This window comes from Amphibalanus amphitrite, unplaced genomic scaffold, assembly GCF_019059575.1.
Source record: "Amphibalanus amphitrite isolate SeventyFive unplaced genomic scaffold, NRLGWU_Aamphi_draft 000044F_arrow, whole genome shotgun sequence".
Taxonomy (NCBI): domain Eukaryota; kingdom Metazoa; phylum Arthropoda; class Thecostraca; order Balanomorpha; family Balanidae; genus Amphibalanus; species Amphibalanus amphitrite.
Window position 1 is genome coordinate 1146199 of NW_024881540.1, and position 284817 is coordinate 1431015.

Genomic DNA, 284817 nt, shown 5'->3' on the forward strand with positions numbered 1-284817 from the left:
ATGGTGGTCTTTGTTTTGCTCTACAATGTCTAGAATTGTCAAAAATTGAGTTTGAAAATTTGACGTCATCATTTTTGAACAGTTTTTTCGCTATAACTTGGCCAAAAAACAAGGTATTGATCTGAAATTTGGTGTGTAGATAGAAGACGGTAGGTACTATTACATGTATTCCGGTTTTTTCGAAACTCAAATTTTCTTTTGGATTTTTTGGCAAATATATCCAAAAAATACTTTTTTGATTTTTTGGGGTCAAAACTAAAAAATTTCTAAAATCCGAGATAGTAGTTTTGTAGCCCTGTCAATTCTACACCTTTTAAGTCTTGATCATTTTTCTGTATCTTCAAAGCTGTAGGCCTGACAGATCTTCTCGCGAAGGTCTTTTTTCGGTCGAAAATGACAGAACATGACGTCATTCTGACGTCATTTGTGGCCAACCTATCATAGCCTCTGGAAAAATTTTTGGTCACAATGTGTAAAATTGGTGCCCGGAGGGTTCCTTAAAGTTTGGTGGCGATATCTCCAGCCGTTTAGGAGATATCGACGGAAAAGAACAGGGAGGGGCCGTTTCGGCCCCCCTACGGGGCGCGGGATGGAACTTAGCGTCTGTAGAGGCTGGGGAGTGAAGAGCTGCATGGTCCACGGTCGTGCCCTGTGGCGCACTTACTGTAAAATTTAAGTTTAGTAAAGAATGCAAGGCACAGGTAGAGCTCAGAGGCACCGGGGTACTCTGCGTGCTAGTTATTACGGGATGAAAATTGCGAAAAGATCTGCCCATTTGAGCCAAAGGCTCGGTCCCTTGATAGTTCCATAAGACCAGGATCCAAAGTTTGGTCCCTGATTAATTCCATCAGACCAGCGGTGCAAAGCTGGGTCCCCGGATACCTAACTCCATCAGACCAGCGTAGCGGTCCAAAGTTCACGGTGATCAGGCTAATAATGGTCCAAAGCTCGGTCCCTTGATAATACCTACCACACTCAGTATCAGCGGTCCAGAGCACGGTCGTTAGATAATTTCATCAGACCAGCGGTCCAGGGCTAGGCCCCTGGGAAATTCCATCAGACCAAGTCGGGATCTTGGTACTGGATGATTCCATCAGACCAGCGGTCCAAAGTTAGCGGTGATCAGACCAGTGGTTCAAAGCTCGGTTCCTGCAGAACTCCATCAGACGAGCTGCGGCGCCGAGCGCCGGAAATGGTTCCAGCCGGGCTTACGGCGAGCTGCGGCGTCTGCCTGCCCGTAAAATGGACCCAAATTGAAAAGATCGACTATTGAGTGAACAAAATTACACCGCCGTTTTCCGTTTTAGGTTCCTTTAAACAGTTTAGAATGCACTGTGCTGGTGAGGCCTCGTCCTGCCCGCACTGGCGTGTTTTTACTAGCCTAAACGTGCTTGGTTTCCCGGGCCGAGTGACAAGAGCTGCAGTGGCAATGGCCCCGCACGCCTTTCGCACTATGCATGTGTTCAAAATCAGCTAACCTGTATGAGCAATGAGCATTCATCAAACTTTGCCTCTGGCAAAAAACCCGCGACCGCCTGGGGGGGGTCGGATCCGACCCCCCCCTCCGTTTTTCTTGAATAACTCATGAACCGCTTGCGCTATCAACTTGAAACTTCGCATACCTTCTCCCCCATCAATTTGACGTCTCCTGTGCAATTTTTAAGAAAAAATTTTCAAAAATTTCTGAGATATATCGATTTTAGTGATGTAACTACATGGCGTTTTCAGTCAAAAAATGGTAAATGTTTAAAAAATCGCCAAAAGTCGAGGTTTTAAGCAAATTGCAAATTAAGGACATGAAAAGACGCAGCTCAACGAGTTCTTTAAAATGACTATCTCGGATATTCCATAAAATGCGTTTTTCACCCCTAAAAATTCAAAAAACTATACTTTTTGGAAAACAGCTAATAAAATCCAAAATTTTGAGAATTTCCAAAAAACCGGAATATATGTTATAGAGCTTTATTAGAACATTAGATGTACCAAATTTCAACTTTCTATCTTGATTTTTGACCCCCAAATTGTAAAAAATAGCTCCAACATGCATAGGGCATGGTGACGTCATAAGCATTTTCGCGAATTAGAGGCACTTCTGAACATAGCATGTGAAAACAAATGGCACCACTAGATTCCTGAGACAAACCTCGTCTAGAAAAGTGCATTTTTATGTCAAAAATAAAAAGTTGAAAAATTGACTTTTTTTCTTAGCCCTTTTTTACAATACTTTTTTATTATTATTTCGCCACCACATCACACATGCACCCACACACAGTAACAAGAAGCACAATGCACATCACAATGGCACCCAGCAACATCTCTCATAAAACATATACACCCATTAACATACATATACCTTGTGGCCCGCCTGGCCAGGCCGGGGCGGTGACACACGTCAAAACCGTCCCGGCCCCGGGGGGGGGGGGTCTCTAGGCCCCCCTATGCCCCCCCCCGGCCGGGGAGAGCTGTAGGGTACCTCCCCGGCGCTCCAGGCGGGCCGTGCCCCCGCCCGCGCTGCCCCGGCATTACACTCCTTTGCCTGGAGCAGCGCCCCTAACCGCCGGCCGGCCGAACGAGGGACCAGCCCGCGGCATGCACAGTGCACACCGCACAGACCGGTCCACCGTCCGGCCGGCCGGCCGACCGGCCCCCGCAAAGTACGCACCCACATACACCTCATACCTATATGCACAAGGGCCGGTCCCAGGTTGGCCCGGATGGGTGAAGGGCGGGGGCACCGTGCACTCCGATGTGCGGTCCCGGCACCCACAGCCTTATCCGTACTTAAAAATCTAACACTTGCCCTTATAAATATTAACCTACGCTTGTGATGATAGTCGAAGTGTTCAACCGCCGCCATTTACGATTATGCATATTGACATTTCCTCCCATCTGTATGGCGATACATTTGTCCACCTCGTAATAATTTTTGACTACGGACCAGAACCCGATAGTCAACAATGGTTCTCCGTTCAGCTTTCTATTCATCAAATACTGTTTTGCGATCAACACTAGGTAATTTGCAAGTTTTCCTACTCTTGTTTGTCCAAATATGATTAGCTCTGCCGTAAGGCGTATCCTGGTACCCATCTTTTGATTTATGTCCCCTATTATGCTATCCCAAAATGTTAATGTCTCTCTGCAATTGTACATAAAGTGGTAAATATTATCTTATTCTGCACAGTATAAGCATGCCGGTGATTCAACAACCTTTCTGACGTACAAAAACTTTCTTGTTGGAATATATCTATTGATCACCCTGTACTGCAGAACTTGTAGTTTTGTCGACGCAGTGATCTTATATGGTAGGCAGCATAGTTCTCTCCATCTTGCCTCTGAAAAGTCAAAGTGTTCAGAGGACCATTTTATCCTACATGAAGGTACAACCAGGGCTGCGGAGTCGGAGTCGGAGTCGGAGTCGATTTTAGAAACCCGAGCCGGAGTCGGAGTCGGAGTCACCGAAAATCTGTCGACTCCGCAGCCCTGCTAGGTCTGCGGAGTCGGAGTCGGGAGTTGGAGTCGGTCGGAGTCGACAATTCTGCCCGGAGTCGGAGTCGGAGTCGGAGCTGGTTTTTGAAAGCCGGAGTCGGAGTCGGAGTCGGAGTCGCCGAAAATCCATCGACTCCGCAGCCCTGGGTACAACATTCCTTGGTAGTTGTGTGAGGTAGAATTGTTTACACGTCATTTTTTCCAGTTCAACTTCTGATTCCCCCACTGTGACAGATAAAGGGTCGTCACAGTCCCACCGATTTTGAATCCTGTTATTTCTGTTTATCCGCAATATAGCCTTCCATTCTCTCGGTATAGCTTGCCGTAAACACAAAAATCTGTACTGATTTACCCTCAGCTCCGGATATTTCTGAGCGAATTCAAGGTGCGTTAATAAAGTCCCGTTACTTTCTAGCTGGCCAACGTATTTTATTCCCTGGCGATACATGTCAGCAAAAAATACTACCTCATGGTCAATTTGTATTCGCCTATTGAACCATAACGGCTGCCTCATAACGTCATTGATGTTATCTGCCAGTCTATCTGGTTTTAGTCGATAGTATTCTACGATGATTCCATGGTAGAACTCTGGTAAGTTGAGTTTTCTAATTCCTGCTTCGTCCATCTCTCCTTGTAACAGATCCTTTATTTGAATTTTTCCTATCGCTTTCTGCAGTATGGCCCGCCATTTCGGTTCTGGATTTCCTAATAGCCTTTTAAGCCATATGAGCCGCACACTGCGAAGGTAGCAATCCATATTAATGGCACCCAATCCCCCTTGGTCGATTGACTGGCACAGGACCGCCTTCTTGACCTTAGGGGATCTACCATTCCACAAAAATGAGCTTACCTCTTTATCAATTAGCTTCACGTATGTTGATGGTATTACAATGGCTGTCGCGATATACGTTAATTGTGACGCTAGCAACGACTTAATCAGCGTGATCCTGCCTTTAATTGTCATTTGCCGCCCTTTCCACATATTCATGACGTTCCGCATTTTCTGTATTTTTGGCTGCACATTTTCTTCTATACACTCATTCTCAGTAGAGAAGAGTACGCCTAACGACTTAAACTTAGTGCTTGGTACTTTGCCGCAAATATTATCTTTACTTCCTCTATTTCTGCCGATCCACACGAAGTCACATTTGGACAGGTTTAATCTAAGCCCTGATATGTCAGTAAAGTCTTCTGTTAGTGTCAAGGCTTTTCTAGCTGAGTCCATATCATTGACGAATATCGTGGTATCGTCGGCGTATTGCGAGATTTTCAACTCTTTCCCGTGTATACGTATACCTTTCAACTCTTTACACGCTCTCACCTTGCAAGCAAACAGCTCCACTGCCAGAACAAATATCATCCCGGATACGGGACAACCCTGTTTTATTCCTCTAGTCGGTTCGAACCGCTGTGCAGTGTAACCGTTGTTTAGCACAGTCAGCTCCGGTCGGCTGTACAAGAGTTTCACCCATTTTACTAGGGACTCACCGAAACTGAATGCTTTTAAGGCTTGGAAAAGAAACGCATGTTCCACGGAGTCAAATGCACTTGCGTAGTCCATGTTCATAATTATGCCTGGGACGCCCTCTCCTTTGGCATAGTGAAGGACATCGCTCATTAATCGTAAATTATCTCCAATATTTCTTCCCTTCAAAAAGCCCGTTTGATCCGTAGATACCAGCCCATTAATAACTTTGCCTATTCTGATAGATATAACTTTGGCTGCAATTTTGTAAATAATATCCAACAATACGATCGGTCTTTTGTTCTTGAGGTATCTTTGGTCACCTTTTTTGGGGAGAATAGAGATATACCCTCGTCGCTGAGTGACGAAGAAAAATCCTTGTCTGTACGCCTGGTTAATATACTTTACAGTAAGATGGCCCAGTCTATCCCAGAAGGTGACAAAGAACTCCTTTGTGAAACCAGACGGACCGGGCACTTTACCATTAGCCATCGATTTTAACGCTTGCAGACATTCCTCCTGTGTGATCTCTCCCTCGCAGCTATCTCGCTCTGCGTCTGAGAGTTTTGGGTTGTCTACATCTGCCATGAAACGATGAAAACTCTCTTTAAACATCTCATCATTCGGTTGCGTTGCATACAGATCCTTGTAGTGCCTCGTGCATTCGTTTAGTATTTGCTTCCTATCTGTGATTTCTACCCCGTTGCTAGTAACTAGCTTGCTTATCACCTTCATTTCTGCATCCCTCTTCTGCATTCTCAAAAAGTAGCCTGTAGGCTTCTCTCCTCGCTCAGTCCACCTTGCTCGACTGAATAAGATAGCCTTCTCGGCCTTTTGCTCCTGCATCCGCTCCCACCGTGCTACATATTCTACGTATTCTCTCTGCCTATGAACTTCCTGCTGGTTCTGAATAATGCATCGAACTATTTGTGACAGTAGGGCTTTTTCTTCCCTATGCCTTTGCTTCGCAATTCTCTTCCCTATTATAATACTTTCCGTCCGTATCCTTGCCAGTAACACCTCCATTAGGAGTCCCTCATCCTCGATGTTTTGGTATTCTCCCTGCCCTCTAGAAGCCATATCTATTTCTTCCCTGGCCCTAATTAAAAAATCTTCATTCTGCAGCAGCTTATTGTTGAATCTCCACACCCCAGGACCCCGCTGCTGCGAGACTATATTCACACCTAACAGTAGCATGCTATGGTCTGACCTAATACTGGGTCTTATCTCTATCTTTGCGATTCCCTGGCTATCTACCGTCTCCTGACTTACAAAAAAGTAATCTATACGAGATCCCTGACTTTGCTCGCTACAATCTCGATGCCAGGTGAATCCCTTGACATCAGGAAACATTCGTCTCCAAACATCTACTAGATTGAATTTGTCCATTATTTGTCTCAGCTGTTGCGTCGCCTGACTCGTCGTGAAACAGGCAGACGTGTCCAACTGGGATAAGTGCATGTTGAAGTCACCGCAAATAAACAACCTGGAAGTCTCTGGGAGAGCCATCAGTTGATTTTCTAACATTTTCAAGAAATCAAGCTGGTCTCTCATTCTGTTACTATTGGGGCCGTATACTGTTATTAGATAATACACCTTAGCCCTCGTTTAGTTATGTATGGTATAAACGATTTTTTATACTTTCAATGCACACTTATCACCAGCACAGTGACTTGGGGTCACATATAACCATTACCATCGGATTTGGCGAGAAAAATAAGCCATAAAACATGTGTCGCACGCCCATGTAGCAGAAAGTGAAAACCTTGACCTTTCGTGACCTGACCTGACCTTGACCCGTACTTAGTATGACCCCTATACGCACATGGTACCTTCACTAGGTCTTTGAGGTCATTTGTGGTGAGTTTCGAGCAGCAGCTATCGATTCCGCTGTCCGTAAGCCTAATCATGCAAAACCCCTGAATTTGACCTTTGACCTGACCTTGACCCGAAATTTGACCTCAATCTTAAAATCTTAAGAGTGCTTTGGGAAGGTCTCGTAGAGACCTTTCGAACGCCGCCTCGCGGGGCTCGATTCGACCATTGGTTCTCGAGATAACAGGGGGGGGTCGGATCCGACCCCCCCCCCCCCCAGGCTGATGTGGGTACGGAAATAGCCCAGGCGGTGCCGGGATAACGACCGGCATGCAGAATTCTCCCTTCACTCTCTTCCCCTCCGCGCGCGCGCGGCTCTCTCTCTCTCTCTCTCTCTCTCTTTCTCTGGTCCTTCGTCTCTACCGCTCTCCTCACTCTACCCTTTACCCTTCTCCCCATAGCGTGCATCCGCTGGAACCGTGCATCCTTCGGTCGGGCCATGTACGGATGTGTGAGTACGCGAAACATTGCCATCTAAATTCCCTCGACATCCCGGAATTTCCGATCGGTCGATAGAGGTCACGGCCCGCCGCTGCGCAGTGAGCTCAGTATAGCGCGAGCTCTGGTTTCGTCGATTCGTCAGCATCCAAAACACATCGAATTCCGTCGAAATTTCCCTTAAATGCGAAATGCGTGAAGAACGATGTCAAGCTGACAAGTATGTTGGCCCGTTTAAAAATGTCGGCCACCTTACGACATGGTGCGATGGCCAAGTGTCTAGATAGCGGATCTTTACACCGTGCCACTGGTGTCTCTTAGCATTCCTCGCTAGAAACGGCACCTCGGTTCGTCGGTTGATGGTGCGTGTTGTTTTCTTTTGGTATAAGATATCACGCTATTCATTTAATAATAACAAATGCTAGCGTGTTGCATTAGATGTCGTATTTGTTGCTGTCCGCTGAGGAGCAGCTGTTGGAACCTCTGAGCTGTGATCGCCGGAGGCCGGTGACTGCGGTCATCCGGCCGCTCTCCACAGATCCCGGTGAGCGCCGGTCGCCGCCGCAGGGGCGCCCGTCTCCCGGCCCGGCTCGTCCGGTGGCTGCCGGCCGCCGGCGCGCCTGCCAAGGGGCGCTAATTTTAGCCACGAGTCTCGGGAGGGCGGCGGCCGGCGACGCGTCCCCAGTGTTCACCACGTGCGGCCGTGTTTCGCCGGCGCAGGTGTGGCTCCGCTGAGCGCGCGGCACGTGCCGGAGTGTGCTGGCCGCGTCGGCCCGTGCTCTGCCGGCCGGCAGTGTCCAGGACCGGCCGGCATCCGTCCGCCGCCGGTCCCAGCTCCCCGCGAGCAGGCGAGGTGCTGCGCTGGGCGATCGGGGAGCGGTGCTGAGGCTGAGCCATGTGACGGCCATGCGGACGGCCGGCCTGCTGGTGCTGGTGGTGGCGGCCGCCGCTGGCCTCGCGCGCGACCAGCTGGTGGAGACCAGCGTGGGCCCCCTGCGCGGCCTGCTCTCGCCGGTGGTCGACGTGCGACTGCCGCGCGTCATGCAGTTCCTGGGCGTGCCGTACGCCTCGCCGCCGGTCGACTACCTCCGCTTCATGCCGCCCAAGACACCGATCCGCAAGTCGGAGGTGCTGAACGCCACTCGCCTGCCGGCCGGGTGTCCGCAGCGCGAGCCGGCGGCCGGCAGCCGCCGGCAGGCCGGGCCGGCGCCGCCGCAGAGCGAGGACTGCCTCTACCTCAATATCTACGCGCCGGTGACCGAAGGTAGGCTGCATCAGATGCCGAACGTTGGCTGCACCGGTGATCGAAGGTAGATTACACCAGTAACCGAAAGTAGACCGCTCTAGTGACCGAACGTAGACTGCGCCGGTGGCTGAAGGTATAAGGCCGCGTCAGGCTGCGTCAGCGACGGAGGCCGAAGTAGGCTGCACCAACGACCGAAGTTAGGTCGGCACGCGTTGGAGACACAAGTTTATGGAGGACAGTCGCCAGTGTAAATGTTTGGCATAAAATGCCTACAACATCGGCTCTCCTGCGGAGCTGAATGTGTGATATTCTAGCTATGTGATTCAACTACGCATTTGTGTTGAGCACATCCTCAAATAAAAGTTTCAACACATTGAAGACTAACATTTATCCATAATGCTCAACATTATCAAAGAAGAATTTCATTAGCTGTAGGTGTGGTGTTCACTGACGTACCTACTTCTACTCATCTCAACTACCATGGTTGACAAGAGGAAGTAGCTGGAGATAAGGGTAAGACAGCAATGGTCGGCCTTTTAATGCTGTTGAACAAAAACTTCGAATTAGGCGCACTCATTCATTAACCCTCGCCGGCACAGGGGGGGGGGGGGTTGATGCAACCCCCCTAAGGTTTTTCGCGAATAACTCGCGTAAAAAGCGGCCGATCGCAACGAAACTTTCAGTACCCTCGCATTGATCAATTTTACACGTTCCCTGAAAATTTCATGACCCTGACCCCAATGACCTTTGACCTGTGGGCTGTGACCTCTTTTCCGTGACCATGTTTGGCCGAAATCGCGATTCGGCGTATGTCGGCTCGCATTAGCCGCGCGTTTGAAAGCTTTTCGTGGTTTCAAACGTTCAAACATGTGATTTGATGCTGCTCCCATACATAAGGGTGGGAGTCAAGGTCACCTGAAGGTCAGGTCAGGTCATTGACCTTTGGTGACCTCGGGTGACCTCGGTTCACTTTTTCGAGTTTTACATGTTTCTAGGCTAGTTTTTGGAGCTGAATTCGAATTTAGCAACCATTTGAACATTTACGAAGTAGTTTTGGTGCCTTCGTAACATGTTACGAAGCTGTCACAGGCGGTTGACACGTATTACGAATACCCGTCACAACCCCTACCGGTTGACCTGGGGTGTATTTTTATTCCATAAGGCGTATGATTCCGGGAATCATTTGACGACGTACGGTGTAAAAATACACCCTCAACCAGTGTCATAATACCCTAGAAAGTGTCTGATTTCGGGTGTAATCGGACTCCAGAAAACTGCGCGTTTTTGGTACGCTTCAAAAAACACCCCTTTTAGGTGTCATTATTTTTTTCAGTGTTGACCTGACCTGGAAGGTCACCCGATAACCTAGGACCTTAAAATTGGGTGTCATCGGCTTCCTCTCGTGACGGGCAACACGCTCGTTTTTTCCGCGAAGCTCTAGCTCGATCAGGGGCCAAACGCGAGGGGGGTCGTACCAACCCCCCGTTGTGCCGTCGAAGGACGTAAAATGGCCTGTGCCGGCGAGGGTTAACGGAAACTTAATTTGTCCCTTTTATAACACTTGAAGTTGATGAAATTGTGTTCCTTTCCTTACAGGTAATTATATATACTCGTATGCAGCTGGCGTGTCCTTCGTGTCTTCCAAATCTATCAATGCTATTTTGTAATTTGTAAACAATATTAAATGCGCTTTAGTAGGTATGTGTTTATTGAATTATCGGTAATTTGGCAACCACCCGTCGCCATGCCCATCCCTTGCGCCTTCAAGGGCATCGCATAAAAACGACACCAACGGTCTAGTCGGCAATAATCGCCGATGGATGGTCGGGTTGCAAGAGCTATGCTTCGCAATATTATCTCAGAAGTCAGTCAATCGATATTTGATATCCGTTAACAGTTAACACAGCAAATATTTAATCCAGATTCAGCTACCTACCTCGGATCGACTCGAAACTCGCAAACCATGGAGCCCTTGGGGTAGAAAGTGTGTACTTTCGTAAATTATTCAAATCATCTAGCCGTTTGACCTGCAAGAGGCGAACAAAGGTCACGTTCCCAAATCGGTGCATTTTTTTCTCGCCCAGTAGAGCTAAAGCACTGAAAATGACTCTGTACGACATGCACCATGCCATTGCCCTACGTAATTCCTTCGCTTTGAATTTTATCTCTAAATGCCATGCGATGGTCTATAAGGTCATTGGCAGACCATGTCGAAAATACACTTGCATAGCAACTCTTGAATGCACGAACTAGGAATAATTGCAATCGATAGCACATCAGTTGATAAACATAAGTGTTTTTTTTTCTGTATAAGTGGCTTGCAAACTTCTAGCGAATTAAGTGACCTCGTTTGGCTTCAGTAGCATTAGACGTTGAAAAAATCGACGCTTTTAGGTTCAAGCTCAGATTCATCCCAGTTTCGGGACATTGTTATCGATTGTTAGGTACTGCTGGTTATCGGTTGATAGAGTCGTGTTCGAATACCTATACCCGAATTTGCACTTTTGTCGATTTGTACCGGGAGTTCCCGAAAAACGGACGTTTTTACTTTTTCTAAAATGTCTTTGAATTATATCATCGAGGAAATTGTTTCATCAACTGGAAGCCAGTGCGATGTTGTTTGATGCTAATTTTACTTACGTAGCCATACAAAAAAGTGTAGGTACAACCAAGTTACTATATTTGTAAATCAAGGCGAAATATGCTGGCAATAAATTTGGAGATATTTCAACTCCTAGAAAGCGCCACCCAGTGGCGGCGCCACGAATTTTTGCCAGTGGGGGCAAGCTTGAGGTGACCCGACTGTTGTCTGATACGCCAATCTGCAAAATCCATGAGCACCTTGCCCCTAGATGTTGCCATTCAAAATTATTATGGTTCTCATGTGATCTCGAAATTTATAGATCCGGGAACAGGGGGGGGGGCAGCGGGGGCGCTTGCCCCCTCCCCCCCAACTTGGGAGCCGAGGGGGCGGCGCCCCCTCAACATTGAGGCAGCGAGAAAAGATATTTCCTCCCTTTTCCGGACTTCTTTCCTTCTCGTTTCCTTTATACATCTTAACATCAACACACGGCATGTTCCTTGCCATCTGAATGGTTTCTGCTGATACAGTATCGATTTAACAACATCTGCTGTTGTCATCCCGCTTTGATTTGGGCATGACCTTGGCCATAAGTTTGGCAGGCCAGATTTTATACTGGACCATTTTGAGTCAACTTTGAGATTAAATACATACCTAACGTACAACGGTGGTAAAATCGTTGCTATAGTTATAACCTAGTTCCGGGTGTGAGGGAGGGGCGTGGGGCAATGAGTGCACTGACATGGCCCCTCGGAGGACCGGTATGGGATTAAAGCTCAGCGACACCAAGGGCTTGTGTGGTGCCTTCGGTTTTCGGTAGCACCCTCAGAATCACCGGCCTAGGGCCCTCAGAGCCGCCGGTAAGGGGCCTTTAGAGGCACCGGTGTGGGGCTGTCATGCAGGTGCCGGTGTGGGCGCTCAGAGGTGCAGTATATAGATTCTCTCAGAGGCGCCGATGAGGGTCCTTACAGGCGTTGATGTGGGCCCTCATAGACGCTGGTGTGGAGCCGTTACAGACGGATGTGGGGCCTTTAGAGCTGCTGACGCGAACTCTCTACAAGCCGGCAGGGGGTATCAGTGACCAGCAAGGGGTCCTTAGGCCGGCGGAAGAAGTCCTGTGGGGTCCTTAGAGACCAGCATGGTACTGTCAGACGCCGGTGGGGCCCTCAGAGTCACCGGTGTGGGGCCCTCAAAAGTCACCAGTGGGTGGCCTTTAGATGCGCAGGTGTTGGTTGGGTCCTCAGAGCCGCCGATATAGGGCTTTAATAGGCAATGGTCATGTAGGCACTCAGAGTTGGGGGTGTGAAACCCTCAGAGACACCGGTGTGGGCCCTCATAGGCGCCGACGAGGGCCCCACAGTTGCCGTTATGGGGCCCTCAGAAAAATAAGTGTGGGACCATTACAGGCGGGAAATGCCCCTAGAACTGGCCTCTCATAAGCCAGTAAGACCTCTCAGAGGCCAGTAACGGGCCTTTGGAGACCACCGAGGTGCCCTTAAAAGCCGCAAGAGGCCCTCAGAAGCTGGCGTGGGACCCTTATGGAGATCTTAGTGTGGTTATTTAGGGCCCATGAGGTGATCTAACGAGCTCAATGGGCCCTTCTGAGTAGTAATATGGCCATCGTTAACCTTCAGCGGTCAAATGGCGCCGCAGGGCCCCTCGGACCCGAGGGTCCCTTTGAACCCGATGGGGGGGCGGTACGTGTCCCCCTAGACCCCTAGCTATGCCACTGTTTCATATGCATCATGTCAGGTATTTTAGGCTCGCCCCCCAACTTCAAAATCGTTCCCGGGCCCCTGCCTCGAATGACCTTTGGTTGACTTTCACACATGAAAAGTCCTTTGTGATGATTTCGTAGCCGCTGATCACGATTCTGGCATCCATTTTGCTCGAAGCATTCATTTAAGAGCCTCAGGATGGGAAAACATGTCTTAATTACTAGATGCCGGCAGCGCTCTTGCGTTGCCTTGGGCCAGAATTCGATGAACGGAACTGAGGGCACACACCGGGCAAAACCACCGAAACCCAGACTGAGCTCGGACTGAACCTGAATCCAACCGAAACATCCCAAAAATGCTTAAAAGCACGTGAGATTGGTGTGGATATCTACAGGGTGTCCCATAAGTTCGTTTTCACCTAAATTTTACGTTTATAGGCTCTCTTGCTTAAAGGCACGCTGAAATTGGTTCGTAACTGAGCTTACGTGGTTGCCATGGCTGGTAGCAATATGCTCCACAGTAACTAATTTCTGTAGACAAAATAGCTTTTGCTAGAGAGCCCGTTTCCTACAGAGACGGCTAACGCTGCAACATAGAGGTCTCCGATACGGGTACGTCTTAGTATTTAGTCAGCACGTGACCATTCTCGACGATTAAGGGTGATTGAGGCCTACCAGTCTGTAGCCCATCGCTAACTGGACGCACAGCCAGCAAGTGACGGCGATGATTTGTCGGGAGTCAATCACGGTGAATGAACATGAATAGGAGAATGAGTGGGAATAGGAGATATGCGACAGACGGTCCGAGAACGAACGTTTTGCTGATGCACTTGATACGGGAACCGTCAAAAACAGGCGTACTATAACCGCTTATCATGAATGTTGCACTGCTCTTCTGTTCCCTTTTCAACATCAGCCAAATTTTGTGGGGGCAAAAACATAGTCTTGCCCCCACGGCCTCCTGCCAGTGGGGGCAGTCTGCCCCCACTGCCCCCACGGTGGCGCCGCCCTTGCCACCAATAACCGTAGTTTTGAGCTGGTATAGTATAGCCATGTTTAACCCGCGCCGGGCCGGGGGGGGGGGTTTGAACAACCCCCCTTGCGGTTTTTCGCAGATATCTCAAAAACGGCGGCGCGGAGCGCCGCCGTTTTTGGCACACCTGTTACTGCATCTTTTCCGCACATGTTGTGAAAATTTCAGACCCAGGTCATCTTAGGTCAGGTCACCAGGTCACGCCAAGTGACCTCACCTCAGAAAAAATAAGAATGCTCGTCATAGCTACACCGACTGAATGATTGCCTTGAAACTTTCAGCGATTGATTAGAGCAACACTATCTATCAAATGTATATCTCGGAATTTTGATATCGGTGACCTAAGGTCAGGTCAATTTTGCGGCCTCTCCATTATAAGTCAATGGGAGAAAATTGAAAAGCGTCTGTTTTGCACGAACGCTATTCTAGACACTCTCAAGCATCGAGATGTAGATAAAATAGGCACACTGAACCAGAAAATGGCAACTGTGACCCCTCGTTATGTCCCCGAGGTCATCTCAGGTCACGAACAGAATCTAACAGTTTTTCGATGATAACTTCTGATAGAGGCGTACTAGAGCGCTGAAAACGCCTTAGATGTGTTCGGCTCGACGTTGCGGATCGACTGATATGCAACATGACCTTTTCCGGTCAGGTCATGACCTTGACCTGAGGTCAAATTTTCAAGTTGACCTTTCAAGGTCAAATTATAGTTCATTCGACGCGTCTCGACGAGTGGAACACGATGCTGGCAAAAGTAATGCCATAGCTCTTTTGAGTCAAAAGTTATTGCCGAAAAAACGTTTTTCGTAAAAACGGCTATTTTTGGAGTTTTTGCCCTCTGGAGGCTAAACCGTTGACCTGAGGTCAAATCTGAGAACATTACTCAGAAAGGTCTGTAAAAGGGCTATCGAATGCGCTTTTTTGCGGCGCTGTAACTCTATCGGTTCCCGAGATAGCCGTTGGCAGTTTCCAAAATGTTGAAATAGTCAACATTTTACCTTTGGTGACCTCTGGTGACCTGACCTTTGACCTGACCCAAAAAATGACCGAAGTGTTTTCGTCCTTATTTTTGACGTTCTTTCGATTGCCGCTTACCGCGTGTCGCTACGTGGCCCAGGAGCCGAGTTAGAAGGGGGGGGGGGTGTTCAAACACCCCCCCGCGGCCCGGCGCGGAATCTCAGAGCACCGGCCCGGTGCGGGTTAATAAAGGGAAGCGTCGCAAACATATGCATTGTGCAAGGCAAGAAATGATCGAGATCGAACCCGGAGAACACCTGAGAGGACACGAGATTTGGATCATTTTGCTTTGAGAATAAGGTGGGCTGGAGTGAGACACTGAACGCCCAGCGGTATAAAACGGTCACCGCAACCTGTAACTGGGTTCGACGCGCTCCGGGGAGCCGCAGCTGCTCTCTCGGCTGGAGATGAGCTCATGGCACGTGTATTATGCGGACCTCAACGCCCCTATATTTGTTATTTGGGGACATCTCGAGATTTAGGTGCACTGGATGAAAAGGAAAACCATCAGCGAGCTGAACAATCAGGAAAGTGCGCGGTTCGGGGCATGTGACCGGACATGTGCCGCGCGGAGGTGGCACAAGTGACTCATGCCCGTCTTGTGTCTGTAGCGTTTTGGTAGTCTCATGGACAATGTGCTGTCCGGACGGCTCCGAGCTTGCAACACGGTCATGATCATTGATCATCCCACAAAAAAAGATATCATCCCACAAAATAACCTTGAATATACTATAGTTTGCTGCGACATTGATATTTCTGGGGTTTATGGCTTTCAAAATAGACGAATTTTAAATCCGTCTGCTTTTTCGGGAACCCCCGGTATGGGTTTATTAAATTGAGGTTTTGGTTAATTAAAATATGAGGTAACAACCGTATTAGCAGCCCTGAGTTTCTCATGCCTCACAGGCACTGCGAGGGATGAGAAGCCTCCCCCTGAGGTTTTTCGCAAATAACTCGTGTAAAAAGCGGCCGATCGTGACGAAACTTTCGGTACTCCCGCATTAATTAATTTTAAACCTATCCTAAAAAAATATTAGTTTAATTCTGGTCACTTTTGGACACTGTCCAAAGTGACCTACTTATCGAGAGCATGTTTGGCTGGAATCGCGATTAGGCGTACCTAAGTCGGCTCGCATTAGCCACGCGCTTGCAGCCTTTTCGTAATCTCAAGCGTTTAAATGTGACATGATGCTGCTCCCATGCATAAGGGTAGGTGTCAAAGTCACCTGAAGGTCAGGTGAGGTCATTGACCTTTCATGACCTCGGTTCACTTTTTCGAATGTTACATGTTTCCAGGCCAGTTTTTGGAGCTGAATTCGAATTTAGCAATAATTTGAATATTGACTAAGTAGTTTCGGTGCCTTCATAACATGTTACGAAGCTGTCAGAGGCGGTTGACACCTACTACGAATACCCGGCAGGACCCTACTGGTTGACCTGACCTGACCCGACCTGGCCTAAATGCATTAACCCTCGCCGGCCGAGGGGGGGGGGCGCCGCCACCCCCTTTTTTCGCGATAGCTCCGACCACGCTGGCGATAGAGAGCTGAAACCTGGCATACCTGACCTTTGATTCAAGCCAAATCTTTTGACACTAGCCGCATTTTCGGGTCAGATCATGTCACTGACCTATGGCGTCATAAGTGAACCTCTGCACGGTCTTCAGATGTCGCAACTTCGCAACGCCATCACTGCCAGAGGAGCTTTCACAGGGAAACGAAACTTGCAGGATCTAGTATCCATTACGAGTCTCACAAGTTGTATATCTCGGATTTTTCCTAAAGATCATAAGAGGTCAGGTCATTTTCGTGACCTCACCATTACCTAGAAGTCAATGGGGAAAAAATGAAAACTGCTAATCTGGCGCCGGGAACGATCTCCAACTATCTCAAGCACACAGAATCGTGATTTGATGCACTCCTTGCAAGGTAAGATGCGTCACTTTTGCAATTTTGACCTTGCGTGCCGTCATTTATGACGTCATCAAGGTCATATTAGTTTTTCGTCAATAACTCCCGATCAAATTAACCCTCGCCCTGGCAGGGGGGGGGGTCGATGCGACCCCCCCCCCTAAGGTTTTTCGAAGATAGCGTAAAAACGGCGGCGCGCAGCGCCGCCAAATTTGGCACAGCCTATGGGGCAACCTTTTTACATATGACCTGAAAATTTCAGGTCCGGGTGACCTTGGGTCAGGTCACCAGGTCAGAAAAACCGGTACAAGGTCATGGTCAAATTTCAATTTTCTTTTTGCACCTGTCCAACTCACAGTTTTGGACTGATTTCCTTCAAACTTTCAGGATGTGCTAAGTTCACCGAGTTGTATAACATATAGTTCGGGTTTTTTGAGGTCACTGACCTGAGGTCAGTTAGAGGTCATTACGTCGTAATGTTAAGCCTATGGGAAAATACTAAATTCGGAAAATAATGGAGATATCCGCTTCTTTCTATCACTTTTGTCCTTTGAAACCACAGTACTTAGCAGCAGGTCACTTGGTGCTTCTTTGCTCGGTGTACTTATCCATGGGTCAGGTCAAATGAGGTCAACTGAGGTCAAATGACGTTTTTGCCAATAACTTGGCACATAATGACGCTAGAGCTTAAAAAATGGTATCATTGTGTTCCTGGTGATCAGCCGAATCGAATGATATGCGATATGATGCAATTTGGTTAACTAGAACTTAATTTATTAAGTTAAGTTTACTTAAAATTTAAGAAAAACTTTAAGTACACTTAAGCAAGCTAAAAAGTATATCATTCGACGCGCCTTGACGTGCTGAGTTCACTGGTGCTTTTCTTTTTGCTCTATCTTAATTAGATCAAAAGTTATAAGCGAAAAACTTTTGACCTGTTTTTAGCGAAATTTTTACATTTATACCCCCAAAACCCCCCTAAATATTGACCTAGAGCAACCAAATTTGCACAGGGGCGAGAACTCCAGGGGGCCCACCTACCTACCAAATTTGGTGTTTCTAGGTGCCATAGGAGCCAATCGCGAGGGGGGGGTCGCATCGACCCCCCCCCCCCTGCCAGGCCGTGTTATGAAAAATGCCCTGCCAGGGCGAGGGTTAAGCTAGCGAGTCGGGAAAGCCACCAATGGACTCAGGAAGACATGCCGAATCGAATGATATGCGACATGATCTCTTTCGACCAGTTTCGTGACCTGGGGGCGCTGACCTGACCGTGACCTGAGGTCAACACCTAAGTTGACCTGACCCAAACAAAAAGTAGGTATATCATTCGACGCGCCTGAGCGAGGCAAACACGATGCTGCCAAAATCGCGGCTCTGTGGGCGTTTTTTGCGAAGTTATTCACCAAAAAATTGAACCGTACCTTGGAGCACTTGACCTAATCTCAGAGGTCACCAGTTGACCTAGGACCTTAAAATCGGGTAGGCATCAATCTCTGCGTCTCGTAACGGCGCACACGCTCGTTTTTTCCGCAAGGCGCTAGCTCCACCAGGGGCAAAACGGCGAGGGGGGGTCGTACCCCCCCCCCCCCCCTCGGCCGGCGCATATGTAGAATACCAATAGGTCCGGCGAGGGTTAAGGCAGCATCTGTGATCAAAACTAACATGATCAGTAGCGGCGGAACACCTTCAATTAAAGGGGCACTGCCGAATTTTGGTCCCATTCTTTCCATGCAACGCCCATAGGTCTTATGTTAAAATGCCAAAATCAAAGGGGGGCACGGTGCCCCGGTGCCCTCCCCGTTTCGCCGCCTATGAACATGATATTATTGATCATCACCCCGAAAACCCCATAATAGCCACACTTTATGACGTTCTAACAAGTCCCGATTTTCCCAACTTTTTGGTCATTGACCTGACCTCAGGGGTCACCATTTGACCTATGGCCTTAAAATCGGGTACGGTTGGCTTTGACTCGTAACGACCTACAAGATGATTTTTTTCCGCGAGGCTCTAGCTCAATTAGGGGCCAAACGTGCGTGAGAGGGCCGTCATGCCCCCTCCCCATGTGCCGTCGATGGACGCAGAATGACCTGTGCCGGCGAGGGTTAACGATGTGTGAGGCGAAATTGATCAAAGGTACGTGACCATCTCCCACGAATGCCTACATCATTCAAGACCCGCTGTATGTCAAGGTCATTCTAGGCCACACGAGGTCATTCGAAATCAAACAATGTCAACACAAAACATCAAGGTACTGTTTCCGAACGAGAAGAACATGTTGGTATTATTCGACCCGCCTTGACACACACAAAAAAAAAGATTGGTTAATGGTTGGACCCTCTTCTTGTATCTTTCGCTTAAGTTGTCCACGGAAAACTTAAGCTTAATTTCAGCCTCATCAACCCGACCTTCTAGATCACCAGTTGATCTGAGACATCCAAATTGGGAAGGTACGGTTAACGGTTCGATTCTTGTGAATGTTCGCGTTCCGATTTTCTACATTCCTTATTTCTACACACGCGTTCTTGTCGATGGGGAGCGGCATGTTCGCTTATATATCAGATCTTTATATTCCTTATTTCGTAAAGTTATCACGCGCCTACACGTATGTCAGGGACCTGTCACACCGAGGCAATACTCGGTATTTACATATATAAACCTGTCACACTTTTTACCCCATTAATCTCCCGACTCACCAGGATCCAGCATGACGCACGTCATGCACCTCTCCTTCGCAGCCCTTTCCGACTTCCCAACATTAAAAGAACACACCTCCCCATACCGTTTCAGTCCTACCACTCCCAGGGCCCCAAACATCCAACAGGCGCCATTCGTATTGTAGGTATTGTATTGTATTGTATTTACATTTAAGAGCGATCCACAATCAAAATGCGTGGCGACTACTGCTCATATTCCAGCAGGATACGCTTACATTAGGTACCAATTCAGCACTTAGGTACCTAATTGCTGTCTCCCTAAATGGTTTCAACAAAGGCCATCCTTTGATAGTCTGCCACCTTCCCATGTCATGACATTCTCAGATGGCGCTACATACCTATCAGCAGTACATGTAGATTTATTGTAGGAAGTAATACGGAATACCCGTCTCCGCTGATCGACGCTTGCTTCATTAAACACGCTATTTCTGTTTCCACCTTTAATCTTGTTTCATGCTTAACTTTCCCTGTTTGTTACGTTTGATTCATCACCAAATTATCTCATTTCACTGCCATGCTATCAGCTTCTGCAGATAATATGGAAGGGTTTGAGATGTGTAATTGATGACACGAGACGTTACCTATATCGTTCATTAGGTAGCACGTTGAGCAGCTTTACATATTGAGCATGTTTTTTTTTTCTTTGTGCTAGCAGCACATTTCCATCAACAAGTCGTCGGTCAAAGTTACATAACGCTACAGGAAAATTCGATGCTCGATGGCGTAACAAAACATCAGGAGTCATTCAAAACATCACGCCCTGAGTTGCACAACTGCTGGCTTGGTTGGTATTTACTCCTCGTCCCGACTTTTGCGACTGTTCGGGTAAATAGTTCTGGGACTTGGCTCAGAACATGGCATCCCTCACACAAAAACGAGTGTTAATTAGGGCAGAGCGGACCGCTAAATAGGACCTCCGGTCGGCGGGCTACGCTCGGCTCCCGTCCCGTCTGTCCCGTCATTCAGTCGGCGCACAGGCAGCCGGCAGCGGCGGACAGCTCGCGCCAGGTGGGGCGCGCTGAGCCGCGAGCTCGTCCGTTTGACATCTGCCAACTGGCCGCGCTCCAACTGGGTTTGTGAGCCGCCAATGGAGTCGACGTTGAGCTAAGAGTTGCCACGTGGATTGCGGTTTTGTGCTGTTCCTTCCAGGAGAGCGGATGTGTCACTTCCGGCCGGGAGGGTGACAAATGCCAATCACCGCGATCAGTCAGCGATGCCACATGGGACTTCACGCCCAGTCATTGTAGGGTGGAATTAGTCAAATGTTATTAGTGCTCGCAGGCCAATGATTCATCAACTCAAGCAGCGCTCAACATATTTAACATTTCAACATTCCAGCAAGCTGTCTCGATGCTTCGCACATGCCCAGTACAGGAAAAATAATATAGCACCGTGAAATTCGTCACGCAAAACGTTCAGAGCGTAAGTAAAAATTTGACCTTAGCATTCAAATTTAGAATTTGACCCAATTTGGCCTGGCTTTGACCCGACCTAGACCTGTACCTACTTGTCCTTGCTTTTGCCCAATCATACTTATAATTGTTATCAATTCGTCATATTAGAAAACAGACGACCATTGACCAATAACTCGTGTCACCATATTCCAATCAGCAGGATTTTGTGATGACCTATTGTGACCTAACCTGACCCGATATTGACCTTTGTCTAACTGCCATCAAACAAGGCACTTCAACTAATAGCAACAGTCACGCTTCTGGTTCTGCAGAATTTCGTCGAAAAACTATTCACTGTCTGAGCTTGGATTCTACGAATATTGAAGCTAATTATTGTATAACCTGACCGTCACCTGACTTACCATCTTGATTGAAGGAATTTGTTTGCCGATGACCTTGTCTCTTTCGTTCGTTCGGAAGTCAGAGAAGTGCGTTCAAATTCACCCTCCCTACCCCTCTGCAAGCGGTAGGTAGTGGAACACCTTATATCAACTGCAGTGATGACGAAGCCTATAGCTCAACTCCATAGAGCTTGTTGCGCACTATCCAACCTCCACTGTTCAATCGCGAATTTCTTGGTATCTGTCGGGAAAATTTAGAAATGGGCGTGCTCAAGAGTAGGGCTGCAGACAATGAGCCGCTCGCTGTCAGACCGAAAAGTAAGGAGTCAAGGGTCACTCGTACTCTATGAACCTCAAGGGCCTGTGGAGGATACCCTGATCCCGTTGTTAACATCATTTTAGCCTTCTAAGACGGTTAGTTGCGGCTAAGCTCCACTTGCTGCCATCATATCAAGTGTTGTTAACGGGATTTGGTAGCGCCGGAATGCTGCCAACTTATTATAAACCGTAAATGCCAATACCAATACATGTGCTCGCATTTACTATCTACCCACTTATGTTTATCGTATTTTGGCATTGCCTGGAATTAGGAATCTGAAACGAATGTACCGGCATCGATGGGTCTATCAATTTAAATACAAAAGACAATAATAGGTAAAGAATGACGACAAAAAAAAACATACAAAAAGTGTGCTTTACCTGCTGTGCTGCCGTCCCGGCCCTGTTATCATATGGCCTTGATCTTATCTACCTTCGGGACGCATTAAATTCTTCTCCACAACACCCGGTTCTGGACTGAACAGAGAACAATCCAGTAGCGGCGGAACACCTTCAATTAAGGGGGGGGGGGACACTGCCGACTTTTGGTCCCATTCTTTCCATGCAATGCCCATAGGGCTAATGTTAAAATGCCAAAAGCAAAGGGGGGGCACGGTGCCCTCCACGTTCCGCCGCCTATGGAGAACATCACTGCACGCGTGAGAAGCTCCACCGGGAGCCGACTCACGTGCGGTGGGATGACCGTTAGCGAGGCTGGGTGGGCTGTCCCTTGAGACGGCTCGCCCAGCCGCCCTCGGCAGCGCACCACATAGTGCTCGGCTCCCAGATCAATGCCCCATCCCCCAACCCCTAATATCCTGCGGTCCTGAAATGGTGTCATTAGACCAATAGGGCATAATCCAAAAACAAACAAAGAAACAAACAGACAAACAAACAAACAAACAAACAAACAAACAAACAAACAAACAAACAAACAGACTAACAGACAGAAAAAACATAAATTGTCACCCGCAGACACTCACCGTCTATTGCGAACTCTCCAGTCTCTGACGTTATATACCGTCGAGTGCTGACTGTGGCACTGGTGTCTTTCACAGACGCCCAGCGACACCGGTATCACCAGCGTCACAGGCTGCCCGTGCTGGTCTACATCCACGGCGAGTCGGCCGGCGATCAGGCGCGCCGCCTCGACGGCACCGTGCTGGCCAGCTTCGGCGGCGTCATCGTCGTCACCGTCAACTACCGGCTCGGGGTGCTCGGTAAGAGCGCGCGGCGCTGATGCCGAAAATGAGTAAAACCGGTAAAAGGGTAAAATCTTACTCTTGAAGGGCTAGCGAAAGCACAGCTTCATTGATACTGTTGAAGTATGCCACGGTACGTTCCCGACAGCCTACCTATACCTCACGAGCTTCCTTTTTTTCAACGCAGGTTTTCTGAAGCCCACCGTCACCAGCGGTTCGACATTCGCCAATTTTGCGCTGTACGACCAGCGTGCAGCGCTGTCATGGCTGCAGGACAACATCGAACAGTTCGGCGGCGACCCGACGAACGTGACGGTCATGGGTCACGGCACGGGCGCCGTTTGCTCCAGCCTGCTCGCCGTGTCGCCGCTCAACTCCAATCCCGACGGTAAGGGGTGTCAGCCACTGATTGTTGTCCTCGATATCGAAAAGGCATAAGTTGGTGCTGGTTTTAGCACTATCATTGAAGTCTCCGTAATAATCTTTAATCGCAGCATTGCATGCGTACAGTTGACAATAATGATGTTCTACTCCTCACGGCTCACAGGCATGCTTACCTGTGCCGACCCTGTCACAGTAAGCGTGTCTATGGTGAGCGTAGGGTCACAGGGACAGAATGTGTCACCCAGCCTGTGTGATGCGGCACAGCCTAGCATTCGATGCAGCTGATTTCCTGTGAGAAATGAAGGATCGTTCTCTATATACCGATAGATAACTGCGTTATATAGTCAAATGTACGTTTTGCTGCTCAGTGCGCCACCTTACAGGCTTGATGCCCCGAAGCCCTCGCCCCTCAAGACTCAATACGGCTCATACTCTCTTTCATTTCTGTTGCTATGTAGTGCTGCTATAATTCGTTTGCTTCATGTGTGACATGAGACTGTGGACTGCGAAGCAGTGAAGTTCCAAAGTGAGATCCTGACGTCCGGGTCGTCCATTATCCCGGTTATCCCCCCCGTGCTGCTGACTGTGCTGTTTAGGTGTCCGGGTTGTCTCTAATTCCGTGTATCCCCCTGCCCTGCAGTGCTATTCCAGCGGGTGATCCTGATGTCCGGCTCGTCACTCAGCCCGTGGGCGATGACAGCCGACCCCATCAACGTCACTGTCTCGGTGGCCAGGGCGCTCAACTGCTCCATGCAGAGCGACCACCAGCTGCTCGAGTGTCTCCGCTCCAAACCCGTCCGGCAGCTGGTCAATGTCGACTTTCCGGCAAGTAATTGAGCGAACATGGAAATGGAAATTAAATTGAATATGAGCTTAACCTAAATCCACTGTTGATCTTGGTATAAATGTCAAATGAGGTGACAAATGTGGCGTGATTTCAAATGTGGTGTTCCTTTTTATTGAAGAGAGCTTTAAATTGCCATTCCGCGCCGTTCTAACTAAAAAAAAAAATGTCAAATGGGTCGAAATCTGACCCTCATTGATCAAGTGACACCACGTTTCAACTGACCTATAAATGAGCTAGCAAACAGCTGTATGATTACCTATCATTGTAGGCTTGTAACCGTCACATGTCGCGATGATTGACGAAGATGATGGATGCAGGCAGGCTCACTAGCACTCACGGCTGGCGATGGATAATAAGTGAGAGATACTAACAAAAATCCCCACCCCAGTGGCCGCGTTACGCGCCCAGTCTGAGCCCGTCCGAGGACCACATCGTGGTGCCGCGCTGGCCGCGGGATGCTGCCGACCTGGCCCACAGCCTCAGCCGCTTCGAGCTGCTGTTCGGGGTGACAACCCAGGGCGACCTGGGACTGCTGAGTGAGCGCCAGCTGCGCACCGGTCTCAGTCGAGAGGAGCGTGACCGGCTCATCAGCTCCTTGTTCAGGTGAGCTGCTGCGCGCCCGGGCCGAGACGGGAGCCGCCACTGCCTGATCACACGAGCTCATCCATGAAACATGCATTTCATTATTTCATTTTGTTTATTTATTTCAGTGAGATGCGTCGCAGCGTCATGGTTCGATTAGATTTCTGCTTCATTTCATCACATCAAATACATTAATTTTGAGGCTGACTACAATGATGCGTGTATTTTCGCCAAGCAGCGCGCAACGCCTTTATACGACACAGCCATCCCATGTGCCATGAAACTAATTAAAACCGTGTCCTCTAACCATCCTAACGCGTCTGTACGCTACAGAGCTGGATACCGGCGCTACACGCGGCAGCTACTGGACATGGCCACCAATCGCTACATGGACGCCCAGATGAACGTCATCCGCTACCGCGACAAGGTAAACAGCGGCTGCATTCGGGACTCGCGTCACTCGCGTATGGGATGAGCGCCGGGGGACTGTAACTCGCGTATGAAATGAGTGTGGTGGACTGTAACTCGAGCATGGAATCAGTGTGGATTGTATGTCAGAGTTCAAGACATGGAATGGTACTGTCTGCTCAGTTGAATCGATACATTTCATGTCATAGGCACAGCTCAGCCAATCTGAACTGCTACAGACAACACGAGGGGAGCGAATTTCGAGAATGTCTTGCTAACGGGCTCTGGTATCGGACAGACGCTGCAGCTGCTCAGCGATGCCATGGTAGTGGCGCCGCTGGTCCGGCTGGCCGACCTGCACGCGCAATCCACCAGCCGGTCCTACATGTACGTCTTCAGTCATGTGACAGACGCCGGAGGCGACCGTCAGGTGAGGGGCGGCTCAAAGTCAACTTCAGGTCAAGTCTCGGATCAAACATGTTTGTCTCTTATTTTACTTTCGGGCTTTTGCTTTTAGATTTTAGGCTTTTGACCTATGATATATGCGACTGTAGTGATAAAATGCGTCAGCAAAATGTCATTATTTTGTGTCGAATTACGTGGACATTAGGCAGCTTTGTCATGTCTAAAGTATTCTTTCTGTCGAGCGGTTGAGGCAACACAGTACCTGAGTCATGAGCATGACCCAGTTGACAGTGCTGTGCGGGACAGAGCGCTGAGACGGCCCCCCCCTCCCCTCCACCCCTGCCCACAGTTTGGCAGCGTGCCCGGCGATGAACTACCCTACGTGTTCGGTGTCCCGCTGGCGCCGCAGTCCAACCTGTTCTTCACGCGGGCCGAGAAGGCGCTCTCCGAGTACATGATGACCGCCTGGAGCAGCTTCGTCAAAACGGGGTACGGCACGGCCTGCTCCCGTGACGGGGCTTCGTCGAGGCACGCAGGTGATCGTATCAGTTGACACGTTAAATGAAGCTTTGAAGGAAAGTTAGCGCGTGTAGTGATAGCCTTAAATTAGGCTAGCAGGCCCGGAGCCCTGAGCTCGGAACAAGCTTCTCATTTTTCATTAGCCCGTTGGGAGGTCAGTGACGTGGGAGGTCGATGTCGCTATGGCTTTTCTCGCCAATAAGTACGCTGTTATTGCCAGCGGATGATATTTCACTAGGCCGGCGACGCAGGGAGAAGAGTTACACGTGTCTTGTTTCCATGCCGTTGGCTGGCTGTGTGCGTTTAGGGGTCTGACTTGTAGCCGACTGTTGCCAGGGACCCCAATGGAGCCAGAAAGCAGGAGGGCTTTATTTCAGAGCCCAGTGGCGACTCACCGTTCTACGATCTGATCTGGCGGCAATACGACAAACTCAACCAGCGCTATCTGGAGCTGGGTAAGGACCAAGGACAAAAGTGGCTCACCGCCTCCTGATTCCTGATGCTAGATGTGAGCAGATATTAGCCCTCACTTTACGAGACCAATTTTCACTTAAACAGCTCATGGTATGCGTAGGCAGTTGATAGCCCGGGTATTTATGGAGCACTACGAATCCCGTGTAACATCGAACCTCATTATCCGATTCAACGGTACACACTACGCATATTACTCGACATTATACCAACAATGCTCTCTGCGACTTTCAGGAACACGGCCACGGGAAAGCTCCCAGTACCGACACGTCGAGCTGGACTTTTGGAACCGGGTCGTGCTGGGCCACCTGGCCTCCTCCCCGGGCGCGTTCGAGGGCCCGATGCCGGAGGACTACGACAACCTGATGCCGATGGTGCCTCCGCCGGCGCCGGGCGGGCCTCTGCTGCCGCCGCCGCCGCTGGCACCGAGCACACCGCCGCCGCGTCAGTACCCGCACACGCTGTCACCCCCGCCGGCGGCCGCTCCGGGCGACAGCCGGCACGGTGACTCCGGCGGCGACGTGCAGGAGACGGCGCCGGCCACCGCTACCGGCATGCTCAGCATAGTGGTCGTAGTTGGGGTGTGTTTTGTACTGTTGAACTTGTTGATCTTGGGTGGTGTGTACTATCAGAAGCAGCGTCTCAAAGTGCGCGAGCGGCGCCTGCAGCGTCAGAGCAGCCTCTCGGAGGCCGGCTCACGGTCGGTCAGTGTGCGCGGCAGCCGGGAGAGTGTGCTCCGACCGAGACTGCTGGCGCGCTCGGCCAGCGGGGACGACCTCCTCGATATGCCGGTGGAAGGTAACGGGGGCGTTCCCAGCGCGCGTCGGGCCAGCGAGGGGAGTGTGTCCACGCGCCGGGCGGCGGAGGGTGGTGCCAGAGAGCCACTGGAGGCTGGCTGGAGCTGCGGCGAGCGCGCCGAGCGGGCCTCCGCGCCGCTGGCCAAGGAGCGCTCCCTGGACCGCGGGACAGTGCGCGACAGGGAGCAGCACTCCAAGGCCGCCGTCAGCCGCAACAGCAGCAGAAGCAGCACGCTCGGCAGGGAGCGGCCAGTCGCGTCAGCCGGCTCCAGGAGCGGCAGTGTGCGCTCGAGAAACAGTGTCGCTTCAGCCAGCCTTCCACGCTCAGGGTCCGGAAGTCTTCACGGTTCATCGCATCAACTGCGACCCTCATCTGCGAAGCAGAATAGCAAATCTGCCAACAAAGTTCAAACCAAGAAAAAGGGCATCACCTTGCCGGAGAAGTCGTTGGCCCAGGGGCTGCTGCAACGCGTGATGCCGAGGACACCGACTGAGGCGTCTGGCCCGACCACGCCGTCCGACCGACCTCCGCGCGGCATCCTCAAGACGCGTCCCGCGGCCGGCCCGGCCAGCGACTCTAGCGGTATCTACAGTGAAACGGTGCCGGCGCTGCGCGGATCTGTATCCGGCCTGTCGACGGGCAGCGGGTGTCGCGTCGTGTACAGGACCGATTCCACGTGCCAGGTGGACCTGCCGGACGACCCGGAGGAGGCGGACCACTCGGCGGCCGGCCGCGAGCCCGACTCGGCGTCCGTGGGCAGCGCGCGCTCCCTCCAGCTGAGCTGTAGCTCCTCCGTCGGCGGCCGCAGCTCGTCCAGTCTCCACTTTGTCCCCCGGCCGGCCGCGCTGGCTCCGGAGCCGCGCGCCGAGCCGGCAGAGTTCCCCACGGTGCGCTTCGAGACGGACCCGGTGGAAGACCGCGACGACGTGCCGACGGCGCTGCGGTCGACGCGGCGGCCCGAGACGGCCGGCTACCGGCGCAGCATCGCGGGCGTGCCGGGCACCGGCGGCGGACAGCCGGTCGAGGCGGCGCGCAGCATGTCGCTGCAGCGCACTGACCGGCGAGCCCGCCAGAAGCCGCCGCCGCCGCCGCGTACCTGTTCACGGCCGGAGGGTCTGTACGCGGCGCGCGATGTCACCTGTCCTCATGGCTACCCGGTGCACCCGCCGCCGCCCGGCACCGACTCGCTGGAACGGTTTGTGCCCGGTCAGGCCGAGTCGCCGGACCCGGCCGGCGCCGCCCGTGTCAGACCAGAGGAGCGTCAGCCGGCGCGACACGGTACGCAGTTCTGAGGACCCAGAACGGCGAGCTGGTGGTCCTCGGCGGGCTAACCGTCCAGCAGACCTCTCGTGTATGAAGTGAGGTTGTAGGGAGCAGAACCGCAATAATCGGGAGACTAGTGAGGGTTGTCTATTGTCTAAAACTGCCTTTTTTGAACGAGCGTTCGCGCGCGGCTGGAAAGGTCGGGCTGGGACCGAGGGAGGGCTACAGTGTGACTCCTTTTATATCTAGTTGTTGCAGACCATGAGATGTGTCGAAGCCTCCTGTACCGTCGGTCTGAATATCGTTCAACAGAACGACTGCTTTAATCATGTGGTGAGCCAAGTGGTGTCTTGTTGCGCCGCCTTAGATGACTTTTGTTGTTCCGTCGGCTTGCCGCACCGGGTTACCACCGGCGACCGACAAAAGGCCGTTAGACCTAAACCGAATACCTGGGTCCACGGCCCGAATTTTCATCTTCTCGATAGCTACAAAATGAGTTCAATTTGCTGGCATGCCTCATTTGAATTCGTGCAGCCCACGCGGGTGTTGCGAGGGCCACGGAGCCAGTGTCGGTCACGTTCAGGCCCGGTTCAGGTCGCTTGGTACTTACATCGCGTCCGTCGTAAGCCGTCCGCCCGACGAGAACGAGACCATCTGATCAAATGCATCCTCAATCAACCTGTATTTGTATTAGTCTCCATGAAAGAAACTAGAACAGATGATGACAGGGTAGCGGGGCCGATCAGTTATTACGGCACCTGGCAATGCAAAGCTCTCTCAAGGGTCGTTGGGGACATGAGCTTGCAAGATCCGAGCCTCACTATCTTTCAAGAACACCTCTGATGCCTCTGATGCCAGGAATCGTAGCATTGATGGAGAATCTGTCAAACTATTTGACAAACTTCGGCCGCAAAGTTCCCCTAGCTGCTAGCAGCGGTGAAAGAGACGTTTTTTCCGTGAGCGCCACATGTGCGCATTGGACTCTGCTGTGATGACTGAAGCCGAACAAATGCGTCGATCCATAATGGGACCTGGATGCTGTATGAACGTCAGCGTCTAGCTAAATCCATTTGACCTATATGTGCGCGAACGCAGCTGAGCCTACGGCGTATGGGGGATGGGGGGGGGGGGGGGGCTGGTGGGGAAGGGGAGGGGCCAGAATGATAGACGGAATTCGTTCCTTGAATGTATTAGTGACAATCGTAAAATGTGGCAATGTATGATAACCCATTTGCAACAAGAGTGGGCGGTGACCTTCCACTCATTTCAGAATAATCCCGCTGGTCCAACCCACAATGATAATAACAGGACATGGATAAACGATATACGTGCTCCATTAGAAGACCAGGTGGGGTGGTAACAGTCCTCATCTCACCGTGGTAGCCAGTAGGTAGGTATTCTTTTATCGACAAAACCGACAGTAGCTCAAAGGCTATGTTAACAGTCGATCGGAAATCAAAACGCGCCAGAAGCCACACATTCGATTTGTGGCAGTTTTTATAGTGTGGCAGCTAAAGGCGTTTATTTTGGCGTTTATTTTGGTTTAATTTGTTTTGGGGGAGATACAAACTTTTGTCATTGTCACCAAGCAGGATGGAAAACTTGGATAGTGACGACTCGAGCCTGTGTGTGGCCTTTGGTGTTTTGATTTCCTAGTGACTGATAACATAGCTTTCCAGTTATACCTACTCGGCTTTGTCGAAATAAAAGAACGCCTTCGACGTGTGAGATGAGCCCTGTACAGTGTACATTATACATGGCACATTGTGCATACATATTACACATAAGGCAATAGGCATAAAACACGTAGTGTAATGTGATACTCCATCCACATTAACAACAAACATACAGCATTACCAACTCTGAAAGTCCCTGAAAAGGCCTCATTCGTTAACGACCGTCAGAGCACATTAATATAAATAGTATATGATCAGTGCTCATTTCATCTAGACTGGATTAGTAACAACAACAAAAAAAAAGATGTGCCACCGTCAACCGTCATATTGACTTGTCCACAAGTTAGAAGATGGAATCATTAATATGCTCGCATAAAACGTACAAATCATCTGTAAACTACATAGTTATAAAAATCACATAGTCTGAAGCTGGCGTCTGGTTCTTTGACAGCGAGAGGGACTGTCGTTTTGCAGTTGTGCGAATACTGGCGCTTTGAAGCTTTACCAGATAATAGTCATGGCGTCTAGACTAGCCGTCTTTGTACGGAAGACTGGCCGTTTAGCTGTTCGGGAGACTAATAGCGTCTAGATAAGTAGTCCTTGTATGGAAGACTGGCAGTTTTGCTGTTCGGAAGACTAATGGCGTCTAGATAAGTAGTCCTTGTATGGAAGACTGGCGGTTTTGCTGTACGATGGACTAGTGGCCAGGGTTGTGCTTGACTCATGAGTCGAGTCAGAAATTTGACTCAACTCTGACTCAAATGAGTCAGGTTTGAGTCGAGTCGGATAAAATGTTAAGCTGTTGAGTTGAGTCAGAGTTGAGTCAGACAAAAATATTAAGGTGTTGAGTTGAGTCAGAGTTGAGTCAGTAAAATATCTTGACATTGAGTTGAGTCAAAAACATTTAGGAACATGAGTCAGCTGACTCATCTTTTTAGAAACAATATATATATATATATATATATATATATATATATATATATATATATATTTATATATATATATATATATATATATAAATAATATATATATATATATATAAGCTTTTTATTCTCCCCTGCTTAACAGCTTAGGCCTGGCCCTCACCCTGCTGACAGATTTTTTCACCTCTCCCCCCGCTCAACAACTTTTTTATCTGAGTCAATTTTGAGTCAACACACTTGACTCAACAAAAAATTTGAGTCAAGTTTGAGTCACCTCATATTTTCATTGAGGCGCTTGAGTCATGAGTCGAGTCAAGGGAAAAACATCAGCTCCTCGTTTGAGTCAGAGTTGAGTCAGGGCTTTCTGAAGTTGAATGATGAGTCGAGTCGGCAAATTTTTTTTGAGTCGAGCACAACCCTGCTAGTGGCGTCTAGATTAGTAGCCCGACCGACCTGGCGCGACTGAGGACGTCACTCCGTGCCATGTAGGCACCACACATATGTCGCCGCCCGGTGAACGCGGCGCGACCATGCAGCACGCGCCAGTTGTCGATCAGAATGACCGTGCCGGGCCTCAGTTTGAGCCGCAGTCGGCGCCGCTCGTCCCAGAGCAGCTCCGTAAGCCGGCCGTACGCCCCGTAGAAGGCCTCCACCTCCGCGGGCTCGCCGCGCCGCGCCGCCGCCCTGTCGTACGGGTTGAAGCGCAGCCGCAGCAGGCTGTCGGGCGCGGGCTCGGCGCCGGCGCGGTGGGCGATCACGGGACCGTCGCCGACCATGTGTAGACGGCGGGACGGGTCGCGGTACTCACCGGCACACGGCACACGTGACAGTAGCTCGTAGGCGGCCGGGTCGGCCTGGTGGAGGGCGTGCAGCGCCGCGAACCCGTCCACCAGCGTGGTCTCGCCGCCGTGCCCGTGGTGCGCCAGGCAGTGGAACACCTGCACACTGCCGGCATCGGAGTGGGAACGAGGGGTAAGAAACGGGAATCATGATAGGGTTATAGCTAATAATATTGGAAGCAGCACATGTAGAGGACCGATATAGGCTGTTTAAAAGCTTAAGTTAAGAGATGTCCATGACACTTTTTACTAATGCATTCTCCTTCGCTGCAGCTCGCGTAAAACCAATTAGGAGAAGAAAACGACGAACGTCCTCCGTTTTCGTTGCCACTTCAAGAACATGTCCTTCAGTTTAACGGATCGTTTTCACAGCATCATACGTAATTAAGTCCACTTTGCGTAAGTACGCCTCGAAACATTGTGTACCCTGTCTTTCCTGCCTGCCCGGGCGGCTCGCTGTAGTAGGTGCCTACCCTGCCTATCCTGCCTACCCAGGCGGCTCGCTGTAGTAGGTGCCGTCCGTGAGTGACGTTCACTGCCTATGCTGCCTATCCTGCCTACCCAGGCGGCTCGCTGTAGTAGGTGCCGTCCGTGTGCGGCAGCAGCTCGTCCCGGCCGTAGGCAGTATCCGCGTGCCGTCCGTCAGCTGTAAACTCCCACACACCGCCGAACATGGTGTGCTGCACGACGCCGACCCGCTCCACCACGGCCTGGGTCGCCGCCGGTGTGGGCGCCACCTGCGGGAGGGGAGAGAGACGCGTCAGAGGGCAGCACGGGTCGCAGGGATCTGGCGCATGGCAGAGCCGAGAGCTGGGACAGTGGCCGTATCGGACACGAAGTAATAGTTTTTTAAGCAGTTAAAGTTTGTTGAATAAAGCTTATAACCGTCCCAGCATTCACGTTTTATAATCTCAACCAACATTTTGCAAAGTGGAAACTAGCCATTAAAGTAGCATCTTACACAAAGCAGCGCAGCTCAATCCTCACCCCGGTGACGACAGCAGCGCCGTGCGTCAGGAAGCCCTTCATCAGTCGGCGGACACCCTCCTCGGTGGTCATAAAGGAGTCGTACACCACGGAGGTCAGGTCCACCGCCGAGGTCCGTCGGCCGTCCCAGAGGCACCTGACATCGGGAAATAAAGGTCAGGTCACGTCAGCTCACACAAGCAGGCAAACAAAATTAATCGGACATATCTCAATCAACTCCAAATGCACATTTGACGAGTCTTTTAGTTTATTTTACACGTAAAGGATGGATCGTACCCAGGGGGAGGCACTCGCCTTGGCCGTATATGGGCCAGAATGTCTAACGATTTCCGCCATGTTGTGTATACCAAAGTCTTGAAAAGTTGATCACTGCAATCAAACTGCAAGCATGAAGCAGCAGCACTTTTGAGTAGTGTACCTCTCACTAAACTGCACCTCTGCTACCGTACATGCAATTTATATTTCTGGTATACACAACATGGCGGAAATCGATAGACAAAAACAAGTCACCAATGCTCCTTCCAGTATATATTAGAGTTCAGTGATCGTACCTCGCAGTGACCCCAGTCCCCAACGTCACTGGATACAAAGCCCCAGTGATCTCAGTCACCAGGGATAGTTACGCCCCTTAAAAAAGGCCTCTCAGTTCACATCGACATCTAAATATTACCGGAAAACTGTATCGGCTCATTCGAGGTGCTGACCAACTCAAAATGGCACATCCATTTTGACACAATCTCCTACAGCCCGTTCTGGCACGGCGACTGGCGAAATTCATGAAAATGTTTGTGTTTTGAGTGCTCCCGCCCCTGCACCGCAACTGACCTCTGCCAGAGCCGACTCTGGCGCTGTTCTCTGTGCCTGGCGCCCACATAGCTGTTCTCCCAGAGCCACTGCAGACTGTACTCGGACTGATGGCCGTCGTGCCCTGAGAACAGGCCTCACTGGTCAGATGATGGGGCATTTAAAAAAGAAATAGGTACGAGGTTTTAACAAGTCGTTAAGTGGACCACAAAACGCATCACCCGCATTAAAAAATGAACCTACAATATATTAAATAAAACGGCAAGTTAAGATAGCAGCATCCGATAACTTAACAAAACAGTAGCATGCAATGGCAGCTTGAGAAAAATCACTCACATATAATCTCCAGCACGGTTCCCGTCGAGTTCACGTTGAACTGCAGAGGATTGCCCACGGATGAGAGCTGACGCACATCAGTCTGGAAACATTTAATTGGTAAAACAAACGCAGAACGAAGGTAAAAAGCATGGCACGATCCACATTCAACAAATTTACCACAAATGTGTGAATTGCGCATTTATGTCATGAAAACAAACACGCTTCTTTTTATCACAATGCTACGAATTACTTTTTTATACCTATCAATGTGACTGGCTCTTCATTAAAATCTCGTTTTCCGCAATGATACTCGTAATTTAGTCTTCATAAACGCAAAAGCACTCTCCATTTACAGCATAGCAGGACAATACCGTTCGCAAAAATGCCACCGAAAGCACAAAAATCCGGAATGTCAGCAAATACACGCATCGTCGTTTATGCACTTATCCTTTACGCACGAACTTGTCATTTAAATTGTTCCTTTTATACACCATACATACATTGAATAATCTCAAATAAGAGTGAGGACAGGTTTCGTACCTAACTACGTAAGCCTACGTTTATCTGACCTTTCTCTGGAATGTAGAATCGTCGTAGCAGTGTCGACATCGACAGTGGTCCCACAGCCAGGCCAGCGAGAAGAAGGCGTCATCCACCGGCCAGCGGGGGTGCTGAACCACCAGGTGACCTCTGTGGAGACGCAGCGCAACGGCGTCCGGGCCTGGCCAGCGCACACAGACGGCCGTCAAACGATCGTAAAGAGTACAACGGCCACTGTTCGGTGTCCACATTTGTTCTAAGGCGGGATCAGATCAGTCGCTCGCCCGTTCCAAACGCACGATCGTAAACACACATGTAAGAAATCACGCTATGATGGTACGGAAAATAAGTTTGGCAAAAAATAGCACGGTAAAACGACGAATTACACGACACCCAAACCAGCGCGACACCCAAACTCACCGGTAATAACATTTTTGTGCCGACTTCTGTGTGCGTCGGCGGCGAGCTGGCTGTTGCAGCGTGCCGGTGTATCCAGGATGGAGGCGGTGGGAGCGGACCCGGTCAGCGCCGACAGCAGCCGCCGCCGGACCGCGGCGCCGACCAGCCGGGCCCGTCCGACCGTTACCACCCGCACCACCAGCATCAGGGCCGGCTATCGGTGCCGCTCCCCCTCCTCACCACCGTCCACCCTCTAACGACCAGCTGCCGGACGACGGAGGGAGCGGCTCGTGAGGTCGGAGACCGCCGATCCCGCCGGACTGACCCAGACGAGACCGCACCGTGTATACACAGGGGCGCGGCCTTGATGGTCCGTCCGACCTCTGGGATACATCAGTGTCACAGCTGACAGCTGACACAGTGTGGCTGGCATTTTTTCAGACCGACGAACCCCACTCATTGGTCGAGTTCCGAGAGAGACATTGTGCATGAAAGACGATCCAGGCACGTGGTTGCGTCAGGCGGTTGTCACTGAAATAATAAACAAAGGTCTGCCCGTGGTGATGCACATTTCAGAGGACGGGATTTGTCTTCCGACTTCGGAGCAAGATTTTCGCATGTTAATTAGTCTTCCAAGCAAGTCCATAAGCTGAGTGAAGTGCGTATGTATATTTCGATGACTTTGAATCAGGTCTGTGGGGTCAAAGATCATCGGAAACGACAGTTCTGAGAGCCCAAAGGTCACCATGGACACACCGCCCGGGCTTGCACGCGCCCAATTCACTTAGAGGAATTAGTTTACTTTTAAAATGGAGTTTTGAACTGGAATAACAGTTCCGTACCTTGAGCTGACTGCTGAGACAAGCACAAATCAGGAGCTTTTACAGCCAAACGATCAGCCTAGGCAAAGATACTCCATTTCTCGTCCCGAGAAAGGTGCCTTGCTGAGGAATGTGTGCCTTGCATGGGTCATTTGCCTCTTTTAAAACTGAATTTTTTTCCTATCTAAAAAATTGAATTTTTTTATAAAAAGGTTTTATTTTCTTCGCTGATCATTTTGAGCATAAAAAATACAACCATTGCAAAAAAATTAATTTTGTGAAAGTGAACTATTCCCTTTAACCGGTGATAATTTTGATTGGAAGTTTTGATGCATCGCAGGAACACGGCGATGGCAATACTTAGGCCAATACGGTCCTTCCGGGTCTAGCATGACCTCTCGCCACTTCTCGCGCCGCAGACAAGAATGCGCTGGTGCTGACTTACGAGATCCACTCTTATCCACTACGTTAGTTTCTTTCATTAATAGCTCCACTTTTCTGTGATGGTATAGATGGTCGGAGGGATGATGTATTGGAAGGTCAGGGCCCCATTATTGAATATGTTTTACGACTAGGTAGGTACCAATATCAGGATAAGACATGCATTAATTTCAGTAGGTGGAACTATGGTCATTACTCATTAGCACCCAACTATAGGAACGTTCCCTTTTTTGGGAACGGAGTTCCCAAATATGGGAACGGGCGTTCCCATTTATGAGAACGGACGGTAATTTTTCGGCCGTACGCCCACTAAAACTCATAAGTGCACCACGTCTCAAAAAAGTGCACGCTAATTTAAGTATCTACTGAATCTCTATAAAATTATCTTTAATCTGACCGTTGAACAAGGAAATTGACCGTCGAATGATATTTTTAATGATTTTTTTAAATGACGGAATGGTGAAAACATGGGTTATACTACATTTAACATGCAATTTTAAGGAAAATGAAGCGTTTTTACATTTTGAGGTCAAGTATAATAATTTTCGCCTGGTTATGAAGTTTCATACTAGCGACACCAGATGCTGACATATGCAAGCGAACACGCGGACAGTCCCGAGGTAATATTGTTGACTTTTGGTGTCGGGGCGCACGACCGCGTGGAACGTCAGTGATTTTACCGAACTACTGTTGTAAACTCAGTTTCAGTGGTTTAAAATTATTCAGCTGTATTTTATCAGCCCGGAAAGACATATTTTATTTAGATGCTAGCTGTTTAGCGTTGTTTTATAAGGAGCGTCATGAGCGTGGTTTTTGTCTTCCGTGTTTCTAAGCATGATCGTTTTGGGGGGATTTCTCTTATATAGGTCGCTCTGTGTGGCTTATTTATAATTTTTATGCTGATTTCGATCATTCCTCGTGCCCATCCTACCAGGCCTTTTGCCACTTACACTCATTAAGAAAGGAAAAAACTAGATTTTCATTGGGACTAGGTGTTTTGAGGGTGTAACATATTCAGCGTTCCCATTTTTGGATACTTCCTTGTGCTCGTCAACTATCGGTGATAAACAGACAGGTGCTTGACATGTCTCCACCCTCGGCGCGGACGGTGGATATAGGTATGGAAGACCTTGTTGAACATCGCTGAGCGTTGTGAATTACGTAATCCTGCAGAGGGCAAGGCTATAGAACTCCAGGTAAGGACACCAGCCGTTTGACCTTGAACGCCGCCGGCCGGCCGATGACGTCATTGGAGGCAAGCCGGCTCGGCGGACACACAGGGCGAATGCATAACGGAGGGGCGTTGGAACGTTGCGGGAGCCAGGGAGATATTTTAAAGTGGTTGCATACCACCATTGTTTGTTGATTGATCTACAGACTGCATCCTTTTAAACCTCGATGCATCCTAGGCCTGGATGGTACGCACATTCGTGGAACGATCACCCCGTCCGACGTCCGTGGTCGAAGCTGTCATAGTATTTAACCCTCGCACGACCAGGCAATTTCTCATAACACGAACGACCAGGGGGGGGGGGGGGGTTGTTACGACCCCCCCTGGCGTTTCGAAACGGAAGGTCGTAGAGCTTAGCGGAAAAAACCAACGGATTGCTCTCAACGAGATCTCGCGATTGGTGGTATATTTTTTGGTCCTAGGTCAACATTTGACCTACTTTTGACCGGTCAAAGGTCAAATTTTCGAAAAAAATAGACTTTTTTCAACTTTCGGCGGCGATTGCGGCAAAACGGTGGGAGATATCGACTTGAAACCTTCACTATCGTGTTCCTTGATCAATTCTCTATCGTTTGGTATGTATTTCGTTTCCCTAGCTTTAAAAATGGCGCGTTGGGAGCGCCGGAAGTCGGCAAGGTCACAGTCGGCGGCAGAAATTCGAAAAATCAAAATTTAAATTTTTGAAATCTGATTGTATTTTTGGATTTGGGAGGTCCATTTGCTCCCTATAGAAGCTAATATTGCTGCATATTCCCATTGAGGTGACAAGAATTAGCAAAATAGTGGTTCGGGCGCTTTTTAAAAATAGTACCGGACGCTGTTCCTCTTGTGACGTCATAGCTCCGTGACCTGACCTGACCCGGTCCAATTTCTTATACCATATGATAGCCAATACTTGCCCCAATATGCATGGAAAGTTTCATCACGATCCATCAACCGATGTCCGTACCACCGGCAAGAAACCTCGGGCGTTGGCACTCAGTTTGTGAAAATCCGGCCGGAGGCTGTACCTCTTATGACGTCATAACTCCGTGACCTGACATGACCCGATCAATTTTTTTCGGCAAAAGATGCGCAAAGGTTGCCCCAGAGGGTATTGAAAATTTCAGCCCGCTACGACAAGCCGTTTAGCGTGCACTTCGAAAAAACCTCAGGGGGGGGGGGTTGATACAACCCCCCCTAGGCGTTCTAGGGTTAAGACACTAAGACGGGTGCAATAACGGCGATCCGATCCCGTCTCTGGCGAATTTAGAGGGGTCGTAAGGACCCAGGCCGAATCTGACCGTCTATTTTTAGGGAAACGGGGTGGGTGAATTAACAACCGATGGCTCTAGAGATGAAGAAAAGGGATCCCGTCGTCGATTGTTGTTTGACAGACAACACATGTTGCACTGGGCGTATGACCATCAGAGGTAATGCCTGAACGTAGGCAAGCATAATTGGTCTGTCATATAGTTTAGGAATATAAAATGGTAATGGAGATCAGGGAATTCACTAATTACTACGGCCCATAGGGGCACCGCCGGAGCTGTTGTTTTGCCATCGGTCCCAGGCAACTCCAGGGAGCTGCAGTACCCGGCGGCCAAAGCGGCCACCTTTTACCTTGTGGAGTACTTATACAATACCTTTTACTTGCTTTCTAGTACGCCCATCACTATCTCAAAATCTGGATTGCACTGAATCCTCTGGGATTCAGTGATGCTTTGGTGCTTCACCCACAGAAGCACGGGCATAGCAGTAGGGTGTGGGGCTAGGTGTCTGTCCACCTCTTCATTCAAAGAACAACGTGTACAGCGCCTGGTCCCGCCGAAGCTCGGTATCGACCGTGACTTATTCACAACTGATGGATCCAGGAAGCGGTATTGGACACTGGGGCTTACCCCAAAAAGGTTTCTCGGAATTAATTAAAAAAACTCGGATTTCGATTCCTTGCGCACTGCTGTGCGGTGTGATTAACCAACATTTCCTTAGAAAAGTTGTGAAGTTTTCATTTATTCTCGAAAATCGATTTCGGGCGCTGCCCTGGTTGTTGGGGAAGACATTTGCCCCAAATGCCTTCCCCTGGATCCGCCAGTGGCCGTTGCCCCACTCCGAGCTTGACTAAAGACGTCTTCAAACCTCTCCAGAAACCGATGGTAAGGTGAATTTAAATCCAATAACTCATCTCTGTCTGCACGCCGGCTACCTCAGGTGTGTTTTATGTATATCAAGTTTCTATCTTATTGACGCGCGTCTCGGAATAGCCACCATGGATGTGGAAGGGTCCCAAATACATGTCTATGTCCATGTCTATGTCTATGCCCGCCTAAATATACTACACATGGTACAGCACCCGGCCCTGTCGGAGCTATGAGCCGATCGTGATATTTTCGGCTTTCCCCATCCCAAGCTCGATTAGAAACGTTCTCCTTCCCCACCCGATTGCTGATGTCAATTCAAATTCAATGCCTCATCTCTGTCTGCCCGACCATAACCCTTCATTGCACACCGTTCAGCGCCCGGCCCCGCCAGAAGTATCCTAGCGCGCTGAGCAGTTGCCTCCAGCCGCGTCATCGCGAGGCCCCGCGCGGCCCATAAATGAATACATTGCGCGAATAGCCGTGTCGCCCCCCTGGCAGAGGGGGGCGTGCCCGCTGCGAGATCGACGGGAATAAAAGCGCAGAAGACCGGGCGAAACATGCGACGGTCTTGCCGGAAAGGTCATCTGATGATTGTTGTGTTAACAATGATTTGCGGCGTTGGACGTGATGCTTGTTAATGAAAAGGGCCCCTGAAAGGCGTCGGTGAAATCGTTCCCAATATTGGGTACGCCGTTCCCATAATAAGGAACGCTTGCAGCGCCAGTGTACGAGAGCGTTCCCAAATTTGGACTCGCGGCCCGGATGATGGACTGCTTTAGAAATAGGGGAACAAGTTGAAACTACGATGGGCCTTACAATATCAAACTCTTTCCCAACAATATTGAGACAAATATCAGGCGGTTCACGATCGTTTTATATTTTTTGGACGTCATTTAACGGTTCTTTTTCTTGTTTTAAGTAATGCCTACATGGCGTTCCCATATTTGGGTTTATCGTTCCCAAACATGGGAATGAAAATGCGTTCCCGAAAATGGGTACGCTTGACCATAGTTCCGCCTACTGATTTGAATAGTAAATTGCAGCTGCATTGCTTCATTATTGACAATCTGGTGGTTACTGGTGCTACTGTGACCAAATAATAGAAATAATACCTACCAAATAATACCTACCAATTGATTTGAGGGGGTGCGCAGAGTACCATATCAATATAATAAAAAGTAATCAGTTCAACACATTGCACACCTTAGAGCTGCCATTTTATATTTGATAAAGGAGCACCCTGGGAGCACCAATGTTTGAATAAATCATCTTTATAGGTTATGCCTTTGCAAACACAATTATCTTGAAATTTTCATATCAATACATACAAAACACACACACGTGCTAGTTTGTTTACATAAGACATACCCCGCGTTCGATGTCTCTCGGACGGCGAAGATTCTACGTCGTTCGGCCAATCACGTTCCATAACCGCAGCCGAGCCCCCGCTAACCTTGAACGGGATTGGCCGGACGACGTAGAATCTTCGCCATCCAAGAGCCATCGAACGCGGGGATAAAATATTAAAAATGAAACAATTGCGCAATATTTGTCTCAGCACTCAGCTTTTTTTAGTAATTTTAATACCCGAGTGAAAATACAAAAAATGAAAAACGAACAGTATTTATGTACGCAGTCTGTTTATGCATAGCTGCGGAGTCGATGGATAAGGATTTTCCGATGGATTATCGATGGATTATGGATTATGGATGGATGGATCGATATGGATCGGTCGATGGATTATCTGTAAGAATCTTGGGATTTTCGATGAATCCGTCTCCAACTTGTAATCCCGCATCTGGCTCCAAAAATCAGCTCAGCAGGTATCCGACTCCGACCGTGGACAAAGCTGTCGACTCCGACCGACTCCGAGTCCAGCCTCGCAGCCCCGGCAGGTCTGCGGAGTCGAGGTATTTTTGATGACTTCTACTCCCGATTCCGACTTCGACTCCGGCTTTCAAGATCGACTCCGAGGTAGACTCTGAATCCTGTCAGAACTGTCGACTCCGACCGACTCTGACTCCGACTCCGCAGTCCTAAATGAACGGTTCACTATAACCTAAAACTTATACCTACCTACCTATGCACTGAACAGTTCCGCCAACTATAACGTCGCAGATCCGTGATGTCGGCAACCAGTGGCGGCGGATTCGATTTTGGCATGGGGGGGGCAAGATCCCAGTCGAGATGATGTCATAGGCGGATCCAGAAAGGCGTTTTCGACGCTGTAGGGGACATACCCCCCAAAAAAGTGTCCAAAATCCAAAAATTCCTCGGATTTCGATTCCCTACGGATCTACTGCTGAACAGTATAAAGCAAAAAAAAAAAAAAAAATCCTGATAAAAGTGTTATTGTTAGGAAACATAAGGTACGTTTTGTCTATTTCGGGCGATGCAGGGGCCAGGGGAGGGAGAGTAAATATTTGCTTTAAATGCCCGCTCCCTGGATCCGCCAGTGGACGATGTAACGCTTTTCGTATGAAAAAAGCTCCAATGGGAAAAGTTGTGCCTATAACCCGATCGCATACCTATTAGATGTTGAAGAACGGTTCCAAACCTTTTGAAGGAGGCGAGCGCTATTCTTCAATGAGATAACTCGTTACCATTTCCTCTGTTCATTTTACGTTCGATTTCCGTTTAATCTTCATTTAAAAAGTATTTTGAGACAGATATCAACTGAAATTAGCTCACAGCGGGAGGAGACCGCTCAAACATTCAGAGACAGTCGGTCGCATCTAAACCTATTGGGACAGCGATCCGCCAGAAACCCTCCCCAAGGCGCCAACAAGCTCACCGAGACGGGCTGTCTCGATGGGTTTATACAGTCAGCCTACAGCAAGGTTAACTATAAGGCCCAAACGCTCGTCAAGCTGGGAACGGAGGGCTGAGGTGAGGGAGCGTGGCGGTGGGCTGGGGTGAAGGAACGGTGGACTGGAACGAGAATACAGAAGCTCTGGGTAGGGCGTTTCTTCATTAGGGCTTTAGGGTGCGCTGGCTGCGGTAAGGTCCAAATTATCACACCAAATTTTGCCACGACATCTACCGGTTCAGGCACTCGAGAATCAGCGGCCAGTGACATCTGCAAAGACGAAGCATTTCCAACCCAGCTTCAGCCTGGTGTCAGAGTGCCTCAGGTGGCTTTAATTACAGTTGCACATACCAAACGACCTCAGTGCAGCCAGTCTGTGGCCGAAACCATTCGGAACAGACTTCAACAAAAAGTGAGACAAGGTTAGTGCTATCGTTAAGTGCCATTATAGACTTGAGTCCCGTTGGCTTGACCCACTGGAAGGTGGTAGTTATCGGACGCTGCGGGGCATACTCATTTTTCCAAAATGCCTCAGATTTTGCTTTCGTGTTCATGGGCGGCGGAACGGAGAGGGCATCGGGGCACCGTGCCTCCCTTTGATTTTGGCATTTTAACGTTAGCCCTATGGGCGTTGCATGGAAAGAATGGGACCAAAAGTCGGCAGTGCCCCCCCCCCCTTAATTGAAGGTGTTCCGCCGCTACTGTTCGTGTTTGATGCTCTTTATTCTATAGTCAGCCTTTAGACAGAGGGGGCCCACTAATGATCAGTGCCCTAACCCTCAAAAGTTTCTAACATCAATTTTTACTTTTTTAATAGTGAAAACTGAAATAAAGCGGATACTGAACTGTGAAAATCCAGTTTTTACACTGGCCCCACACAAGCCTCCGAAATTCGAATGCCCAAAGCAGATCTCTGATGACTGGCCTTTGGGTGTCATACTATACCGTGCATTGGTCAATGTCGTCAATGTGTACGACCACGGCGTTTACCATTTTATGCGCTGGAAACTGTTGCGCTCGAAAAATCAGGGGAGTGGCTTATTATGAGCGCTCATCAGTCCTAACTACCCGCAAGCGAATGGCTAGCCCTTCCGTCTCCGCTCGCTTGCGTTTTGGCATTTATGTAGGTACAAAATAGAGGCAAACGACCACTGAAGGTATGAGTTGCGTCTCTTGCACACATCTATAAATATGTAGAATCTGAAAAGACAAAAAAAATGATATAAAGTGGAAATGGTTAGCATTTACACATAAAGGCACTGTTGGACAAACTGTAGGAGCGCATAGCTGCAATATCAGGTTATGGAAATTTTCCTCATGTTTAGGGCACAAATTATGGAGGGGCAAGAATATACGTTTGCCCCTCCTCCAAAAGTTTCTTAGGGGACGATGCCTCCTCTGCCACCCCGTATCCGTCGCCCCTGTAAGCGGTTACTGAAGGCCTGGGTTGCCGCTGCGTCACGTTGATGCTTATAATGCCTCCAAAACTAGGTTGAAGAGAGGAAAACTTCAATGGAACGTGAACGCTTACCATTTAAAAGGCAACGTATGATAAAGTATATGGGCATATGGTTACATCTTCAGATGATCGAACAGAATAACCAGGTACATGGTTTCTTGTCTAAGCTTTGTCACAAATTATGGGGGGCAAAAAGATACTTTTGCCCCCCCACGAGTTTGCCAGGGGGGGCAGCTGCCCCCCCTGCCCCCCCGAATCCGCCGCCCCTGTCGGCAACATCGTGTGAGTCATGATTAGTCACGTCGATGATGTATTTTTATCTGGAAAAGGTTAACTAAAGGCGTTGCCTTCAGGTCAAGGTGAGTTCACGGCCTCTCAGGTCACGAAGCTGTTTTTTATAAATTTAATCCGAACCTTATGATAGGAAGGATTCACAAAGATGAAAGACAGAGCCAACGCTAAGCGAAGCTTGTTGCGGTAACCCTGCCCTCTACCCTCCGATCACGCAATTCCAGTTCTATGGCAGAATTTAGAGTCCAAAGTTTAACGTGCGCACTGCACACATAGCCGCGCACGGCCGGTCCCCTCACTGACTTCGCCTGGCTACGGCTTGCCACCAACCGCACCATACCTGTCAGGAGGCCATGTAAATGGCAAGCGCCCGTCGCGCTTCGAACCCGGACTGTTATAATCGGGAACGGGTGCTCTCACCACGCGGAGTCCAACGCTCTACCAACTGAGCCACGGGACCGGCTGTTCAACGGATGGCATTCGATTCAGGATCTTTTTGATTCCATGTACTTGCCCATTAACATCGGCACCTTCCAGGGTTCATGCCTCGGCCCATTGTTGTTCAACATCGTGAGCAACAGCATCGGCTGTTACATTCCATCCAGCGTCAACGGCTTCCGCATCTTGGCCGTTCGCTATGCAGACGACACCCAGGTTGCGATAACTGGCCCTCGTAGCCGGCTTCCAGAACTGAAGCTTGCTCTGGAGAACGTGTTGGACACGCTGTGCACATGGTTTCTCCAGCACGGTATGATGGTCAATGCCAGCAAAACAGAGCTCCTCATGTGCGGTGACCGTCGCCAGCTGGCTCGGATCGACGAGCCTCCTCAGGTCGAGTTTATGGGTCAGGTCCTTGCTCTATCGCGAACTGTCAAAAACCTTGGTGTGGTCATGGACCCCGAGCTCACCTGGGAAGCGCACATCAACACCATCATCAACCGCTGCTTCGGCATTCTTATCGGTCTCATGCACATCAGACACATTGTTCCACATTCTATTTTACCTCGGCTTGTCGACTCTCTCGTTTTGTCCCATGTGCGGTACTGTGCTCCTGCATACCGTAGCGCCAATCGCACGACCATAGCCAGATTACAGAAAGTTTTTAACTTCTCAGCCAGAGTTATCTCCGGGCGGCGAAAATTTGATCACGTTTCTGATGTGCTAGACGAACTTGCATGGCTGCGTGTACCCGAGTTTATAGCGCATGTGGACATGCCACTGATGCATGGCATTCTTAAGTCGGGGAAGCCTGATGTACTGCGTTCTTATATGTCCTATAACCATGAGCACGTGTGTCGAGACAGCAGACAGTCGCACCTTTTAGCCGTATGTCGTGCGAAAAACAACCATGGCAAACGTCGATTTGTGAACCGAGCTGCCTCCCTGTACAATCGAATGGCGCTGCAAAACGGCTTGGCTGGTCTGTGTAGCAACGTTTAAGGCCAAGATGAAGGACTTACTGCGCCAGAGTAACGCAGTCGGGTAGGTCTATGCCGTGATAGTGTACTTTGTCACTGCCAAGCCGTCATATAGTACCTACCTCTCAATTTATCTGGTGTGTGTATGTGTGTTTTTTCATACCTATGCATATTGTCATGATGATGATCGGAGAATAGCCCTATTTTAGCGGAACGATCTGATGAAGTGCAATAAAATGAATAAAATAATTAAAATACTTAGGTATTGGTCGCTTACCAGGCTATATCTAATCGATAATTATTGACGAAAATCCTGATGACCATAGTGACGTAATGATGACATCAAGTAGGTACGGTCAAAAATCAAAACGTTAAGATTCAGTCAGTCCTTACAAAAATTGATAGGTGAAAACTAACCCGCGCCGCGACTTCCGCGCCGGGACGGGGGTGTCTGCACGCCCCCCCCCCCCTCCCGTCTAACTCGGCTCCTGGACCACGTAGCGACACGCAGTCAGCGGCATTCGAAAGAGCGTCAAAATTAAGGTCGGAAGCACTCCAGTCATTTTTTTGGGTCAGGTCAAAGGTCAGGTCGCCAGAGGTCATAAGAGGTCAAAGGTGGTCCATTTCAATAGTTTTGGAAACTGCCAACGGCTAACTCGGGAACCAATAGAGCTGCAGCGCCACAGAAAAGCGCATTTGAAAGCTCCTTTACAGACCTTTCTGAATAACGTTCTCAGATTTGACCTGAGGGCTGAGGTCAACGGTTTAGCCTCCAGAGGGCAAAAACTATAAAAATAGCCGTTTGTTTTCACGAAAAATGTTTTTTTCGGTAATAACAATTGATCTAAGCAAACCACGACATTACTTTTGCCAGCATCGCGTTCCTCTCATCGAGACGCGTCGAATGAGCTATTCGTTGACATTGAAAGGTCATTTTAAAATTTTGACCTCAGGTCAAGGTCATGACCTGACCGGAAAGGGCCATGTTGCATATCAGTCGATCCGTATCGTCGAGCTGAATACATCTGACGTGTTTTCATCGCTCTAGCACGTCTCTATCAAAAGTTACTGCCAAAAAAATGTTGGCGACCGTTCATGACCTGACATGACCTCAGGGGCACACAGAGGGTTCACACTCACAGACACATTTTTCCGATTCAGGGTGTGGTGCTTACCCATGAACCGATGTTTGAGAGGGTTTTGAACACCACCATCCAAAAGAGGCGCATTTCAATTTTCTCCCATTGACTTATATATGTATCAGTATAACCTAATGGAGAGGTCGCAAAATTGACCTGACCTTATGTCACTGATATCGAAATTCCGCAATAAACATTTTGTACATACTGTAACCCTTATTAATCGCTGAAAGGTTCAAGGCGATCATTCAGTCGTTGTAGCTATGACGAGGATTGAAACTTTTCTTAGGTGAGGTCACTTGAGGCGACCTGGTGACCTGACCTTGAGAGCCCTGGGTCTGAAATTTTCACATGTGCGCAAAAGATGCATGAGCAGGTGTGCAAAAACGGCGGTGCTCCGCGCCGCCGTTTTGAAGATATTTGCGAAAAACCGCAGGCGGGTGTTCAAATACCCCGGCCCGGCGTGGGCTAAAATAGTCTTTTTCTGGAGGAGCGTACCTACCTACCTCTTTCGGGCTTGTTCTCCACCGATTGCTGGTAGGTAAAGGTATGGTATACGGTGGCCGCCAGCACGGACAAAATCGTGTGCTTGGATGATGACAGAGTGGCAGAAGTAGCTATCAAGTGGACTGGCAGGGTAGATGGAAATTATGGAGTAAAAATATGCCTCGGTGCTCCTTCGGATGAAAACTTGGCTAGTTGAGTAGATAATAACATCAGACTTTGGTTACGGAGCGAGCGAAGCGAGCGTAGTCTTTCCTTAGATTAACGGAAATTTCTGAGTATGAGCGGCCGGCCGGCCGGCCGGCCGGCCGGCCGGCCGTGGTCACGCTTTTGCGAGGCTTATATCTCAGCAACCACTTGACCGATTTACACGCGGTAATTTTTGTAGGGTAGCTTCATTCCTTCTACCAAGTATTGGACTATTCCTGATGCATGTGGGTGACCCCTTATGCACGTGCCACGTGCAAAACGAAGAGGTGTCCGTTTTGTAATTGTTGCAATATCTCGGTAACTACTTGGCCGATTGCGCTGAAAGTTGGCATGTAGGTAGGCACCCACTAGGCACTGCATATCCATGTGCCAGAGTTGGGGTGCTGCTGCACGTGCGCACGTGCAGGGGTCGTTTCCATATCTCGAGAACGGCTGGACCGATGGCGCTCAAATTTGGTACACGGTTAGGGACCAGTTAGTAGGGTGCCGTGCACAAGTCAGTTGGGACCCATTTTGCACGTGCGCACGTGCAGGGTGCCGCTCCCAGATCTCGAGAACGGCTGGGCCGATTGTGCTCAAATTTGGCACATCGCTAGAAACCGGTCAGTAGGGTGCCGTGCACAAGTCAGTTGGAGGTACCCCCTCGAAATTTCGCACGTGCAAGACTCACCCCCTCGCTCGCTCCGTTAGTCGCCCCAAAAGGCGCTATACTGGTTGTATATAACCGTTACATGTAAATCCCGGTATCGCCCGGCGCAACCGGCCAGGTCTTCGGCATTGACTGGGAGACGAATTTCGCCCGGTATCCAGTTTTGTCTAACACTTCTAAACGGATGGATGACATCGAGCTTACTATAGATGGTCGGAAAGACACGGGGAGCACGTCGAACTGACCGCTGCATTGGCCGATCGACAGCACAAAGAACCGGTCCGTCCAGCCGCTCCGCCGAGAGGGGCCGAACAGGGAGGGAGGCTGCCGGCAGCAGGGGACGAGCCGTTCAATATCTGCGGGGATGCAGCGCTAGGCTGGCGGCCCAGCGCGGGGGATAGTAGGCGCGTGAGCCGTCCATAATCTGGGGAGAGGGCCCGTGTCGGCCGCTCGGACCGCTCCTCTCCCCGTACACTCTGCCCACCCGTCCCCCTTAATTAAATTCTTTGTGACTCAGCGCTTAATTCTGCATTGTTGATTCATACTTCATTTGCATACGTAATGAGATCGCATTGTTAAGCATAACGCCCTAAAGCAGGCGAGTTTCTCCCGAACACAGTGAGTCGGCGGAGCGCATAGAGGTGCGTTTCGCATCCACCCGCCCGCGATTATTGGCGGTCCGCGCCAGTAATGAGATGGCATGCAATTGATAAGATGGAGGGGCGCACGATGGGAGGGGAATGGAAAATTATCATAATGCATTGACTAATGACGGCGGTGATTCGGCGGCCCGGACGCCGGCTGCAGCCCTCCCCGGCGGTGGAGGCAGCCGGGGCAGGGCGGCTTTGTCAGAGACGGGCCACCGTGCATGAGCGGAATTCTGGCCGCATAATGAGCTGGGTGTGCTCGGTGGCTGCTTGGCTCCGGCCAGTGGACGGGGGCGGGACGGCCTCAGGAGCTGTACGACCTGGCCGGCGACCGGCAAAACGATACGACTACCGCGGCTGTCTACTGCTTACCGGTCCCGTCGAATTTATCGACCATACATGATTGTCCCGATGTGAAATAATGTTTGCTAGCCCATGGAACATATGCTGCATACCTAGTGCGAAAGTAATCAGAAGCTCTTATTTACGTGCATCTTAAATCACGTGTTAACTTCTCGCGCATTCACAACAATCGATAAACCACCTCGGCACATACCCTTCACATTCAAAGCATCAATTGTAATTCCTTCCGGTATTCATGAAACGGCATTCGCGGAATGAGGCAGAAAAATGTAAACTCGCCAGAATAATTGTTTTAGCCTACCAAAAGTGCTACTTTGATGAGTTTATTCTTCTCTCCATGTGATTCTGCGTGCATCTTATCGAATATGTAGGTATATTTGAAACGCACACATCAGCAGGATATTTTCAATCAAAATAGAAAATGAATTATCCTCGCCTCGCTCGACAAAAGTAAAACTACCAGTCATGGAACAGGCTGTTCCGACCGCCCCTCGAGTTGCAGCGTCAGTGCCGGTTGGGAGACCAATTCTATCCCATCCGGGCGCTCCGAAGGTTAGTCCGGCGGCGGTCGGCCGGCCGGACGGTCGTGGCAGGGCGGCAGAACAGGGACGTTCGCACGGCAGTGTTGAGGCGGCGGCAGTGGCGCAGAAGTTGGCGGGCCGAGTGGATGTGCTCTTATGTTGATATAGGTTAGTGATCAGCTTCCATTGGTGTCTTCCATTACGGCGGGATCAGCCCATCAGTTTGACGGTAGCACTCATTCGTCAGGTCACAGGTGCGTCCTAAATCACGAATCACGGCTCACGCAATCCATATCATGTAGTTTCAAATTATAAAAACCACCGTTTCCACACTTAGAATGACTCGGGCTTACGACGAAGCGTCCTCAGCAGCCATTAAGATGTTCTAAATCTTAACCTGCGCCGAGCCGGGGGATGTTTGAACACCCCCTGCGGTTTTTCGCAGATATCTCAAAAACGGCGGCGCTCCGCGCCGCCGTTTTTGGCACACCTGTTTGTGCATCTTTTTCGCACATGTTGTGAAAATTTCAGACCCAGGTCGCCTTAGGTCAGGTCACCAGGTCACGCCAAGTGACTTCACCTCAGAAAAAAAAGAAAAATGCTCGTCATAGCTACACCGATTGATCGATTGCTTTGAAACTTTCAGCGATTGATTAGAGCAACATTATCTAGAAAATGTTTATCTCGGAATTTTCACGGTGACTATAAATTGAATTTTTTATTTGATATCGGGAATAAAATAAAAAAATAAATAATTAAATAAAAATAATTAAATAATAATTAAATAAAAATAATTAAAATTAAAATTTAATTTTTAAATCAAAATTTAAATTAATTTAGTAAAATCTAAATTAATTTTTTAAAATTAAAATTTAAATTAATTAATTAAAATTTTAATCAATTTCTTAAATTAAAATTTAAATTAAAATTAAATTTAAAATTAAATTAAATAATTAAATAAAAATTTGATATCAGGAATAATAAAAAAATGGTAATATTGATATCGCTGACCTAAGGTCAGGTCAATTTTGCGGCCTCTCCCCATGGGAGAAAATTGAAAAGCGTCTGTTTTGCATGAACGCTATTCTAGACACTCTCAAACATCGAGATGTAGGTAAGATTGACACACTGAACCGAAAAAAGGCAACTGTGACCCCTCGTTATGTCCCCGAGGTCATCTCAGGTCACGAACAGAATCTAACAGTTTTTCGCTAATAACTTCTGATAGAGGCGTGCTAATGCGCTGAAAACGCCTTAGATGTGTTCGGCTCGACGTTGCAGATCGACTGATATGCAACATGACCTTTTCCGGTCAGGTCATGACCTTGACCTGAGGTCAAATTTTAAAGTTGACCTTTCAAGGTCAAATTATAGTTCATTCGACGCGTCTCAACGAGAGGGACATGATGCTGGCAAAAGTGATGTCATGGCTTTGTTGCCGAAAAAAAAGTTTTTCGTAAAAACGGCTATTTTTGGAGTTTTTGCCCTCTGCAGGCTAAACCGTTGAAGTACTCAGAAACGTCTGTAAAAGGGCTATCGAATGCGCTTTTCCGCGGCGCTGTAGCTCTATCGGTTCCCCAGATAGCCGACGTCAGTTTCCAAAATGTTGAAATAGTCAACATTTTACCTTTGGTGACCTCTGGTGACCTGACCTTTGACCTGACCCAAAAAAATGACCAAATGTTTTCGTCCTTAATTTGGTCTATCCCATCCGGATGCTCCGAAGGTTAGTCCGGCGGCGGTCGGCCGGCCGGACGGTCGTGGCAGGGCGGCAGAACAGGGACGTTCGCACGGCAGTGTTGAGGCGGCGGCAGTGGCGCAGAAGTTGGCGGGCCGAGTGGATGTGCTCTTATGTTGATATAGGTTAGTGATCAGCTTCCATTGGTGTCTTCCATTACGGCGGGATCAGCCCATCAGTTTGACGGTAGCACTCATTCGTCAGGTCACAGGTGCGTCCTAAATCACGAATCACGGCTCACGCAATCCATATCATGTAGTTTCAAATTATAAAAACCACCGTTTCCACACTTAGAATGACTCGGGCTTACGACGAAGCGTCCTCAGCAGCCATTAAGATGTTCTAAATCTTAACCTGCGCCGAGCCGGGGGATGTTTGAACACCCCCTGCGGTTTTTCGCAGATATCTCAAAAACGGCGGCGCTCCGCGCCGCCGTTTTTGGCACACCTGTTTGTGCATCTTTTTCGCACATGTTGTGAAAATTTCAGACCCAGGTCGCCTTAGGTCAGGTCACCAGGTCACGCCAAGTGACTTCACCTCAGAAAAAAAAGAAAAATGCTCGTCATAGCTACACCGATTGATCGATTGCTTTGAAACTTTCAGCGATTGATTAGAGCAACATTATCTAGAAAATGTTTATCTCGGAATTTTCACGGTGACTATAAATTGAATTTTTTATTTGATATCGGGAATAAAATAAAAAAATAAATAATTAAATAAAAATAATTAAATAATAATTAAATAAAAATAATTAAAATTAAAATTTAATTTTTAAATCAAAATTTAAATTAATTTAGTAAAATCTAAATTAATTTTTTAAAATTAAAATTTAAATTAATTAATTAAAATTTTAATCAATTTCTTAAATTAAAATTTAAATTAAAATTAAATTTAAAATTAAATTAAATAATTAAATAAAAATTTGATATCAGGAATAATAAAAAAATGGTAATATTGATATCGCTGACCTAAGGTCAGGTCAATTTTGCGGCCTCTCCCCATGGGAGAAAATTGAAAAGCGTCTGTTTTGCATGAACGCTATTCTAGACACTCTCAAACATCGAGATGTAGGTAAGATTGACACACTGAACCGAAAAAAGGCAACTGTGACCCCTCGTTATGTCCCCGAGGTCATCTCAGGTCACGAACAGAATCTAACAGTTTTTCGCTAATAACTTCTGATAGAGGCGTGCTAATGCGCTGAAAACGCCTTAGATGTGTTCGGCTCGACGTTGCAGATCGACTGATATGCAACATGACCTTTTCCGGTCAGGTCATGACCTTGACCTGAGGTCAAATTTTAAAGTTGACCTTTCAAGGTCAAATTATAGTTCATTCGACGCGTCTCAACGAGAGGAACATGATGCTGGCAAAAGTGATGTCATGGCTTTGTTGCCGAAAAAAAAGTTTTTCGTAAAAACGGCTATTTTTGGAGTTTTTGCCCTCTGCAGGCTAAACCGTTGAAGTACTCAGAAACGTCTGTAAAAGGGCTATCGAATGCGCTTTTCCGCGGCGCTGTAGCTCTATCGGTTCCCCAGATAGCCGACGTCAGTTTCCAAAATGTTGAAATAGTCAACATTTTACCTTTGGTGACCTCTGGTGACCTGACCTTTGACCTGACCCAAAAAAATGACCAAATGTTTTCGTCCTTAATTTGGATGTTCTTTCGATTGCCGCTTACTGCGTGTCGCTACGTGGCCCAGCAGCCGAGTTAAGGCCACCCCACACTGGAACTCGCATGCGGGTTGCGCGTTTGCGGGTTTTGAGTTCGCGGGCATAATACTAATTCATAGAGTGATTAGACCGCTCCCTTATGATAACTTCATGTAAGCAGTGAAACCGGTACACCTTCAGAAACTTACATGCAGTCGCAATACCAGCGCAAGGAACCAAAATTTGACTCCAACGAAAAACCGCAAACCTCGCAGAACTCGCAGACCTCGCAGCGAGGAAAATCCAAAGTTTACTCAAAATCAAATTTTGGAATGCGATGCAAGGTCGCTCGCAAGCTAAAAACATGCAGACTCGCTTGCTAGATGGTAGTGTGGGTCATTCAGCCTAGATTATATTATTTGATTAATGATTTTAAAGAAAACCGAAAACCCAAAAACTCGCAACCCGCATGCGAGGTCCAGTGTGGGGCAGCCTTTAGAAGGGGGGGGGGGTGTTCAGACCCCCCCCCCCCCCGACCCGGCGCGGAATCTCAGAGCATCGGCCCGGCGCGGGTTAACCCGCACCGTGCTGGTGGTCTGAACTTTCCGCCGAGTGCTGGGAGGGGGGCATTTTCACGCCACCACCACCCGTCTAACTCGGCTCTTGGGCCACATAGCGACACGCGGCAATCGAAAGAGCGTCAGAAATTAGGAAGAAAACACTTCGGTCATTTTTAAGGTCAAGGTCAGGTCACCAGAGGTCATCAAAGGTCAAATTTTGTCGATTTCAACAATTTTGAAACACCTGACGGCTAAATCGGGAACCAATAGAGCTACAGCGCCGCCGAAAACCGCATTCGATAGAGCTATCGAACGCTCCTTCGCCAACGTGTCCTCAGATTTGACCTCAGATCAACGAGTAGCCTCCAGAGGGCAGAAACCCTAAAAATAGCCCTTTCTCACGAAAAATGTTGTTGAGTAATAACTTGACTCAGCAGAGTAACGACATTTCTTTTGCCAGCATCGTGTTCACCTCGTCAAGACGCGTCAAATGAACTGTAATTTGATCTTGAAAGGTCATTTAAATTTGACCTCAGGTCAAGGTCATTGCCTAGCCGGAAAGGGTCATGTTGCATATCAGTCGACCCGTGTTGTCGAGCTGAGCACATCTGACGTGTTTTCACCCCTCTAGCACCTCTCTGTCAAAACGTATAGTAAAAAAAAACTGCTGAAGACCTTTCATGACCTGAGATGACCTCAGGGGCACACACAGGGGTCACAGGTGCAATTTACCGATTCACTGAGTCATGTTTACCTATGAACCGATGTTTGAGAAGGCTTAGAACGGCATTTGTCCAAAAGAGGCGCATTTCAATTTTCTCCCAATGACTTATAATGGAGTGATCGCAAAATTGACCTGACCTTGGGTCACAGATAAGAAACCGAGATATACAGTTTATACAAACTGTTCTCTTACCAATCGATTAACGTTTCAAAGTGATCGTTAAGTTGGTGTAGCTACAGCGAACCTTCGAACTTTTTCAACCCGCGCCCCGCTGGGGGGGGGGGGGGACAGAATCTGTCTCCCTCCCGTTTTTCGCCAATAACTTCTAAACGCGTTAAGCCAACGACGTCAAACTTTCAGTACCTTATCATACATCAATTTGACACGTTCCCTGAAAATTTGAGCGAAATCCGTCGGAAAAAGTTTGAGAAAATGACGTTTTAGTGACGTCATGTTCGACATTATCGCCTTAAAAACGGCAAAATTTCAAACGCCGCTAACATCTTCATTTCTAAAGAAATCTAGACGTAACAAAAAAGGTTTTACGTGATTTTACTTTGTCTTTCAAATGTCGATCTCGGTTTTTTGAAAAGTTTGGATTTTGACCCAAATTTTTTTCAAAAAAAACGAACTTTTTGGGAAAATAATTATAAAATTCAAAATTTTAAGTGTATCGTAACCCCCGGAATATATGTCAGAGAAGTGGTCTATGTGCATCTACGTACCAATTTTTAGAAAAATCGGTTCAAAAATGTGGGAGTTACTCAAATTCTTATGACGTCACGACACACAATTTTTTTTTGAAAAATGAATTTTTGGAAGGTCTAGACCTCGTACGGAAAAAAATAGCACCATTCGATTTGCTGTGAAAAACTGCATCAGATATATACTTCTTTAGGCCTTAACCTTCCAGGCGGTGGGGGGGCATTTTTTTGCCCCCCCCCCCTTTACTTTTTCGATATATCTCGAGAACCGCTGCGCCGATCGTCACCAAACTTTCAGTACCCTCCCGGGAGCAGCTAGCGCACATGGTGACCAAAAATTTTTCCAAAGGCTATGATAGGTTGGCCGCTAATGACGTAAGAGTGACGTCATTTTTGCCATTTTCGACCCAAAAAAAAGGTTTCGCGGGAAGAGCTGTCAGGCCTACAGCTTTACAGATACAGAAAAATGTTTTAGACATAAAAGGTGTGAAATCAAAAGGGCTACAAAACTGCTATTTCGGTTTTTCGAATTTTTGGGATTTTGACCCCCAAAAATCAAAAAATAGATTTTTTGAATATAATAGCCAAAAAATCCAAAAAGTTTTTTTGAATTTCGAAAAAACCGGAATATATGTGATAGTCCCTACCGCCTTCTATCTACATACCAAATTTGAGATCGATACCTCGTTTTTTGGCCAAGTTATAGCGAAAAAACTGTTCAAAATTGATGACGTCAAATTTTCAAACTCAATTTTTAGCAATTCTAGACCTCGTAGCGCAAAACAAATACCACCATTAGACTCCCCGTGACGAGCTGCATCGAATCGATACCCATTTTATGCAAAAATATCAACTTTGAAATTTGACCTTTTTTGACCTGACCTTGACCTGACCTCCACCAGAAAGTGACCTAAACCGTACCTGATGTTCTTATAACCAACACCATTGAGTTGGAAATGAAAAACTGGCCATAAAACATGCATCACATAACCTCAGTAAAGTTGGGCTCATGTGGTGACCCTTGGTGACCTTTGGTGACCTGACCTGTGACCTGACCTGGTATGACCAGTGACCTCTAATAGCAACATATGTACTAGACAACTGACGCCTTATCGCTGATTTTCGACAAAATGCGTTTTACTCGGTGCTATAGCGCTTTCCCTAGAAGCCCTGTGAACGGTGAAACATTTTATCTTTGACCTGACCTGTGACGTCATCGGTGACCCCGAGGTCAATGAAATTTGGTGTCCCTCGACAATTTTGACAGGGCTATCGAACGCCGTTTGAATTTTCCGGATCCGTCCAGTAGTTTCGGAGATACGGGGGGGGGGCAAAAAATGCCCCCCCCCCGCGTGGAAGGTGGCTGGTAGGCCCACCGCCTGCCGGGTTAACAGCCTACTTCAAAATTTGACCTCACTTGACCTTACCTTGACCTGACCTCGACCTGAAATTCATCCAGATGTGGTCCATATCACTTACCTATTGAGCGTGCCTATTGAATTCAATGAATAAAATGACCCATAAAACATGTGTCGCACATGCCTTTTTCTATATTTTGTTTTTGGTGACCTGACCTGACCTGACCTTGACCTTGACCTTTGAATGATATTTTATGCAACGAATATTGTCTTGGCAGCCTAAGAACACGTTTTGGGCAATCAGTCTCCGTCCATTCTTCGGCAACTACGGTGCAAGGCCGATACTGTAGAAACTTGCATTTTGCACCCTTGACCTTACCTTGACCTGACCTCTGACCTATTTAAGCAAAAAAATTGGGCTCTTAAGATCTGCCTCGTTGAGAGCTTTCGATTGCCGTTTTCCCCGTCTTTCTACGACCATCGGTTCGGAAGTTAGACAGGGGGGGGGGCAGAATCTGCCCCCCTCCCCCCAGCAGGGCGTGTGGCTGATTAGCCCAGCGGGGCGCGGGTTAACGTGACCTGGTGACCAGACCTTGAATGACCGGGGCCTGAAATTTTCACAACATATGCGGAAAAGATGTAGAAACAAGTGTACCAAAAACGGCGGTGCTACGCGCCGCCGTCTTTGAGATATTTGCGAAATACCTGAGGGGGGGGGGGGTGTAAAACGCCACCCCCCTCCCCCTCACGGCGCGGGTTAATTTGTGCTGTGCTCTGTATAAATAGGTAAGCATCGACTATTGAACCGGAGAGGGCTCTCACCTGTTCTCTTATTCTGCTAAAATGAATCATATCAAACGGACATCAGCATGGGAAAAAAAACATTATCCAGCATTGTCATCAGGTAATCTTGTGGGACAGTCTGTGCCGCCGGGTGACCGTTATGTCAACGTCTGCGTCGACAGGAGCGTTCGGTAATGTTGACGGTCGACGGTGCCCGGCAGACGGGACAGATGCACGAGCGAACGGAGCAGGAAACAATAGTAGCCCAGACTAGTGAGTTCATCGAGGAGTATGCAAACGCAATACACTCGTCCCACCACACATAGGATGAAACTATTTCAAACGGCGTGGAAGAACGGTCCAGAGTTTCAGGTATTTTACCTATACATTATCTAATGAGTTAATGCGCCTCCTGTCTCTGACAGAACCCTTAGAAAGACGGACGGAGCAAAACGGCCACAGGCCTTCGTCAGAAGGACACGCTACCCTGCCGACCGGCCGTCTTCCTTCGTCGGAAGGGCCCATGTCCGTGCCGACCGACCGCCTGCCCTCGTTCGAGGGAGGGAAGGGGCGGATACCGTCGGTGGAGGGACCTGCCCCGTCGATCCGCCGTCCGCCCTCGCTGGAGGGGGCGCCACTGCGCGGGGACCCGTCCGTACTACAACTGGTGCTCACCAGTGGCCAGATGGCGCCAGGCATCCAGGGCGCTCAGCTCATCATACCCACTGCTCAAGGTAGATACCTAATGATATGACGGTACAACTTAAATAGTAATAACGAACATCCTATGATAAAAATTCATCGTTTCCGATTCAAAATGTCTGTCCTCTCGTTCTCTGCGTGTCTGAAATGGATAGGATGGATATAATATTGGTTTGGTGATGGTGGGGCTGGGGGAGCTTTCTAGCCATCACATACAATAAAAATATGCCGTAATTATTACGCATGGCGTCTATCAGCCGCAAATTCGGACTCTGAATTGTCTGTCCATCACGTGTAACGCGGTCTCACTCACGTGTGGTTCGATTGCGTCTCCCAGGTGTAACAGTGCAGCCCATCATTGCGATCCCAGCCGCCCTGGTGGCTGGCGGGCTGGCCCAGCTGTGTCTGAGCGCAGGACACGTGCTGGCTGCCACCCCGGCCAACCTGCAGGCCCTGGCGGCCTCTGCAGGCATGGAGCAGGCGCCGCCGTCCCGGCCCGGATCCCAGCTCTCAGCTCACATCACCAGGGTTAGCACGTTTCATGCACAGTCACGTTTGTGCGGTGCATTTAGGCGGCCGCATGCATGCATTACATATACCGACAAATCGACAAATAAAAAATTAAATTTGCACCCTCATATTTTATTTTTCGTTGAAAACTGGTGTAAGGGGTTGTGATGGGCGGGGAAGCCAGCTGTGGCAAGGATTTTTTTTCTCCGAACAACGGTTTCCGAGATATAGCCTCGGGCAATTCCTGGAGGTCGCGCTGCAGCCCTATGTTTGGCGGCCTATAACTCAGAAACTATTGGTTTTCTACGATAAAAACTTTATATGATTCAACTCACAATCAGCCAACAAACATTTTGGCCATCTCGGATTTTCAATTTTTGAAAATTTTGATCACGTGACCTTTTGACCTATTTTTCGAAGAGTGACCTTGGTATTTTTCCCACTGAAAGTTGCAATTTTGTCTGATGACGATTAAAGCCTTATCAATTTTCATTCATATGCGAAAATAAAAATAGTGGATATCGCCCTGCGTTGACCTCAGGTCAGGTCATTTTTATGACCTGTCCATTATTACGAGCGGGAGCGACAGCGAGATCTCGAGAATAAAGCAAGATAGCGACAAGCGGTAAACGTTGCAGGGTACAAACGGATAAGGTCTATAATTTTTACTAAGGTCATTTTCAGGTCAGCTCAAAGATGACGTCACAGGAGCAAAAAGGAAGTCAAAATTGCGGCACTACATATATATGAAGTTTTTCTCGAATAACTTTCAAGGTATCCCAGCTAGGAACAAACCAATAGCACCATCGTGATCCTCTCGTCGATCCGCATCGAAACATGTGTATGTTGACCTCGAAAGGTCGAAAGGTCAAAAGTTGACCTTAGGTCACGTGACGAGCGGGAGCGACAGCGAGATCTCGAAAATAAAGCAAGATAGCGACAAGCGGTAAACGGTGCAGGGTACACACGGATAAGATCTATAATTTTTACTGAGGTCATTTTCAGGTCAGGTCAAAGATGACGTCACAGGAGCAAAAAGAAAGTCAAAATTGCGGGACCACATATATATGAAGTTTTTCTCGAATAACTTTCAAGGTATCCCAGCTAGGAACAAGCTAATAGCACCTTCGTGATCCTCTCGTCGATCCGCATCGAAAGATATATATGTTGACCTCGAAAGGTCGAAAGGTCAAAAGTTGACCTTCGGTCACGTGACCTAAGGTCAACTTTTGACCTTTCCAACTTTCGAGGTCAACATACATATGTTTCGATGCGGATCGACGAGAGGATCACGATGGTGATATAAGTTTGTTCCTAGCTGGGATACCTTGAAAGTTATTCAAGAAAAACTTCATATATATGTAGTGCCGCAATTTTGACTTCCTTTTTGCTCCTGTGACGTCATCTTTGACCTGACCTGAAAATGACCTCGGTAAAAATTATAGACCTTATTCGTGTGTAACCTGCACCGTTTACCGCTTGTCGCTATCTTGCTTTATTCTCGAGATCTCGCTGTCGCTCCCGCTCGTAATAATGGACAGGTCATAAAAATGACCTGACCTGAGGTCAACGCAGGGCGATATCCACTTTTTTATTTTCGCATATGAATGACAATTGATAAGGCTTTAATCGTCATCAGACAAAATTGCAACTTTCAGTGGGGAAAATATCAAGGTCACTCTTCGAAAAATAGGTCAAAAGGTCACGTGATCAAAATTTTCAAAAATTGAAAATCCGAGATAGCCAAAATGTTTGTTGGCTGATTGTGAGTTGAACCATATAAAGTTTTTATCGTAGAAAACCAATAGTTTTTTAGTTATAGGCCGCCAAACATAGGGCTGCAGCGCGACCTCCAGGAATTGCCCGAGGCTTTATCTCGGAAACCGTTGTTCGAAGAAAAAAATCCTTGTCACAGCTGGCTTCCCCGCCCATCACAACCCATTAGACAAATTTTAAGCAAAAAATAAAATATGAGGGTGCAGGGCACTTGTTGATTTGTCGTGGAACGCCCCATACAGAGGAGAAAATAAGCGCAATAGGGCTTTGTCGTTTCGTCCATTCATCAAAGTGTATACGGTGCTAATTCAGTAAGTGTTCGACATCGAACGTATCTTGCCATCATTTTTTCGTTTAAGAATTGACATTTTGGATGAATGTGAAAATATCTTGCAAATAGCGCTTCACTGTCGTAACACTGCATATTGTGGCGCATATGCTAGACCCGGGAGGACCGTGCCGCCAAGCCATCTACCTGCGGCACGTTAAACTTTCGATTCAAATTATCACCGGCGAATCGGGCGCGGGCGAGGTCGGGTGGTGGGTCCGTGGTGTCATCCGCAACAAGCACTGCTTAGCGGGGCACCCGGGCCCAAAGCCACCCATTCAAACATTCGGACAAAATTTCTAAAAAAAAAAATACGCGCATATATTACGTATTAACATTATTCCAAGACAGATGTCATATCTGACCGGCCTGCAGCATCTGACTGAGCTCTCCTTTCAGTGTGGTCAGGAGGCGGTGGAGGCCCCTCCCGTATCCTCGGCGGCCATCCAGTCGGGTCGCCCCAGGAGCAGCCCAGTCACAGTGGACTCACGGTCCGTTCACATCGGGGGTGACCCAGCGCTCACTGATCGGGCTGCCCCTTATACCGTCCCCACCAGCCCGGCAGGCGTGCACTCGCCAGAGTCTCTCACTGAAGACGACAGTAAGTTTGTCTGTGTGAAGACGACGGTAATGGCTTGGCTGTGTCAGAATTCAGGGTAACTCTGTGCAATTAAAATTTAGATCGCTGCTATTGAGGTTATTTTTGATTTTGCAAGAAAGAGAGAACACGGTAATTTTCTTACGATAGGAAGAGCCCTTTTAAATGACACATCCCTGCAGTTTAAGGGTAATCCGCTGTTTCGCGTTACGGTTCCGAGCTGCCACGCTCTCCACTGTGACCGTTCGTTTCCCGTCCTGCCCGGCAGACGAACCCACCGTTCGGCAAGCGACGGGCGCCGATGTGGACGGGGTTGACCTGCAACAGGTGAAGGAGTTCGCTCGCGTCTTCAAGATGCGTCGTCTCAGCCTTGGACTGACGCAGACTCAGGTCAGAGGATAATGCTAATTTGAAGGCCGAAGGCCGGCGCCGTTCTACAGAAATGAATTGCTCCGACCGTATCAAATAAATAAATAGAGGTAAAAGTCGGGAAACATTAAATTCGATGACTTCTGGTGACCTAAGCCATTACAGTCTAAGCAAACGCCGCTTTTCGCTTGACCATGTGACCTGACCTGACTCTTTTCTCGCTGTCAGGTGGGGCAGGCACTAAGCGTCAGCATGGGTCCCGCTTACAGCCAATCGGCCATCTGCAGGTGGGAACGAAAGCCGCTGTAAAACCAGCACACATCAGCAATTCTTGCGTGAATAGTTAGCCTCGTGGAGCTGTTTGTATGCATGTTGTAGACCTGTGTTTAAAAAATAAACATTTTTTGCGTTTATTTTCAAACTGATCAAACTTGAGCAGTATAAACCGAAGAGTGATGCAGGAAAATAAATTACTAATATTCACATTGACAAGGAAGGTTCTGTATTAATGGCAATCGTGCATTCCGTTTCAGATTTGAGAATCTGGACATAACGCCAAAAAGCGCTCAGAAGATCAAACCGATCCTTGAAAAGTGGCTACAGGAAGCAGAAGCAATGTACAGGTAAAACGACCTAAAATTACATAACAGTATGGTTACGAGTACGACACATGAACGATGCCTCGATGAACACTTTCTCCCGCCCATGAGCCGATAATTTGATTTATTTCGCCTCGTCTTTTGAACAAAATATCCCTTTTAATTTTTGTGTGGTTTATCGTCGTTAGTGCCTCGTTTAACCCGCGCCCAGATGGGGTCTGCCGAGCAACGCGGTCTGATGGGGGGGGGGGGCATTTTGCCCCCCCCCCCTCAGATCTCGAGAACCACGCAACATAGCGACAAGCGGTAAACGGTATTGGATAGCCCCAACGGGGAACTACCTTGTGACCCAATTTCATTGACCTCGGTCAAACCGATGACGTCACAGGTCAGGTCAAAGGTCGAATTTTCACCGTTTACAGGCATTTCAAGAAATGCGTTGTAAAATCGAGTAAAATGCATTTCATTGAAAATCATCGGTGGAGAAATGTTCTTCAAACACATATTTTGCTATTTGAGGTCACTGATACCAGGTCAGGTCACAGAGGTCAGGTCACTGGGGGGGGGGGGGGGTCACAATATGAAAGTGTCGTGTGATACATGTTTTATGGTGCATTTTACATGCCAAATGCGATTATGTGGGTCAGACAGACTTTAGGGCCAGCTTAGGTCACGTTTTGGTCAAGGTCAGGTCAAGGTCAGGTCAAGGTCAGGTCAAATTAGGTCAAATTTCAAAGTTGATATTTTTGCATAAAATGGGTATCGATTCGATGCAGCTCGTCACGGGGAGTTCAATGGTGGTCTTCGTTTTGCGCTACGAGGTCTAGAATTGCTAAAAATTGAGTTCAAAAATTTGACGTCATCAATTTTCAAGTTTTTTTTTTTTTTTGCTATAACTTGGCCAAAAAAGAGGTATCGATCTAAAATTTGGTATGTATATCGAAGAGCGTAGGGACTATCACATATATTCCGGTTTTTTTCGAAATTCGAAAAAAAAATTGGAATTTTTTTGAGTTTTTCTAAAAAATCCTTTTTTTATTTTTGGGGGTCAAAATCCCAAACTTTCGAAAATCCGAGATGGCAGTTTTGTAGCGCCGTCTTTTCTCTACACAACCACATAAAGAACTTTAAAATTGCTTGTTAACTGTAGAATGGGTGAGCGTTTCAAGATGTCATGTTTTTTGCTCATTTTTGCTCGAACATGACCTCAGTTTGACCTCAATAACTCCTGACCTGAGGTGACCTGTGACTTGAAATTTTGTGTGAAGGTGTCAAATTGATGCCCGGTAAGGTACCCAAAATTTGGCGGCCGCCGTTTTCTCGCTATTTAAGAAAAACCACAGGGGGAGGGGGCCAAAATGGCCCCCCCCGCATCAGGGCGCGGGTTAATATTCATCATTTATTTGGGTATTTAATTGATAAGGCGCCTTGTATTTTTAAAGGAACTCATTTTTTTTTCAAATTTATTTAAAAGTAACTCATATATGCTGACTTTTTAACATTCGAAGTAAGCGAATCTCTGTGTCTCTACCAGGGCCTCGTCTAACATGTTAACTGGGGGGGCAATTGCCTCCCCAGTCGAGCGGATTGCCCCCCCAGTGGCCAACATTTGCCCCCCCCCAGTCAAAACGTGAACTTCTCACAAAATTACCTTCTCTGCAATGCGTTTTTGTTAGGAGTCTTATACGGATTTAACGAGAAACGTTTTTTTTTTTATAAATTTAGTCCGAACCTTTTGATGGGAAGGATTCACAAGGACAGAGCCACCGCTAAGCGAAGCTTGTTGCGATGACCCTGCCCTCTACCCTCCGATCGCGCAATGCCGATTCTATGGCAGAATTTAGAGTCCAAAGTTTTACGTGCGCACAAAGCCGCGCACGGCCGGTCCCCTCGCTGACTTCGCCTGGCTACGGCCTGCCACCAACCGCAACCATACCTGTCAGAAGGCCCATAAATGTCGAGCGCCCGTCGCGCTTCGAACCCGGACTGTCATAACCGGGAACGCGTGCTCTCATCATGCGGAGTCCAACGCTCTAACCAACTGAGCTACGGGACCGGCAAACGTTAAATTATTTGTTCAAAAACTGTTCATACTCCATGACTACGGGAAAAGCCAGAGTTTTGTGATTTATAGAGCTGAGTACCCACTGTGATTCTGTGATTTTGCTACTGTGATTCAAGTAGCAAATTGTCAATGGGCAGCTGCCAGTGACCCAACTCGTGTTTGTGTCCCCCCCCCCTCCCACTCAATCAAACGCCCACGGCCCAACACGGATAAATATGTTTCGCACTGTCTGGTGGGGCAATGTGAGGGGGTAACACATTAATCTTAACTCTCGCCCGTATTGGTGTTTTTCCAGCCGCGAACGTATGGGGGGGGGGGCGTTGGACCTTGCCCCTTGCCGTTTCGCCCCTGATCGAGCTAGAGCTTCCCGGAAAAGACGAGCGTGTTGCCCGTGACAAGAGAAAGCTGATGATACCCATTTGTAGGCCCTAGGTCATCGGTTGATCTTCCAGGTCAGGTTAATGACCCAAAAGTCGGGAAAATCGGGACCAGTTAGAATGTCGTAAAGGGTGGCTGCTACGGTTTTTTTGGGTGCTGATCACGAATATTATGTTATTTATGATCATAGATGATGTCTTCATACATTTAGGCCAGGTCGGGTCAGGTCAGGTCAGGTAAACCAGTAAGGGTTTTGCCGGGTATTCGTAGTAGGTGGCAACCGCCTCTGGCTCTGACAGCTTCGTAACATGTTACGAAGGCACCAAAACTACTTCGTAAATGTTCAAATGGCTGCTAAATTCGAATTCAGCTCCAAAAACTGGCCTAGAATCATGTAAAACTCGAAAAAAGTGAACCGAAGTCATCAAAAGCCAATGACCTGACCTGACCTCGCGGTGACCTTGACGCCTACCCTAATGCATGGGAGCAATATCATATTCCATGTTTGAACTCTTGAAACCACGAAAAGACTGCAAACGCGCGGCTAATGCGAGCCGACATACGTCGAATCGCGATTCCGGCCAAATATGGTCTCGAAAAGAAGTCACAGGTCAAAGGTCATTACGGTCAGGGTCATGACATTTTCAGAGTAGGTGTAAAATTGACTAACGCGAGGGTACTGAAAGTTTCGTCGCGGTCAGCCGCTTTTACGTGAGTTATTCGTGAAAAACCGGGGGGTCCGTTCGACCCCCCCCCCCCCCTATACGAGCATGGCTCTTTTTTTGTTTTTTTTTTTGTTTTTTGTTAAAAAAAATTGATCTCGGGCTGTGACGAAAAACAAGTGGCCTAAATCCGGTGAGAAAACAGGATTTGGGGGTACCCTAGGTTTGGGTCCTTCAGTCTCTGCCCCCCCAGGGAAAATTCCTTAGACGAGGCCCTGGTCTCTACAGACAGAAGATGTGCGTTCAGAAGATGGGAAACCTCACCGGCATCCCGCCACTGAAGAAGCGGAAACGACGAACCTCATTCACACCGCAGGCGCTGGAAGCACTCAACGCTCACTTCGCGAGAAACACGCATCCAACCGGTACGTGGACCAGCAGAAACGCTAATCTGCGTCGAAAATGTTGGCTATAATTCGCACAGCGTATGTGTACGTTTACTGTTCATTTATTCCCAAAGAAATCTAGTTAATGTTGTGACCAAATCACAGCCATCAATGAGCACGAGCAAAACGTTTGTCGTAAACATATAATAATTGTTGTTCTCTGTCGACAGGACACGAAATCACTCATCTGGCCAGTCGCCTCGGCTATGAGCGCGAGGTGATACGCATCTGGTTCTGCAACAAGCGGCAGGCGCTGAAGAGCACAGTGCGTCTGGTGACTGGTCGAACAGGGCGCGGCTCCCCGCCCGGTGCAGGTCGGGAGGAGCCCCGGAGGCCGCTCACGGAGCCCGGACAGCCGCGATCACCCGGCAGCTGAGGCTGGAAGGACCATCACCAATTCACCACAGGACGGCAATGTTAGCAGCACGTGGGACCATTCCATAGACAAAGATATAACCCGCGTACCCATACGCAATTTATACCAATGCTAATATTGTGCAGCATACGGCCAGCGCAGCTTTGACGGTAGCGGCTCTTTACTTCCTGTACAATGAGGTGTGTCGACGGCAAGATACTTCTGTTTGTGCAGTGGCGCGGGAACCGGGGGGGGGGCTAGCGGGGGCTGAGCCCCCCAATATATTTGAGCCCCCCCCCCCCCAGCTGGAGGAATCGAAATCGGAAATCTACCAACATAATTTCATAGATTCATACATAGGCGCGGGAACCGGGGGAGGGGGCAGTGGGGGAAGCTTGCCCCCACAACTCTGCGGCCGTGGGGGCGGTGCCCCACAACTTTTCATGAGGCCAGGAACCGTTGGGCAGCTTGTCCTCCCCAAATTAGGGGTTGTGGGTCACAAAGGAAGAAACAATGTAAGTGAAAAATCCGCGCCTTTCACTGGCTCGGCAACTCATTTGGCAGATTAAAACCTTTACTCCAGGCTGCCAAAACGGTAGTTTCTTCACTCAGCTCAGACGGAATACCTCACTTTTTTGCATTTTTTTCGTTTTTTGTTGTTGAAAAGGCCAAAGTCTGAAAAATAAGTGGCCTAAAACCGGTGAGAAAACTAGATTTGGGGGTACCCTAGGTTGATCTCTATTATGGTTCAGCCCCCCCCCCCCCCAGTCTGGAAGAAGTTCCCGCGCTCCTGAGTTTGTCTATCTAGATTCTAGGGGGATGCCGTCCTCCAGCAGCAGCGCCCGCGGGACCCAACCTTCTGCCTGAGCCGTGAGATCCCCGGGATCACCATGGCCTGGGTCATGCCGAACACGGACTCTGTTTCCTCATTGCGTCTGTAAGTAGTGCATCCAGTGTCTGCTCATTCGGGGTGTCTGTGCTCATGTTTCCATTAATTGTGTCGCATGTGTCATTCATTCCCATGACTGACTTTTTAAAGATCGTCATATCATGCGTTTTGTACCTTTTAATGGGCCTATCTCGTCCCATGAGTTGTGTGCCATACCTACGTTTCATGTGTCTGATATGAAAAATACCCAGTGCCCCTGCGTAATATACCTAGGTAGGTATGTGCTGGTTTGTAAAATGCAATGCAGGCGATAGACTGCAACAATGCTTTGCAGGTCGATTTTGTATGATGGATATCGTCTTGTAATAAATACAATGACTTTAAATCCGTTCTTTCAGTGAGGATTTAACATCGTACTTCTCTGGATGATTTAATTATTGTGCACCTCCTGTATTTTCATTTTAGAAATTTATCCTCATTTCATTTTAGAAATTTATCCTCATTTCATTTTAGAAATTTATTCTTTATCCACTAATTGAGTGCGCTTAAAGTAATGCCGTTCATCATTCATCGAGATGTGTCTCACCCTCACCACATATAATCCGGATGGAAGAACGTATTAGTGCTAACTTACAAAATGTCTGCTTTCCTTTTTTGATACTGCTGTTCCGGTCGGAGCATCACTAAGGTCCTCCGATAAACGGTTCGGGCCTCAGGAATCGAACGACAATCTCAAACCGATCAACACCTAGTCACTTAGCACCACCCGGCTTCTCCAATTTGCGGCCGGGCGCAAGCAAACAGTGCTACTCCGGTCAGAAACTGGGTGGAGTCGTGCATTCCACAATCCACACCGCTCCCCGCGCGCTGTTGCATTATAACGGCTCGCCGGCCAGTCTCCCCAGCGTTTCCTTTATCGCCGCTGCCGGCGCTGACGCCCGGTCGGCTTTCTTAGTTCCGCTGTGGCCGACCTGTGGCGCTAGTGTAGGGCGGCCAATCCTCGCCGGTCGCCAGTCTGGCCGGTGAACGTAAAGGTGGGAGTGTTCCGTGATTCGGGGTCGACTGCAGCGGGCGGTGGGGCGACCGGGCGTCGCGACCGCCTCGAGCTCAGTGACCCAGTGCACGATGAGTGGCAAAGTGGACGAGAATGGTGGCCGGTTAGACGAGTCCCCGGAGCGGGACGCCATGCTGGACGGCGCAGAGCCCCGCAAACGGTCACCGGGCCGGCTGTCGCGCGCCACGGACGCGCTGGGCCTGCCGTGCCGCTGGGCGGTGGTGCTGGTGGTGCTGCTGGTGCTGGTGATGGTGCTGCTGGCAGCAGTGATTGCGCTGGCGGCGAGCTGGCCGTCGGCTCCGGTGGAGGAGGCCGTCAGCCGCTGTGAATCGGCTCACTGCCTGAGCGCCGCCGCGCAGGTGAGTGACGCGGCCGGCTATCGCGGCGTGCCCGGCTATCGCCGTGTGGACCGGTGGCGGGTGACGTCACGGGCCGTGCCGTCACCGGGCGACCGGTGCCGCTCTCACCAGCCGGGCCCCTCAGGTGCCGGCGCCCGCGCCCGCGCCGCCTGGAACGTGCACTACACACGTGCCACCCGCCGTGCGCCGCCGACCGCCACCAGAGACGGCAGGGGCCTTGGCTAGGTCTTAGCATTCCCGGTCAGATGTTCGGCTCTGAAATGGTCTCGTCAGCCCAAAACGACCTAAGCCAAATGAAGGATCTTATGTATGTAAGAATGACGATGTTCGATTATTTTGTTTGAAATTTACACTTTCGGATGTCTTAACCCGCGCCGGGCCCGTGCTCTGAGATTCCGCGCCGGGCCGGGGGGGGGTGTCTGAACCTCCCCCCTTCTAACTCGTCTCCTGGGCCGCGTAGCGACACGCGGTAAGCGGCAATCGAAAGAACGCCCAAAATAAGGACGAAAACACTTCGGGTCATTTTTTGGGTCATGTCAAAGGTCAGGTCACCAGAGGTCACCAAAGGTAAAATGTTGACTATTTCAACATTTTAGAAACTGCCAACGGCTATCTCGGGAACCGATAGAGCAACAGCGCCGCGGAAAAGCGCATTCGATAGCCCTTTTACAGACCGTTCTGAGTAATGTTCTCAGATTTGACCTCAGGTCAACGGTTTAGCCTCCAGAGGGCAAAAACTCCAAAAATAGGTAGCCGTTTTTACGAAAAGTGTTTTTTCGGCAATAACTTTTGACTTAAAAGAGTCATGACATTACTTTTGCCAGCATCGTGTTCCTCTCGTCGAGACGCGTCAAATTAACTATAACTTGACCTTGAAAGGTTAACTTGAAAATTTGAAAGAAACCTCAGGTCAAGGTCATGACCTGACCGGAAAAGGTCATGTTGCATATCAGTCGATCCGTAACGTCGAGCCGAACACATCTAAGGCGTTTTCAGCGCTCTAGCACGCCTCTATGAGAAGTTATTAGCGAAAAACTGTTTTCTGTTCGTGACCTGAGATGACCTCGGGGACATAACGACGGGTCACAATTGCCATTTTCCGGTTCAGTGTGTCAATTTTACCTACATCTCGATGTTTGAGAGTGTCTAGAATAGCGTTCGTGCAAAACAGACGCTTTTCAATTTTCTCCCATTGACTTATAGGTAATGAGAAGCCGCAAAATTGACCTGACCTTAGGTCACGGATATCAAAATTTCGAGATAAACATTTTATAGATAATGTTGCTCTTATCAATCGCTGAAAGTTTCAAGGGAATCGATCAATCGGTGTAGCTATGACGAGCATTCTTATTTTTTCTGAGGTGGGGTCACTTGGCGTGACCTGGTGACCTGACCTAAGGCGACCTGGGTCTGAAAATTTCACATGTGCGGAAAAGATGCACGAACAGGTGTGCCAAAAACTCCGCGCCGCTTTTTCGAGATAGGTATCTGCGAAAAACCGCAGCGGCGGGGGGGTGTTCAAACATCCCCCGGCCCGGCGCGGGTTAAAAGTAAAAGGTATTTTGCTTTAGCACGCCTAGTGTCATACAATACAGTAAATACGACTCACCGTTGCCCAGCCAATAAGAGATTTCAGTAGATACACATTTCGGAAACGTAACTAATTTCTCACAAGTCGGCCCGGATAGGGTACACCTAGTGCGAGCACGGTACCTAGGTACGATAGGTATAGGCCCGTAATCGTTCTGCTTTTGGTCAGCGACAAATGTCCAATTAAATATCAAAGTTCAAAAAGACCGCTTCGTTTGACCTCTTATTCCCTAGCACGCAGTACGACATAAATTTTACTGGAGCAATCTCGGAAATATCATGAACCAACGCTGACAAAACACATGAACTTATCTCCCTTATTTGGCTTATTATAATGTGAACAGTTGTGATCACCGCAACTTCGTCGTATCGCGCTTCGTATTTTTTGTTGGTAAGGCAAGTCCCAAGATAGTCCTCTTTGGTCTAATCTAATCAGCAAAGCAATAAGACAATTTTAGTGCCACGGGAGAATTTCAGAGCCATGGGATAATATGTGGCATGTGGGATTGGGTCGAATCTGAGCCCATCTGGCCCGTTCTTGGGAAAGTGTCACTTGTGAGGTAGACCACCCATTAATTACCAATGCCACTAAAGCGGTCACCCCGATCCCAAGTTTCGAGTTTGCCTTCCCGCGGTGAATAAATGGGGTAACCGTCCACCGGGACGATGGTAAGAGTAGGGTACGGACGGGTTTTTCTGGCGATAAAGGACGACGCCGTGGTGCTTAGTGGGATGCTGTTAGTTTAAAATGTTGTTAGGTATACCTAGTATTAGCTACCTACCTATAAGCTACATACCGTACGCGTAGGGTAAGGTGCCTAATTAGCGACCCTTTCCGATTTGCGACCCACCTCCCTACAGAAAAAACTGGCAGGAGAAAACGGGATAAAAACATCGTCAAAAGGTCAGCCATACTTTGGTTATCAAATTAAATTATTTTCCGGTCGTCGATGTTTCTGGTGGGACGTTTCAGGTGAGTTTAAGTAAAAATGACGAGTTTCTTATCCAAAACGTGTGTGTTTGGGCCCTCTCTGATGAAAAGCGATGCACATTAGGATGATGCACCTTTTTTGTTCTGAATCGACATTCCTTTTTTGATTGATTACCGTTTTCCCATAGTGAATCGCTCAACTGTGCACAGCATGGCGGCTAAAAATATGTCGCAACTCATATTTCCTATTTGCGCCTGGCATGGTCGCAAATAGCTCAAGAAGGGAAAGAAAGGGGAAAAGAGAGAAATGAAAACGAGGTGTTGCTGAAGCTTGCAATGTGTGGCAGGGGATGCCAAATGTCGTCACCGACTGCAGGGGTGCCGAATTCAGCGCGGACCTCGAATATCATACAAGATAGCCTGCAAAATTTGAGTTTCCGCCTTCTTTTCGCCTTCGGTGGATCACGTGATCAGTTTTTACTTACGTAAATGTGTTGGATAAACGTTCCTGTTCGAGTTATTGAGTGCTTTGCGTATAGGTTACCTTTTTGAGATCATATTTCATCTTTTCAGGCGTCGCATTTTTTGCCATTTTTAATATGGGGAAACCCATAGACTTATTAGCGACCCTCCCCGGTCGCTAATCGGGAAGAGTTCCCTATTAGCGTTTTTTGCAATGGTTTGCCAAAATGCTCATTACAAATAAGTTAGTAAATATTGGGACAGAAAATGACTATATTTTAATAGAAAAATGAACGATCTCTCCGAAAATCAAGCCAGTCACACAGTGGCACCCACAGAGCGTGAGCAATGACAGTTCAAATTAAGGGGGTCGCTAATTAGGCACCTTACCCTACGGATGTACATAACCTTCTACTTTTGCTTCTTAATTTCGTGAGTAGTCCTTTCAGCCGTTTCCCATTAATTTCGTGAATGAGTTATTTGCCTTAGCACGGTAATTTCGTGAGTGACAAGTCCCATTTGCCCTTGCCCGCTTAGTTCGTGATTTATGAGTCCCATTCGTCTTAGCACGTTCATTTCATTAGTGACTTCCAATTGGCATTGCCCCTTTATTTTATGAGCCAATACCATGTCATTGCCTGTTCATTTCGCCAATGAGTCCCATTCACCCCTGCCCGTTCCGTTCGTGAGCGAGTGATCAGAGTTCAGGCCACCAATCGTCGATGTTTGATGTTTGTGTCGTTTTGTACGCTTCAGCTGCAAGCCGGCACGGTCGGCGATGACGCCATGGCGTGCAACACGTTCTGGGAACACAGCTGCTCGGCCTGGGTGGAGCGCAACCCCATACCGGCCATCGACAGCGAGTGGGGCGTCACTCAGAAAATGCGCCGCTCCGGTCAGTATAGCCGTGTATAGCCCTCCTAGAGCTCTGTCATAGAGAGCTCGAATTGAAACCCTGACATGTTTTATTCCTACACCGAATGTACCTAAATATCAAACAAAAGTTACCTTGCTTGCGTTTAGCCTGACCAACAGGAAGTACCGGAAAAGTGGGTACCTTCATCGGTATCTTGGACGTTTCACATTCAAGGAAACTGTGCTGTAGGTCTGTTGGTAGAAAAGGAAGATTGTAACGAGCCATGGATTAGCTTATCTAATCGCTAGTTGCTGAGGATTACGGGAACGGCGAGACGGATGAGATAGGTAGATATGTAGCGAAATTGGACGTCCGATCCCCCCTCCCCGCTATGCGTTAGCGGCTGCGAAAACGCCAGTAAGGACGAGGCTAAGTTTGCGTAAGTTTGCACTAAGCATCCCAAAAACCTAATTTATGTGTGAGCGTGGAAGGAATCCAGTTTGATAAACGCAAAGGTGAGCAACAGTCACGCTCACGTGAACCGCTTGAAGCAGTGACTATAGACTCACAAGGAAATGGTCACGTGACGTGTGCAGGGGCGCCGCCACGAATTTTTGACTGGGGGGGACGGACTGACCGACTGAAAACCCAAAAGTAGACATTCTTACCGTGGCTTTTTCGGTCGGATGCATTCAACGTTTAACCCTCGCATGTGTGCGGCGTTTTCCAGCTTCTAATGTGTAGGGGGGGGGGGTCGGTTGGACCCCCCCCTTGCCGTTTGGCCCCTGATCGAGCTAGAGCTTCGCGGAAAAAACGAGCGTGTTGCCCGTGACGAGAGGAAGCCGATGATACCCAATTTTAAGGTCCTAGGTCATTGGTTGACCTTCCAGGTCAGGTCAATGACCCAAGGTCGGGAAAATCGGGACCTGTTAGAAAGTCGTAAAGTGTGGCTGCTAAGGGGTTTTTCGGGGTGCTGATCACGAATATCGTGTTAGTTTTGATCACAGATGATGTCTTTAAGCATTTAGACCAGGTCGGGTCAGGTCAGGTCAGGTCAACCAGTAGGCGTCGTGACGGGTATTATTATTACGTGTCAACCGCCTCTGACAGCTTCGTAACATGTTACGAAGTCACCAAAACTACTTCGTAAATGTTCAAATGGTTGCTAAATTCGAATTCAGCTCCAAAAACTAGCCTAGAAACATGTAAAACTCGAAAAAGTGAACCGAGGTCACCAAAGGTCAATGACCTGACCTGACCTTCAGGTGACCTTGACACCCACCCTAATGCATGGGAGCAACATCAAATCACATGTTTGAACGTTTGAAACCACGAAAAGCTTGCAAACGCGCGGCTAATGCGAGCCGACATACGCGGAATCGCGATTCCGGCCAAACATGGTCTCGGAAAAGAGGTCACAGGTCAAAGGTCATTGGGGTCAGGGTCATGAAATTTTCAGGGTAGGTGTAAAATTGATCAATGCGAGGGTACTGAAAGTTTCGTCGCGATCGGCCGCTTTTTACGCGAGTTATTCGCGAAAAACCATGGGGGGGTCCATCCGACCCCCCCCCCCTACACATGCGAGGGTTAAAGTAATGGCTATAGACCGCATTCCCACCGAGTACCTACCTATATACACATCTGATGTCCGATTCAGTTTGACACGGCAAATCCTCGTGTTCTATCACGGTATAATTGCTGATGTATGCCACTAATATGATCGATAATGCATATTGCATAGGTAATGCATATTGCATACCCGCGTGGTGGAGCTTCTGCAGTCACGCTACACTAAATTTCCAGCTTCTAAGAAATAAGCTATACGGTTGCAGTACCACAAAACTTTGAGGCGACTTGACTACTTGACTTGGTTTTCCTGACCTAAGGTTTTCTGGTATCAAGCTTGTTACACGGGCTGCAAAATTCGTATTTTGGAGCAGTTTTGCCTAATGTTTTTTGCCGTCCCCCCCCCGGTGGCGGCGCCCATGGACGTGTGACACACGTTGATCACGATATCAAAAATCAGCAGTTCCGCGATGACAGGTCGGATTTAAGAGCTGGTTGTATAGTCACAAATCTCTCTATTTGGTTTGTGCACGAATCGGCGCGAAGCGCCGCGAAAATTGGCAAAAAACATTAGGCAAAACTGCTCCAAAATACGAATTTTGCAGCCCGTGTAACAAGCTTGATACCAGAAAACCTTAGGTCAGGAAAACCAAGTCAAGTAGTCAAGTCGCCTCAAAGTTTTGTGGTACTGCAACCGTATAGCTTATTTCTTAGAAGCTGGAAATTTAGTGTAGCGTGACTGCAGAAGTGTGGGGTCGGAGCCGGAATCAGTCGGAGTTGACTGTTTTGGCCAGTTTTGGCCAGAGTCGGAGTTGAAGTCTTCGAAAATCGAGGTCGGATTGGTGTAAAGTCATGTTCTTGGCTGGTTAGACGAAATATATTAGGCCCGTGTTCGGCCAGTCGTGTTATACGACACACGTTGATCACGATATCAAAAATCAGCAGTTCCGCGATGACAGGTCGGATAAGAGCTGGATATTTTGTTGGCCGAGTTGGCAGGGGTCAGACCAATGCATGTAGGCCCACACCCCATATACTGAGTATCTAAACCTCCTGGACCCTCTCAGATTCGGCACCGGCCGTTCCATCTCTTCCATCCCAGGACAGTCAAACCCTTCTCCTCCACGCCGCAACCCCCTGCTCCGGGCTGGACGGGCAACTCTATCCCATGCGGGAATGGCTCCACTGGAGCTATGGTCCTTTGCCGGGTGCAGTGAGTGCCAGTGGGCTGGGCTGCCTGTTCAATTGGTCGGGTTCATCCCAAGTGGCTCACTGGGGTGGCTGCCCCGACCAATGTCTCCCACTAATTCTTTCATACTTGCGGCTCTGAAATGGTCTCATTGGACCGAAGGGCCTAATCAAATTTCGAGTAGGATAACAACCACGGTATATAGAGAACTATAACAACCAGTAAAACGCCTTTTGGGGCGACCAACGGAGCGAGCGAGAAGGTGGGGTGGGCCTTGCACGTGCGAAATTGCGAGGGGATACCTCCAACTAACTTGTGCACTGCACCCTTCTAACCGGTCCCTAACGATGTGCCAAATTTGAGCGCAATCGGCCTAGCCGTTCTCGAGATCTGGAAGCGGCACCCTGCACGTGCGCACGTGCAAAATGGGTCCCAACTGACTTTTGCACGGCACCCTACTAACCGGTCCCTAACCATGTATCAGATTTCAGCACAATCGGTTCAGCCGTTCTCGAGATCTGGAATCGACCCCTGCATGTGCGCACGTGCAGCAGCACCCCAACTGTGGCACATGGATATGCATTGCCTAATGCCTAGTGGGTATACCTACCTACATGCCAACTTTCAGCGCAATCGGCCCAGTAGTTGCCGAGATATTGAAATTGTTACAAAACTGACACCTCTTCGTTTTTCACGTGGCACGTGCATATGGGGTCACTCACATGCATCGGGAATAGTCCGATGCTCGTTAGAAGAAATGAATCTATGTAGTGCTACCCTACAAAAATTACTGCATGTAAATCGGTCAAGTAGTTGCTGAGATATAAGCCTAGCAAAAGCGTGACCACGGCATACTCAGAAATTTCCGTTAACCTACGAAAGACTACGCTCGCTTCGCTCGCTCCGTAATGAGTTTGGGGGGGACGTCCCCCTTCCATTCTGAGAGTGGGGGGGACGCGTCCCCCCCGTCCCCCCCCGGTGGCGGCGCCCATGGACGTGTGACCAGGCTACATCATTCATTTCTGATACCGTCACACATCTGACTTCCGGGAAGGCAAGCTTTGTCAAATGTTACGTCAGCTTGTTACGATGGACGAGCCAGCTACTGGAACAATTGGAACAACGAAGAAGACAGGTCACATTTTCCTGGTTTTACCATTTTCTACAAATCGGCGCGTGGCTCGTCAGTCATCAACTAATAGGTACCTGGTACAGCTATACCTACAGCGTCGCTGCGCAGAGGCGGATCTAGCTCAGAGTTTTTTTTTGGGGGGGGGGGGCAAACCATAACAATGTATCGATTCTTTCCATGCCTCGTCCATAGGCGTAATGTTAATATTATGCCGTTTGGGAGGGGCAAATGCCCATTTTGCCCCCCCCCCCCCCCTGGATCCGCCACTGTCGCTGCGAACGCCTTTTTCGGGATGTTCTAGGCCTATGATAAGTTTACGAGCTATTCCTAGTACCTACTAATAAATTTTGTCCAAGAACGTCAGAATGGAAACAATTCAGCGTCCATGATCCCCGCAGTCTGTTGACCTCTGAACTTTCAGTAGAACTTTCTTCGCGATTACGGGCGTTCTCTCAAACGCCGTTTACCGATTGTCACTACGACTACGTGACCCAGGAGCCGAGTCAAAAAGGGGCATATTCCGCTCCCGCCTGGTCGTGTTACGTCACAATCGGAACACCACCAATCACCATGGCGCGGAACAAGTTTCAGGCTCCACCCAGTGCAAGGGAGCAGCTGCCGCGACGGGTAAAACTCGGAACGGTCTGGCTTCGTTTTGGGTTCAACATTCGGAGCTTGGAGGGTTGCTTCACAGCCAGAGCGGTTGAGCCCACAGTAATTGGTAGTATTAGCACAAATCGCTGCCGTAGCTCCGCTAATGATTCGATCTAGATCTCGCTGGGGCTTATAGTGCCCAGTCGAAAACAGTCGGATAAGTGTAAAAATGGTTAGATAAATGTTCAAAAAGTCTAAACATCAGCAATCTAGGTATAGGTAGATGTCTATAACCAACTCATCCCATATCCCATAACTATTCGGCTTGCATTTTTACTCGCCGCTGGCTAAGAATCCGCCAACCTTCTATTCGTTGAGGGAAGAAAACGCCTCTCAGTGTCCAATACTTTTCCAACTGAATACTTAATAAAGAGACGAACAATGGAGCCATGCCATAGTGTGATGTGAGTGATCATTTGACTGTGCTGCGTGACGTGTCAACTGTCATTGTGTGACTCTGTCTGACGCGGCCATGTGACGTTGTGCGACTATGTGTCGTGTTGCCTAGGGCTGATAATCCCGGGATCGGGATCCCGGGATCCCGGGATTGTATTAATCCCGAATCCCGGGATTAGAAGCATCGGGATTTCGGGATCCCGATATTTTCCGTACAGAAACATCGTTCATAAAGTGTAGCTGATAGTAGGTATGTAAAAAAGGTAAGTGAGTAACAACGCATTACAGTGCAGTTTTATGTCCAAAGATCTAACTTACGCCGTGCAAAGTCGTTATGCACAAGTATTGGTTACATATATACCTAATTGACATTTTTCACACCGTCTCAGCCTTCACAATGTGGCGAGAGACGAGCTCTCTCTCGGCTCATCTCTCGCTCCCCGCGACGTCCCTCGCGTACTCGGTTTAACAGATCATTTTGCACGATGACATACTATGCCGACTATCGAATTCGAGTCCATCGAGTGGGAGGAGGTCGGCCGTCTTCTCTGTGTGACTGTGGGAGCACGTCTGGTGGCTCAGTTACTGTCAGTGCCCCGTGGCTGGACGATCCATGAGGCTGGCCGGGCGCCCTGGGCATGGTTACCGTTAGTGAATAATTATTAATTACGTGCCTTTGTGATAAGCTATAGCTAACTTTGCCAAAATGTCGGATTTTGCTGAATTTAAAGGCAGTGCGGTGTGGGAACATTATCTAAGAAGTCAAGATGGCCACACAGCAAAGTGTCGTCTTTGTAAAAAGGTACTGAAAATATCTGGAGGTTCCACCAAAGGACTTCACGTCCACCTCAGGAGCAAGCATGGTGGTATGAGTGTTGCTGGACCATCCCGATCCGGAGAGACGCCGCAAAACGTGTCCGGCGAAGGTCAAGGTGAGAGCGCTAAAACCACGGCACCGCATCTAAAAGGAATGAAGACCTTAGATTGCTACTATGTTTCCAAAACGGACGACGACCTGGATGCTATCCTAGCTAGAATGTGCGCGAGAGATGGGATACCTTTTACAGTTTTCTGTACCTCACCGGACCTACGCGGACTTTTGGCTGCTAAAGGATATAAAAACCTTCCAACCCATCACAACACGATCCGCCGGCGTGTCCTCAAACACTGTGCTCGCCTGAAGTGTGACGTGAAGGCGAAGCTGGCCGCAGAATTGTCAAATGGCAAACGGTTCTCACTTACGATCGACGAGTATACGTCCCTGAAAAACCGTCGCTATATGAGCGTGACTGTCCACTGCGAAGGTAACATGTGGGGTCTCGGTGTCGCGCGTTGTCACGGATCGATGCCAGCAGAGAAATGTCTGGATCTTCTGCAGGGCAAGCTGGCAGAATTTGGCCTTGAACTCAGTAAGCACGTCACCTGCGTCACAACCGACGGAGCTTCGGTGATGGTGAAATTCGGGAAGTCACTGCCATGTGAGCACCAACTCTGCTTCGCACACGGTGTTCACCTCGCCGTTGTCGACGCTCTGTACTCGGGTGACGCCGGGCAGACCTCTGAACAAGCAGATGACGACCGTGGTGGTGGTGGACCTAACCAGGTGAGCTTAGTATACAATTATGCATACATCTGATCATAGGCACCTAGCGTGAAAATAGAATAACAGTGACGAAATGGTAGAAAATTGTGCACCAAAGTTCGTATCATTTACTGTGCGATTTCACTTCATAAGAGTCAAAGAACAAACAACATTTCACCCAGAGAACAAGGCTTAAGAGCATCGAGCTCAGTTTCATCCGCATCGCGCAATTACTCTCCTTAAAGCATAAAGAGTCGTAAATCTTCATCTACAAATAATCCGAGGAGCCAACACAGCAGGATGACCCCTTAATATATGTACATCTTATATAGATTAATAAGGTAAGGATATTGTCGCCTTGCAGGTGAACTCGTCAGATGAATCCGACGGTGATGACGAGGATGAGGACGACAACGTGGAAGAAAACACTACTGGTGCTACTGGTCACCACGAACTACATAGTTCGCTCTCTCCAGTCGTTAAAAGCATTAGAAACGTTGTCCGCTGGTTTAGAAAATCGCCCGTACGAAATGAAGTCCTTCAGAAATACGTCAGAGAGGAGCGTGGGCAGGAACTGATGCTAGTGCTAGACTGTAAAACCCGATGGAATAGTTTGTATGACATGCTAGAACGATTTGATAACATCAAAGCAGCTGTCCACAAAGCACTCATTGACATAGGAGACAAACGTATGAAAATGATCGATGATTATGAATACGCCGCCATACCTGCGCTCATTCGCTGCCTGAGAATCATGAAACTCGGAGCAGAAGCGCTATGCAGGAGAGAAAGTGGACTATTGGAGGCTGAAGCTGCTCTAAAGTTTATGTTAAGCGCGCTTGACAAGGAGGACTGCGCGATTGCATGTAAACTGTCTGATGCGTTGAAACAGCGCATCCGACAGAGACGGTCACGTGCGGCTAAAGTCCTACAATCGCTCCATAACAAAATGTCGGCAGACAGAGACTGGCAAGATATTTTTCCTAGTGCCTCTCGCAAGGAAGCACAGGACTTAGTTGTCCACATGATGGAAAGATTGGGAGAACAGATGCATGATACCGAAGTAGGTGTAGATACAGAAGTGATGGACGCTGATGATCCTGAATCAGCGCCGTCTCTTCAGTCGATGCTTCAACAAGCTCTAGATGAGGTTAGAGCTCCAGAGCAAGGCACCAGTTCATGCCCGTCTGGGATTAACTTTTCGCAATCTTCTCTGATGATGACGAAGGCCATAAGGAAAGAATTGGAAAATTTACCTATCTCACGAAGGACAGGCATGGTAGCGCTGTCCTACAACTGGCTGAAGGGCATAGTTCCTACGAGTGTTGAATCGGAACGAGTGTTTTCCACTGTCGGGAATATCGTCACAAAAGTGCGGTCGAGTCTCGGCGACGAAGTCGTTGATGCACTTTGCTTCCTCAAGTGCTACTACCGTAACAAGTGAATGTGACCAGGACATGCTGCTGGTCAGACGACCACAATCCGTAGGCACGTCTACTGTATCCTGACTCGAAATATAAACAAGAAATACAATGATCAATGTCATTCATGCTCTTATATTTGTTCGGGGTGAAGGTGTATGCCTGGTATTGTGTTTATGATGGTAAGGATGCGCCATATACATACGATATTGCAAGAAAATTCTGCCTTGTAGACAGGTTAAAATAAAAACTGCTCAATCCCGGGATCCCGGGATATCCCGGGATTGCATTTCTAAAATCCCGGGATCCCGGGATTGCCAAAAAGTCCCGGGATTATCAGCCCTAGTGTTGCCGACAGCCGAGGAGCGTCTGCAGAGGATCCTCTCCACTCTGCCGTACGTCGAGTCGCCGCGCTCCTACCTGTGGAAGCTGAGCGCTCTCTACATGGGCTGCATGGACCGGGCGGCGCACCCGGACCGCTCCGACCTGGCCACCAAACTGCTCGGAGTGGTCAGCAGTCTCGGTCAGTGGCCCGAGCAATGGGCGGATCATCGGCTCCTCATGAGACTCGAACCAATGCGCTCAGAGACTTCAAGAAGCATGTAATCAATTTTACCGAAGGCATTGTCATTCGCCTCACTAGCCCTTAGCTTTGTCATCTTAGGACACAAATAAAAAATAATTGATTGGATAACTTAACTTCATTGTGCTCTAATAAATCAAGTTCCGATTCGATTCGGATATTGAGCGATAGCAAAAATCGATAAATTCCTGACATTGAATCATCCCTCCCTCCCGACTCGGAAGGTGACCAACGCTTGTCGTCGTGCAGGTGGTTTCGAACCGCTAGGCAAGTTTGAGCGGCAGCTGTGGAACCCGGGCGCCGTCATCCGCCAGCTCCACGCCGACCACAACATCGACGTCTTCTTCAGGATCGGCGTGGTGGCCGACCCTGACAACGGCACCAACAACGTGCTGCAGGTGGGCGGCGTGATCGGGGAACGGTGCTCCTCAGCAGCACCGTCCGGTTCTGAAGATGGTCGACACGACTGGACAATAGCCAGGATACTGACCTCACTACCGGACGGCACTGACTTCCACGATCAGACAATAACGTGGCCGGGCTTTGTAAGCTTCGATCTTGCATCGGACAAATCACTCCAACAAATCGACCACGAAAGTGCGAATGATGCTTAGTCCGTACAACTAGGCTCGGTGTGCACATATACTTTCCGGTGTGCACATACTCGTTCGTATATCGGTGCAGTGTGTAATGTGATATGTGAGTAACGTTGACATTGTCTGTCCTGACGCAGATATCGCCGGGTGGCTTCGGCCTGCGGGATCGTGGCCACTACTTCAGGGAGCCAGACGACCCGGTAAGTGGTGCCCACTGACAGAGAGGCAAACACAGTAACGGCGGAACACCTTCAATTAAGGGGGGGGGGGCACTGCCGACTTTTGGTCCCATGATTCTTACCATGCAACGCCCATAGGGCTAATGTTAAAATACCAAAATCAAAGGACGGCACGGTGCCCCGGTGCCCTCCCCGTTCCGCCGCCTATGGGCAAACAGGCAGCCGCAAAATGGATCACTTCGGATAGTCCTACTCCTATCTATCGTTCAAGATATGTCGTTTCCTGCTGATCATTTCGTGAGACGTCAGGGTCTGCTAAATGCGGCCCAATTCGCCTCCCTCCGGCTCCATAACCACTGGTCAGGTACTCACGAATGCCAGACCATGGTCAATCAGGCGGATCGTGCTTCCCAGAGGCTTGTCCTCTGGTCGTTTGAAGTGTATTGTTTGCGATGCCCTCTCTCTGTGCTTCTGGTCTGTAATGCCTCCGATCCCCCTTTCTGCGACACCAGGTGGTGACGGCATACCAGCGCTACATCCAGGATGTCCTGCTGCGGATCGGCGTCACTGTAGACAGCGCCGCTCGGTTCGCCAAGAACATGTTCCACTACGAGAGGCGGCTGGCGGAGGCGTCGCTGGACCCTCTGGAGAGGAGTGACCCGGCCAGCACCCCGCACCCGCAGCGGGTCACTGTTGACTGGCTCCGCAAGGAGTCGCCTCAGGTGGGTACCTGCACTCAGCAACGGCAGGCAACTGCAACCAACTCGAGGATTCCAGTAGGCAGCTTTTTTCGTCCACCACTCAGAGTTGAGACCTCATTCGGAAAATATCAGTCAATGTCAATTCGACGTTGTCCTACAGTTTTCTAGGTCAAGAATCCCTGATATTCATAACGGATGTTTTTGGGGGAGGAAATCTCAAGGTTTTTTATCCGTGGATGTTACAGCTGAGCGTTGCCGTGTGTTGTCTACCACGGAGTTGCGTATCTTCCCCTGTTACCGGCAGATTGACTGGCTGAATATCCTACGGGACGTGTATCCCGCTGGGAAGGTCACGATGGAGACAGAGGTCGTGCTGCCCGACCAGCAGTACGTCCTGGAGGTGTCCAAGATTGTGTCAAGCACAGCCACCAGGTACAGCGATCCGTCCACTCTGCATGCGAATTGTGTGAGGCATTGGCGACAAACTTAGGACAGATCCAAACACTTGGCAAACTGACAGCACGGTAAGCTCGACTCAGGACATTCTCTCAAGATTTCCATTTCGATGAACGCCGAACGACGTTCTGGTATTCAAAATACATCAGGCAAGATTGACCCAACAAAAATCCTCACCGGCAGATTTGGCTATGTGCCACTGACAGATGGCCTGCATGCTGATAACTATCTGTGGAGCACAATGCACCCCCGGGCCCCGTGTCACCTGCTGATAACTGCCTGCGCAGCGCCGGTGTGCCGCCGACAGCTGTGCTAACACCCGCGGTGTTTCAGCTCGATGAACGAGTACCTGATGTGGCGACTGGTGGACGGCTACCTGCCCTACCTCCCGGAGGTGGATCGCGCCGCGCTGGACGTGCTCCGATCAGAACTCACCGGTCAGTCTGGCCTGTCGAGCCCCGACACAGCAAACCTGAACATTCCATGATCCGCGCATTCCATGTCCGGCATTCCATGGCCTGCGCCCTCAACGCTCTAGCAGGCACAAACGGGTTACTGGTTTAAGTTTACTGGTCCTCTTGAAGCATTACTGGTATCAGACTTTCTTGTGCGTCCCTTTCAGCTTCTTTTCGCAGTTTCCCACGCTAATGTCACTCTGAAGTCCGACGTTCACGTCCCTTTCTCTTCGAACAGGCGTAAAGCGCCAGCCGCCCCACTGGCTGACCTGTACGAGGATCACGCGCCAGCTGCTGCCACTGGCGGCCGGAGCCCTGCTGGCGCGCGACGAGCCGTCGGAGGCCAGAGAGCACAGTCAGCGGGCGGCCACGGACCTTTTCCAGTCGCTGCAGCAGGGTCTGGGCGGGGCGCTCACCTACAGCCGGCTGGTCAGCGACCGGAACCGCGCCGCCGTGCTCCATCAGGTACATACAGGAAACAGAGGCAGACACAGAGATACATAGATAATGGACGTACCGAATCGCGCCGCCGTGCTGCATCAGGTACAGGACCAAAAACAGACATGCAGAGAGGCTTAGAGAAAAGACGTGCCAAACCGCGCCGGCGCACTGCATCAGGGACGGAATAGATGCAGGTACAGGGATAGACAGCGTAGACGGACAGGCCGATGCAGCCTGCACAAGTGCATAACGCATAGCTCTTTCTGTGCGGTATGCACCTGTTTCTGCTGCTTCTGTCGCCGACTTCAAAACACTCAGCACTGATACTGACACTGTCCCTTGCTTTCAGATATCGAGCGTTGACCTGGTTTGCGGCTACCCGGCCGTGCTGTTGGAGGACAAGCTGCTGGACAAGGTGTACTCGGAGCTGAATGTCATGCGGCACAACTTCTTCGACAGCGTGCAGGCGGCCCGGCGCCACCAGAGGATTATTGAACAGAAGGCCTACCTGGTACCCGGTGAGAGCGGCTCACAGTGCAGTAACGTGTTACTGTCGGCCGTCGGGCCACGAGGACACGTCAAATGTTCGACTGAATTCTGCCGTTCACCTGAGAATTTCTAGCGCCGACGGCAGAGGTCAGGACCTTCGCAAAAAAACATGCAAAATAACACCGATTGCGAGTATTTGAATGACCTGATAGTCTATAGGCTTGTGTTATGTATTTACGGCGTTTCAGAACCAACCTTCTAGGTAGGTAGGTGGCGTCTATTCCAATGAAGTTGACGTGTTCTTTTTGTTTGTGTTTTAGGTCAGGAGCAGGAGTTGGAGCCGCTCCTGAACGGTGCGTCGGTGAGCTACAGCCAAGCACATCACACGGTCGTCGTACCTGATTACCTGCTGCAGCCGCCGCTCTTCGAGCCCACCTACCCTCCGTGAGTGAAATTATTCTAGTCCTCCTTCCTTCCGTGAGTGACTGTTCGAGCCCTCCTACCCTCTGTGAGTGACGCTACTCTTCCAAAACTCCCACCCTACAAGAGTGACGCTCTACTCCAGCCGTCCTACCCTCCGTGAGTTAAAGGGACCCTCCCACCTTAACATTAGATTTGAGTTGAGATAGCCAAAATGGGGTCCCTGGCTCACAATTACCGGTTTCGGCACTCACAACACCGAGAAATGCCTTAAATCGGAAATATTGAATTTCAAAATTGCAGCATTTTGATTCAGAGGGGCTAATGCTTAGGAATACCCCTCTGAATGTGTGACGTCAGCGCAAATATCTAGCGATTTTTAAATGTTTGACTAAAACGTTTTGTAGCACGCGGTGGTATATGCTATTTGCGCGCAACATCTGCCGCAAACGCCGCACTTCTAAAATAAAGTCGCTAGAAACAGCGGAGATCCCAAAAAAGTAAACAAAAGTAAAAGTCTAATATCTTGAAAACCGGTGAATATTTTTCGGTGAAATTTGGTAGATATTCGTTTTCGCTCTTTCTGAATCGAGCGACATCACTTTCATGCCAATTCATAAACTTTTTTGAAGGTGGGAGGGTCCCTTTAAGCTCTGTTCGAGCCCTCCTAACCTATGTAAGTGAAACTTTTCGAGTCCTCCTACCCTCCGTGCAGACCGTGAGAGACGCTCTGTCCTAAACCTCCTGCCATCCGTGGGTGGGGCTATGGTTGAGCCCTCTTACCTTCCGTAGGGGAGAGTGGGGAAAGATGCCCAGGGTTTTACTATGTCATATATTATTCGAAAATGACGATCGGAAAGCAAAAACTTCGAGTTTCAACGGAAGCCAACATCATTTTTCTTCAAAAAATATCACACTTTCGTGCCTGAAATATGATAACTTTTTTGCTATTAAGCATTTCCTGAAGAAGTGAAAGGGGGCATCTTACCCCACCCACAGGGTGGGAAAGACGCCCCCTGGCGTTGGGAAAGATGCCCCCTGCACTATAAGTGACATAAATGGGCACGTGAATCGCCTGAACGAATCAGTAGTCTCTTCGAGCCTGCAGTAGACACCAAACGTCATCGTAAGGGCCCTCAAAAGTAGTTGTAAGGGGCTTCAGAGGCCATCGTTAGGGCCATCATAGTCCAGAGCGGCCAAACAAGCCTCCGTGGTGGCGTTCGGAGACCACTGTGGGGCCCTTATAGGTCTTCATGATGCTTGAGGGCCCTCGAGCCCATCGTGGGGACCTCAGATGCCAGCGCGGCCCGTGGAGCCAACGTGGGAGCCCTCAAAGAATGTCGTGAGGGGCCCTGAAGCCAATAATGGGGCCCACAGAGGCCGTCGTGAGGGCTCTCAGAGTCAGATGCCGGCCAAAAAGTCGCTGTGTGGGCAGAGAGACCGGCATGGGGCCGTACTGGACTCTCAATAGTCCCAGATCGGCTTTTGTCTCTCATCACAAGTATGTAATAAATGATTTGACGGGCTGCTTGAAGGACAGCCTACGGATTTAGGGGGCGTCTTTCCCCATCAGGACAGGGGGCATCTTACCCCAAGGTACCGAAGTAACATTAAATCAGTACAATTTGTTAGTCATAAAACTACACCCTGAAACAAACTGTTTGGGACACAGTACACGCATGTTAATGTATCACGACTATAGCAAGGGACGCAAAAATTATCTACCGGCTTTGATATTTACAATGTTTTGACACCAAAATATTTTTTGAAAGCAGCAAATAAAAAAACATGCAATCACCAGCCAGCCGTTGCCCAACTGAGCTTCGCAAATTTTTGTACAGTTAACAAGGCAGGCTTCCGCTTTACGCTAAGAACATTAATTTCCAGGTTCGATTCTTTGTTTCGCCGCTAGAGGGGGTGGGGCGTCTTTCCCACCCTGGGCATCTTACCCCACTCTCCCCTAAATGACCCTGTTTGAGCCCTCCTACCATTTGCCTGTGACCCTCAGTTGCAGCCCTTCTACCCTCTCTGAGTGAAACTCTGTTCGAGTCCTCCTTCCCTCTAGGCTCCATGAGTGGCTTATAATATACTAAGCCCAGCCGTTGTCTGCATTTGTCGATGGTTCTTGTAGTTTATGTCTTTTACCTTGTTGGGCGAGAAAGTTTGCATTAAAATGTGTCACAGCTTCTTTAAGTGCTCATTGCGATCATAATTGACTGAACCGTAACAATGCTCCTTTCGCCAGGCCTTTCAAGTACGGAGGTCTGGGCACCCGGCTGGCGGAGGCTCTGCTCGCTGCCATCAAGCCCGGCAGCCTAGCGCTCGCCGAGGAGACCAACTCGACAGTCGACGGCGGGGACACGATGGCCCACAACCGGGAGACGTTCCGACGCTGCATTTCGGCGGCGCTCTCCACGTCCCAGCTTGAGCCGCAGACGGTGGCGAGGGTGACCACGTCAGCCTCCGACCAGGTCCTGGCTCTACGGCTAGCTCTGCAGGTGAGCTTATTGACAGCTTCTAGTCATAAGGTTCGATACACTAAAGGTTAGGATCAAGTCGACAACGTCAGTTTTGACAATTACATATTCGCCATCGCCTTGACAATCGTTCAGCTGACCATGCCGAGTTTTTTTTTTTTAATCCATCAGGCATCAAATGTCATGAGATGTCAAAATTCAGCGATGCCACTACGCGTTTTTTCCCATCGAATTCGATAGGATACCAATTTCGCTTGCAAAATGTATTATGAATTCCGTTTTCAATCACGGCACCTAAGCAAAGAGCTTTCCTCGTTTGTTATTGCTATTACATCTATTATTTTCTACATAGCTTCTACGTACTTATACGCTATTTACGTTCATACGTTCATCCACTTATACGTTCATTCCTTATACCTTAATACGTTCATCCACCCTGTTCCTATAAATGTGATGCAAAACTTCTAAGTAACAAGAAAGCCAACATCATGAGACGGCTTCGTATATTGAATCAAAGATGGTGTTTAAAATAAATTACATCACCCTAAGGCACGAGGAAGCCTGGATGAAATATGTTTATCAAAAAGTTTGTGAAGTTCCTTTTTCCCTTCGTTTTCAACTGTTTTCTTATTTTTCTTCCACCAAGTCTCCACGAGGTTTGTCGCATACTCTCTCGATGGAAATCCAAGGAAGCTATCCAGAACGCCCAGTACGCCATCCAGATTCACTTCTACGTTGATATCGGGCATTCGTACATCGATCTCCGTATTCGATGGGAATGCCGACAGGGAGTTATTGCTGTAGTTCAGATTTATCAGCGACTGAACACTTCCCGATGGATCGAGCACCTCTATTTTCGGCTTGCAGGTTAGCGAGAAACAATGATACTCCTTCCAGACGTTTTTGCACAGTACGAACTCGCCTGAGGCGTTGGCCACCAGTTGGGGCCAGTAGACAGCGAACCTCGCTCGGAGTACGGTGGGGCCCGTGTGAGCCACCGACACGTGATCGATCGTGTAGTCGCCCAGCCCGTACACCCGGATGTCGCCCACCCACCACCGCACCGAGCCGTTACCCGAGGCATTCTTCAGCACCAGGGGGTCGAACTTGGCCCCGAGCGCCGGCCTGGCCGCCTCCAGGATACCCCTGATGCACGTGCTGATCGAGTTCAGGTTGCTGAGATCACACGGCAGGGCAGTCGTCGTCGCCACCAGCAGCACCGTCGTGAGGAGAAAGGCCAGAGGCATGGCTTGAATTTCATGTCGAGACGATTCTGAGCCGAAATTCTGGCAGGACATCACTGGACGGCTTCACCAGCGGAGTTGGTCACGGTCTGACACCACGATACGATCAGGGGCTCCACCAGATGTTGTTTAAAAGTGCGCTCTCTGAGTGAGCTCATCCAGATGAGGTGAAGCTGTTTATGAGCTCTGCTCGGTAAGCCGCAGCTGCGATCAAGCTCCACCGGAGGAGCTGCAGCTCTGTATAAGTGAGCTGCAGCTCTACACGAGCCGAAGGACTGCACTCCACCACAGAAGCCCCCAGACTCGGCACTGATTCACCCGAACAGATGTGTATGAAACCCCCACCGCTCAACGTGTGACCGAATAGGTCTCCCCTCCTGTCAGAACACTACTGAAAAACAGGCGGACGGTGACATTTCAGCGACATTTCGTGTCACCTTTCGGTGGCCTCGCGGTGCATACAGCAGGATACTGAGCTTTGAAACTGAATGTTCTGTACCAGGACAGGGTGAAACTTTGACACTGAGGCAGGGTGCAGTGATGGCAGTGAAATTTGAGTGTCCCATCGTGTGACGTTTCTTATTTAATTCAAATTCACTCTATTGGGATTTTGAAATTTGAGTGTATATCATCATCTGCGGTCGACTTGAGCGACGGCAATGCGAGTCAAATTCTACGGAAATGCCAATGCACGGAAAGGAATGAATATCCAACCAACTAAACTAAACCGACTCATACTGGTCCATTAATTGTGTGCTTTGTTGTTCCAGACAATGCTGGCGCACCTGGAGGAGGTTGGGGACGAACAGCTGCCCGGCTTAGAAGACATGTCGGCGGAAAAAGTTTTCTTTTCTGCCTTTGGCCAGGTGAGACTTTTTAGATAGCTAACAGGTTATGGTTGGAACTCGAGCTGATTTGCGATTTTTTGTTACAGCATATAGTTGTCAATATTTAGCACAACTATTTTTATAAACACAAAACTGCTGCAAATTATTTAGGGCAAACTTGCAGAAGCATCAACGCTTGGAGTAGGTACATTTTTACTGCACCCTGCAGAAAACATGCATCATCGGTATTCGGTTATGAGTTGTGAATGAATTTACCAACGTGGTCCTGGCAATGATCCGATTCGAACCCTGTTGTGTTCTGGGTGCGTCCTGAGCTGATATGCCGGAAAAGGCTACATAGCCGGCTCTACAGCAAACTCACGGACGACAATCAATGTGGAAGCGGGCCAAATAGAAATAACCGACTTTAAATGTGTAGCACCTGGGAGGCTCGCTATAAACGACATGCAAGACGTTTATGTCCATCCTAATAACAACATACAGTTCTAGCTGCTTGTTTGTACCTAATGCTAATACCCGTTCACAGAGTTTGTGTTTGCATAAGACGGAGGAGAAGAGCCGATGGGACGAGTTCACCGAGTTCAAGGTCGATGGAAAGGTCAAGTAAGTAACACTTATCATTTTCTCTTGCCCCATGCCTATAGACTGGAGCGTAGAGTGCCTAACCTAACCTACCCATGTCCACAGGCTGGAGCTTACAGTGCCTAACCTAACCTACCCATGCCCGCAGACTGGAGCTTACAGTGCCTAACCTAACCTACCCATGCCCGCAGAGGCGCAAACTGGAGCTTACAGTGCCTAACCTAACCTACCCATGCCCACAGGCTGGAGCTTACAGTGCCTAACCTAACCTACCCATGCCCGCAGACTGGAGCTTACAGTGCCTAACCTAACCTACCCATGCCCGCAGAGGCGCAAACTGGAGCTTACAGTGCCTAACCTAACCTACCCATGCCCACAGGCTGGAGCTTACAGTGCCTAACCTAACCTACCCATGCCCGCAGACTGGAGCTTACAGTGCCTAACCTAACCTACCCATGCCCACAGACTGGAGCTTACAGTGCCTAACCTAACCTACCCATGCCCACAGGCTGGAGCTTACAGTGCCTAACCTAACATTCCCATGCCCACAGGCTGGAGCTTACAGTGCCTAACCTAACCTACCCATGCCCGCAGGCTGGAGCTTACAGTGGAACAGGCGGCACCGTTCCGGGAAGTGTTCAACTGCAACGAAACGCACGCACATGTGCTCGAAGGACCGTGCGGCTTTTTCGTGTAAACGTGCGTGAATGTGCAGCCAGTTGCGAGCAAGGAGAGCGAGAGAGTCGACGTTTTGTGTGATCCAGAACCAGAGGTAGCTGACGCCTGAGGCGCGCACTACCTTTTGACGCCGAAGGTAGGCGGTCATGACAAATGGAGAGTGCCGTTGAAAGATGCATGCAGTGGGCCAAGAGCAAGTATGCAATGTTGTACGTCAAAAAATGATTGCTGTGCCCGCTGGGGCATACCAGTCCCAGGAACTCGGCGCTTTTTGCCGAGCTCCAATTATTTTTTGTCGCGTGTTCTGTTATTTGTTGCAAAACGTGCATTTCAATTTTTTTTTTTTTTTTGCTACGGTGCATCTGTCTTGTCATGAGTAGGCGTGAGTGCGATAGTGAAGAAGGGAGTAGACTAACTTTATGTGTGGTGTGGGTGTAAGCTTTGGCATTTTAGAGCTTAGGTTCTATGTCATTGTAAAGGCGAACGAAATATGCCATCCCGATACCTAAGTTTGTATCGGACGAACAATGTCATAATACGTGATTGTTTTTACTCTGTGGGTCTTTTTAGTCACTAATTACTCGCGAGGTAGGTACGGGAGAGGTTACTTGGAACATTTTTTCTGCATCTCTCAGGAACATCTAGGATAACGTTTAACGTACATGCACTTTGAAGTAGTTAGCTAGCTTGAAGATAGGATTTCTGGCTAGACTGCACGTTTTGTTAGGTAAGCTACGTCACAGCTGCTGCGCGAAGCATCCTTTTTTATCGTTTTTGGATCGACAACATTTTTTTCTGTAGATAACTGAGTTCATGAACTTCTTATGCTATCAACCTGCTGCATAATTTGCGAGAGATGAGAGGGACAAAGCTACTTCTGGCCACACACTGCCTTTAAAGGGACTATCCCACCTTCTAAAATGTTGTTAAAACCAGTTAAATTGTGACCGACTTTATAGATTGGATGACCAGGAACACGGTTCTGGCATTGATTTTTCATTAAACATCTTAGGCTTCCCATATTCCAAACACAAACTTTCAAATATGTGACGTCACAGCCCAAAATTACCTCCTTCCCCAGGCCACATTACTGTCATAAAGCTGATTCTTTTTACTCTGTAGGCACCACAACAAAGTTCAGACCAAGTTTTAAGCGATTTTTCAACGAACAAACCCATTTAAAGGGACCCTCCCACCTTCAAAAAAGTTGATGAATTGGCATGAAAGTGATGTCCCTTGGTTCAGAAAGAGCGAAAACGAATATCTACCAAATTTCACCGAAAAATATTCACTGGTTTTCAAGATATTAGGCTTTTACTTTTGTTTACTTTTTGGGATCTCCCTGTTACTAGCGACTTTATTTGGAAGCAATAATTTGGCAGCCTTAAAGTGCGGCAGACGTTGCGCGCAAAGCAGCGTATACCACCACGTGTTAACGATGGTATTAGTCTAAGATTTAAAAATCGTTAGATCTCCGCTGACGTCACAAATTCTAAGGGGGCATACCAATGCATTAGCCCCTTAGAATCCGAAAACTGCAAGTTTGAAATTCCATATCGTCGAATTAAAGCATTTCTCGATGTTGTGAGTGCCCAAACCGGTATTTGAAGGCCATGGCCACCAATTTGGCTATCTCAACTCAAAACTAATGTTAAGGTGGGAGGGTCCCTTTAAATCAGAATGACTAAACGAGGTGACGTCACACTAACGGTCGCTCCATGTTGAAGATATGGCCTTGTACAAGGCCCATTTTCAAATGAAGGGAACGAATTTCTTCAACACCAAGAGGCCGCGGGGGTTGCAGCCTAGATAGATAGTGGTTTCTGAACCTCGCCGCAAACTTGGCTATCTCAACTCAAACCCCATGTTAAAGGTGGGATAGTCCCTTTAACGAAGGATGAAAGTAAAACCACTTCCTATCGGTACTACACATCATTTTAACTACACCAAATTAAGTGCTTCGGAATTCGCATACCTACTACACCTTTAGCTTCATTTTCAGCATGATTTGTAGTCATTAAAAAAACGGCTGAAATTGAACGGAGACGGCTGATCAATCAATATAAAATAAAAAAAGAACTAGGATAAGGTAGCAGCTATCGGATACGAAATGCCATCCCTTGCATCTATCTAAATAAATATTAAAATCAATATTTCTTAATCAATGGCAGGTGTCTGCTTCCATAGAAAATCGTGCAATCATGCTAAAAGCTAATGGTTTGTCCTGAGCTTCAGTGCCCGTGCCATATGGTCCAATGTTCAGTATGAATGAAAGGTGCGCATACTTCGATTAAGCTTATTTGAAATTAAGATCTTGGCGATCTCGTGTGATTAGCAAATGTCTCACCTGTATGGCAAATACATGGTTGGAATAAAGTGGGGAAAGATGGAGTCCTTCCCCCTGCGAGATGTGTCTGAACTTCTCATGTTTCATTTTTCCCACTGCACGAACGCTTTCTATGTAGCCAGTGGTTGTTGTTCATGCGTGTGCCAATTCTGTCATGTTCGTTTGACGTTTACGACGCGTGATGTCCAAGTGCACCAATGAATCCATGGTCTTGTTTTGTCAATAAACTAAGATTCGGAAATGAAGCGGATGTAAAGACAGCTGATTCCAGGAGATGAGTCGTCAACAGTGACAAATAAGTGGTAACTATCGCACGTTTGTTACCTTTGCGCATAAACTGCAGGCGCAACTCACTGCCATCCAATCGTCACTCGCTTCTATGAACTCGCGTCCCCATTGTTGATATTCAGGCTGTCAGATCGCGCTACGCGATTTCCCCGAATTTAATGATCGGAGGATCAAACTATTGCAAACTATGTATGTTTTCGTACTGAATTAAAATATGAGCTAATGGCACACTTGTCAGTCATCCTATAACCAATACACAAAAGTTTGGCCGGCTGTCAACTTAAAAAAATCTTCCTCTGTCAACTCAGCACGCAGTCTCAAACATTTAGTTCGTTTACTCCTACCTGTTTCAAACCCATGCAATGTGCTACAATGATTGATATATTTTGTGATCTCAACGTCTTTTTTCTGATTTACCGCCTTTCTTCTTGTTCATATAAAGGTAAAGGCCAAAATCGATTGCGAAAAAGAGCTTATTATTAGCTAAAACAAAGATACTTCCTAGCACAATTATTAAAAACACAATATTATTGATGATTAATTCATGAACGGTCACCGAGATAGTAAAAAAGAATCGTCAATTTAGATTGAATAAAGCATGCACAATGCACGATTATGGGTAGCTGAACTGTCTAACCGGGACAAGACGCCTTAACCAAATACTAGCAAAGCTGACATTCACCGTCACACCACTCGCACCTATCAACAAATCTCCCTTGTCACGACATAATCCCGGGGACCGCGGCGGCCGGCCGCATTTCAGCTACTCGGTAGTAGCCAGCCAGTCGGTCGGGGCGGCAGCGGCGCCGGCCGGCGTACGGAACCCCCTCAGTGTCACCGGGATCTGACACCAGATCGGCTCCGGCTCCGGCTCCGGCTCCGGGCCGTCCTCCGACCCGGCTCCCGCCGCCCAGTCGCACGGAGCCGCGTAGGACAGCTCGCCTCCGGCCGATGAGCAGCCGCCAGACGAGGTCGAGCACGAGTCGCCCCGGGACAGGTCGGGCGACTCGGGCGGCCAGCGGCCGGCACCCACCTCTGTGCGGCGTCCCAGTCCGTTCACCGGCGGCGCGGGCGAGAGCGACGCGTCCAGTAGCGAGAGGCCCATCTCGGCGGCGAACTGGGCGCAGCAGGCCTGGAGGCGGCGCGGCGCCGCGCGGCCGCAGCACGGCGACACGGCCACCGGCGACACCGGCACACTCTCGGCCAGCGCGCGCGCGCCGTGCTGCAGACGGATGTGGATGACGGTGCCGCGGCGGAACGTCTGCGCGGGCCGCGGTACCAGCGGCGTGCCGCCGCCGCCGCCCGGCGCCGTGCGCAGCAGCACGTGCAGGTTAGTGGGCGCCAGCTGGCGAGAGGTGAGCTCCAGCAGCGGTGAGCACGTCACCAGTGTCCTGTCGGGGAAAACGATTATGGGTGCGTTCGGAGAGGCAGATTCCCGGGGAATATTCCACGCCGGCATGAAATTTCCGCCGAATGTGCCGTTCGGAGAGCGATTCCCGGGGAAAGTTCCGCGGAACGGACGCGGAAAGCGCGGAATCCAAAAAGCATCTCACGCGTCGTTCCCGTCAAGATGGCGGCGCCCATCGGTATGCTCGAGTGAGTATATTATTGAATATAAATGGATATTTCTTGCGTTTGTTTCCACCCTGATCAGTTTTATTGCAAATCCAACAATTGATAATGCTTACTCAGTTGTGTGATTGTCCTGTGAAGCAATGAAAACGATAATTTGAAGTGTTGTGTTGTGTGTGTTTGGGGCGGGGGGGGGGCACAGTACAGATGGGACTTTTTGAAAATAATTGTGATTTTTCTTAGTTGTTCTTTCTTCAAGAGCTTCATTCTTATTACATCTTGCCATAGATGTAGCGTTCCAAATAACCAAATAACCCAAATAACCCAAACAAAATCCCACGAACTCAACCTGGCGCAGTAGCGGCGATCCTTGAAATTGGCGGTATGGAATGTCCCTCTCCGAACGCAACACGGGGAATTTTCACGATGACGGGGAATATTCCGCGCTCTCCGAACGCACCCTATGTGTGTGGTAACTAGTGGCTCACAAATCTAGCGGGTCTCCTAACTATTTATAGGAAGTCTTGGTACGAGCCAGCAGACGATTACAATCTAGATGGGAGCAGCCCGGGATCAAGAAAGGTCGGAAACCGCACGAGATTCGCACCTCTACGAGGGAAGTTTTTGAAACATTCAATATGTAATAGGTATGCAACTTCAGGTCGGAGTTGCTAGGTAGTTCAAATTTGTTGCGTATTCGTTATGGCCCGAGAGAATGCTCGCGACTGCGGCCTGGGACTCTTTTGGAGATTTTATCGTCGTGTTATATCGCAATTGGTGAATAACGGGTAATTAGACGATTTTCCCCACCTAAAGAGTTGCCGAGCGCCCCTCTGGTGCTGCAGGCAGCGCGGATGTCTGTCGAACTGCGCCGCTATGGCCGGGAAATGCAGCACGTACACCTCCTTGGGGCTGACGGCCGAGCTGCCGAGCAGCAGCGCCACGCGGACTCCGTCCGGCCAGCTGCAGCTGTCCAGGGCGTCAGACAGTTGCTGCAACACACAGATGGCAGTGAGCTGATACAATATCACAAATAACTACCTACAGGCGATAACAACATCACCTGCAGCCAGGTATGCCTGGTTAGCTCCAAATGCATGTGGCACTGGCCTCAATAGCCTATAACTTAACTTTCTAGATGAGCCAACAAAACTGCATTATCTCAGTATCCTGGCTCATATGTAATTAATTTGAAAATGTGGAAGCCGGAAGCAATCAAGGCCACCTGAATCATTAAGACAAATTTCACATAGTTTAACTGGGAATGGTTGGAAAAGTCCCAGATCTTACCTGATCACACTCATCATATTTGGTTAGAAACATCTTTATCCTTTTTTGAAGTCTCTCATCTCTTTTCAGTCTTCTCCTGGCATGCCTTGCTTGCATAAGATTCTGGCGCTAAAAAAGACAACATGTTTAAGAGAATTCACTGGTGGAACATAACTCTTTGAGTTTCAGATTACACTAAAAGCAAGTTTTATAATCATTTGACAAAAAAGAGAAGTGACTAAAGTTGAGTGGTTACTACAGGATTAAGGGTTCAAAATTTCTTTGTATGATAAGGAACCCAAAACTGACTGATGAGAAGACATGAGAAGACCTGAAATTGTTTCTTGAAGGTAAAAGACAACCAGCAAGAAGGTACCAATTTGACCACAGCCCATTTCACCTCATTCAAAGTGGCCACATTCCTGATTCAACTCCTTACAATTACCACAAATCTATCAGTCCAATCACACTGAACATAAAAACAGCATGAATGCGTACCAACAGCTGCTGGTGACGCCGGACCCCTTTTGCATCACTACACCAATCTTCATCTTTCAGTTCATGAAGTAAATTCAAGTCAGGCTCCACTTCATTAGCTGCTCTCCCAGCATATTTTCTCAACGAATCAAACTGGAATGGTATCTGCCCTCTTTGGTAGAGAAGATATTTTATAAATGAGAAAATCAGATGCTTTGTACAGGCTCGAGTCAAAACACCATCAAGTTCAATGGACGTATCCATTTGCCAGAAGCAAGTGATGGCAACAAACTACACTAATTACACAACATAGCAAATAAAAACAAGTGGTCTTCGAGAATTCGGCACGTAGTCTTCCATCAAAAGTATAATACAAATAGGTATGTAATCAAAATCCAAAATGCGCGCTATTCAGGTTGAGGCTGAGGCTTGTTCACCGCGTTGTGTTCACGGCGTAAGCTACGAGACGGAGCGGCCAAATCTAGCGAAAAATGTAAGATGTCCTTAAATCGGGTGAGACTAAATGCTTACTTCGAAATCTAAGCTGCGTTGCGGCATTGGCGGTTATGTGCGGCGTGTATGCCGCATGATTAGTAAGCGGCGACCACTAAATTAAAAACTCAATAGCTTTGACCTGTTTTCAATGGATAACACTGCATACCAAAAATGTCCATCGCTCTCGTCATAGGATATTTAGATTTAAATAACTAACTTATCTACATCATTGTTTTGAACCAAATTAATACTCAGCCGCGAACGTATAAGGTATAACCCCTTGCCGTTTCGCTCCTGATCAAGCTAGAGCTTCGCGGAAAAAACGAGCGTGTTGCCCGTGACGAGAGAAAGCCGATGATACCCAATTTTAAGGTCCTAGGTCATCGGTTGACCTTCCAGGTCAGATCAATGACCCAAAAGGCGGGAAAATTGGGACCTGTTAGAACGTCGTAGTGTGGCTTCTATGGGGTTTTTCGGGGTGCTGATCACGAATATCATGCTAGTTTTGATCACAGATGATGTGTTCATTCATTTAGGCCAGGTCGGGTTAGGTCAGGTCAGGTCAACCAGTAGAGGTCCTGCCAGGTATTTGTAGTAGGTGTCAACCGCCTCTGACAGCCTCGTAACATGTTACGAAGGCACCAAAACTACTTTGTAAACGTTCATGTGGTTGCTTAATTCGAATTCAGCTCGAAAAAAAAACTGACCTAGAAACATGTCAAACTCGAAAAAGTGAACCGAGGTCAACAAAGGTCAATGACCTGACCTGACCTTCAGGTGACCTTGACACCCACCCTAATGCATGGGGGCAACATCATATCACATGTTTGAACGCTTGAAACCACGAAAAGACTGCAAACGCGCTGCTAATGCGAGCCGACATACGCTGAATCGCGGTTCCGGCCAAACATGGTCTCGAAAAGTAGGTCACAGGTCAAAAGTCATTTGGGTCAGGGTCATGAAATTTTCAGGATGGGTGTTAAATTGATCAATGCGAGGGTACTGAAAGTTTCGTCGCGATCAGCCGCTTTTTAAGCGAGTTATTCGCGAAAAACCTTAGGGGGGTTGCATCAACCCCCCCCCCTGTGCGGGCGAGGTCATGTTTTGATAGCAAGACTGAAACAGACTTTTTTGGGTAGCCAGGAAATCGCATGCCAGAGCCTATTCAAATTCTTTTATCGGCCTTTATATGCACCAGTCGCATACAGGTACGGGATTTAGCATACGATTTCCAGACAATCGAAAGACTGTTTGGAGCCAACAAAGGAAGGAATGAGTGAGTTAAGTTGAAAGTATTAATTTGGCTCAAAATGATGATGTAGATAACCTAGTTATTTAAAGCTAAATATCTTATGACGAGAGCGGTTGGCATTTTTGGTATGCAGTGTTATTCATTGAGAACCGGTCGGAGCGTTTGAGTCTTTAATTTAGTGGTCGCCGCTTACTAATCATGCGGCATACACGCCGCACATAACCGCCAATGCCGCAACGCAGCTTAGATTTCGAAGTAAGCATTTAGTCCCACCCCTTAAATCGACCAAGACTTTGCAAAAACTCTAAAAAAATCCGCTGATAAGGTAGGTTGCATTTTTTAGCGAGCATTTTCATGTCTGTCATTTACGTTTGTGGTTTGTAGCAAATACGAATGTCATTTGAGCGGTACGCTCATGTCATTCTCAATTCTCATTGAGCTTGTATTTGCTTGTTTAAATCTTGATGGGTGGTTAAAAAAAAATTCAATTTAATTGTTGGTAGGGTTACTTTGGACTATTGGGATGTTCTACATATCATGAAGATATCAGATCAGACATCAATAAATTGATTGAAATGTACATGCTGAGGTCGTAGCTAGGAACACTTAAAATGACAGATGAATAGTAGATGTATTTCCATAGATATGCAGACATATCTATGTGTATTTCTGACCTAGTGAGTTTTTTCTAGAAAGTCTCAAGTTTTCCCCTTTACATTTGGCCGCCTTGAAATAGCAAAAACAGTTGAATAGGTTGTTTGTAACTCTTGCGTTGTAATCGTCTAAATTATATTTTACACCTTCCTTCGCCCTCGCCTAGTGCAAGGCCATCTATAGAAGGTACAGTCACTCCCCCGCCGACCAATCAGAGACAGATCCTGAGTGACGTCACCCCTGATGCTCGAAAGGGGTGCTCCATTCCTTTACAACGTAAAAATGACTAACTTCATTTGAAGATTGTTGGTGACACTCTACACACATCGCTCAACCATTGATGTCATTGGAAAGTCCAACTAATTTTCTAGCGATAAAAAAGAGCAGCAATATGCTAAGAAATGGCCGGTTTTGAAGATATAGACGATTTAAAAACCCTCTGCAGTTGCAGGAAAGCAACGTAAAAACGCATCGAGCTTATATTTTTACTATGAATAAATCATTTTTCATTAAGTTTTTAGATATGGTATCGATTTATTCAACAACTTTATTACAATATTTTTATTACTTGGAACTTTATTTCAAAATAATATTTTCAAAAATGGCAACTGTTGGCAAGAAGCCATTGACCTCTATAATACCTAGACGGCCCACTCACTACATTTACCCTTTCCCAAAACGGCAGCGCCGCAAGTGGTCAGAGATTCTGTGGGAGGGGGAGGGGGGATTTCGCCCATCCCTCCTGTTTTTCGCCAATAACTCGCGCCGCAAACATAACATTAATGTGAAATTTTGGCTACCTGGCCAGAATTGAATTGCGGATCTTCTCGTGCAAGAAATAAGAAAATTGGCTCACAAATTTTCTAGTAATAGCGGTGTAAAGTCAAACATCCTGCCGCCGCCGCGGTGCGGCGGCGCGTCGGCCGGCGTCAGCCGTTACGCGCCGCCTGAATTGTAGACTGTGCCGGGGCGGGACGGTTCCGTCTTTACATCGCGCTCCTTACCGCTGATTATATTCGATTCGTGTCAAATTTTGTGTGAAGACTAAGAAATGTACAGGCAATCTTATGGTCAAAGAATTTTAAAAAACGGCCGGTAAAAATTTCAGTTATGAGAGTGTAAACACAAAATTGTGATTGCTGCGTTTCCCACGTCGGCCGATCCCGCTTCGGCCAGCGACATCTTACCCTTAGCAGGCTTCTAACTGCCATATTTATTGTTGGATTTACTAGAAAATTCATCATACATTCTCACAAATGTATGTTCTTTCGTATAGTGAAAGAAGAAAGAAAATCGGCCGGTAACTTTTTGAGTTATCGGCGTGTAAACGCAAAAAAGTCGCTCATATTTGACCACATTTGACCTCATTTTACCTTGAAGATATTGACCTAGGGTCATGAAATTCACATACAACAGAGTTCCCTAGGGCCCCCACCTACCTTCCAAATTTCGTCTTTCTAGCTCCAGTGGGAGCTGAGATCTTAGGGGGCGACTCCCCGCCCCCCCCCCCTCCACTGGGCGTAGGTAGTGCTTGCAACCCAGTTCCACTGCGCGTGTTAACCCGCGCTGGGCCGGGGGGGGGGGGTGTTTGAACACCTCTCTGCGGTTTTCCGCAGATATCTCAAAAGGTCATGACCTGAGGTCAACTCTGAGGATATGTTGGCCTAAGAGCGTTTAAAGAGCTATATCCAATGCGCTTTTTCGCGGCGCTGTAGCTCTATCGGTTCCCGCTCCGAGTTAGACGTTGGCAGTTTCCAAAATGTTGAAATAAGCAACATTTTTCTTTTGGTGACCTCTGGTGACCTGACCTTTGACCTGACCCAAAAAAAATGAAAAGGTCCTTGAGTTGTGAAGGTGCGCACTGCGCATGTTTCGGACTTGTACCTCACCTCGGGACTTGACCTTTTGGGCTAGGGGGTCAAAAGTCGCACACAAGACGTGCTATTTAATTGTGCGCATGCATGCCAGGTTCGCCATGGGATGCATGCCGCCGTTTTCAAGATATTCGCGGAAGTCAAGTAGGTGGGGAGGCAGATTCCGCCGCCCCTCCGGTGTTGCTCCGGTGCGCCTTATCACCATTGTAACCGTCATGCTGAAAAAAACGAGCCTGATGTCATATGAGAAAAGCATGATTTCGTTTAAGAAAAGTGTTAAATGTACCACGAACACGATATTTTCCGCTTAAATCGCATTTAGAAAAGTGCCACCCAGCATCGCCGACTGTGGCGGTCGGGAACTTCTGACCACTTCCAGGTGGCGCTAGTGAGCCTCCATGCGGGAACGACTCGGCGCTGGTGGCGCCGCGCGAGTGGGCCGTCTAGGTACTAATAGAGGTCAATGCAAGAAGCTTTGAAGCGATTGTGGCGCGCCGCGCCATTATTGTCCTGAGGCCCCCATATGATGTCATCAAAAGTGGAGTGACATGGGCCTGGCCTAGTGCGTAGGTAGGTGCCCGCCAAGGCTATATAAACCAGGTAGAACGCTCCGGGAAAAAAGTTGGAAACAATAAATTAGTTGCGGCATTCCCTGATGACGCGAATGTGGGTCAGCGGCCGGCGGCCGGCCGCCGCTAACACTGTATGAGGAGGGATGCGCGGAACTTTTGCTTGTTGGTGATTGCGCTAGGCAGTTAAATGGTAATGTTAGGATATGTTTCGAAAGTAAATTGAACGACGCTTCGAATGCCGTCAATGAATTTGCGATCCGACGACTATTTGTTTAGTTAGAGCCGGCGAACTTTTACCTTCTGACCGCGCGCGGAGGCGATATAGTGCCACACTGGCGGTTTTTACGATAGCTCAAAATTCTTTTGAGATAAAGAGATGAAATTTGACATGTCCTATCTTTTGATCAAGCTGGATCTTATGGTACAAGTCGCATATTAAAGGTAGGTCAGGTTGTTGACCTATGTTGTCGCTCGTGAGCCTCTGCTTAGTCCAAAAACAACGCAATTTCTGAACACTCAGTGCCAAGAAATCCTTCACAGAAAGATGGCACTTGGCAGAAAGAAGAGTTGTCGGTTTCTTACCGTTCGTATGTGTCGTGTTTTCACAAGAGTTTAGTAAGGTCAGGTCCGTCACGTGACCTCCCCTCATAACTCAATAGGTTTACTATCATAGAAGCGTTTATCAATCGCCGGAAATCTTAGCCAATCCCACTGGACACTGGATCCATACCCACATGGGGCCCTCCTGACTGGCCACTCCCTCTGAAATCCACAATAACATTGGGCTGCGGCCACGGTTATGTATTAATGCTTTTCACTAACAGAAATACAACTTCAACCAGCACAGTGCACGCCGCCACAACAGTCTGACCCACGTCCCTGATATCGACTAGCTCCCGGCCGGATGCACATACGCGGAGCCAATCAGTCCGAATGTGACCTGCAGCTTACAATTGCTGTGTCGCATGGCGCATGGCACAGGACGATTCCTAGCAGCTGTCGGCTGGAGTGGAGAAACAGCACGTTGCGACACACCGCGCCGGCGACAGAGCTCAGCAGGGCTGGTTGGAGGCTGGAGCCGGAGGTAAGGGCGGACACAGGCACAGACATTGCAGGACAAATAACAGGATGTCAGTTAGGGATATAACTCAAGACGAATGGTTCAAGACGGACTGAAATAATACACATTTTGCTCACTTGGATACCAACTTCAAACTTGACGTTTATGTATAGCACCATGGAAACAATGGGCACACAGGAAAGAAACAAAAGATGAGGGTTTTTTAACTCAAGGAAGTAAAACAGCCCGAAGTGCAGACAAGCACATACTTTTGGTAATAGCTATCAGCTGTCCTACTCCTCTTCTCCCTTCATCAACTACTGGACACATTTGAAGCATCATATATAGCACCAATGTCCATAACCAAAGCTTGCAAGTAGTTTTAACTTCTATGAAGCCAAGGGAAATGTGCCTACATCATGCATGTAAACTCAAAATTACACATGCATGACAAAGGAAGCTTATGTAAAGAAAATAGTTGACAAAAGCATCTCATGGTTAAAATTATTCAAAACTGCACACAGGGCAAACATAAAAAGCAGCAAGTGTACTGTTCTGTTATGCTTAGAAATAATCCAAAACAAAATACAATCTTTTCATGTTTGAACTGGTTTTTCTTCTATGCCCCTTCATCCATATATCTTGACTACAGATGGGCTGTTACTGTAGGCTGATGAAGTGACACTTGATTGCCTTTGTGCGAGTTTCAGTTGCAGCCTCCTTGGTACTGCACTGGAAAGCAGATTGAATTGAATGCCTCTGAAAGATAGGAATACAGGCAGGGTTAGCTGTAGTAGTGTCAATGATAATAGACATGACATTTTTGTCCTTTGACATACATTTGTTGAAGTACAAAAAGGTACAAAATAAATTGGTTTGTTTCAAGACACGCACACTGCACAAAGCCGCACAGGCATTACACAGGCATATGAAATTGGTACACATAAAATTTGATGATTAAAAAGGTCAAAACTTGCAATAAAAATTGAAGTAAAAGCTACAATTACAATCATTTGATTTAAAATGACTTGACATAAGTCACAAGATGCAATTCTGTTATGCTTTCATTATCCTCTACATATCAACCAGCTTGATACCAGGCTGTGCAATAGTGTGTACATAACCCCATGTTGCCATTTTATTAGAGCAAGTGGGGTTACAACAACAATGCTAATGTCAAACCCACATCTGCAACCCGTACTGCAGTTTCAATTACCTTACAATCACACCTTCTGGCAGTTTGATAGGCAGAATGGTCATTACTACTTTCCCCTCATATTCAACACATATTCCCTTTATACAGATACAGTTTAGACCTGGTTATGGCAAGCACTTTCGAGAAAAGACATGATTAAAGTCCAAGACAAAGGTCGAGAGAAACAACACCAACATAAAACACCGACTATGTAGCACTAATACTGTCAAATTCATAAAAATATATACATGAGTCGATCAGAAATTCACTGTATATTTCGAAAATGGTATCAAATGCCACTCAAATACCCCCATTCGCATGCACGAAGCAATAAAACACTGACCTTCAATTCCGCGTGCCATTCTCCATAGGCCACTGTGTATTAAATAACGCGTTCACTGATAGCAAAAAATGAGACCCACATATGACGCGTTTGCTACCAGCCAATCAGCGCTCGAGTTACCGAGCGCTGATTGGTGGAGAGGGCCGTCGTCAGCAGCTAATTACACGTTGTTTTCCTTGAACATGTGCGTGAGCGCTGATGCTGCTCACGGGCTGTTGCCATTTTTCGTAATGCTGAAGGCACGGGAGCGAACCCCCCTGGTGCCCGCCTAGCAGATTATTAGTGAATCGTGTATTTTTATATACCTACATTGCATATTACAATTATTTGACTGAGGGTGTGTTTCTGCAAGCTACAAGCTACTGATGACTGTTTTGCCATGCTACTAAGTACTAACCCACGGGTTCCCACCTCACCTGTTTGCAGAAAAGGATCCAGAGAAAAAGACATGTCACAAGACAGAGGAGATGATGTTATGAGTCCACCTCAGCTGAATATTCTACTTGAGCGTGATCCATATCTGAAACCCTTTGAAAAGGAAATAAGGAGGAGGTGAGCATACGATATTGGCTGATGTATGGTTATTTGCATAGGCGGCGGAATGGGGAGGGCACCAGGGCATTGGCCCCCCTTTGATTTTGGCATTTTAACATTAGCCCTATGGGCGTTGCATGGAAAGAATGGGACCAAAAGTTGGCAGTGCCCCCTTAGTTGAAGGTGTTCCGCCACTACTGGTTATTTGCATGCAACATGACCACCCGTGCTAATGTAACTAAGTGTGTTAGGTGCGCTGTTTGACAGGCATGGCTGTGAGGCCAGTCTGACAAATCACTGACACATTTATTGGCAGATATGGTGAGTTCACCAAGCTCCTGCACAGCATCAATGAACATGAGGGTGGCCTGGACCACTTCAGTCGTGGCTACGAGCGGTTTGGCTTGCATGTGCAGCCAGACGGCTCCATCAGCTGCCTTGAGTGGTGTCCAGCTGCCGAGGCTCTTTACCTGAAGGGCGAGTTCAACAACTGGCAGCTGGCTGAGTTCCAGCGGCAGCCGTTCGGCAAGTGGCAGCTGATTCTGCCAGGGCGCGCCGGCCAGCCACCCATCTCCCACCTGTCACAGGTCAAGGTAGGTGTTGGGGTCACTGCTGGAAGGTTGGTGTAGCACTGGGCCTGATGCCGGCACTGCTCTGAAGCAGCCTACATTGCTGCTGGGACTGTTATATCTCTTCTTACAAATCAAATAATAGTGAGGTTTTATGAATATGCTCATTTTTCATTTATTTGCAAAAATCGCGACCCAATTCAATTTCGTTGTTATTTCTCTTCAGGCGGCGTAGATTGATCGAAAGGCTTGTTGATTGGCGTTGCCTCCTCGGAACTACCAATATGCTTGTTGATATCCTAGTTCGGTATCCGGTGTCATTCCCGCACCGATAACCGGTGTCCGTCGGTCTGTGCCCGCTGGCGGCTTGCCATGTGTTCGTGTCATTGTCCGGGTCATTTATCGTGTGTGTCCAGGTCCGGCTGAAGATATGTGTCCGTGTCTTTGAGTCATAACCGTGTCCGGTGAATTATCCGTCCCCGGGCCTCTGACGGTCCGGTTCAGTGTCGTGATCTCTGACGCTCCTCGTTTCGTCGTCGCCGCCAGCTGGTAGTGAAGACCAAGGACGGTCAGTTCGTGGACCGTCTCTCCCCGTGGGCCACCTACGTCAAGCCGCCGCCCACCAAGGACCAGGGCATCGCCTACAACCAGCACTTCTGGAACCCGCCGGCCAGCGAGCGGTACCAGTTCAAGCACTGCCGGCCGCGCCGCCCGGCCAGCCTCCGCATCTACGAGTGCCACGTGGGCATCGCCACGCCCGAGGGCCGGGTCGGACAGTACGGCGAGTTTGCCCGCGACGTGCTGCCGCGCATCGCCAAGCTCGGCTACAACGCCATCCAGCTGATGGCCATCATGGAGCACGTCTACTACGCCAGCTTCGGCTACCAGGTCACCAGCTTCTTCGCCGCATCCAGGTGGGTGGGCTGGATGGGGAGGTCTGTAGGACACATGACTGAGGAGGAATTATGGCCAGAGCGGCAGCACTAAGCGCACTAGGCTGCAAATGGCTTAACTGAACACATGTGTGGCCAGATGGGACCAGATACACGTCCAGACGGATCACTATCCCGGATTGACATGATAGTGGAGTACGCCAGCCGCACGTACTTAGGTTCTGATCAGATAGACGTACGCAAAGTGGACGTAAAGTGGGAAGGAAGTTGCTCGGACGCACTGATACCTGGGCCCTGTTTCACCGGTGATAGCAGCACGCTGCTATTCCATTTCGCGAGCTGACGTCACACTTCTGGTAGTTTTGGAGGAATAGACTTCTTGACGTCTCCATGGAAACGCAATTTGACACGTGTAATAGCAGCGTGCTGCTATCGCCAGTGAAACAGTGCCCTGCCCTGACCAGCTGAGCGTAGGCCGTAGGGTTGAGACTTGAGAGGGCCGCCGGTAGCAATTGCCACCGATCGGATGGGTTACTCAGCGCCACTTTAACTCCGCCCGACTGCCACCGGCCCGTAATACGGTCACTGGCCGCCGAAAGGGACTATATATTTTTAGCCACTAGTCTGCAGTGAATGCTGGAGTGCTGGAAAGGTTGCTGGCTACCGAAGGGCACAGACCTCATCAGGGCGCCTGAGGTGTGGCCGGTTCTGCCTTCTCTAGTTTCCCGGCTGGATGGATGAGCCCAGCTCACTCTGTGATGTGGGCGTCAGTTTCCGAAATTTATTGGTAGAGTACGGGCCTTCCAGGTCTATATAAAACAACATCCCTGTTCTGTAATAGTGTTCTCAGACACCCTCGAGTCGTCGCCGCCGAACTCACTGTTCCTATCCATCAATAGGTCGGTGGAGCGAGCCAATGGATGATGTTGAGTCAGTACTGCCATAGATTCATTAATTCCCCACTGACCTCTGCGCCTGAATATAAACACGCCGATGAGCCAGCACTTCAAACGCCCCTGGCCGTTTCCATAGGCCGGGGATAAACAGTAAGGAGGCCGGTCGGTGGGCGGCACCCGGGTCGGAGTCTCTCGGAGAATGGCGCGACTTTTGGCACCCTGGCCTTCCTCGGTACCGCTGTACAAACATTATTGAGTACCACACTGTACTTTCTATAGCGTAATACGCTAGTACAGTAACGTTGTATCATTGTCCATGATACCGTGTTTCACACGGCCCACCCTTTGACATCATTGCTCACACGGCTGATCCCTCGTTACCATGGCGATTTGTTGGCACCATGCGGGGCACGCCGGCGTCGCGTGCGGTGGCCGCCGTCACGCAGTGGGCGGCTGATTTCGACCGCCACGTGGTGCGCCCGGTCCGGCCTCCGATGCGCCCGTAATGTAAACATTCCAACGGCTTGGAAAAAGAGCCGGTAGGTGCTCCCAGGTAGCGTTACGTCAGCGTGACTCGTACCCGAGATGTTTAGTGACGGGGTATGATGGTATTTCTATTAAACAGCCAGGATTAGAACATCGTAGTTCGTACGGCTGATGCAACCACCTGCTATTTTCGTTAATACTTGGGAAAACGAGTGGAGCCAAATCGGATTTACTTCCTCTACATGTTTTTTACACCCATTTGGTGGAAATGTCGTGTAATCGAATCTCAGGGTCCATGCAAAACATAGATTGGAGACGTCGATTTGCGTTTATGTAAAAGAAGTGCAAGCATTGATACTGCTCCGTCGTAGATTTATACATCGGGTTTAGTTCGTCTTACGTGGGGTCTTCCACAGCCGTAACGAGCTCTGAGCGGACATTGGTTCCCTTTCTCGGCCAAAACGATATAGCTGTATTTCAGCACCTCTATTTTGCTTAACAAGACACTAGTGAGCTGTAACCGCTACCTCTCCCCCATTTTCAGCCGGTACGGCACTCCCGAGGAGCTGAAGCAGCTGATTGACGCGGCTCACGCGCTGGGCATCTACGTTCTCCTCGACGTGGTGCACTCTCACGCCTCCAAGAACGTGTTGGATGGCCTGAACGAGTTCGACGGCACGGACAGCTGCTACTTCCACGGCGGCGCGCGCGGCGTGCACTCGCTCTGGGACTCGCGTCTGTTCAACTACAGTAGCTGGGAGGTGCTGCGCTTCCTGCTCTCCAACCTGCGCTGGTACATGGAGGAGTACCAGTTCGACGGCTTCCGCTTCGACGGCGTCACCTCCATGCTCTACCACAGCCGCGGCATCGCGCAGGGTGAGAGAGGGATGGGCAGTCGTGGTGGGAGTGGCGGTTGAATGGCTGTGTGGTCGGCAATCTGACCGAAACAGGGCGAAACGTAAACGCGGTGGGTTGTGGGGCCTGCGTGGGGTACTTACAAGCTACTTGTAGCACTATTTTTCATAGAGCCTAGACGGTGTGCATTTGTAGTACCGCTGTGTTGCCACGTATCGGTAAACTACTACGACACTGTATTTTCGAGCCGCTCTGCGGGAGCCACTCGTTCTAACTGGTCTAACCCGTCGTCGTCGTTCTGTCTCCAGGCTTCAGTGGCGACTACAGCGAGTACTTTGGCCTGGGCACTGACACCGAGTCGCTGGTGTACCTGATGCTGGCCAATCACATGACGCACACACTGTACCCGGAGTCCACCACCGTCGCTGAGGTACGTAGGTCCTGACCGCCCACATCCGGGCTAGAGAGTATGTTCTCCGTCAGCGCCCATATGGAAACGATCGGTTTTCCGTTCAGTTACCGTTCAGTCGAATGGCGTCGTGCTGGTACCGACCTGTGGGATTATGCATTCAACACGTCGCTACGGTGTCATGTACGTTACCGACCTGTCTTTAGCTCCTTGTAACTAGTTTGTCTCTGTTTCCTGTAACCAATCTGTCTCTCTGATTCTCCATAACTAATCCTTATCCGTCTACTCCCTGCACACAGGATGTGTCGGGCATGCCGGCGCTCTGCTGTCCAGTCGAGATGGGCGGCACCGGTTTCGACTACCGGCTGGGCATGGCCATCCCGGACAAGTGGATCGAGATGCTGAAGGAGTACTCGGACGAAAATTGGAACATCGGCAATCTCGTGCACACGCTCACCAACCGGCGCTGGTTGGAGAAGACGATCGCCTACGCCGAGTCGCACGACCAGGTGGGAGCTCGCAGCGGGAATGGGGGACATATCGAGTCGGAGGTATCCATTCTACAGGGGCTGGCTCATCGTTACAATACCTGTGCAATGTGTATTGGGGAGCGGGGGAGGGGGGGGGGGTTAAGTGTGAACGTCTTTTCATTTATTTGACTTGTAGGACATGACTCGTATTGGCGATGTATGACTCATAAGTAGGCGATTCTCGCCTCAAATGCCTAGGACTAGCTGTCATTGATCGGTTATCTACGTCGTTGACCGCCCGAACGTTCCCACTGCGCCACAGGCTCTGGTCGGCGACAAGACGATAGCGTTCTGGCTGATGGACAAGGAGATGTACACGCACATGTCGACGCTGAGCCCTCCCAGCCTGGTGATCGATCGCGGGATCCAGCTGCACAAGATGATCCGGCTGCTGACGCACTCGCTGGGCGGAGAGGCCTACCTCAACTTCAGCGGTCAGTGGGTTTCCATGGCCGCCGTAGTAATGTTCGTCTGGTTATCAGTGCTGTTTCGTGACCACCATCCCTGTACTGTGGCCAGTTGGTCGACTGGTCAGCCTCTTGCCACTGGTTCTCAATGGCATCGTGGTATCATAAGCAGGCTTTTGTCTTTACATGACTGTTTATTTTACAGTCTCAGTCTCGTCGGGTACTTTACAGATTATAGATAAGTCAACTAATTTAACCCCTGTACCTCCCATGTCGTAGGTAAAAGAGCAGGGAACAGAGCTCGCCGGTCTGTTTAACCCCCCCCCCCCCGGTAGTCTCATAACAAGCTTACTTGGCGTGACTCTCCTACCCTCACCTCCCTCTTCAACAGGCAACGAGTTCGGTCACCCAGAGTGGCTCGACTTCCCCCGGATCGGCAACAACGACTCGTATCACTACGCGCGGCGGCAGTACAACCTGGTGGACGACCAGCTGCTGCGCTACCGCATGCTCAACGACTTTGACGCGGCCATGAACCACCTGGAGGAGAAGTACGGCTGGCTCCACTCCGATCCGGTGAGCGGGCGACGGCGGGATAGCGGGAGACTCAAACACTGTCGGGTCTCAAAGGCTCAACCTGTCGGGCTTGATTAATATGGGCTATACTCGAAACTTTATACTATTTTTCATGTGTATAGTTCGGCAATACATTATTTATTATGAGACCGAAGTTCCTTATATCTATGATCTAATCAACATTGTTGATGGACCAATGAAGATTGGTGATGAATCAATAACACCGCTGTGCTGACTGGATCCGAACTTACTAGTGATGTCAATTTCAGAAAACATATGTCCAATGTCCGTCCAATGTCCAATACTTACGTCGACTGTCCGTCCAAAAATGTCCAAGCCAGCCATTTGTCCAAAGATGTCCGACATCTACGCAGTAGTTTACACTCAACACCGTTATTTAATTTGGTTTTAATGTATCTTTACCAGCTCAAAAGTGGTATTCATGTCGAAAGCTGAGCTTTCTAATAGCCAATCAATGTTAAACACGATTACTTTATGAAAATGTTGAGATGTAGCAAGCGATTGTCCAAAGTTGTCCAAAGCCTGCTGTCATTGTCCAACCGAATTCCGAATTGGACATTGGACAAAATCGGAATTCCGAAGATTCAAGTTCCGATTGACACCACTAGAACTTACCCTGCCCGTGTCTGACCTCTTCCTGTCCCCACAGCCCTAACCTGGTCCCCTGTCCTCTGTCCTTCCCGTCCTCACAGCCCTAACCTGGTCCCCATATCCTCTCTCCTTCCCGTCCTCACAGCCGGCCTAACCTGGTCCCCATATCCTCTCTCCTTCCCGTCCGTGTCCGCAGTTCTCCACGGGTCGTGTGACGGACCCAACCGACCTCCACTGGCCCGTCTACGCCCAGGTGAGCCCGCCGGTCTCCGCGGCGGCGCCAGGTGCATTACATCCTCACCGACTGTTACCCGGTGTAGCCAGGCATCAATATGGCCCGCGTACGAGTAGCTGAAGCTCATCCCTGCTGGTGCCTGAATATCCTGAAAAGTTGAATATTCGTCCTCGTTTATCCCACTTTCATTTTGCCTGCAGATATTACCAGGCATGTTATCCTTTTTCGACGCTTTGGTCGTCTTCGGATCAGATAGCTCAACCAACTAAATGCCATGGTTGCAGAGGATAACTCCACTGTCCAGCAGACGTCGTGTCCTAGTCATTGTCTGACATCTTTCCCTGTCCAGGCATTCTTTAATATCCGTACACCAGCCCTCTCTGCTTACATCAATCCCTCCGTTTCCTTACGCCTATATCACCACCACTGACATCCACCGCGTGTTTTGGTAGGCGTACGTCAGCTGCAAACACGAGGATGACAAGGTGATCGTGCACGACCGTGCCGGCCTCGTGTTCGCCTTCAACTTCCACGCGAGCAAGTCCTTCACTGGATACAAGGTGGGTGCTGAGCCGCGGGCGGATTTGGTCAGTCGGGGCTGGAACGCCGTGACACGTGTGAAACGGTACTGACTGAACTTCGTGTATTGGAGTGTAGGAGACTGGAATCAGGTAAAGGAAATATTGTGCACAATATGAAGGCCGCTGGAATACGTCCAAACGATGCAGACTGGCCGGCTGCGTGCAGTGGGGCGGTGTGGTCTGTCTAAAACGGTACATGCTGAGCACTCTGAGCAGTATAGGATCCATCCGCTATGCCATGCGCTTTGTTTCCTGCTATGAGTGGCCAGTGGGGACCGGTTGGTCTGACGCTCCCCCCCCCCTCTCCACAGGTTGATGTGAACCAATCTGCCCCCCCCCCTCTCCCTCCCCCAGGTTGGTGTGGACTAGTCTGACTGCCCCTCCCCCCCCCCCCTCCCTCCTTACAGGTGGGAGTGGACCAGCCCGGCTGCTACCGCGTCGTGCTCGACACGGACCGGGAAGAGTTTGGCGGACACAACCGGGTCGACCCCGAGACCAAGTACCACACCATGAACGAAGGATTCAACGGACGCCGCTACTCGATGCTTGTAAGTACCACCCGGGATTAGGGGCGATCGTTCACGGGACAGGCTGGCGAGTGAAGGGTGACCGGTGTTTTTGACGTGATGTTTTTACGCTTTTACGTTTTTACCGATGTTTTTTTACGCGGTCTGGCTAATCGCTCACAGTATTTTAGCTGATGAGGGGCCCAGCGCTGTGAGCAAGGGACAATGAGGAGAGGAGAAGCTCCAGTGGGGCCTGCTGACCACGGTACAGGTCGTCTGAGATGAAAATAATGACTAAAAACAAACTAATGCTAGCTCAAGAATTACGTTAAAACTGCATTGCACGTAGTTTTTTAACTTTAAGTTGGATAGTGTATCACCCTGTCTGCCCGATGTCCCTTTTCCTGGTTTCATTGTCAATTATCGCAAATTATGTGCACATTATGTGCAACATAATTATATATATATATATATATATATATATATATATATATATATATATATATATATATATATATATATATATATATATATATATATATATATATATATATATATATATATATATATATATATATATATATATATATATATATATATATGTTGCGGGCCAAGTGCGAAGGCTAGTCCATTCGCGAATTCGCGTTTGCGAATGGACTAGTCCATGTGCGTTATTGCAGTTGGCCTAGGCCGTTTGCGAATGGACGGGCGTTTATGCTCCCAGTCCAAGTGCGAAGTCAGGCCAAGTGCGAAATATCCAGCAAAGTGACGTCAACTTGGCAAGTCAACTTGGCATGTGCAAAGTCCCGTGTGAAATGATGCGTGCAAAGTATTGGTAACTCAACCGGAAAATGCTTACACAGTCATGCTGAGGTCGCCTCTTCTTTACCTCACCCCACCCTTGCGTTCACCCCTTGGAAACATTGTCTGACGATGAATTTCATGAGCCTTGCAATGTAATGGTGAAGTGAAACAAACTCAACTCAAGAACACACCGATCCAGTGCGACTTATTTATTATTGCAGGCCACCCCTTTATGACATCTACTGATGCATGTCACTCCGCATGGTCTCCGCACACCACGCGACTCTCCGCTGTTCGAAGGTCACGGGGATATTTGACCTCCCCAGATCCAGATCGGTGGCCGAAGCCTGGCCAGCGGCAACACGTTGCTATAATTTCCGCGTTGTGCAGGGTTCAGCGGAAAGTCGCATCCCGAATGGACTAGGTGTGTGGAGACCTTAACCCAGAGTTGCGCCAGCTCGCAGATCTGCTCCGGAGAACAAACTAAACATATAGACGCAGTGGCGTCGCCACGGATTTTCGACTAGGGGATCTGGTCGGACGGTCAGTCAAAGTAATCCCCACCAAATACTGAAAACTCCTGGGATTTAGACAATTTTATTTTGGGAATGCACCAAAATCGTTTTTAAAATATTTTATTTTATTCTTGATCGATTTTCGTGGCCAAAAGCGTGTGTGTGTGTGGGGGGGGGGGCGTCGGACCGGCATATTTTCAAGAATGTGTGTGTGTGTGGGGGGGGGTCCGGACCCCTCCGACCCCCCCCCCCCCCCCGTCGGCGACGCCCCTGCATCGACCAGCGGTGGCCCATTCATTCGGAATCGTACCCCAATCCGAGGATCCATGCTTCCGGCGTCTAAGTGCAACGCCACAAACCCGTCCGTTCGCAAACGGCCTAGGCCATTCGCGAATGGCCGGCCATTCGCAAACGGACTAGTCCGTTTGCAAACGGACCGCCATTCGCAAACGGCCTAGTCCATTCGCGAATGGACTAGTTCGTTCGCAAACGGACTAGCCTTCGCACTTGGCCCGTTTACATATATATTATGTGCAAATTATCGCTTGTCTGACCGATACCCCTCCCGCAGGTATACCTGCCGAGCCGGGCGGCGCTGGTGTACGCCCGCTGTGACTGAGACTGCCCGACCCCTGTCCGCCGGAGGCGGCGCCAGTAGAACGGTGTGCAATACGAGCGCCCTGCCCGCCACGAGCTGTGTGAATGTGCCTGGCCGGCCGGCCGGGCGGCGACCCGGGCCGGCACAGCCGACCGACTGTGAACGAGCTATGCTGGCCATCAAATGGCTGTGGAGCGGCGCACGCGTCAGTAGAGGCTATTGCTGTTTTATATTTTGTATGCCTATTGGTTTCAGATCTGAAAATGTTGTTAACACGTTATGATTTAGAAGTTTTTGGTTATGTAGATTTTTAACTGTCTTCTCAGGACGTGTTGCTGATACTCTGCCTGCTTAGGGAGCCATATATACGAATAAATTGCTGGGCAATTATTACGAGTTTGTTCAAACGAGATTATATGGGCATAATAGCGTTTATTAGAGGGATGTCCGACGGGGCATGATGCGACTTACGAGTGATCAGTTTGATTGGTTCTGAATTCCTTCGATTGGCACGGAATGTCTTTGATAGGGTCGGGATCCGACCGCTCGCTACAAGCGTTTTTCCTCTGTGACGTGTTTCCTTATCGCTCTTCAACTCAAGTTGCCGGCTTAGTTTGTTCTATTTATGGTTTAGCCATCAGGGCACCGAATCGATGACTGATTCAGTTTGCATCTATCCTTGCACCTATCCTGAGAAGTTGGTGCACCTGATGTTGATCGGTTATTTCGGGAATCGGTTGTTCACTGCTTGCGGGGCTTTGGGATGGATTCTGCCGTCGCTCACAACGGGTTACACTGCTCCAAAAGGGTCACAGAGCGCACTTCCCTCACAACACTTCCTCCTTCCCTACCCGAATCCCTTGGTCGCGGCTACCGAAACCTGAGAGTGGAGTTTTGGGTTGTCTGTGTGGATCCGGCGAGTAAAGTTTGTGACTTGTGACTTTTTAGTTGAAGCTCTGACGGCGTGTAGTTTTTTTAGCCGAACAATCAACGAATGAACTATCGTAGTTTGTGAGCTGAATTACTGCCGTGGCTTATAGTTTTAGTATGAGTGAAGACAGAGTGGGTCTGTGTATTTTCAAGTACTGCCGGTCGGCGTCCGCTGCGATAGAGGACGGCGTCGTCGCTCGATCGGAAGGTACTGTCTGTCATGACGAGCTCTGATAGGCGTCCGACACAATGGTAGCTCATAGAACTGCTATCGGCGGCGGCCCCGCCCGTGCCGGCTCCTCTCCGATAGGGAGGCCGCTGCTGTGATAGCGACACACGGCGGCGCCGGACGACACACAGTGTCTGTCGAGTGGCCGTCACTGCTGACGGCTGGCCTCAGCGGTCGGCGAGTCCCAGAGGAAGGCTCGGATAGTGTGTGCTGTGGTGACTGAGTTGTGAATGTTGCCGGAGTGGTTGAAAGTGTGGAGTGTTTGGTAGTCGGACGGAGTGTGATTTTATCGGTGGATGTGGAACAGAACGTGCAGTAAACAGAATGGCTTTATAGGGGAGTGTAAAACAGAAGTGGTGCCTTGTCTGCCGGCAAAGGCTCCTGCGCTGGTGGGTGGCTTGATTGATCTCAGCGCGGAGGAGCGTGTTTCGGCCTGGGACGGACTGGTCTGAGACTGGTGCCCGGACCGTCAGTAATGGAGCGCCCGGCAGGACCACGGCCCGCCGGTACGGCCCGCGTGCAGGCCGTGCCGCGCGGGGCGGACTCACCGTGCGGTCTGCCGTTCAGTGGACTGAGTCTGGCCTCGGCGGGTCGGCCGGGCCACCAGCCGGCCACCCTGCCCGTCACTGAGCCGCTGCGGCCGCCGGCGCCGGGCTGGGCCCCGCCGCCGCCGCCGGACCACCACCGCGGCGTGGTGCGCTTCGTGTCCTCCCTGGACAAGCTGCAGCCGAGCGGGCGGGCCGCGCTGGCCGCGCCGCTGCCCCGTCATGTGTCGTTCCCCTCGTACCCGGAGCCGGTGGCCGAGCTCTCACGCCCGGATGGACACGTGCTGACGTCGCCGCAGCCGTACGAGCCTCCCCGGCCGCCAGGCGGCGGCGCCGTGCCGCAGCTGCGCGTCACAGAGGACGCTGGCATCGCGCCGAGGCGGCTTTCCTCTGGACCCTCCTACCAGCAGCCGACCTTCTCCTCGCTGCAGAAGATTCGAAATCCAACCGAACAGCAGCTGGAGACCGCCGACTGGTTGTTGCACAGGCGAGGGTCCGGGCTGACCGACTCGAGTCGGCGTAACTCGGCCATCGGAGACTCGAGTCGACGCAGCTCCGCCATGGGAGACTCGAGTCGACGCGGTTCAACTATGGGTGACTCGAGTCGGCGCAGCTCCGGACTTGACTCGAGTCGCCGTGGCTCTGCTATGGACTGGAGCCGACGTGAGACGGGCGGCCGCGGCGTCGGTCTGCTGTCGAGCCAGCGGAGCACCGTCGAGCCCGCCGTGGACGTCACCAACTGTTACGCCAGCGGCCGGAGGCCCAGCCGTCCCGGCCTGCGGGCCAAGGTAGCGCGCAGCGACTTCGGCTCGGCCGACCAGCGAGCGGCTGCCGAGGGAAGGACAGCGGCGCCAGCCGCTCCCAGCTCCGGCACGGACGGTGAGTGACAGCCTGACAGGCCGCACACAGCCACATTGGGATTGACCTTGGCCTTGGCCCTGATACTACCGACTACCGAGCACCGACAGCACCTCCACGGCCCGGCCTGGTCTCGAGGAGCCCTTACCACTCCATACGTGTCCCTGGGCAGCTACCCGATTCTCTCACTTCATCATGTTACGGCGAATGACATCAGCCGTCTTATAAAGAGAACGAAAGGACGAGGGGGTCGGGCGAGCAGGCTTAGCACAAGGCTCAGACAACTGTATATCTTACCTATTTGAGGCTCGTGGGCATGGCGAAAGACCAAAACGACGCTGTAAAAAAACTTATTGAACGAAATATGTTTCAATAGACGAAACTTCCGTCAAAAGCACATTAGCTATCAGATTTGCGCCTTCCTCCCCTGACGTTGAATTATTAAAAAGTACGGTCCGAGATAGCGGGAAGTCGAATTTCCCGGCTATCGAGGTTATAGGCACGATGCTTTCTGATCTAACAGAGGATGTCACACCTCGTGAGCTACAAAGGCTGAAAGAATGACAACAGGTCTACGTAGCCAGTTATTTACACATATTACGTTTGGCGGTTCCAGGCTTTGGATCCGCTGTCCGGCTATTCCGTTCATTTTGGAACTTTAGTATAGGATGGTGGTGACGGTATCGAGAAGTTACAGAGGAGAGGAGAGCAAGAAATAACTACGCAGTACTTACTATGATCACCGGCGGCCGTTAATGGCAGCCACATGCTAGCCTAGCAGGACATAGCTGTCCACTAGCCGTTGAATTAAGTTGCGCTCCCTGCCGCACGCCAATGAGCTTAGTGGCGCAGACATTCCCTGTAAGCGGTAATATCCGGTCGTATGTGAAACATCAGCCCGCTGCCTCCGGAAGCTGACTGTCCCTCTGAAGCCGTGTGCGCCGTGTGGAGGCGCTCTCTCGGTCTCCGCGCCCCTGAGTCACGGGCGCGGCACTCGGCGGAGCTGACCGTCACGCACGCACCGTGACGGCTCGTTTCCGACGCGACGGCGAGGAGCGGCGCGCCTCTGCGCCATCTGAGCGCGGCGCCACTGACTCAAAAACACAACACTCCGAGCGCAGCCGCTGTCTCTGAAAACGGCAGTCCGTGGATCTGATTCAGGTCCTATTCAGGAGGACGCAGATGTGACGGCGTCCTAGTGGTTACGAACACGTCTTGTGAATCACAGTGGCAGCCGCAGCGTGTCGCAGTGGTTCCGATGTTACCAATGGTATTCAACTTCGGCCACAGTTTCCTGTTCGTTTAGTCGCCGATTCGACCGGTAACAGCCCCACAATCTCGTGCCATTTGTGGACATTCATGTTGCTTTTTACGATTTGCCTAATTTCGGAAAACGTTTGCTTCTTCCGCATGACTCGCGATGTGATCTGAACTTGCTTGGTGGGTGCGCGAGTTATATAGCTACCTACCAAATTATACACTTCAAGAACTTTCAAAGAGGCCTTTCAAAAAATTTCAGAGGCCTTTCAAAAAAAAAACTTTCAAAAAGGCCTCGCAACGCTCGATAAATCCAGTTTTCTTGTACCTATCGGACGAAGTTTAAAAAAAAAAAACACTTCCAATTAACCACCGTTTCACTGGTTTGTGGAAATTATCATATTTACTATAATCGTAGAGTCTAACTTTGTACTTGCATGCAAACTATTCAGCATTCATAAATAGTTGAACGAAAAGGTCCTCATTATAAAAGACTATCAATATCTCAAGTGGTTTATCCGTGGCACGAAGTTGTCGAGCTGCTCGATGCTCGTTGCCACGTTGGTGTCGCACCAGGCCGACAGCAGCCGGCCCGTCGGCCATTTGTTCACGGCGCCGGGACGCCGACGGCTGTGGTGACAACTTATACGGCCTTGGTGGTGACGCCGTTGGCAGTGACTGGCGCCGATCGCCGTACATCTGTGTATGTATGTATATCTGAGCCGCGGCGAGCCGATCGGGCGATGATCTCAACCACCAGCTCCGGTTGCAGGCTGCACACAAATGAATGGAAAAAAGCTGCAGGCCGGCCGCCGGCCGACAGGTGGTTTGAATGAGCGGCGCACTCTGCAGCGCACCGCCGACGGGCAACACAAACAATGGCTGGGGTGTAATGAGGCGGCGGCGGCGCGGCGGCCGTGCGCCGACCACGTGTCGTCCCCCGCCGAGATCGACGCAGGAGAGACACCGGAGCGCGCCGCGCGCCGCCGCCCACCGCCCCCCGGCTGTTTGTTTTTACCCTCAGTTGTCAGTAAATGATAGCCGCGATGCTTGTGCCGTCAGGGTTCATGACACTCATGTCCCCATTCATTTCGGTGGCGTTTTTTCAGCGGCGGAATTAAGGCGCGCGATGCACGTGCCCACTGGCGACGATAAACAGTGACCTCCGCCAGAGTCGGTCATGGTGGTTCACGGTGCTGCAATGCAAGCGCCCACCTCTGCCCCAAGCTCTAGTTCGCGCTACAATATGGGTTTTCCTCAACAAGACGTATCTGCAGCGCAATTTTTTATGCTCCTCTCATAATGTCTTAGCAGCTTCACATGCTCACATACCGAACGCAGTGTCGAGAAAATGGGCCGACAACGGTATGCCCGGTGCACAGGCGCTTAGAAGTTAGATACCGCTGCGTCTCGGTCTGTCTGCGTCTACTCCAAGCAAACATACAACACAAACATACATGATCGTGTCCTTAGCATCACATACATGCAGGGCTGCGGAGTCGGTGTCGGAGTCGGAGTCTGAGTCGGTCGGAGTCGACAGTTGTGACCGGAGTCGGAGTCGGAGTCGGAGTCGATTTTAGAAACCCGAGCCGGAGTCGGAGTCGGAGTCACCGAAAATCTGTCGACTCCGCAGCCCTGCTAGGTCTGCGGAGTCGGAGTCGGGAGTTGTAGTCGGTCGGAGTCGACAATTCTGCCCGGAGTCGGAGTCGGAGTCGGAGCTGGTTTTTGAAAGCCGGAGTCGGAGTCGGAGTCGGAGTCGCCGAAAATCCATCGACTCCGCAGCCCTGCATACATGTGTGATGATAAGATTACTAAACTGCAGGTTGATGATGATTTAGACGCACATAGACCGTACGCGGCTATGTGCGCACATACGTCTAACTTCGGACTCAATTCTGCCATAGACGGGAATTGCGCGATCGGAGGGTGGAGGGCACAGTCAACACAACGAGCTCTGCTTAGCGGGGCTCTGTCCTTATGAATCACTCCGTTCAAAAGGTTCGGGCTAAATTTATTACGAGCCAGCGAACGAAGCGAGCGAAGCGAAGTCTTTTCAATATACCGGGAAAAGTATCGGTACGAGCGGCCCGACCCGGCCCGGCCCGACCCGGCATGTAACGCTTTTGATAGGCTTATAACTCGGCAACCGCTGGGATGATTGGCATGCGGTATATTTTGCTGGGTAGCCCCATTTCTTCTACCCAGTGGTTGACTATTCTGGATTCATTCAGGTGACCGTCGTGGCACGTGCCACGTGAAAAGCCAAGGGTGTTCAAGCAGTTCTACAGAATTAGCGCTTTTGGGAGGTATACTATCTCCGGTAACTGCCTGGGTGATTGACTTGCGGTTATTTTTGTAGAGCAGTTACGTCCCTTCTACCAAACATCGGATACTCTCGATGCATGTGGGTCACCCCCAGTGCACGTCACGTGCAAAATGCAACAATAAGAGGTGTCAAATTTGTTCCCATTGCAATTACTCTGAAATTACTGGGGCGATTTCGCTGAAACCTGGCATAGCAGGTAGGCACCCACTGGGCAATCCATTCCCATGCGTTGCGGTTAAGGTGCTACTGCACGTGCGCACGTGCCGGGGGCGTTTCCAGAACTCGAGAACGGCTGGGTTGATTGCGCTGAAATTTGGTAAGCAGTTGGGGACCGGTTGGTAGAGTGCCGTGCGAAAGTCACATTGGACCCAGCTCGCACGTGCACACGTGCAGGATGCCGCTACCAAATCATCACGGGAACGGCTGGGTCGATTGCCTTCAAATTTGGCACACCGCTATATGACCGGTTAGTAGGGTGCAGTACAAAAGCCAGTAGCAAGTAACCTCTCCCCCTTCCGCAGTATACAATCCGCACGCGCACGTATCCGCACGCACGCATGGTATAAAACAATAAACATGATGATGATGATAACTGCGGGCGGTGAAACATCTTTCCATCGGTGAATCAAATAGTTACAAAAAAGTAACATTTTGGTTGCATGTACCTATTTACTTCTTGATATCTTTTTGCGTGCATTGCTCGACTGCATGGCATAATTCTGGTGGTCGGAAGTCCATACGCGGTCATCGTTAAGCGTTTATTAATTCATAGAATCTGATATTTCGAAAGATATACGTGAAACAAAATGATCCGATAAAATGTAGCGTGTGGTCAAACAAAAAAGAAAAGTAAATTAAGTCAATTAAATAGCAATGGTCAGTAACACACTTCCTTGCGATAGTAACCGTGTAGGTACTGCATCATATTCACCTTCTTCACCTCAGCTGAAAAGCCACGATAGGTCAAGGTGTGGGTATGAACGTCTTTTATTTACCTACCAAACGTATCGAGATGTCATTGGCTAGCTGGGAATTGATATTTTATGTAAAAATGAAACAAGAAAAAGCCAAAAACTATCGCTTCGTTCGTTGTGCTTTGAGAACATTTCCATATTTGAAGAACAGCGCAAAAAGCTTTACCCGTTTCCCGGAGCGGCCGCTCGCAATGCACTGGACGGCCGCTGCGCCTGCAGCGAAGCCAGGTAGGCTGTGCCGCCGTGCCGGTGGTCACGGCGGTACAGTCTACCCCGCCAGGCGGTCAGTCAGGCACGACCGTGCTGCTCCGCCGCGCAGCAGTGCAGCTCTGCGATCTACGGGATCGTGTCCGAAGAACGTTTGATGATTGACATCATTCCTCTTTTTTATTCGAAATTATAGGTATAAGATTTTGGAAAGCTTTCACGATCATGCCAATCTCATGTCACTAAACAGACGTCAGTGTCGAACGGTCTAACAATATGCCTACTATTGCAAAGTTGATGGGCTTCTTGGCGAGGTTTACGTCCCATTCTTTAAAAAAAAACATTGTAGGTTTTTGTAGCCAGATCTAAAATGACCTAGAACTTTGAATATCTACTGCGCGTGCATCCATAAGTCGGTGCGGTGGATTCATAAAGCCCGCCCGAGGAAGGCCTGCTAAATTTGAGTTACTGAAGCCATTGACATCCTCATCCATCGCCCAGGTCAACTGATTCGGTGAATCTCATATTTAGCAGCCCTTGCTCGGACGGGCTTGATAAATCCACCGCAACGATGCACGGTACTTCCAACATTGTACCTACAGCCCTCCCCTCACTGCGCGGTAAGATATTCTTTTTTTCGACAAAACCATACTTACTCGAAGGCTATGCTATCAGTCGAAAGGAATTCATAGCACAGAGATGCGCCATGCTCTACTATTTCAATTGAGTCTATCATTAAATAGATTATGCGCGAAGTGTGGCAACAAATGGAAAAAAGTTTGTTATGGGGCAAATATAGATTTATGTGCATTGTGGCCAAATTAGGTGGAAAATGTATACCATGATAAGCCCAAACTAAGGTGTGGAGCCTCGCGTGTCTTGGTGGTACGATTTCCGAGTGGCACTGACCGATACTATAGCCTTCGAGCTGCTGTTGTGTTTTGACGAAAAAAATGCCTACCACGCAGTAAGACGAGGGTCATACAATTGATTAACAACAGTAAGGAACTAGAGCAAACCATCGTATCTTTAAAACAACGTCGTCGAAGTAAAAGAATTGTGAAGATCGATTTGGTGGCTACTGGCTAGTGGTTAGCAAATGGTTTTCCAAATGGATCCCCAGGCTACCCCACCCTAAATAAATTGGGTCCGTTTTAGAATGCAGCCTTGTAACTGATGCAGTGCACGTGCACCGATCAGCTGAGCCCCATGTCTTGGAGTCGCTCTATCATTCGCCCTGAATCGACCTGAGCCGCGGTATTTGCAGAACGTGCGATGTTGTTTTCGCCATCGGCACACACCGAGGCGAGTCTCTCGTGTCCCGTTATACTACGGGCCTCCTCCCTGCCGCGGTGGGGTAGGTAGTTGTCGGCATTCCACTGCCTCTCCCCGCTCGCAGCAGAGCTATTGGTGTCCGATAGCGCCGCTGCGCGTCTCCCTGTTGGTTCGGTGAGTGCCCGTCCCGTCCAACCAGGACCGACCCGTCTCCAGCGGCTCAGCGCAGGGGACACCTGCTGCCGTCGGTCCCAGCGGCCCGGCCCGGCGCCACCGACAGCGGCCGCCGCCGCTCCCTGCTCCGCTGCAAACGCAAATATAATCGCCTTGCAAGATGAAATCCACGCCGTCGCCAGATGTGGCTACTCATTCCAGCTGTCACACCGCCGAATAATGCGCACCAAAAACGGCAGCAGGTGGCTGCAAGAAAAACCGGGCACACTCGACCCCATATTTCGCCAGCGGCGTGCAAAAACGTTCCCGTCAAATTTCAGTCGGCGTTTTAAATCCGTAACGAGCCACTAGTGGGGTCCGATGGCCCCGAAAAACGCCATCGGTTCGGGTGGGACACGGCGCGCGTGATCTGTGCTCGCTCAAGCGACGCTCCGGTTTCATTTGTGGCCGCTTAACTTTAGTCGTCGGCGCCGGACTGTCGCCAAAGATAAATGATCGCTCGGTCGGCGGTTCCCCACGGCCGATAGCTACACACAATATCTATCCGTCACATAGTTGGATAACACAGTGACCCCATGTAACACAGCTCTCGCTCGGTATTTTCCGGCTCGGACAAAAAAAAAAAAAATCCGGCAGAGTAGCCAGTCCATAGAGAGGCCATAATTTAGTTCCGACCAGTCAAAACTCACTCAAGGATATCCTATTACTTTCTCCGTGTGAAAATCTGTGTCAGAGGCCAAAGGCTCAATTTCTTGGTGGGCTTTCTGGTTAGCTACTCTGGACATCAAGCGCAAAAAGCAGGTTAGAGAGGGGACACCACCAACGAACCAGCGAAGAAAAATGGTATAGACCCCCGGCTCAGAAAACTTCTATAAATTTCCCAGCTCGATGGAAAAGCCGGCACGCCAGTTATCGGTACCGTAAGGTGGGGCTATTTGAGACAGTAGGGCTATTTGAGACAGTATTTAAAATTGTTATAAAATAAAAACCGTTCGAAATTTATGCTTAATTTTTGCTCAGGCGATTTACTGCTCGATTCCACACCTTCCTGAGCAAAAATATCACATAAAAATCAAACGTTCTTCATTCTATAGCGATTTTAAATACTGTCTCAAATAGCCCCACTGTCTCAATTAATAGCCCCACTTTACGGTAGTTATTAAGAAACCCTGGCCCTCAGTACACAACAGAACATGCAGCACCGATCGTACTGCCGAGTCGAGAGCGATACAGGTTTGGATAAGAGAATTATGCAAAATACGAATATTCATTTCATATTCATATTCATATAATAATATTCATAATATTCATATTCATATTATATTCATATTCATATCAGAATATTCATATTCATACAAAATATGAATAAATTATGCAAAACCTATATAGGGCCTTGGCAAAACCCATTTACCTCGTATGCTGCAATAGTGCATGGTTTTATTTTCAACGTGTGGCTGCAGCTGGCATTTTGACAAGGCGTGCCGATGATATTTACCAACAACCGCCCCCCGCTTTCCTCTTTTCATTTACCTGAGGAGTCCAATTTATCACTTATTTTCATCTTTACGCTTATGACGAAACTATGTAGACGTTAGACAAGGGTACCTCTGTGTCTCCAGGTTGTAGGTATGCGGTAATGGCGTCAAAGGTCTCATCTAGCCGGCATCTGAATGCGGAGGGGCAGTCAGTCACTGGAATGCCGAGGGGCGCAGGGTGAGGATATTTGCCGTATCGTATTCTAGACCGGTCCATCACCACGCCTGCTCGTTATTCGAACCGACTCGATGATCATGGGGTGGGGGAGAAGGAGAGAGAGAGAGAGAGAGAGAGAGAGAGAGAGAGAGAGAGAGAGAGAGAGAGAGAGAGAGAGAGAGAGAGAGAGAAGGCGAGAAAGAGAGAAATAATGACACTGATGGAGGGGATAAACAGATAGAGCCAGGGAGAGAGAGAGAGGGGGGAGAGAGGAGAGAGGGCAAAAGCTGGGAAGGAGACAGCAGCACAGCGGCGTTACGAGGCTTTAGCAGAGATGGGGAGGCAGGCGGGAGCTGGCTGTCACCGCAGACCGCTAATGATGTAACCAGAGCCGTGACGAAGATGGAATGGAGCGCGAATAAATTAAATATAAACAAATAAAGTGGCGATCGCCGGGTGCTCGCTCCATTTGTGTCGCGCTGTGTCGCGACGCGCAGAACGTCACCAGACTCCGCGATTGTGGGGGGGGGGGGAGGGGGGTGCAAACAGGGGTCACAACTCACAACACTCCGACCAGAACGGCTCCCAATGCCCAGTCACTGCGTTGCGTTTTTACCACTGGATAGCAATGCTTTTGCAATGATGAAAGTATTTGACGGAGTGAGACCATTCATATTTGTCAAAAAGGTTCGAAATTTAGGCCTAAAGCCACTCTTGTGAAGAAAATATCCGCAGGAGAGATACAGTCAAATGTATTTGAGTCTTAATTCCTAACTTCACAAGCATCACACAGCGCCGCTTCGGTTATTCTATGAGAATGGCCTCTCCGTGGGAATTTAAAGAGGCACCTGCCATTATACCCATGGTCGTACCGTTGCTCATCACGGTCAGCCCACACTGGTTCTTTCACTGGTCCGACAGTGACTGTATCACTGGTAACGGCAACATTTCGAAGAAGAATTTATCGGTAATATGCAAAAGCACGGAGCAATAAGCACGGAAAAACAATGTTATCTGACGTCAAAAGTTGGGATTGCTCGGAAGAAGCCGTTTTACCGAAGAGAGCAATCTAAAATGTGCACTGAACGTAACTCAATCACAGTTCACACTGAGAAGGGGAAGGGACGCCTCAGACAGTAAACAGCGTGCAACGCTCTCCCACCAGCAATGCTGCGTTTCCAGTGCCTAATTATACTTTCCACCCCAAACAGTGCTTGTCTGCGCGGCCACCACGTAGTCTTTTTCTGCCATCAATGCCTTTTCAAGTCACTCTGTGTTGATATGTATTTAGTGTCTCCGCGTGTCTACGTGCTTGTTTAACGAGCAACGATGTCGCCTGATCTACATTCTATGCAATCGACGATAAAAAGATAACGCCATTTATACTGCCACTAACGCCATTACCATTACCTTTATGAAAGCCGAGGTCTGAGTCTGAATCTGAGTCTGAGTCGGAGTTTGAGACGACAAATGGCTCGTTACTGCGCCCGGCGGGCCAAGCGAGGACAGCACTGACAAATAGTCACACTGGCGGGCTGACGCGCCGCTCCAGCGGGCAGGAGCTGTTTGCGTTTCTGAAAATTGGACTATGACGAGGACGGAGGGCGAGGGGGGGGGGAGTGTTCGCGACCGGCTGAAGCGTGTGACTAACTGATATGCTGCTGTTGGGCGGATGACACACGCATACCGCTCGGAGACTCGAAATACGCAGCCCAAATGCATACAAATGGTAGCTACGATTTAAAGGGACCCTCCCACCTTCAAAAAAGTTTATGAATTGGCATGAAAGTGATGTCGCTCGGTTCAGAAAGAGCGAAAACGAATATCTACCAAATTTCACCGAAAAATATTCACCGGTTTTCAAGATATTAGACTTTTACTTTTGTTTACTTTTTTGGGATCTCCGCTGTTTCTAGCGACTTTATTTTAGAAGTGCGGCGTTTGCGGCAGATGTTGCGCGCAAATAGCATATACCACCGCGTGCTACAAAACGTTTTAGTCAAACATTTAAAAATCGTTAGATATTTGCGCTGACGTCACACATTCAGAGGGGTATTCCTAAGCATTAGCCCCTCTGAATCAAAATGCTGCAATTTTGAAATTCAATATTTCCGATTTAAGGCATTTCTCGATGTTGTGAGTGCCGAAACCGGTAATTGTGAGCCAGGGACCCCATTTTGGCTATCTCAACTCAAATCTAATGTTAAGGTGGGAGGGTCCCTTTAAAAAGAAATACTTCGCATGTTTTGAATAGACGGTTCGACAAATCCATATGTAAACCCGTGTTTACTGAAGGTGAATCGACATAATCAAAAGTGAAGAACATTACATTGTATTTAGCTTTAGGTTACATTTTAACAGAGCCAGGAGCGCAACCTCACTCCTTGAGCTCTCGATCCAGACTCCTCCCCCACAGTCAGCCGAACACCTGCCGTGATCAGCTGAATGGGCGAAAACATAGTGCACCATAAGATGCTCCGATCGCGGCATCCGCTATATAGAACATTATACTAATTGGTCAGTAAAGCCGCTAAGCATGAATAAGAGTGTTTACCATTCTAATAATATGCCGTACATAATAAACACATTTAATTGCATATCTAGGACAGCTTCGAGTTCATACCTGAAGCAACAATTGAATAGCAGACGATCACGCGCAAAACCGTTGAATTAAATTCCTATCCAGACATCATATGGTCACCGGGCTCCTCTCGCCGGTGAAACAGATAAACTTTAATCGGCGCAAAGCTTGCCGATTACACTTCTCCCTCCTTTGAATGAAAGGCGTGCACTTACATCTAGAAACACTCATTGACACATGCGACATCATCAGCACGCGCCACGCGACACCAAAACACCGTGGTCGCTAGATGATGCCTGGCAGCATCCGGCTGACTTTGACTGGCAGTCAGCAACAACGAAAAACACAAACACGTCATCTCGCACAGCATCGCTGACTTATCAACTAGCTAGCTGAACAGGTATGGCTAACCGTCAATGATGGCAATGGGTACCCTGGGTCCCATCCCAAACACAGGCTAACCAGACCATGCTATTTACATCCCATGCCATGATGCTCTGAACAGGCTGCTAGAGGGCTCCTACTCAAACTGAGTTTAATGACATTGACATGTCAATCAGAAACGTCCCCAGGGATTGACCGAATCTAGCTCGACGCGCACACTCTCTTTCCATAAAGAGTTAGACAAATCTGTCGCACTCCGGCGCCAGGAGCCAACCGATTGTCTGCTGAGCTAGTTAAAAGGAAAATCAGGGCGACTGATTTTACGTTAATTTGAGCGCACCTCTTACCTCTTGCCTTTTGAAGCATTCATGTTAATCAGGCTACCTACAAGCCTGGGACAAAGCGATCAGGCGGTCGAGTCCGTCGCTCGGACCGTCTGGCTGGCACCGGCGGCGGTACCTCAGACCGCGGGGGTACCGGTGGACACTCGGGTGTCGGCACCGCCATCTGAACTGTGCCGGACGATTGCTCCTCAATCGCTGGCTCCTTACCTTGCACAGCTGTGCCGATGATGGGCAATCGTGCCCAGGCTGTGACACCAGACGGGCCATCCGCTGACCCATTGTCCACGGAGACCGACTCTATCTCTGCTGGCGGCGTGGTCTGAGCGCGTGTCACCGGTGACGCAGCATCAGCACCAGCCCCATCCTGACTCTCAGTGACCTCTGGCTCAGGTGGGGTAACTATCGGCTCAGTTCGCGGCTTCAAACGATTATGGTGAACCAATAATGTTTTCCTGGAGCCCGTGACCTTGATACGATAGTTCAAGTCCCCTACCTTTGCTACAATCACCGCAGCCTTCCACGGTCTCACAAACTTGTAATATTGTCCCTTAGGAACCACAGCTTTGTGCAAAAATACCAAATCTCCCTCTTTGTATTCAAACTCATTCATTCGTTTTTCGTAGAACCGTTTGTTTTTCCCATGTGAAGCGTCAGATACCTGTAGCGCATGCTTGTGTGCAATTCTCAAAGACTCGCGTAGTTTATCTACATATTCTGTGACGGTCTGAGATTTGCTCGCGACTGGAACCTGGAGCTCAGCCTCCACAGGTAGGCGCGGCTCCTTACCGAACATGAGAAAATACGGACTGTAGCCCAGCGCACTGTGCTCGAGCGATCTGTACCCCAGCATCAACAATGGGAGGTGCTCGTCCCACTGATCGTGATTGGCGTCGAGATACTTCGAAAGCATGTCGAGCAGAGTCCTCATCATCCTCTCGACCTTACCGTCACCCTCTGGATGATAGGCACTTATCTTCGTTTTCTCGATGCCGAAAAGACGACACATCTCGGCAATCACCTGACCCGTGAAATTGGCGGCACAATCTGAATGGAGCTTCCTCGGGCACCCGTACCTGGAAAAGAATTCGCTCACCAAAGTCGACGCTACTGTGGTGGCCGTCATATCCTTCAGCGGGAACACCTCACACCAGCGAGTGAAGTGATCGATCACCACCAACAAATGTTTATGACCACTCGGCGTCACTGGTAGGTTAGTCAAGAAATCGATCGCTACCGTCTCGAACGGCTCGGAAGCATGCAGTTCACCCAGCGCGGCTCTCGGTCTCGGCACCGGCTGACTTCTGGATGAACACCGCTCACAGCGCTTGCAGAACTCCTTGACGTCTGACAACATCCCTACCCAGAAGAAGCGTCGGGTCACTGCTGCGTGTAGCCTGTCCGGTCCGGGGTGACCGGCGGTCGGGCCGCTGTGCAGTGACGTCAGCACACCGGTCACAAGAGATCGCGGAATCACCAGCTGCAGCTGAAACTCATCTCTCGCCCTCCTGCGGTACTTTCGGTACAGGACACCGTCAAGAAGGGTCAGTCGGGACCACTGCCTCAGCAGGGGACGCAAGGACCTGTCGACACTGCGGCGATGTGGACGCTGTCCCGAGGAAAGATGCTTCACGATCTCTGAAATTGTTGCGTCCTTACCTTGCTCGTCTTTCATGAAACTGGTGGACCACAGACTCGCATTGATCTGATGGCACCGCGCTTCCTCAGTCTGCACGCCTGCGTCAGCTGTGCTCTCGGGGCGCCGGCTCAGACCATCAGCTGCTGTATTAGTGGCCCCCGGGCGATAAGAAATGTCAAACTGATAATTGCCCAAAACTTCAAACCACCTGGCTAGCATGCCGGTGGGGTTCTTAAAATTCAATAACCACTGCAGACTACTATGATCAGTACGTAGTTGAAATCTCGCTCCCTGAAGATAGTGGTTAAAATGTTGCACAAAATGAACACACGCTAATAGCTCACGCTTCGTGGTAGAGTAATTTCTCTGTGACTTTGACAGCGTCTGGCTGCCGTACGCGACTGGACGCTCGACACCATTCTGCACCTGTAGCAAAACGGCTCCCATACACTCACCACTGGCGTCCGTCTCCAAAATGAATGGACCTGCCTCTGAATCAAAACGCGGAAACGCAAGCACTGGTGACTCGCATAAGGCCTTCTTCAATGAATCAAAAGCAATTTGAGCGCTGTCCGACCATTCAAACTTTTGATCCTTAATCGTGAGGCGGAACAGCGGCGCTGCAATATCCGCAAAGTTCTTAATGTACCGTCTAAAGTACGAAGCTATTAGCTAGCCCAAGAAAACTGGACATCTCCTTGGCTGATCTGGGCACAGGCCAGTCACGCACCTTCTGTAAACCCGTGTTTACTGAAGGTGAATCGACATAATCAAAAGTGAAGAACATTACATTGTATTTAGCTTTAGGTTACATTTTAACAGAGCCAGGAGCGCAACCTCACTCCTTGAGCTCTCGATCCAGACTCCTCCCCCACAGTCAGCCGAACACCTGCCGTGATCAGCTGAATGGGCGAAAACATAGTGCACCATAAGATGCTCCGATCGCGGCATCCGCTATATAGAACATTATACTAATTGGTCAGTAAAGCCGCTAAGCATGAATAAGAGTGTTTACCATTCTAATAATATGCCGTACATAATAAACACATTTAATTGCATATCAAGGACAGCTTCGAGTTCATACCTGAAGCAACAATTGAATAGCAGACGATCACGCGCAAAACCGTTGAATTAAATTCCTATCCAGACATCATATGGTCACCGGGCTCCTCTCGCCGGTGAAACAGATAAACTTTAATCGGCGCAAAGCTTGCCGATTACACATAGACAGTTCATAAGGAGCTTAGGTAATAGAATGAGAGGGTTAGGTACCTATAGGTGCCAGGTGGGCCACTGGGCATACTTCATCACCGAATGATCCAACAGTCAATGCAGTAGCTGAGTCAATCCCGTTGAGATGAAAATGTTCCAATCGGACAGGTCACGTAGCCACTCAAAAAGGTCACCCAGCCCCCAGGAGAGACTGGCCACCAGGGACGTAGCCAAGGGGGCATGGCCCCCATGCCCCCCCCCCACCCCTCTGAAGGCAAAAATAAAAATACAAAATGAAAAATAAAAATAAATAAAACACCTGCACACCTAAAAATAGTGGGGCAAATCTGAGGAGTTTTCCCTTTTTTGAGGGGGTACGAAACTAGGCCGCGACCTGTGGCCCCTCCCTGAGCAAACTCCTGGCTGCGTGCCTGCTAGCCACCAGCCCCGGACAGGGGACTAAAGACAATGATGTGGATTGCAGATGGGTAGGTTCTGAGTCGGGACTCAGTATACAGACCCAGACGGATGGTTATCATCTTGTTTAACAAACCTTTTTTTTAATTTTTTATAAATTTAGTCCGAACCTTTTTTGATGGGAAGGATTCACAAGGACAGAGCCACCGCTAAGCGAAGCTTGTTGCGATGACCCTGCCCTCTACCCTCCGATCGCGCAATTCCGATTCTATGGCAGAATTTAGAGTCCAAAGTTTAACATGCGCACAAAGCCGCGCACGGCCGGTCCCCTCGCTGACTTCGCCTGGCTACGGCCTGCCACCAACCGCAGCCATACCTGTCAGGAGGCCCATAAATGTCGAGCGCCCGTCGCGCTTCGAACCCGGACTGTTATAACCGGGAACGCGTGCTCTCACCACGCGGAGTCCAACGCTCTAACCAGCTGAGCTACGGGACCGGCTTTTCTTATACAAAATAGGTCAGAGGCCTCTTGCACCAAAATCCTCTTGCACCAATGCTTGGATTATTTTGCATCGTATACCCAATCCAAGACTCAAATGTGACAATTTGCGTGTAAAATTTACCAAGCACCTGTAGGATTATGTATTGGGCTATTGCAAACAAATTTACCGCCGTTTGATTAGCTTATTCTGAAACCGGTTTTTCTATTTTACCTAGCTAGGTAGTTTGGTGCAAGAGGCCTCTGCTCTTTAAAGGGACCCTCCCACCTTCAAAAAGTTAATGAATTGGCATGAAAGTGATGTCGCTCGGTTCAGAAAGAGCAAAAACGAATATCTACCAAATTCACCGAAAAATATTCACCGGTTTTCAAGATATTAGACTTTTACTTTTGTTTACTTTTTGGGATCTCCGCTGTTCCTAGCGACTTCATTTTGGAAGTGCGGCGTTTGCGGCAGATGTTGCGCGCAAATAGCATATACCTACCACCACTGCTTCACAAAGATGTTAGTATAAGGTTTTAAAATCGTTAGATCACCGGTGACGTCACAAATTCTAAGGGGGCATTCCAATGCATTAGCCCCTTAGAATCCGAAAACTGCAAGCTTGAAATTCCATATCTCCGAGTTAAAGCATTTTACTATGTTGTGAGTGCCCAAACCGGTATTTGCAGGCCATGGCCACCAATTTGGCTATCTCATCTCAAAACTAATGTTAACCCTCGCCGGCACAGGCCATTTTGAGTCCTTCGACGGCACAAGGGGGGGGGGGTTGGTACGACCCCCCCTCGCGTTTGGCCCCTGATCGAGCTAGAGCTTCGCGGAAAAAACGAGCGTGTTGCCCGTCACGAGAGGAAGCCGATGATACCCAATTTTAAGGTCCTAGGTCATCGGGTGACCTTCCAGGTCAAGTCAATGACCCGAAAACCGGGAAAATCGGGACCTGTTAGAAAGTCGTAAAGTGTGGCTGCTATGTGGTTTTCCGGGGTGCTGATCACGAATATCGTGTTAGTTTTGATCAGAGATGATGTTTTTAAGCATTTAGACCAGGTCGGGTCAGGTCAGGTCAGGTCAACCGGTAGGGGTTGTGACGGGTATTCGTAATACGTGTCAACCGCCTCGGACAGCTTCGTAACATGTTACGAAGGCACCAAAACTACTTCGTAAATGTTCAAATGGTTGCTAAATTCGAATTCAGCTCCAAAAACTAGCCTAGAAACATGTAAAACTCGAAAAAGTGAACCGAGGTCACCCGAGGTCACCAAAGGTCAATGACCTGACCTGACCTTCAGGTGACCTTGACACCCACCCTAATGCATGGGAGCAACATCAAATCACATGTTTGAACGTTTGAAACCACGAAAAGCTTGCAAACGCGCGGCTAATGCGAGCCGACATGCGCCGAACAGCGATTTCGGCCAAACATGGTAACAGAAAAGAGGTCACAGGTCAAAGGTCATTGGGGTCAGGGTCATGAAATTTTCAGGGTAGGTGTGAAATTGATCAATGCGAGGCCGAGGGTACTGAAAGTTTCGTCGCGATCGGCCGCGTTTTACGCGAGTTATTCGCGAAAAACCTTAGGGGGGGTTGCATCAACCCCCCCCCCCTGTGCCGGCGAGGGTTAAGGTGGGATGGTTACTTTGAGCGAAGGAAACGGCGAATTTTGGAATTTGCAGCTTGCAATTTGCATGCCTATGAATATTTCGGATGCTTTTCCCCGTCGAGCCACTTCCCACGCCCTTCATCGTGGATTTGATCCACCAGTGATTAGTGAAATAAGGAAGCAAGCACGTTAGGCTGGTCAATTAATAGAGTGTTAGCACGCTACCAATTATCACTCGCTACACACGAATCAGTTGTCAGGGTAGTCAGTAGTCACACAAAATAATAAACAAGTCTTTAGTCAGCTGTCACCCTCGAGCAGCTCCGACTGCCTACCAGGGCTGGAGGCGACGAGGCCCCGCCCACAATGCACGGACGTCACAGCTCCCCGAACGGTGATTGGCCGCCCGCCCGTGGCCTAGGGAACAAGTGGTTGCTACCAGGACCAATTGTCCTCACTCTTGAACTTCCACTGCTACAAGAAGCTACGGTGATAGATCAGTGACAATTATCTCCATCCTCATACAACCGGCAGGCAAATCGGCGAACATAGCTCCCAACGTGTGCTTTCGAAAACAAGGTAGGCAAACGGGGGAAAATGGGAATGGAGAAGCATAAGTTGCCCGTGAATACGAGCATGAGTGAAGCAACCATCTCATTATCAAATAATTATCTAGTTATGACAGGATATCAATAATGTATGAAACAGAGCTTTTTTCTCTCTCTCTCTCCCTCTCTCTCTCTCTCTCTCTCTCTCTCTCTCTCTCTCTTCTCTCTCTTTTCTCTATCAGTCTCTTTTCTCTATCCCTCTTTTCTCTATCCCTCTTTTCTCAATCCCTCTTTTCTCAATCCCTCTTTTTTCAATCTACTTCTTCAAGTGTGCATTCCGTTGGCGGTGGACACTCCACCGGCAACGGAATGCACGACTTGTCATGCGCCTTATCTGCTTCATGTTATTTCTTTCACATGCATGAATTTATCTGATACAGGGTAATCAATAATGAATGACATAAAGATAGCCCCCAGGAGAAGCACCTAATATATATATTAACACACAAACAGCATACCGTTAGAAACAGAAATGTTGGACATTTGACATTATACACAAGGAGGTCAGTTGTGACACTTCGTTTGTCTACAGCAGGTGCTCGAAGAGATCTCGCTTCTCCGCTCGACCATGACCTTTGCTCCGGGCGCCTTCTTGTATGAATCAGCTCCTGTGGATTATTAAGCTACCGGGAGACTGTATTCTTCCTGTAGGGTGATTGTTTACCACAAACCACTTCTCGTCGCTCCAGATCACCCGTCCGAGCCATTCTTCCGCTTGACTGAGCCAGAAGATGCACGCTTCCAGCATCGACACCATGCTGTCAGCGGAGAGGACGGTCTTTAGGATCGGGCGATATGATTTCCAGTTCAGTTTCTTGTGCAGAATTGTCCACACATTCCTGAAAGACGTTCCCAGGTTTCCTGAGGCATTGCGAAAGTGGATGTTGAGTTGATTTTTGAAGAATTTTTAAACTCTCTGCACCTTTTAAGGCCCGGTGAGGGCCCAGTATCCCTGGTAACCATGCAGTCCTGAGTTTTTTCGACCTGGACTTGAGCTTGTGACCCCAAGCAGCTCAAGAAATCGTGGACAGAACTCAAGACCCTTGATGAGCTGAAGGCTGTCGTTAGTCGTCGAGGACTACGCCCTCACGAATCACGATGGTCGTCAACCATCTGAGACGCATGGCGCGGCACACCCGGCGCCGGGCGGAGCTCTGCTGCGCGTAGAGGGGTGGGCACTTCGAGCACCTCCTTTAGACAAACGAAGTGTCACAACTGAATTCCGTTTGTGTTATGTCAAATGTCCAACATTTGTCTTTCTAACGGTGTGCTGTTTATGCATTAAAATATACATTATGCGCCTTTCGTGGGGGCTAACTCTATGTCATTCTATCTTGATCACCCTGTACGTTGTCAACTCTACAAACGATTTTATCTACGATAGGCATCTAGTAAATAGATGAAATGTAGTGGATACTATCGACTACATTTCGTTTGCGAATATTATCTTACTATTAATTATTTTATTCGCGTTAAACGGTGCGAAGGGTTGCCTGAATATTATCCTACTATTAATTATCTTATTCGCGTTAAACGGTGCGAAGGTTTGCCTATATGTAAGCATTGGCTTCAAGGCCGGCCTTCATCATTTCAAAAGCTAATTACATTCCAGTTTGACCTATCCCAACTCTACTCACAAACGTTCCCCATTTGAGCATTCGCGTTGTTGACCGTTTGAGACCGGCACCATTTAGTAAAATTATCTAAAAGATTGTGCTCGATAAGTCTGGAAACAAACATTTCCCCCTACAAAAGTTTTTGATTCCGATGAAAGTAAAAAACTAATCGTTCAGCCTTTGCTTATGAAAATTCCGAACCCAAATATTCAGCAATTGCTGTAATTTATGCCGATTTTTCTCACTTATTTGCCAAACTAGCACACGTCACACTGTGCTGGAACTATTCGCCGGACATAAATACAGGGTGTCCCAGAAGTCTTGAAGCTTTTTTATTTCTGTCGTGTGACCTTGCTATGCCACCGATTAAGGCAAATGATGCCTTAAACGAAAATGAATTAACTGAAGTTTTGTATTTGCATGCGTAGAGCACCACTTTAGTCAGGTGGTCCCCATTGTGAGTCGCACAAGAACGAGCGCGAGAGATCACGTTCTTCGCTGCCGCCAAGATCTCCCGATTTGCGAAACACCGGTGTCGCCATGCCCGTTGCTTGTCAGCTTCAGAGCCTTATTCCATGAAGCGAGCCAGGAAGCAGCGTATTGACCCCTGACCCCAAGAAAAGATTAGCAACATAATGATTTACTGATCAGTGATCAGGAAGTCTTCGGAGGTGTTTTCACGCATCCATTTCGAAAATAAAGCTCAGCTGCTTGAGCGCGATCAGCAACAGCCCATTGTAATCCTTTGATTCGGCGCATTATTATGGGGCTAAGACAAATATCAACCTGTTGCTGGCAAATATACGTCGCAAATTAACATTGTGACAGGTTGATATTTGTCTTAGCCCAATAATAATGCGACGAATCAAAGGATTACAATGGGCTGTTGCTTAGCGCGCTCAAGCAGCTGAGCCTTATTTTCGTAGTGGATGAGTGAAAACATCTCAGAAGACTTTCTGATCAGTAAATCATTAGGTTGCCAATGTTTTCTTGGGGTCTGGGGTCAATACGCTGTTTCTTGGCTCGCTTCATGGAATAAGGCTCTGAAGCTGACAAGCAACGGGCATGGCGACACCGGTGTTTCGCAAATCGGCAGATCTTGGCGGCAGCGAAGAACGTGATCTCTCGTGCTCGTTCTAGTGCGACTCACAACGGGGGTCACCTGACTAAAGTGGTGCTCTACGCATGAAAATACAAAATTTCAGTTCATTCTCTTTCGTTTGAGGCATCATTTGCCTTAATCGGTGGCATAGCAGGGTCACATGACAAAAATAAAAAAGCTTCAAGACTTCTGGGACACCCTGTAGTAACCATGAATGCAACTTACGTAGCCACATCATGTTTTGTAAACACTGTGAATTTCGTCAAAATCGCCACCTGATATAAAAGACGATCAATATCTGTTAGATAAGTCCATACGAGTTTTCTGTTGTTTCATATGATGTCAAACTTATTTTATTTACGATCTATTCTAGTCCCTAGGCCTAAGTAATGTGTGTTGTTATTCAGTGTTTTCATTTCGATATGTAAAACGATTAACCTTCCAGGCGGTGGGGGGGGGGCATTTTTTTGCCCCCCACCTTTAGTTTTTTCGATATATCTCGAGAACCGCTGCGCCGATCGTCACCAAACTTTCAGTACCCTCCCGGGAGCAGCTAGCGCACATGGTGACCAAAAATTTTTCCAAAGGCTATGATAGGTTGGCCGCTAATGACGTCAGAGTGACGTCATTTTTGCCATTTTCGACCCAAAAAAAGGTTTCGCGGGAAGAGCTGTCAGGCCCACAGCTTTAGAGATACAGAAAAATGTTTCAGACATAAAAGGTGTGGAATTAAAAGGGGTACAAAACTGCTATTTCGGTTTTTCGAATTTCTTGGATTTTGGCCCCCAAAAATCAAAAAATAGATTTTTTGAATATAATAGCCAAAAAATCCAAAAAGTTTTTTGAATTTCAAAATAACCGGAATATATGTGATAGCCCCTACCGCCTTCTATCTACATACCAAATTTGAGATCGATACCTCTTTTTTTGGCCAAGTTATAGCGAAAAAACTGTTCAAAATTGATGACGTCAAATTTTCAAACTCAATTTTTAGCAATTCTAGACCTCGTAGCGCAAAACAAAGACCACCATTAGACTCCCCGTGACGAGCTGCATCGAATCGATACCCATTTTATGCAAAAAGATCAACTTTGAAATTTGACCTTTTTTGACCTGACCTTGACCTGACCTCCAACAGAAAGTGACCTAAACCGTACCTGATGGTCTTATAACCAACACCATTGAGTTGGAAATGAAAAACTGGCCATAAAACATGCATCGCATAACCTTAGTAAAGCTGGGCTCATTTGGTGACCCTTGGTGACCTTTGGTGACCTGACCTGTGACCTGACCTGGTATGACCAGTGACCTCTAATAGCAACATATGTACTAGACAACTGACGCCTTATCGCTGATTTTCGACAAAATGCGTTTTACTCGGTGTTATAGCGCTTTCCCTAGAAGCCCCGTGAACGGTGAAAAATTTTATCTTTGACCTGACCTGTGACGTCATCGGTGACCCCGAGGTCAATGAAATTTGGTTTCCCTCAACAAATTTGACAGGGCTATCGAACGCCGTTTGAATTTTCCGAATCCGTCCAGTAGTTTCGGAGATACGGGGGGGCAAAAAAGTGCCCCCCCCCCACACCGCGCGGAAGGTGGCTGGTAGGCCCACCGCCTGCCGGGTTAATATTCCGGTCAGGGTTGATGCACCCTCCCCTTTCGCAAATGTCATAATAAGGCGTTAAAATATGATATACCCTATGTGGAATTCCTTTGATACATTTCTGAGGTCACTGACCTGAGGTCATCTACAGGTCATACTTTTTAATATCAGCCAATGAGAATTTTCAAGAACTTAAATTTGGGAATTTTTAAGACATCCATTAGCCATCCTATTTCATCATTTTGGTAAATGTTCAAATGGCTGCTGAATTCGAATTCAGCTCCAAAAACTAGCCTAGAAACATGTAAAACTAAAAAATGAACCGAGGTCATCAAAGGTCAATGACCTGACCCGACCTTCAGGTGACCTTGACACCCACGCTTATGAATGGAACCAACATCATATCACATGTTTGAACGCTTGAAACTACGAAAAGATTGCAAACGCACGGCTAATGCGAGCCGACATACGCCGAATCGCGATTCCGGCCAAACATGGTCTCGAAAGGTAGGTCACAGGTCACAACGGTCATTTGGGTCAGGGTCATGAAATTTCAGGGTAGGTGTAAAATTGATTAACTCGAGAATACTCAAGGTTTCGTCGCAATTGGCCGCTTTTTACGCGAGTTATTCGCGAAACCCGAGGGGAGGGTCCGTTCGACCTCCCCCCTCCCCCTTTACGGGCGAGGGCTAATCTTGAGGCGGGAGATGTGGTTTGATGATGGGCATTGATCAGGTCATGGGGTGCGCCAACTAAGCTATATAAGTGACCCAGGTGTCCTGTCGTCCGATGCCCAAGGCTGTATCGATTTTTGTCGCACGCATGAGCTAGCCGCTGAACGTGCTCTTCGCTCTACTTTGACCCGTCCTACCCCTTCACTTAACCCATGAGCCTGAGCCGTCGCATAGCCTCAACATCTGTTGATTGTGCATTGTGCAACAGTCGTGCAATGACCGCTCGAGATGCCCCCAACCATGTCCTGACGAGGTCTGCGCTCCGCAGGTGGCGCCATGCACCTGGAGCACGACCCGAGCGGCGATCTGATGGGCCAGCAGCAGCTCTCCCCGGCGCTGGCCACCAGTTTCTCGCTGCCGGAGGACGCGGCGTCGCTGCTGGGCGCGCTGCTGCACCCGGACGGCTGGCCGCCGCCGGAGCTGGCCGCCGCCCAGCGGCGCGCCAGCAGCCAGGCGGGCTCGCTCAGCCCGCTGGCACTCAGCCCGCGCACCTCGCTCGAGCTCGGCCCGCGCACCTCGCTCGAGCTCGGCCTGCGCGCCAAGCGGCCCCTCTCGGCGTCTCCGTTCCCACTGGAGGCCGTGGACGGCCCGATCCGCGGACCGGCCAACTCTCTGCAGGTCGAGCCGGCCCCCGGTGTCGGCGGCAACTACGGCCACGCGCTACGGCCGGTCGGCGGCCAGCTGCCGCCGTTCCAGTCTCTGCGGCCGGCGGAGGCGGCCAACTGGCCCTCAGAGGCGGCGCACAACAACTACATGGTACTGCCGCAGAGCCAGTCGCACCTGCTCAAACAGGAGCCGGTGGAGCACGGACAGCTGCTGCGCCCGGAGCCGATCGGTCAGACCCAGATACTGCGACAGGAGCCGCTGGGGCAGACCCAGCTGCTGCGACAGGAGCCGGTCGGCCAGACCCAGATGCTCAGACAGGAGCCGGTCGGCCAGGCGCAGCAGCCGCCACGATACGAACTGTGCACCGGCCAGGGGCGCGACTCGCCGCTGCAGGACCGTCCGTTCAGGCAGTACTCTGCCGAGCTGGCCGGCTGCACTTTCAAGCAGGAGGTCGAGTCGAGCCAGTCGCCGTTCTCCGGCAGTTACGGCAGCGGCGCGGCGCTGGAGCCGGCGTCCACCAGGGCTCAGTCTCCGCCGACCGCCGGTCCTCTGCCGTGTCTGTGGGCCGGCTGCGCGCTCCAGTACGACCGGCAGACGGCGCTCGTCAAGCACATCGAGAAGGTGCACGTGGACAGCCGCGGCTGCGACGAGTACACCTGCTACTGGGCAGAGTGTCCGCGGCAGCAGAAGCCGTTCAACGCGCGCTACAAGCTCATGATTCACATGCGCGTCCACTCCGGGGAGAAGCCCAACCTCTGCACGGTAAGAAAACGGCGAAAAATGCGGGTTCATGGAGGGTTGAGAAAAAAAAACGTACAACAGTGGGTGGAAAGATAGGAAAGGAATAAGGGACACACAAACTCAGTCTGGCGCTATCCGTGTGCTACTCTCGAAGTGCACTGTGCCGGTCGGCTGCGGTGTAGCGTCTGCCGCCCCCATTAGCCCTGTGTTACCATCTGCAGCCGACACATACGTCTCATTAATTCAACCAAATTTGCGCGCGTACAGCACGGCTGAAAAACGGCCCGCGGGGCGAGGCGCCTCTGGAAGAACGTTGACACATGTGTCGAGACGTCTGAGGCGGCCAGTCCGGGGCGGGAGGCTCAAAGACCGCTTCACGCGGCCAGAACAGAAACGAAAACAATGTGAGACACGGCGGCCGAGTGCGAGCGTGTCGCCGCCGGCGGTAGGGGCCCGAGGGAGGCTTTTTGCCGGAGCGCACCCGTGGCGACGTAGTGACACATTTAATGGTGCTATTCATTACAGTGAAAACGCCCTGTCGGCTGCCACAGATGCGTCCAGAGAGAGCTCCAGTGGCGCTCCAGAATAGATAACCCATAGAAGATGTAAATTAATTTCGCATGTAATGTTAACTTCTACTTATTACTTAATGGGAGGGATCAGGACACGTTCCGTGAAACATGTCCACTTAATTAGCGATAGTTCCAGTCAGAGTTCATTAGCTATAAGGGAAAATAAAATGGGACGCGGTTTGGCAACTTCACAAATGTCAGGATGTGATAAAAAAATTAATCAAGAACGTATCAAGATCAAGATGTTTTTTTCCTCAAAGTATTTACCTATACTTGGATCTAAATTTCAGAAGTTTCATTACTAAAAGTAGAGTTCAAAAGTTTGTTGAGGGAAGCATCCCTGAAATCGGACCATGGCCTCTTTACTCGCTCATTCGAAACAGTTTTGACATCCAAAATTCAGCAATACAAACCTGCCCCGTGTTGTGCATGCGTACTCCGGTCTTTCACTTCTAGAGCTCCAACCGGCTATGGCATCTACAATGACTGCTCGGGTGCTGGCCAGATCCACTGGCTACAACATGTGGTCTTATGACTATGATTTATACGGGTCATTTGTTCCCTAACCAGTTGCCAAACCCTAGGTACTAGGTAGGTCACAACACGTGGTCCCCATGTAACCTGAGCCGCGCATGCAAAAAGGTGTCCCTTCCACTATCAGTAGCGTCGTCGGCTGTGATTCGGGTTCAACTAAAAGTTCACTGATTTATTGTTTTGCGCTGTTTGTTCTTACTTTTTTTAATTAATCGACAAATATATAGTTCAGTTCGAAACGAGTAAAGCATTTGCTTGTGCATTTGCCAGCAGTGCATTTGCCAGCAGTAGCTTTCTCATTGTAGCTTGTGGCTGTCCCGTTATTAGTCGTATGAGTAACGATGACATTCTTTTCGCAGTACGAGGGCTGTAATAAGGCATTTTCCCGGCGTGAGAATCTGAAGATTCATCTTCGATCACATACTGGGGAGAGACCCTATAACTGCGAGTTTCCCGGATGTCCGAAGGCCTTCTCAAACAGTTCGGACCGAGCCAAACACCAGAGGACGCACAAAGACGCTGTAAGTACCCGACTACCATACAAATAAGGTGCTTGCTGTAAATACACGCCTAACCTAACCTCCCTGTAAGTAACCTGTAAGTGATGTGTTCCGGGTATTTGCATTGTGCAATGTGCACTGTAGTCTGTTCACTGTGCAATGCATAATAATAACTTCTAGGCCAGCACTTCGCAAGATCATCTTCCAGTCGCAACTTTCATTGCAACCTCGTCCTGAATCTTCACTTCCAATTCTTTCTTCTTCTTTCCAAGCTCCCTGCCGTCTCTCCTCTACTGTCATAGTTTTCCTTCCATCTCCGGTAGCTCCCATTTTTAGTCTTCGGTGGCTCCCCAGTTCTTTTCCGAGCGTTTCCCACCTCTCAGTGGACTTCCTAGTACTCCCCGCCACTCCCCGGCCGTTCTTCCGTTACCGTCCGGGCGTCTCTGCAACGGCAGGATCCGGTCCAGTCCGGACGGAACACACATGGTGACGCCGGAAATCGGCACGGCGTCTGCCTGCCCGCGGGATCCCCATTCCCCACCCAGTTCCGCCGCCGATAGCAGGACGGAATGATTCAGAGAGTCACGCCATCGACACCGGATACATGGAACCAGTTCGGTACAAATTTGAATGGAAAATGCTTTGTGGTACAAATCAGCCAGCTGCGGTCTTTCGGTTTCGCTGAGACACCGAATCGCTGCGGCTTATATCTATTTTTCGAGTCGCCCCGCAAAGTGAAATGACCTAGCAATTGGAGCATCGGCATGCCCAGACTGTCCTATTTCAATCCGCATATTTTGGCGGGATGGTGTGGTAATCACACACAAAACTAGGTAACACATTTTGTTGAGATATCCCTATCCGAACGGCATGGGTAGTGGGTACGCCTTCAGCTCGTTCTATCTCAGGGAAGTTCCGGCGTTGGCCCCGGCGCGCGCTCGCCTCGTCCGCTCCGTGCACGGTCTCTGTGTACTTTGTTAGTCAGCCACGGCAGCGGACAGGCAGCAGATGTGCCGTGCCGCGGCCCGGTTACAGGGGTGACCCGGCGCGGCGCCGCGGCACACGCCGGCCGCTGACGAAACAGCCGCTGAACTCCGCGAGACCCTGCAGAACATTGCCGTGTTCGAATTGCGGCGAATCCAAATTTTTTATGTTGCGACGAGAAGTAGTCATGGTAACGTGTTTTATCCAAGATTCCTCCCCGGCTCCTTGAATGGCATTATGTACAACTAGTGCAGAAACGGCCAGATGTAGGATGAATTCAATCAGACGAATGCAATACGAACAATTGAGCGTACAATGAGTATGAGGATAATTATCGCGGCATTCGAAGAACTCAGCGCAAGAATCTCCCACCACCGACCTTCAGTCGGCGGTCCGGCGGCCCCGGACGGTCGGCGGACCGCGCCGACCATCCCGTCGTCGCCGCAGCGCACCCCGTCGGACCTTGGTCGGCGTGGGAATGTTTGTGGTGCGGCCGGCCGGCGGCTCCGGTGGCGGTCGGTGCAGCGCCGCCGCCGCGCCGGCCACATGGGCGCCACGCGCACCGCCGCGCGGCACCGACGACGGCGCCGACACCGACAGGGCAGGGAGGGCCAACGGACGTGCGTGAGGGGATATGTAAACTGCCTTCTGCGCTCCACAGGATGATACGGATAGACTTTTGAATACGGTCGAAGACCTCAAGATACAGAGGTCTATGGCAGGACATGACATATAACCTGCGCTGTGTCCTGGACTCCCGAGTTCTCAGCGGTCGATGTAGGCATAAGTTTGCTTATGAGGCTCCCTCGGTCTGTTTCAGAAGCCATACATGTGCCAGGTTCCCGGGTGCAATAAGCGCTACACAGACCCCTCGTCGCTGAGAAAACACATCAAGAACCACACGGCGGCCGAACAGTCGGTCTCACGACAAAAGGTACGTGGCTGGACGGTGGACGCTTTACTCCCTCCGCTATTATTTTTGTTGTCACTGCTTTTGTTGTTGTTGTTATTATTGAATTCTTCAAAAAGGGATGTTGCCTGTCGGCTGACCGGGATCTGCGCTCAGTTCCAGGTGGAGCTGGCAGATATTGTCAGTTACGAAGGCCCTCCGGAGCAGTGGTACGGCACTGAGCATCAGCACCAGCACCAGCACCAGCCTCAGCACCACCAACAGCTTCAGCACCAGCCTCAGCACCAGCCTCAGCTGTCCGAACAGCAGCAGGGTGAGTTGTAAGATGTGGGCACCCGACGGCAAAACCATGCAATTTATCCAAATTTGAGAATGAGCTTCTGAACGATTTTGTAGCGATTCGCAGCAGTTATCACTTTTTTGCCATGAAGCCGTTTCGACTGATAGAGCGGCGTGCCACGGTTCGCCCGCTCGATAAACACTGTGCGTACCAACATACCGCCCATTTGTTCCTGCAGGAGACTGGCGCTGTCAACCACAAGTGGGCGCCGCTGCCGGCACTGCCGCCTGGTGGTGGGACGCCGCACTAACTGACGCCCTGGAAGGTGAGCTCGAACACCAGGTGGCACGGGTGGCCTCAGCGCAATTTTATGGCATTTAACGTCTTGGTTGGCTGGAGTAGCGTAAAAAGGGATATTGTTTGCTGTGTACGCCGGTACCACTCCATTCGACACCGTCAAAAATTTCGCCCGCATTCAACGTCCGTAAATAATGGTTGTGTTGGGAGTCGGCATTCAGCAGATCCAGCACCTCCATTTCACTTCCTAGCCATCATTACTCATTAGCACTCGCGCCCCCGGGAAGCGTCGAGAGTCTCGGTGCCGTCTCGGTGCTCAACGTCAGCTCAATATGACAGAAACAAAGTGGAGGGGAGGGGGCGGCAGGTGGCCCTTTAATGCCCGATTTAGCTCGGACAGGGGCCACCGCGGAGCGCCGCTGGCAGGGCGCCTCTCGGCGGGTGGCCGGCCCGCTCGGCGTCTGTTTACCTACCCGCACGTGCCGCGCAGACAGCTCGCTCCGCCGCGCCGGCCCGACCACCGCTGAGATATGAGCGTCACGTCATCGGTGACTCGACTCGTCTGTCGGGTCAACTCCGACCCCAGAGACGGACCATTTACCGGAGACTGACGGTCCTCTCTGTTCAGTTCCAGAGCTACTGAACTTTCCGAACGACCAGACCGTGCTGCAGTGAGGTGGCAGCGCCGGCGGTCGCTTCAAGTTGGGTTGCGGATCACTGATGGCCAGAACCAGCTTCAAGTTGGACCCAGGTGCGCCCGAGCCGCTTCGAGCCGAGCGAGGCTCTATGCTCCTAACATAGACGGTAGTTAGCCGAGTGCTGCAAATGACTCGCGAATGGGAGTTGGTTGGTAGTCATAGGCCGACCAAGAAATAGGCCAGTTGTGTGAGCTTATTCGACCATTAAGTACTGCAATGCGTTCATCCATAAGTTGTACAAACGTGTTCGAGCGGTGATCTCTAAGGTGGGACCAAACTGGGATTCCGTGTATTTAAGAGTGTGTTGTTTGCTGCTGATATTTCAAAGAAGCTGTGGTGTTCACGTTCCGTCTTCGTGTTGCCACCATGGCTACAGGGTGTAACGAAATTATCCGGACATCTTTCTTCGCGCGGTAATTAAGAAGCAAGACATTCTGATATTTTGCCTTTTGAATTATTATATAGCCACCTTTCATAAGAGCGCAGGTACAAATTTTTGGAGCATTCCAGCCACTGAATTTTCCAGCACAGTGGGTTTCATATAGAGTAGCGCCTTACTAACCTGTGCCCACAGTTGGGCGGCGCTGGTGGCGGGTGTCCCCTCATTCATCTCCTGATGGACAATAGTCCATAAGATATCGATGGAATTGCATGGGAACTATTTCCAAACCATAGCCCTTTATCCCAGAAGAAAAATAGGTCCTCTCGGCATCACTTCTCATTCTGCTAGGGACTTGAAGGTGGTGCGCCGCCCCGCATGAAGACTGCGCGGCTTGAATCAGGCATCGGTACACGTTCAGAAACCGAGCCCTCCTGTGCCGTCTGGTTGAGTGGCTCCAACCAATCGCTAGCCAGAATGTTGCGCCGGTAATACTCGTCACTGATAGTGGTTTTCTGTGTCGTCATGAACAGCTTGAATATTACACAGCAGCTGAACATGCTCCAGGTCTGGATTTTGGCCGGATGTTTGACGCCGGCGACGGCCGGCACCTTCGAGCTGCTGGCAGCCCACACATGGCCGATTTGACGGCTCAACGGATATCGCAGCTCGAACAGCTTCCCATCCGACCAGGTCACCTCATTCATGTCTTCCTTCGACCAGTGGACACGCCCTGGCCTGAGGCCAAAGGTGGTGAACTGGTTGTTTTCCCATCAATTTCATTGTCTTTTCCAGTTTGAAGGGCAGTAAAACCAAGCTAAAGGGCGGGTAACGGTGAATCATGATGTGGGCCTCTTATTATCTGCCTTGGTAAGAATTCGAGTCAGTATGCGGATTAATTGGTGCCGTTTCCTTGTCGCTATCTTGACAACTCTCGTCACCACTTGGCAAAGGGCGCCTTTTGCGATCGAGGCCGGGCTGAGTCTGCCACCAAGTCGCAGCTTATTACGCCTCAGGCAGATGTGCTACTGGCTGCTGCTGATGTCCAGCTGCTGACAGACCAGCTTCTGGCTCATGCCACCATGCCACCAACACGTAGCCTTACTACGAAACGAGAGACTGTACTCCCTTCTCTCCACTGCCTTAAACGAAAACTATCATATGAAACCGTCGGCGACTCGACTCTTACTCAGAGCAAGAGTCATTTCGCAAGGTCAGGTCACTGCTGAGTTGAGAGCAGATACCAGAGGTATGCATTCATCCAATTTTCCAGTTTCTGACATTAAAAAAGAAACTGTGCGAGCAGATATGGCGAAAAAATAGATGTCCGGATAATTTCGTTACACCCTGTATGTTTGGTGTTGTAATGCTAGCGGCTACTGGCGCGTTTCGTGAAAGCTCTTCGAAATGTGCGTCCCTAGATGTCCATTTGGAGATTCTCCATCAGTGCAGCCGTAATGGCAAGCTCTTTAGTGCCGGTTTAAACTCGGGCTTGCTTTTCAAGTACAACCGAAAACTTAAAAAGCCAGTAGCCGCTAGCGCCAACGCGGCGAAAAGGCCGATGCTTAGATGTTGTGTATGCTTGTAAAGGTAAGATATATTGCCCACGAGGCAGCCATGTTTGAAAGGGAGGCCTACTACGACCAATCTGCGGTGTGGCAAGAATAGGAGTCACCACGTATGTATTTCATAGGCAATAACGGTAGGTGACGCTGGCGTACAGCGCTGCAGCAGGGATCGCGGAGGGGCCGCCCGAATGAGCCAGGGACGGGACTCCGGTCGCCGCGCTGTCTTTCACAAGACAATGACCGGGCATTTAGCAGGCATTCGACGTTGTGCGGGCGGGCGTTTTAGTGCAGATGATGTCTATGTGAGGGCGGGTGTGTGTGGGACCAGAACGCTGCCGCAGTCTTTCATTGTGCCTTTGCTGTCTGTGCGACAGCCCAGCGTGAGCCGCTGTTCCACTCGCATGCTAGCCCCGACTGTAAATACAACTCGGCCGATGAGAAAAATCACTGTGTATTTCACCCCGATCAGAATCTCTAGCGGTACAGACCAAGCGGATTCACTCGCGCATTGAGGCAGGGAGCGCCACTGGTAGCGGACCCTAGCGGCGGCCCACAGAAGCTCAGCCGCCGCGGAGCCAGAGAGCAGTCTCCACGGCTAAGGTGAGCACGCCGCTCGTCCTCGTCCCAAACACACAGCAACGTGCAGCAGATCGTGGGTGCACCACGGTCGCGACAATGCAAATATACTGATTACCCTGATTAGATAAATCTTACAAATGCATGAACAATGCAGACACAATAACATCAAGCGCATACAAAAGTAAATTAATAAGAAGCACTAAGCACGCACAAAAAGGTAAATCAATTGTATAAAGGAATGCATACGAGGGAATCAAATAGTACAGTGGTTTTCTGCCGCTTTGGCAGGCTGTTTCAAGCGGAAAAGTGATCAAGTATCGCTGAAAAGACGGATATCGCAAGCGGGCCAAAGCTGGTTTCATGTCGGTATGTGTTCAGTACGAATAAACTCAATTAAAACGCGATAAAAAGCAATAGAAAAACACGATGATATAAAAAAAATCGAACCACATGTAGCCGCGACGAACATAAAGCAGCTGCCAAACTAACACAGAACTACAACTGACCTGAAACTGTCGAAAATTTATCAGGAAAATGCGACCAACACTAGTACGTCGAAATCTAAATCACAAAGAGATTATGACTAAAACAAAATTAACATTCTCTCTTTTCAAATGTGTAAACAAAAATGAAATCTCCTCATGGTCCGATGTATGGAGCACACACTGAACACAACAAAATTGCCTTTTAGCCAAAACGGCTAACCGAGCAGTTGTAAGCATGGTCGTTTAAATCGGTAAAGTTTTGTGCATTATGAACACACGATGGGCGGTCTCCGGGTTTAAGTGACTGACTGCATGCCTAGAGACCTTCGCTCTGTCATGTGACTCGAGACAGACTGACCCAAAGTGAGTGTGTTTTTTTAAGCTTCAGAGGCGCTTCCAGTGACTGACTGGTCATATCGAACGACAAAATTCACTGGTGACACTAGGCGTTGCCGGGAGGCATCAAACACTTCAAAAGAGAGAGGGAATAAACTAACAACGACAGAAGTCATGACAATGTTTAACGCGCCATTAATAAAGTCCGCGATTCCCGCCAATTGTTAGTAAATAAATGCAGCACCAAGCTCAATCACTGTCATCACTAAGCTTCACAATCACAAAGTCCTGGCAGCGGCTGTGTGCGCGGCAATGGCAGCTTTTTAGGCCAGCTACTGCCATAAAGCCAAAGCAAGGGTGTCTGGTCGCACGCTAAGCGAGCTGACCATCCGCCGTCACTCCGAGCAAAAACGCCAGCCACCGCACCCAGCATCGTGCCGCGCTGGGCCGGCACAGCGGCCACCAAAAATACTCTGGCACTTGTGGACGCGTCATTTACACTGCTCACTCAATTAGGACGCAAAAGTGATTTGTACGAAAGCTCATTACGAACGCTGGAAGCCCGCCGTGGGGGACGCCGTCGGACTGCGCCAGTGGCGTCTAGCGGTCGCAGCTGAGGCGACAGACGTCAGCCAGCCGCCACTGTGACAGTCACGGCCGTCAACTACGAGTGCGTCACGCCATACCGAGCCACCAGCAGGTTCAGTGTCTTCCCCTTCTTGATGTAGTTGATGGCCTGCTTGTGCGTGACCATGGTGAAATCGTAGCCCTGACACTGAAAATAGAGTCCAGTGTGCGTGACGGGGAACGTGGCGGCCTTCGCTGAAAGTCGGCATGATTAGGAAAATCGTCACCTCAATGAAAATCGGTTAAAATGGCGTGTCAGATTTATCGCAGCTGGGTAAAATGCTACAAAAACTTAAGGGTGCGATGTTAATGTTAAGTCAATGGGAGGTGAAAAACCGCAATATCTTGAAAACCGATAGAGATATTAGCCTCAAATTTGGCAAGTACCTGCTCCATAGGTATACGAAGCCTACTCTGGACAAGTTGTTTGATTCCGTGCAATATTCACGTTGATATTGCACGATAAAGGTGGAAAAACTGAAAAGTTTGGGCCGAAATTCATTAAACGTCATTCAAACTAGGCGCAAAAAATGAGTGGCAACCGCATATCCTCAAAGTGGACAACAATTCTATGTACTCCGATTTTTCATTTTCTTTTTGCAATGTTGCAAAAAATGAAAGTAAAACTTTGCTCATCTTTTATTTTTTGTGTGACGCATAAAATAAAAAAGTGGCTACATAGAAATGTGCACAGAACATTTCTTCACACGAAAATGAAGTTTACTTTTCAGAAATGTTGGAGCTGTGGCTGGAATTAAGCCCGAATCATATCCACTTTTTGACTGTTTTGTTGGTTCAAGGGAGTGCCGCTAGATGTCGTATGGGTCTCCGCCTCGGTCCCTGCCGTTCCCCCATGTAATAAAACCCGCGAGTCGCGTCGACCGGCGGGGAGGGACTGTCAACACACGGTGATTTACGGTCTGGGGTTCCCGCGTGCGCTGGTGGCCATGAAACTCTGCCGGAACAGAAGCGAACACGGGGTTGTCGGAGGAAAATACGGATGGTGGGTGGATCGAATGAGATTAGTAGATTTTGTATGAATAGCACATCGATATACAGGTTACCAACTAACAACCTTGGCGCCTATAATTTACCTTCTCCCTTAACCCGCGCCCTGCTGGGGGGGGGGGGGGGGTTTGAACACCCCCCTTGTGGTTTTTCGCGAATATCTCAAAAACGGCGGCGCTTTTTGGTACACCTTATCGTACATCAATTCTACACATGTTGTGAAAATTTCAGACCAAGGTCATTCAAGGTCAGGTCACCAGGTCACTTGAAGTGACCTCACCTCATAAAAAGTTTCAATGTCTGTCATAGCTACACCGATTGACCGATCGCTTTGAAACTTTCAGCGATTGCTAAGAGCAATAGCATGTACAAAATGTATATCTCAGAATTTCGATATCGATGACCTAAGGTCAGGTCAATTTTGCGACCTCCCCATAATAAGTCAATGGGAGAAAATTGAAATGCGCCTCTTTTGGACAAAAGACATTATAAACACTCCCAAACACCGAATTACCAGTGGTTTAGACACACTGAAGATGAAAATGGTGTCCGTGACCCTTGTTTATGCCCTGAGGTCATCTTAGGTCACGAATGGTATCTAACAGTCTTTCGCAAATAACTTTTGATAGAGGCATGCTGGAGCGATGAAAACGCCTTAGATGTGTTCAGCTCGACGATACGGATCGACTGATATGCAACATGACCCTTTCCGGTCAGGTCATGACCTTGACCTGAGGTCAAATTTTCAAGTTGACCTTTCAAGGTCAACTTATAGTTCATTCGATGCGTCTTGACGAGAGGAACACAATGCCGGTAAAAGTAAGCTCGTACAAGGCTTGGGTCAAAAGTTATTGCAGAAAAACTGTTTCCGAAAAATCGGCTATTTTTGCAATTTTTGCCCCCTGCAGGCAAAACCGTTGACGTTAGGTCAAATCTGAGAGAATTACTCAGAAAGGGCTTTAATAGGGCTATCGAATGCGCTTTTTCCGCGGCGCTGTAGCTCTATTGGTTCTCGAGTTATGCGTTGGCTTCTTGGAAATTTTCGACATTCGACCTGGAAATCGGCGAAATTTTGCCTTCAATGACCTCTGGTGACCTGACCTTTGACCTGACCAAAAAATTGACCAAAGTGATTTCGTCATTATTTTTGACGCTCTTTCGAACGCCGCCTTCCGCGTATCGCTACGTGGCCCAGGAGCCGAGTTACAAGGGGGGGGGGTGTTCAAACCCCCCCCCCCCAGCAGGGCGTGGAAATCCAGGACCCCCAGCCGGGCGCGGGTTAAATAAACATGGGTATTACATGTGAACTGTGATGGCATGCTTGAATTTAATTGTGGCCAGTCTGTCTATACGTCAATAATTTCACAATCGCATAGTACTCTGAAGCTGCATTTGTATAGCGATTTAGTATAGCGATCATTTAGTAAATTCTACATTTTTCGGGGTAACACCGACTGTTGGGTAACACCGCCCGAGCTCAGCAGGCAACGAAATTTGCAGATTGCTGGACTATTAAGTTGTTCTTCTTATCGTAAATTTCGAGGCTTTTTAGTACCTTTATTTATAAAATACAGTGGAAACGATTTTATTATATCTCTCGTACAATGTTGTACTCATTTATATAACTAGATGACTTAACCCGCGACCGCCTGGGGGGGGGGGGGTCGGATCCGAGCCCCCCTCCGTTTTTCTTGAATAACTCATGAACCGCTTACGCTATCAACTTGAAACTTGGCATACCTTCTCCCCCATCAATTTAACGTCTCTTGTGTAATTTTTAAGATTTTTTTCAAATTATTTTTTTTTGAGATATATCGATTTTAGTGATGTAACTACATGGCGTTTTCAGTTAGAAAGTGATAAATGTTTAAAAAATCGCCAAAAATCAAGGTTTAAAGCAAATTGCAAATTAAGGACATGAATAGACGCAGCTCAACGAGTTCTTTAAAATAGCTATCTCAGATTTTCCATGAAATGCGTTTTTCACCCCTAAAAATTCAAAAAACTTTATTTTTGGAAAACAGCTATTAAAATCCAAAATTTTGAGAATTTCCAAAAAACGGAATATATGTTATAAAGCTCTATTAGAACATTAGATGTCCCAAATTTCTACTTTCTATCTTGATTTTTGATCCCCAAATTGTAAAAATAGCTCCAACATGCATATTGCATATTGCATAGGGCATGGTGACGTCATAAGCATTTTCGTGATTTAGAAGCACTTCTGAACATCGCAGGTGAAAACAAATGGCACCACTAGATTCCTGGGACAAAGCTCGTCTAGAAAAGTGCATTTTTATGTCAAAAATAAAAAGTTGATAAATTGACCTTTTTTCTTAGCCCTCGTTTAGTTATGTATGGTATAAACGAATTTTTATGCTTTCAATGCACACTTATCACCAGCACAGTGACTTGGGGTCACATATAACCATTACCATCGGATTCGGCGTGAAAAATAAGCCATAAAACATGTGTCGCACGCCCATGTAGTAAAAAGTGAAAACCGTGACCTTTCGTGACCTGACCTGACCTTGACCCGTGATTAGCATGACCCCTACACGCACATGGTACCTTCACTAGGCCTTTGAGGTCATTTTTGGTGAGTTTTGAGCAGCAGCTATCGATTCCGCTGTCCGTAAGCCTAATCATGCAAAACCCCAGAATTTGACCTTTGACCTGACCTTGACCCGAAAGTTGATCTCAATCTTAAAATCTTAAGAGTGCTTTGGGAAGGTCTCGTAGAGACCTTTCGAACGCCGCCTCGCGGGGCTCGATACGACCATTGGTTCTCGAGATAACAGGGGGGGGGGGTCGGATCCGACCCCCCCCCCCCCCCAGGCTATCGTGGGTACGGAAATAGCCCAGGCGGTGCCGGGTTTAAGTCCCAAAAATTATTTTTCTCGAAAATTTTCATTATCCTCTAAAAAGAAAACATAGCGACAACGTTCTTTCTTTATTTGAAATGCACCACTCCAGGGTTAGGTGTCACAATGTGCTATTAAATACCAAATTTCTCAAGTGGGCGTGTTACCCAAGATTCCTTTACTACTCAGGTTGGTTCACTAGGGAAATAAAGGCGCCGTGGTGACGTCATCAGAGGAAATTCTTCACGTTCAAATGAAGGGGTCATTTGAATTGCTGATTTTGGCTCGATATAGTCCTATTTTTCAGTTTCAGCCCCATTTATCGTAATGAGGCGAACTCATTGTTACATTGGTACAACTTTTGATGACGCATAGTCCTTGGTTTTTTCTCCAGCTCGCTCGAAAGATGATTAAATTTGCATGCATGCCTATGGGTGAAGGGAGATTCTACCCCCGTGGTGACGTCACGGTAAAGGGATTCTGGAGCTCGTGAACGGGGGCTGGTGTTACCCAAGTGTCTACATTTTTCTAAATAATCCTTCAATATGGCAGCACGACAAAAATTTCGCTCGAGCAGGAGCACGTAATGCATGAAGGAGTCCTAATTATGGCGAAAAATACTACTTCAGGGCTAATGTTTGTCAAATAAGATCAGTTCTTTTCTGCTTATTATGCTACAAACAGTATAAAACGTATTCACAAAACGTAAAATTAGGAATTTCTCGCAAATCACCTAAAACAATGCGGTGCACTGCCCACACCTGCACTTCTGTTGTCGTCACGCTGCCAAAAGACAGTCAGCTGTCGCCCTAGACCTTTTATATTTCTGATATCGGGGTGGGCGGTGTTCCCCAAAGGGCGGTGTTCCCCCATCTTCCCTTAGGTTAACTTGATGTTTTGTAATATTTGTAGTTTGTACCTACTTCCAGTCAAGAGTCTACTCCGATATAATAAAATTATGCGCATGGGGCTTAGCTTCAAACGACATGCTTTCAAATGAGAAATGGATGAGAAATGGAATACGAATCTTCCAGCTCATAGTCTGCTCCAATAAAATAAGATTGTGCGCATGGGGCTTAGCTTCAAATGAGAAAATAGATGCTGAACTTCCCGTTGTTGTTACGGAGCGAGCGAAGCAAGCTAAGTCTTTTCAATATAACGGACCAGTATGACGCCTTTTGGGGCGACTAACGGAGCGAGCGAGAGGGTGAGCCTTGCACGTGCGAAATTTCGAGGGGGTATCTCCAGCTGACTTGTGCACGACACCCTACTAACCGGTCACTAGTGATGTGCCAAATTTGAGCACAATCGGCCCAGCCGTTCTCGAGATCTGGAAGCGGCACCCTGCACGTGCGCACGTGCAGAATGGGTCCCAACTGACTTGTACACGGCACCCTCCTAACTGGTCCCTAACCGTGTATCAAATTTGAGCGCCATCGGTCCAGCCGTTCTCGAGATCTGGAAACGACCCCTGCACGTGCGCATGTGCAGCAGCACCCCAACTTCGGCACATGGATATTGGATATGCATTGCCTTATGCCTAGTGGGTGCCTAGCTACATGCCAACTTTCAGCGCAATCGGCCAAGTAGTCACCGAGATATTACAACTATTACAAAACTGACACCTCTTCGTTTTGCACGTGGCACGTGCATAAGGGGTCACCCACATGCATCGGGAATAGTCCAATACTTGGTAGAAGGAATGAAGCTATCCTACAAAAATTACCGCATGTAAATCGGTCAAGTGGTGGCTGAGATATAAGCGTCGCAAAATCGTGACCACGGCCGGCCGGCTGGCCGGCCGCTCATACTAAGAAATTTCCGTTATTCTACGTGCACCTCTTCGTGCGTAAGAGCGGCCCGGCCCGACTCGGCCCGGCCTGTAACGCCTTTGAAAGGCTTATAACTCAGCATCCGCTGGGCCGATTTACTTGCGGTAATTTTTGTAGGGTAGCTTGGCACGTGCCACGTGCAAAACGAAGAGGTGTCATTTTTGTAACAATTGCAATATCACGGTAGTTACTGGGCCGATTGCGCTGAAACTTTGCATGTAGGTAGGCACCCACTAGGGCCTAGGCAATGCATTTCCATGTCCCATAGTTGGGGTGCTCTTGCACGTGTGCACGTGCAGGGGTCGACTCCAGATCTCGAGAACGGCTGGACCGATTGCGCTCAAATTTGGTTACCGGTTAGGGATCCGTTAGAAGCGTGCCGTGCAAAAGTCAGTTGGGACCCATTTTGCACGTGCGCACGTGCACGGTGCCGCTTCCAGATCTCGAGAACGGCTGGGACGATTGTGCTCAAATATGGCACATTGCTAGAGACCGGTTAGTAGGGTGCCGTGCACAAGTCAGTTGGAGGTACGTACCCCTCACAATTTCCCACGTGCACGGCCGATCCTCTCGTTCGCTCCGTTTATCGCCCTATAAGGCGTTTTACTGGTAGTATGTGTACTGTGTAGCAATGCCAATCTAGCACTGCATTTCACTTTAACAATGCCGTCAGGTCAATCATGTGAGAATATCAGACGCATTCTTGTGACTAGAGCTGCGGCAGACTCAATATTCGATAACATGTATCTTTATCAATTAATCAGTTTCGTTCTAACTGGGTAAGTACCTACCTACCTACACCAGACTAAGGACGGCGCCGGGAAGGCTCGTCGAGAGACGTGTTCCGTCCGCGCGGTGTTTACACACCATGATCTCCCTCAGTCGGCGCCGCCCGCGGCGCCGGCGCAGTAACCAAACGTCGTTATCGTAAGGGCCGTGAAATGAGGAGGGGGAGAAGGCCATTAACGTGGGAAAAAAGCGCTCTACCCTGGTGACATCTACTGGCTGAGAATCGGAGTAGTAGTGCTCGGACACCAACGCTGAGCGGAGCCACCTCCGAAGTTAACGCACCCTTAAGGCATATCCTTGCTCCTTATGCTGCTTTCTGTGTTTCTCCCCAAGCAGCATCTCATTGTCATGCTCGGGGCTTCGCAACTAATGAGCAATGAGCATCCAACCTAATTGCAGCAATATACAGCATAAGTATGAAGAGGATCTCCAACAATTTGCTCGGATCCTTTGTCAATCGAATTAATTACCGTATTCAACGAAGTAACTAGCACTTTTTGGGTGTTTAAAAATAATTTCTTCACGACATAACAAGCAGACGTTTGTACCTAATCACAAACTGAGAAATAGTTAGAAGGCTCAAGTCTCAACATCGCACGAAACAGCAACAGCCCATGGTACCTAGGGTTCATTAGGGTTTATGGGCGCGTCGACTGCGGTGGTCATTTTACGCCCATGGTACCTAAAATTTCTCCGAAAAAAAAAACTACCGGATTAGACCTCTGGGGTAGAGACCACCGAAATTTACACTATCAAAAGAGGCAATTCAAAATTGCAGTCTAAATGTACCGTTTCATTATCAGCAACTTGAGACCCATGGCTCCGAACCAAATCCATTAGGGGCAGACCGGCGCCGACTGGCGGTTCGGCGCTGCGAGCCGACTGGCAACGGTACTTTGACCGGTATCGAACCGATTGCCGCTTATCTCAGTACAAAGGACAACGGCTGGCGACAGAGGCGGAGCGGAACTTACCTGCAGTATTTTGTCGTTCACCTTCAGGCCAGCTTTCTCTGCCGGACTTTCAGGGTGCACCTCCGTGACGTAAATCCCCTGCGGAAAAGGTCATCATCAACTTACAGGGCGTCATGAAATGAAATACCGAATGCCCGATGCTGAACTGTCGAATCCACTGGTTTATCTGTTATGATTAGATACACACTTTGTACTATGTCATGAAACTCGCATAGCAGTTTCATTTAGAAATTAACTTGTAGACAGTTTGTACTGGCTTTGTACCCACACCTGTAGAATGGCCATATAGATGAATAAATGACGATAAAATCACGGTTACATGAATTTAAAGCAAGCTGTGTAGTGTGTAAAATACGTACGTTGTCTGTATAGCCCTGCGGAGACTTGGTGTAGTCCAAATCGATCCCTCCGCCGATCTTAAAGCCGCATTTGTACACTTCTTCTCCCTCCGAGTTTATGTGCACAAACTCCTTGTGCAGCATAATCGGAATCTGAAAATAAAGTGAAGTTAAATGGTCAAAAGATATCCTTTCATAAAACAGAACAATGTTACAGCACTACAAGTACCTATTAATAACACAATTGTGCGACGAACAAAGTCAAAATGAACTTCTATTCGGAGCATTATCAGTCCCATGGCTTTTGGTGACCCGATAAAGTGACACCCCGACACAATAGAAAGTTATTTTCTCGAACTGAAGAAGAAGCACACATGAACAGAGGCCTCTTGCACCAAAATACCTAGCAAGGTAGAATCGGCAAAATACCTACCTAGTTAAACTACCTACGGCGGTAACTTCTCTTGCACCATCCTACCTACCTACCTAGGTAAATTTGACAGCTCGCGTTTTTAGGATTTGTTTTGATTGGCTGTTTGGCGACGAATTATTTGTGGGCGCAAACAAATAGTAACTAAAGAATACAATTAAATGGATATTGTTTTTATTAATATACATTTTGGTATTATGAAATCATTTTTCATTTACGTAAATACCGATAGAAGTTATTTTGATATTAAATTACTTGAACAAATCAGCTTCGTTTCCATGACAACGAGTTAGTCTTCAACCTGGCTGTTCTGCTACGGAGGTTTATCGCCTTGGGCGTAATTCTTTTTTCCAACCAAAGGAAGGCGCTATACGGAGAATAACCCATTGCGTCATTGAAAAGTGACTTACACCTCGATCCGGTCAGCTGGCTGCGTGGCGTAATGGTTAGCACACTCGCCTGATGATCTGATAACTAACGTTCGAATCCCGCTGCCGGCCGAAATTTTTGGCGCGTTGTAGGTTAGGTTAGGTTGTAGGTTTGCAGGTTGTAGGTTGTAGGTTTGTAGATTAGGTTGTAGGTTTGTAGGTTAGGTTGTAGGTTTGTAGGTTGTAGGTTAGGTCAGGTTAGGTTAGGTTATGTTAGTTTTTGTTTGGTTTGGTTACAAAGAAGCATCTTCGGGTACAGCGCCTTCCTTTGGTTGGAAAAAAGAAACACGCTCGCCTTGGTACGGAGAAGCACCTCTGTGAACGCATGGAGCATTTGGTCAATTATATTATTATTCACTCATAAAACATTGATTTATCATTGTCTAAACATTTTGTAATGCCTAATTTACATAAAAGTACTCGTGGATTATCATGTGTTGTGCCTATTGTTACTAATTGAATCATTTTACCTAAGGTTTTGCTAGTTATTTTGGAAGCCCGCGTTTACCGTCAAACCGTCAAAAATTCCTCCGCGAGTACTTCTTTCCGGCTTTCGGTGCAAGAGGAAAACAGCCGGTCGGACTTTAACAATTGGTAAGTTCTTATGCCGCTCGGTAGAATTTCTAGGTAAATTTTCACGGTAGCGTTTTTTGATAGGTAGTTTGGTGCAAGAGAATCTAGGTAAAATCTGAATTTACCTAGGTAGGTTGTTTGGTGCAAGAGGCCTCAGGTCGTCACCAGCTGGCGGCTGCCTATCGGCCATACCATGAGCATCGCATCAAGATAGCAGAGATACCAAATAGCCTCAGCATAAGTAGCAGAATACCAAATGTAACACCATGACTTCAAGCTGACATTCTCAGACTCAAAAATGAAAATCCTATCATCAGCTGGCTGAGCTGGCAAATTACTACATTGAGACTGCTACATGAATATGTAGCGTACGACATGTACCTATACAACATGTATATATGAATGATAGTTAGCATGATGTTCATTTGTGAGAGAACCAACCCCACTCTTTCTTTTTGTAAATAATTTGTCAACAGTATAGACATACATTATATGTACGGCCCTCCAGCAAAAGAGTGGTTGGTTAGCCTAAGTGCTTTTGGTGCAATAACTTTGAATGACAGAGACACTCCTGTAAAATAACTCAATAGAAAGGAGAAGAGGGTTCGTGCACACACTTCGGCAATGGTTTTCAGCAGCCATTAGAAGTATTCATCAATGCAGATCGATTACTGTGGTAATGGCAACCAACCACTTAATACCTGGAGGGCCGTACATAATATTTCTATTTGTTAGAATTCATTAACAATTTCATATATCAAAGAACAGCAGAGGGTAAGACAGTGAGCAGCTTTGACTTGCATGCTGTGATGCCCTACATCAACATCAGAGAGTGTGGCAGTGCGAGAGAGAGAGAGAGAGAGAGAGAGAGAGAGAGAGAGGGAGAGAGAGAGAGAGTGAAATAAATAGATATAGAGAGGGAAAGAGAGCAAGAGAGAGGCGAGAGACAGGGGAAATATTAGGCTATTTGTCTTCCAAAGTCCACAGTTCAAGTCACAATTCCTCTTCTATATTTCCTTTCCCAATACTCCTGGCACAAAATCACTGTTTATGTTCCTCTTCTATAGTTCCTTTCCCGATGCTCCTCAGTCCTCAGACAGTGTCCTTGGTTAGCACAGCCTTATATAATGTCACGATTGTTTGGTACCCTAGAAAAACTTGCTGACTTAGTATATTTTGTTTGTCCCAATAACCATAGGTGGGCACGATCCGTTCCTCCGTTCCTCCGTTCCGGAACGCCGTTACAATTTTTAGGAACGGAGGAACGGACTCGTTACATTTTAAAAAGGGTAACGGACCAAGTAACTTCCGTTACGTTGGTTGTTCGTTTCTCCGTTACAAGTTAACAGTTTAGTCCGTTCCTTCGTTCCTCCGTTACTTTTCGTTGTCCGAGCGGGTTGATCTTTCAGCTAACCCACAGACTTAATGCAGCAGCGTAATAGTGGGTTATTGAGCAGCCCTGACTTGAAGACGGAAGATGGCCTCAGTGTACAGTGTACTGGCCTTCCGCAATGAGCCGGCGTTGCAGTATGTGTTCGCAAAGTTCAACACGGGCGTCCCTTCAAGCGCCTCAGTAGAGCGCATGTTCTCAATGGGAAAAGATGTGCTACGTGCAAAAAGGGCTACCCTCTCAGAAAGTGGCAGCGGAACATCTTCAATTAAGGGAGAGGGGGGGGGGCACTGCCGACTTTTTGTCCCATTCTTTCCATGCAACGCACATATGGCTAATGTTAAAATGCCAAAATCAAAGGGGGTACGGTGCGCCGGTGCCCCCCGCCCCCACCCCCCGTTCCGCCGCCTATGCTCTCAGATGCCAACCTGGAACGTCTAGTGTTCGTGAAGGGCAACCGGCATCTGGCCGGGGACAAGTGATGCACATCAGTACCACCAGACGTTCCAAGGTTTAGTGTCCAATCAGTGCCCGCTGTCTTGGTAGATTTGGTGGGCATTCCGCTTTCTCGGTAGGTTTAGTTTGTGTCAGAATGGTCTCAAAAATGTGTGAAATACTCAACATTTTAGCGTTTTTTATTTTGCTGTAACGGAGTAACGGACTAAAAGAACTTCCGTTACATTATATGCAGAGGAACGGAGGAACGAGTACCGGAAGTCACGTTTTGAGGGAACGGAGGAAGGAGTAACGAAGTTACAATTTTGGGGAACGATGCCCACCTATGCCAATAGCAATATTGTTAAACATGATAATAGGAATATTATGTAGGCTTAAGGTCATGCTAAGCATCTGAGAAAAAAAAAATTATTGAGTATGTTTTTTGAGGATGCAGTCTGTTATGTAAGGAAGGACATGAAAGGTACCTACACCTCAGCTACTAGCTAGCAGGCTTCAGCTTCAAAAGATTCCGACTTCCCAGAGCCATACTCACGCGTAGCCAGTAGGGCAGCATAAGTACCATCTTATGTGAATCACAAAGCTGTTTACCTACATCCTGTAACATTTATTAAATATTTTGTTTACCTTACTAGCTATGGGCAGTAGGTACCCAACATCTCATTTTTATCATATTGTGATTGTGCAGTAAAATAATTTTGTTTTAATTGTAATTCATCTTTGTGCCACTACCATTGCACCAAGTTATTTCTTAGAAAAAACATTTGAAACAAAAGATGCATGGATGGAAGAGTTCAGTCTCAATGTAGCTGCAAATCAATTATTATCATAAAACAGTTCATCAGGTAGGTACTTCTGAGTGCTGATCACGGGCACCTGCGGTAGCTGCGGCTCGGCGGTCAGCCGGGTAATGACGTCACAAAGTGGGGATGGGGCGGGTGGTGTGACGTCATACAGCTGCGGTCGGCTGCGGTCGCCTGCGTCTCCTGCGGTCGAAACGATCCGACCGCAGCGGCCGCAGGAACCATTTGTCATACAAAGTGGCGCGGCAGTTGCACATTCGTGTTACTTGGGCGCAAAATTGACACAGCCGCCGCAGACGAACACGTGATGACGTATACACAAGTGGGTGGGACTTACAGCCTGCGATCTACTGCAGCTACCGCAGTCACCGCAGGTGCCCGTGAACAGCACTCTGAAAACTTACACTTAGGCACTCAAATGCAGTTCCAGCTTCATGTTGAAAAGCCATTGTGATAATACAAGGCAACTAGTGAACAGCCTGATGACACAGAAAAAGCAGAGTTCCAAGCAGAGAACCAAGCTCACTTAATTTATACGGCCTTTTGCTTAAATTATAACAAAAAAGGTCACACAAAATACCAACAAGATACTTTATCACCGCCCTGTGTCACAGGTGTCACATTTGTCAAAAGTGTCAAGGTTTGAGAATTGACCTAAGCCATATATTCATAGCAGACCAAGGAGTAATTGATGATGTCACTAGCTCAGGGACGACTCGTCTGCAATCTCCAGTACCTATATCTATGTCCAGTCCACCCCGCAACAGCTGAGGAGCTTTTTTTAGCATACCCACGGTATATAGAGAACTAGCACACCCCTGCAGCGGCATATACAAGGCCGTATAAATAAGAGGGAATATATCGCTATTCCAGATTTTTGTGTCGACTTTGAGGATCTCGTTCCCGGAGCCGTGTTCGGGCAGCGCATCCTATTGTAAAATTTTGCACCACGCATACGGCATAGGCGGCGGAACGGGGGGGGGGCACTGGGCTCCGTGTCCCCCTTTAATTTTTGCATTTTAACTATGGGCGTTGCATGGAAAGATGGGACCAAAAGTCGGCATTGCCCCCCCCCCCCCTCCGCCACCACTGGCTCCCGGCACCTTTGGATGAGCATTCGAGCACATGTGTGGACAACGCAGTGCCTATCCGTTGCTACATTTTAAGTGGCACTCCCTCTCCCCCTCCCCCCCCCCCCACCGGCCAGGAGCTCCATCACCAAATGGGGGGGGGGGGGCTCCGGACCACCTCCCCCGCTGGCCTAATCCTAATTTTATTTTCGTTATGCAGCCTGATGTATAAGAGTACCTATGCCTTTTACTTGGGGTCACCCGGCGCCCCTCCCCCATTCATGAAATCATGGGGGAGCCGCTGCCCCCTGCCCCCACCCTCCGCACTACGGCATAGGCTATTACCTAGCCCTTGAGCAATTACCAGACAGCTAGCTGTTTCTGTGTAGACATATACGCAGTGTTTAAATTTCAATGCATATGCATTATGCATTGCATGCTCATTCTTATACGCTTCCTGTAGGCTGTAATACTGGGAGCTCGGCCTCGGCTTTAAGCCATTCCTCCGCCACCCTTTCCCATCGGGCGCGCGCCCGGGCTGCTGAAGTACGGCTCGTATGTGTCACCCCTCCTTGACCCCCACCGTGCTCGGTCCTATCCTCCCGATCTTAGTGCGGCTGATTTCCACGAATTCTGGTGTTAGATTGTATAAGGAGTGCGTGTCGCTTATTACCCATCATATCCAGTCTCTCGTGCGCACATTTGGGTGCCATACCTACCTAAGTCAAATATTTACATTGCAAAAGCTGCTACTATGCATTTCAGACCCTATGAGACCCTGTTTTTCGGCGATAATTTCTTCAATTTTTGTCCAATTAGCTTGAAATTTTGGCAGACGATGTTTCAGCTCAAGCGCCAATTTTTGTCAATATGGTCTTTAACAAAATATCAAAATTGAGAGCACTTGTCGTTGGCTCGTAATGTTAATCAGTTTTTGCACCCGGATAGAGGCTCGCTCGCTACCACACCGGATTGGATAGGAGCGCTGGCCAATCACGTTACGCCGTGCTCAACTTGACTCCGCCCACTGCACAGTGGGGATTTTTCCGATCTAGCACGTATTTATTCGTAGAGGGCAAACCATAGGTAGAATTGTAGCAAGATTGTGCACAGATGTTGGCTGGTGTGTCCTGGTGAGAATTTTACCTGTAAATGTGCATAATCAACATAGTTTAGGGGGTTCAATTGGACCCCCCGCTCAGCCGTTTGGCCCCTGATCAAGCTAGAGCTTCGCGGAAAAGTCAAGCGTGCTGCCTATGACGAAATTAGGCCGAATATATCCAATTTCAAAGTCCAAGGTCATAAGCTGACTTTCCAAGTCAGTTTAATGACCCAACTAAAGTTGGGAAATCGAGACCTCTTGAATCTTCGCAAAGTTAGGGTGTTACGGGGTATTTTGGGGTGCTGATCACGAATTTCATGTTAGTTTTGATCACAGACGATGTCTTTATGCATTTAGGCCAGGTCGGGTCAGGTCAGGTTAGATCAATTAGTAGGGGTCCTGCCGGCCATCCATAGAAGTGTCACCTACTACTGATAGCTTCGTAACATGGAACGAATGCACTAGAACTACTTCGTAAATATTCAAATGGCTGCTAAAATCGAAATCAGCACCAAAAACTACCCTAGAAACAAGTAAAACTCGAAAAAGTGAACCAAGGTCATCAAAAGGTCAATGACCTTGACTTGACCTTCACGTGACCTTGACACCCACCATTATGCATGGTACCTACCAACATCATTTCACATATTTGAACGTTTAAAACCACAAAAAGACTGGAAACCGCGGATAATGTGGCTGGCATACGCCGAATCGCGATTCCGGCCAAACATGGTCTCGAGAAATATGCCACAGGTCAAAGGTCAGTTGGGTCAGAGTCATGAAATTTTTAGGTTAGATGTAAAATTGATGATCTCGAGGGTACCGAAAGTTTCGGCGCGATCGGCCGCTTTTTGCGCGAGTAATTGGCGGAAAACCATGGGGTTTTATCCGACCCCTTCCCCCTCCCCCTCCCCACAAGTGCGATGGTTAATAAGGTTACGGTATGTATAATTTACGCTTGTCATCCTATTCCTAATGAATGTGTCTCAGAAAATATGCATCATATAAATCACGAAGTAAAATTATTCGCCTATGTCCGGAACATACCTATATCGTGCTGTTTGCCCTAGCGCTCCTCGAGTGGGGTGTTAAAGGGACCCTCCCACCTTAACATTAGTTTTGAGTTGAGATAGCCAAGTTTGCGGCCAGACTCAGAAACCACCATTTATTCTGGTCGCAACCCCCGCAGCTTTATGGTGTTCAAGAAATTTCTTCCCTTTACTTGCAGGGTGGGACCAGCTTGGTCCCTATCTCTTAACCATTATGGGAATCTGATGACGTCATCAGGCTTTCGAACGTCCGTTAAATGTTTGACTAACACGTTTTGTAGCACGCGGTGGTATATGCTGCTTTGCGCGCAACAAATGCCGCACTTTCAAATAAAGTCGCTAGGAACAGCGGATATCCCAAAAAATAAACAAAAGTAAAAGTCTAATATCTTGAAAACCGGTGAATATTTTTCGATGAAATTTGGTAGATATTCGTTTTTGCTCTTTCTGAACCGAGCGACATCACTTTCATGCCAATTCATTAACTTTTTTGAAGGTGGGAGGGTCCCTTTAAGATACTCTAATGTGAATATTCCGTGTTCAGGCAAGTTTCGGCAGTCAAACTTGGCGTTGTCTTGTGCAGAAGAAAGTGGCGAATTCGATAGGATATATTTCGGAGTGGAAAAGTGTGGAGAACGTTGTTGATTTCCTACATTTATTTAGAATACCATTCCTTCAATATGGTGTCTGTAAGGGTTTTTTTGTAAAGGGCATTTTTGTGACCTTAGTAAGGTTGTGGCATACTTTCTGTTTGCCATTCCATTCCTAATAAAGGTGCCTTTCAGACGATATGCAACTTTAAGACCTCGCAAGATTAAAACCAACAGGACAGGACAATGAAATTGAGCTATACTTTCGGGCCTTGCTGAGCCCATTGAGTAATCACGCATGAGTGTGAACTTTGGGCGCATTTTTCCTAGTTTTGCTGTGGACATACAGATAAAACAATGCCATATATGAATAATTCAGACATTTCTTAGCCCTACTGACACAAAAAATAAACCAAAATCCAAAAAATATTTTTTGAATTAATAGGCGCTAGATCGGAAAAATCCCCACTGTGCACTGGCCGTGACCGCGATGGGTCTATGCCGCTTCAGTCGGTGTCAGCACCGCGGAGAGGTCGCAGCGGAACCACATACCTACTGGAGACAAGTGAAGCTGGCAAAGTTGCTTCGGAACGAAAGCCAAAAGGTTATCCGTTCGAGGGCATTTGATGTTCCTTTTTCCTTCTTTTGGTATTTAAACGTCGAACCAGCTCAGAATATTCAGAATGATCAGAATCAAGGTAGGATCTATTAGAACGGAACCAGCCGTAGAAGGAAAGATAGATGAACTATTGGACTCTGAACACTTATTCAAGCCGGAGTTGCACCTATCTCATCGTCAGGCTGGGTCAGGTCACTACCCGATTACCTATAAGATCATGCGTAAGCCTGATCATGACCCAAAAATATTGATATATTTGGCAGCGTCAATAAATATTTCTGAGGAAGCCGCAGAAAGCAACAAAGCAGGATGAAGAGTCTCGGGCACGGCCGATTGCCTGGGGCATCGCTCCAGCGAGACGACCGTATTCGTGATTCGTGAAGCGGTGCGGGGCGCCGGGTGGGGCAGAAGCGTAAGTGGAATGTGTCGTATGGTAGAATGTCATGTGTGTGTTATATTGTTAAGACGTGCACAGAAAGAAATAGGAATGTGGCAGGCGGACGTTGTGCACTACACGAGAACGATCATAAAGAAACACTTATCTTCTTGTAAAACTTATGTTACAGTAGATATGTCCTCAATGGTGAGGTAACTATCTCTAGGCTTTTACTTTTCAGTTTTCATGCTTGCATTTCAACACACAAGATCTGGGGGTAAAGTTAGTCCGGCGACCTCCTCAACCTATGTCAATGATAACATGGATTAGTCCTGAAGGTGTTCAATGCTTATGCTGCACCGGGATGATATAAATCGATCACGCCGGCATACATTCCTAATCAAATTTCATATATCAAACACATAAAATGCATCCAATTAATGGTGATTCTATTTTGCAAATTGGACGTAATCTGACGCGATACATAATTTTACGCAAGCATTTGAAATCAACGGCGTAAATTATGTGCGTTTTTCACAAGCCCCGAATCTTGTGTGGAAATATATATATTTTTGTGACTGGACAAGGTGTACGTACATTTGTGATAAATACAAAGTCGAGGGCTTCAGCTAGTGCGTTACTTATGCGCGCTATTTAGCTCGCTCGATGAAGTTACGGCTGCAACGACAACTGCACGGCAGCTACGTTCCATGCGAGCCAAGCCCCCCCGGTGCGACAGCTAGTGCCCCGCCCGCTCCACGCAGCCGACTGACCGGCCAAGGTCACCGCCCCGTCCGCCGGGAGGGCGGAGCTTAATGGTCACGTGTTTGTGACGTCACGCCTACGTACGGATAGCCTCTACTCCACTGACGGATTTACGGAGCCGATTTTAACATTATGAGGCAACGTCAAGTGCTCTAAATTTTGATATTTTGTTAAGAGACCATATTGACAAAAATTGGCGCTTAAGCTGAAACATCGTCTGCCAAAATTTCAAGCTAATTGGACAAAAATTGAAGAAATTATCGCCGAAAAACAGGGTCTCATGGGGTCTGAAATGCATAGTAGTGTGTCAGGCAGCCGGCAGGTGAAACCATAGGCGCGGGAGCCGGGGGGGCAGTGGGGGCAGCTTGCCCCCCCAACTCTGGGGCCGTGGGGGCGGTGCCCCCACAGCTTTGAGACGGAATACCACACTTTTTTGCAAATGTTTTCTTTTTTGTTGAAAAAGCCGAGGGGTGAAAAATAAGTGGCCTAAAACCGGTGAGAAAACTAGATTTGGGGGTACCCTAGGTTGATCTCTATTATGGTGTGCCCCCCCAGTCGGAAAGTAGTTCCCGCGCCCCTGGGTGAAACGATAGGATAGAGAGCTAGCGCATTCTATATCCAGGGATACTACACGATATGATGCCGATATTCCGGCGATTAGACAATGGAATTTTGGAAAAGGAAGCTAAAAGAGAGCTCCAGTTTAATCTCTAGGTACATCAGGTTTTTATGTTTTCTAATGAAAAATGTCATGAGCTGCCAAATAATAAGTGCAAATGTACCTAAAAGTTAGAATGTCATATAAATTCCCTAGCCTTTTCTTCTTCGGTCGACATAACATGAAATGTGCTGGGCTATACTAGTACGTCAGTACCTACTCGCAAAATGTTTTCACGTTTGAGGATAAATGCTTTTATGATAAATTAAAAAGAAAACTTTTTACTACAGTAAAGATTCCGATTTGTCAAAAAAATAAGTATTAAAAAGGATAAAATACGTGTAGTTATATACAATGAACACGCATGATACCGAGCAGTAGCTGAAAATGACCGGTGGGGCGAGCAGGATGGCCACCGCTTGGGATGACCCCGTGTAGGACGAGCATGCATGGTGCCTCTCGAGTGACCTCTGTCCAGTGTTGGTCGCGCCGGACCGTGCACAGCACCCTGCACAGACGGCCGTCCTGCACTCGTCCCACGGCGGCATCACCTCCGATTGTTGCCGGTGTGATGACACCATCTAACGAGCGCTAAGTACCGCCGTGTCAGGGACCGCGGTGCATCCTCCGTATCGGCTGGAGCGATTAATTAGCGCCAAGGTTGCAGTTTTACGCTGGAGAGCGTGTCCTGAGCGGTGCCTACGCATAACTCACAGCATGCCGTAACGCTGACCCGTTTACCCGCATGCGAGAACAGAAACATTCAGCGGCTGGTGGGGAGGCCAAAGGGCTACAATTCTTGGGCAAGAGTGGTGACTAAAGGTGACAAAACAAAAAGATAGTTAACCCGCGCCGTGCGGGGGGCGTTTTTACGCCGCCCCCCCCCCCCCCTCAGGTTTTTAGCAAATATCTTAAAACGGCGGTGCGCAGCGCCATCGTTTCTTGTACAGATGTTGATACATCATTTCTGCACATGTAAAGATTTCAGACCCGGGTCGTCACCAGGGTCACGTCAAGTGACCTTACCTCAGAAAAAGCTCAAAGGCTCACTTTAGCTACACCGACTGAACAATCACTTTGAAACTTTCGGCGATTGATATGAGTAACAGTATGTATAAAAGGTTTATTTCGGATTTTTTTTATATATGTGTCCTAAGGTCAGGTCAATTTTGCGACCTCTCCATTATAAGTCAATGGGAGAAAATTGAAATGCGCCTTTTGGACCAATGTCATTCAAAACCCTCTCAAACATCGGTTCTTGGGTAAACGTGACACACTGAATCGGAAAAATGCACACGTGACCCTTCTGTGTGCCCCTGAGGTCATCTCAGGTCATGAACGGTCACCAGCAGTTTTTGGCTATAACTTTTGATAGGGACGTGCTAGAGCGGTGAAAACACGTCAGATGTGCTCACCCCGACGACACGGATCGACTGTTATGCAACATGACCTTTTCCGGTCATGTCATGACCTTGACCTGAGGTCAAATTTTCAAAATGACCTTTCCAGGTCAACAAATAGCTCATTCGACGCGTCTCGACGAGAGGAGCACGGTGCTGCCAAAAGTAGTGTCGTGGCTCTTTTGAGTCAAAAGTTATTGCCGAAAAACATTTTTCGTGAAAACGGCTACCTATCTTTACAGTTTTTGCCCTCTGGAGGCTAAACCGTTGGCCTGAGGTCAAATCTGAGAACAACGCTCAGAAAGTTCTGTAAAGGAGCTATCGAATGCGCTTTTCCGCGCCGCTCTAGCTCCATTGGTGCTGTTGGCAGTTTCCAAAATTGTTGAAATGAACTACATTTGACCTTTGATGACCTCTGGTGACCTGACGCTGAGCTAAAAATGACCGGGATGCTTCCGTCATTATTTCTTATGCTGTTTGGATTACCGCTTACTGCGTATCTCTAGGTGGCCCGGTAGCCGAGTTAGAGGGGCCCCCCAGCACGACAGGGAAATCACAGGCCACCAGCACGGCACGGGTTAATCAACATTTTTTGTTGTAGCGATGTTTGATCGCTATGCATCGACTGAAAGTTATGTTTTAGTCCTGGTTTTAGTAAGCTTATTACAATTTTGACGTCGTTGCCTTACTGAAATAAATAATTGAATACCGTATAGTGGGGCTATTTGAGACAGTGGGGCTATTTGAGACAGTATTTGAAATCGCTATAAAATGAAGAGCGTTTGATATTTATGTGATATTTTTGCTCAGGAAGGTGTGGAATCGAGCAGTAAATTGCCTGAGCAAAAATTAAGTATAAATTTCAAACAGTTTTTATTTTATAACAATTTTAAATACTGTCTCAAATAGCCCCACTGTCTCAAATAGCCCCACTTTACGGTAATTATTCATTTTATGTCAACGAATGCCTCAAATAGTGATTTGTCTTTATTTGACCCTCTGTTCTCATCACATGACCCGTTGATATCTCGCCCATGACCGCGGGAGGTGTGGTCCAAACAGCAGCTCCCTGCGGCGAAATGGGGCGCCCTCTCAAGTTGTCGGCTGCAATTACAGCTGGGTACGTGGCGGGGAGTCCCACGGCGCGCCCCAAGCCGCCCCACGGCGATTTATTCAAATGGTGCAGAGGCTCGCACACATATCGTGAACACATAATGACGAGTTTAGTGAGTACGGAATCAAAGGTCGCGGGAAGTTGCTCGTTAACAGAGTAACGCAGCCGCGTTTTCGGCGTATTTGGTTGTTATGTGTAGGTAGGTATGTACATACTACATATTGTACTGGGAATTGGGATGCTGTGCGGAAATGTGAACCTTATATTAGCCATTTCCTATATCTAATCTACCTATCCCAAACACGAGCAAGGAACCATGTTTACACTATACCACGCAGGCCAGGTGCCGTCTGCGTGGCGCCGGGCGACCATCAGTGGTAAACCTCGATTGTGAATTGAATACGGCCACAAAAATAACCCGTTGCCCGTTACTCCTTCCCCTACCCAACCCGTGGTTGTGAATACGGCCACTGTAGGCTAAACCGTTGACATGAGGTCAAATTCGAGGACCTGATCCAGAAAGAGGGCTAAAAGGACTATCGAATGGAGTATTTTCTTCATTATTTTTGACGCTCTTTCGATTGCCGTTTACAGCGTGTCGCTACGTCGCCCAGGAGCCGAGTTAGACGGGGAGGTGAAACACCTCCCTCCCTTCACGGAAATCTCAGACCACCAGCACGGTGCAAGTAAATCTATGGAGAGATCCATTGGAATCAAAGACCCAAGTCTATTTTTTGTTCTTGAGATCCACTGAAATCATAGTTCTTCACTTAGTTTTTTTTCAACACAAAAATTTTAAAGACTCAATTGTTGCAACTCGCATAAGTTCTGTTTTAGTAATATATGTGATTGCACGTCTTAAATCTTATTGCATAATTTGTGGCACTTATTGACGTCGAGACACTTGGAAACATGGTTTCAAATGTTGTGCAAAGTGGGGTCCACTCGGATCATAGAACCATGTTCTTGACCTGCATTGTCGGACCCTATGAGCTCAAAGATGCCGGATATAATTTCTCGCGGGATCCGGTGGGATCATAGATCCTAGCTTGCATGCTGCTTCGAGATCCACTGAAAAGATCAGGTATAGCCGCTGCGCTAATAGTCCCCCCCCCCTCCCATCAGCATCACCGTCCTCGCCGTCGCCGCCGCCTCTCAGTCCATGACGGTCTTAACATTAGCCGGCAGGATAATTGAGTGTTTTCAAAACACTGCGTAATGCGAAGGACGGAAGTGATCTTCGTAAAACTGGTTTTTCACTAATAGCGATGAGAGGGTCTATTCTACCATGCCGAGCAGCATAATCACTTTGAGACGGGTAGTAGCAGGATATGATGATGAGGATGCGTGCTGCGTAGGTTGTCTATTAGCTCTTACCGTAAGTATATTTATTTGTTTTAAAATACCTTAGCCTTCTTGAGTACCTAGCACTGTTAAAAGATCAACACATGCATTGCGCAATAAAGACCAGAATACAGGTAACAACGACATGATTTATTATCTGGGAGTGAGAAACACCAGACGTGCTAATTATTGCAGGCTCTCGTCTGTCCCTCTGAAACACATTTTCAGCCCAGAACGCCTAGGTTCGCTACATAACGCTTTAGTTAACTGAGACGGCGGACGGGGTTTATAGGGAAGCTGCTGCCACGTCCGGGCGCGTCACACCCCGTCACGTCGAGTACGTCCGTGACGTCAGATACGGCCGTGACGTGCGGCCGTTACGAGTGACGTCGTGCCGTCTCGGTGCGTGGCAGTCCTCCGCAGCAGCCTTGGTGTGCGGGAGACGCCGGATACCGCTGGGCCATGGGATGGGAGCGCCGCCAGAGGCTGGGAGCACGGCCGGCGCACACACGGGGGCGCCCATGAACCCGGCGCCCCGGGCGCTCCGGCGCCGCCCCCTCCGACCCCTGGCCCCCCGGCGGCCGCTATAAAACAGAATACTGTACGGACGGCCCGACAGACACGGAGGGGCCGGGCTCCGAGACAACTGCCGCCCAGACCAGACGAACGCCATGTTGCCAATGGTAAGTCGAGCATTATATTCATCTTTAAGAATAAAATATGACACTATCGCCGATATGTCAATTAATAATGGCACAGGATACATTTGACTCACTTTCTGACAAAGTTGAATTATTGTTCCTTGAAAGGACCACTTAGATTTTTTAGCTAAAACACTGAAAACATGTGCATTGTGCAATGCTTTCAATAGTTGTGTGTATTGTGCAATGCAGATGTTAAATCAGCGATAGAAGTTCAGGTATGAGCTGGACTCGTGCAGCACTGCCGCTCCACCGTCTGACCGTCCTCCATCGGCCTGTTGCAGAGGCTGGCGCTGCTCTGCGGCCTGGTGGCCGCCCTGGTGGTCACTAACGCAGAGGCCAGCGGCGGCGGCTGGGGCTCCGGCGGCTTGCAGTCCTCAAGGGGCTACGGTCGCTCCTCCGGCGGTCACCGCTCGCTCGGCCGATCGTTCGGCGGCGGCCACGGCGGCCACGGCGGCGGCCACGGCGGTGGGTTCGGCTCCGTCAGATCGTTCGGCCGCGGAGGCGGTCGTGGCTACGGCCGCCAGCGCGGCAGGCACGGCCGGCGGCGGGGCGGCGGCATTCTGGGCAGCATCAAGTCCCTGTTCCGGGGACTGTTTGGCGGCGGACGGCGGCGCGGACGCGGCGGCTACGGCCGCGGTGGTTTCGGCGGCGGTCGGCGGCGGGGTCATGGCGGGTTCGGCCGCGGCGGTGGTGGCTACGGCCGACGTGGTGCCTGGTGATCAGCAGGCGGTCACAGCCGCTGTGATCGGCCCGGGACCTGAACTGAGAGGCATTTGGTACGATGGACAGTGCGTCTGATGATATTGGACAAATCACCACTGCATGATCGGTCATTAGTCAGCACAAGACATCCTGTGTCACTCTGAATGAGCAGCAATGAATGCTGAATACCACCCCGTGCGTATTTTGTGCACTGAGAGAAATATGATGATGTATATCGTCGCATACTTGCCAACAAATAAACAATTCAAACTTGCCGCTTTGTGTTTCTTAAGGCTGGACCTAATTGTACGCTCCATGCTTGAATGTGTGCAGATAGGAAGGCGTGGGGTTACACACCTACACCCTTAACACCTTAACCCTCGGCGGACCCATTGTTTTTCTGCATAGCGCCGGCCGAGGGGGGGGGCTGGTACGACTCCCCCCTCCTGCCGTTTCGTCCCTAATGGAGCTAAAGCGTCGCGGAAAAAGCGAGTGTGTGCTACGTTACCAGACGCAGCGACTGGTATCCGATTTTAAGGTCTCAGGTCAACCGGTAACCTCTGAGGTCAGTTCAAGTGACCCAAGGCATGGGCTGTTTTTCAGAAATAACTTCACCAAAAAAATGGTCGCAGAGCCGCCATTTTGGCATCATCGTGTTCGTCTTGCTCAGGCGCATCGAATGGTATACTTTTTGTTCGGCTGAGGTCAAGTTGAGGTGTTGACCTCGGGTCAAGGTCGGGTCAGCGCCCCCAGATCACGAAGTTGATCGAAGGAAGTCATGTCGCATATCATTCGATTTGGCAGGTCTTCCTGAGCCCATTGGTGACTTTCCCGACTCGCTAGCACAATTTGATCGGGAGTTAATTACGAAAAACTTAAATGACCAATGTGACGTTATAAATAACGTCACGCAAGGTCAACAATGCAAAAGTGAAGCATTGGACCTTGCAAGGAGTGCAAAACATCACGTTTCCGTTCCGTGCGCTTAACAAAGATTGAGATCATTCTCGGCGCTAAGATAGCAGTTTTCATTTTTCCCAATTGACTTATGGCATGAGGTCACGTGACCGACCTGACCTAATGTGACCTTTAGGAAAAATCCGAGATAAACAAGCTGTGAGAATTCTGGATGATAATATATCCTGTAAATTTTATCTCCCTGTGAAAGTTCTTCTGGCACTGAGGGCGTTGCGAAGTTGGGACAGTGAGGACCGTGCAGAGGTTCGCTTATAACGTCATAGTTCAGTGACCTAACATGACCTGAAAATGCGGTTGGTGTCATAAGATGCGGCTTGGATCAAAGGTCAGGTATATCAAGTTTCAGCTCTCTATCTCCGGCGCGTTCGGAGCTATCGCAAAAAAAAACTTTGGGGGCGGCGCCCTCCCCCTCCCCCCCCCCACTCGGCCCTTGGGTTATGAGGGTTAACCCTCGCCGGCCGAGGGGGGGGGGCGAGTGCCGCCCCCCATAGGGTTTTTTCGCGATAGCTCCGAACACCCTGGCGATAGAGAGCTGAAACTTGGCATACCTGACCTTTGATTCAAGCCGGATCTTTTGACACCAATCGCATTTTTGGGTCAGGTCAGGTCACTGACCTATGACGTCATAAGTGAACCTCTGCACGGTCATCAGATGTCGCAACTTCGCAGCGCCCTCACTGCCAGAGGAGATGTTACAGGGAAATGAAACTTGCAGGATCTAGTATCCATTATGAGTCTCACAACTTGTTTATCTCGGATTTTTCCTAAAGGTCATATGAGGTCAGGTCATTTTCGTGACCTCACCATTACCTATAAGTCAATGGGGAAAAACGAAAACTGCTATTCTGGCGCCGGGAACAATCTCCAACTATCTCAAGCACACATAATCGTGATTTGATGCACTCCTTGCAAGGTAATATGCGTCACTTTTGCAATGTTGACCTTGCGTGACGTCATTTATGACGTCATCAAGGTCATATTAGTTTTTCGTCACTAACTCCCGATCAAATTGAGCTAGCGAGTCGGAAAAGCCACCAATAGACTCAGGAAGACCTGCCGAATCAAACGATATGCAACATGACCTCTTTCGACCAACTTCGTGACCTGGGGGTGCTGACCTGACCTTGACCTGAGGTCAACACCCTGAGTTGACCTGACCCGAACAAAAAGTATATCATTCGACGCGCCTGAGCGAGGCGAACACGATGCTGTCAAAATCGCGGCTCTGCGGCCGTTTTTTGCGAAGTTATTCACCAAAAACTGAACCGTACCTTGGGGCACTTGACCTGACCTCAGAGGTCACCGGTTGACCTAGGACCTTTAAATCGGGTACCATTCTCTGCGTCTCGTAGCGGCGCACACGCTCGTTTTTTCCGTGACGCGCTAGCTCCACCAGGGGCGAAACGGCGAGGGGGTCGTACCCGCCCCCCCCCCCCTCGGCCGGCGCGTATGTAAAAAACCAATAGGTCCGGCGAGGGTTAAGCCCTCATACCCCAAGGGCAAATACGGGGCCAATTTTTCCATCAGCTTTATGTTATGTGTTAGATAGCATGCGAAATCCGTTAGTTTGCAACGTAACTAGTTTCGTTGCAAACTAACTGGCCGTTAATTTATTTTGCTAACAACTGCAGTTAGGTTGCAAACTACCTAGGTACGTTGCGAAATAACCAGTTAACCCGCGCCCCACTGGGGGGGGGGCTATTTATAGCCCCCCCCCCCCCTCCCGTTTTTCTGCAATAACTTCCAAACCGCTTGACGGATCGACGCCAAACTTTCAGTACCTTCGGCTGCATCAATTTGACACCTTGTGTCAAAATTTGAACTTCGTAGCTACCATAGGTCGGCCGGAAATGACGTCAGAGTGACGTTCATGTTCGTCCGATTTCGACGCAAAACATTGAACCACGGCAATCGCTCCCAAGAGCTCAGTTTTTAAGCTAGATCCAATTTCTTTGCATGAAAGGACTCAGAATTGACCGCGCTATCAAACTGCTATCTCGGATTTTCAAAATTTTGAAAATTTCGAAAATTTTATATAATAATATTCAAAATTTATATTTTTATATTTTTTCAAAAAGTTTTTGACTTTTCGAAAAAAACGGAATATATGTGACAGAACGCATGATTATGACTAACTCTAGCAAGTTTTAGCTAAATATCTTCAAAAATGGCCAAGTTATACGCATTATTGCAAAAAAAATTCACAATGATTAATTTTTCAAATCACTTTTTCAGTACGTATTTGACATCGTACACCAATATAAATGGCACCATCGTGTTCCTGAGCTCAAACTGCATCCAATAGATACCTTTTTTGTTGAAAAATTTAAACTTCAAAATTTGACCTTTTTTGACCTGAAATTGACCTGACCTAAGCTAAATTCGACTCAAAATGACCTCGAATGACACAGACGACATCAAATTCAAAATCTATGGCCTAAATGGACCATAAAACATGTGTCACGTGACCGACGCATGATATAATATTTTCGTGACCTGTGATGACCTGACCCTGACCTGAAAATCAAAGTACAAGTTTGGTACCCTCAAGGTATCTAGAGCATCTGTTCACGAGTGTGGAAACCAAAAATGAGCCTGATTTGACTTGTAAGACGGTGGCCAGAGCCCAAAATGTGAACAAGCCAAAATGCTAATAATTTTTACTTTGACCTGACCTGTGACGTCATCGGTGACCTCGAGGTCAATGAAATTAGGTTTAGCTCGACAGTTTTTCCGGCGCTATCAGACGCCGTTTGAATTTTGACGATCGGTCCAGTAGTTTCGGAGTTAGGAGGGGGCTATGAATAGCCCCCCCCCCCCCCCAGTAGGGCGTGTTATACTCAGACCCCAGTGGGGCGCGGGTTAAGGCCTGGCTACACTATGCGTTTTCTACGTGCGTTTTTTGCGTGTTTGCGTGTTTTGTGTGATATCGCTCTAGAAAAAAGAACGATATTACGTTTTGTGATGTTTTTCATCTTAAATTTTAGTTACATAAGAGTTATATTAGCTTTTGTATATAACCTAAGTAAAAATTATATTGTTTATAACTTTTTTCCTAGAACGATATTACGCAAAACACGCAAACCTGCAAAAACGCACGCAGAAAACGCATAGTGTAGCCAGGCCTTTATAATGCGAGTGGACGGCTCAGTGGCAATAATTAAATTTCAATTCCAATACTCGGCCTGTTGAGCGAAGCTATGTGATTGTCCCATGGGATGCGCTCAACGTTTCTATTGGTTAAGCCCGCGCCGGGCCGTTGCTTGGCGCCAAACGCGCCCTCTAAAGGTTAAGCTACACTTTGCGTGACCGTCCAGGAAATTACGTGCGTGATCTGCAGATCCGTGATTGCGAGACTCACTTGACATCGGTTTCTGCTTTTTCCAGAATTTCTGGCGCTGGCATAATAATATAATAACTAATAAATGGCTTCACAACAAACGCTTAAGTTTGCTATCTTTTATGCTATGTTATCGATAAATAGTTTAATTTGTTAATAAAACATCAATAACACATGAAAATCAAAGAAAAAATTATTAATTACGTCACTTGGATTCATACGGTGCGCCACCAAGTGCGCCAACAGCTGTCTCATTTCACGCAATCTCGCAGATTCTGCAAAAAAGTTCGTAGCTCTGAACTTTATATCGATACGGAACATCCTGACCGTCCTGACTATCCGGCATTTCCTGGACTGAACGTCCGGGGATTTCCTTGACTGAATCTGCGTGACCCCAGTGTAGCCGACCCTGAGTATTTCCTATCAGCTGAACTTCATCTGCGTACCGATTTTCTGCAAAACCCGCAAACTTGCAGATCACGCACGTAATTTCCTGGACGGTAAGATGCCATAGGTCTTGCATGTTGTAAGAAACTTATGATCTAAGATACATTTTTCTTTTTTCTTTTCCGTTGCAATGTAGGAGAACACATCCTTCAGACGTTTTCTGCCGTAGTCGCGGACTATCAAATCATGTAGTTTGTCATATCTGTTTATAGTGTCATATCTGTTTATATTGTCACTGAAGATGTTCTCATTGTGGAACGAAACCGGTCTGACTTGAATAATGATCACAACCTCATGAACGCGGTTTTATGTCTTTTACTAAAGTTTATTCCTGGACGGTCAGTGGCCACGCATAGTGTAGCTCGGCCTTAACTTGGCTCCTGAGCCCGGTAGCGACACGCGGTCAGCGGCATCCGAAAGAGCGTCAAAGCTCGTCGAGGAAGCACTCGGCCATTTCTCAGGTCAGTTCGAAAGTCGAGTCAACGATTGTCATCAAAGGTCAAATTTGGCCATTGGCCGATTTCAACACTGTTTACAGATTCAACCTTTGAATGGGGTGCTTCGACTGCTTCGCTCGCTGGCTCGTAATTATGTAAGCAATGACGCTATGAAAATGCAAAATGTATAGGTATGTAGGTATATACAGTCGTAAGGACTTCGGCACGCATAAGATTATGGTTTCATCTCATGCGGGGTGTGCGAATTATTGAGACTTGGCAGTTTCCTACATCCTGAAAATTTGATTTCAGTGTCCTTGGAAACGTTACGAATTTACGACATTTTTGACTGCACACATTAGCCTCATCAAATGCGTCAGAAACTATTTGCCCCGGGCTAAACGCGGAAAATACTGTTAGCAGTAAAAGGTGCGGCTTCAATTGAAGTAGAGTATAGTTTCAGTTGCCTGGCGGTGACACGTTTTGAGCAGCCCAGAAAGAAAGCAGAAATAAGGTTGCATCAGCGCCATTCCTTCAGGGAAATATTTGCCATGGTGAGGAGGGGTGCGCTCCCTAAGCTCTTTAAACACGTATGAAAAGACGGTGCGAAGCGCCGCCTCTTTTGCACACCTCGACCTCACGATATACATATTGTCACACATACCTAATGTGGATACGTCAAACCCCAGGTCATCCAATGTCAGGCCCCTAGGTCACCTTAACCCGCGCCCAGATGGGGTCTGCCGAGCAACGCGGTCTGATGGGGGGGCCATTTTGGCCCTCCCCTCAGATCTCGAGAACCACGCAACATAGCGACAAGCGGTAAACGGTGTTGGATAGCCCCAACAGGGAACTACCTTGTGACCCAATTTCATTCACCTCGGTCAAACCGATGACGTCACAGGTCAGGTCAAAGGTCGAATTTTCACCGTTTACAGGCATTTCAAGAAATGCGTTGTAAAATCGTGTAAAATGCATTTCATTGAAAATCATCGATGGGGAAATGTTCTTCAAACACATATTTTGCTATTTGAGGTCACTGATACCAGGTCAGGTCACAGAGGTCAGGTCACTGGGGGTCACAATATGAAAGTGTCGTGTGATACATGTTTTATGGTCCATTTTACATGACAAATGCGATTATGTGGGTCAGACAGACTTTAGGGCCAGCTTAGGTCACGTTTTGGTCAAGGTCAGGTCAAGGTCAGGTCAAGGTCAGGTCAAATTAGGTCAAATTTCAAAGTTGATATTTTTGCATAAAATGGGTATCGATTCGATGCAGCTCGTCACGGGGAGTTCAATGGTGGTCTCCGTTTTGCGCTACGAGGTCTAGAATTGCTAAAAATTGAGTTCAAAAATTTGACGTCATCAATTTTTAACAGTTTTTTCGCTATAACTTGGCCAAAAAAAGAGCTATCGATCTAAAATTTGGTATGTATATCGAAGAGCGCAGGGACTATCACATATATTCCGGTTTTTTTCGAAATTCGAAAAAATTTTGGAAATTTTTTGAGTTTTTCTAAAAAAATCAATTTTTTTTATTTTTTGGGGTCAAAATTCAAAAATTTTAAAAATCCGAGATAGCAGTTTTGTAGGGCCGTCTTTTCTTTACACAACCACATAAAGAACTTTAAAATTGCTTGTGAACTGTAGAATTGGTGAGCGTTTTAAGATGTCATGTTTTTTGCTCATTTTTACTCGAACATGACCTCAGTTTGACCTCAATAACTCCTGACCTGAGGTGACCTGTGACTTGAAATTTTGTGTGAAGGTGTCAAATGGATGTCCGGTAAGGTACCCAAAATTTGGCGGCGCTGCGCGCCGCCGTTTTCTCGCTATTTAAGAAAAACCACAGGGGGGGGCCAAAATGGCCCCCCCCCCATCAGGGCGCGGGTTAAGTGACCTCACCCCAAGAGAGAATGATCAATGCTGTTATTTAAAGGAACGCACATTTCGTTTTTTTTTGTATCGGTGACCTGTGGCCACGTCAATTTTGAGACCTCCTCTCTCTACCCCCCCCCTCTCTCTCTCTCTCTCTCTCTCTCTCTCTCTCCCTCGCTCTGCACCGGATGGTATGGCCCATCTGGCGCCATCTGAGCTGAGTGTAGCTGCCGGCGTGGATGTGGTGCCGAGGCCCTGGCACCGAGGTGGCGCTGCTATAACACGTGGCCAGGCCTCAGGAGAGGTGCTGTTGTTTTCAGGGCTTGGTTACTGTCGAGGCCCGTTACTGTGTTGTGGGTTACCAGGTCCGACCACCAGATGACTTTGCTGAACCATATCCATAGGCGGCGGAACGGGGAGGGCACCGGGGCACCGTGCCCCCCTTTGATTTTGGCATTTTAACATTAGCCCTATGGGCGTTGCATGGAAAGAATGGGACCAAAAGTCGGCAGTGCCCCCCCCCCTTCAATTGACAGTGTTCCGCTGCTACTGACCATATCTGACGCTGCAGAGGCTGGGTGAACCGACGACTAGTAGACCGTACAACTCTGCTAAATTGATCGGTCTATTGAAAAACATGCTTTGTTCTGTCGATCACTATTTCGTCACAATCTGCTTTTTTGTTACTCGTTTGTAATTGTGCCGCAATTTTCTATTTAATTGAGTGGCAAATTTTCACTTTGGTGCCATTGCATGACAATGCCTCGTGTCAGCCTTACATTGCTGCATGAGCCATAAGCCACTAATTGGGTCGTAGTAAGCTATCTTTCTTACTTTAAAATCATTTTAACCCTCGCCGGCCGAGGGGGGGGGGGCGGGTGCCGCCCCCCCCCATAGGGTTTTTTCGCGATAGCTCCGAACACGCTGGCGATAGAGAGCTGAAACTTGGCATACCTGACCTTTGATCTAAGCCAGATCTTTTGACACCAACCGCATTTTTGGGTCAGGTCAGGTCACTGACCTATGACGTCATAAGTGAACCTCTGCACGGTCTTCAGATGTCGCAACTTCGCAACGCCCTCACTGCCAGAGGAGATGTCACAGGGAAATGAAACTTGCAGGATCTAGTATCCATTATGAGTCCCACAACTTGTATATCTCGGATTTTTCCTAAAGGTCATATGAGGTCAGGTCATTTTCGTGACCTCACCATTATAAGTCAATGGGGAAAAATTCAAACTGCTATTCTGGCGCCGGGAACGATCTCCAACTATCTCAAGCACACAGAATCGTGATTTGATGCACTCCTTGCAAGGTTAGATGCGTCACTTTTGCAATGTTGACCTTGCGTGACGTCATTTATGACGTCATCAAGGTCATATTAGTTTTTCGTCAATAACTCTTGATCAAATTGAGCTAGCGAGTCGGGAAAGCCACCAATGGACTCAGGAAGACCTGCCGAATCGAATGATATGCGACATGACCTCTTTCGACCAATTTCGTGACCTGGAGGTGCTGACCTGACCTTGACCTGAGGTCAACACCCCAAGTTGACCTGACCCGGACAAAAAGTATATCATTCGACGCGCCTGAGCGAGACGAACACGATGCTGCCAAAATCGGCGCTCTGCGGCCGTTTTTTGCGAAGTTATTCACCAAAAACTGAGCCGTACCTTTGGGCACTTGACCTGACCTCAGAGGTCACCGGCTGACCTAGGACCTTAAAATCGGGTACCAATCTCTGCGTCTCGTAACGGCGCACACGCTCGTTTTTTCCGCGACGCGCTAGCTCCACCAGGGGCGAAACGGCGAGGGGGGGGTCGTACCCGCCCCCCCCCCCTCGGCCGGCGCGTATGTAGAAAACCAATAGGTCCGGCGAGGGTTAAGTGCCTATACATATAAGATATTTGAAGAGGTGAAATGTTCGAGGTCGATGTTAAAAAAAAAACTAACTCGACCATGGCCTGGAAATATCATTATAGACTAGGCCTACACATTAGTGATGTCAGTTACGGAAAATCGGAATACCGATACCAAACCAAATACCAACCAAAACCGTGGAGAAATACCGAAACCAAACCAACTTGGGAACATGAGGGAAATACCAACTTTTTACCGATTTGTTAGCGTCTTATACATAAGTGGGGGTTCATGATACCAACAAAATACCAAACACATTAGGATTGAAATACCAAATACCAAGTTGGTATCGGCTTGGTATCGGTATACCAAAAAGTCGGTATCCGATTGACATCTCTACTACACATCCCCTCCACCTCCCCAGCAAGATCGGGTTAATTCATGTCGCCACTAGAGATATCAATCGGATACCAACTTTTTGGCATACCGATACCAAACCGATACCAACTTGGTATTTGTTATTTCAATCCTAATGTGTTTGGTATTTTGTTGGTATCATGTGCCCTCACTAATGTATAAGAGACTAAGAAATCGGTAAAAAGTTGGTATTTCCCTCATGTTCCCGAGCTAGTTTGGTATCGGTATTTCCCACGATTTTGTTTGGTATTTGGTTTGGTATCGGTATTCCGTTTTTCCATAATTGACATCACTAGTCGCTACGGCCCATATCCCGACCACATACCAGCTCCCAGTTCATCGGCATGAATTTTCACTGGAAACATTTCGCAAATATATGTAAATCAAACGTATGTTTTAACCTTCGCCGGCCGAGGGGGCGGGTGCCGCCCCCCCCCATAGGATTTTTTTTTTCGCGATAGCTCCGAACAGCCAGTGATATGGAGTTGAAACTTGGCATACCTGACCTTTGATTCAAGCCGGATCTTCTGACACCAACTCCATTTTCCTGGCCTATGACGTCATAAGTGAGCCTCTGCACGGTCTTCAGATGTCGCAACTTCGCTACGCCCTCACTGCCAGAGGAGCTTTCACAGGGAAATGAAACTTGTAGGACCTAATATATGATTTTAAGCTTTTACGACTAGACATTACAAGTTAGGAACGTGTTTTCTTGACATGTTTTCTTGACACCGACCTCGATGCGAAGGTCGAAAATTCGAAACGAAAACAATAAACGACTAGTAGCCGAAAAACGTTCCTAACTTGTAGGACCTAAGTATCCATTAGGAGTCTCACAACTTGTATTACTCGGATTTTTCCTAAGAGGTCATATGAGGTCAGGTCATTTTCGTGACCTCGCCCCTATAAGTCAATGGGGTAAAATGAAAACTGCGATTCTGGCGCCGGGAACGATCTCCAGCTATCTCAAGTATCAGAATCGTGAACATGCACTCCTTGCAAGGATCGATGCGTCACTTTTGCAATTTTAACCTTGCGTGACGTCATTTATGACGTCATTAGGTTTATATTAGATTTTTTTCGTCAATAACTCTCAATCAAATTGAGCTAGCGAGTCGGGAAAGCCACCAATGGACTCAGAAAGACCTGCCGAATCGAATGATATGCGACATGCTTTTCGAACAATTTCGTGTCCTGGGGGCGCTGACCTGACCTTGACCTGAGGTCAACACCCTAAGTAGACCTCACCCAAACAAATAGTATATCATTCGACACTCCGAAGCGCTTCGAACACGATGCTGCCAAAATCGCGGCTCTGCGGCTTTTTTGGCGAAGTTATTACCTAACCAAAAACGGAACCGTACCTTGGGGCACTTAACCCTATTAGTGGCAGGCTCCTGGCTACCCCTATTAGTGGCAGGGGGGGGGCTGTTTACGACCCCCCCCCTGATATCTCGAGATCTAACGGGCCGATTTTCAAAATTCAAACGGCGTTCGATTTCGCTCAACGTGATCTACATTTCTAAAAAATAAAAGTTAAAAAAAAATGTCAATAGGGGGGTAGAGGGGGGTAAAAACGGGCAAATTGCAGATACATTTTAGACTGTTTATCACGGCCAGGTTTCTGAACCAATCTTAACGCAACTTTTGCCGATCGATAGAAAATGAACCAGGAATTCACATGGATCCTAAAAATATGCATTTTCAAAAATCATAGGCGGATACAGATCATTGAGATTGGGGGTACACAAAAAGTATAGTAAATAAGGTTTTTGTTGGTACTGTTTCTAAAAAGGGTGGTAATGGTCTTGTTATGTTACAATTTTCTTATGAGAGAACGACTACAATTGTATTGGTCATGCATAGGCGGTGTCAGGGCACCTATGTTGGGAGGTAAAACATAAACCCCCTTTTTGGACGCCTGGATCCACCTATTATAGCAAAAAGGTGTCAAAAGAGGATGCACAAAAACTTTGTATAACTATGTTATCACATGATACCTTTCATTCACTGTTCGTAAAACTGGTGCATACAGTTATAATACATCAGCAATCAGCATCGTGATCTTCGCCCAAATGACTCGCTTCACGAATAGGACCCCCCAATTCCCAGTGCTCTGGAGCCGTCCCTGGTAAAGTTATGAACTTGAAATTTTCAGGGAATGTGCCCAATTTAGTTTTAGGAAAAGTCAGAAAATTTCAGCATCGTAGCTTCAGCGGTTTCGTAGATATTCCCGAAAAACCTGAGGGGTGGATGAAAACAACCCCCTCTGCCACTAATAGGGTTAACCTGATCTCAGAGGTCATTGGTTGACCTAGGACCTTAAAATAGGGTATCAATGTCTGTGTCTCGTAACGGCGCACGCTCTCGTTATTTTTCGCGACGCGCTAGCTCCACCGGGGGCGAAACGGCGACGGGGTTGTACCCCCCCCCTCCCTCGGCTGGCGCGTATGTAGATAATCACTGGTCCGGCGAAGGTTAAACGTGAGATAATACTATTTCTTAACAAAGGTAAGTAAAATCTATCGATTCTCTACAACCTTTCATTTTATTGTGACGGTTAAACAGTTGATTGCAAATGACCGGATAGCCAATCAACTACGATTACCCGCCTCTGCTCACGCGAAGGGACTCACCGAACAGATTGTCTCCTATCATGTTCTGTCATACTTGGAACAGTACCTGGGTATAGGACGCGTCGAATTACTGGAAAGGGACTCAATTCGGAACTTATAAAGTGGAATATCTTTGACTAGGCTGATTGTTAGGCTATTAAAGCTTCCAAATGGTGTTAGGGTAAGGTACTTACATAACTGCTAGTTCAGTTTAAAACTCCATGCTTGAAATTGAATATTTCCTTTATCAAACCGTAGTTGATCGCATGGGCATCTCGTGCGGTGCATGGACGTCTCTTGTCGCTTCGACTGAATCAACAATCCTAGCCGTAAGGCGTAAAGACCGTGTTGCTGAATGCTGAGACTCAGCAAGGCCATTCAAAATATGCGGCATGGTAGCGGTGGTGGAGAAGGGGGTTCATGCTCCATAAGAGTTTGGCGTGCCGTATACATGACACATCTAGGTATACGGTCAAGTCAACAGGTCAAGTTACGTGAGTAGGTGGTGGCCTCACACTAAGAAAAATGGCATCAGCTTCCCCACTTGTAAAAACGGCCTATGCGAGCTTATAATTTAAATGGCGAACCCAAGTATAGTTTTGATCCCATCTTTATTTTGTTTTTCCAGAAGGACGTCGCCTCTTTTGACATGATCTACTATCTTATCTATTAAGATTTCACTTCCTTTGACCTGATATCTTATCCAATCTAGAAAGATGACTAATGAAATTTGGTAACAAGTTTGACGATCTTTCCCGTGCCCTTTGTCGCTTGTCACTACTTATGACTGAGAAGCCAAGTTTGGCTCGTGTTCACATTTCGAGATTGTATTTAGCACCTCATCCGCCACGAAATGACACAATGGAATAACCAGCTCGGATTTGTTCTGCACCGCACCCATTGTATGTACATGAACGGTATTAGATACTAACTAAGTCTGTAATATTATTTTACGACAAATCAGCAGCCTATATTTTGGACGCCCAAACGCGGTTACTTCACTCATCGATTTCTTTATTACAATTCAGAAGTTCATATGAAATATGAATCACTCATTGCGTGCCGCCAGCACACATCAATTCATAATGCTCTGTTCAGTGAAGTACAATGTCAAAATACACTTGAATCACATACAAAATATCATTTGGATACAAAATTATCGCATGGAATCCCGTTCAATAATGGTTAGCATGCATGTCTTGAATTGGAAAAGATTAATTTGGCTCAAACGAATAGAACAAAGACAGGAAGGTTTAAAGATGTTTGGCAGAGTAAACGGTCGGACAAATCGGGAACAGTGCTGCGCCTTCCTACACAAATGCTGATCACCTTTATCAATGACGCAGGTCCGGCATGCACCGAACTTTGACACAAGTCGAGCTCGATCAATCTGGCTGATGTGCTATGAAATGAACGTCATGATGTCAGCCTCGTCTCTCCAACAAACCAAACCAACTGACATGAACATGCACACACGGCGCTCGCCAGGTGGTTTACGGTTTAGCTGCGGCGACACACCCCGTCACGGCCTTCACGCCTCGCTGCCGTCCAGCTTCCTGAAGAACTCGTCGTTCCTCAGCGAGTACATGGACTCGGCGTCCTCACAGGGCAGTGAGTCCACCGGGTAGTTGCACGTGAGCGTGGCCTGGTCGAAGATGGTCTGGTTGCCGCACAGGAAGCTGTACTGGTCGGTGGACAGCACCTGTAGGCAATTACAGACAGAGAGGCGACTCCGTCAGCGCTGCGTCAAACGCCCGGCAGGGTAAGTGACAGGTCAATGGGGCTGTTTCCTCTTCACTCACATTTTCGCTCGTTTTGCACCGTGTGAACTGCTTACAAAAAGTCATTGGGTAAGCATACTGACTTATTGTTACCTTTTAAAAACTAAAAGTCACACTTATGGTGTATTTGACATCAAATTACAAATTTTCCATGTTGATAAAGCTGATTTGCCATTTTCAAGCGTCAAAAAGTCAAAACACTATTTCTCTCTTTTTCTCCCACCCTCTCTCTCTCTCTCTCTTTCTCTCTCACACTCTTCCTCTCCCATCATTCTCCCTCATTGGGCATCATTCACCGCCACATACGCATTACGCACGTGAGCGACAGGCGCGCGACTACCAAGGGCGCGGCAGGCGACCCTGAGCTACCCACCCTTCCCCGATAGCCGGTGGGCCGTTCGTCGTGCCCTTTGACCCCTGCGCCGCAGTGCCGACCTCTTCCCTCGAGCGGTCAATGACGTCACAATCGCCGGGGGAAGGCACGGCGAGCGGCGGTTTTGGCACTGCGCCAGGACACGTGGCAAGGAAACCTACAATTCTCGGGTGCCGAGTCTGAACTGAAGTGGAGCTTTTGCCACTGCATGTGGCAAGCGTCTATTTGGTTAATTTACTCAGCGAAACCGTGGCACAGGATTGCAACTGTCGACCTATGACCCGGTGGTGCAAGACGTGTTAAACGGCACACACAGGTCATGACGCGCATTCGTTAGGGGTCTGTCACTCATGTGCATGACTTTGCCATTCGTGACAAGTAGTTGTGCTTCTCTGACGAATCAATATCCTATATCCAATAAGGAAGCTGGGTGTTAACTGCAATAAATGCTTTTGATACAAATTGCAGAAAGTGAAAGAGGCTTAATGCAACTTACGACTGGCTATCACATCTTGTGTCATACCTTACAATTTTATGTTTGTCAATGTGCCAAATAACTGCTTAATAACAGAATTTCAAAATTTTGCCCCCAACCAGCCCCAACGACGCACGACCGGGGGACCTGAATCGATATACCTACCTAAGCAAATTTGAATGAGAATGAGGAAACCCGACGCAATGCAAGCGAAGTTATTTGAAAATCGACAAAATCTAGCGCTCATCAGTCATTGATAAAGGGAAGACTCGCAACGTTCTTTTTGACCGAGTCACTGCTTTACGTATTAGACGTAAATGCTTAGAACAAACGTAGGGATTGAATCCGTTGTTGTTGATATTGTTGTTGCTGTTTTTGATGTTGGTGTTGTTGTTTGTGGTTTTGGGAAATTTCGGCCTAGTTTGACCATTCCATGTCCTGGGATTGAATCCGTTCCAATCACGCTATTTGAGCGGGCGCCGCGGGCCGGTGTCGACGCAGGCCCCCTCGCCTCTCCCCTCCCCCTCCCTTACCTCTCCCTCGGCTCCCTCACCTCTCCATCGTCCCCCCCCCACCTCCCAGTTGGCTCCCCCTCTCCGTCGACTCCCTCACCTCTCCGTCGGCTCCCAGCACGGGCACGCAGATGTGGAACAGCTGGCAGTCGTTGCTGACGTCGGCGTAGTAGCCGTAGGCACGGCCGTCGCAGCTGAACGACTGTACCAGGTTGGGCACGATGCTATCTGCGCCGTCAGACAGCTCGTACGCCATCCGGGCGGTTACCATGGCGACCAGCGCGGCGGCGAGAGCGGCGAACAGCAGACGAGCCATGGCGCTGCTGTCGGTACAGAGAGGGAGAGTTAGTTGGTGATGTAATCGCCGGCAGATGGGACCGACACGGTGACATATTGGTCCGGTGGTTTGCGGAAGGCTCTGTGACAGGTTACTCGGGGAGCTAGCGGAAGGCACTGTCGCAGATCGGCTCACATTAGACTGAAAGAGCTGTTACTAATCGATCCCCAACTGCAGAGGGCACCTTGACATGTCGCTATCGCAGTTGACTTTAAATGGAGCTGATAATAAAGTACACTTTAATTGAAAACATTTCAGGAATACCAACCAATTGAGGATACCATTACCAACTGATAGTCCGATAATAGGTATGCCAACTATCCATGAGCGAAATAATGAAGGATGCTCGCAATTCAGCCAAAAAGCTAATGCTTTAGCGGCGGCCCCCGGTGACAAGGAGCCTCATAGGATTCCCTAGACTGATGCAAGAACGGCTGGTGTGTGCCCCTTTCGACCTTGGCCCTCGGCGTCTGGCTTCACGGCTACAGTGTTGAAATTCAGCATGCGGAGTCTCAGTCTGTGCAGCGCTGAGAGCGCACCCCTAATACCAGTGTTCTGAGAGGCCAATGTATTCTACAGTGCCGGCATCCCTGCATACCTAAAACAGGAGCCATGCTACATGTAAATTGAATGGTGGATGCACCTGCTTACTTATGGCCGCAGAGACTGCATGGAAGACTTGCTGAGCGACAGCCATGACCGGTAGGTTGGATACCACTGATGCAGCTGGATGCCATTGGTACCTAGGTATATAGTGGAGTCTAAGGTCTTAGCAGCAAAATTTGCAAATGAAATTAGCAAATAGGTACCTTCTTATCTTTCGGGCGAGCACATATTTTGCATTTCACCTTTGAATCTGCTGACAGAGTCGTCAATAGGCAAACTTCTTAAACAACAGCCTTGGCAATTTGGTTAGCGTCGAAAGAAGATTTATACCTGAAAGTTCGCGACAGTGGCTACTTTGCACTCATGACGGAAGCATCAATAATTGCTTTATAACTTATTCTCGACTGCTGGGAACGTTCGTGGATGGTTGAACTGAATAATATGAAACAAATGTTCACTAATTTTTGGAAATACTAGCTGGGAAAAGGCCTGACTTATGTATAAATATCGTATATCGGTGAAGCAGCGTCAGACAAGGATAGTTTGATGCTGACGTTCGCGCATAAGAGGCTGCCGTCTTAACTAAGCAGCCAAATAATTAAAAGGTCATTGAGCTCTTTGAGCTCATTGAGCCACTTGAAAAATTTAAATGACCTGAAGACGATAGGCAAAACGTTTTTCTGACCTTTAAATCGTAAAACAAATATTTGCTACACCCATAGTGTAAGCTATTTATTGCACTGTTCTACACCCCTTGATTAATAATCAGCATCTCATGGTCACTTTTTCAATTGGCCTAACTGCGAGGTGCAGAAATAAAAAGGGGCCTGAAGCTAGTTGGGCGGGACGGGGGCGGGGCCGGGCGGTCGGGCTAATCGGAAGTCAGCGGTCCCGGGCCCGGGCCGCCGCTACCACCATCCCTGACCCCTGTGCAGACGGGGCGCGACCTCTGACCCCCAGTGGCGTGCCCAGTTCGTGTCGGATCCTGTCGCTGCCGTAAGCAGACCACTCACTCGTCACTATCACCCGCAGGTCACAGAGGAGAATCAGTGCACGGGACCTCAGCGGAAGTCACCGGTAAGTCTGTCCCAATGTGAAACCGCGTATAACTATGGTCGGGTGGTTTGCTGTATGCAATGAGACTGAGCGTCCAACGCGACCGAGTCTAATTGTCTTGCAAGTGGCCCCTCGACGAAGAATGGCTGTTGGCAGGGCAGCGATTGAAAGAGTAAAGGTCAAACAGTGGTGAGAAGGCGATTAAAATGATTGCTCTGTTATCAATCAGCATGATTTGTAGCATGCAATTTTATCAGCATTGCCCGGGCGTTATCAATCGATTCAAAGCCTAAGACGTGATGCAGAGAGAAAGCCCGTAAAGTCGGCACCTATATCATGCTAGGGGACTGAAATTAACTGGCTGGCCTTCAAAACACTGGCTTGTTTACAGCTGGACTCCGGATGGTATTGCACGATTATCGCAAAAAGGCGCACGGAGTCTGGCCTTCCTCATCACGACAAAAATTAGATAAGAAGGCACATATGCCAGGACAAATAAGAGGTAGTCTTTTCTGCTGTTGTGACGTTTCTATTTCCTGTGCTTTTCTTATGCTTATACCTCATTTAGGGCACCTGTGGTGCCCGAAATCGAGGAAAATTTACGATGTTCGGTAATAGAAAAAAAAAACTAAGCAAGTTTTACGGGAAAAGTGTGTTTTAAAGTGCAGAGCGGCGCCGTAAGGAACCGAAATCAGGAGATTTTTTGGAATACGGAAAAAACTTTTTGGGGGGTTGCCTCCCCGCAGCGTCCATTACCGCACTTCTGGATTCGCCAGTGCGGCTAATGTGTAGCTTAGAGGCAATGCTTTTTATAATAAATACACGCAATAAATGTAGAAACCCGTAGAAACTCTTTTACAAATCTTCACCATTTTCATCTCAAAGTTAGGTCGATGAACATTTCCGTTCACCTAACTAAAAGAGAAATTAGATGTTAGCAGTCGTTTAATCTGCATAAAAATAATACTAAACAAATCGGCAGTAGACACAACATTACGAATATGAAATTAATCGAAACTGGGGCTTTCCGTAACTCATAATACCCATAGCCATAATTCATTCGATTCAAAAGCATTAACCTCTCCGATGTCGGTTTCCCTTATAACAGCGGATGCTATATTCACCAAATTTTTTCAAAATTTTACGCATGTTTTTTTTAATTGAAGCGATTATCTTCCTAACGTCGAGATTCGTCGAGTGACAGTCTGCCGACGGTGAAATCAGCGCGCCTCTCCGAGCTTACCTGTGTCTCTGCCGTTATACCTGGGTGGCCTATGGGCTCCGACAGCCGCTCGGCTGAGATTACCCGCCGCACACTGCACACTCAGTCCGTGCTGGTCTCCCACCCACCTGGAGCTGAGGGTGGCGATGTTCCTCCGACTGACAACCGGCGAGCACAGCGGCCCGACCGGCGCGCCGCCCATCTAATACCGGCCACAGCCCCTCTCACGACGGCCTTGGCTTCGGCGCCTGACCGGTGACGTCACTAGCCACTGACCGGTGACGTCACCAGTATGTGACCAGTGACGTCACTTATGTCTGAATGGTGGCGTTGTCGTGGTCTGAGGGCAACGATATACCCACCTAGCGCGGCCAATTTGATATCCATAAGGTCATTTAAATCGCCCGCGTTGTTGGGAATGTCTGTGCACGAAAACGAGCCGGACTGATGTGTTCGCAGCCTGTTGGCCAGTTCAAAGTAACCACAGAAGCATATTAGGCAAAGACGAAAGACGATATAGCGTTGACTCTTTATTTTTGAGGGTGCCAATGTCATACAAGACAAATACTACCCAACAGGTGGCTATACGTTCTGGTTCGACTTGCCCATTATGCCATTAAAACCATTACAATGTTGGAGGGGTCGGCGTACCCGTGGTAGATCGAGAAGAGAATCCACCCTGCGTGCCGCATTTGTGGCCGATTGAAGACCTACGAGGTTTTTTCAAGAAATAAATGCGCCCCGGGGAGTGGACGTAGCTTCCGAACTCCGACCCACATCTGAAGACGCGAAGGCGGGAAATATCGGTCTCGTTTGACTCAGAGGTGCCATGACGTTTCATAGAGGGGGTCGGGTGGCGCGTGCGGCGTGACGTGAAACATGGTGTACCCAGTGCGCTGCACTGAAGGTAGTTGATAACAAATAGACAGGTGCATAAGCATGCGAATTTCCGATTATTTATGTTACATAATACCCGAGATTGAAGCCTCTAAGCTTTTCTCATTATTAAGTAGACACCACGTACAGCTGCACGGAGGTATGTATTGTTTCATCCTTCAAGCCATGTTATATAATTGAATGTTGCTGCAAAATTTATATGACTCCCATATATCCGATTTCTTCATTAACTCGTTTTTTAATAAATAAACTTTGCAGAAAAAATGTGAAAGCAGCATGAGTGCGACTTAACAAACAGCCTCCGAAGATATGCCCATGAGCACTGAGCAATAATGCATTACCAAGCGGCTCACACAACTGATTACCTTTGGTGGCACTGGCATGCCGTGATCAAGTGGTTAGTGGGAGCGGTCGTACCCAGTTAAAGTCAGTTGATTGGGACGGACCGTGTCCGGCTTTGATGGATAGGTACGCTGAATTTTGGCATCTGAATTATCCCTACTCAGCTCAGACGTTGCCCGATATAACGTTTACGGGTCGAGTCGTGCGTGCTGCTTAGCAAAGACTCCGACAAAAACGAATCCGTCCACGCAAGCATTCGAGCTAAATACTCGTATATTGGAAAGTTATGGCTATAGTTATATCATGTTGGCAGAAAACGCTTCTTTCCGCACAGGCATTTTTTCGACACGATGCGGCAACTCTCCGTACATAGATGGTATATGAGGGACCGCTCGCTTTAGAAAATGTTCATAAATCCAAATGAATTATTTGTACGGCTGCTATGTGTGCAACGGTCACCATGATTAATGATTGATTCGCGGTGCGTCTGCTCTTTCCTTGTTTTTTTTTTTTCTTGAGGGAAGAAATAAGCTGATGATTCACAAGCTACTACAGAAACATTCGTCGTGACTGTAGTGCTACCTTTTTGCATCCAAGCAAGGTCGATTCGTCGCTCGATTGGCCTAAAAAGGGCATCTTACGAGTATTTGTATGTCTAACATAGTCCCGCCATGTGTATCGATCAATCCCAATGAAGTCTTGTTGACACCCCAAGCACACAATGGACCGCTATAGGGGCAGACTAACCTATATTGGTTCCCATTGATGAAACTGTTTCTCATTCACGATTCATCATACCTGTATTAGCTATTCATGGCATTCAGCATTCGCAGACGTCGCTTGTGAAATGCTGTTCTTGACCTTTCCCCGATTCTCATGCATGTTTTCACACTCAGTGGGGAGGCTGCGAGGCAGGCGTCGTGTATTGTCCGTCTATCCTCCGCCGTCAAGGTAGCGAAAACGGCCACAAAGAGCCCAACGGTAGCCACTGCATTCGTTGACTACTGGTGGCAACGGTCCCGTTCTGGTGTTGGTGACACAGCGGTCAGCTGTCCGAAAATGGAAACTGGGAGACTGCATTGTCGCACAAGAAGCCAGCCTGAAAGCACCACATGCAGAAAGACTGCATTGTCGCACAAGGGGCTAGCCTGCTACCACCACCTACTGAGACTGCACTGTCGCACAGAAAGGTAACCTGCAATAAAAGTACAACATGCCGGAGACTGCATTGTTGCACAAGGAGCTAGCACAATAGCAAAAAGGCAGGGAGACTGCATTGTCGCACAAGAGGCTCCCATGCAAGTACCTATAACCTCATGCCGAGGGACTGCATTGTCGCACAGGACATGAATCATTGTCTTGTAAAGGCCGAGAGACTGCATTGTCGCGCAGCAGACTAACCTGAGAGCACTTTAAATTGGGGACTGCATTGTCGCAGAGGAGGCTAGCCTGTAGCCACCACATGCTGAGAGTCTGCATTGTCACACAGGAGACAAGCAGAGCAGCATAAAGGCTAGGAGGCATTGTTGCACAACAGGCTAGCCTGTGACCATCATATGCTTAGAGACTACATTGTCGCGTACGAGACTAGCAGCTGTAAGCACCACGTCCCGCGAGACCGCATTGTCACTAGTGATGTCAATTACAGAAAATCGGAATACCGATACCAAACCAAATACCAACCAAAACCGTGAGAAACTACCGAAACCGAACCAACCTAGGAAAGTGAGGCAAATACCAAAATAATACCAATTTCTCAGCCTCTTATGCATAAGTAAGGGTTCATAATACCAACAAAATACCAAATATATTAGGATGGAAATACCAGATACCAAGTTGGTGTCGGTTTGGTATCGGTATACCAAAATGTTGGTATCCGATTGACATCTCTAATTGTCACACAGCAGGCTATCACAGAAGCGCAAGGGCCAAGAGACTGCATTGTCGCACAGCAGAGTAACATAGCTGCGCTAAACTATGAGACTGCATTGTCGCACAAGAAGCTAGCAGAGGCACAAAGGCAGGGGGACTGCATTGTCGCACAAGAGGCTGTCATGCAAGCGCCATACGCCGAGGGACTGCATTGTCGCACAGGACAGGAACCCTAAAAGCACTTTGAACTGAGGGACTGCATTGTCGCACAGGACAGGAACCCTAAAAGCACTTTGAACTGAGGGACTGCATTGTCGCACAGGACAGGAACCCTAAAAGCACTTCGAACTGAGGGAATGCATTGTCGCACAGGACAGGAACCCTAAAAGCACTTTGAACTGAGGGACTGCATTGTCGCACAGGACAGGAACCCTAAAAGCACTTTGAACTGAGAGACTGCATTGTCGCACAGGACAGGAACCCTAAAAGCACTTTGAACTGAGAGACTGCATTGTCGCACAGGAGGCTAGCCTGTAGCCACCATACGTTGAGAGACTGCAATGTCACACAAGAGGCTACCACAGTACCGCAGAAGCGCGAGGGCTGAGAGACTGCATTATCGCACAACAGAGTAACCTAGCTGCGCTGAACTAAGAGACTGCATTGCCGCACTCTTGTGCCGCACTCTTGTGGCGTTCTTGTGAGCTCAATATGCTCGAGACTGCATTGTCGCACAAGAGGCTAGAACAGGAGCACAAAGGCAGGGAGACCGCATTGTCGCACAAGAGGCTAGCTTGTGATCACAAATGCAAGAGGCCAGCCTGCAAGCACCAAGAACTGGGGGGACTGCATTGTCGCACAGGACAGTAGCCATTATAATAAAAATTGAGAGACTGCATTATGAGTGACACAGCAGACTATCCTGAAACTATTTCGAACTGAGAGACTGCAGCATTTCACAAGAAGCTATCCTGAAAACACCAGACGGAAGCTGCATCGTCACACAAGAAGCTAGCCTGGTGCCGCATCGAACGCTGTTTTTGGGACATCACATCACATTATCGGACGGGAGCCAACACGTGTCCCAGTAGCCAAGCGTGATATTGCTCCCAACAATGATATTGCTTCCTCAACGCCTATGATTTTTCTGATTAGTGGGCAGCAAGGTGTAGGCTCTTACTACACGGAAGTGGGTGCATTTTCGCTGTTGGTGATACCAACATGGTAAATATGAGTAAATAGGTACATTGTTTTCAACAGTACCAGGTATTATGTCTGAAAATTTCATGCACCGCGAAGTGTTTGCTTCGCATCATAGGATCTGCATAAGTCCAGATTTGGTCATTGAAAAGGGCTTTGAGCTTCATGTAACTATATCCATAGATCTCACAGCTGGAGTATAACGCTGGCTGCCGGCAGCTCACGTGCATCGGTGACACTGCAGCCAGTTTCCGTTATTCGTAAAGTCCCACGGTTCGCTTCTCCTTGCCTCCGGCGATCTGCAGCCGAGCGTGCAGATGCGTCTGTCGGCGGCGTATACGACGCAGAGAGGACGCACGGCGCGGCGCGGCCTTGGCCCGGCGCCCGGTAAAAGTGGCACCTCTGCGGCGGCCACGGCAGACGCCGCAGCGCTCCGCTGTATAATGACATACGACGCTACCGACCAGGAAGCCAAGGACGGCCGTGAGAGACTCCCCCGGGTACAGTACAGTACAGCTCGGACAGCGGTACAGAGAACAGACACACACCGAGACAAGAAAGCTGTACCGGTATACACACTACACAGTGAGGGCACTAATAGACGTCCAATGCATGCATGCATGGTCGGTCGACCGGTCAGCCATGGCTGACCACTGACCAGTCGGCAGACCATGAACCTTAACCCTCGCACGACCAGGCCATTTCTCATAACACGAACGACCAGGGGGGGGGGGGGGGTTGTTACGACCCCCCCCCTGGCGTTTCGAAACGGAAGGTCGTAGAGCTTAGCGGAAAAAACCAACGGATTGCTCTCAACGAGATCTCGCGATTGGTGGTATATTTTTTGGTCCTAGGTCAACATTTGACCTACTTTTGACCGGTCAAAGGTCAAATTTTCGGAAAAATAGACTTTTTTCAACTTTCGGCGGCGATTGCGGCAAAACGGTGGGAAATATCGACTTGAAACCTTCACTATCGTGTTCCTTGATCAATTCTCTATCGTTTGGTATGTATTTCGTTTCCCTAGCTCTAAAAATGGCGCGTTGGGAGCGCCGGAAGTCGGCAAGGTCACAGTCGGCGGCAGAAATTCGAAAAATCAAAATTTGAATTTTTGAAATCTGATTGTATTTTTGGATTTGGGAGGTCCATTTGCTCCCTATAGAAGCTAATATTGCTGCATATTCCCATTGAGGTGACAAGAATTAGCAAAATAGTGGTTCGGGCGCTTTTCAAAAATAGTACCGGACGCTGTTCCTCTTGTGACGTCATAGCTCCGTGACCTGACCTGACCCGGTCAAATTTCTTATACCATATGATAGCCAATACTTGCCCCAACATGCATGGGAAGTTTCATCACGATCCATCAACCGATGTCCGTACCACCGGCAGGAAACCTCGGGCGTTGGCACTCAGTTTGTGAAAATCCGGCCGGAGGCTGTACCTCTTATGACGTCATAACTCCGTGACCTGACATGACCCGATCAATTTTTTTCGGCAAAAGATGCGCAAAGGTTGCCCCAGAGGGTATGGAAAATTTCAGCCCGCTACGACAAGCCGTTTAGCGTGCACTTCGAAAAAACCTCAGGGGGGGGGGTTGATACAACCCCCCCCCCCCTAGGCGTTCTAGGGTTAAATGAACTGTCATCACCATGTATCTTGCAAGATAAGTGCACGGAACGTTGCCTATGTCAATGGCAGCCGGACAGAAATCCGATCAGATCACAGATGATTTGAGCTCAGCGTTCACTACTTCTCCAATACGCACCGTCACGTTTTGCGTAACGGGCACCGAGTACGGAAGCCGGCTCGCAGTGACACTCTGTGTCGTAGTCTCAGTGATGGACATTGGACACGGTGATCGACTCCAGATGGGCAGAGCGACTGTCCAGAGCCGGCTCCACCATACCATTCTGCTCGTCACGCCCCCGGCGCCACATCGCTCGTCGGAGCGACAGTTAGCACTCTCGCTTTCTTTAGCGGTCAGTTGACACGTGCCACAAGTTTCACAGAACAAAATGTCTGGGTGGGTGACAAGTGATAGAAAGACTTGTAAATGCTTCCGTTAAAGAGCATCTATTTCTCTCTCCCCCTCTCTCTCTCTCTCTCTCTCTCTCTCTCTCTCTCTCTCTCTCTCTCTTTCTCTCCCCCTCTTCCCTCTCTCTTTCTCTTTCTCTCCCCCCTCTCTCTCTATTTCTATTTGCGCGTATTTAATACTATAATCAAATAAAAAAAGGAAGATGAAATTTTCCTCGACAAAAGTTCAAACCAAACAATGCATTTAAAAAGGGTGAGCTGTCAGCCATTGGCCAAGTTATCAAAACAACGGTAAAAGTCAATCGTTAGTGCGATAAATGTCAGTGGCCGAAAGCTCACCGTTTTAATACTATTTGGTTTGTACATTTTTGATGTCGAAGAAAAGTCAACTTCATTTATTTGTTTTATTATATTCAATTTCATCCTCGCTAGAGCACTTAATAAATGTTATCATAACTACTTATTTGACAGTGATCTCTCACCTTCTTAAGGTCCTTTGGGAACTTAACTACAACGGGATTCGAAACAGCTAGTTAGGTATACACCATAGGCCATTATATCTGATGACATTTCAAAGGCATCTCGCAATTATTCACGATCACCAATACCGTCATATAAGGCAGTGCTTACTGCACCTGCTCGTCTAATTGGACGGTAAAGTCAACCTGTGACTGATGTAAATAATTCGCAACTCGCATACTTTCAGCCATTCTGCTTATGTGGAAACTGATATGTCCGTCTGTTGTTGATACAAGCATACAATTATGGAAATACGGCAATCGGTGAAAAATGACTACTATTTCCAACGACTCATGAATACGCATGCCGCAGCATTACGCTAAGACGCCAGCCATCAGTTTTCTGAGAGATACCTGTGTTTATCTTCCCGTCTGTTCCGAAAGCCAGCCGAGAGGTCAAATGTCGTGACCTTCCGACACCACAGGCGCGAAGATGCTTTGTTACAAATATGTGGGTTTTGTTAGTTTGACACTGTTCTCTGACGAGCTCCAATTTCACTTGGATGCATCGTGTGAACTGTGAGATATGCAGGAACGTCCATATAGTCCATAAAGGTCTATTATACATGCATAAATCACATCCCTTTTTATGAAAAAGGTACGCAAAAGCAAGTCAATTCGAAATGAATAACTGAGGCGAGCTTAGATAAGCAGAATTTCTTTTTACACACAATATTGTGTGAATAGAAATGGTAAAGTATTCAATATTAGGATGTTAGCAATTCTTCTAGACATGTTCATTCTAAACATTTTGATCCTGCCCCGGCGCGGGTAAGATTAGGTTTTGTTGCGGTACTGGGCAGATTTGGCTGCGCTATGTGAGCTACATGGAGCGGTTTTTCTAGCGCACCATCGCCCATCCCGAAAGTATCCCTTTATCAGCAATAATAATTGTGACTGGACCACGAATTTATGACATTAGAATTAGTATGCACGTAGCCTGAATGCTGCTAAGCACTCTAACTTTTTTCTAATTTATGAGTTTTCCCTTATCACCCATGATATCGGAAGCACAACTCAACAAAACATAAAGCAAACATCGCATGTATATTCCTTAATTACTTAATTACGATCGTCAGGTGGGCTGCAGAACACATCACAGGGGACTTAAAGTACGCGTACACCACATATAAGCAAATCACGCAAGCTCAAGCACAAAGAATAATATTATTGCACAAGTACTGCTCCTTAACCTAGGACTATCTACGTCACAGACATATAAAAATACTTAGAGCCTAGATGCCTCGGCCGACTGTCTCTCGTTCTCTCGAGGCCATCACATGGAGGCGGTGGGGGCCGGATCGGTCAGCCGCCGGACGGCGCCCACTGCACCGGTCACACTCCCCGGGCCGGCGCGCTGCGGCTGGAGCCCTGCAGCTCCACTCCCGGCCAGCGCGCCGCGGCTGGAGTTAGCCACTCCACTCTACTCCAGACCAACTCCACTCCACTCCGGGCCGGACAGTGGGCGCCGCCCGGCGGTCCGGCGGCCCGACCGACACACCGCGCTCCCCCTCCCTGTCCTCCTGTCCTCCGGCACGTCATCACATCACAAATCGTCACTGGTCACCTCCCTGCCCGGGTCGGTCTCTCCTCCGCGCCGCACTGCGGCTCTCTGTTCTAACAGAGTCCTCTGATCTCAGACTCCTGCTCCTCCGCTGTGGTCTTTTCTCCTGACTTCTAAATATCCTGCTTCTCCATTTATCTTTTGTTTATTTTTATAATTTCTATTAGTTCCTCCTTCTCCTCCTCGACCTCCTCTCCCGCTGCTGCTGCTGCTGCTTCCGCTATCTCCTGGGACGGAGGAGGCCGGACACGTGACTTCCTCTCTCGTCCGTGTGGCAGTGTTGGTTCCCATCTCGCCGGCCTCTAATAGAAGCAGGCCGGGCCCAGCTCTATCTTGAACTTCTGGTCGGGCCGGCCGATCGAGCGCAGGCCGATGTCGGTCAGAGGCAGGCGCTGAGTGCGCTTAGTCTCCACCTGGATGGCCGTCTGGCCCCAGTACGACGGCGAGGACTGCAACACAGAGAGATCGAGAGTTAGAACATTGAGCCTTAGGTATGCTAACTAGGGCTTCTGGGTTCACCGACTGCACTGAGTGCTGACTGCTGAGGTCACTTTGCGCCCGACTATCGAGCCGTAAGACCGACGTTAGCGTACCGCGGGAGGGCTAGTGACATCTCAGAGAGGAGCAACATGTTGTGAGAAACGAGAGCTAAGACGACAGACGGGAGCTTGCAAGCCTGTCGCCGTTAAAACCTGATGCGACAGCTGGTGTGGCAGTTCCTACGGCCACCCAGCCCGCGGTGACCCTTGCCACCTGGCCACCAGCCGAGGCCCGTCCGCCTCGGTTGGCGTGAGTTACACGCACGGGGACCTCGCGGGGTAGGCGGTTACAAAACACACTGTCACACCAGCGGGTGTCATTCCTGACGCTCACAATAAGATTGCGCGGATTGTAGTGACGCGTAATTCTACATTCACAGACAGACAGAGCGCAAACAATGAGCACTGTGTTTGGGTGTCACAAATCGCTGTCATTCTGGTAAGGAACGGAGACAGAAGCAGGGGAAAATTATACGGAAAACTCACTATTGCTAATCTACGGCTATTACACGTAGACATGCGCGGAAGGACATGATACTATTGATCCGACGCTGCCCCTCTCAAAACCCCAGTTATGGAGCTTTCGCCCTCAGTTTCCTAGCCTACCAGAGTGACACTGACGTTTTGTGTGCTGATGTACTCGTATCTTCACTCAGGGAATGCTGATTTCATCAGCTCTGGGGAACTATTGAGACACGGGGTCGGGTGCCGTATCGGGCTACGCTGCGTCGCCAAAGGCGACCTGACGAACCAACTCAGCAGGGCACACTGTCGCAATACCCGAGGTGAATTCAAACCGCATCGGGCTTGGGTTATATAGTAATTAAAGGAAGATTCATCCATCCAGTCCCTGTCAGTTCCTAGTCTCTTCATTCCCATTCCCTCCTGTCGCCATGGAGCCTTCAGTGTCCTGTTTCGTCTCCGTCTCGTTTCCTCTCGACTTTTCCCGACCTGCTCCATCTAGAAAAGCGCATTTCCAGCCCCGCTTTCCTTCAGTACCTTCTCGGCGGCAAATGGAATATGTTGTGCTGTCCGCATCCCCACGCAGTATCCGCTTAAACTTCTCCAGTTCTGTCACTCATGTCCTCCCGCTCCCGGTCGCTTTCCGTCGCGTCTCATCAAGCGTCACTCCGTCCATTATCCTCTTCTTTCGTCTCGAGTCCCGTTCTGTCCCTTTTGTCCCATCCCTTGTCCCATCTCACCCCGTATTCTCCCATCCGTCCCTCTCCGTCCGCGGTCGGCAGCTCGGTGCCACAAGTGTGACCAGGCCGACAGGGCGCCGCCGGCGAGAGATGAGCCAACGAGCCGCCCCCTCACCCTCACCCCCGGACCAAGGTCATACGCTCCTCGGCGGCGGACGCCGGACGGGGAGGGCGGCCGTTTGGAGGCCGGCAACGTGCTGTTTAGGCCGAGGCGGAGGAGGAGTCAGAGCTGTGTTGTGGCTGACAGAGGTGCTGTTACGAAGCATCCAGCGGCGTCGGCTAGATGGCCCGGGCGTAATCTTGGGTGATCACCGAAGGATATAAATGATTCAAGTCGGTTGTCGTGTGTGCTAACGTCGCATACCGGTAGGTGATCGATATGGCCAAGAACTAAACAAGTCGATTGCTACGGCTGCTCAGCATCCCGTCGTATGAAGCGAATTATACCTTTTCACGTAGGCGGCCACGAGCCAGGTAATATCTGAGCCATGTTACTGCTATCTATCGACAAGCATTGTGCTAGTCGACAAACCAAGGTTCGTTGCTGTTAGAACGGGAGTGCCTCACGGGAAATGCCATCCAGCCACTAAATGATCACCTGGCTAAGAAAAGGTATGCTCTAAAAAAAAAAAAAACTGTAAATCTGGACTGTCAATCTGGACAGGGAAGTATGAACGATGACGCGGATAAATTGCTGCTGGAGATAACTAGTGAAGATGCGGGAGCTATCAATCTGCGATAACCGGTGGTGGCAATTGGACAGTCAACGGTCACCTATGGTCGGCAGCCCGTCTGCGATGACCGATCGTTGGTATAGGCCAACCCAAGATGACCGATGTTATTATTGGACAGCCCGTATTAACTTATGGTCAACGGCCCATCTGTAGTGACCGATGCATCGGTCAGTCATCAGTCAGCTGACCATCGCGATGGCCGGCGGCCCGCCTGCGGTGAAGGCTGGTCAACCGTCTAGCCTGCGGTGACCGGTGGTCGCTAGGTCAGCCCGCCCGTGACCTTTGGCCGCCGACAGTGTCTTCATCTGCGCCGGCCGTGGCGTAACGTGGGAGAGACGCGCGGCCGGCGGCAACGATGGACGTGGTGCAACGCGCGCCAGTGCGGCGTTAGTGGCGCGGTTACGGGTCCGGCACCGCCCACAGGGGTGGCTGTGACTCCGACCCGTGGTTATATGCTGTTACTCTGCTGACTGCCTAATACCATGGGTCATCGACAAATACAGAGGGCTGCAGAGAACAGACATGACAGTTTGCGAAGTGATGTGTGTCATCGGTACGGCGCCTAAAGTCATTTACATTCCACGACTGCTGTTATGTAAATTGTGTCTCCTTATTTATCTTGGCTGCTGTTTTCATGTTTGCCAAAACGACTTCTCACCTTGGCTGGCCTTGAATTTTCTCAAAGCTGTGTAATTACTTACTGAGAACCGTTTAGATAACACGATGTGAAATCGAATCTATCGGCGAACCTCCCACACAAAATTGAAAAAGTGACTTATGTGCCGGTGTAGCAGATTCACATGGAAAACGAAAACTAGCAGAGGTGGTAGCAAATGAATGCAAGTTAGGGTCTTACCGGCTTTGAAAGCATACCACTCATGACAGGAGTGTTGGCATTGCACTAGACTGCAAACAGTGTCGAAAACCGAATTACAACACCAGCCGCAGTCATCTCCACAAACTTTTAGCAGCTGTAAAGCGACAGCACGCTGTCTCATCAGTATTCTATTGTGAAGAGAAGCGGCTAACCACACACTCTTTGGCACGCTACAAAGCAATGCAACATGATGTAACGGGCACCCGCTGTGCGGGTTCGTTCTCATCCCTCGCCTCTTATGGACGTTAATCCCTGGCCCCGTGACCAAGCTGCAACTCGGTGGTAGAAACAGAAAGAGTGACAGCCCAGCCCTGGCTCCCGCGCGCGATGCGCACGTGTTATGCGTAGAATATCGGTCGGCGTGCAAACGAGAAGACAGTGAAAGGACCCGCGACGGAAACGATACGTGACTTCGCATAATAGTTGTCGAGAAGAGAAGACCCGTGGAATTGCCCCCTGTCGAGACAGACGGCGCGTGACATCGGCCCCTGTCGAGACGGGGACGACACACTACTAGCCATGCGACCTTGACTGTGTGACAGCGGACGGGGTAAAGCATGACGACGTGCATGCAGAATCATATCCAACACTGGAACGTCCACTATTCTGAACCATAGCACCGTAGTGAACATTGATCCGCTTCCGGTGTGCAGTAGTATAGCCTCCACGGTTTCTGTTTCAGCAGAATTATGCAGCGTTTCAGCAGTGGAAGTCTGCAGCGAAGTTCTGCAGTGGTTCCAGACCGACAGGTGGATGATAGCTCGGCACTTCCCGGGCCGCGTCCGGAGATCTCAGTGACCCTGGGGTGCCACGGTACACGGTGTTGACGGAGCCGAGAGTGTCCGACAGATGACTATGACCTATAGCCTGACGAAATTAGCCATGGTGCTGACGGTGTCTGTTCGACCTTCTCCGTCCCCCTACACTGGGACACGGATTGGCTTTTGCGGTGCAGTGAAACAGGACTGAGGACATAGGCTGAGGGTTAGGACTCAATCATCGCACCCTAAGAAAGAAGTACCACCCACTGTCGCAGCTCTAACACATTCTGAGGGATGAGAACCGTGGCATAAAGCGCTGAACAGACACCCACCTGACAGCCGTCGTCGATGACGTTGTATCGGTTACGGCCTCGCGCGTAGATCTCCTGGTCGTTCCAGCTCATGAGGCGCAGACTGCCGCGGTACGTCTGCCTCTGGGCGTTGTACACGGCCACGTGGTTCAGGCAGTGATAGGTGATGTTCTGCTCGGCGTGTGTCGACAACAGCTGCAGGAAACCGATCTGGTTCCGGTCCGCCTTATACGAGAACTGCGAACACAGGGGAGAGGCTATCGTTAAACCTCAAAAGTTAATGCTAAGTCGTGCGCTTAGTCCAGAGAATGATCACAAGCTGAACAATGGCGCTGGGCTGTAAGTAGGTACAGTGTTCCCGTCAGCTGATATGCTTAATTGTGCCTCAAGGAAGTCATTACAGAAAACAAGAAACTCAGCAGCAATGTCAGCGTGATAACTGTGTGTTTCCGTTCTTTATAATTCAGCGCATTTAGTGTAACAATCAACTGTCAGCAAGAGGCCCAGTAACTCGAGACCCAGTTACAGGGAATGTAGGACAAACGATACAAGGTTTATAGCAATAGTACGGGATGCAAGGACGTTGCATCAGCAACTCTGATAAAGACCGGAAAATGAAAGCAAGGATGAGATAACCGGGTCGTCTTTCGGTAACGTGTTTTGCTAATGTTCCATGCACGTAAGATATGTGTCATTCATATGTGACTCACCATGGAAGCTTCTAAGCTTACAAGTGAGTACATTTGTCTGCTTTTCACAAAAACGGACATCATAACAGGCTTATGAGTCGTAAAACGGCTAAACTTGGCAACAACCAAGAACGTAAAGATAACGTCTCTATTATCATGACCTCTGGTTCACGGGCTTATTGTGTAACACAAGTGTGATAAAAGGAACCTAGCAACCCTTCATCTACATACTACGATTTAACAACAGCCAAATAGTGCACCGTAAACGCCTCTTTAGAGGCTGTAAAGCTGAGCTGGATGGAAACATTGAGAAAACACAAACACGACGTTGGTAAGGAAGACGCAAATCTCGCTACCCGTCACCCAGCTTCTATCTAGTTTGTGAACCAGCAATTGGTTATTAGCAGTGGTACTGCAAGTCAAAATTTTTAGCTGAGGGTGTTGTACGAGTATTGGGTGAGATCGGTCGCCTCGAGCGAGGGGTCGGACGGCCGCGTAGTTTCTGACCTCGAATCCTCCGTCGATGTCCTCGGAGAACCACTGGTGCTCGCGGCTGCGTTTGGAGGCGGCCATCTCTCCCGTGGCCGGCGGGTTCGGGTTGATGCACGTCATCCGCCGGCCGATGTCGCAGTAGACAAAGATGGCGTCCTTCTTGTCGCTGCCGTTCGGATCGATCCAGTAGTCGCCTGAACCACAGAAAGGAGGCCGTCAGCTAACGTCAACACGGTTCGATTGATAATCCAGCATCAGACAAACGACTTATTCACGACTCATGCACCGCCTGTTTGAGTGTCCGATGTGCTTCTGTTTTCGATAGCTGTTGTTACCTTTTCACAAAAAAGCGTAAATGATCCCTGACGTCTTGCGAAGGCTTTGCCTTCCCATACACCCCGCCAGTAAGCCTGACTGATACCCAGTAAGCCCTCTTACTGACCTTTCTCCTTATCCCGACATGAGATTTGTCCCCTGACCCCTCCCACGGCCACTACCCACCAGCGAGTCTGGCTGACACCCAGGGAGCCCTGCGACTGACCGTTCTCCTTGTCCGGGTAGGCGGCGGCCAGGTCGCGGCACGTCTTGGCAGGAGCGTCGGCGCTGCCGTCTGGCTTCATCAGCGTCTTGAACTTGTCCTGCAGCTGGTTGTAGGCCATCAGGACGATCTCCTTACGCTCGTCGTCGGTCAGATCCTTGCCGAGTCGCGCCGGCTCGTCGCTGTTGAGCGGGTCCGGACCCTGAGCGATGAAAACGGTGAGTGACATGAGGCTGGGCGTGTTGTTCGTTATGTGTGCAGACTGCTAGAAGTGACTAACAGGTGTGTGCTAATCTTTGCACACGGAGTAAAAAAAGGTCGGCTTTTGTAACATTTGCAGTTGTAACATTTGCAGTAAGCATCCTCTTTGGTTGAATCTTATATAGGTTCACGTGCAAACGTTTGAAAAGATACATAAGAAATACATAAGTGATCATTATGCCTCAGCTAACAGACGGCCAGGCGATTTTCAGAACGTAAAAACATAAGAGCCTCTCCCCTGCTATCTTACCTTCGATGACGGCTGCATGAACGCCTGCAGAGCGGCCACGTCGAATCCGACGGACTCTCCGGGGGGACCGGGCGGGCCGGCGGGTCCGGGCGCTCCCGGCTGGCCGGGCCGGCCCGAGTCACCGGCGGGGCCGCGCGGGCCCGGCGGGCCGGCGATGCCCTGTGGACCGGCCACGCCGTCCATGCCGGGCGGGCCCTTCATGCCCTGCTCGCCGGGGTTGCCCGGCCGACCCGGGGTACCCGGCGGACCCTTCTCTCCAGGAGGACCCTGTGGACGAGCGACAGGCGTAAAATGTTTTTCATAGATAACTGCACATAGTTATACAATCAGAAAAGTTACACTGACATTGACAACTTATCCCTATATAGACAGAAGGGCATGGAATTAAATTAGTTGAACGATAAATATGTCGTTTAACCTGTTATTTTATAGCTTATCAGTTTATATATTCATTTAAAAATTTTAAATTCAACATATTTTAATCTTAATCACGTTTTGTCGGAAGCGCTCTAAGCAAGTAAGATGACCAATTTACTCACGCCCGGGCCTGGCAGTCCCTGCAGACCGAGCAGACCGCGGTGGCCCTTGTCTCCCTTTCCGCCCTCGGGGCCTCGCTCTCCGCGGGGCCCCTGCAGGCCGGGCGGGCCCTGTTTGCCGCGCTCGCCGGTGGGGCCTTCCACTCCCTGGATACCGGGCTCGCCGCGCTCGCCCCGCTCGCCGGTGGGTCCCGGCGGGCCGACCGGACCCGGGGCGCCCTGTCAAACGACAATGCATGTTAGGGAAGTGAACCATCGGTGACATTACGGAGTGCATTAGAGTACAGATTGAGGTAACAGGCATTTACTGACGGCGTTTAATGCGCTTCAGAGATGCGTCATATAACAGAGAAGACCGCACAACACCGAAGACTATAGCCATTACAGCAGCGATTAAACGATTATTAGAAACATAGTATCTGAAGAGAATCGTTGACCCTAAAAATAATGAAAAATGTTTATCGAGCCAAGTGACATATCATAACGGTGTTTCTCCGTCATGCGACCGTCACTGGTTGATGGACACTCCTGTTGCACCCAGCGGGCGCTGCGTCACTGACCTGCAGGCCGGGCGGTCCAGCGATGCCCGGCTGCCCAGCGTCTCCCGGCGGGCCCTTGTCGCCAGGACGGCCGCTGATGCCCGGCGCGCCGACCTTGCCCTCGGGACCGATGGGGCCCTGCTCTCCGGCCGGACCCGGGTTTCCGGGCGGGCCCCGCAGACCCGGCTGGCCCTGAGGGCCTTCCAGGCCGCGAGATCCCACCTCTCCCGGCTCTCCCTGGTGGCAGAAGATGAGAGGTAACCGTCACTTCTGTGCCTTTTCATAGCGATGAAAAATAAACGGAAATGTTTGACAAATAAATACAAACGTCTGTTTACAAGCACAGAGAAAGGCACTTACCGGTGATCCGCGCTGTCCCTGGGGTCCCTTGGGTCCCGGGCCCCCGGGGAGACCAGGAAGGCCGCGCTCGCCGGCGGCTCCCGGAGGGCCGACGGGTCCGATCAGGCCTGGCAGGCCCGGAGAGCCAGAGCTGCCCTTGACGCCCTCCGGTCCGGGGCTGCCCGGGTTTCCGGCGGCGCCCGGCATGCCCGGCCGGCCGATGTCGCCCTGCGCGCCCTTGATGCCCGGCAGGCCGGCCAGACCCGGCTGGCCGGTGGCGCCCTGGAGGCCCTGCGGGCCCTGCTCGCCCGGCCGGCCAGGGGGCCCCGCCGAGCCGGAGGGGCCCACCGGTCCCGGGTCTCCGCGAGAGCCCTTGGCTCCCGTGAGACCCAAAGGGCCCGGAGCGCCCACCGGACCAGGCTTTCCTGTGGATTGCAAAATCGGTATCAGTCAGTCACTGGTGAAGCAGAACAGTTTAGATTAAACAGGCTGGGCTGTGCGAGCCAAACAATATACATTTTTATTTACTTACAATGTTTCTTGCAATACGACTGAATAACAACTCTTTATTGTTTAATTTAAGTCGACGGACATTGCTTATTTTTTAATGGAGAGCGCCGTTCATAGACCATCCTTACCTTCGGTTCCCGGGTTTCCCTGGGCTCCCTTCTGTCCTGGCAGGCCCTGCTGTCCCTTTGGGCCGGTCGATCCAGTGATGCCCTGCTGACCGGGGAAGCCACGCAGGCCCTGCGGGCCGGGCGGACCGCGCGCGCCCAGCAGACCCGGTTTGCCGATCTCTCCCGGGGGTCCGGGGGAGCCCGGTTCTCCACGCTCTCCGGACTGGCCCGGCGGGCCCATGGGACCCATCTCTCCCTGGAGACCCTGCGGGCCCGGCCGGCCGGCGGGGCCCTCCGGTCCTATCTTGCCCTGAGAGCCGATCTCGCCCTTGGGGCCAGCTTGGCCTTGCAGACCGCGCCTGCCGGGCAGACCCTGCAACGAACCGACACATTAGAGTACTCATTGGCATACGGCACACAAAACGAGGATTTTCAATGCGAGATGTACATTGTGCAAATCAGTTTATCAACGATTTCGTCAAGTACGGAAAAGTACTGTATCGATGACTTGATAAGACATGCGTCCGTCAAGTCAGAAGTCCTTAGCGGTTACGCTATTGGTCTGCTAGAGCTGTTGAGTTTCAGGTCTTACTGACCACAAGTCCGGGCGCTCCTCGGTGGCCCTTTTCTCCGGTGGGTCCGATGGGGCCGGGCGGTCCATCGGGACCGATGGCGCCCTGCTCGCCGCGCTGGCCCGCCTCTCCGGGAGGACCCATGGCGCCGCGTTCACCTGTGGACGGATCGGATAGGTGCCGACCGGTCAGCAAGTGTAACTACAGACGTCGTGATGGCAAATGAGACAGCAAAAAAGAAAAGAATAGTCATGCCATCTCTCGAGGAAGGAAAACGTATCTACCAATGATCAAAGAACGTTAAAAAAAGAGACCACTGAGCCGTCATCGAAGTAAACAAAACTGGGCGTCTCGTCAGTTTGGTCAGACAAGTAGGTGCGGAACTGCAGTCTGTGAAGAGTCTAAAGTCCATGAAGAGACTGCAGTCTATGCAAGAGCCTATAGTCTGTGCCGTGCGATCGGACCCACCTCGGAAGCCGCGGGCGCCGCGGGGACCGCTCTCTCCGGGCGGTCCGGTGGGGCCCTGCAGACCAGTCTCGCCGTCCTTGCCAGGGTTGCCAGGGCTACCCGGAGTTCCAGGAGGTCCCTGGAACGATCACAATATCGTCAGACATGCCGGGTTTCGTAGCTTCAAAGCTGCAGCGCCATCTGTCGTCATCAAAAGTAAGAAATATTTCAAACAATCACATGCCAATGTTAACGAGGACACCGGCAGTCTGACCGTTACGATCCGTCACTCCCTCGGTGATCGTACCTGGAAGCCGCGGGCGCCCGTCTGTCCGACGGGACCGCGGGCACCGGCCGACCCCGGAGGTCCAGGTGGTCCAATTGGTCCCATTGGTCCGTCACGGCCGGCGTCACCGCGTGGTCCTGGAGGACCGGCCTCACCAGGCTTGCCGTCCTTGCCTGATTCTCCCTGCAAAGGTAATCGAATATGTGTTAGCTTGTCACAAGATGTAATCATGGAGGTCATTGATGACTGGTTATGATAAGCCATATTCGCAGAATAAAAGTAAAACACCTCTATTATTCCAGTGACATAACACTCTCGAACGTAGACCAATGCACTGCCGTGGTTTATTATTTTACGCATTTGTTAATTGTAGCACACGCTACATAAGGAATATATGTTCACTCGTTTGTAGATTTTCCTTAAATCGGTTCTTAATGTCACCGGGCAATAGTCATCAGACATGAGGCAGCAGACCGCTGGTCACGGCCCACCCACTGTAACTGACCGGTCGACCCTGAGCTCCGATGGGTCCCACGGGTCCGGGAAGACCCGGCGCTCCGGTGGCGCCCATCTCTCCGTTCTTGCCGTCAGCTCCGGGCAGACCACGGTCTCCCGTGCGGCCCGGACGGCCGGGGCTGCCAGTGCGGCCCTGCAGACCTCGCTCGCCCTGTGAAACGAGTAAGCTGACGTCAGAAGACTTTAAAAGTAAACCTGAAACGTTGCAAGGTAGTTGAGGCCAGTTAGCGTGGCCGTTATCGTTTCTCCGAAGTTTTATCGAAATATCAGTGTAGCATAAATATGTCAGCAGAGAAACAATTCATTTCTTCAAAAACTTCTTCGTATCCGTTTTAATTCAAGGATAAAAAAGTTTACTCGGTACTCGGTACTCGGTACACGATAGCGCGTTACTCAGCACTCACCACCAGTCCGGGCGGTCCCGGTCGGCCGGTGTCTCCAGTCGAGCCCTTCTGTCCCATGGCGCCTGGCTGGCCACGGTCGCCCACGGAACCCTTCAGACCGGGCGGGCCATCGGCACCGGGCAGGCCGCGCGAGCCGGGCGGGCCCCGCTCGCCCTGAGGGCCCAGCAGACCCGGAGGGCCCCGCAGACCCCGCCGGCCGCGTCGGCCGTCCGATCCGGGCGGGCCCGGCGCGCCGCGGGCTCCCATCTCTCCGGAGTCGCCCTTGGATCCCACAGAGCCCTTCAGGCCGCGGGAGCCGGTGAGACCCTGAAACAAAATAAAACCGCGGTTATACAGCTGCATCGATAACAGTTCATGGACGAGGCATTGTCTAATGTGCAACTCAGCTACAGCAGGCTCTTTGCGTATAGTACGATTTGAGATAACAGTTCATGTATTTTCTTGTATTTTATTGTATGAACTGTCATAAGTCTCCCCCATGTACTGACGCGGCGCTCTAAGAGCCACGATGTGGATATCGCCAAGAACCGCAATAAATAAATAAATAAAGAGATATTAGACGACCTCAGGGAGTCGTAACCAAGCCCTGTACTCGTAGTGTCTTCAGCCCGACCTCGCTAAAATACTATCATTTCCGTCAGACCAACCCCCTCACCTGTTCTCCCTTCTGTCCGGGCAGGCCGGGACTGCCGGAGTTACCCGGCGGGCCCCGAGGGCCGGCGAAGCCTGGCGGGCCCATCGGTCCGGGGGCTCCGAAGCTGCCCTTTTCGCCATCGGCTCCGTCCTTTCCGGGCCTGCCGGGGGCGCCCTGTTCGCCGGGCAGACCGGGCGCGCCGGCCTCACCTGGTAGCGAGATAGATGCCGCTCGGTCAGTGGACAGACTCAGGGCATTTTATTAACATACACAGCTTGAACGTCAGGGACGTCCAGGGAGTCACAATTATCGTAAAACACGTAGAGTACGGTAAATAAGATCGGAGTATGCGGGAAATGTAGCTTATACGAAACGTATTTATAACAAGTGCTTAAGCACGCATTGATAAATGCTTCACAAATTTTAATCAACATTTATTAAGTCTGCTATAACTTCATCACTTCCAAATCATTATATACTAACAGACAACTAAGGTCAAGGCGCTACTCGACCGTTTTGCACATAGCGTTGCATTTTACACTTGACATTTTGTATATACATACAAACGTCACTGATCCATGACGCTTGGTTCATGAGACAGGCCTTCGGCACAGAACCACTTACCGCGAGGTCCCTGGAGTCCCACGCTGCCCTTGGGTCCCTCAGCGCCTCGGTCACCCTTCGCTCCAGGACTACCGGGGAAGCCGGGAGGTCCCGACTTGCCGGCCGCGCCCTGAACGGAAGAGAGGCGTATAAGAGATCGGTGCATCAAATTAGCAGTAGAGAGATCAATATTATTTATTCTATTGTAATAATGTTGCATAACCGTTTCCTTCTGTCCTGGAGAGCGTAAAAGTTACAGCTACCCGCCCGCTTGTAGACTGTAGTTGATCGCCCGGCCGCTAGATGGCACCAATAGTGAGCGCCTTAAGTTAGGCTGTACCGCAATACGCGCTCGTGAACGGAGCCAACTTCTGTGCTATATCGCGCAGGTAGTGATTTGGCTTGTCGGTAGATATTGCAACAGCAAAATTTTCCAGCGTTCTAGCACAGCTTGTGCGGATTCGGACACATCGGCGCCGACAATATCGGAAAGTCTTACCGGTGGACCAGGCGGTCCAGCGATGCCGTCAATGCCGCGGAGACCGGCCGGACCGGGTGGTCCGTCCCTGCCTCGCTCCCCGCGGGGACCAGCGGGACCCTGTCGGCACGCACACACGGGCACAAATACAGAATCAGAGTTCATGTCGATATAGGTAGACGGCAGTAATATACGCATGTTTGGGATAGGGACTGATTATATATGAACGAGTGACTCAAATGACAGGTGCTACTGGCGGCAAAAAAGACATGTATAATAAGCTCGAAGCACATCCTAGAATGAAAAGGGTAAAGCAACTTAAATTTTAATCAGACACTGTTTAAAGATATGTAAAAGACATCAGGGCCCACTATACCTCCAACCGTTTATGGCGATCTCTTACGTACATACATAGACGCTTTCTTACCAGTGGTCCTGGCTCTCCTGGCCGGCCGGCCGGTCCGATGCCGCCCTTCTCCCCGGGCAGACCGATCTCGCCCTTGGCGCCGTCCGTGCCGGGGAAGCCGCGGTGGCCCTTGGGTCCCGGCATTCCGGGCATCCCGGGGAGGCCGCGGGGCCCGGTGGGGCCCTGGGCGCCCGCAGGGCCCGGAGAACCGTCCTCGCCGTTCTCGCCCTGAGGCCAGACACGTAGGTCATAAGGTATGAATATTGCAGGGATGGTAAATACTGGCTTGTCAAAGCAGCAAAAGTTTGCTCGGGAATCGTTTACTGCACAGCATATTCAGTCATTTATGTACCATCTATCATGCACTCATGCAAAGGAAAAACATACAAATTTATTGCAAAATGACCAGCAAATCTTTTTGAACTTACGCATTACTTTATTGCCAGCAAAGAGAAACGCAAGAAACATGTCAGCAGTTAAGGCCTGGCTACACTGTGCGTTTTCTGCGTGCGTTTTTTGCGAGTTTGCGTGTTTTGCGTAGTTATTATAAATATAACTTCTTTAATATTTATATAAAAGTTAAAAAAAAAACGTTTATATAAATTTAAAGTTTATATGAAAAACATATAACAAAAACGCACTGCTGTTTCTTTCTAGAACGAGATTCCGCAAGTCACGCAAACTCGCAAAAAACGCACGCAGAAAACGCATAGTGTAGCCAGGCCATTACAGTATTCTGCCTAAGTTGGAACTCACATCTTTTCCGGGGATGCCGGGCACGCCTCTGGGTCCTGGGCTGCCGACGGGGCCCGGAGGTCCTGGATCACCTGGCTCTCCTCGCACTCCTTGGAAACCCTGCGGTCCCGACGGGCCGGGAGGGCCTGCCGTCGACGGACAACGGCGTCAGACATAGGGTACATACATGTAAAGGTTAGTGGTACGGCAGGCAGACTGAGTGACAATGACTGGAAGGCAGCGAGACATGTCTTTTGTTAAACGAGCTATGTAGCATAAATGTTCAGACGTAACAAAGACTTCTGGACAGCCAGATAAGTGTAGGAATATATCTTGCCGCCCTAAGGCTAAAATGACATCCGAAATTGAGACAATGTGACGTGCTATGAGCTGCAAAAACTGCACCATGACACACTGGCACACCCAGCCCTGAGTTGCGTATTTGGACTCAGTCCCCTATGTAGTTCGACTCAGTCCTCATCTACTGTTACTGACCAGGCGCGCCGCGGGCCCCGGCCGGTCCGGTCTGCGCCTGTAGGTAGAGCGGCTGGGCCGGTCCCTTGTCTCCTCCCAGTGACGCCTGTAGCTGAGCAATGTAGTTGGACGGGTCGGCCGTGGGTCCCGGCCCTCCCGGCTGGCCGGGGGTGCCCGGTGTACCCGGCGTGCCCGGCTGGCCCGGCGGACCGGTGGGGCCGGGGTCGCCGGTGACACCCTGCAGATCCTGTCGATCAGAGGGGGATAGAGCCGTGAGGAGGGAGTGGAATTAAAAGAGATTGGGAAGAGATGGACAGCAGTGCACAACAAAATTACGTAAAAAAGTTAGAAAATAAGTAAGAAAAATAAGTTTAAAAAGGACATTACTCAAAAAAATGCATTGGTAATTAAGAAACTTATCGTCATTCGTCAAAACGTTTAACCTAAAGGTCGACCTCAATATTTCATATGCGGACGTGTCGGATTGGGGTGATATACTGACCGGTGGCTGGGGTCCCGGTCCCCGTGCAGCGGTGCCAGGACCCTGGCCGGTGCCCAGGTCCGTCACTGAAACGAACAGAAGCCGATTTTAGAAACACACTCCACGGACGTCCCGCGGACATGACGTCAATTAATACACAACATTGTTCTTCTCATGCTGAAAAGACAATATTTGTTTACAACACCACTTCGTGATATTAACATAATAATTCGAAGGTATTCGGTGAACATTAACAGGTACGTAAGACATAGCGGCAAAGTTAGTCTTCCAAGCAAAGCAAAGCAGGAGTTTCGAGTGTATCAAACGTAGAGTATGTGCAGGCCATCATTGCCGAATCAGTGGTTAGTGGAAGCGGTAAAGCAGCTACTGCCGTGCGCCTCATCTAAGAGCTACGAGCAGGTCTCGCCAGACCAAGGGTAAAGCCAATAAAACGGGTAAAGTTCGGTAGCATTCATAACCCAATCAAATATGCGTTAAAACACCCAAAGATGATGTGCAATTAAACCAATAGAAGACGTGATTCCCCGGGTTGAGGTTACGCTGTCAGCCAGGGAGGAGGGTGGAGCCGTTGGCGTCCGTCTGTGAGCGTGCCCGGGCAGCCGGGGCGCCATACTGACCGGCACAGATCGGGCAGCACTCGCCCAGCGGAATGTACTGCTGCGTGTCGCACTCGATCTCCTCGCACTGAACGCCGTCGCACCGGTCGCCGCCGCACCGGCCCGAGTCGCAGTTGAGCCGGCCGTTCTCGCAGCGGCACTCGCCGCACTCGTCCAGGGAGAACTCGGCGCCGTCGGCGTAAAACTGGCCGTCGAATGAGCAGCCGCCTGGGAACTGGCCGGCCTGCCCGCTGCCGCCCTCGCTCGCCCGGCCGAAACCGAGACGCTGCCGCTCCGCCTGCTCGCGCGCCTCCGCCTCTCGCCGCCTGGCCTCCTCCGCCTCTCGTCGCCTTGCCTCCTCCGCCTGTCGCCTTGCCTCTTCCGCCGCCTGCTCTTGCCTTGCTCGTTCTTCGGCCTCCGCACGGGCTCTTGCCTCAGCTTCTTCACGGGCCCTGGCGTCGGCTTCTTCACGGGCCCTGGCCTCGGCCTCTGCACGAGCTCTAGCCTCCGCCTCTGCACGAGCTCTTGCCTCTGCCTCAGCGCGAGCTCTGGCCTCTGCCTCTGCACGAGCTCTTGCCTCGGCCTCCTGGCGCCGTCTCTCCTGCTCCTGACGAAGTCTGTCATCCCGTGCGCCGGCTGCGGCGGTGTCGCCGCTGGTGGTCCTGCTGCTCTCGTAGTTGTAGCTGTAAGAAGTCCGGCCCTGGCCGCCGGCCGGGTCAGCCGGCGGTGTTACACTATCGTCCGGCGTACCGGTGGCCGGGTCGGTGGCGCCGTTGCCGTTGCCGTTGTAATAATAGTCGTAGCCCTCTGCAACAGGTCGGCGCAGGGCGCAGTGTAAGCGACAGCCACGGTGCGCACCCCAACTACACCAATAGCCAACGGAGGTGAACATCAAATGGCTAGATTCTCTTTCGATTAGCTATCCAGAAGATTTCGTAAACGTTATCACCCAAAAGTGTTATCAATTACTCACTTTTGAAAGGTTCATCCAGTGCTCAGTCGATAGAAGTGGCTGCCGACTATTTGAACGATCGCATCAAGAGATGTCTCACCCTAACCGGCCTACCGCTTCCTCTCTTGTGCTCACTTCACACAGCAAAGGTAAAACTGGATGAGATATTTGGCGTGTTTTACTAAGGCAGAGCTCAATTATATTTCCTAGGGATGTTATTTAAAGCAGCAGTGAGCAACATCGTGTGCAAATAAAACCACGAGCTCGTTAGCAGTCTGGATTAAGAACTCATGAGCAAAGCAAAATTATGTAGACCGCCGTTTGATGAAAGAGACCCTTAACGTGAGGACTATTTTAAGCTTTCGATTCGTTACCGCTGATCTTACGTTCCAGAATATATTGTAATTGGTAGCCTGGTAGGAAACCACCCTTAGGACGGCAGCTTCAGCTCGTTGGCTTTCGGCAGGTGCATGGCTGTGTGCATTAACCATCTTATTGTTACCGCATTACCCTCAATTTGTAACCCGAAGACGTCCTTTTAGCCAAACCAAAGTGCACCTTTTAGCTCTCCCAAGAGCGTGCTTTGTTGCGCTGCGAGCGTTCACCTCCGCTGACCGGTGCGGGCCGGCCCGGCCGGAACATGCAGGTCCACGACAGCCCCAGCAGCTGGCGGCATTGACTGGCACGTGCTGTGGCGCGGACGGTGCATGCCATGCGGCGGCCGGGGCGGTGTGGCGGTCCTGGGGGCTCCGGCCGGGTCCGCCAGCACAGCCGCAGCGGGCGGCGGCGCTGTGACCCGATAGGTGCCCGACAGGTGCAATAAGGCGTAGTAGAATAAAACGACAAACCAGCACGACGACCAAAGTAGAGTTACATGAAGGCAGCAACATTAACGACAGCAAATACAGGATCGTGAAAACAGCACCACGATTCCACTTGTCTCAGCAACCCATTGCCTATTTACTTTTTGCAGCATTTCGCTTTATACGGACTGAAAATGTATCTACCTTCCTACATGGGATGAGTTACACAGGGCCAATGCTAGCTGGCACTGTTGGTTAGCATTCCTAAGCGTATTTAGTTATGTCGAAAAGCAGTGATTACGTATGGTTGAAAGTGTTAAGTTTCAGCCGTGTGCGAATATCTGTTAGGTATACCATTACCTATCAATGTAGATAATAGCTTGATGCTCTATTTAGAAGTTGGAAAATCTAGCGCCTAAATAACAAGGGTGCAAAATTCGTCAACGTAACTGAAAAATGAAAGTTCATTGTATAGCCATATTATGATTTATGTTAACTTGATTTTATTCTTCGGCGAAATCAATGTTTTTAGGAACATTTATATGCTGTATGTTGGTACCTAAACATCATGCGTATTTTAGGCATTCATTTCGAATCCCACGACACTCCGCCGGGAGATAAATCATCGACGAAAAATGTGATCGTGTTTTCTCGGCTTCCCATCTATCAGCCGATAAAAGTATCCATCTCAAGTCTGTTCGACTCGGGGTCGATGTGGCGGATGAGGTGGCGGGCGCGAGCGGTGCACGCGGCCGTCTCACCGCGCTGCCGTCGCCGAATTCCGGCGGCGGCCGGGCCCGTCTGACCACTCGGTGTTGTGTTTATATGGACGGCCCGACTGGCCAGCGTTTACATTAGATCCGAATGACCCAAATAAAATGGCCCAGGCCGGCCGACTACCGCCCCGAGGGCCACCGGATGGAAGGCATGCCAGGAAGAGTCATACTCAAACTCGGCCCAGTCACGCACGAATGAACCATTCGAGCTTGTTGGCTAACTTTTATTTCTAATTTTGTTATGCTAGGTTGTACAGTGCCCAGTAAACATGCCGACGTCGGCCCGACGTCGGCCGACGTCGGGGTGACGTCGGCAACTCGGCATCCGCATGCCGACGTCGGCCCGACGTCGGTCCAACCTCGGCACTACGTCGGCTGGATGTCGGATATGCCCGCATGTACCGACGTCCAGCCGAGGTCCAGCCGACGTCGGGCCGACGTCGGACCGAGATCAATTGCTGAGGTCCAGCCGACGTCGGGCCGACGTCGGGGCGACGTCGGACCGACATCGGCCGCTGTTTTGACCGTTAAAATAATATAAAATGCATGTTTCATGTTTCATAAAGAGCTTCTGTATTCAAAATATCCTCAGGAAACTCAAATCTTCCTCCACGCTGCAACCCCCTGATCCGGAGTGGACGGGAAACTTTATCCCATTTGGGATTGCCCGTAAGCCGAGCTCGCCCGTAGCCGGGTGCGGTGAGTGCTTGGGGGCTGCTCGGCCTATCCTTTGGTCAGGCTCAGTCCCGGCAACTCACCAGGGCCGGGCCCAGTTCATATAGAAAGGCCAGTCGGCAAGTGTCACTTTGCCAAAGTGCCACTTATCAAAGGGACACTTTGGGAAACGTTGGTTCAGGTGCATGTAAGAGTGGCTATATGAATCCATTGTGGGGTCGCCCTGTCCAATAAGTGTCACGTAACAGCAATGGGACCAGGGACTATTTGAACTGGACCCAGGGTGCTCGCCAAGAAGACCAATGTCTCCATCCTATCATCCTTCCGGCTCTGAAATGGTCTTGTCAGACCGAAAGGGCATAACCCAGCAAAACAAACCGAATTCGCTATCTGGCTGCGTGGTGTAGTGGTTAGCGCACTTACCTCGCGTTCAAATGACACGGGGTTCGAATCTCATCGCCGGCTGATGCTTTTGGCGTGTTGTCCCAGTAAACATGCCGACGTCGGCGACTGGGGGGCTCGAATCCCGCCGCCGGTTGATATTTTTGGCGCGCTGTCCCAATAAACATGCCGACGTCGGCCCCGTCGGTCCAACGACAAACGATCTCGTCAACCTCGGCAAACGACCTCGGCCCGACGTCGGCTCGACGTCGGCTGGACTTCGGCTGGACGTCGGAACATGCGGGCATATCAGACGTCCAGCCGATGTCGGGCCGAGGTTGAACCGACGTTGGGCCGACGTCGGCATGTTTACTGGGGTGTACACATTCAAAATGCTTATTAGACTAAAAGGACAACTACTTAACAGAATATAGTGAAAACGAATGAGATATAAATGAATTGTTAAGTTTGATCGAGCGTCAAAGTAAATAATGCGCACCGACGGGGGGGCGGATATCCACCCCCCCCCCCCCGAGGTTTTTCGCGGATAGCGGGAAAACCGCGGCGCGTAGCGCCGTGAAATTTTGTACGACTATTCTCTCATCAATTTTGCACATGGTGTGCAAGTTTGAACCTCCTAACTTTCAAGGTCAGGTCACCAGGTCACTTTGAATGACCCAACCTCAAGTCACTTTTTTGCAACTTTGTCACCGTGCCAGAGCTACAGTAGATGTCGGAGGCCTTTGAAAGTCGCAGGATGTTATAAGGTCATTAGTAGCTACAATTTGTATATCTCGGAATTTTGATGTCGGTGACCTAAGGTCAGGTCAATTTCGCTACCTCCCCATTATAAGTCAATGGGGGGAAAATCAACTCCCTGTTTTTACCACTAAAACGGGTCGGAATGGCCCCATATACCATACATGACTTCATATACGATCAACCTTCACTACCTTGAGGTCTGTTTTGCTGTTGGGCAGCCGTAAGGTCATGTGACGTCATCAAAGGTCACCAGCGGTTTTTTTGCCAATAACTCCGTACAGGAACAAGATAGAGCCGCGCGGATGGTCTCATTGTGTTCAGCTCGTCAAGACGCATCGAATGATATACATGATGACCTCGAGGTCACGTGACCTGAGGTCAACCTTTGACCTTGACCTTCCGAGGTCAACATATATATCATTCGATGCGGATTGACGAGAGGATCACGATGCTGCCCTTAGTTTGTTCCTATCTTGACATAATTCGAAAGTTATTCGAGAAAAACTCTCTCCATATCTAGCGCCGCCATTTTTACTTTTTCGACCCCTGTGACGTCATCTTTGACCTGACCTGAAAATGACCTTTGTAAAAATTGTAGACCTTGTCCGTGCGTATCCGATGCCGTTTACCGCTTGTCGCTATCTTGCTTCGTTCTCGAGATCTCAGGGGGGGCGGTCATCCACCCCCCCCCCGTCGGTGCGAAGTTGACGCAGACCCCCGTCGGTGCGCGGGTTAAGGAAATGTTTTACGTAACAATAACACATTATCAATAACATTACAGCACTTGCCCGGTTTGGCGTTTTCCCAGCCGCATACCGTCTTACGATCAGACCCTCGCCGGCGGAGGGGGGTACGGGTGTCGACCCCACAGGTTTTTCTTGCGATAGCTTGGAACGCGCCGGAAAAAGAACGCTAAAACTTGGTATACCTAGGTACCTGATCTTTGATTCAAGTAGAATCTTCTTACACGGCCAATCGCGTTTTCAGGACAGGTCAGGTCACTGACCTATGAGGTCATAAGTAAACCTCTGCACGATCTTAAATGTCGCAGATTCGAAACACCCTCAGTGATAGAGGAGCTTTCACATGGAGATGAAACTTACAGGACCTACATAGTATCCTCGAGGGGTTTCATAGCTTGTATATCTCGGACTTTTTTCTAAGGGTCACCTGAGGACAGGTCGGTCATGTAACCTCACCATTATAAGCCAAAGGGAGAATATGGAGACTGTTATTTTGGCGCCAGGAACGACCTAAAACTACCCTTATCATACGAATTGTAATTTAATGCACTCCTTGGAAGTTTTATGCTTTCCTTTTGCATTATTGACCTTGCGTGGCGTCATTAATGACGTCACTAAGGTCATATGAATTTTTCGTCAACAACTCCCTATTGAATTGAGCTAGCGAGTGGGGAAAGCCACCAATGGACTCGGGAAAATCAGCGGAATCGAATGATATGCAATATGACCTCCTTTGACCGGCTTCGTGACCTGAGGAGTTCTGACCTGGCCTTGACCAGAGGTCAACACCTGAAGTTGACCTCGCACGAACAAAAAGTATTAACCGACGTGTCTGGGCTAGACAAACTCGATGGTGTCAAAATCGCGGCTCTGCAACCATTTTTGGCGAAGTTAAATTTACCAAAAACCGAACCCGTGCCTTGGCCCACTTGATCTGACCTCAGCATGGGCGTCACCACCACTAGGGACACTAGGGACATTGTCCCTAGAAGTTTTGAAATCATCGAAAACTACTAGGGATTGTCCCTAGAAGTTTTTGGATCTCCCTCTACTGGGGACACGCAAAGAACTCGGGACACGATAATGGCGCAACTTGATCAGCTCTCCGAACACATGTGTTTTGCCTTGCAGACGGTCGCGTCAACATCGCCACGGTAAATAAAAAGGCCCGCGAGCCCCACACTGACCTCTGAGGCCCCACACTAGCCTCTGAGGGTACCAAACTGGTCTTTATTGGCCCCAACCAGCCTATGAGGTTACTAAACCGGCCACTGATGGCCCTATTTTGTTCTCTGGGGGCCCAAGACTTACCTTTGGGCGTCGCACACTGGCCTTTGAGGGCCCACACCGGCCTCTGGGGCCCCATAGCGGCCTTTGATACCGGTATGGTAATATTGGGGCCCCTGCAAGCTAGAACCGCCCCCCCCCCCCCCCCCCCCGAGGGTCGACAGGGTCCCTTTGCCAAGTTGCCCCCCCCCCCCCAACGCCAAGTCTGTGACCGTCCCTGTCTGTCAGTCCTTCGTCAAGCTAAACTCGGTCACCGAAACCCTGAGTGACCCGCTCCCTTATATGCAGTACAGCGCATATTAGAAGAGTTGGGGCGAAACAGGGGCTTTGTGAGATAGATCAGATGGACATGACTAAGAGCTCCTGCCTTCTACCAGATACGGTTGCTGGCCGAGTACGCCAAGCACACTGGTTTTTTAACACCCTTCGGGCAAGCACACTGGTTTTTTAACACCCTTCGGGGGCTACAAGCCCAGGGTGCTGCTCATGGGTCTAAAGAATAGCAGTTCTAGTCTCCAGTCGGTAGTGTACGCTCCAGTGCTGGCCACGGGAGAGGTGGCCCGCTATCTTGATTATCTGAATTCTGATCTGCTCCACCACGACCGAAACTGAGCACCTGCACCAAGCGTCTCTGTCGGTCAGTGAAAGTACTGGGTCATGTCATTTCTCCCGAGGGCATATTAGTGTCAATGACAGCAAAACAGAGGCAATCGCCCAAATAGCAAAACCAGCCAATAAGACAGAGCTAAGAGCTTTCGTAGGCTTGGCCAGCTTCTACAAGCGCTTCGTACCGGGTTTTGCGGCCCTCTCACGGCCCTTACTGAACTTACTGAAGAAGAACGTGCCCTATGTATTCACCGAGGAGTGTAGGGAGTTTTTTGACTATTGAAACGGTATTTATGCTAGAGTCCGGTGCTCCGGTACCCCGACTTCTTGGGTAAATACCCATTTCACGTCTACACCGACGCGAGCTGACGAGCACTGTGAACGGCGCTGCATCAGGAGTTTGAGGATGGCTCTCACCCTATAACTTACGCCAGCCGGGTGTTGACGCCGTCCGAGCTGCCGCAGCCTTTGCTGGTAAAAGAGAGCCTAGTGGTCGTCTTTGCTCATTGAGAAGTTCTTTTACTACCTTGACGGTCGGCATTTCATACTGACCACAGACAACAGCGCTCTCGGATACCTGCTCCAGGCCACAACGGAACCCAAATGCTCCTCACGACTTGTGAGGGATGCATTGAGGCTGCTCAGTGCTCGTGCTCGATTCCGAGTTCGAGGTGCGGCATCGCCCGGGGCCCGAAATACCGCACGTGGATGGACTGAGATGTTTGTCTTGGAGGGCAGTGAAAGAAGGGCACTAGCCAAGAAGTGACCGTGGTCATCGACCTCGATTCGTGCACTCGGTCGGTTTGCACCTACCGTCATTGAGATGGGAATCAAACCACTGAGTGCCGAGGAGCTGTGAGCAGAGCAGCTCAAGGATGAGCAGTTGGAGCCGATTATACGATTTAACCCTCGCCCATGTAGGGGGGGGGGTTGGTGCTACCCCCCCCCCCCTGAGGCTTTTCGGAAATAGTGCAAAAACGGCGGCGCGCAGCGCCGCCAAATTTTGGGTACCTTATGGGGCAAACCTTTCGCATCTTTTGATAAAAAAAATTTGACCGGGTCATGTCAGGTCACGGAGTTATGACGTCACAAAGGGAACAGCCTCCGGCCGGATTTTCACAAACTGAGTGCCAACGCCCGAGGTTTCCTGCCGGTGGTACGGACATCGGTTGATGGATCGTGATGAAACTTCCCATGCATGTTGGGACAAGTATTGGCTATCATATGGTATAAGAAACTTGACCGGGTCAGGTCAGGTCACGGAGCTATGACGTCACAAGAGGAACAGCGTTCGGTACTATTTTTGAAAAGCGCCCGAACCACTATTTTGCTAATTCTTGTCACCTCAATGGGAATATGCAGCAATATTAGCTTCTATAGGGAGCAAATGGACCTCCCAAATCCAAAAATACAATCAGATTTCAAAAATTTAAATTTTGATTTTTCGAATTTCTGCCGCCGACTGTGACCTTGCCGACTTCCGGCGCTCCCAACGCGCCATTTTTAGAGCTACGGAAACGAAATACATACCAAACGATAGAGAATTGATCAAGGAACACGATAGTGAAGGTTTCAAGTCGATATCTCCCACCGTTTTGCCGCAATCGCCGCCGAAAGTTGAAAAAAAGTATATTTTTCCGAAAATTTGACCTTTGACCGGTCAAAAGTAGGTCCAATATTGACCTAGGACCAAAAAATATACCACCAATCGCGAGATCTCGGCGAGAGCAATCCGTTGGTCTTTTCCGCTAAGCTCTACGACGCTCCGTTTTCAAACGCCAAGGGGGGGTCGCACAAACCCCCCCCTGCATGGGCGAAGGTGGCAGATCGCCGTTTACGGGCGAGGCGAGGGTTAAAGGGACAGTATCACCATTTTGATGAAATTTGACATTGCATAGGCCCCACCTTTCTGGTCCGGGAACTGAAGACCGATCCTCGAAGCTCCACACCGTTATCCCGCTATCGCCGCTCAAAGTACGAAAGGTGTACTACACTTTGAATCGTGCTTCACTATCTTCACTGTTTAAATGTTTGCGCCGTTTTGAATTAACCGCCAGTAATAAAACTTTTACCCTGGTCATTTCATCAAATTTTATAAAGCCAAAACGTTTTTCGCACTTATTCATCACCGTTAAAGGGACTATCCCACCTTCTAAAATGTTGTTAAAACCAGTTAAATTGTGCCCGACTTTATAGATTGGATGACCAGGAACACGGTTCTGGCATTCATTTTTCATTAAACATCTTAGGCTTCCCATATTCCAAACACAAACTTTCAAATATGTGACGTCACAGCCCAAAATTACCTCCTTCCCCAGGCCACATTACTGTCATAAAGCTGATTCCTTTTACTCTGTAGGCACCACAACAAAGTTCAGACCAAGTTTTAAGCGATTTTTCAACGAACAAACCCATTTAAATCAGAATGACTAAACGAGGTGACGTCACACTAACGGTCGCTCCATGTTGAAGATAGGGCCTTGCGCAAGGCCCATTTTCAAATGAAGGGAACGAATTTCTTCAACACCAAGAGGCCGCGGAGGTTGCAACCTAGATAGACAGTAGTTTCTGAACCTCGCCGCAAACTTGGCTATCTCAACTCAAACCCCATGTTAAAGGTGGGATAGTCTCTTTAAATTCATTAAATAGTCGTAGGCAATTTCCGCTGTTTCCTTCGGATTCTAGTGGCTCAACAAAGGAATTCCTCCAGCTTGAATCACAATCTCCCTCCAATGTATGACGTATATGTATGACGTCATCTGATCTGCTAAAAGTACTTCACATTTGCTTCAAGTACGAGAATATTGTCACGTGATATCTTCTGGGCAATACCTAATGCTGCCTTTCCCTAACGACAACTCAATCAGAAGAGCGGCCGCGTAAGCGTAGCGTCAATAATGCATTATCTGCGCCAGTTCTGTAGTAATTTCGCAGGCTTCCAAAGTGGCGGCCATGCTTGTAGTGGTGGTTCGCTCATGAAAATGACTCGCTCATGAAAAAATATTTTTTTCACCGAGTTCGGTCCTCAAACTATGTTTTTCTGATTCAGAAAAATAAGAAATGCTAGTAAAAAAAAAAATCAGCTCCATACATTGATTTTTTTCGATGATACTGTCCCTTTAATGTATACCTACTAATGTGTCGTGTCACATGCATAGGCAGAAGGATGTGGGCACGCGTTTCATGATCGAAGAATATGCGTACTACCGCGTAACTTCTTCGTTTTTTCCCCAACTGAATATTAATTAGGTATTCTCCCTCGTTTTTAAATTACAGTGGCCGAAATCCAACGAGGAACGCAGATTTGGGGTTAGGGGTGGGTATTGGCGACCAGACTCAAGCAAAGGTTTGTGGCAGTGGCGCAGCCAGGGGGGGTGAAAGGGGTGAGATCTCACCCCCGTCTCTTATCCTAGGGGCCCACCGTCGATTCGAACTGTAACGTTATGCAGCCTGACAATTTTTTAATCACTAATGTCAAGGTCCGTCATAGGACTGAAAAACAGTTTTCAGGCCTGATAGCCCCCCCCCCTTATGATTTATAGTCCCATTTTATGATTTAAGGGGGTACATCCAAGGCCCGATTGAACTAATGCAAGGCCCAGGAGGGCCCGTTCCATGGCATGAGAGGGCCATTTCAGGCCTGAGAGGGCCCATTTCAGGTCTGTGAGGGCCCATTTCAGGCCTGAAGGGGCCCAGTTGAAGCTTGAGAGGGCCCATTTCAGGCCCTAAAGGGCCTGCTTGAGGCTTGCGAGGGGCCCACTTCAGGCCTGAGAGGGCCCATTTGATGCCTGTGAGGGCCCATTTCAGGCCTGAAGGGATCCATTTCAGGCCCTAGAGCCCGTAGAGGGCATGTTTGAGGCCTGATAGGACCCATTTCAGGCCTGAGAGGGGCCAATTTCAGGTCTGAGAGGGGCCCATTTCAGGCCTGAGGGGGCCCTTTTCAAGCTTGAGATGGCCCATTTCATGCCCTAGAGGGCCTGTTTGAGGCCAGAGAGGGCCCGTTTGAGGCCAGAGAGGGCCCGTTTGAGGCCAGAGAGGGCCCGTTTGAGGCCAGAGAGGGCCCGTTTGAGGCCTGAGAGGGGCCCATTTCAGGCATAAGAGGCACCATTTTAGACCTGAGAGGGCCCAGTTACGGTATGAGGGGGCCCTTTTTCGACATGATAGGGATCTTTTCCGGGCTGAGGGGGCCCATTTCAGGTCTGAGAGGGCTAATGTCAGGCCTGAGAGGGCCTATTTCAGGCCTTGAGGTCCTATTTGAGGCCTGAGAGGGGCCATTTCAGGTCTGAGAGGGCTAATGTCAGGCCTGAGAGGGCCCATTTCAGGCCCTAGAGGACCTAGTTGAGGCCTGAGAGGGTCCACTTCAGGCCTGAGAGGGATGTGTGGGAGAGTCCGTACTCCGTGCCTGGTCTGGGTCTGAGAGGGCCTATCCCAATCCTGATTGAGCCGATATCATGTTTGATATAGGTCAACTCACCACATGTATATTGATGGCCCAGTTCATGTCTAATGGGCCCATCTCAAGACTCAGAGATTTTATGCTTCAGGAAGCCCACCCCAAGCGTGAGGGGGCCCATAGAGGTTTTTGAGGCTCATGGAGGTCCCGCAGTACGATATGTCAGCCTCTGAGAAAGCCATGCAGGGCCATAAAGATGCCACGCCGACTCCTGAAAATTCCTCTTCTCTTCAGGCCTGTGCCTGCCTCACCGCCGGCCCGGCCCCACCCTGACGTCTAGGGGTTTGACGCCTAGGTATTCATCAGGACTCCACACCGGTCCATGATGGCTCCAAACTGGCACCTGAGGCTCCTGCACCGGCTTTTGAGGGGCCCACCGACCTCTGATAGCCACCACGCAGGTCTGAAAAGACCATGTCGATTGTTGATATCTAAACCCCCAAGCCTTGGAAGGCCTGTGCTCTATGCAGATTCTTGAGGGCTTTACGTGGGCTTGTAAACATCCCAAACTGGCTCTAGCCTAGCTCGACCGCGCCCCGCAGAGCAGGGCCCTGCAGGCTTTCCAGTTTTACGCCCCTGAGGGGTGTTTGAATATTCCCTTCTAACCTGACTCCAGGGTCACGTAGCGACAAGTGCGGCGGTAGGCAGCTTAGAGCGTCGAAAATCATGGATAAATTACTTCAGTCATGTTGCAGTTCAGACCAAAGCCCAGGTTATCATGTTCATCGGAGGAAAAGTTTCGCCTATTTCGACACTCGAGGACATATAAAGCTATAGCGCGCTGAAAGTGGGTTCGATAGCTCTCTTACGACTGCAATCAGCCATGGGGGGGGGGGGGCGTATCGGCCGAACCCGATGATAATTTAAGAAGGCTAGAAAGACGAGAAAAGCAACAGATAGCTGTAGGATGCTTCAGAATCGTAGAGGTCATTTTTCGATTAGGTCATCGCTGAGGTCATTGAAGATGAAATTATGATAAAATTATGATAAACACAAAGACAAGATTACGACGAAAAAATTCTTGTTTTTATATTTTCACAAATAACCGTATAACTCTTGAGCCAAAGAGCTAGAGCTTCGCGGAACAACTCATTCGATAGGCCTTTCAAAACGCTTTCGCTTTTAACCCGCGCCGGGCCGGTGCTCTGAGATTCCGCGCCGGGCCGCGGGGGGGTGTTTGAACACCCCCCCCCTTCTAACTCGGCTCCTGGGCCACGTAGCGACACGCGGTAAGCGGCAATCGAAAGAACGTCAAAAATAAGGACGAAACACTTCAGTCATTTTTTGGGTCAGGTCAAAGGTCAGGTCACCAGAGGTCACCAAAGGTAAAATGTTGACTATTTCAACATTTTGGAAACTGCCAACGGCTATCTCGGGAACCGATAGAGCTACAGCGCCGCAAAAAAGCGCATTCGATAGCCCTTTTACAGACCTTTCTGAGTAATGTTCTCAGACTTGACCTCAGGTCAACGGCTTAGCCTCCAGAGGGCAAAAACTCCAAAAACAGCCGTTTTTACGAAAAACGTTTTTTCGGCAATAACTTTTGACTCAAAAGAGCTATGACATTACTTTTGCCAGCATCGTGTTCCTCTCGTCGAGACGCGTCGAATGAACTATAATTTGACCTTGAAAGGTCAACTTGAAAATTTGACCTCAGGTCAAGGTCATGACCTGACCGGAAAAGGTCATGTTGCATATCAGTCGATCCGCAACGTCGAGCCGAACACAGCAAAGGCGTTTTCAGCGCTCTAGCACGTCTCTATCAGAAGTTATCATCGAAAAACTGTTAGATTCTGTTCGTGACCTGAGATGACCTCGGGGACATAACGAGGGGTCACAGTTGCCATTTTCTGGTTCAGTGTGTCTATTTTACCTACATCTCGATGTTTGAGAGTGTCTAGAATAGCGTTCGTGCAAAACAGACGCTTTTCAATTTTCTCCCGTTGACTTATAATGGAGAGGCCGCAAAATTGACCTGACCTTAGGTCACCGATATCAAAATTCCGAGATATACATTTTATAGATAGTGTTGCTCTAATCCAGTGGTCGGCAGGTCATTCGGGGTCGTGCCCCCTTTTTGGGCGCCAGGCAGGGCCATTACCCCCACCTACCAGACCCCATTGCTGACACAACTAAGTTTACTGAAATTCCATACCGTCCTGGAACTCTTTGGGTATTTGTGCATTTCCAATGCATCAAATTTAAAACATGACACTTCCTCCACAAAACATTTAATGCCTATATCCCAGTAGCGGCGGAACACCTTCAATTAAGGGGGAGGGGGAGCACTGCCGACTTTTGGTCCCATTCTTTCCATGCAACGCCCATAGGGCTAATGTTAAAATGGAAAAATCAAAGGGTGCACGGTGCCCCGGTGCCCTCCCCGTTCCGCCGCCTATGCTATATCCCATTTAACCCTTGTACGTATAGGGGCGGCGGGTGGGTTTTCGTTAAAAGCTCACGTAAAAGGCATTGGATCACGACCAAATTGTACCCTCGAGCCCATCATTTTTTTTTTTTCACCAGCCCGGAAAATATCATGACCTGAGACCAGTTTTACCAACAGAAAAATAACCGCCTGCCGGAATTTTTGCCTCAAGACCGCTTCACATACGGAGCGTAAACGCGATGGGCTCGTAAGCGGATAGGGCTTTGCGTTTACGCTCCATATGTGAAACGATCTTTAGACAAAAATTCCGGCAGGCGGCTATTTTTCTGTTGGTAAAACTGGCCTCTGGACCCATAATGGCCGTTGGCTTATGAGCTTTTTCTGGAGATCATCTTGAGACCTTGAGCCATAAAATCTCACTTCAAGAAGTTATAGCGGGTCTCGATTTTCTCGACACTTATCATTGCCCTCTTGAATGAGACGGAATGACCAAGGACCTTAAAAATGGGCAGCAGCCAGGGGCGGAGCTTCCTATACAGTTGGTGGGGCGGCTGCCCCACCAACTAGGTATTTTGCCCCACCAATAAGCGTTTTGCCCCACCAACTTTAGCTGATTTCTTAGACTTTGTTGCCTTGCAAATTAATCTTTTTTCGCATTGAATAGCGTTGTAATGTCTGTTTGATGCAAAATAATATGTCTGTAATGATAGGAATTGATTCAGTGTGGCATTTTATTTAACTTTATAATCGGACATTGTGGGTTTGACGACTTTTTGCCCCACCAACTTCCCTGGAAAAGCTCCACCCATGGCAGCAGCGGCTTCCTATGGTCACGGGTAGCACGCTCGTCTTTTTTATGCACAGCTCCATATCAGAGTCCGAGAGGCCGCGGGGGTCCGATCGACTCCTCCCCCTTACGTTAGCGGCTGTTGAAACGCCAACAGACGGGCGACGGTTAAAAGTTGCAGCTGCTTTTGAATGACTGTACGGAGGGGTGAGATGGTGAGGCGAGCAGGTACGTGAAAATTGGTATCTAATCAATGTGTGCTGTGCCTGGGCCTGGGCTAATCTTTGAACCCTGGGATGCAACAGTCACGATGGCAACATCACTGGAGCTACAAACTCTAAAAAGATAGGCTTTCTCAGAATCCCTCATTACCCCCACCGAAAGGGCTCCATTACCCCCAAAGGGGGCATGCCCCACCATTTGCCGACCCCTGCTCTAATCAATCGCTGAAAGTTTCAAAGCAATCGTTCAGTCGGTGTAGCTATGACGAGCATTCTTATTTTTTCTGAGGTGAGGTCACTTGGCGTGACCTGGTGACCTGACCTAAGGTGACCTGGGTCTGAAATTTTCACAACATGTGCGGAAAAGATGCATGAACAGGTGTGCCAAAAACGGCGGCGCGGAGCGCCGCCGTTTTTGAGATATCTGCGAAAAACCGCAAGGGGGGGTGTTCAAACACCCCCCCCGGCCCGGCGCGGGTTAAGATTTGACCTCAATGCCTCATGTCAATGGTTTGGCAACAGAGCAGAGGGCAAAACCATCTAAATAGTCGCATTTTACCAAAATAGTTTTGCTAAGAATTTTTGCAAGAACTTTGGTGAGAAAAATTATGAGACATTTACTTTGTCATCATTCTCTCGCATGCATCGAATGTTAACACCTATAATTTCACATAAAAAGTTCAACTTCAAAATGTGACCGCAGATCAAGGTCATGCCCTTACTTGAGAAGTTCATGATGGTCATCAACTGATCCGTATGGATGATTAACACCTTCAAGACAATTTCATTGCCTACTCTACCTCTCCTATATCAAAAGTAATAGTCGAAAAACTGATATTTAGCTTTTTTAAAAGCTTTTTGACCTAGCCCGACCATTTGAGTGGCCGCTGGCCATTAATTGCACGCTGTCGATCAAATATGGGCAGAATAGTCGTGTCTCTGTAAATATGCTGTTGTTTTTACGTGCCTCTTCAGATCAAGAGATATTTGTCCTTTTCCCCGATTTGGCTGGTAATGATCAGGACAATGATCTGACCTTTCGTTGTTGGTAAGGGGCCCCCATTAGGTTGAGGGGGTCCCACTTTGCTGGGGGGCCATCACGAACGTCTCTCACCCCCGTCGCCAGAGTTCTGGCTGCGCCACTGGTTTGTGGCGACGCACTGAAAAAGTGTCCCTAGAAGTTCTGAAACCGTGGTGACGCCGCTGGACCTCAGCCGTCACCAGTTGACCTGAGACCTCAAAACTGGGTACCAATCGCTGCGTCTCGTTACGGCGCATAACGCTCATTTTTCCGCGATGCTCTAGCTCTTTTAGAGGCAAAACGGCGAGGGGAGGTCATACCCCCCCCCCCGGATAATGTGTGTTAAAAATAATGACGTTATGCGCTTCTTATTCTTACGCTTTTTATAATTTATTCAAATCCATGGCCGTTAAAAGTTTATTAAAACGTTCTCATTCTTGCAATGAGTGGTTATCATACATGTCCTCTGGGCATTCCACGATAGATCGTACCACTTTTTTCCAATTTGACACCCTCATCTCTCGGAATTTGACGAGAATTGGTCTCAGGGGTAATCAGGGGCTCTGAATCCACCTGTAACAATTTCAGGCTTATCAGATAAGTATTTTTTGAGTTATGATGTATAACATTCTTTGGATCTTGCTTTGCAGCGCTAAGTTTGGCGGGCTGTAACTCTAAGACGGATTATTCAAATGCCAAATGTTATATAACATTGAACTTGCAATGAAACAGAGATTAATATGTATTTTTGAAATTTCGAAAAATACGCTATTTTTGATATATGACATACCGAGTTTTCTTTCATTTGTATTTTTTGGACTTTGGGACCAAATTTTTTTGAATTTTTATTTCTTTAAAAAAGTATTTGGCTCATTGTTAAGATGTATGCAAAAAATTAGGAAGGTGTTCTTTCTATAAATGTATTTATTTTACGTCACGATAACGGTTTCGAATAGTGATTTCGGGAGGGGAGCTTACAAATGGCGTGGTAAAGCTGCCTAGTGACATCACGGGTTACTGAAATTTCAATTCAAGTCTGAGTCATCTGAAAAAAGTGAAAAGAGGGTTCATTCAACCCTCTTTCCTATAAGCGCGAGGGTGAAAAAGGCTGTTTGGTTCTGACATTGTTTTGGACGCCAATGACCATAGCTGTCCGAGATGAAAGTTACAGGACGCATACATGGTGTCCTCCAGAGGTCTAACAACTTGTATATCTGGGAATTTTTCAAGGTTACATGAGGTCAGGTCGGTCACGTGACATCACTGTTATAAATCAATGGGGAAATATAAAAACTGTTATTTTGGCGCCGAGAATGATCTAAAACTATCCCACGTACATGGTATCGTGATTTCATGCACTCCTTGCAAAGTCCAATGCTTTACTTTTGCATTGTTAACCTTGCGTGACGTCATTTATGACGTCACTAGGGTCGTACGAGTTTTTCGTCAATAACTCCCGATCAAATGGAGCTAGAGAGTCGGGAAAGCCACCAATGGACTCGGGAAGACCTTCCGAATCGAATGATATGCCATATGATACCCTTTGCCTAGCTTCGTGACCTGAGGGTCTCTGACCTGACCTTGACCCGAGGTCAACTACTTAAGTTGACCTCATCCTAGCCAAAAGTATACCATTCGATGCACCTGAGCTAGGCAAACACAATGATGCCAAAATCGCGGCTCTGCGGCCATTTTTTGCGAAGTTATTTACTAAAAACCGAACCCGTAACTTCAGTCACGTGACCTGACCTCAGACGCTACCGGTTAACCTGAGACCTTAAAATCGGGTACCAATCGCTGCGATTTGTAACGGCACACACGCTCGTTTTTTCCGCGAGGCTCTAGCTCTATTAGAAGCGAAACGGCGTGCTGGGGTCGTATCAACCCCTCCGAAACCCATTTTGTTTGCGGGAAAATGAGGAACTTATAGAAAGAACACCTTTCTAATTTTTTTGCATGTCGATTTGCAATGACATGAAGATTATTTTGAAAAAAAAAATGTGAAAAATTTTGGTCCCAAAAGTAATTAGAGGCAAATGAATAAAGATTATGGTTTTTGCTCAACAATAAAAATTTTTCTTTGGAATTTTTAAATAGTAATATTAATTTTTGATTCATCGCAAGCTTAGTGTTGTTTACTTTTTGTTGGTTGCTTAACCCGTTCTTGAGTTATAGGCCATCAAACTCACCGTTACATACCGAAGTTTAAAAAATGTAATGCAATATAACTCAAAAAGTTTTGATCTGAGAAGTCTGATATTTTGCCAGGCGTCTTTGGGCCTATGATTACCCCTAGGACCGATTTTCATTAAAATCTGAGAGATGAGGGTGACGGGCCTGGTACGATCTATCGTGGAATGCCCCCTCTGCCTATAGTTTAATGCGTTTTGTCAAACTAATAGCAGAGCTGAAATAATTTTGTCTCGGACAGTATGCTTGGGGCAAAGTGGACGGGCAGAGGCCAGAGTGGATAGCTTCAAATTCTATAAGTTGTTTCCAATTGGACAACAGACATTAAAATGTGTCGTAATGCGTTTATCTTGGCCACTTCTTGGTTATACGAGACACCAAAAATGCAATTAGGAATGTGTTTTCACGAATGTGTTTTATTATTTACCTACAAGTGGGAAGATGACAAAATAGACATTCGTCCTCGTTGAAACCTTTTCAGCATCAAATACACCAGTCGAACATGAGACAACTATCTTGTTTTTCGTATCGGGGCTAAGAAGTCGCCGGTGTCCGCGCTTTGCCGCAGGGTTTGGGGCAAGTGGCCAAAAGGCATAGTTTAAAAGGTTTTGTCAATATCATTCATAAGTGAACGCCTTTAGAAATGAAACGTAGTTGAACGAAAAGGCAATGTAATAGGGATTGTATTGGTTAGGTAAGGTTAGGTATATATAGGACATATATAGGAAGAATCTGTCTACACTTTAAAATGACGCGTCGGCATCGAAAAAAAGTTAGGGTGGTCACTTAACCCTGGTCTCCCCTACCTGATTTCCTCGCACGCGGACATGACACTCACCCTATCTGTTCGTATGAAATCGGAGCAGTGTTGTATCATTCACGTATCGTGATCTTAAAGGGACCCTCCCACCTTAGCATTAGATTTGAGTTGAGATAGCCAAAATGGGGTCCCTGGCTCACAATTACCGGTTTCGGCACTCACAACATCGAGAAATGCCTTAAATCGGAAATATTGAATTTCAAAATTGCAGCATTTTGATTCAGAGGGGCTAATGCTTAGGAATACCCCTCTGAATGTGTGACGTCAGCGCAAATATCTAACGATTTTTAATGTTTGACTAAAACGTTTTGTAGCACGCGGTGGTATATGCTATTTGCGCGCAACATCTGCCGCAAACGCCGCACTTCTAAAATAAAGTCGCTAGAAACAGCGGAGATCCCCAAAAAAGTAAACAAAAGTAAAAGTCTAATATCTTGAAAACCGGTGAATATTTTTCGGTGAAATTTGGTAGATATTCGTTTTCGCTCTTTCTGAACCGAGCGACATCACTTTCATGCCAATTCATAAACTTTTTTGAAGGTGGGAGGGTCCCTTTAACATGTTCAAAATGTTTAATGTTTCGCTATCGTGTTAACCATGCCAAATTTTCACGGACTGTTTCCGAGCATCGACCGTATCTCATGTTTGTGATCATGTAAGAGTTTGTCGATTAACCCTCGCCCGCACATGCCATTTTCCCATCCTAGAACGCACATGGGGGGGGTGGTTGCCACCCCCCCCGCGCCATTTCGTTCCTGTTGGAGATAGAGCTTAGCAGTAAAGACCAAAAAGATTCTTTGGGAAGAGACGAATCCAATGATACCCAGTTTTTCCTTCTCAGGTCAGTCATTGACCTTCCAGGTCAGGTCAAACTAAAAAATGTTGCTGTTTTGGGTCACCGTTGGATATCAAGTGTGCTGCTTATCAAATACCGATGACGATGCTGTTTTCTGGTGCCAAGCCAGCTAGAACCTCTTTGTCACACTACCCGACCAGAATTTTGCTGCTGAGGTCATTTCAGGTCAAGTTAGGTCAAGGTCAATTATATGTGTTTGTATGTCTGTGTGTGTCTGTGTGTATACTGATGTGTGCACCGATTGTTTTTGGGTCCATATTACATGAAATCATGATCTGAGAAGCTTTTACCAAAAATGCAGTCAAAAAACTTCAAAAAAAGTAAATTCAGCTTGCCTAAAACGCAATTATCTTCGGTGACCTAGGTTGACCTTGACCTTGACCTTGACCCCTGTACATCGTCGAACAACATGTTCCATGATAGGTAGGAGGTAAGAATGGCAAAAAAGGCCGAAATCAGGGTGTCAAAAGCTCATAAGGCCCATGGCAAACGCAAGATGTTGAGAATTGGCCATTTGGGTCATGACATGACCTGAAAAACAAGGTCATATCTCCGAAACCAAAAATCACAGAAACTTGAAATTTTCAGGGGACATCAAGAAAGGATAGAGGAGCAGCTATACGAAAAATCAGCCTTCTAGCTCTAAAAATGTTGAGTGCAGAGCAGAAAGACTACCTGGGGGGGGTGGCAACCACCCCCCCCATGTGCGGGCGAGGGTTAAAATAGCCGTATAAAACTGAGACATAAGCATCGGCGCCTTGTAGCAACCTTTATCAATACGGGGCTCGTGCGCCTCTAGCGTTATTTTTTACTAGTCCCCTCAAATGTAGATATTTGTGAACTTTTAACCCGCGAGTTGCTGGGGGGGGGGCGTTTAACGCCTCCACATTTTTTGCCGGGCCATAGCATAAAAACGGCGCGCCGCAGGCGCGCCAAATTTTGGGTACCTGTAGGGAATTGATTGAAGTTTATTGTGACAAAGTTTTAAAAAAATCGGTCGTAAAATTTTTGGGATATCGAGGTTTTAGTGACGTCATGATTTCTGAGTTTTCGACCAAAAACGGCATATGTTCAAAAAATCATATAAAATCACAGAATAGACATACAGACATGCCGTAAACGCCATTAGACTGCCAATACCATGAGCAATCAGATGGCTATCTTCGATTATTGATTATCGTTCCGCATTTTCCAAAATCTTGAACTGAATCTTGGCAATTTCTCGTGACTACTTCACGACCATGATACATGCATTTCTTAAATTGAACTTTTTTAGCCAAAGACGTACACATATGATAAAATGAATGTCACCATCGTGCTCTACGCCGCAAATTACCCACAAAACATGTGTCACAGGCTGCGAATATCAGTTTTTATTTTCGGGGATATGTGCCTGCCCGGTTGACCTGACCTTGACCCTGACCTATGCTTGACTGACCCCTGCATGGAGCTGACACTCTTGTAGGCCTTATATGATGGATTGTGCACCGTTTTGACAGAGTTAATGACGAGAGGCGCCCATTGCGAAGTCCTGAAGTCCATGCTACTGAAAGCCCGATTTCAGGTGTTTGACCTGACCTTGACCTGACCTGTGACCTCAAAATTCAACTTTAAAGTACTCATCTGAAGCGTCTCGTCGCGTTCTTTCGTTTGCCGCCTCGTGCGTTTCGCTGCGCCTATTGGTTCTCGAGTTATCGGCTGGGGGCGTTTAACGCCCCCCCCCCCCCCCCCAGCAAACGGTGGGTGGCGAAATACCCCAGCAACTGCCGGGTTAAAATGTATTGCCGCCGATAACGTTTACATTTATATGACCGCCCAGGTCATTATAAAGCAAAATTAGCTGGATTTCGGTGATGCAAAGGACAGAGCCCTCCTTTATCTTCGCTCGTTCAATGACAGTTTGTACCGTTAGCGTCTCTTTCTGTTGTGCATTGAGGTTAAATCGGTGTGGATGACAGCTGAGCTGACATTCACTGCATTTGTTCGAGAACTCACGAGGCTCCCTGAGTTGAGCTTTGCTGGTGCGGTACAAATAATGAGCCCACTTAAGTTGCCCGATTTCGTTCATCAAGTGAAAGAATGCTGTTTCAAGGTGGTTTACGTCTACAGAAAGGGTTGTTTATGGTTAACTTTGAATGGTTTGCGGCTTGTGTCATCGGGACCGTCACTCGGGGTTCCTCCGGAGTGGGAGTAAGCCGCCCGGCCCTCCCTCCGCGCGCACGGACCGACCGACCGCCGGCGGCCACTTACCGCCATAGTAATCTTCGTCGTAGTAGTCTTGTGTCTCCTGTGCCTTGGCGCTGGCCCCGGCCGCCAGCAGCAGCAGCAGCAGCGGCAGCGCCGTCGAGGGCGGCATGGCGGCCGGCGGGCGGCGCGCGCAGGGGGAGCGGCCGCCGTCCGCGGCTGCGCCGGCCTCTACTGAGCCGCCGCGACGGCCTCCGGCCACCCGGCCCGGCCGGCCGGCCGCCACTGTTTATGTTAGACGGCTGCTAATGCGTCCAGCACAGCTCTGGAGGCGGACAGGCAGCACGGCTGAGTGCTGGCCGGTCTCAGCAGGCCGCAGCGACAGCTGCCCGCCAGACCAGGCCGCCGCAGGCGCTGCTACCTCAGACAGGAACGCTCCAGGCGCCAGCGGGCGTCAAAGGTTGCACTGGGCATCACAGAGCATCAGAAGAGGCATCACTTGGCACCACAAAAGGATGACGATGACGATTAACTTCGAATGGTCAATAACGATTGACGATGTGCCTAATGAATGAATCATCACATCAACAGAGTAAGGAAAAATTATTTTGCTTTCGAACGTGCTTGCGCGCATTATATTTTGCCATCCTAAAACGGACACAAAATGACAGACAGCACAGGTCTTTGGTCATGTGACATCACCAATCCACACCATAGCGGAGAGGTGCCAGCTAATCGACCGTAACGCAACAAGGCGTCACGGGACACGTCTTCATGTCCCGCCCTAAAACCGCTCCTGTGCAAGATGTGAGTAAAAACAGAGGAAACATTTTCCGCAAAGATGTCAGTTTCGACAGTGTCACCCTCTGGAGGCTGAATCGTTGACCTCAACTTAAATATGAGGAAATTAACCCGAAAGAGCTTTAAAGGAGCTATTGTATTTTTATCCAAGTGCCGCAGCTTTATTGGTTGCCGAGTTACGAACCAATTGATAGAAGATTGTCTAAATGGGCGAAATTTGATCTTTGCTGACCTTTGGTAACGTGGCCTTTGACTTCACTCAATATACCCTGCCTTTGACCTGCCGAGAAGGATGACTGGAGTTATTTATTCGTGACTTTGCCGCTCTTTCGAACCCGCCTACCGTGTCACTACGTGACCCGTGAACCGAGCTAGAAAAGGGAGATGTTCACCGTCCCTCCTCCCCCCCCCCCGTGGAAATCCAAGTATTCAAGGGAGCGTTGGTTACTCTCAAAGCTACTCTTCGTTCGTGTGTCAAACCACCCCAGCAAACATGCCCACATGGTTCCCATATGGGGCCCACATGGGCCCCCCACCTCTTCCATATGGGTCCCACATGGGAATGGCAGTGGGTGACACGTGGGACCCATATGGGCCAGCCCACGTAGGCCCCATATGGGACCCACGCGGCGCCCACATGGGACCCATATGGGTAGCCCATCTGTAGCCCATGTCCCACGTGGGCCCATCTGGCCCATGTTCACCCCATATGGGACCCACATGGGATGCCCATCTCCAGCCCACATGCGTTTGGCCCATCTTGATCCCATATGGGGCCCATATGGGTAGCCCATCTGTAGCCCATGTCCCACGTGGGCCCATCTGGCCCATGTTCACCCCATATGGGACCCATGTGGGCATGTTTGCTGGGACGCACGAACCAGTGCGGGACTATACCTATTGTTTCATCAAATGTCAGTGAGCAGTTACTTACTCCAGAACAAAACACAGATAAAACAACCATGTATGTATTTGGTTTCATGTAATACGCGAATTTATATAACCAGTAAAACGCCTTTTGGGCGAAGAACGAGCGAGCGAGATAGTGAGCCCTGCACGTGCGGAAGGGCGAGAGGGTGCTTCCAACGGGCTTGCGCAAAGCACCCTTCTAACCGGTCGCTAGCGGTGTGCCAAATTTGAACGCAATCGGTCCAACCGTTCCTGAGATCTGGAAGCGGCATTCTGCGCGTGCGCACGTGCAAACGGGGTCCAAAATGACTTTTGCACGGCACCCTTCTAACTGGTCCCCAACCGTGTACCAAATTTGAGCGCAATCGGCCCAGCCGTTCTCGAGATCTGGAAACGCCCCCTGCACGTGCGCACGTGCAGTAGCACCCTAACCGCAACACATGGGAATGCATTGCCTGGTGGGTGCCTACCTGTATGCCAAGTTTCAGCGAAATCGCCCCAGTAATTACAGAGTTACTGAAATGGGAACAAATTTGACACCTCTTATTGTTGTATTTTGCACGTGCACTGGGGATGACCCATATGCATCGAGAGCATCCTATTTTGGGTAGAAGGGATGCTGCTACCCTACAAAAATTACCGCAAGTCAATCGCCCAAGCGGCTGCTGAGATATGAGCCTCTCAAAATCACTACTTTTGCAAAACAGCTTGAACACCCTTGACTTTTCACGTGGCACGTGCCACGACGGTCACTGAGATGCATCAAAAGTAGTCAATTACGGGGTAGAAGGGATGGGGCTACCCAACAAAAAAGACCGCAGGCCAATCGGTCCAGCGGTTGCTGAGATATAAGCCTCTCAAAAGCGTTACAGGCCGGGCCGGGCCGGGCCGCTCATACTGAGATTTTTCCGTTATATTGAAAAGACTCACTTCGCTCGCTGCGCTCGCTCGCTCGTAACCACGAACGCCATCCACTAGCACAAGAGAGTACGGTACAAACTCTGAGAAAGATGTCGGAAAACAGCCTACTGTAGGTAGGCGAAAAGGTTTACGACTGCAGTGGGCACTAATCTCTACAACCAGTAAAACGCCTTTTGGGCGAAGGACGAGCGAGCGAGATAGTGAGCCCTGCACGTGCGGAAGGGCGAGAGGGTACTTCCAACGGACTTGTGCAAAGCACCCTTCTAACCGGTCGCTAGCGATGTGCCAAATTTGAACGCAATCGGCCCAGCCGTTCCTGAGATCTGAAAGCGGCGTTCTGCACGTGCGCACGTGCAAACGGGGTCCAAACTGACTTTTGCACGGCACCCTCCTAACCGGTCCCCAACCGTGTACCAAATTTGAGCGCAATCGGCCCAGCCGTTCTCGAGATCTGGAAGCGCCCCCTGCACGTGCGCACGTGCAGTAGCACCCTAACCGCAACACATGGGAATGCATTGCCTGGTGGGTGCCTACCTGTATGCCAAGTTTCAGCGAAATCGCCCCAGTAATTAGCGAGTTATTGAAATGGGAACAAATTTGACACCTCTTATTGTTGTATTTTGCACGTGCACTGGGGGTCACTCACATAGATCAAGAGTATCCGACCTTTGGTAGAAGGGATGCAGCTACCCTATAAAAATTACCGCAAGACAATCGCTCAAGCCGCTGCTGAGATATGGGCCTCTCAAAATCACTACTTTTGCAAAACTGCTTGAACACCCTTGACTTTTCACGTGGCACGTGCCACGACGGTCACTGAGATGTATCAAAAGTAGTCAATTACGGGGTAGAAGGGATGGGGCTACCCAGCAAAAAAGACCGCAGGGCAATCGGTCCAGCGGTTGCTGAGATATAAGCCTCTCAAAAGCGTTACAGGCCGGGCCGGGCCGGGCCGGGCCGGGCCGGGCCGGGCCGGGCCGGGCCGCTCATACTGAGATTTTTCCCTTATATTGAAAAGACTTCGCTTCGCTCGCTGCGCTCGCTCGCTCGTAAAAATATCTTATGATCACACTCCGAACGTGCGGACAGGGTAAATCGTGAGATCCTACGAACAACTACGCCTGATTTTCAATTATACTTTTGATAACTGAATAATGCAAGCACAACTTTCGCTGTTTGAGCTACCTACGCTCTACCTGCAACCAGAGTAAAGTACAGATAAAAATGTTTACAACTTGGCTCATCTAAAAATATATCCATGTGACGACCAGAAAAAATTGAGCGATGTGAAATTTTGCACTTTGTCTCGAAAAGTTAAGTAACGACAGAACATAACCAAAACCAAGAGAAGTGTTCTATGAATACAAAGCGCTCGCTGCGCGTTTGTATCACTTTCTCTGAGCTACCTACGCTCTACCTGCAACCAGAATAAAGTACGGGTACAAATGTTTACAACTTGGCTCATCTAAAAATATATCCATGTGACGACCAGAAAAAAAATTGAGCGATGTGAAATTTTGCACCTTGTCTCGAAAAGTTAAGTAACGACAGAACATAACCAAAACCAAGAGAAGTGTTCTATGAATACAAAGCGCTCGCTGCGCGTTTGTATCATGAGAAAAATAAACTGCTTCAGGCTTCAGCCAGTAGATATCGGGCATATACGAGTCACGCAATACACCAGCCCCCACCGGTGAGTACAAACATCACACAACATTGTTTGAACTAGATAGTTATAATATTAAATGGTACTAAGGTCAATGGATACCAATGTTAAACATTACCAAAGAAGTTGGTACGCCCTGCCACCATACAATGAGCGACCTGAACACGTTGAAACACCACCTCGTGTCATAAAAATTCTACTGTAGCACACACTGCCTCTAATTTGCCCTTTGAACCCGTTCTGAAGCATGTGCGCGGGCAAAACTTATCAAAATTCCTTGTAATACATCAGTAAGTCCCATCTTTTCATAATGCTTCACCATGAATAGGAGAAAAATATACAAAATTAAGTATCTAAATAGCAATTCATACGTAAATCAGCCAAAATTATGATATATAAGTGGGTAAAAAGGCTAACGGTGCACAAATTATCTAAAAAAAGGTTCAGAGCGCAGCAGCTGTCTGACATTGTTTGGCGATGAGTGGCCATTGGGCGGTGTCCGTTTTGGAGTGTGACCGACACAGCGCTTGTAGCGGCCGTAAACATTTGAACAGGCGTTTCCGTAGGTCGGTCAAACGGCGTCCGGCGCACATCGGGGACGGGAGGGGCGCAGCGCGGACGGAGCGGACGGCCTCTCACCGCGCCGGCTCTCCGACACTGCCTTAATACCGAGACGGTCGACCTGGCCAGGCCCGCCGGCACCCACGGGACGGCCGAGCTGCGGTATTCAGAGCCGGAGCCGCCGGACCGCGGCCTCCCGCACACTCGGACCGCACCCGCTGCATCCCAGTGACCTGGGACGCACCTTCTTCAGCCAGCCAGCGCTCCCGGACAACTCCTACAGCCGGCAGCGGCGGTCCGATGAACAGGCGGACGGTGGACTAGTGAGCGGCGTCCCTACTCCTCCACAGGGGAGACGGAGTTGTAGTCGGCGTGCTCCCGAATCAGCTCACCCCCGGACGGCTGTGGACAGAGTTGGGGAGACGGTTAACTTACGGAAACGTATCAGCCACGGACAAAGAGAGTGTCACAACTGTCAGAGAATCTCCCATCAAAACCCCATCAAACTCATAATACCGAAATGGAAAAACATGATAACACGAGGTTTATTGATATTGCCAATAACAGCTAAGATTTTTTTTCACATGGAAAAGGTATTTCTGTAAAACAAACAAATTGCACGAGAACTGCTACACAGCATTGGTTATCTCTCAGCACCCTAGGCGTTTCTACAGACATTAATGAGCCGAACTGACTAACACCAATTACTGCTGCTGATAAAAAGGACAGAAAAGGATGCAACACAGACATTGGGGCCGCACACGGGTTTAACATTCTCACAATGTCGAGACCAAACGTTTGAAATTCCGTAGCCGTATCACATAAACGCGCCACTTGAGACGAATTCATCCGTCGGACAAGATAAGCAGGTTCACATAGAGCTAGAGGTGACTGGGACGCTTCACATCTTGGTCATATGCATCATATACATGGTGATGAGGATATGTCCTCAGGTGGACCAAATGGTGCCTAAATCCGTTTTCAGGACGCACACCTGATGTTTTTGGTCCACAGTAAATGAGGCAAATGCTCGAAATGTCGAGGATGGCATACTGGTGCCGAGGACTGCGGACCTCGGTGTGGGGTTAAAGGCCTTTTTGGAGCTCCAACCGTCACCCCCACCAGAATGACATGCCCGACATTTCAAGATTTGCTTAAGAAAACCAAGTAGGCCGACTTTGTGCTTGAGCTGAGGGCTGTCCCTTCAGACGCTTCTGATACTTTGGAGTCATTGCAGCGGTACCAACGGTGAGTCGATTTTACAAGTGAAGTATAATGTCCTTGATGTAGTGTGCCTACGTGATTTATAATCCCCGTAATGTACCAGGTAACGCCGTTTAACTGAACAGTAGGGGCGAGCGACACGTTTGACGTATTTTTAGAAGTGTTAGTGCCGTGATCAAAACGGAGGAGCTGTATGCAGACAGCATCGGGAGCAACGAGAATTTGTGTGGATATTTCACTGGAGTGAGCATGGCACTGGGAACATATCCGTCCCTCGAGCGGCTGTGGGGCGAGTGAATTTGATATGCATTCCTGGAGAGACGGTGCCGATATTGGAACGCGAAGAATGGGTGGAATGAGCGGCCTGGGCGTCTCCAGGGTGGAGCCGCACGCGGTACATTTAATGGTATCAGTGATTTCACCTATGCCTACATTGGCGCTGTCGGCTTGGCAAGATAGCATGGTTTCCAGCGTTTCGGCCACGTCCTGCTGTTGACCTGTCGTCAGGGACGGATTGAGCTGAGCAATAGCTTTGACGAGTTCTGTGGGGCGGGTGACCATTTTGGTTGTGGCCCTGAGGCTCGATAAAGCATTTCTTATCTCCGTGGAGGCGAATGGAATGAGGCTATCAGTTACCATGAGACACTGGGCGATGGAGTTGATGAAGCACGTGTTGCCTAGGTTGTTTAAACCACAGGGAGTGCGTGCACCTGATTGTGGTTCAGGTTGTGTTTTCCTTGCCCTGGTGTAATTGAAAATGGTCGGCCTCGCATGTGTCCGGTTTGCGCTGGGAGCGGGGGGCTCAGGGCTCCTATTCTCCGGCTCTGCGTCTTTCTGTGGCGGAATTTCAGGTCTCATGGTGAAGAGCGGTTTCTCAACTAGCGTCCATCTGCTGAACTTCTGCTGATTTCTCGATAGCCATAGCGTATAAGAGGCATGGAGGCTTGTCCTACCAACGGTGTCGGCTTCCTTGAGAGATTTTCTGCGGGATAGTCCCATGTATCTGAAGAATGAGAACAGGCTGTCCGATGTGACCCCTCGAGCTCCAACTTCCACTGCAAAGTAGTGCATATGCCAGCCATTCTTCCTGCCTGTGTTGATTAGGTCGATATAGTCCTTCTTCCCCTGCTTGCGCTCGTGAGCTTGGTAAAAGTTTTCTTCCCAGCAGACAGTGAGCTCAGCCACAATGCATGTCTTTGTTGCAGTGGACCAGATGACGATGTCGGGACGTGCATTGGTGCTGGCAATCTGGGGAGGGAAGACGTATGGGTCGTGCTCTTCATCCCAGATTAGCTGCCAGTCGTCTGCCGCCGGTTTTCCTCGCTCAGTGTTGCGCTGCAGAGGGGGGACGTAATATTCGGTTCCGCTGCTAGATTTGAAATGGGTACCTTTTTTAGGTGCGTCCGTCTTTTCTAGCACCGGGCGAATGATTTCGATGAGTCTGCGAAGGACCATATCGTGACGCCAGTTGTATCGGCCGGTCATCAACGAGTATCTGCAGTTGCTGACGATGTGGAAGAGTGTGCAGTGGTGGTAGCCGCATAGGGACCAGTACCAGTAACGCCTTTATTATACCAGTAAAACGCCTTTTGGGCGAAGAACGAGCGAGCGAGATAATGAGCCCTGCACGTGCGGAAGGGCGAGAAGGTTCTTCCAACGGGCTTGCGCAAAGCACCCTTCTAACCGGTCGCTAGCGGTGTGCCAAATTTGAACGCAATCGGCCCAGCCGTTCCTGAGATCTGGAAGCGGCATTCTGCACGTGTGCACGTGCAAACGGGGTCCAAAATGGCTTTTGCACGGCACCCTACTAACTGGTCCCAACCGTGTACCAAATTTGAACGCAATCGGCCCAGCCGTTCTCGAGATCTGGAAACGCCCCCTGCACGTGCGCACGTGCAGTAGCACCCTAACCGCAACACATGGGAATGCATTGCCTGGTGGGTGCCTACCTGTATGCCAAGTTTCAGCGAAATCGCCCCAGTAATTACCGAGTTACTGAAATGGGAACAAATTTGGCACCTCTTATTATTGTATTTTGCACGTGCACTGGGGGTGACCTACATGCATCGAGTGTATCCTATTTTGGGTAGAAGGGATGCTGCTACCCTACAAAAATTACCGCAAGTCAATCGCCCAAGCGGCTGCTGAGATATGAGCCTCTCAAAATCACTACTTTTGCAAAACAGCTTGAACACCCTTGACTTTTCACGTGGCACGTGCCACGACGGTCACTGAGATGTATCAAAAGTAGTCAATTACGGGGTAGAAGGGATGGGGCTACCCAACAAAAAAGACCGCAGGCCAATCAGTCCAGCGGTTGCTGAGATATAAGCCTCTCAAAAGCGTTACAGGCCGGGCCGGGCCGGGCCGGGCCGGGCCGCTCATACTGAGATTTTTCCGTTATATTGAAAAGACTCACTTCGCTCGCTGCGCTCGCTCGCTCGTAACAATGCCACAGTCTATAAAAGAATAGTGCACTCTGCACGCACACAAATTAAGAAGATCAAGCCAGTGTGATAAGTAATATAATATCGGTGAATGATAGTGTTCGATGCTGAATGCACTATGTACATATTGAACGATACAATACACCCAGCACGATTATTCGGAGCGTGAAATAAAACAATGTTCGCAAGCAAATTCAGTTCAATATATCAATATGTAATATCCCAGATTCAGCGAACATTCTAATATTTCTCGTTTCCTATAGTATCGCACTTAAATATATGTTGAATTACATAATACATTCAAGCGAAGATGAAGATTTATAATTCTATCGTCATTTACACTCGAATACAATACAAGAGAGAGAAACTATACGGACTTGGTTATGCATTATGCAAAAGTCATAATGCTTGGGAAGTGGAAAAAAAGAATCTACGAGTAAGAGCTGCTGAAACCGCAGTATTTACGCATGCAATAGCACACAACACATCAAACGATTTCAGCGGTTTGCCAGCACTAAAACCGCACGGCCAATGATAGCGGTTCCTGTCGGTCATAGCGGAGGTCTGCCAAGACACATCGCCGATCTCTGAGACGAACCAGCTACATCACTGCCAACCTGCCTCTGACAATGTTTGCAAATCGCTCCAGCTTCTTGCAACGCTTGGCCGGCGAGGAATTCGGTTTGCACGCTGGCGTTGGCCATCGGTCCGTCCCGAGGGAACGGAACGGTCTGCCGACGCACCGCGCCGGGCCGGTCTCGGGGGCCGCCGCCGCCGCCCTCGGACCCCCGGGCTCAGTTACTGTGGTTGGAAAGTTCTGGGGAGGGGAGCTGAGTGATTCCAAGAGTGATTCTACGCATTTCACAGGTTGTGCGATCAACTTTTCGGCATCTTTTATGTTACTCCGCTTTAAACTATTAAATACGAATTCGTAAAAATTATGTTTTTCGTCAATGATGACTTAAATCTGCTCATGGTCCATGTCGTGACCAATCGATAGGGGCCTACCGGGCCATAAGACCAAGGGCCGCACATTAGCAGCATCGGCAGCCCACAACTAATGAAGAAACGGCCAACGAAACGGCAATCTTAGACCAGTCGCAGCCAGAGATGTGATGCGTGTACACTGCCTACATCGCAAACAGGGCCTCGGCTAACATGTTAACTGGTGGGCCAAATGGCCCACCAGTGACCCGAAATGGCCCACCAGCCTCAAAGATTTGGCCCACCAGTAATTTTCTGAAAAATCGAAGTTTTCACATTTTACATCACGCCATAGGTAACATTGTGATACAGACAGAGACAGAGGCCCTACTACATTGTTGCATTTATTAAAAGTAAGAAGTTGATCGTCGTTGCCCGCCTAATACCATCACCATTCCCGGTTTCTTGAGACAGCCGTGGGTTAAGCCCCGGTCACATTTCACCAGATTGGACTAAAGGACGAGAAACGGACGGCGTCCGGTGATGTCCGGGGGATGTCCGTTCGTTTCCGTTGGACGTCCGTTTCTCATCCGTTAATATCTGTTCCATGTCCGGTGGTGTCCGGTGTGCTCAACCGGACACCACCGGACATGGAACGGATATTAACGGATGACAAACGGACGTCCAACGGAAACAAACGGACATCACCGGACGCTGACAGTTCTCGTCCGTTTCTTGTCCGTTGGTCCAATCCGTTTAAGTGTGACCGAGGCTTTAAATTTTATGCAATAATCGTGAAAGACGTTTGCCTCTGTCAATTACAGATAGTGTCGGCGGCTTCCAGCCGATCGAGGTCTGCGAGAGTTCTTGCAAGCTTTCCGATCGATCGAGTGGTTACAGTCACACAAGCATCTGCAGCAGACCAGTCGGTTACAAGAAAAACTACGAATAAAGAACAGACCAGTTCAGACGGTCGGGGATAAGCCTGCGAGCGATCTCAGACGGCTCGCCGATAGACACGATATAAGCCAGAGTCAAACTAGAGGTAGCGTCGGCAACTTCCAGCCGATTGAAGTCTGCAAGCGATATTATGCGTCTTCACGAACGGTATGATGCTTGCAGTCGCACATCTGACCAGTTGGACGAATTTCGAACCGTTCAGTCAGCGTTCCAAAAATTTCTCATTTGGGCCGAAGATGACACTCAAGAATAAGAAAGGATAATTTTCCACTCTCACATTTTGGGTGGCTAGAATTTTCCACTCAGACACCCAAGAGAAATCTGAAGTTTGGGACACTGTTCACCAGAAGTGTACATAACTTAGTTTTTTAAAGAAAATATTAGGGTTGCGCAGTGCGCTTGGGCTTTTGAGCGAATTCTTTTCCATGCGACACCATATAGGCTTAATGATCATTTTCAGAGATGTTGGGGTTGCTGCTACAACCCCCTTTCGGGGTTCCTGCTACAACCCACTTTATATGTAAAGTTGCACTTGTGCTGTTCACAATTCCTCCCGATCCACCCGACAACGTCCGATCCCGTCCGACCGCTTCCGAATCTCCGACTATGTAGTCGGCGAGCGATCCATTCAGGGCTCGCTGATTTTTAACATCCGACCGGCCGTAAGTTATCGTCCAAAGTTTTATAATCTGCGTCAATATTTTGTGCATACTTGTGCGACTTTATGCATGTACCGCCGGAGTATCACCACTGAGAGGGTTGTGGGTCCCTACTCTCTCTTCTCTCTCTGAAGAGTCGGGGGGGGGGGGGTGGTCGAGCCCCGTTTTTTCTTTACATTTTTTAATGCCATCCTGACGTTTTTTGCGGAATAAAGTGGCCGAAATCTGGGGAGAAATCGAAAATGGGGGGGGGGGCTATGGCTACGAAGGTCAGTCCATGTCGCTGCCCAAGTGGCCCACCAGTCAAAATTCCTTAGCCGAGGCCCTGATCGCAAAGGATGTGTACGAAGTGGGTAGAGCTTTATTCTGTGAAGGAAGGCGCTGAGAAAATCACATTCTGAAGTTGAGCTAGCTCAGCCTCGCACGAGTGCCTAGCATGTCACACGAGTCAGCGGGTGACGTACCGTTTTCCTCAGATAAGCCTGTCTCGAGTTGCTCAAAACACATTTTCGGTTTCTAACGAGACCCGTGAAAATAAATAGCCGTACAAAGTGAGCTATGTCCGGCCCGGATCATACGGTGTTGTGAAAATAAACTCTGGCGTCGGCGGCGGCTCGTTACCGGCGGGCTGCAGCGGGACGCGGCGCGTTCCGGGTCCGGCAGCGACCGCGCCGCCGCACCGAGAGACCGGTGTGATCATCAGCCAAACAGGCGCACCAGGCGGTGTGTCAGTCACCCGGCCCGGCCGGCAAACAGCGCTACCGAGCCGCTACAGAAACACAGCACTTCCGGCCGGACTGCGGCGTCCGCGGCACTGGCGGACATGAGCCGGGCTCCCGTTATTATTGCAGGATACGTGATCAGATTATAAGAAAGCTGATGAATCAAGATAGTTTTTAATCTAACTTCTCTGTAAAGAATGGATGCTTTTGATCCGATATACCAGGCTTGAGGCTTACCTTCTCGTTAGGAAGTCGGATCAATAAAACACTAGGCATTTTAGGTAGCTCGACAAAGAAGATTTTTTGACATAAAAGCGATCACCAAACTCCATTATGCGGACGAGCCAAGAAGCTTTACCATCCCATCAAGTTTAATACCGAACTGTCAGACCTGACGCTGCTCAGATAGCTGGTGAAGATAAGAGAATCTGTGACCGATAAAAGGCGACAGTCCTGCGGCTCCGGAGCCCGTACGCCACAAAGTCTGTCAGCAAGCAGGGCTTGCCATACCACAGTCGGGTGAACGGCGAGGAAAAAGAACCGAGCCGCAGATCGAAACACGGCTGAGACGGAAGGTAGGGCGGAGTTTAACAAATCCATTGCAAGAAGTGGTGGAAGAATTCACTGAATGCTTCCCCACTTTCGAAGATCCGGCCACAAATACACGAAAATAAGCACAGAATATCAGCTTGTAGCCGAAGGCATGTCTGGTTTATGCGATGAATCACATGAATGAAATATATACACCGCCACATAACTGTACATTATCGGCAGCGTTTACACGACAGAGCAACGCGCGACTTGGTCCGAGTATCCAATTCGGGAAACTGCAAAAACGATAAACCAAACAGCGCCCGGTCCAGACGGATGAAGGGGACAGGGTGTCCAGGGTCGTCAGGCTCGCATTACCACTGCCTGTTTCTGGTGGAAAACGAGTAACGTTGTCGGCATTATTTCAGTTTTTTTTTTAATTCATCGATTTACGATGAGGCAACAGTCATTGGTCGTGTTAAAAAGCAAACGTGACTCATCCGAAAAAAAATGCCGAGCATTGAAGCTGTCGCGAAAGCTTTGACTACTAATTCCGTGTCTTTTAGAGGAGAAATAGAAAATACCGCTGTACAGATCTAATATGGACCACTGTACTGGGACGATATATGCTCTCATCCAGTGGACGTAATCAGCTTCCATGAAAATGGTGTCATGCGCCTTGCCAACGGTGCCATGCCCATTACGCGCTCTGAGCGTTGAGGTCGATATCACGCTTGAGAAGTTTGCTTATTTGTTTAATGAATAAAGCATCAACGGGCATGGGCACCCAATAACGGATGTAGTCACAAATATGAAACGTATACAAATGCAAATATAGTTAAAAACAAGGCTATAAACATACACTCTACAGGAATAAACTATAATAATTCTCAATGCGCATTTGACCCATAGCATGTCGTTTTGATAGGCGCGTGTTGAAGCTATCAATCACCCTGCAGCAGTGCTGTGTCGCCCTAGGCAGCCTTTGCGGACGGTAGAAGGTTCGTCTGCTGTGCGTCCCCCCTACCCCACGCTGTCGCACCCTGTTATGTATGAAGCTCCCCTGGGGTCGGTCAGTGACTGTCCCTGCTATTCCTACCCACACTGGCCATCCGGCAGCGTTCCAGTGCACAGTAGGCCGGCCGGCCGCCAGGAGCGCTAGAAATGCCGAAAAATGAAACGTGCTCAGGGTGCAAAAAATTAATACCCACAGACTCGAAATTGATCATAGGATACGATGCCGTGCCGTGAATAAGTATGAGACCGATGTCACGGCCAATATTCAGCTCCGAACACAGTCTAACTGACGGTTAGGGAATGAAGCGGCTATCTGAACGATTTCGACTAGATTTTGAATTGCTCTTTTCTCATGAATGAACATCTTATTGGTGAAAATAAACGACTGCACATGATGCACACGGTTATTGTGATCATGTTCATAACCAATTTCATTGGGCTCACTCATCTGATTGCACTCTAAATAGTGAGTTTGCAACATGTTGCAGACATCTACATAAGCTTATATTCAATTAGACTTATATAAAAACGTTATTTTTGGCACCTAATTCTGACGGCATAATAAGATTGGGCAAGTGTTGTACTTTCGAACCGTTGTCGATTTTTTCTGCTTTTCGCTGCTAGTTTAGGAGCTATACTGGCATTTGCTGGGGTATTTTTATACCATCTGGTTGGGAGAGGGGTAGTGAACGTCCTTAGCCTATAACTTGCGAACAAATGGTCGCAGCGAGATGCGCATGGCAGCGATCGAAAGGTCTCAACAAGATGTGTTCGATTAGCATTTAAAACTTGTTTTAACCCGGCATTTGCTGGGGTATTTTCATAACACCACTTGCTGGGGGGGGGGGGGGGGGCCGTCAGACGTCCCCAGCCCATAACTCGAGAACGGTTAGTCGCAGCGGGACAGGCGAGGCGGCAAACGAAAGCTCTAAACAAGACGCATCTGATGAATACTTAAATTTGGTTCTCAGGTCAAACTTGAGGTCAAGGTCAGGTCAAAGGTAAAAAATAGGGGTTTTCATTTTGGGCCCCAGAGACCGAACTACCGACAGCAGCGAGCTCAAAATTTCTTGGCATGTGCCCAAAAGATGTAAGAAAAGTCTCATTGTGTCTAAAGCGAATTGGAGCACAGGTCAAGGTCAAGGTCAGGTCACCAAAGGTCACACAAAGTCGAATTTTCAAAATAACATTTAAATACCGTGTGACACATGTTTTTGGGGTAGTTTTGGACGTAGAACACGATGGTGGCAAGAATTTGGAGATTTGACCCCCGCAAAATGGTGAAAAAGTGAAAAAAGGGGTTAAAAATTCGAAATTTTCAAAATTCAAAATTTTGAATTCAAAACATGCTATCTGATGCAGTTTTATCTCAGGATTCCAAAAATGTCTTTTGTTTTGCTCTACGACCCCTATAAGTACCAAAAATTTGAGTTTGAAAAATGAAATTGGATATTTTGTTACTTTTTGCGCCCTCTATAGCAACCAAATATTGAGCTACGGACTTGAAATTTTGCATGCTGATTCTTCTTTTGATGCCCGAGGACAACTTGTCTCATTTTTTTGAAAAATTCAAATTTTTGAAAAAAATCAAATTTTTCTCAAAATTTGGTTTGACATTTTGGACCCCTAAAACTCAATATTTTGAAAATCCGAGATAACCATCTTGTAGAAAATTCAATTTTCTATCGTTTGAGCCCTGAAAATTGCAAATTGCTTCATTTATATATCCTACAATAGGCAGGGGAGGGTCGATGCGAAGCCTTATATTCGCGATGGTGCAAAAACGGGGATGCGCATCGCGCTGAACTTTACAATAGCTTCTACAGGGGCATATTGTGATCGTATTCATAACCGAATTCATTGGGATCACTCACTTGATCCTATATATAGTAAGCTTGCAGCATGTTTCAAAAATATCAGAGGACATATTAAGGATACATTGAATTATATTTTTTTCAAACATGTGATTTCGTGCACCTAATTCTGACGGCATAATAAGATTGCGCTGGTGTTGTAGTTTCCAACCGTAGTCGATTTCTTCTGCTTTTCCCTGCTAGTTTAAGAAATATAGCCTTCAATATGAGGGGTTCTATATCCTACAACAGGCAGGGGAGGGTCGATGCGAAACATTATTTTCGCGACAGTGCAAAAACGGGGTTGCCCAGCGCGCTGAACTTTACAATAGCTTCTACAGGGGCATGTTGTGATCGTATTCATAAACGAATTCATTGGGATCACTCACTTGATCCTATAAAAAGTGAGCTTGCAGCATTTTTCAAAAATATTAGAGAAAATACTAAGGATACATTGAGTTACATTTCTTTCAAACATGTGATTTCGGGCACCTAATTATGACGGCATAGTAAGATTGGGCTAGTGTTGTACTTTCCAACCGTAGTCGATTTTTTCTGCTTTTCCCTGCTAGTTTAAGAAATATAGCCTTCAATATGAGGGTTTCTATATCCTACAACAGGCAGGGGAGGGTCGATGCGAAACCTTATTTTCGCGACAGTGCAAAAACGGGGATGCCCAGCGCTCTGAACTTTACAATACCTTCTACAGGGGCATATTGTGATCGTATTCATAACCGAATTCATTGGGATCACTCACTTGATCCTATATATAGTAAGCTTGCAGCAGGTTTCAAAAATATTAGAGGAAATATTAAAGATGTATTAAATTATACGTTTATAAAAATGTAACTTCGGGCACCTAATTTTGACGGTATAAAAAGATTGGGCTAGTGTTACACTTTCCAACCGTAGTCGATTTTGTATGCTTTCCCTGCTAGTTTAAGAAATATATCCTTCAATATGAGGGGTTCTATATCCTACAACAGGCAGGGGAGGGTCGATGCGAAGCCTCGACCCTCCGATGCGAAGCCTCGACCCTCAGATAGAGAGAGAGAGAGAGAGAGAGAGAGAGAGAGAGAGAGAGAGAGAGAGAGAAAGAGAGAGAGAGAGAGAGAAAGAGAGAGAGAGAGAGAGAGAGAGAGAGAGAGAGAGAGAGAGAGAGAGAGAGACAGGGAGACAGGGAGACAGGGAGACAGGGAGACAGAGAGACAGAGAGACAGAGAGACAGAGAGACAGAGAGACAGAGAGACAGAGAGACAGAGAGACAGAGAGACAGAGAGACAGAGAGACAGAGAGACAGAGAGACAGAGAGACAGAGAGACAGAGAGACAGAGAGAGAGAGAGAGAGAGAGAGAGAGAGAGAGAGAGAGAGAGAGAGAGAGAGAGAGAGAGAGAGAGAGAGAGAAGATTGTATCCTTGACCAATTCATGTGTCGGTCATTAATGGAGAAACTGTGAGTGCCGGGAAGTGTGTTAAAATCTTACCAGGAATGACGCCTTTTGAACTCCTCAGTAAACTAAGTGCAGTGTATGCAAATTGCAACATGCATGCATGCATGGTATTAGAAGTCTTGAATTTACATCTTATTGGTGTGGTATCTCGCTAAACGTTGTAAATGAAATGTTTTCACAGTCAGTTGAACGATAACTCGAGCGCAAATAATTTCCAGCGCTCCTGGCGGCCGCCCGGCCCACTGTGCAGTGCCGCCAAACGCAAACAAGCGGCGCCACGGCTCAGAAGCCGTATGACAAAACAAAAACACAGCGCGCAGGCCGCAAAGTCGGTCATAAGCCTTCTTATGTCCCCCGCCCCGCCTCAGTGGCAGACAAAACAGACACTGGCGGGGAGCAGTGACCAGTCACCGAGCACGACGCGAGCATGGCACACGGGCGGAGGGGTCAGACAAACCCTCAGTCGTGATTCCGTTTGCAACAGACTGTCCCCCTGACCTACCCGTACCCAGTGGGAGCTGGCGTTCCACCAAGGCGACACCGCCCTGAGACGAACCAATGCTTCTCCCACGCCCAGTATCATCCCAGTCTCTACCCCGCGCTAGCCACCTCCCCCTCCTCCGCCGCCGGCCGGCACGGTGTTTTGAAAAACGTCCCCCATTCACCCACACTTCAGCCCGCAGAGCCGGCCGGCCTGGCAACTGATACATTTGCCAGATGATGAACAGGAGGGGGGGGGGGAGGAGGTCAGAGTCCACCGCTCCGGTTAGTGACCTCTTCATACTGAGTGTCACGCACACCACGGGGGAACGCACATACGCATGGCGGTCCAGGCCTGCTTGTTTATTCAGATGTGACGGAGGTGCGTAGGCTGGTCTGTCTCACTTGTCCGGGGTTAGTTGATGAGCAGTGGATACCGTTATTGCAAGGAAAAAGTGGAGTGAGAGCTTGCATGAGAGCAAAAAGAAAGAGAGAAAGCGAGAAAGAGTGAGAGAGAGAGAGAGAGAGAGAGAGAGAGAGAGAGAGAGAGAGAGAGAGAGAGAGAGAGAGAGAGAGAGAGAGAGAGAGTGACAGAGACAGAGACAGACAGACAGAGACAGATACGCTGTTGTCGCGTTAGGGACTCGCCTGTTTGGCTCCGTGCCAGAGGAGTTTGAGCTGCCGTCGGATGAGCGCCACTACCACGACAGGTAGCAGGGTGAGCGGCACCAGATACAGCAGCGCCGGCTGGGCCGCCTCCATGGCGTACAGCGCCACAAACGTCACTATCAGACCCACGCCGTAACCTGGGAATGAGAGAGGGGGAGTCACTATAAGGCTCACGGCATACAAGGAATCACGATTAGGCCCACCCATCGTATTTTGTGTAGTGTGTAACTTACAGGGGGGTCACCCACCACCATGCCCTAATGACCTAAACAGCGTAACCACAAGCCTACGCCGTACCCTGATGATGATTTGGGGTTTAAGGCGCCCGAACTGCGGCGGTCATCGGGGTCCACACCCGTACCGCTGAGGCGCTGAGTGTACTCGTGTACAGCTGAGTTGCACAACGCCCACGCCGCAGCCACTACTGCGTAGGCATTAGGGCAATGTCAGTTCCAGATCCACGGCATTCAGTAGGTCATCACGGCAGACCCACGTCCGACCCCACAGTGCAATCTGTAAGAATGGTTACCCCATGGTTGTCCAGAGAACAGACACCGAGACACGCGGCACCTCGACAGTACTCATCCTCACCTGTGGCCGCCGTGACCAGGTAGGCGTGATAGGCGATACCGTGAATCTTGTCAATGGACGCACAGTACGCCACTATGAAGCCCGGCACGATGATATCTCCGTACCCTGTAGACGAGAGAGGAGGACAGCGGTCAGACGATACAAGTGACCGCACTGGACACCAGGAAACGGAGAATAGGCCAGAATATGGATGCGCACAACCACACACGAGTAAGGAGATGATTACATCCAATTAATGGACCTGTATTCTCGCACTGCGGTTGAACGGGGTTTCATGGCAGTGGTTCATTCACTTAACACATAAGTTTTCACGTATGTGTACGATCTCCCGGTATCCCAGTTTCGATAGTGTTCCCTCTGGTTACTGACCGAGCAGGGAGAAAGACTGCGGCGACTGGCACTCGGGGTACTGCGAGTGTACGATGTACGGCACTTTGAGCACCATGGGCAGGATGTAGTCGCCGCCGCCGGTGGCCACCTCCACCATGATGCTCTTGCCGTTCTGAAAAGACGGAACGACAGATGTCAGGACACATGCAACATATTTCGGCTGGAAAGTGTGGTCAGCTTGACAAGGGAAAAGGGATTGGTGAAAGGTATCGCATTCTGTCCCATCTACTATCGCAACGAATAATGCAATCACTACACCATGCCCTTATGCCTAAATATCGTTAGGCTAGCGAGAAGATACAAGTGTTTCAGCATTGCTTCTATAAGTGGCAAATCTTTACACTCCGTCATACTCACAGCTGTGAACAACGGTGTGATGAACACGAAGAAAATGTCGTAGATGAGGAGACCGACGGCGAAGAAAGTCATGATGCGCAGGTTGGGCAGCCGACAGGAGCGGATCAGCGACAGCCTGAAAACAGACGGGCGGTCAAGAATCAAGAATCAAGGTTGTTTGGGCTCTGGAAGAAGACGTCGAGGTCACGGATTAGTCAGCCGTCGATGCGGCCCAAATGTCACGGATTATATTTTAATCATGCCACGCAAATCACATATTTGAGATGAGAAAATTAGGCAGGCATAGTGTGGTGACTAGCGTAACAACTAATAAAAAATTGTACTAATTGCTGTTCTCATTTTAAATCGTACATTCCGTCCAATCCAGAGGGCGCACAGGGCCGTCCTATAAAAGATAGCCTGTCGGCCGCTGCACTACTCAAGAATACCTCCCCCTACTTCCAAAGGGGTCCAACACTAAAACTTACAAGAAAGTCCCAACACAACTAAAAAGGCCCATGCAATGCAGCTAACCACGATAACATTTCCGCACTGCTAACGAGCAAACTAAGCACTACAAAGTCCCCGCGCTACTCACGTGAAGGCCACTCCAAGCACGTCCTGCAGCGCCCAGCCCCAGACGTCGTTATCACGGAACACCAGCCAGACGATACCGGCGGCCAGCGATACGGCGAACAGGAGCAGCTGGGAGACGCGCACCCGGCACGAGCAGCAGCGCGTCGTCACCGCCGGAGCCCTGTGGGACAGAGAACAATGCACTCTATTGAGTTCGATCACCGCCTGCACATCACTTTTTAATTCATGTTCTCTCAGTAAAACGGCATCAGCCTAGTTGGCACAATGCAAGATGGCAGCAGCTGCCACGGGTTGTCCACATTTATGACTGTCACCCCTTATAACTGTGGGCTCAGCTCCCTTGGCTTACCCACAGTCTGCCCTTGCAAAGTGGTCGAGCTGTCCTTTCTTAGGTCTTCACTGTACCAAATTAAAGTAACAAACCGAGGCCCGAACTTCACTGGTTATTCAGTCGGCCCTTGATACCAGTCTGCTCTCCATTATTCACTGAGACACATCTGTCTCAGTTTACCCACAGTTGTACTACTCACAGTCCGAGGTCGCAGCTGCAGGGCATGCGCGCGTTGACGGCGCTCAGGCAGGTGTACACTCCGGACACAGAGCCGATGAAGAACAACACCAACACCACGTAATCTGCCAACAGAGAGACACGGTGAAATGTGGAAACATGGAGCTCAGGGACACTACATGGCCAATTATAAGTTCACGGAAAATTTAAAGCATATTCACGACGGCAGCTTTCAAAATTTGCTAAGACCTTCAATGGCTGATTGTTATGATACTTACCAGGTTAAAAAAGGTAACGCCACTCACAACTTCTATAAACTAAAGTTGGCCTACGGAAGTTTTGAGATAATCCTACTCTTTTAGGATAAAACTGAATCATAATTGTATATGACAGGTAGCTGACCCACAAACCACAATGGCACCTAGTTCAGTCGTAACTCATACCCTCATCCGAGCACGATTCAGACCCTTCTAATGGTACTTACACATGACCTTGGGGAAGAAGTAGGAGAGCAGCAGGAAGGTGATGATGAGCGCGATGGCGGCCACGGCCGAGATGACCGTCACAGGTGTGGAGGAGAGCTCGCCGGCCGCCGGCTGGGTGGTGGTCACTGAGGCCGAGCGGCCGCCGGCCGGGCCGTCCCGGCGCGCCTGCTCCTCCTGAGTGTGTCTGTGGGGAGGTGGTGGATGGTGGTGGATAATTTGGGCTTTTGGGCGTCCGGACTGCAGATATCACTGGTGACCAAGGGGGAGAGTGGACGACGGGAGTCGTCAGTCAGTGGTAGACCATGGGTCGGTAAGGGACTGATTGGAGGCCGAAGCTGCGACACGGCAATATCCGTCGACTCACCCTGCTCAGCACAAGGTCGAGACCAATGCCGCGATAGTACAATGTTTCGCAAGTAAATTCCGAAATATCATTAATAGATGACGATAACTTCAATGCTATATTACGTTTGATCTTTTGGCTTAGTACTCACAGTTCGTATTTGACAGTGGCACTCCAGATGGCCCCGAGCAGGATAGTGGTGTTGGCGATGACCCAGATGATGATGAGGCCGTAGTTGAACAGGGTCTCCTCGGGGATCCCGTACTGGATCGCCTCCACCGGCGGAGAGGCGTTCTGTACGGAAACCAGTCAGGTTAGGTCAGGTCAGGTCAGGTCACTGAGACAAATATTACTAACGGACCTGTTTGATGCAGTAGACATGGATAAAACGAACATCAAGTTCATACGCCAAAAGGTCATATGCCCAATACCAAGCGAAAAATAGATCGTCGCGTCCAGGCCTTGGTCGGTTTCAGGTGAAAACTGGCGTGTAACGCTTCTAGTTTCAATTTGTTCCTCATGTCATGCATGCATACATGCATCTAAGACAGTAGACAGATGCAGCTCAGCGACAATGAGGGTTGTAAAAGCGAGTATCCTACTTCCTTGCCTTGCCAACGAAAGACACATTGACGTATACGTTCACGTCGCCTACTCAGTAGCATTTGGCTTGTCATAGCGACACTCTCGAAGCGAGCACGTGACCGAATGGCAGGGAGGACACTGACCACAATCGCTGGCACGTGGCGCCAGCTGATGAAGGTGACGGGCATCGGCGAGCTGTTGGTGCTGGCGGCCAGGTCGTCGTACGACTCATTGACCTGGATCACAATGCCGGCTGCCTGCAGCGTCTGCAACATTAGAGAATCGGTAGGAGGGTTACTAGTCAACTCAGCACAGCTGGATGGTGGTTGAGGACGAAAGTGAGGCAAACGAACAGACCAGTTGGAGCATACACGCAAAACCGTCAGCCGGAACCGACTTAACGGATAAACAGGGCCGGTTAAGCTGTGATTAAGCACATCAGTGAGGCGATCAAGCAAAACAGTTGAAGCAAATACGCGAGTTAAGAGCGGGGGCGACGCTGGCAGCGCTCACCAGTAAATTAGCCACCCGCTGGTCGATGGAGCAGTTGGCCGCCTTGGACTGGTTGAGGAACACCCAGCGGCCGGCAGTGGCCGGCGCCGGCGCCGGCGGCGGGCCGCAGCCGTCCCACTCGGTCAGGTCCGACACCGGGTGACTCGTCTGGAAGGTCACACACAGAGGCACAGAGGTCAGGCGGGTTCAGGTGGATAGGTGACATCTCAGAGGTCGCTCAGATTTAGCCAGCTTACAATTAGGTAAAGTGGCAGAAAAAACGACGCCGACAAAACACAATATTAAGAGCGAAAAAGACGCAATATGCTATACAAGTTCGATGTTAATGTCCAATTTTTAGACAAATGTTGACTAATAATGCATACAAAATTAAAAACATAGAACATTGTTTATAACTGACAATGTATCACTCACCACATAACTTTACATTTACACTGCATCTTACCACGTGGAATAGAGCACCCGTCTTTGCACCACCCACCGTGTTGGTGCTGTCCATGGTGAGGTTGTGCACTTTGGGGAAGTAGGTGACACAGTAGCGTCGGCCCTGAGCGCCATCTGTCGGCCTCGTCTCCAGCAGACCGTACCTGAACACAACGTCCTGCTTCGCGTGCAGATGCTAGAACATAACACGACACTCTCAACTGAGAACGAATGACGGTCACACATTGTATCCCTGGTGACTGGTGTAGTGTGTGAAATTCAAATATCCTACCGCCTACGCGCCGTTACGATGCAAGGTGTCATCACCGGGCACCGATCTGAAATTATATGATCAATAATCCACAATAATCGATAAGGTGCTGCTATCAGTCAAGATCAGTATGGATAAGTCAAGCCTCATTGGGGGGGGGGGGGATGTGGCAACCAGGTCCCTTGAATCAGGCTAGGAACGATAGCAATTAGCAACATTGCATCATACAGCAGATATTGCTTTATTGATGTTAACATTCAATAACATAGCGTAAAAATGTAAAATGAGTAGGTACTCACCAATGGAAAAACCACAAAGAAACTGATGATGACAGTCAGAAGATGCTGAGAGGTCTCCATAAGTAAATAATATTTATTTCTGGAATGAGGCAGGGAGGAGCGTTATCTAAAGGCCTCTTTCCGACTTCCGCCGATGAAATAGCAGATGTTGATGGCTGATGCCAACATGTTTAATTCCACACTTTGTTTGTGTACAACTAGAGAGCCAGAATGGGGTCAATAAGGCATCAATTTCTGTCCTTAACCCTCGGCGGCACAGGGGGGGGGGGGGCTAATGCAACCACCCTAAGGTTTCTCGCAAATAACTCGCGTAAAAAGCGGCCGATCGCGACGAAACCTTCAGTACCCTCGCATTGATAACTTTTCACCTACCCTGCATATTTCATGACCCTGATCCAAATGACCTTTTACCTGTGACCTACTTTTCGAGACCATGTTTGGCCCGAATCGCGATTCGGCGTATGTCGGCTCGCATTAGTTGCGCGGTTGCAGTCTTTTTGTGGTTTCAAGCGTTCACACATGTGATTTGATGTTGCTCACATGCATTAGAGTGTATGTCAAGGCAACTTGAAGGTCAGGTCAGGTCATTGACCTTTGATAACCTCGGTTCATATTTCGAGTTGTACATGTTTCTAGGCTAGTTTTTAACCATTTGAACATTTACGAAGTAGTTTTGGTGCAATCGTACCATCTTACGAAACTGTCAGAGGCGGTTGATACGTACTACGAATACCCGGCAGGACCCCTTCTGGTTGACTTCACCTGACCTGACCTGGCCTAAATGCATAAAGACATCACCTGTGATCAAAGCTCACACAATATTCCTGATCAGCACCCCGAAAAAACCTCATAGCAGCCACCCTTTACGACGTTCTAACAGGTCCCGTTTTTCCGACTTTTGGGTCATTGACCTGACCTGGAAGGTCAACCGATGACCTAGGACATTAAACTTGGGCATCATCGGCTTTCTCTCGTCACGGGCAGCACGCCCGTTTTTTTTTCCGCGAAGCTCCATCTCGATCAGGGTCCAAACGCGAGGGGGTCGTACCAATCCCCCTTGTGCCGTCGAAGCGAAATGGCCTGTGCCGGCGAGGTTCAGAACCTCGCAAGCCTCACACCAGACTGAGTGTCCTTTGCCCGGAAATAATACCCTTGATCGCCAGTCAGCCCAAGTGAACCCTCACATCCTGGAATATTCCTCAGAGTGGCGTCCTTCAGCTCCAGCGCGAGGCTCCCGCAGGCCGGCATGAGCCCTCAGCTGCTGTCGGTGTGGGGTCATTGGAAGCCGAGTTTGCAGCTTGAGTTCGCAGAGCAGATGAATTAATTACAATGAAAACGCAAGGTTACGTCGGCCTCTCCGAACCCGTGTTGCCACATCTTCGGACTGCAATATGTTCAACTTTTGATTAACCTGGCAGCTGCCAGGGTATTTCACCACACACCACTTGCTGGGCCTGGGGGGGGGGGGGGGTTAAACGCCCCCAGCTCAAGAACCAGTAAACATGGGGGAGACAGCAAAAGAAAGTCCCATAGCTCAGTCTCGGTAGAGCATTGGACTCTACGTGGTGAGAGGTGGTGCTTACCGAAGAGATGCTTACCGAAGAGATAGGATACGGGGGTAAGGGAGCAAACTAAGGATGCTCGTAGTGGCTACCCCCTCTCGTCATTTGTTCTGCGACATGTTGGTCATATCTTCTCTTGAACTGGTTGATGTTGTCGCTGGATACCACATGTTCTGGTAAACCATTCCACATGTCGACCACTCTTGCTGAAAAGAACTTGTTGCGCTTTAGTGTTCGATGTCTTGGTTTGACGAGCTTCATCTGGTGTCCTCTAGTTCCCACTTCCCAGGTACCTGTCATCCAGCTTGAGGAATGTGCTGTCAACCTCAACTCTGTCCAGACCTTTCAGGATCTTGAAAGTTTGAAGCATATCTCCGCGAGTTCTTCGCTGCTCTAACGTTGTCAGCCCAAGAGCACTCAGTCGGTCTTCATATGGTAAATTTCTAAGTGAGGGAACCAGCTTTGTCGCTCTCCTCTGCACCTTTTCAAGCTTTTGAATGTCTTTTTTGAGATAGGGTGACCATGTCTGGATTGCAAACTCCATCCTGGGTCAAACCAGCGCCTTGTATAGTGGTGGAAGGATCTTGTCATTGAGGCATGTGAACGTACTCCTTATACGGCCCAACATGGAGTTTGCTGAGGACACAGCTTTGGCAACTTGTGCTGAGGGCTTGAGATCTGTTGAAATCAGAACTCCAAGGTCCTTTTCTTGTTCAGAGTGAGCCAGTTGAACTCCTCCCATGCTGTAGCTGCAGTTGGGATTTCTGCTACCGAAGTTCATGACCTTGCATTTATCCTGATTGAACTTGAGTAACCACCTGTTGCTCCACTCTTGTAGTTTATCCAGGTCTGCTTGGAGTTGCTGCTGATCCTCATTGCCTCTCATACGCCTGTAAATCTTGGCATCATCTGCGAAGAGCTTGCCCTCTGAGGGAACTTGTGGTGAGATCTCGCGCTCCCAGTTACAAAAGTCCGGGTTTGAAGCGGACAGGCGCTCAATGTTTATTAGCCTCCTGATAGGTATATTTTGATTTACGGTTGGTGGCAGGCAGTCGCCAACCGCCAAATCAGCCAGTCAAAGTCAGTGCAGGGACCGACCGTGCACTCTTAGCAGACGTCGCCCTTGCTGCCATGTGTAATAATTGTCATTCCCTCAAATACATACAATCAAGTGTGATAATTCTGAATTCACATTCCAACATTCCAACAAGTTCTTGCTTTATTCGGTATGGATCATGTCGCCTATTCCAATTCATACCATTCAAATTTGATAAAAAAAAAATATTAGCTTGCATTTCGAGAGAGAATGCAAGACAAGACAATGAAGAACTTTGCCTATAGAGTATAAGACAACCTTGAAAATTAAGCACAAGCGAAAACCAAAACCCAACAGACCCAACAAAACAACAAACCCAAAAAACAAAAAGCGCTGACGCAAAACCAATTAACGGACATAACCCGAGTTGAGCTGAAGCAAGGCAGTATAAGCTGAAGTTTTTTTTTATAGATATGGTAGCAATACATGGCGGATATTATGGGCCTGTTCCAGCGCCTCCAGTAGAAATTCTTGACTGGAGGCTCTACCAGAGGTTTCACTGAAGGCGCTGGAACGCAATCTGGAGATTTCTGGAGATTGGCATCACATATACCAAAAGAATGACGATTGTTCTCTCTTGAAACACAAAATTTATTTTCAATTTTATTAACCCGCGCCCCGTAGGGGGGGGGGCCGAAACGGCCCCCCCCCCCTGTCCTTTTCGGTCGATATCTCCTAAACGGCTGGAGATATCGCCACCAAACTTTCAGGACCCCTCCGGGCATCAATTTTACACATTGTGACCAAAAATTTTTCCAGAGGCTGTGATAGGTTGGCCACAAATGACGTCAGAGTGACGTCATGTTCTGTCATTTTCGACCGAAAAAAGACCTTCGCGAGAAGACCTGTCAGGCCTACAGCTTTGAAGATACAGAAAAATGATCACGACATAAAAGGTGTAGAATTGACAGGGCTACAAAACTGCTATCTCGGATTTTTGAAATTTTTGAGTTTTGATCCCCAAAAATCAAAAAAGCATTTTTTTGGATATATTAGCCCAAAAATCCAAAAAGTTTTTTGAGTTTCGAAAAAACCGGAATACATGTGATAGTACCTACTGTCTTCTATCTACATACCAAATTTCAGATCGATACCTCGTTTTTTGGCCAAGTTATAGCGAAAAAAACTGTTCAAAAATGATGACGTCAAATTTTCAAACTCATTTTTTGGCAATTCTAGAACTCGTAGAGCAAAACAAAGACCACCATTAGACTCCCCGTGACGAGCTGCATCGAATGGATACCCATTTTATGCAAAAATATCAACTTTGAAATTTGACCTAATTTGACCTGACCTTGACCTGACCTTCACCAAAACGTGACCTAGGCTGGCCCCAAAGGCTGCCTAACCCACATAATCGCATTTGTCATGTAAAATGGACCATAAAACATGTATCACACGACACATTCATATTGTTACCCCCGGTGACCTGACCTCGCTGTGACCTGACCTGGTATCAGTGACCTCAGATAGCAAAGTTTGTGTTTGACGAACAATATACCATCGATGGTTTTCAATAAATTACCAATTTACTCGATTTCACAGCACATTTCTTGAATTGCCTGTGAACGGTGAAAATCTGACCTTTGACCTGACCTGTGACGTCATCGGTTTGACCTAGGTCAATGAAATTTGGTCACAAGGTAGTTCCCGGGTAGGGCTATCAAACGCCGTTTGAATTTTGAAAATCGGCCGGTAACTTTCCGAGATCTTAGGGGGGGGGCCGAAACGGCCCCCCCCTACGGGTGGTAGGGTCCGCCGGTAGCCCTACGGGGCGCGGGTTAAGAAAGATTAACAAAATTATAGCAATGTAATTTTATTTACATTTAAGTTGTAAAATAATCAGTCAAAAGTCCTTTGTTTACATTCGCGATTGTCACATGTCCGCATGTCCGTGAAGTTAGCGTCAGCAACAGCAACGAATACAGCGTCGGATTCAGAATCGCTTAAAAAACTCGTATTAGGTCAATTGGGGGACGGGGAGCAAGAATATGACCTTTATTTGGCCCTAGCTCTTACCCCTTACCCCTTAATCGGCCCTTAAAGGAAGGGGCGCGTCAAAAGTGCCTCAAGGGTTCGTCTGATCGCCAAAATAAGGGTCGCATTCGATTCCTCGGGTCAATATCTAGCCGCAGCCTCGGGTTCCAGATGTGTGCAACTTACCCCTTACCCCTTAATCGGCCCTTAAAGGAAGGGGCGCGTCAAAAGTGCCTCAAGGGTTCGTCTGATCGCCAAAATAAGGGTCGCAATCGATTCCTCGGGTCAATATCTAGCCGCAGCCTCGGGTTCCAGATGTGTGCAACTTACCCCTTACCCCTTAATCGGCCCTTAAAGGAAGGGGCGCGTCAAAAGTGCCTCAAGGGTTCGTCTGATCGCCAAAATAAGGGTCGCAATCGATTCCTCGGGTCAATATCTAGCCGCAGCCTCGGGTTCCAGATGTGTGCAACTTACCCCTTACCCCTTAATCGGCCCTTAAAGGAAGGGGCGCGTCAAAAGTGCCTCAAGGGTTCGTCTGATCGCCAAAATAAGGGTCGCAATCGATTCCTCGGGTCAATATCTAGCCGCAGCCTCGGGTTCCAGATGTGTGCAACTTACCCCTTACCCCTTAATCGGCCCTTAAAGGAAGGGGCGCGTCAAAAGTGCCTCAAGGGTTCGTCTGATCGCCAAAATAAGGGTCGCAATCGATTCCTCGGGTCAATATCTAGCCGCAGCCTCGGGTTCCAGATGTGTGCAACTTACCCCTTACCCCTTAATCGGCCCTTAAAGGAAGGGGCGCGTCAAAAGTGCCTCAAGGGTTCGTCTGATCGCCAAAATAAGGGTCGCAATCGATTCCTCGGGTCAATATCTAGCCGCAGCCTCGGGTTCCAGATGTGTGCAACTTACCCCTTACCCCTTAATCGGCCCTTAAAGGAAGGGGCGCGTCAAAAGTGCCTCAAGGGTTCGTCTGATCGCCAAAATAAGGGTCGCAATCGATTCCTCGGGTCAATATCTAGCCGCAGCCTCGGGTTCCAGATGTGTGCAACTTACCCTTACCCCTTAATCGGCCCTTAAAGGAAGGGGCGCGTCAAAAGTGCCTCAAGGGTTCGTCTGATCGCCAAAATAAGGGTCGCAATCGATTCCTCGGGTCAATATCTAGCCGCAGCCTCGGGTTCCAGATGTGTGCAACTTACCCCTTACCCCTTAATCGGCCCTTAAAGGAAGGGGCGCGTCAAAAGTGTCTCAAGGGTTCGTCTGATCGCCAAAATAAGGGTCGCAATCGATTCCTCGGGTCAATATCTAGCCGCAGCCTCGGGTTCCAGACGTGTGCAACTTACCCCTTACCCCTTAATCGGCCCTTAAAGGAAGGGACGCGTCAAAAGTGCCTCAAGGGTTCGTCTGATCGCCAAAATAAGGGTCGCAATCGATTCCTCGGGTCAATATCTAGCCGCAGCCTCGGGTTCCAGATGTGTGCAACTTACCCCTTACCCCTTAATCGGCCCTTAAAGGAAGGGGCGCGTCAAAAGTGCCTCAAGGGTTCGTCTGATCGCCAAAATAAGGGTCGCAATCGATTCCTCGGGTCAATATCTAGCCGCAGCCTCGGGTTCCAGATGTGTGCAACTTACCCCTTACCCCTTAATCGGCCCTTAAAGGAAGGGGCGCGTCAAAAGTGCCTCAAGGGTTCGTCTGATCGCCAAAATAAGGGTCGCAATCGATTCCTCGGGTCAATATCTAGCCGCAGCCTCGGGTTCCAGATGTGTGCAACTTACCCCTTACCCCTTAATCGGCCCTTAAAGGAAGAGGCGCGTCAAAAGTGCCTCAAGGGTTCGTCTGATCGCCAAAATAAGGGTCGCAATCGATTCCTCGGGTCAATATCTAGCCGCAGCCTCGGGTTCCAGATGTGTGCAACTTACCCCTTACCCCTTAATCGGCCCTTAAAGGAAAGGGCGCGTCAAAAGGGCCTCAAGGGTTCGTCTGATCGCCAAAATAAGGGTCGCAATCGATTCCTCGGGTCAATATCTAGCCGCAGCCTCGGGTTCCAGATGTGTGCAACTTACCCCTTACCCCTTAATCGGCCCTTAAAGGAAGGGGCGCGTCAAAAGTGCCTCAAGGGTTCGTCTGATCGCCAAAATAAGGGTCGCAATCGATTCCTCGGGTCAATATCTAGCCGCAGCCTCGGGTTCCAGATGTGTGCAACTTACCCCTTACCCCTTAATCGGCCCTTAAAGGAAGGGGCGCGTCAAAAGTGCCTCAAGGGTTCGTCTGATCGCCAAAATAAGGGTCGCAATCGATTCCTCGGGTCAATATCTAGCCGCAGCCTCGGGTTCCAGATGTGTGCAACTTACCCCTTACCCCTTAATCGGCCCTTAAAGGAAGGGGCGCGTCAAAAGTGCCTCAAGGGTTCGTCTGATCGCCAAAATAAGGGTCGCAATCGATTCCTCGGGTCAATATCTAGCCGCAGCCTCGGGTTCCAGATGTGTGCAACTTACCCCTTACCCCTTAATCGGCCCTTAAAGGAAGGGGCGCGTCAAAAGTGCCTCAAGGGTTCGTCTGATCGCCAAAATAAGGGTCGCAATCGATTCCTCGGGTCAATATCTAGCCGCAGCCTCGGGTTCCAGATGTGTGCAACTTACCCCTTACCCCTTAATCGGCCCTTAAAGGAAGGGGCGCGTCAAAAGTGCCTCAAGGGTTCGTCTGATCGCCAAAATAAGGGTCGCAATCGATTCCTCGGGTCAATATCTAGCCGCAGCCTCGGGTTCCAGATGTGTGCAACTTACCCCTTACCCCTTAATCGGCCCTTAAAGGAAGGGGCGCGTCAAAAGTGCCTCAAGGGTTCGTGTGATCGCCAAAATAAGGGTCGCAATCGATTCCTCGGGTCAATATCTAGCCGCAGCCTCGGGTTCCAGATGTGTGCAACTTACCCCTTACCCCTTAATCGGCCCTTAAAGGAAGGGGCGCGTCAAAAGTGCCTCAAGGGTTCGTCTGATCGCCAAAATAAGGGTCGCAATCGATTCCTCGGGTCAATATCTAGCCGCAGCCTCGGGTTCCAGATGTGTGCAACTTACCCCTTACCCCTTAATCGGCCCTTAAAGGAAGGGGCGCGTCAAAAGTGCCTCAAGGGTTCGTCTGATCGCCAAAATAAGGGTCGCAATCGATTCCTCGGGTCAATATCTAGCCGCAGCCTCGGGTTCCAGATGTGTGCAACTTACCCCTTACCCCTTAATCGGCCCTTAAAGGAAGGGGCGCGTTAAAAGTGCCTCAAGGGTTCATCTGATCGCCAAAATAAGGGTCGCAATCGATTCCTCGGGTCAATATCTAGCCGCAGCCTCGGGTTCCAGATGTGTGCAACTTACCCCTTACCCCTTAATCGGCCCTTAAAGGAAGGGGCGCGTCAAAAGTGCCTCAAGGGTTCGTCTGATCGCCAAAATAAGGGTCGCAATCGATTCCTCGCGTCAATATCTAGCCGCAGCCTCGGGTTCCAGATGTGTGCAACTTACCCCTTACCCCTTAATCGGCCCTTAAAGGAAGGGGCGCGTCAAAAGTGCCTCAAGTGTTCGTCTGATCGCCAAAATAAGGGTCGCAATCGATTCCTCGGGTCAATATCTAGCCGCAGCCTCGGGTTCCAGATGTGTGCAACTTACCCCTTACCCCTTAATCGGCCCTTAAAGGAAGGGGCGCGTCAAAAGTGCCTCAAGGGTTCGTCTGATCGCCAAAATAAGGGTCGCAATCGATTCCTCGGGTCAATATCTAGCCGAAGCCTCGGGTTCCAGATGTGTGCAACTTACCCCTTACCCCTTAATCGGCCCTTAAAGGAAGGGGCGCGTCAAAAGTACCTCAAGGGTTCGTCTGATCGCCGAAATAAGGGTCGCAATCGATTCCTCGGGTCAATATCTAGCCGCAGCCTCGGGTTCCAGATGTGTGCAACTTACCCCTTACCCCTTAATCGGCCCTTAAAGGAAGGGGCGCGTCAAAAGTGCCTCAAGGGTTCGTCTGATCGCCAAAATAAGGGTCGCAATCGATTCCTCGGGTCAATATCTAGCCGCAGCCTCGGGTTCCAGATGTGTGCAACTTACCCCTTACCCCTTAATCGGCCCTTAAAGGAAGGGGCGCGTCAAAAGTGCCTCAAGGGTTCGTCTGATCGCCAAAATAAGGGTCGCAATCGATTCCTCGGGTCAATATCTAGCCGCAGCCTCGGGTTCCAGATGTGTGCAACTTACCCCTTACCCCTTAATCGGCCCTTAAAGGAAGGGGCGCGTCAAAAGTGCCTCAAGGGTTCGTCTGATCGCCAAAATAAGGGTCGCAATCGATTCCTCGGGTCAATATCTAGCCGCAGCCTCGGGTTCCAGATGTGTGCAACTTACCCCTTACCCCTTAATCGGCCCTTAAAGGAAGGGGCGCGTCAAAAGTGCCTCAAGGGTTCGTCTGATCGCCAAAATAAGGGTCGCAATCGATTCCTCGGGTCAATATCTAGCCGCAGCCTCGGGTTCCAGATGTGTGCAACTTACCCCTTACCCCTTAATCGGCCCTTAAAGGAAGGGGCGCGTCAAAAGTGCCTCAAGGGTTCGTCTGATCGCCAAAATAAGGGTCGCAATCGATTCCTCGGGTCAATATCTAGCCGCAGCCTCGGGTTCCAGATGTGTGCAACTTACCCCTTACCCCTTAATCGGCCCTTAAAGGAAGGGGCGCGTCAAAAGTGCCTCAAGGGTTCGTCTGATCGCCAAAATAAGGGTCGCAATCGATTCCTCGGGTCAATATCTAGCCGCAGCCTCGGGTTCCAGATGTGTGCAACTTACCCCTTACCCCTTAATCGGCCCTTAAAGGAAGGGGCGCGTCAAAAGTGCCTCAAGGGTTCGTCTGATCGCCAAAATAAGGGTCGCAATCGATTCCTCGGGTCAATATCTAGCCGCAGCCTCGGGTTCCAGATGTGTGCAACTTACCCCTTACCCCTTAATCGGCCCTTAAAGGAAGGGGCGCGTCAAAAGTGCCTCAAGGGTTCGTCTGATCGCCAAAATAAGGGTCGCAATCGATTCCTCGGGTCAATATCTAGCCGCAGCCTCGGGTTCCAGATGTGTGCAACTTACCCCTTACCCCTTAATCGGCCCTTAAAGGAAGGGGCGCGTCAAAAGTGCCTCAAGGGTTCGTCTGATCGCCAAAATAAGGGTCGCAATCGATTCCTCGGGTCAATATCTAGCCGCAGCCTCGGGTTCCAGATGTGTGCAACTTACCCCTTACCCCTTAATCGGCCCTTAAAGGAAGGGGCACGTCAAAAGTGCCTCAAGGGTTCGTCTGATCGCCGAAATAAGGGTCGCAATCGATTCCTCGGGTCAATATCTAGCCGTAGCCTCGGGTTCCAGATGTGTGCAACTTACCCCTTACCCCTTAATCGGCCCTTAAAGGAAGGGGCGCGTCAAAAGTGCCTCAAGGGTTCGTCTGATCGCCAAAATAAGGGTCGCAATCGATTCCTCGGGTCAATATCTAGCCGCAGCCTCGGGTTCCAGATGTGTGCAACTTACCCCTTACCCCTTAATCGGCCCTTAAAAGAAGGGGCGCGTCAAAAGTGCCTCAAGGGTTCGTCTGATCGCCAAAATAAGGGTCGCAATCGATTCCTCGGGTCAATATCTAGCCGCAGCCTCGGGTTCCATATGTGTGTAACTTACCCCTTACCCCTTAATCGGCCCTTAAAGGAAGGGGCGCGTCAAAAGTGCCTCAAGGGTTCGTCTGATCGCCAAAATAAGGGTCGCAATCGATTCCTCGGGTCAATATCTAGCCGCAGCGTCGGGTTCCAGATGTGTGCAACTTACCCCTTACCCCTTAATCGGCCCTTAAAGGAAGGGGCGCGTCAAAAGTGCGTCAAGGGTTAGTCTGATCGCCAAAATAAGGGTCGCAATCGATTCCTCGGGTCAATATCTAGCCGCAGCCTCGGGTTCCAGATGTGTGCAACTTACCCCTTACCCCTTAATCGGCCCTTAAAGGAAAGGGCGCGTCAAAAGTGCCTCAAGGGTTCGTCTGATCGCCAAAATAAGGGTCGCAATCGATTCCTCGGGTCAATATCTAGCCGCAGCCTAGCTAATATCTAGCTAGCACACATCTGGAACCCGAGGCTGCGGCTAGATATTGACCCGAGGAATCGATTGCGACCCTTATTTTGGCGATCAGACAAACCCTTGAGGCACTTTTGACGCGCCCCTTCCTTTAAGGGCCGATTAAGGTGTAAGGGGTAAGTAGCACACATCTGGAACCCGAGGCTGCGGCTAGATATTGACCCGAGGAATCGATTGCGACCCTTATTTTGGCGATCAGACGAACCCTTGAGGCACTTTTGACGCGCCCCTTCCTTTAAGGGCCGATTAAGGGGTAAGGGGTAAGTTGCACACATCTGGAACCCGAGGCTGCGGCTAGATATTGACCCGAGGAATCGATTGCGACCCTTATTTTGGCGATCAGACGAACCCTTGAGGCACTTTTGACGCGCCCCTTCCTTTAAGGGCCGATTAAGGGGTAAGGGGTAAGTTGCACACATCTGGAACCAGAGGCTGCGGCTAGATATTGACCCGAGGAATCGATTGCGACCCTTATTTTGGCGGTCAGACGAACCATTGAGGCACTTTTGACGCGCCCCTTCCTTTAAGGGCCGATTAAGGGGTAAGGGGTAAGTTGCACACATCTGGAACCCGAGGCTGCGGCTAGATACTGACCCGAGGAATCGATTGCGACCCTTATTTTGGCGATCAGACGAACCCTTGAGGCACTTTGACGCGCCCCTTCCTTTAAGGGCCGATTAAGGGGTAAGGGGTAAGTTGCACACATCTGGAACCCGAGGCTGCGGCTAGATATTGACCCGAGGAATCGATTGCGACCCTTATTTTGGCGATCAGACGAACCCTTGAGGCACTTTTGACGCGCCCCTTCCTTTAAGGGCCGATTAAGGGGTAAGGGGTAAGTTGCACACATCTGGAACCCGAGGCTGCGGCTAGATATTGACCCGAGGAATCGATTGCGACCCTTATTTTGGCGATCAGACGAACCCTTGAGGCACTTTTGACGCGCCCCTTCCTTTAAGGGCCGATTAAGGGGTAAGGGGTAAGTTGCACACATCTGGAACCCGAGGCTGCGGCTAGATATTGACCCGAGGAATCGATTGCGACCCTTATTTTGGCGATCAGACGAGCCCTTGAGGCACTTTTGACGCGCCCCTTCCTTTAAGGGCCGATTAAGGGGTAAGGGGTAAGTTGCACACATCTGGAACCCGAGGCTGCGGCTAGATATTGACCCGAGGAATCGATTGCGACCCTTATTTTGGCGATCAGACGAACCCTTGAGGCACTTTTGACGCGCCCCTTCCTTTAAGGGCCGATTAAGGGGTAAGGGGTAAGTTGCACACATCTGGAACCCGAGGCTGCGGCTAGATATTGACCCGAGGAATCGATTGCGACCCTTATTTTGGCGATCAGACGAACCCTTGAGGCACTTTTAACGCGCCCCTTCCTTTAAGGGCCGATTAAGGGGTAAGGGGTAAGTTGCACACATCTGGAACCCGAGGCTGCGGCTAGATATTGACCCGAGGAATCGATTGCGACCCTTATTTTGGCGATCAGACGAACCCTTGAGGCACTTTTCACGCGCCCCTTCCTTTAAGGGCCGATTAAGGGGTAAGGGGTAAGTTGCACACATCTGGAACCCGAGGCTGCGGCTAGATATTGACCCGAGGAATCGATTGCGACCCTTATTTTGGCGATCAGACGAACCCTTGAGGCACTTTTGACGCGCCCCTTCCTTTAAGGGCCGATTAAGGGGTAAGGGGTAAGTTGCACACATCTGGAACCCGAGGCTGCGGCTAGATATTGACCCGAGGAATCGATTGCGACCCTTATTTCGGCGATCAGACGAACCCTTGAGGCACTTTTGACGCGCCCCTTCCTTTAAGGGCCGATTAAGGGGTAAGGGGTAAGTTGCACACATCTGGAACCCGAGGCTGCGGCTAGATATTGACCCGAGGAATCGATTGCGACCCTTATTTTGGCGATCAGACGAACCCTTGAGGCACTTTTGACGCGCCCCTTCCTTCAAGGGCCGATTAAGGGGTAAGGGGTAAGTTGCACACGTCTGGAACCCGAGGCTGCGGCTAGATATTGACCCGAGGAATCGATTGCGACCCTTATTTTGGCGATCAGACGAACCCTTGAGGCACTTTTGACGCGCCCCTTCCTTTAAGGGCCGATTAAGGGGTAAGGGGTAAGTTGCACACATCTGGAACCCGAGGCTGCGGCTAGATATTGACCCGAGGAATCGATTGCGACCCTTATTTTGGCGATCAGACGAACCCTTGAGGCACTTTTGACGCGCCCCTTCCTTTAAGGGCCGATTAAGGGGTAAGGGGTAAGTTGCACACATCTGGAACCCGAGGCTGCGGCTAGATATTGACCCGAGGAATCGATTGCGACCCTTATTTTGGCGATCAGACGAACCCTTGAGGCACTTTTGACGCGCCCCTTCCTTTAAGGGCCGATTAAGGGGTAAGGGGTAAGTTGCACACATCTGGAACCCGAGGCTGCGGCTAGATATTGACCCGAGGAATCGATTGCGACCCTTATTTTGGCGATCAGACGAACCTTTGAGGCACTTTTGACGCGCCCCTTCCTTTAAGGGCCGATTAAGGGGTAAGGGGTAAGTTGCACACATCTGGAACCCGAGGCTGCGGCTAGATATTGACCCGAGGAATCGATTGCGACCCTTATTTTGGCGATCAGACGAACCCTTGAGGCACTTTTGACGCGCCCCTTCCTTTAAGGGCCGATTAAGGGGTAAGGGGTAAGTTGCACACATCTGGAACCCGAGGCTGCGGCTAGATATTGACCCGAGGAATCGATTGCGACCCTTATTTTGGCGATCAGACGAACCCTTGAGGCACTTTTGACGCGCCCCTTCCTTTAAGGGCCGATTAAGGGGTAAGGGGTAAGTTGCACACATCTGGAACCCGAGGCTGCGGCTAGATATTGACCCGAGGAATCGATTGCGACCCTTATTTTGGCGATCAGACGAACCCTTGAGGCACTTTTGACGCGCCCCTTCCTTTAAGGGCCGATTAAGGGGTAAGGGGTAAGTTGCACACATCTGGAACCCGAGGCTGCGGCTAGATATTGACCCGAGGAATCGATTGCGACCCTTATTTTGGCGATCAGACGAACCCTTGAGGCACTTTTGACGCGCCCCTTCCTTTAAGGGCCGATTAAGGGGTAAGGGGTAAGTTGCACACATCTGGAACCCGAGGCTGCGGCTAGATATTGACCCGAGGAATCGATTGCGACCCTTATTTTGGCGATCAGATGAACCCTTGAGGCACTTTTAACGCGCCCCTTCCTTTAAGGGCCGATTAAGGGGTAAGGGGTAAGTTGCACACATCTGGAACCCGAGGCTGCGGCTAGATATTGACCCGAGGAATCGATTGCGACCCTTATTTTGGCGATCAGACGAACCCTTGAGGCACTTTTGACGCGCCCCTTCCTTTAAGGGCCGATTAAGGGGTAAGGGGTAAGTTGCACACATCTGGAACCCGAGGCTGCGGCTAGATATTGACCCGAGGAATCGATTGCGACCCTTATTTTGGCGATCAGACGAACCCTTGAGGCACTTTTGACGCGCCCCTTCCTTTAAGGGCCGATTAAGGGGTAAGGGGTAAGTTGCACACATCTGGAACCCGAGGCTGCGGCTAGATATTGACCCGAGGAATCGATTGCGACCCTTATTTTGGCGATCAGACGAACCCTTGAGGCACTTTTGACGCGCCCCTTCCTTTAAGGGCCGATTAAGGGGTAAGGGGTAAGTTGCACACATCTGGAACCCGAGGCTGCGGCTAGATATTGACCCGAGGAATCGATTGCGACCCTTATTTTGGCGATCAGACGAACCCTTGAGGCACTTTTGACGCGCCCCTTCCTTTAAGGGCCGATTAAGGGGTAAGGGGTAAGTTGCACACATCTGGAACCCGAGGCTGCGGCTAGATATTGACCCGAGGAATCGATTGCGACCCTTATTTTGGCGATCAGACGAACCCTTGAGGCACTTTTGACGCGCCCCTTCCTTTAAGGGCCGATTAAGGGGTAAGGGGTAAGTTGCACACATCTGGAACCCGAGGCTGCGGCTAGATATTGACCCGAGGAATCGATTGCGACCCTTATTTTGGCGATCAGACGAACCCTTGAGGCACTTTTGACGCGCCCCTTCCTTTAAGGGCCGATTAAGGGGTAAGGGGTAAGTTGCACACATCTGGAACCCGAGGCTGCGGCTAGATATTGACCCGAGGAATCGATTGCGACCCTTATTTTGGCGATCAGACGAACCCTTGAGGCACTTTCGACGCGCCCCTTCCTTTAAGGGCCGATTAAGGGGTAAGGGGTAAGAGCTAGGGCCAAATAAAGGTCATATTCTTGCTCCCCGTCCCCCAATTGACCTAATACGAGTTTTTTAAGCGATTCTGAATCCGACGCTGTATTCGTTGCTGTTGCTGACGCTAACTTCACGGACATCATGTCCGCCATAATTGTAGACCAGAGCCTCCAGAGAAATTTGGACCTCTCAACTCTCTGGAGGCTACTGGAGGTTTCTGGAGCTTTGGCGAGAGCTTTCTGGAGCTTTCTGGAGGCGCTGGAACGCTCTCTGGAGGATTCTGGAGCTTTCTGGAGCTTTCTGGAGGTTTCTGGAGGCGCTGGAACGAACAGGCCCCTAGTTAGACAAAAGAGTTCAGGGGTTCCTTTAGTCACGTGATATTTATAAATCATTTGTCTTATGAATTTTAGGGCCTGTTCCAGCGCCTCCAGAAGAAATTCTTGACTGGAGGCTCTACCAGAGGTTTTACTGGAGGCGCTGGAATGCAATCTGGAGATTTCTGGAGATTGGCGTCATAGATACCAAAAGAATAACGATTGTTCTCTCTTGAAACGCAAAATTTGTTTTCAATTTCAGTTAAAAAGATAAATAAAATTATAGCAATGTAATTTTCTTTACATTCAAGTTGAAAAATAATCAGTCAAATGTCCTTTGTTTACATTCGTGATTGTCACATGTGCGCCATAATTGTAGACCAGAGCCTCCAGAGAAATTTGGACCTCTCAACTCTCTGGAGGCTACTGGAGGTTTCTGGAGCTTTGGCGAGAGCTTTCTGGAGCTTTCTGGAGGCGCTGGAACGCTCTCTGGAGGATTCTAGAGCTTTCTGGAGGTTTCTGGAGGTTTCTGGAGGCGCTGGAACAGGCCCTTAATTTTAAGATTTTTCTTCAGAAATTTGAATGGAGCTATTTCAAGCTCTAATATTTAAAATTTTGTTGTTGTAAATATTTTTTTCAACTTTATTGAAAAGCAAATAAGCAGATATATTCAATATGATGACGTCAATAGCTAAGAGAATTCGCTCGAGGCTAGTCTTCATTACGCACACCTAGGGCGGGGGCGTGAATATTGGTGGAATAGATGGCCTTGGTCGAATTCAGGGGGGTGCCGTCCCGGCATTTGGAGCCGCCCAGGGGCCAATTGCATTACCCGGCGCGATGACGTCACTGGAGACCTGGTCTCCAACGGCTCTCATTGGTCGGTGCTTAAAACGCTGCAACGGCCATTAGGCTGCAAATTAACAGTATGTGTGTGCGCGCGCCTGCGTGCGTGCGAAGCTTGTGTTGGTGCGTGCATGTGTTCTTCTGTGTGTATTTGCATATCCTTTTTAGTGACATTCATTGGGAATGCGCGCAAGGTGTTTACTGCAGTGCGGAACGTTCCAGTAATGCCTATAGATCGCACATCAAGGTTATAAAGAAGGCCCAAGCTGAGACATTTCATGATCGCTGAGCTCATGCAGTCTTGATCGACGAACCCGACTCGTTCGGACTCGTCTGACAGGAGGGGGAGGGTGGCGATACATTGGGTCTGAACCAGCCTGTCACCGGTCACTGGCTCTGGTGCCGGTGTCGCTGACGCTAGCTACGGTGGCCAGAGACGGTGACGGCTCGGAACCCAACTAATTGTTCATATCCACGTTTTAGGACAAAGTAAGATCGTCTTTATCGGACGGTTGGATTGCACACTGTCTCCAGACGCTGCTGATCGCAACTGATCGGAATGATGCTGATCGGAACGGCTGTCCTCATCTTATGCCGGGCAGAAGCGGACGCTGCTTGTCGCCCCCTCCAGCCCGACTGCTCTTGGGCCTCCTACCAGCTGCGCGCCGTGTAACATAACTCCACCTCCCTCACAGCCTCTGCATGCCCGCAGTTCAGCGTCGTGTCTTTCCAGCTCACCAGCCGTAACTCAAAACCGCACGCCAGCGGCGGTGTTAGTGTCACTGACCACGGCCCCCGCCGCTTTTACCGAAGGCGTTACCGAATCTGGGGGTGCTACTGATAGGGTATATCGGTCATCCACGTGGTGTGATTCAGCCCCGCATCATGTGGCACGTGTTTCCACGTATAGCCTCGGCTCGACCCATTAGTAGCTGCCGCACTGTAGTGCGGCCTATAGGCTGACCGCTGGCACTCAGATCCCACAGCACCTCTAGTGCCCGGCTCGGCAGGACCCCTAGGCACTGGTTGACCTGACTTGCAACCTGACCCGACCTGGCCTAAATGCATAAAGACATCATCTGTGATCAAAACTAACGTGATATTCGTGAGCAGCGCCCCGAAAAACCTCATAGCAGCCACCCTTTGCGACGTTCTAACAGGTCCCGATTTTCCTGACTTTTGGGTCATTGACCTGACCTGGGAGGTCATCCGATGACTTAGGACCTTAAAATTGGGCATCATCGGCTTGCTCTCTTTACGGGCAACACGCTCGTTCTTTCCGCGAAGCTCTAGCTCAATCAGGGGCCAAACGCGAGGGGGGGGGGGGTCGTAACACGCCAGGGCTGAAGGAATGGCGTTCGGGGAGGAGCAGGCTACCGGTCCGAGGCGGGAGGCCGCGAGCTACATTACAGTTAGGTGGGGCTGGCAGAGGGGTAGCCGTTCCTGTAAATCCATGAAACATAATGAATGTGTAATAGGTACTCGAAACTCCTTCATTTACGACGCCTCGCCGGGATGCCTAACCCTCACACATAACCATGCAGCGCCGCCGACCGTCGGAGCGCCGAAGTCTCCAGTGACGTCACGTAATGTTAAAGTTTTCGGGCGGCAAAAACCCCGGGACGGTTTTACCTTCTCTATACGGCCTTGGGTCGAATTGGTATAGGCATTATAGGTGGTCAAAGCTATAACTGTTTTTGATAGACCAGATATTAAAACATTTTTGTACACCAAGCATTGTTATCTAAGCTTCCAGCTGCCAGCCGGCCAATTCTGCAGGTTTGCAGGTCAAGGTAGGTAATAGAACGTCCAAAAAGATATAATGATCATGATTCATGAACCACCTGATATTTGTCTCAATATTGTTGGGAAAGAGTTTGATATTGTAAAGCCCAGTGTAGTTTCAAATAGTTCTCTTATTTCTAAAGCAGTTAACCACCTGGGCTGTGTTCTCAAATTGAAATTTGGGAGTGCTGGCGCTGCCAGTGTTCCTTATGGGAATGCCGCACCTGAATTTGGGAACAATTTCATAATGACCTTTCTGAAGACAGGTATTATCGGATAGGTTTGTGTATTCATATTGATCTTACCACTCGTTAAAATGAACCTCACTGGGGTGTCCAGATATAGTACCGTAAAATGGGGTGTTAAGGGACAGTGGGGTGTTAAGGGACAGTTGCATGGGAAAAACTTTGAGTCATATTAACTTCCTAATTTGAGAAGGTTCAATAAAAACTTCAGTGTGGTAGTTGACACTGTTTTGCTCTTGACCATAGGACAAAATGCTATGGTTTTTCATGCAAGTGATTTGGTTCAAAAATGGATTTGAAAATCATACTACCTTTTCACAAAATTGAAACATCTCCAAAACTCTGTGTGTACCTCATAAACTAGTGGGTGTACAGGGAATATACATTCTTGGACGATACCGCGAAAACGAAATATTTCTATCGAGAGTTTTCAAAGGATTTCATGCACGAGGCCTTGGCCGAGTGCATGAAATTCTTTGAAAACTCGAGATAGAAATATTTCGTCGCGGTAGAGTCCTAGATATTATTTCCTGTATGTTTCCTAATATCGTTCGTTATCTGCTTAAAAAGGCCGAAGTTTGCATAAATAAAATACAGTAACGTTAACTACACGTTGGGTACTGAAATACAGGCAGTTCTAATTACTTAACAGTACAGCAAAGCTTACAAATTTTCTTTAAAACAGAAGCCCTCGATGAAATCAAGCTATCCAAGAAAACCATCCAAGAAAACGTCTCGTGCAAAGTTTCTTGGATGGCTGGATTGCATTGCAAGACTGCATCAAACATACAGGAAAATGAATGCATAGGTGTATTGTCACATGTATTGCATTGCACATGTTTCCTGAAAAACTTGTGCAAATCCACCCATTCATTCATCATCCTCTTCCTCTTTTCCGGATACATGCATATTTTGAGGTGAATGTGGGGTGCTAAGGGACCGGGAAGAAAAAATAAAAGATAAAATCTAAATATAATTTAATCAAGTTTTCTTTCAGTAGGTATGGAAAACACCAAATTCCACATAAAATGCTGGCAAGTTCATGCTTTTATCTCTAACACATCTTAAGTTATGTAACAAAACATCTCAACACCCTCTTTTACAATGATGGGTCAATGGAGACTGATGTATGTAAATGTGATGTCATCATAAAAAGGCCAAAACAAAGAGGGCAACATAATGACAAGTGACTAGCTTCAACATGAGTTTTTATTGATGACAGAAGATTACTTTTTGGTTCTGTTTACCTTATAATTAGCACATTTTCCACAAGCGTAAACAGCATTACACGTAATTGGCTAAAAAGGTCATTAGTGGTGAATGAACCTGACTTGTTTTGTGACAGAATATGCAAAACATCTCAATAAATAAATTGTGTGCCCCTCCACACCCCAATTGTGGGAATTTGATGGCCATTTCTTGGAATAATATAGGTGTCCCTTAACACCCCACATTGGGGTGCTAAGGGACAGTGATGAAAAATAATAAAAAATAATATGCAGGTATAAATCTTAAAAACTTTAATGTGGCAGGCATGTAAAGCACCAAATTCCACATATAATGCTGACAATTCGATGCTTCTATCTCCAACCCTTCTTGAGTTATATAACAAAACACCTCAAAACTGTCCCTTAACACCCCATTTTACGGTACCTAACGCTGCATGGCAGGACCCGAATCCGGAGGACTTCTTCGACATACACATGGCCTGGGACAAGGGGACATCTGCAGTGTTTTATTTAACTCCAAACTGACACCTAGATACAGTGAAATGCATTACCAGTCAAGGTCATAAATGACTAGAATCACTTGCCATGTTCTGTCGTCTGTGCGGATACAGTGAACTAATTGACACTCAGTGGGCACACCTCCACTCAGGGCGCCAATGAGGGCCGGGCAGCGGAGCAGCACACATTCGGGCACCGCTTGTCCGGGCACTACTGTTACACAGCGGAGGGGAGACAGCCGATTCGGTGCACGTATTGGAGCAAGGGGCCCCAGTGGCCTGCCCTCATCTGGTGCACCGAAACCGCGTCCTCTCTGTCCTCTCCGGGGATGGGGAATGGCAGCGTGCTCCCGAAGAGTGGCTTGGATAGTAACTCGGACCAGTTGTCGCGCTATATTGACGCGAGGCCGCATAATGAACCGGCCGAGTTACGCTCCAGTACGTGCACCGAATCTGCCGTCTCCCTTCCGCGGCGTGCCAGCAGTGCCCGGACAAGCGGTGCTCGCACAAGAGGCTGATGTGTTGGAGCACGTGCTGCTCCGCTGCCTGGTCCTCGCCGGCGTCCGCCAGCCTCGAATACACTGCCCCGCCGATTGTTGTGGCCCCGGAACTTCCGGCCCGGGCCTTGTTTCACGGCACGACGGTACCTATATACAGTGCGCTACGCTTATTGTGGTATTGGGTTTCCATTGAAACATCAACTAATTCGGACATGGGAGAGCGTCCAAGGCCCGCACCGCTCTGTCTGGTTAACATAGCCTTGGTCGGTAGATGTGCACACTTGTGCTTTATGTAATGGCTGCTTAATTTTGATGCAAATAGGCGCCCAACTTTCGGCGCAAATCATGCAGAAATTTCAGCGCAAAATCACTTGCGATGAGGGTCTCTTGGGCGTCCGGCGTAGTGTGTGGATGTTTTCCAGTCTGGTTTCGACCGATGCGGCGCGTTCCTCGTTGCCAGCGGAGCCACGTTCGCTGAGTGCGAGGGTATATGACTAGTGGCTACTAGTCAGTCGTCAAAGACCTCCAGGAGCCGGTTGCTACAAGGACGATAAGCGTGGGTACTGCTGGCTGCAAGGACGATTTTCCCGCATTCAGATGCGGGAAAGGTGATTTCTTACCGTAATGGTGCACCGCAGCCCCAAGAGGCATTCTACTCCAGGTTTTTTCGGTTTCAATATGCGATGCAGTTAAACTGACTGGTTGTTAGTTGAATGGTTCCTGTGTTTAACCTTTTTATAGAATGGGACTGACAAACCACATATTCGTCAGCAGAGGTTTGTCTGCGTTTGTTTGAGAATCTCTTGCACAAATATTATTTTTCACTTATATTCATATAGGCAAATATTTACATATTGTCCTTCTCGTATAAGTATGTAAGACTTATAAATACATTTGAAATACTGTTTTCGGGCCTTCATGACGCTCGAACATTTCCGTCGCTACCAATCTGTGTTCGCAATTATTTCGTCCACGCATAACCTTTTTTTAATCCACGCATAGGAAACGTTACCTTTGATATAATCTCTCAAACTGGGATCAGGATGTCTTGGTCTCGATCCCCCTCCCGTACTCACCTCCATAGTTTCACGCTCTCGGAATTGTTGTCTCTGATAGGGGTAGACTGTAGAGGATCTTTGGGTTACATTTGGTGAAGGGGTTAGGGAGTGCTGTGGGTTAAGGGTCATGTTCACAGATATCCTGATGTGGATGGACGTAGACCCGCGAGTACGAAGACTGCAGTGGTCGAATAATTGTGCTCGAATATTTGCGCACACGAAGATATTCAGTGCGAGCCGTCGGCCCGCCCCCATCACGTCCTCCAGGCCACGTGGCGGGTGTGATAGATAGGGGCCACCGGCCACCCCACCCCCATCACGCCACCGAGTCGTGTCTGGCGGCCAGCGGCCGAGCGGCGCGGCTATCGGCCCCCACCATGACTCAACACTCAGTATGTATGGCACAGCGCTGTCTCAGCTCCTCCCCATTAAGGCCTGGCTACACTATGCGTTTTCTGCGTGCGTTTTTGCAGGTTTGCGTGTTTTGCGTAATATCGTTCTAGGAAAAAGTTATAAACAATATAATTTTTACTTTGGTTATATACAAAAGCTAATATAACTCTTATGTAACTAAAATTTAAGGTGAAAAACATCACAAAAACGTAATATCGTTCTTTTTTCTAGAACGATATCACGCAAAACACGCAAACACGCAAAAAACGCACGAAGAAAACGCATAGTGTAGCCAGGCCTTTACGCTGTGATCGCGGTTTGAAGTTCGGGGTTCGAGTCGGTCAGCGCCGGTTTGAGTGGGCTCGTCTGGAGATTGGAGGCCGGCGGACTGGACTCGCCGTGTGCCGACCAGACGCCCGGTCCGCGCCGCCCAGTCACGTGGTCGCTGGCCCTGTCCGCGCCGCCCAGTCACGTGGTCGCTGGCCCTTTACGGACCGCCCAGTCACGGTGTGACGGTCCATATTTCGCTCTGTGAGCCAACTGTGAGCCAACTGTTCCAACAGAGTGCGTCCGGTGTGCGCGTGGGGCGGCAGGGTGCAGCAGGGAGTGTCTTGTGGTGGCAAGTGGCAGCTGCTATAATTGAGTGTGTGCGGTCGAAAGACTCAAGACCACAGGTTCTCAACATACACTTCTTTTTTTTTTGCACTGGTACCAATATTCTGAAAATATAGTATATGAAGCATTGCATTTGCTTATTAATCCCCACTCATGGTTCACCGTTTGCCTGATTTAGTGGGAATTTCGCAAGACTGCGCTTACGGAATAAAAAGTGTTCCATAGACCCATAGAAAGCATTGGACATGCTCGGTGGGACTTTGCTCCATTGGCGGCATGAAAATAAAAGAAAAAACTGCTCGAGTGTGACAAGCTCCGACTGCCCCCCCCCCCCCCGTTCCCATATACACACGCGTATATCAATGAGCCACCGCGGCCCTGACTTACACATGTCTTTCTGTTCCAGGCCTGGCTGAATTGTTGATTGAATTGGTGACGACGTAACACAACTGGTACAATGTTCATGGTGAGTACGTTCGCAGCGTCGCCCGAGTCCGAGCCGGGTAACCGGGCCGGTTTTCGGTAGGTGCGTTTCCCCGGGTTAGTGAGTCGGCTTTGACTAACAGCGGGGGTGCAACTGTGAATGTTGGTGGGTGTGTGGGCGTGCCGGTCTCGCATCAGTACGCGTCAACTAACCCGCTTTGGGCGCGCCACCCCTTTGTACGTGTCATTCTCTGTGGTAAAGTCGTGCGATTACTCAAACTAGATTGCCGAGCGATTAGGCAGACCCAGGACGGGGTAGTTGGTGGGGACCGCTGCCATTTGTGATGGTGTCACTAAGGTCCAGTCTACAATGTCCATAGTTTGTAAGCTCCGCAACGGCCCTGTGAAGCGGCGGCTGGCTCTCCCTGGGACCAGTAATGGACGGCCCCCTCGTGTTGCCCTCCTTACAGCTGATGTTTCGTTTCTTTACGGCGTCGCGGGATGACAGCAGCCTACAGGTAAATCCGGACACCGAATCGGATCGAGGTAGGGGCCGACCGAGGCCAGCCGAGTAGCTTGCACAGCGCTCACTGCAACTACTCACTGGACCACACTGGCTGCATGGAGATAGCTTTGCACGATGACACTTCACTTGGTTCGGAAACATTGAGGTTCCAGCTTCTTCGCTTGCCGTATTATAGCTCTGAATTTATTATTTGATAGCTTTTTATGATCATTGGGAATGGGCATTTCTGATTCTTTTGTTGTAAGGAGAATGTTGTGATTTGATTCGCAAAGTTGGTATTCGACATGGTGAAAGGTGACGAATGATATTCTTTTGCCTGAATATTTTAAATTTCGCGTAGGTCGATTTCATCACCAGATAGCCGGTTATTTGTGGTGACGGGGCCTACCATCGGGTATGATTTCGACCGTTGGGGTTTTCCGTTTTTCTTTCTCGCATGATTGATACTTATCAATTTGGTTATGAAGACATCATGTCGGGAGATAAAGATTTCAAGAGACGCCTTCCTTTTTCATGTAGTTTGGTTTTCGTTTTGTAGTTTCGGTATTCTATAGATGTGTTTTATATCATCTTTCTTTTATACTTTCGTTACCTTTTTAGATTTTCTTTTTGGAAGTTTTCCGTGGGCATATCTTGCCTTGAGATATATGTGCTCGTCCCTGGTGCGCCGTAGTTTGGCAGGATGTGGCGCAGAGCTCTGTAGTTGACCACCCGCTGCTTACGGCGGGTTACGGCGCCAGTTTGCCCTGTACTCTGCAGTTTGCCCTCGACTGCACACTGCAAACTGCACACGATGGGACACGATCTCCGCGGTGGGGGAGCTGTGGTCACGCGGGCCTTACCGCGCTGCCCACTCAGCGGCTAGGCGGCAGATTATGTGTTATGCAATGTGCATTAATGCATTGTGTGGCGGCATTGGGTACTTGAGTTAGGAAGAGTTGGAAAACTATCTACCAGAATTTTCTAGTTCCTAATTTTGTGAATGTTTTTTTTTTCTTATTAGTCCCGACATACATGCTCAGATGATCAGCGTTCAGCAGTGTCCCTGCCGTAGTCTTAACCCCTAGCTCTCTTCGTCCAACTTTGTCCCAGCGACGCACGGCGTCTTCATTTGTTTTTTTTTTATCATCATTTGTCATCATTTGTTTTTACCTTATATTGTTTGCAAATATGTTTGATTTCAGACTTTTGTTAAAGTGTTCAGTTATGCACTTGATTTGTCTCGCAAGATGTGCGAGACAAATCAAGTCTCGCTTCTCTTGCAACTTGCCACAGATAAGTGTTCTAGACGTAATGCTTATATATTCGGTACTCTTTTTGCCTTCACTGGCTCTAATCAACGCAGGGGCCCCTATCGAGAGCTAACCGGGTTTTGTAAGCCTCTGGTAAACACGCTTATCAACATGTGCCGAGCGCTGTGTTATCAATCGCGCCACCGGAACTGAACCTTATCGCGCCTACTGGGTGCTGTGAGTAAACACTAGTTACATAGGCAGGTCAGGCAGCTGGGAGCTACTCTCTCACACGTTTTGGGACCTGCCTGGGAAGTGGCCACCTCACTTATAACGTTACGAATTGTTCTTCATTGTCCAGATGTCAGTAGTAAAGGGCACTTAGTCTATTATACATGGCGAAGTTAAATGGTCTTTTAGGTGCTCGTGGCTCGATACGGTCAAAATAATTTTGTTGGAGGATGAAGCTCAGGCTACCCTATCAGCGTTTTTTCGGTTTCTGCGTGATTTCGGTTTCCGCGTTTTTACGGTTTCTGCGTTTTTTCGTTCCGGGCGGCCGCCGCGTGGACGGTGTTGTTTACAGCATAGTGATGGATAAGTGATCAAATTAATTAATTAATCGTGTTTAATGTTATCGTGTTTTAACAAAATTATAATTAAATAATTGTTTTAAAGATTTTACAACTAACAAGAATATATTTTCGATCATAATCATTTGTCAGCTTAATTACAGTTATCATATTTGAAGTAGAATGATGAGTTTTGAAACACATCTTGTCTTCTTTTATCATGAATTACGCCATTTTCATCATTTACATTTGAAAGTGTTCCATCGTAACAGTATTATTAGCAACAATCACTTCTAATCATTCATCACTAAAACGAAATCCCGCAGAAACCGAAAAAAAGTTCACAGCTCTGAACTTTTTTTCGGTTCCGACTCGTCGGTTTTTGCGGGTTTTCGTTCCACGGGACGCCAGACTGGCAGTGTAGCTTGCGCAATGCATTCGCTATGAGGCGAACTTGATGACGCGAACCGAAATCCCGCAGAAACCGAAAAAACGTCGGAATTCATGCTAGTGTAGCTTAGGCTTGAGTTAGGTACCTATTTCATTTTGTTAAGCGCTTGAATAGAAAGCTGAAATATTGCACGACTGTTCCGACCAGTTATGACCCATAA

The 284817-nt window shown here is 49.1% G+C and overlaps 12 protein-coding genes and 1 long non-coding RNA gene across 29 annotated transcripts in view; 7 read left to right on the forward strand and 6 right to left on the reverse strand.

The window, feature by feature from the left end:
- The first annotated feature begins 8006 nt into the window (after positions 1-8006).
- LOC122377387 (neuroligin-2-like) lies at positions 8007-29157 on the forward strand. Its single transcript, XM_043357343.1, has 10 exons — positions 8007-8528; positions 22660-22821; positions 22991-23191; positions 23828-24012; positions 24423-24637; positions 24950-25043; positions 25323-25454; positions 25779-25918; positions 26285-26403; positions 26654-29157. The coding sequence occupies exons 1-10, from the start codon at positions 8171-8173 to the stop codon at positions 28507-28509; spliced, it is 3462 nt and encodes a 1153-aa protein (XP_043213278.1). The 5' UTR covers positions 8007-8170; the 3' UTR covers positions 28510-29157.
- Positions 29158-29653: 496 nt separating this feature from the next.
- LOC122377443 (trimethyllysine dioxygenase, mitochondrial-like) lies at positions 29654-40896 on the reverse strand. 3 transcript variants are annotated; one of them, XM_043357476.1, is made up of 9 exons: positions 40710-40896; positions 34988-35230; positions 34597-34748; positions 34046-34127; positions 33731-33833; positions 32906-33041; positions 32480-32655; positions 31509-32024; positions 29654-30861 (listed from the first exon to the last, which is right to left on the reverse strand). In XM_043357476.1, the coding sequence occupies exons 2-8, from the start codon at positions 35169-35171 to the stop codon at positions 31511-31513; spliced, it is 1347 nt and encodes a 448-aa protein (XP_043213411.1). In that variant the 5' UTR covers positions 35172-35230; positions 40710-40896; the 3' UTR covers positions 29654-30861; positions 31509-31510. The 3 variants fall into 3 exon arrangements, with proteins under 3 accessions (XP_043213411.1, XP_043213412.1, XP_043213413.1); XM_043357477.1 differs by having other exon boundaries at positions 34988-35497; positions 40710-40886; XM_043357478.1 differs by having other exon boundaries at positions 40783-40884.
- A 10562-nt stretch (positions 40897-51458) lies between these two features.
- On the forward strand, positions 51459-58183 carry LOC122377445. Its single transcript, XR_006255868.1, has 3 exons — positions 51459-51538; positions 57535-57843; positions 58149-58183. It is a non-coding gene; the product is annotated as an uncharacterized LOC122377445 (long non-coding RNA).
- On the forward strand, positions 58178-66135 carry LOC122377444 (POU domain, class 6, transcription factor 1-like). Its single transcript, XM_043357479.1, has 7 exons — positions 58178-58339; positions 60825-61026; positions 61292-61413; positions 61621-61679; positions 61926-62015; positions 65385-65521; positions 65713-66135. Exons 1-7 carry the CDS (start codon positions 58283-58285, stop codon positions 65916-65918), a joined length of 873 nt encoding a protein of 290 aa, XP_043213414.1. The 5' UTR covers positions 58178-58282; the 3' UTR covers positions 65919-66135.
- A 1650-nt stretch (positions 66136-67785) lies between these two features.
- On the forward strand, positions 67786-92715 carry LOC122377446 (endothelin-converting enzyme 2-like). Its single transcript, XM_043357481.1, has 15 exons — positions 67786-68199; positions 71939-72077; positions 80337-80501; positions 80811-80959; positions 81295-81357; positions 81849-82058; positions 82342-82469; positions 82827-82930; positions 83187-83413; positions 83739-83907; positions 84199-84322; positions 86544-86796; positions 88790-88885; positions 89394-89470; positions 90044-92715. Exons 1-15 carry the CDS (start codon positions 67912-67914, stop codon positions 90144-90146), a joined length of 2295 nt encoding a protein of 764 aa, XP_043213416.1. The 5' UTR covers positions 67786-67911; the 3' UTR covers positions 90147-92715.
- Positions 92716-93217: 502 nt separating this feature from the next.
- On the reverse strand, positions 93218-96582 carry LOC122377447. The gene is made up of 4 exons (XM_043357482.1): positions 96102-96582; positions 95625-95732; positions 95145-95326; positions 93218-94153 (listed from the first exon to the last, which is right to left on the reverse strand). The coding sequence occupies exons 1-4, from the start codon at positions 96342-96344 to the stop codon at positions 93526-93528; spliced, it is 1161 nt and encodes a 386-aa protein (XP_043213417.1). The 5' UTR covers positions 96345-96582; the 3' UTR covers positions 93218-93525.
- Positions 96583-100914: 4332 nt separating this feature from the next.
- Positions 100915-113921, forward strand: LOC122377448 (1,4-alpha-glucan-branching enzyme-like). 5 transcript variants are annotated; one of them, XM_043357485.1, is made up of 12 exons: positions 100915-100925; positions 103952-104077; positions 104376-104652; positions 105175-105542; positions 107448-107779; positions 108067-108188; positions 108467-108676; positions 108960-109131; positions 109496-109680; positions 110980-111087; positions 111516-111656; positions 113505-113921. In XM_043357485.1, exons 2-12 carry the CDS (start codon positions 103974-103976, stop codon positions 113550-113552), a joined length of 2067 nt encoding a protein of 688 aa, XP_043213420.1. In that variant the 5' UTR covers positions 100915-100925; positions 103952-103973; the 3' UTR covers positions 113553-113921. The 5 variants fall into 5 exon arrangements, with proteins under 5 accessions (XP_043213420.1, XP_043213421.1, XP_043213422.1 ...); XM_043357486.1 differs by lacking the exon at positions 100915-100925 and adding an exon at positions 103753-103785; XM_043357487.1 differs by lacking the exon at positions 100915-100925 and adding an exon at positions 103756-103816.
- A 24868-nt stretch (positions 113922-138789) lies between these two features.
- LOC122377449 (zinc finger protein GLIS1-like) lies at positions 138790-146851 on the forward strand. Its single transcript, XM_043357488.1, has 6 exons — positions 138790-139706; positions 141151-141312; positions 143096-143209; positions 143342-143498; positions 143704-143790; positions 144391-146851. The coding sequence occupies exons 1-6, from the start codon at positions 139092-139094 to the stop codon at positions 144435-144437; spliced, it is 1182 nt and encodes a 393-aa protein (XP_043213423.1). The 5' UTR covers positions 138790-139091; the 3' UTR covers positions 144438-146851.
- On the reverse strand, positions 146840-160970 carry LOC122377450 (tax1-binding protein 3 homolog). 2 transcript variants are annotated; one of them, XM_043357490.1, is made up of 4 exons: positions 160724-160970; positions 156261-156392; positions 155902-155979; positions 146840-148582 (listed from the first exon to the last, which is right to left on the reverse strand). In XM_043357490.1, the coding sequence occupies exons 1-4, from the start codon at positions 160766-160768 to the stop codon at positions 148472-148474; spliced, it is 366 nt and encodes a 121-aa protein (XP_043213425.1). In that variant the 5' UTR covers positions 160769-160970; the 3' UTR covers positions 146840-148471. The 2 variants fall into 2 exon arrangements, with proteins under 2 accessions (XP_043213425.1, XP_043213426.1); XM_043357491.1 differs by lacking the exon at positions 160724-160970 and adding an exon at positions 156726-156784.
- A 23814-nt stretch (positions 160971-184784) lies between these two features.
- On the reverse strand, positions 184785-190351 carry LOC122377388 (U-scoloptoxin(01)-Er1a-like). Its single transcript, XM_043357344.1, has 3 exons — positions 190278-190351; positions 187029-187251; positions 184785-185489 (listed from the first exon to the last, which is right to left on the reverse strand). The coding sequence occupies exons 1-3, from the start codon at positions 190349-190351 to the stop codon at positions 185319-185321; spliced, it is 468 nt and encodes a 155-aa protein (XP_043213279.1). The 3' UTR covers positions 184785-185318.
- Positions 190352-198044: 7693 nt separating this feature from the next.
- Positions 198045-236036, reverse strand: LOC122377451 (fibril-forming collagen alpha chain-like). 3 transcript variants are annotated; one of them, XR_006255869.1, is made up of 24 exons: positions 235887-236036; positions 213936-214721; positions 213319-213383; positions 212838-213063; positions 212364-212488; positions 211629-211835; positions 211223-211321; positions 210745-210853; positions 210142-210329; positions 209487-209792; positions 209072-209233; positions 208588-208749; positions 208302-208419; positions 207858-207991; positions 207283-207634; positions 206666-207069; positions 206327-206542; positions 205770-205985; positions 205231-205497; positions 204723-204921; positions 204197-204375; positions 203022-203237; positions 198501-199025; positions 198045-198333 (listed from the first exon to the last, which is right to left on the reverse strand). XR_006255869.1 is itself a non-coding variant. In XM_043357492.1 (23 exons), the coding sequence occupies exons 1-23, from the start codon at positions 235990-235992 to the stop codon at positions 198879-198881; spliced, it is 4989 nt and encodes a 1662-aa protein (XP_043213427.1). In that variant the 5' UTR covers positions 235993-236036; the 3' UTR covers positions 198045-198878. The 3 variants fall into 3 exon arrangements, 2 of the variants coding, with proteins under 2 accessions (XP_043213427.1, XP_043213428.1); XM_043357492.1 differs by having other exon boundaries at positions 198045-199025; XM_043357493.1 differs by lacking the exon at positions 213936-214721 and having other exon boundaries at positions 198045-199025; positions 235887-236030.
- Positions 236037-240326: 4290 nt separating this feature from the next.
- Positions 240327-263494, reverse strand: LOC122377452 (signal peptide peptidase-like 2A). Its single transcript, XM_043357494.1, has 15 exons — positions 263480-263494; positions 262168-262190; positions 258957-259035; positions 258445-258582; positions 257964-258110; positions 257594-257716; positions 257017-257159; positions 256522-256706; positions 256060-256162; positions 255531-255689; positions 254954-255068; positions 254576-254708; positions 254207-254311; positions 253595-253752; positions 240327-241080 (listed from the first exon to the last, which is right to left on the reverse strand). Exons 3-15 carry the CDS (start codon positions 259014-259016, stop codon positions 241015-241017), a joined length of 1635 nt encoding a protein of 544 aa, XP_043213429.1. The 5' UTR covers positions 259017-259035; positions 262168-262190; positions 263480-263494; the 3' UTR covers positions 240327-241014.
- A 13286-nt stretch (positions 263495-276780) lies between these two features.
- The window catches only part of LOC122377453 (TLC domain-containing protein 3A-like), an 18178-nt gene continuing 10141 nt past the window's right edge, over positions 276781-284817 (forward strand). The window contains exons 1-3 of one of the 8 annotated variants that reach the window (XM_043357495.1): positions 276785-276927; positions 281863-281922; positions 282350-282397. In XM_043357495.1, coding sequence (XP_043213430.1) covers positions 281914-281922; positions 282350-282397 — 57 coding nt within the window. In that variant the 5' untranslated portion in view covers positions 276785-276927; positions 281863-281913. Of the gene's footprint in view, positions 276928-281151; positions 281550-281862; positions 281923-282349; positions 282398-284817 lie in introns of those variants that run through there. The other 7 variants (XM_043357499.1, XM_043357497.1, XM_043357496.1 and 4 more) reach the window with 7 other exon arrangements.

What these genes read in the sequence shown, in the direction of transcription:
- LOC122377387 (XM_043357343.1), top strand. Translation starts at nt 8,171, where the DNA reads ATGCGGACGGCCGGCCTGCTGGTGCTGGTGGTGGCGGCCGCCGCTGGC. An exon ending in GCTCAACTCCAATCCCGACG is followed by an intron (nt 23,192 to 23,827) that starts GTAAGGGGTGTC and finishes CCTGCCCTGCAG; the next exon opens with TGCTATTCCAGCGGGTGATC. An exon ending in ACGCCGGAGGCGACCGTCAG is followed by an intron (nt 25,455 to 25,778) that starts GTGAGGGGCGGC and finishes CCCTGCCCACAG; the next exon opens with TTTGGCAGCGTGCCCGGCGA.
- LOC122377443 (XM_043357476.1), bottom strand. Translation starts at nt 35,171, where the DNA reads ATGCTGGTGGTGCGGGTGGTAACGGTCGGACGGGCCCGGCTGGTCGGC. An exon ending in GCACAAAAATGTTATTACCG is followed by an intron (nt 34,749 to 34,987) that starts GTGAGTTTGGGT and finishes TGCGCTGGCCAG; the next exon opens with GCCCGGACGCCGTTGCGCTG. An exon ending in GCGCTGCTGTCGTCACCGGG is followed by an intron (nt 32,656 to 32,905) that starts GTGAGGATTGAG and finishes CCCCTCCCGCAG; the next exon opens with GTGGCGCCCACACCGGCGGC.
- LOC122377444 (XM_043357479.1), top strand. Translation starts at nt 58,283, where the DNA reads ATGGAGCAGGCGCCGCCGTCCCGGCCCGGATCCCAGCTCTCAGCTCAC. An exon ending in TCTCAGCTCACATCACCAGG is followed by an intron (nt 58,340 to 60,824) that starts GTTAGCACGTTT and finishes CTCTCCTTTCAG; the next exon opens with TGTGGTCAGGAGGCGGTGGA. An exon ending in AGCCAATCGGCCATCTGCAG is followed by an intron (nt 61,680 to 61,925) that starts GTGGGAACGAAA and finishes ATTCCGTTTCAG; the next exon opens with ATTTGAGAATCTGGACATAA.
- LOC122377446 (XM_043357481.1), top strand. Translation starts at nt 67,912, where the DNA reads ATGAGTGGCAAAGTGGACGAGAATGGTGGCCGGTTAGACGAGTCCCCG. An exon ending in TCCGCAAGGAGTCGCCTCAG is followed by an intron (nt 82,059 to 82,341) that starts GTGGGTACCTGC and finishes TGTTACCGGCAG; the next exon opens with ATTGACTGGCTGAATATCCT. An exon ending in GTGTCAAGCACAGCCACCAG is followed by an intron (nt 82,470 to 82,826) that starts GTACAGCGATCC and finishes GCGGTGTTTCAG; the next exon opens with CTCGATGAACGAGTACCTGA.
- LOC122377447 (XM_043357482.1), bottom strand. Translation starts at nt 96,344, where the DNA reads ATGGATACGTCCATTGAACTTGATGGTGTTTTGACTCGAGCCTGTACA. An exon ending in GGCGTCACCAGCAGCTGTTG is followed by an intron (nt 95,733 to 96,101) that starts GTACGCATTCAT and finishes TGTCTTTTTTAG; the next exon opens with CGCCAGAATCTTATGCAAGC. An exon ending in AATATGATGAGTGTGATCAG is followed by an intron (nt 95,327 to 95,624) that starts GTAAGATCTGGG and finishes TGTGTGTTGCAG; the next exon opens with CAACTGTCTGACGCCCTGGA.
- LOC122377448 (XM_043357483.1), top strand. Translation starts at nt 103,905, where the DNA reads ATGCTACTAAGTACTAACCCACGGGTTCCCACCTCACCTGTTTGCAGA. An exon ending in AGTCCTTCACTGGATACAAG is followed by an intron (nt 111,088 to 111,515) that starts GTGGGTGCTGAG and finishes CCCTCCTTACAG; the next exon opens with GTGGGAGTGGACCAGCCCGG. An exon ending in GACGCCGCTACTCGATGCTT is followed by an intron (nt 111,657 to 113,504) that starts GTAAGTACCACC and finishes CCCCTCCCGCAG; the next exon opens with GTATACCTGCCGAGCCGGGC.
- LOC122377449 (XM_043357488.1), top strand. Translation starts at nt 139,092, where the DNA reads ATGGTACTGCCGCAGAGCCAGTCGCACCTGCTCAAACAGGAGCCGGTG. An exon ending in AGAAGCCCAACCTCTGCACG is followed by an intron (nt 139,707 to 141,150) that starts GTAAGAAAACGG and finishes TTCTTTTCGCAG; the next exon opens with TACGAGGGCTGTAATAAGGC. An exon ending in AGTCGGTCTCACGACAAAAG is followed by an intron (nt 143,210 to 143,341) that starts GTACGTGGCTGG and finishes ATCTGCGCTCAG; the next exon opens with TTCCAGGTGGAGCTGGCAGA.
- LOC122377450 (XM_043357490.1), bottom strand. Translation starts at nt 160,768, where the DNA reads ATGGCTTTTCAACATGAAGCTGGAACTGCATTTGAGTGCCTAAGT. An exon ending in CTGCATTTGAGTGCCTAAGT is followed by an intron (nt 156,393 to 160,723) that starts GTAAGTTTTCAG and finishes CTTTATTTTCAG; the next exon opens with ATTCCGATTATGCTGCACAA. An exon ending in CGCAGGGCTATACAGACAAC is followed by an intron (nt 155,980 to 156,260) that starts GTACGTATTTTA and finishes CCTTTTCCGCAG; the next exon opens with GGGATTTACGTCACGGAGGT.
- LOC122377388 (XM_043357344.1), bottom strand. Translation starts at nt 190,351, where the DNA reads ATGGGCGGCGCGCCGGTCGGGCCGCTGTGCTCGCCGGTTGTCAGTCGG. An exon ending in ATCGCCACCCTCAGCTCCAG is followed by an intron (nt 187,252 to 190,277) that starts GTGGGTGGGAGA and finishes CTGTACCGACAG; the next exon opens with CAGCGCCATGGCTCGTCTGC. An exon ending in TGCTGGGAGCCGACGGAGAG is followed by an intron (nt 185,490 to 187,028) that starts GTGAGGGAGTCG and finishes AATTGCCTACAG; the next exon opens with GTGCTGTCCACCGACCAGTA.
- LOC122377451 (XM_043357492.1), bottom strand. Translation starts at nt 235,992, where the DNA reads ATGCCGCCCTCGACGGCGCTGCCGCTGCTGCTGCTGCTGCTGGCGGCC. An exon ending in GACCGGGACCCCAGCCACCG is followed by an intron (nt 213,064 to 213,318) that starts GTCAGTATATCA and finishes TCTGATCGACAG; the next exon opens with GATCTGCAGGGTGTCACCGG. An exon ending in CTACCCGGACAAGGAGAACG is followed by an intron (nt 204,376 to 204,722) that starts GTCAGTCGCAGG and finishes TCTGTGGTTCAG; the next exon opens with GCGACTACTGGATCGATCCG.
- LOC122377452 (XM_043357494.1), bottom strand. Translation starts at nt 259,016, where the DNA reads ATGGAGACCTCTCAGCATCTTCTGACTGTCATCATCAGTTTCTTTGTG. An exon ending in AGCGGGTGGCTAATTTACTG is followed by an intron (nt 257,717 to 257,963) that starts GTGAGCGCTGCC and finishes CTAATGTTGCAG; the next exon opens with ACGCTGCAGGCAGCCGGCAT. An exon ending in GCCACGTGCCAGCGATTGTG is followed by an intron (nt 257,160 to 257,593) that starts GTCAGTGTCCTC and finishes GTTTCCGTACAG; the next exon opens with AACGCCTCTCCGCCGGTGGA.